A 288,358-nucleotide genomic window follows, 5' to 3' on the forward strand; every position below is an offset into this window, starting at 1 on the left:
CCCAGCTTACAATGACTTGTTAAAAACAGTGATCAATGGCTTGGTCCCGTCCATCCATAACCGTGTTATGACTTCATGTATTGGCTGGGAAACCCTGCCCTTGACTGTGGTGTGGGGACATGCACAGCATGCTGAAAGGCATGTACTCTCACAAGTGGATGTGAAGAAGAAGACATTGGAGACAGCACAACTGATGTTCTATGAGAACTACCAGCAGCCACTACAGAGAGAACAACAGAGGAAACAACAAAATCCACACTCACATAGGACCATCAGGAGCCGTAAATGGAAACAAAGAAGAGAAGGAAACAGTGACTGTGCCTCAGATGACCACATGGAGACGGAGTGTCCTACCAAGGAGAGGGCATGGCTGTACCGGCAGCACCCAGACAAGGACCATGGACAATATGGGACTGGGCCTGCTCCGTGGAGTTGGGGGCCAGGTGGTCAGCCAGCCACCTATCCACAGTGGGGTGAACAATCTCTACCCCCCTCTGCAGTCTTCCCTTCATGGCCGGCACCCCCTGGGGCATGGAATGATGGCTATGGACCCCATGGCCCCTGGAGAGATGGACCTGCACCAGGCACTGATCCACGCTATAAAGAAGAGGCTCTATGGCAGTATGGATCGGGTGGTAATATTAACAGGCACCAAATCACAACATGCAGAGCAGGCTGAGTTATATCCTAGATAGTTTGATTTGCTTTGGATGTTATTCATTGTCATACAAAAAATAGGGTAATAGTCAAATATGAACTTATTTGAGATAACTTTCTTAAAAGTCACAGTAAAATCCAATCCAAAATTGAGAATTATATTCTACTAAGAAATGTAAGAAAAATATTGTTTAATGGTAGGTTAACAATTGCCTAAAATAGGACAAGAATTTCATAACATTTGAGTAAATCTGTAATGGAATCTGTTTCCACACACATCAACTACATATATCCAATATGAAAGGTTTGATCTGTCTATTATCCCCCACTTCTCCTCTTCCCAGAATAGCTGGCAGGGGGGATGGAAGGGGGGCAGGTGCAGAGGGGTTGCGTGTGTGAGTGAGACAGACCATAATAGTGAAACAGGAATACATTTGGGGTTTTACAAATAAGTTGGTATGTATCAAAGTAAGTATTCAAAAGGTAGAGTTTAAAGGTGCTCAATCAATAATGTGAAATTGCTAATTAATGATGGCCTTTTTACAAGGTTTGATGTCCAATATTAGGTAACACATTATAAGTGAAGTTAAAGCAGATTTTTTTATTGTCTCATGTCCATTTATTCTGCTCTTTAAATAGACGTTAAGTAAGTCTCGGATTAAAATAAAACACACTTGCACGTGAGGACAAAATTCCATGTGGCAAGAAATTATATTTTTCCATGTAGCGAATTCCTGAGTGGTGAAAATTCCATGTTGTGATGATAATGCCATACTGATGAAAAATCCATTCAGTTGAATTCCACGTGATGTTACATAAAATAGTAATCCGTAGGCTAGAACTTGAGGGTTATCAAGCAATAGTACAGAAATAATTTAGCGACTGATGGAGATAGTTATCAAACCTCTCACCACTGTTGAGTATTATATGTTTTCAAAGGTTTGTTAGCAGCTTTCCAAATCATGGGTATGGCCGATGGTTTCTGCAGGACCATTAACCTATATCCATTATTCTGTGAAAGTTACTCACAAACTAGGGGGGATAAGGGAACATTGTTATTTCAGATTTTCAATTAATTTACGATTGAAGAATGATGTCAACAAGACTAGCTTACTGTATGTGAGTCTAAAACAGAGACCCGTGACAGGTCAAGAGTTCTATTTTTCAAAGGATCAATAGTCTGCCTGAGGGGTACATTTGAGCAATATGACATTTCAATTCATTGGGAAATACTGTTTCATTGAGGAATACTATTTTTATTGTATTCAATTTAATTCTATTTTAACTAGCTGTAGGTAATACAAGAATGTTATGAGGTTTGTAGTATGGAACTACACCACCACAATAGTATTTAAAAGCAATGTGTGTAAATAATAATCTTATCTTATTCAATGGCAGACCTACAAGCTACAGATCAGGAAATGCCTATAACATAAAAAAAAAGAAGAATGACAGAACTGTCAACAGAGCATAGCATTATCAAAGGTATGCCAAAAGGTCCAGTGTTTAAAAGGAAATCTTAGGAGTGGAGTGTGGGGAAAGTAATTATTGATGCCTTTATCTTTTAACTATTCAGTATGTATAATTGTTGATACATGTTTGAGGCAATATGTGACTGGCAGCATGTGCGCAAATGCTGTTCAGTCACTGTCGTCACACATGTATTGAACAATACACGTTTTGTTGTCAAGTTGTACATGTATCTAATTTATTTTGAAGTAAAATGTGCTGCCATTCTATGAATTTTCTCTATTTTAATAGGGCATAAATATTTTTTATTTTTATGCCCTAAGGGGCCGAATGTGGTGGAAAAATCCATATAACAATCATTGTGGTATTAATTTATTAAATGTATATGCATAGAGCCTATTTAAACCCTCTGCAGGGTTGACATCATTCCCTGTTCCTCCCTGTAAAACCCCTTACAAACAGACGACTCACACAAATCTATTACAATATGCCGACTGTGTGTGTGTGTAACTATAGAATAGAGACCATGTAAGGAGTCACCATCTGTTGTTACCTTTCTGTACATCTCCTGCCTATGGATAAATGTGTGTGGGACATGGGTGTTGGAGGCTGATGGGGGAAGCTCTGAAGGGAGACGCAAGTCTCTCTCTCTCTGCTGTGATGAAATCTACAATAAAGTATGAAGTCTGATTCCTGACAACGCAGTCCTGCATCTTCCTGATTTGTTCAACTTACTTATAGTAACTTCAAAAACTTCCATTACAATAGTTCATTTACAAAGGGCTTAACAATGTGCATTACATTCACACACACATTCATACTGTCAAGGGCAGAGGAAACCATGCAGCCATGACATATTCTATGTAAAATCAATTTGATGTTCAAAACACACACACACACACACACACACACACACACACACACACACACACACACACACACACACACACACACACACACACACACACACACACACACACACACACACACACACTCATTTTTGTCTCTCAAATAAGAAAACTGTAATGCTGTGCAAGTGCAACAGGTCACCTGCAGATATGTCATTTACTTCTCACTGTGTGGTACATGCCAAGTTGCCAACCATATCAAACTGATTCTATAACAGAGCATTTCTGTATGAGAAATATTACAACATTACCAGCACACCTCAGAAGCAAATCCAGTACTCATATTAGATGGTGAGGTCTTGAGGAAAGGCTGCCACAGGAACCCTGGTTTAACATACCCATTCCGGAAAGTCCTACAGTAAACTGACCCCCTTTGTGCCCCTTTCAGAATCTGACTGTGCATCTGGAATCTTGAATGTTTTAATGTAAGGGACCGGGACACCAGCTCAGTGGCTTTGTGGTTAGACTATCCGCCCACAGATTGGGATGTCAGACTCAGGGTTCAATCCTCTGCCCGGGTCATACCATATAGAGCAGTGGTTCTCAACCAATGGTCCTTGAGGGGGTTCCAGGTGGTCCCCAGCTAGATGATGGAGAGTTGGTAACCAAATGTAGCCTGATAAATCAGTCCGCACATTACCACCCCCTGTTGGTGGGTGGTGTAAACGAAGTGAAACGTAGTGTGTGAAAAGTCTGACGCTTGCAGTCAGGCTAAACCAAATGGACCCTTATAGATTTTTAACTCTCAATAGTTACATTATTTTTAAATATCTGCATTACTTAATTAATGTACAAGAAGTCTACAGAATTAGAGAATGTAGAAGTATTGATATTTTGATCAACATTTGCCTGTTGTCTCTCCTATGGCACCACATCAATGCAGCATGGGATGGTGAACAAAATCTTATCCGAAGATAAAAAAAATATTCAAATTTTTGGGTCTGAGAGGCTAAATCTCGTCAAATGGTGCTCCGTGGCTCAAATGCCGAATAAATAATAGACCTTAAAATGAAAAAAGGTTGAAAACCACTGCCATAGAGTACTGGGGGTTGTATAGTATGTCAAGCCTCCTCCTGCAACAGAAGCAGGAGATACGGAATCCTGCCCTATGGGCCACATGCTCAGGAACTATAGCCTATAGGTTCATCTGTTTTCTAAGTAACATTAATTGATAACAGATTTTTGACTAGCCTACTGTAACACTACTGTACATTTCTTTTTAAATAAATAATTAAAGTATATTTCACACTGTCTTCACTGGTACTGTACAATAAAAGAATGCTTTGTTCCTTCAAATTGCCTTGTAAATCCCTGCAGGTATCGTGCAATTTGATACCATGCCACTATCCCTAGCTGTTCAATCTGGTATAGTCCAATTGTATTTTGAAAAGCAGATGGCACAGAAAATCATCCGTAACGAAATATGTCTCCTTTCAACAAAGAAACATTGCTTGGCTATTTGCCTGAAGTGGTACCCTATTGGAAACTAGCATCGAAATGGCAAAATATGAACAATACCCATGGACGCGCAGTGTACCTCTGTTCTCTCTCACACACACACACACACACACACACACACACACACACACACACACACACACACACACACACACACACACACACACACACACACACACACACACACACACACATAAACTTTATAGATGCAGGCCTCTCAATGATTTTGCAATGCTTTTTTAATCTAAAATAATACTAGAATTCTCTTTGACACTGATCACCTCCAGATCTGTACGGTAATTGACTTCTCGTGGACCATGCCAACCATAACAAACTGATACTATGACACTGCATTTCTGTGTGAGTAATGTTACGACATTACCGTCACATTTTCAGAAGCAAAACCAGTACTCATATTAGATGGCAGAAATTGGTTTGAAAATAGCCATCCCCCCTCCAGTGAGCTGTGGAATGGGCTGTGGTCTATTCCATCACATTTTACAGCTAATTTCACACAGCCAAACGAGAGATGCAAATGTGTTTGTGGTTTCAGGCATGAACTGAGATTTATGGCCGGTGTCTGGGCCCCTCACAGGTTCCATAACAAAACGGATCCAACTTCATGTGATAAATCCTACAAATTAGTGTCTTCCTTCAAGTCACTCAGCAGCTATTAGACGCACGAGAGGAACCAGAGTAAAGCCTGATTTATGCTTAGTCATACGATGGTGTCGCCATCTGAAAATTGCCAATCTACAAGCTCACAACGTTGTGAGTTTATAGTTTGGCTATTTTTGGTAACAGCTATTTCTGGTATATGAACATGGAGCATGACTTAGGCATTACTATCTACAGCCCTATACAGAACATACCGGTACATAGCCAAAAAAGGTACAGTATGTACAGAGAAAAGTGGTTGCGAGATTTACAAGCAATGTTTTCCAAACAGTGGGTATGTACCCATGTACCCAAAGTAAAAATCCTGTTTTTCAATTCATACACCAAAAATATATAGCCTACTGTATAATTATTTCAAAAGATTTAAAAGAGTAAAGCATTTTCATATACAAAAAAAGAAGAAAAAGAAATAGCAGATCCACAAGCTTGCCATTTTCACTAGTTTGTGTACTGGGCAAATGTCTAATTTGTCTTGAGCTAAATAGTTTGGGAACCACTGGTCTAAAGTACAGTATGTGTTCCACTTAATGCAGTTATTCTGCATCAATCATGCATGCCTACTGCGGACATTTCTTTCTTGAATGTATAGGCCAACTGTAGAATCAATTCAGAATGTTGTGTCACAAAAATCTATTGTCTCTCTCTCAAAAAATGTACCAGATAATAATAAATATAAATTTAGATTGGCGACAGTACAGTTTGGCTTCATTTACGCAAGCAACTTGGAGAAGAGCAAAGGAAGCAATAGCTCAATAAGCATGAATTGGGAGCACGGTCACACACGCACGCACGCACGCACGCATGCACGCACGCACGCACGCACACACACACACACACACACACACACACACACACACACACACACACACACACACACACACACCCAATAACCATATTCTTTCTTTTGACAATCACCTGTCCTCCACTGGTTTATATGAGTGATCACTTGTAAATGTATTGGGCAGATTTACTCATCCTATTTCCTCTAAAGCAAAAATCATAATAATTGATGAGCCAGGTACGCTCATTTATTAAACTGACATTCCCCTGGAATTGTTCCTCCGAGGCCTGCGTCAATGTGGTCTTCTTTTTATGATCTAATGGCTTGCTGTTGGAATGAACCAGGTCATTAATAATGGTATGCCAACCCATTTGCATTTTGCTTTGTGGTCATTTTCACATCGTCCCTCTGGCTATGCACATTATTTTATGATTTTACAAGGAGCATGCCTGCCCATTTATTTCTGTTCTTCGGAGGAACTTGAGTAAAATGCATAAATCAGAATGAAGAACATACCTCTCATCACTGCAGTTTCTTGGCAGAGAGCATACTATTGATTGACCATATTCACACTGCGGGCATTTGCTCATACAGTTTGCGGTATGGGAAACCCCTCTCTGACAGGGTGGGGTTTCCCATCCCCCCCGAGTATGAAGAGCAAAATGGCAACCGTGTGAAAAGGTCAATACGTTGACCTGATATGGCCCAAAATTCTACTCAAGATATACAGTATCAGTGTATTTTATATATTATTGTAGATTGTATTATTAATGACAGACTGTCCAGACAGACAGACCCACCAACTAGCCCTTTTTCAGATGCAGTTTCTTTACCAGTTGAGCTCTACACCAAAAAGGTGTGTGTGTGTGTGTGTGTGTGTGTGTGTGTGTGTGTGTGTGTGTGCGTGCGTGCGTGCGTGCCTGCCTGCCTGCCTGCCTGCCTGCCTGCCTGCCTGCCTGCCTGCCTGCCTGCCTGCCTGCCTGCCTGTGTGCGTGTGCATACTAGTGTGTAAGAACTGAGGACACATCATACCTTTATTCAAAAGTTTCCAATATCAATACTATAGCTTCCAATATGGTACCACCTCAGGCAATATTTGTTCAAGTAGTCTTTGTTGAAAGGAGACATATATCATTATGGAGGATTTTGTATCGTATGCTTTTCAAGTTAGATTTAGACTGTACCAGACAGTTCAAAGGGTACTTTAGAGGCTTTGAATTAAACAGTGATGGGGCATAATTATTAGAATGTTTTATTAATGCCACAATTAATGCTGACACAGCTTTGTACCTACAGCAAGCAATAATACACCCTCGAGTGAATTAGGAAACAAAATCAAATTAGCTAATGAAGCCCTTGTTTTTTTTAGTTTTTTTTAGCATGTTTAGGGCATACAGTGCTAATACGTCTACACTCTTTGCTCCATCCCCACAACTTGCGCCAGCAGAGCGCGCAAGTATACTGTGTTCGGTGCTGTCTGTATCCGGCTGTCTCCGACCAACAGTACAAAGGCAGGTCCTTGGGAGAGCAGCGGTCTCGGTGACGTCACCACCAACAAGTTTAAAGATGCAGTGCCATGAACGCAAAGCGGTACACAGTATGTCTACAGTCATGTCATCAACATGGATCTGTCCCATTTAGCGCCACCATCAGGCTGATTTTTACATGCTGCTGGTCGCACTTGTCGTTTTTATGTGGCCACACCCACAGTTCATTAAGTATGCCTGGTTGTCAGGTGGGTGGCAATCTGGCTAGCCATCGTCAAAGAAAAGGGAGCGCCCGCTCGGTCTGTCCCTCTTCCTTCTGAAGCTTAGCTTATCAGAGGCTGTCTCGAGAGATTAGGTGGGTAGTGACCCAGCTGAAGTTAGCCCCACCCACAGTGTTGGGTGAATGGTAAAAGGGGAGGGGATGATCATATGATGTCATTTTGTCACTGTTTTTGGATCGGCACTTTTGACCCACAAGGTGTCAGCCTCCAGAAAGAAACCGCAAATACTAAGGGAATACATAATTGCTCATAACAACCACACCAGGGGGTCTAATGAAGTACTGTCAACCTCCTAGACACATGAAAACCAGAAAAAGTACAAAACTATGGCCCCGCCTCTTTAACAAGTTGGCACCTCGACAGATTGCCAACTTGCCACCCCCATACATACAGACAGCATTCATCACCCTACTTGCACGCGCTGCTGGTCGCACTTGTCGTTTTCTTCAGAAAGTGACTATGAGTGCACAAAGCACACGTTGGCACCTCGACAGAGTGCAGTCTAGTTCAAGATGTGCTGTGTTTTCATCACCAGTAGAGTTTTGTTTTTTCTGTAGTTGCACTGAGAGCCTTTATGTTTTGCATTAAATACACTAATTGGTTCCATTGTACATTGTGATGTTTGAGAAAGCCTTGGATCAAGACCGTCATAGACTTATTTAATTGAATAAGAAATAAGAGATCTATGACAGTCTTGATCCAAGGCTAAGCCTAATGGATGAAGCATAAACACAGGGTCACTGTATAAGTGTCTACCACTAATATTGTTACAGGGTGTTGGGCAGGGTGTAGACCAGCAGGTGGCACTGTCATGACAGTGAAATAAGTAAAAAATAAAAAAAATAATAATAATGTCACAGACCTGCAAATAAACGTTTATTTGGCCATGGACTTTGGCCAAATTAAATTAAATTGTAGAATTGTACCTTACTGAAACATATTCCTATCAAATAATCACTCTTTTTTATTTTAACAATTTTAAGAAAATTTAATGCAGTGTAATTAAACCCATCTCATTTGACCGAGGACCCTCTAGAACACTGTTTCCCAGACAGTGGGTCACGGACCAATTTCTATGGGTCGCGAGTAAATACCTCTTTATTATTTGACTACCTCAAGGACCCACTTTGACACTGAATTATGATATCACATCTTGAATTGTCATTATGCATAAGGCATTACAGGGCATTACGGGTGCTTTATAATTGTTGTACATTTGTTTTAACGTAGAAAAGCTCAAAAAGGTTGAATGTAATGCTCTGTGATAATTGATGATAGTACCAACAATAACAGGGTCATGCCAAATCCAGATTTAATTTTCCTAATTGATTACAACAAATGCTATGCAGTATGCACAATATAGCATTGTTACGAGAGCAAGTACACTTATATGCTCTCCTACAGTAAATGCACTTTAATGAAAGTTTTCTTTTTCTTTTCTTTTTTTGGAGTGCAATACATTTTTCTAAAGTTCATAAATTGAATTTGATTAATTTAGATATTTTATAATTGAGGGGGGGGGGGGTCATACTGTGTTTGCATTACTTTTTTATCTTAAGCCCCTCTGAGAAGATGAGCTCAGTCATCTGGATTATAACAATATGGTCTCTAAGATGACTCACATTAAATAGATGGAGCTTGGAGACACATGCAGTGTTAATTGTGTCAACCAAAACTATGACAAAAAAATTCGCCTTTTTTTGCAAAAACTAAATAAAAACTAACCAGTGATGAACTAAAACTATGACTAAATATATTGACAATTCCGTCAACAAATACATCTAGATGAAAATGTTAGGGAGGGCTCACAGACAGAACTAGAAGCAGTGCTCTTCCGAGCACAGGTCTCCACCAGGCCACACAAATCGGCCTGTTATAGCGCCACCATGAGGCTGATTTAAAAAATGTGGGGCAGAGGTTCTGAATTAGCATCCAGGGAGTGTGTGTGCTCAGTTTGGCAGCGATCGGGCCAACGGCGCCGGAGATTAGCTGGTAACAACCAGGCCACACAAATCGGCCTGTTATAGCGCCACCATGAGGCTGATTTGAAAAATGTGGGGCAGAGGTTCTAGATTGGCATCCAGGGAGTGTGTGTGCTCAGTTTGGCAGCGATCGGGCCAACGGTGACTGAGATTAGCTGTTCACAAACTGCGAGGACGCACGGACGCACGCACGCACGGACGCACGCACGCACGGACGCACGGACGCACGGACGGACGGACGGACGGAGGGGAAAACATACTCTCCCTCAGCCTTCGGCTGGTGGAGACAATAAATATGATTCAAATATGACTAAAACTACACTGAATTGACTCTTAATGATCACATGATCACTGGAGGCATGCCATTTCCATTTTCTTTCTCAATCCACCTCAATGCCAGACAGACGTGCACGCATGAATATTACAGCGTTCCTTTTGATATTCAAGCAGGCTACTCTGACTGCAAGTGTTTAAGAGGGGCATGGGGACACTGTCTCATTTACAGTTGCCTGAATGAGTTCATATCACCATTATGAGAAGACTCACAAGCAGGGGGTATGCTAATATTAACCCAGATACTGATGCATGTAAACACCCTTATTCCACTTGCTTTGTTTTTGTTGTTATCTGTGTATGTCAGTTGTAATATTTGAAATATCCTGGTAATTGGCACACAGCTGCATATAAAGATAAAGCTGCATCGACAGTGTTTTGTGGAATATTGTCCTAAACTAAAGTATGTTGAATATTCAGTTTAGAGCAGCCTCCATGGACATGTCATCAGAGATGTAACGTGGGTCACTGGCGATGATGTTTTGCTCACCATCAGATGTCCTCACCCAGGCTGCCCAGCTGGGGATGATCAGTTCCCAGCTTATATCCAAGCTTGCATTATCCACGGATCACCTCTTGACAACAGCCAATGTTTATTTGTGGAGCGCTATGAAAAACAAAACTATTTTGTACCAAAGTGCTTTACAGTGTGCAGAGATAAAAAACAAAACAACTATAATGTATGAACATACAACACATGCACCTTTAGAGCACAATACAAATAAATGGCTTATACACAAATGTTAGAGGATTAAAAAACAGAAAATAAACAAGATATTCTATGCAAGGGAGAAATAGTATAGGTTTCAAGATAACTTTTAAATATTCAATGGACTTTGTGGCATTATAGGGAAACTATTCCACAGACTCCTGGCTGCTACAGAGAAAGCCCTGTCACCAAAATATGTTTTGCACCCACTGCTGGAGGACCAGAGTGGTGCTGTGGGTTCAAAAGTTCAGAGAGCGAGACCATGCAGAGCTTTATACCAGCTCCCTGTTTCTAAAATGAATAGGGAGTCATTGCATTGCAGAGAAAGACTGCATGGTGTAAGGAGAGTTCATACCCTCATTGCTGTTCTTGTAGTACAGGGGTCTTCAACGTTTTCAGGCCAAGGACCCCTTAGTTGAGAGAGAGATGAAGCAGGGACCCCCAATATGTTCATAGATATAGTTTCAGTCTTTGACAACACAATCAACAGTGTATTTTGGATTCATGTTAATGTGTGTTCTCAGATATTTAACCACTTGAACGGTCAATACTTAATAAACTTGACCTTTCAATGTACTTAGTCTGCTCTTTTCCCCCTCCAAAGCTCTTTGCCGGAAATAGCCGATCTAAGCTCACTAAGCCTCACAGCGTGAGGCGTTGTGAGCTTGTATCTGCTATTTTTGGCTAAAGTTCTCAAGAATATGGACGCTATAGGGTTCAAGTGATTAATAAAAAACAGAGAAAAAAAAGCTTTTATCACACAAAGATTTGGAGGACCCCCTAGGGGTCCCGGACCTCCTGTTGAAGACCCCTGGAATAGGGAGTCATTGCATTGCAGTGAAAGACTGCCCTAAGGAGAGTTGATACCCTCATTGCTGTTCTTGTAGTACGAAATGACTGATCACCATCAACACTACAATATGCCCAACCTTATTATCCTTTAGCCTGCCTGTACCTGGTATTCTGGTGCCAGTATCCTGTTGTCAGTATCCTGGTGTCTGTAAAGTACAGGTAAGGCAGCTCAGTGTATGATTGACTGTGCATTCAGTCTATGCATGGTTCTTGTAATTGTTGCCTGTAATTTGAATCAACATACTTTTTGCTGTATTTTCACCCATCTCTGATGACTGTGTTCTTTTCCTAATACAGCCATGACTCATCTATCACACATGTATTTATTTTTTGAGGATTAATGAGTCACTCAGAAAACCTTGTGGTTTGCCTTTCACAAAATCATGGCAGGCTTACGGTATATACGGTAGCCGAATGACAATCACCTGTGTTTTCCTCTCATTTTAAATTCAGCAATTATGTGTGGGTGAGAAGTGGTTTCAGTGAATCATTAGTAATCATGTACCCATTCTGCCGTATTGACCTGTCAGCAGTATAGACGATCTGCAGTGTATCGTGAAAATATAATAGGCCTAGTATTTGTGCACACAGCCTCCCAATATGCCACTCGCCCACGCCTGCGTCTGTGGAGATCTGCGATCAGCAGCAGTAATTTGCTTCAGACTCTAACCCTTGATGAAATGAAGGAAACAAACTTCCGAGCATGGCAAAAGGTCATGCACCAGGTGAAATTAGCTGTGTATTCCAATTTTACCGTGGACCTCAGCTCCTTCTGTTAAGAGAGGCGGGGTCATGAACTGCTATTCTCCCACCGTAAAAAAAAATATCAAGGGGTTTCGGAGCAATTTCCTTCAAATTCAATCAGGCCTGCTGAGGTGTTCTACTGTACAGTACACAAAAGAGAAAAATAAACTCTACACTTTTCCACATCAGGCACCTCTCAACATTAAAAACATACCATATAGAATGTAGCTGCTTTAAAGTCTGGAAACACATCGTAATCAGACCTGTTGTAAACAGTGATGGTTCCAAAACGAATAACTAAGGTTTTCATATAATTTCATTCATTATAATTTCATAAATAATAATATTTGTCTCTGAGATTTAGTGGAGTAGAAGTAAAAGTACAGAAAATTGGACTTAAGTAAAACTGTACTTACATTACATACAGTACCTAAGTAAATGTACTTAGTTACTTTACACCACTTCTCACACATTTTACAAAGCGGAGGCTCCAGCTGGTCCTAATCAACGGCCGGCGTGCAGGATCATATTCCAGATTTGCCAAACATTTTTTATTACCATATTTCATCACACGTTCTTGTCGTTGTGCATACTTACAAAAAGCTATAACATCTAACACTGCGTCCATGAATGGGAACTCCATCTGTTTACTTGTGATTTAATCATCTATCATCTGGCTGATATGGGACCTGTCCTGCAGTTTGGGGTAATTAGTTGATTAGAGCATATAAAGACTTCCCATATAGACTTCCCAGAGTATCAACTACTGCTGATAGATGCAGACAGAAATAGGACCCTTCAACAGCATCTATGTTATTCCTTCAAAAATGTAACAATCACCCATTATCTCACACACAACGATAGACTAAATTTGAATATGAATCTGGTGGCTGATGTGTTGAACATGCATATCATTATTTTTGCATTACGTGTCCCAAGTTTGTTTTTGGTATGCTTTTAAAAAATTGCACCGGTGGGAGGCCGCTCACTTCGCATGGGGGTGGACTGGGCATCTGGCATATAGGGCAAATGCCCGGTGGGCCAACTATACAAGTGGGCCTGTGAGCAAGTGGGCCAATAGTAGACTGACAGCAAATGGGGAGAGAGATGGGGGACAAGTGGCAAAGGTCATCCGGATCGGGAATCAAACCGACATCATAGCCTAGTATGTGGTATCTGGTATGCGCCTTGACCACTAGGCCAGCGGGCACCCAAATAATAGTAATCTTTGACACCATTCTAGGATAATTACAGTAATTTTTAGGCTGGGCGGCCACTAAGTGGAGAGGTCCAATCCTTCTGTAGCACAGGCCCACAGAGCAGAGAGACATCACATGATTGTCCCACTGACTTTTCTTTCATCTGAATACCAGCCTAGAAAGTATCCCAATCACAGGCTACTGTGGCCCAGGAGTCCAACCCAAACATATAACATATAACCACAATGCGTCGCTGCCTCAACGCATTGTGGGCTTGTAGATTTTCTGTGTTCGGTTCGCGCCGGTTCTGGTGGGCCGGTCTGCGTCAAGATGCCAGGGCCGAATTTGTGTCCCAGTCCGGCTCTGTTGTTGGCCGGACTGGGACACCACGCCATGGTATCAAACATGACACACATGCATATCTCCTTATATGGGCCGAGCTGTCCGTGACATCAGGATCTATGGAGTCCTGACACATGTACGTTAGTTATCTCCATACATGGAGTTCTGTACTGGTCATACGGACATAGGGACCTTCGCACAAAGCCAGGAGTGGTTACTGTAGCACTGTTCAAAAAAAAGACGACCGTCTGAGTATAATCCTGGCTACATGAACAGCCCTAATAGTTTACTTGCGTCTCATCTAAAAAAAAACATCTATAAAAGGTTGCACTACAAAACAAATATGTGTTTTATTCTCTCCCCGTACCACAAGGTGGATAAAACCTGGGCTTTCAATCTTGTGATTTCACAGTCAGAGCTTGCCAACAGCTCCTCGCCTCTGTGCAACACTGAAGAGCAGCACAGTGATTAATAGCCATCTGAATGGCAGCTCTCCATGTTATGAGAGCTAAAGCTCTATCTAATGGCTGGAGGCCATGCTCTTTTGGATCTACCCCTGCATTTGTACGGATGCAATTTCCCTAATGGTAACTTGCAGAAAATGATACATTTGGAATGTCATGAATGAGTCGAGGTTGCAAGCAGTGGAAGCCCAAAGGTTGGAGAAACGGGCCTGTAACTGGCAGATTGTGAACAATGAACAGAACAATAAAACCTGTGTATAATATCGTCGTTGTCGGGTGGAAACCTTGTATGTCCAAAACCATTCGTTTTGCATTCATCTTTTTAAAAATGATTTAAACTAGTGAAAACAGACAATCTACAAGCACACGACGCCTCGCACCGCGAGGCGTTGTGTGCTTGTAGATCGGCTGTTTTTACTACTTTTGTAAGACAGCCTTGTATGATGAAGCAGGGCTTTACTTTGCGAAAGAACGTATACAGTCGTACACATCTGAAACTTGGAGATACGAGGTTTCCACCCGACAACGACGATATGTTCATACACGTAATCCCTGAACTGGAACATGATATCTACGTATGTGGAGAGAGTAAATGAGTACCTTTGAGCAAGGCATTTAAGTCCCTTAAGTTTACTGTCGCTGCTTAAAGGTGTCCAGAAAAACAATAATGTGTTTGTATGGGGCGAGACCCACATGTGCATCTGGGTTAATGTGTGTTAGACAGGTGTGTAAGTGGTGCTATCCAGAGGGTGATTGATTCTATAAACTGTGTGTCTTGGTGTATGTGAAATTGCATGTCTCCGTCTTAATTACAAGCACAAAATGCCTCGATGGATCACCCTAATTATACTGCTCAAAGAAATGAAGGGAACAAAATGTTCCCTTAATTTATTTGAATTTATTTGAGTATAGTATACTGTAGTACTGCTCAAAGAAAGCTCAACGAATTAAGGGAACATTTTGTTCCCTTCTTTGAGCACTGTATAAAAGACTACATTTCACTAATACAAGTGTTTTACCATCTTATTGTGAAAACATGTTAAATCTGTGATGAGGGTGTTTCCATTGTGTGGCAGGATAAATACATTTGCCCAAAATAGGGACGTCAGGGATAATGTGGTTAAGAGCAAATAAAATAATCTATAAAATCCGTCAAGTTTGAGTCACCTTTTCCTGAAATAAATTATTCATACCGTTTCAGTTTTTCTCATATCTTGTATTAGCTGCCCGGATATAGAAGCGGTGAATCCAACACTGGTTGTATAAAGAGATGAGCTTTATACGATCACAGCAAGAATCCCTGGAGATATGTTTGACAGAGCAGCCAACACTTTATCTTGGTTATATCTGACTATCATGAAGCTATCATGAAGGCAAATAACACAAAAACTGATAGGGCACCAGGAATCAAACAATGGTGGAATAAGGTGGTTGATCCCCATCTATTGACTCCTATCAAGATCATGTGGCAGCCAGTGACAACTGTGGATTAATGTTATACAGTAGTATGTGTTCTAAGCCACTGGTTCCCAAACAGTGGGTCGGGAACCCATTTGTGGGTCGCAGACAGATTTTCATGGGTCCCTTTGTTTTTTGTTTCCTACATTTCGTTTTTTAATTATTATTATTCAAAATATTTTCAAAAAACATTCCCAAAGAAGCTATTTTTCCATGAATTATTTTTTTCCAGTAATTTCATGAAGAAATCAAAGAAAAATCAAAGAAATCATCAACCAGTCATTAGCAACAACACAGCTGTGTAGAGTTTGTAAGGTGAGCACGTGCACATCATTGGATAATGCATTTTCTATATCAGCTGTTACTAGCATTTAGAAAAAAGAAATGCTCAAATGTCATTCATGGTCATGGTTAGATGTGGTTGTGGCAGGCTTAATAAAGCTATTACATCTAGTTCATACAATCATTTTGATGGAAGGTCACTGTAACTATTTTCTTTTAAAATTCCAAAATAACTGACAATACAATAGCAAATGCATTTGACTAAATGTGTACTAACCCACTGAGCATGCCATCTAAAAGTGGTCTAATAGTGGTATAGATTTGAAAGTTTTTTAGTCGACTAAACTTAGACTAGACAACTAATAGACATCTAATAGTCGTCTAAATATAGACAGTCTACATTTAGAAATTAGAAATGTTCAAATCTATACCACTATTATACCACTTTTAGACGGCATGCTCCGTGGGAAATGTGCAATGATCATTTGATTTAGCATATGTGAAGGTACAGTAAATGGTACTATAATATAGCTGACTTCAATTTAAAATGATGTTCCATCCTGGCACTGGAAAAATAAACAGTTTCATTACAATGGCCCAACGTTTCAACAGACCATTGTATGAGTCAGCAGTCATTAATGGTACCTATTGAAGCTCATACTCTCTAGAGGATGATAAGCAGATTGGGGGAGTAAGAGGAGGAGAAAGGACTAGAGAGCAGGTGCTTACTCAGATAAGGTGATAGAGGTGGTGTGAGCTGGATGATTTGATAACATAAAAGTGGATTACAAATCAAAAGGTTCAAAATACAAATCTATCAGCTGGTTTGGCAGATGCAACTTTTTTCTTTCTTTTTTTTTGCTTATAAAGCAGTTATTATTGGTCGGCGACAGTATTGTCTGACAATATTTTATTTTTTGCAACATGACAAATTCTGTGACAAAACAGATCAGTAAGTAAGTTATTCCAACATGAACCTTAAGGATACCTTGAAAGAAAGAAAAATGTTACCTTTGATGTAGAAATTATTGATCTTTCAAACTTGAATACAAACTTTACAATATAAGGCCGATATTGCGTTGCTTCATAATTGTCTCCGCCAGGCCAAAGGTGTGGCCGAGGCTCAGGGGCGTCACAAGGGAGGGAAAAGTGACTGAGTTACTAGTAGGGATGGGTATCGTTCACCTTTGAATCGATACGATACCTTTTTCGATACCTGGGAATCGATACGATACCCTTTTCGATACCATTTTCGATACTTTTTATTTAAGTTTAACAGAGGTGATGATGATGATCACACAGTGTGGCGGAGCGGAGAATATAGACGTTGGATAATGAGTGTAGCCTACTAAAGCAGTCATTATACTCTCAGTAGCCCAACTGTTACAGATGCGATCGGCCAGGGGTGTGTTCCAGAGTATCGAAACAAGGTATTGTTCGTTTTTACGTGAACCGATACACGATAGTATCAATGTCATACAATCGATACCATTAAAAGTATCACAGACGATACCCATCCCTAGTTACTAGGGAGTAGGGCCCAAGGTGGAGGGGCCTTAATTATGTTATACTTTAGCTATTGAAAAATAGCAGATATGCGAGCAATATGATATTGCAAGCTTGTAGATCTGCTATTTTTGAAAAGTTGTGAAAATGTGTGCAAATCTTTGAATATATGTATTTTTTTTAAGCGAACATTTGTAACTCAAATTTAGCTTCTGGGGGGCCCCTGGAACTAAATATTTTGAGATGGGAGTCCGTGGACAAATACAGATCATTTTGGGGGTCCTTCACATGAAAGACTTTGAGTACCACTGACATAGAAACATAGTTTTTTCAAAAAACCTTAGTAGAGATTTTCACGATTTTTCAAATTTAGCAGATCTACAAGCTCGCAGCACCGCACTCGATGCCACACTGTGAGCTTGTATTATGCTATTTTTCAATAGTTAAAGCACAAAATAATGCGTAATAATGCGTTCCTAGTCTAAATGTGTTAAACCCCCTCCCCTATGAAGAACATTCATGGGGGGCCCACAGTGAATCCTTGTACCCAGGGCCCAGAATTTGGTGCGACACCCCTGGCCGAGGCTATATTTTGCTCCCCTGTCCGTCCGTCCATGTGTCCGCGTGTCCGTCCGTCTATCTGTGAACAGCTGATCTCCCTCCGGCCCAGTTGGACCAATCAATGGTGAACACACACTGCCTGGATGCCGGAGCAGAACTTCTGCCCCAGTTTTTCCACATATGTTATAGCGCCACCAGGAGGACAATCTTTGCAAAAGGCATTTTAAGACATAATTACTCCTAGAGATTTTGTCCAAAAATCACGCAAATCGGTACACAGTATCAAGATGATAGGAATCCACATGCCACTTTCTTCCTGTCCCTGTTTAGACTGCAGGGTTACATAAATTGCTAAAAGGGTCAGGGTAATTTTCACCTTCACACTGTGCTAGGTGTGACTAAAAAGTCCCAATGACTGACAGCTTATCATCACACTCATTTGCATGATCTAGAGTCCTGGTCCAAGGAGGCAGACCGTGGCCTTAATGGATGCATCCAAAGATAATACTGAACTATGCATCAGGGATTAGCTGACTTTGAAGAGAGCACATCTTTTTCTTATTTTTTTGCATTTCCTCTTTGCTGGGAAGCTATAAGTAGTTGAGCACTTGATTGATGCTGTGAATTAAACTGTGATTTTATGGATTTGTTAATTCCCTCAACAGCATATTATAAGGCAGCACTTTGCCTCATCTGTGAAGAAAACTGTGAATCCTAGTAACCAAGTAACTCTACCGGTATATTCTAACAATAGCAATCAACCTGACCTTGCTGGTGCTCTGTTAACACAGTGTACATATAGGTGCTGGGGAGGAGAGAAGTTGATGTCAGATCAGTAGTAAACGTGTGTATGTGTGTGTGTGTGTGGGGGGGGGGGGGGGGTGTATTACGTACAATATGGTCAGTTTGATCATCTCGTGGCATCACTAGCCACATTTCCAGTGAAGCAGGGAAAGCCTGTATAGGTTCAATGATTCCACTTCCTCAGTATCACACACTGTCCACACGTATATCGTGCTGCTAGTCTGATTTGTTGGCGTGGCTTTAACCTGCTTCATATTATTCATTCATGCATGCTGGACTGTCAGAGAGGTGCAGACAGGCAATCAGTCACAGAGAGACTCCATCAATCACAAAGAGCACTCCACTGGTTCTGTCCTTCAGTCCTCCCGCACTCACTGTACAGTATATGACCCGAGGGAGACTCATCATCAGATATAGCTTGGTGTAGTTTTACATTACATTGTTTAAAATAAAGCATATACCGGTACACTGAACTCACTCTAGCCCAGGGGTCTTCAACAGGGGGTCCGGGACCCCTAGGGGGTCCTCAGAGTTACTACAGGGGGTCCTCCAAATCTTCCAATCCCTTTTATATTAACAACTTGATCCCTAGTGTCCATATTCTAAGAACTGTAGCCAAAAATAGCAGATCTACAAACTCACAACGTCTTGCGCTGCGAGGCGTTGTGAGCTTGTAGATCGGCTATTTTCGGCAAAGAGCTTTGGTGTAGAGGGGAAAAAGACCAGACTAAGTACAGACTAAAAGGTCAAGTTCATTAGGTAATGACGGCTCAAGTGGAAAACATAAATTGACATGAATCCAAAATACACTGATGATTGTGCTGTCAAGCGATTAAACGATATGGAATCTATGAAAAGGTTGTGGGGGTCCCTGCTCCAGTCTATCTCTCAACTAAGGGGTCCTTGGCCCGAAAACGTTGAAGACCCCTGATATACACTGTACTCACTCTAGCTATATATTTGTGCCTACTAGTTTGTCCCACCTAAGCTACTGTTTACAGCTTCTCCCCCTCAAGTTTTCAAACCATCATAACTCAGTCCAACATTCACTGGCTCTATAATGTTTACAGTGTTCCCCTGACATGTATTTTTACGGTGTGGCTCTGGAGTGGCCAGACGTCTAGAACAGAATTATGTGTGCGTGTTACAGTAATATAGTGTTAACAGACCCACTGTGTGTCCCCACAAAAGTCGACCAATCACAGCACAGCTCACACTACCACATGCATACAGTGAACCACGCTGTACGCCAATCACAGATCAGCAACATTAGCAAAGCTCACGTTAGCACATGATATAACTTGTGCGATTATTTTGGCGTGTCCAACGCCATGGTGCTATTTAGAGGACACCAAATGCGGGCGCGGCCCGGCGCTAAGGGCACCTGAATTAGTCATGGGTGGTGTTTTGGGTGTTAATAAAACCAATGATCGTCGGGTGCCATGACTTGGAAGACCCCTGTCTGCCTAACACACAGCCATGCACCACATGGAACAACTACCACAAGAGACTGACCCTCCTCGCTACTCCTACCTGCCTATACAGTAGAAGCTGCAGAAAAAAGCTGATCTAAAAGCCCACCGCACGTGGCCCGTACTTAAAATAGGCTATATTAACTTTATCTCTAAGTCATAGTGAATTCACCATTAATGAATAGGAATTCATGATAAATTAATTATGAATTAATGTATGAGTTAATCATAAATTCATAATTAAGTAAGCATTAATTACATACTGGTATATGAATTTGCTGGCTCTGGTTAGTTGTGACAGTTATTATATATTAAAGTATCACTTTCACTTGGTTGCGTGCCTATAGAGATTCTCCAAAAAATATCTGATCTACAAGCTCACAAGGCATTATGCTGCATGTGTGAGCTGCGCACGGCACACAGCCGTCATCGCAAACACGCATAGCAGCGGCCATTTATTTTATTTCATAGGATTAATGAAGAATCAAGTGCTTGAAATGCTAGCTCAATTGTTGTGTTACTTCAGTCTAATGTCTGCACATCATTAACCCGCAGAGCCTAATCCAAACAATGTGCTCCGCTGCCTAAAACTGTCCAAACTGCGCCATGCGATAAGACCAGCTCCAAACTGGTTTTAACTTGAAGTGTAAAGTCTGTGAGGAAAATAGCATTGCAATGTGATTGTGGCTGACCAAACCATATTTTAAGAACCAACACACCTCAACGTACAAAATCATCACAAGATCCTTTGGTATCTCAACGTGGGTGCAAGGCGTGTGCGTCAGGAGGAAGATACATAAAATGCGTCTTTGTACCATGTTACGCCTGGCTGACGATAGGGCCCTCTCAGTGTTTTGTGGGTTTCACAGGGATTCTCAGGTTTCAAGGGAAAGTCAATGTCTCTCTGCGCACGCGTGCAAACACACACACAGAGCAACACAGCAGCCAATAATGGGACACTATTAATAAGTAAGGCATCAAAGGACATGTTGAATGGATATTAAAAGCAGGAAGGGGAGAATAGACAGGAAGAGGAATTGGTCTTCTTCCAGATATCTGGAATGTCCTTGAAGGGAACATACTGCATCGACACACACACACGCACGCACGCACGCGCGCGCGTGCGCACACACACACACACACACACATGCAGGCACATACGCACGCACGCACACATGCGCGCAGACACACACACACACACACACACACGCACGCACGCACACACACACACGCGCACACATGCACGCAAACACGCACACACGCACCCACACACACACACACACACACACACACACACACACACACACACACACACACACACACACACACACACACACACACACACACATAATGACAGATGCATACTATACACACTCACACACTCACACAGATGCAAACAAACACATACCTGTACATACAGTACACAGTAAGTTGATAACATAATGCTATGCAGATCTTTGCTTCAATTAAATGTGCCTCCCGTGAACAGAAAATAAACGGCTCACTGCTGCTGAAAGAGTGAACATACTGTAGTTAACGTGGCAATATGATCTTTTGGATAAGTTACAAACTAAGTCAGACATTCTAAGTTGATGCAGAAAAGGATCAAACGGGGAGAAATCTGCTGCATGAGTACATAATGCATAATGTGCCCTGCTGTGCTGTGCCCCAAGACACAATTAAAAAAAGAAAAACCTTTCTCAGAGAGCTTAAACAGCATAACATGGGGAACATGGGGCACATCGGGCAAGGGATCCATTTAATGAGTCAAAGATTATCTTTGAACTTTTGTGAAAAGTAAGACACTGTATCAGAGAATGATTGAAGAACCTACAGGCACCCTGATATGGAGGACTTTGTATTCTCAAAAGCCCTTGTTCTACACTGGCACAGACATAGCAGCCATTCTGAATATAAATGGCTTAAATGAAATTAACATGAAGTAATACTGCACACTTCTGATAATAGCTGCAATGAAGACCATTCACCTGTAACACTGAAGCGGTCAGATGTGGGAATTAGTAGAAGCTTCAGCTAATTAACAGATTAGGCCTAAGTACGATTATTAGAGCTTCCTAAATGTTGGCATTTTGCAGTGTGATTTGGGATCAGAGGTGTACTAGGGTGATGTGTGTTGTTGGCAAATCACCAGAACACTGGAATTTTCTAGTGTCTACAATAACCTAATGTGTGCCATGCATATGCCTCTCGCCTGCTTGGACCAGGTCTACACACACTCCATTGATATTTCATCACTTTGAGCGCACCTAGATACCGTAGTCACACAAACAAATCACACAAAACCACATTCAAGTATGTTAGTTAAAATGATGTATCGTGTCAACTAAAATAATGATTACACATACTGCCAGATCTGTTTGATCAAGGTCAAATCTTGTTGAGCCATTTCTTAAGGTGCATAATGTTTAAACAAGGGAGCAGATACTGATAGTCCATCTGCAACTTCACTGACTTCTTCCATTCAAAACCCAGTGTACTCAAAGCATACTCAGAACAAGCTATTGCGACCATCAGGTCGCAAGTTTCTATGAAAAGTTCCACCGGCTGTCAGTCTGTTTTTTTTGCCCCTACTCTTATCTCTGGAACCGTTGGCCCTATCGATGCCAAACTTTGCACACACACCCCTTGGATGGCAAATCACAACCTCCCCTTTCTCACATGGCCCTCTTCTTGCAAAACACATTTTTGGACACTGCTCCTACAGATTTTGGCCTAAAATCACGCAAAGCGGTACACAGTATCTCTAAAGTCATGTCATCAACATGGATCTGTCCCATTTCCCATGCATATTCCCTCGTGATTGGCTACGATTGCCTTCCAAAGTTTGTGAATGCGACGTGGCAGTCGCTTATCTCCCGATTAGGAAGTCTTACTGGTGTAGATATATATTGGAACTTTTTGACACCTCAGATGTACACTTAGAAATGACCACTGTGCAGACCTCCTCTCCGGTCATCTGCTCTGTGTCTGATACTGTCTGGTTGTCCGCGCAGACCCTGCAGATGTTTGACCTAGTTTAATTGGGCTGGGCTTTAAATGCATCTCGTAGGACCATTACTAGATGTGTTAAATGCATTTGTAATTTCCTCACAAGATGATAATTTTTTTTTTTTTTTTACGTCATCTGCTCACAGTCTGTTTGCTGTGTCATAGCTTTGCTGTTGAACCTCCCTCATGGTGGACATAGTTTTGCTCTTGGGAGAAATTACAAACTCTTTCTTCATTGACACTGAAAATTAACAGTCGCACTGTTGTAACGAAAAGAGAGTTGAGCCAGAAGGCAAAGCTCTCTGTCTACCGAGCAATCTTCGTTCCTACTCTCACCTATGGTCATGAAGTGTGGGTCATGAACGAAAGCATAAGATTGCGGGTACGAATGGTACGAAATGAGTTTTATCAGACAGGCGGCTGGCATCTCCCTTAGAGATATAGGGTAAGAAGTTCAGTCACCGAGAGAAACTTAAAGTAGAACCGCTGCTCCTACCTTTGGAAATTAAGGAGCCAGCTTAGGTGGTCCGGGAATCTAGTGCGGATACCTCCCGAGTGTCTCCCTAGGGAGGTCCTCGATGCACATCCCACTGGGAGCAGACCCTGTGGCAGACCAAAGACCAGATGGAGGGATTACATCTCCACACTGGCCGAACGCCTGGGGATCCCCCCGGATGAAGGTGATAAGGTTGCCCAGGAGAGGGAAGACCCTTGAATCCACCCTCAAAACAACTACATACGATATATTCAGGGTTAGGTCTCACCACTGCATTGTGGGTACTGTAGCATCTTGTGAAGTTGTGCTCCACCATAGATAGGCTATAGGCCTACTTGCATGTGCTAAAACTGGAATTACAACAAAACGCTAATTGCAGACATTGTGTTGTGTGACAGGCCTATTTAAAACAGATAAGCAGTAAGCACCCCTTGAAAGACTTGAGAGCGGCTTTTCCTCATCTATAAGCCACAAACATCTGCTTTTATTAATACCTATTGTTGATATTAAGGGCTACTTGAACACAAAGGCATTATCAGACAAAGCGATATTATAGCATTAGTGCCTAATCCTTATGTTTGTGTTGCTTAGTTAGTTTTTTGACAGCAGATTTATTAAAGTTTGCCAACCCATGCAAGCAGTTTTTATGTCTAATCTAGCTTTACTTTTAAATTTGCTTCACAAAATCCAATCCCAACATTATGTTTGTCTGTTGCAAATTAGAGTTTATCTCCTAACTAGCCAGTTATGACACATTCATGGTCCTAGCCTGTCTAATGTCATACTGTACATCTCATCAAAAGGTTACAGCTGACACATTGACAGCTTGGCGTAGGTGGCTGTCACTGCGTTGAAAATTTCAACATACAGATTGGAAGTGTACAGAGCAGATTTTTATCACTTTAAAAATAAAAGTCAGAAACGTAATTGCCTGTCTGTCAAATTCAATGACATTGTGGCCAAAAAAATGCACGTTCTTCTCATCAGTGCTTGTGTAAAACATTTTAACAGTGCTAACTGTAACTACTATGCCCACTGCTAATGTCTAGTGCGCCTAATGTCTTGTGCTTGCAGCCTGTACATCAGGGAAGTAGATTCAGATTCAGATTCAGATTACTTTATTAACCATTGTGTAATACACATAGGAATTTGCTTTGGCATACTACATTTTTGCATTCAAATAATTTTTTCACATATAACAGGCATGCAGGACAGGGTGGCAGACACACAAGGGAGGGAGAGAAGGAAAAAAGCGACCGCCTTCGTTGAGTAGTATAGGTAAATCCCCAAATATTGTTCACATACTGCATGTGAATATTTTTGTTTTTGTGAATATATTTCACATATTTTCCAAGACTGCTGACATCATTATGACATTAACTTGGAGTTATAGCGATCCAGGGGGAAAGCCACAACGTTATAAGACCCCATTCTTTATTTAAGGTAACAATAATTTCACCCACTCCTTTATACCTGGTGACGTAAGCTTGTGACAATAGACTTGAAGTTGAAGTTTCAAATGAAAGAATGCTATGAAAATGTGCTCTGTAGTTGGGAACCCCTGGGCAGTAGTTCAAGCAATTGTTGCTGGCTGGAGATGTCGGCAAGAGCCTGGAGAAGTGAGCGAGCATCCTTTCCTTCCTTGTAATAACCAGCTGTTGTTGATAGGACCTCAATGCCTGGAGGAAAACACAGGCAGATGCTACAATGACACGGAGAATGATGAATACGGTCTGCCAACATCTGCACCTCCACACTCACTCATTCACGCACGCACGCACGCACGCACGCACGCACGCACGCACGCACACACACACACACACACACACACACACAGACAGATGGGGACGGCATTTGGCGGACAGATCAAATGGATGCGGACAATTACTATGGAGGCCTATCCGTGCCATCGAGAGGACATATGATCTTTGACAATGAAGCACGGGGCCACACAAAATGCTAGGGTGTTCTAAGCACATCCTTGGAGGCCGTAATAGTGATGTTGCGCCACTGTTTTTGTTTAATTTAGGATAGGCTTGTTTCTTTGACAGAGCACAAGACGTCAACTCTATATTTTAGAATATGCAGATGATTATCTTGAAATATTTTTATTGTTCACACATTAAACAAAACAAATTCCACATCCAAAAACAAGGCATGAAAGCAAAAATGTAAATGCAATAAAGTCAATCACTTTGGGAGTTATACCTCCAGTGTGCAGTTTTTCTTTTATTTTCCAATGACACATTCAGTTACGGAGAAAAATAAGGAAACTGATTCGGGCAGTCCACCAATTACCAATGTTTTCTTTTGACCGATATTTTGTCAAAAAGACAATTAAAATTGAAGATACATTTAAATATGGTCTACCTGTCTGATTATTGGAGGAAAGACATGATCCCACAAGGGCTAAGGATAAACAAGTTTCCTTCATTTGGCCACGACAATGAAGAATTCAAAGAAAAATGGGAAGCAATTCTCAATAAGTGCTCCCAAGATTTGATGCTCCTACTAATTGAGGAAGCCAAGAAACAAAAAATGGCTCTACAAATACAAATTGAAGAATTGAAAGCTCAACTTCTTGAGACAGAATCCGAGGAACACAGATTACCTTTTGAGAAAAAACTAAAGGAAGACTTGGACAAACTGTCTTTGAAACTGAAACAGGGCAAAATTCAGAAATATAAGCGTGATCTAAATATCTACAGTACTGGTGCTGTATATGAGTGGGGAAAGAAGCGCAACCACAGACACAGGAAAGTGTCTTTTAATCTCCCTAGCACTGATGATGATGATGATGATGTTGTTGCCAGGGACACTGACAACATGAATGAATATTCACAGAGAACACCTGAGACCCATCATTCTGATGATTTTTTGGAATCTCGTCCCAGGCCACACAGCCAACCTCACAGAAGAGGAAGAGGAAGACACGGAGGGGCAGGAGGGGACGGGCATCAGTATCCACGTCCAAACACGAGGAGCCAATCCAGACCTCGGAAGTGATCAACATCTCAGACCTCCCCCTCTCAGATGACTGTATCTCCGTACTCTCTAAAGGCCTGTCCTTCTCCCCTACTCATTCAGGTAAAGACTTTGACACTAAGGTGGACCTTTTTCGGTTCTACAGGAGTTTACACCTAAAGGCCTGGTACCATCAAAATACTTACAATACAGTTGCCTACACTGCCACAACAACTGAGGAGATGCATAAAACTGGCTCACCCTTTCGGCCTAAGTCCACCTTCCTACCAGGCACTACCAATCCTACACTCACTACCTTCACGAAAAAGGTTACCCATGAGGTAGAAAAGGTGTTCGAGGGGCAGAAAAAGATCAGGCAGCACAATCTAACAGAAAGAGAATCTGAAGCACTCAAATGGCTTTCAGACAGAGATGACATCATAATAAAAAGTGCTGACAAGGGAGGGGCAGTGGTTGTATGGGGCAAAGAGCAATATATAACTGAAGCTTTGCGCCAATTAGAGAATAACCAATACTACTCTGTGCCCCCAGCAAACCCACTGAACGACATGAAAAGAGAGCTGGAAGAGCTACTAAACACTGCAAAGAATCAGAACTGGATATCCAAGAAGGAACATGATTATCTAGTAAGCCAACATCCACGCCTTGCTTCTTTTTACATGCTCCCCAAGGTCCACAAAAACCTGCAAAACCCACCAGGAAGACCAATTATCAGTGGGAATGAATCCATCACAGAACCCGCCTCTAAATTTGTTGACTATTTCATAAAACCTTTTGTCGCAAAATTGCCTTCTTATATTCAGGACAGCACCCAGGTTCTGAAAAAGATGGCAGAAATACAGAATATTGGTTCCTGCATTATGGCAACCATGGATGTTGAGTCCCTGTACAGTAACATTGTTCATGATGAAGGCCTGGAGGCCTTGAGACACTATTTGAGGTCTAGACCTGATGACCTTATGCCCCCTAGTGCCTTTATCACACAACTGACTGAGTGGACACTTAAGAACAATGTTTTCCTTTTCCAAGATAAACTGTACAAGCAGGAAAAGGGGACAGCGATGGGTGCATGTTTTGCATCTAATTATGCCAACCTGTTTTTGGGACTGTGGGAAGAACAACATATCTTTTCAAACCTCAATCCATATAAGGACAAAATTGTGTGGTGGGGAAGATATATTGATGATATTGTTCTTTTCTTCTCAGGCTCAGAACAAGAGCTTCTAGACTTCCATGCTTATGTGAACAGTGTTAATGAAAATCTGAAGCTGACCTTGGAATATGACCATCAAGCCATTAACTTCTTGGACTTGCGGATCTCAAAAGATGACCAAGGATACCTACACACCTCCATCTTCAGAAAACCAACTGACCGAAACACTATCCTTCATGCAGACAGTTTTCACCCCCCTTGGCTTGTTAAAAACATCCCTTATGGTCAAATACAGAGACTGAGGCGCATATGTGATTCTGATCAAGATTTTCAGACTCAGTCTGTGTCCATGCAGCAGCGGTTCAGACAGAGAGGGTATCAGCAGCGGACTCTTGAACAGGCTCATGACAGAGCCATGTCACTGGACAGAAGAAATCTGCTCACTCCCAAACCACAACAAGAGCAGACACAGAAACCTTACTTTGTCACTTGCTACAGTAAAGAAGCTCTTCAGATCAAACACATCATTAACAAAAACTGGGACATTATTAAAAGTGACAGTTCTCTACGGGAGGTATTCAAAGAACCCCCTGGTATCAGTTTTAGAAGGGCCCCGACCATCAAAGATAAATTAGTCAGGAGTTACCTTCCTGCTTCCAAACCTAACACATGGCTTCGCCGAACTAAGGGCAATTTTTGTTGTGGTCACTGCAATTATTGTGCAAACATGGTTAAAACTGACACTTTCAAAGATGTGTTTAGCAACAAGACCTATTCAATCACAAGCTTTATAAACTGCAACACCACCCATGTTGTGTATCGACTTGAATGTACTTGTGGTTGTTTCTACATAGGTCTTACTAAAAGGAGACTGCGTGACAGACTATATGAACATAGGTATGCTATTCGTTCTGCCAATATGAAGTACCCCATGGCCAAGCATTGGATTGAAGCTCAACATGGGAGTGATGCAACTCTAAGAGTGTCTGGTATTGAAGTCATAAGTTCTGATACCAGGGGTGGGGATAAAATCAAACGCCTCAAACAAAGGGAGGCATACTGGATTTATACTCTCAAGGCTACTTATTACCCAGGTCTCAATGAGTACTTTGACCTCTCATCATTCTTATAATAACTGATTTCTGAATTTTCACATTGTACACACAGAAAAACACTGGGTTAAAAACAACCCAATTTGGGTTGTTTCCCAACCCAACACTGGTTAAATATTGGACCGACCCATCGCTGGGTTAATTTAACCTAACATGTTGGGTTATTCATATAACCCAATGTGTTGGGTTATTTAAAATGTATTATATTTCCTCATTATTATATATTACTATTATGTGGGTGGTTCCTTTTTTAAATTGAAATTTCATCGGTACAACTGATAGTTGTCAATTTAATTAAATAATCACATTATCACAAAGCATGGGCGAAACGATTCAGCCCATGCTAATCTTCCCTGTTAAGTCACAATATCAACTAATTTATTGACATTACCAAAATGAGACAATAAATGGAAGAATAGCATGGTCTCAGAGGCTAAACCTTCAAGAGTCCTCAAAGGTTCTGCATCTAATTTCACCTCTAGGGGGAGGGAGCTCAACCCTAACCTAGCACCCTAGCACTTTAGCTTATGGTTGAAGCTCAAATACTGACAAATCAAATTATGACATAATGTCAGTCAGCTTGCCTTGGCAGACACTTGGATATGACACTGTGTCATATCCACACAGTGTCATTGACACATTTAGCATTTTTTGCTCCTAAAAGCTTAAAATGCCACTGGAAATGCTTTACCCAGCATGCTTTGCATTGTTATGCAAAGCAATGGTGACCAACGTATTTACCCAACGTGTTGGGTAGTCCAAAATAACTCAACAAATTCTATGGAAATTACAACCCAACAGCTAATAACACCATACCCAACAGAAATAACTCAGCGAATTGGGTTATCAGAATACCCATTTGCATGAAAACAACCCAATTAAATAACCCAATAGGCTTAACCCAGCCAAAACAACCCATCATTTTTTAGTGTGTACACATCTTTTTATTTGTTCTTGTTTTTTTCCCTTTTTGCTCTTGGTTTAAAGTTAAAGGGTTAAAGCCGCTTTGATAAACTGCTCAAACTGAGTCCTATATGGTTTATCTGTAACTTATGACTGTTGTATTGTACATTGGTCCTAATGGTGCCCTTTAAACCTCTAATAACCATTGTAAAGTTTCTTAACTGACTCTAGGTATACTCTGCTTGTGTGCTTTTATTCATATGTAGACAACATGTGTAGGATGCCACCAGGGGGCCTGCAGGCTGCAGACTGCAGGTCCTCACTGTGGACACACCTGGTAGGCCTATAATTAGGCCTACTTCTTGTCTTTGTTCAGTAACACCCTGAAGAAGGCGTTTGCCGAAACGCGTTGGTGTTTTTTAATAATGTACTAGCCCATGAATTAAAGGCCTTTTATTGTTAAATCCACCTGAGTGCCTGGACCTGGATTTTTGTGTCTCTGTGGCACATTTTTTCCTTTTTTTGCACAATTAAAACCTAGTTTTAGTTTAGTTTCTATTCGATAACATTTAACTTATAGTATACAGTATTTATACAGTATATAAATCGTCACTGTCAGGCAGAAACCTTGTATCTCCAAGTTTCAAATTAGTATGTTTTTTCGCAAAGGCCGTTGCACAAAAGTAGTGAAAACAGCAGATCTACAAGCACACAACGCCTCGCGGTGCGACGCGTTGTGTGCTTGTAGATCGTCATGTTTTCACTAGTTTAAATCATTTTAAAAATGTTAAAACAAACGGTTTTGGACACACAAGGTTTCCTCTCGACAACGACGATATATATATACGTTCCTGTTACTCCTGGAAATTGAGGGAACAACTGAGGGGAGGAGGAATGGATTTCAGTGGACAATGTGGGAGCAGCTGGATGATCTTGAATTCACAGATGACATAGTTCTTCTTTCAAATACACAAATGCAAGGAAAGACAGACAGACAGACTATCAAAAACTGAAATAAAACTTGGTCTCACTCCCAATACGGGTGATCAAGATCCATGCCAGAACCAGCAACCCTATCCTTATGAACAGCAATGCCCTAGAATAGTAGAGTAGAAGCCTTTACTTGCCTAGGCAGTGTGGTGGACACCACCGGAGGAGGGACAGATGCCAATAAGAAGCCAAACCAACAAGGCTAGAATGGTGTTTAACATGCTCAGGAAGATCTGGAGCTCAAAGAACCTCTCCATCAACACTAAAATGTGCATTAACGCCTTTCTCAGGAGAATTCTACACATCTGGCGGAGAGACAAAGTAAGCATTATGGAACTGTGGAAAAGAACCAAGAAGTCAGAATCCCATTACAGGTAATTTACAAATCCCAAAGAGAAAGTGGAGTTGGATTGGCCACACCCTCAGAACACCTGCTACAAGCATCACCCAGCAAGCCCTGAAATGGAACCCCTGAGGGAAGAAGAAACGAGCTCGCCCCAGCAACAGCTGGAGAAGTCAGAAAGGCAGAAATGGCAGAGAGTGGGCTTAACTGGGGAGATCTCGAAAGAACCGTTAAAAACCAAGTGAAATGGAGGACATTTGTCAGTGGCCTATGCACCCACACTTTTAAATTGAATCTTGACCATCAGGTCAAAATTTGTGTCAGATCCTGTCTCTGGGTAAGACATGACCTTTGACAAGATCTAAATGTCTCAATAGAAGAGCAGGGAGACAAAACACAACCACCCCAATTGTATAAGTTATATTGTATTAACATACTCTACCATACAGATTGGACAAAATGTAAATGTATTCATTAAAAGATAGTTCCGCTTTAAGTAAGTAAGCCCTTGATTTACATGCTAATACTAATGAAAACGTCCTGAGTGCTGAGTGCTAGCCGAGGATAAGGATAAAATTATCCACACTTTGATCAAAATCCATTTACACAGTTCACAACTTGAGACAAATCTCTAACCTGCACAGCAGGGGGACGAGAGCCAGGTTTCATGGCAAATATCAAGCGTGTTTTTCTTTGAAGGCAAACATCACTTGTTAACATGCAAATTGGGGAGTGTTTGACAAAATGACATTGTGAAAATCACCCCTTTGATATTGCAATGATCTCTCTCTTTGCAAGCAATAAGATCAAAGGTTACTCTGTGAAGTGGAGTCTTGTAATTGCTACCATCACCTTTAACTGTTTCGGTTCAATGTCAGACATATTAGGCCCACCACGCAATATTGATTAAATAGGGCTGCCTTGTTTAGCGCTCAGTTTATCAAAGTGGACCTGGCACTTCAAAGGCAGCCTAGAGAGAACACTGCCTAAACCACATGTTCCATCGTCAAGGCTATGTACTGTATGGATGCTAAATCAAATCATTAGAAGGCAGACCAAACACTGTTGTTTACTCTTGTACTATATGCAACACTGCTGTTGGCATAACAATACACTATACTCATTTAATAACACTGAACACCTTTATTATGATGGTAGGGCTTGCATTTAGTAAAAGAACACACACTAGTACACATGTAATTTACAGAAAAAAGCACAACTATTGCACGTTCCCTGTTACAGGGAGCAGGGGTTGATTTGTAATCACTGGATTTCTAAAATGTCTCCATCCTCTTGTCAATTTCTCCATAAATCTTCCTCTTACACTGTAATTATGTTGTCATTAACTGGACATTTCTAAGGGTTAAAAGTTACAACGTATGATCCCATATATTATACAGTACATATTTTAATATATGTAACATCAGACTGTACCCGCTGTTTGCTCTGGCCCTGGATACCAGATGAGTCTCTGATGGCTAAGATAGCCTCTGTGCCCTTGGCTAAAATCCATTATCCTTCATTTCTGCCAGGTTCACAGCATCAGATGCTCCTATTGGAAATATTTTAAGCCTTGCCAGGAAATGGCTACAGTATCACTCTCCAAATTAAATTGCCCATTTCATTTAATCACTTGGAGTGACCACCGTATAACTATTTTTAGGTTGAAGAACAAAAAAAGAGAGAGAGAGAGAGAGAAAGAGACAGAGGGCACGAGTTCCTCATTACTTCTCACTTAATTCAGAACAAAATTAGTCAAGTTTTGTCTAGAATATTTTCTCCAGCATATCTAAATGTATTTGCCGTGGTATCACTCTGTATCACATTTCTGTAGATGTGTTTGAAAATGGCCTTCATATCTCAGGCTGTCCATGATGGAGAAGAAGGAAATGAAGGCCATTATCAGATCAGACGGAGAATATAATGGCACATTACGCCACCTATTTCAATGGGAGACCAGATTAAATGGATTTTAGGGGGCACGGTGGTGCAGTCGGGACGCTGTGGGCGCTGGGGGCATGTTCTCTCCTCTGCGTAATCAGTGCCCATACCCTAGAAAGGGCCTTTCTGTGTGGAGTTTGCATGCTCTCCCCCTGTCTCCTAGCCTAGGATAAAAATGTACCCTCACAAAAAACATGCAGTAATCCTGGTCTACTGCCTCCCCCTGGCCAGCCGGGGCACCTGATGGTGGGGAAAGGAACTGGTTTGAATAACGTGTTCCTTCCACATGCTACGTCCAGCCGGGGAATCTCTCCCCTGTCAGGTGAAAAGAAGCGGCTTGGACTCCTAATGCATATGTAGCAGAATGGGCGTTCGTTCCCACAGTCCACTCTCCGCCCACTCAGCAGTGAGTTGATTGCCACCAGTATATAGGCCACACAACTCCTCTCACAGTCAGCCGTCTGTCTCTGCTCACCTAGTGCCACGCAGCACACTTGTTGTGGGTGCTCTGCAACCACTAAACGTTGTCTTCTAAACGCTGGCCGTTGGGCTTATCGCGGTGCTCCTGTCTTGTTCAATCCAGGTATGTCTCTCTGTCTTGCTGCTTAAACAATCGCCAGTATATGCTGCATAGTGAACTTGAACTTGACCATGACCGTTTGTTGTCTCTTAGCTTTGATGCTACCACGCTCGTCAACGAGCTCCTGCGCTTCTGTGCGGTGATTAAGAACACGCACATTAGGTAGGTTTATAGTCCTCCCTCTCCGCAGTATAGTTTCGTTTGGTGTCTGCACCAGACTAAACATGGGCTTTGTTTTATTATTCCAGTTTAGTAACAGCTATACCCGGGGGCCACTGCACGGACGGGACATCCGTGTCGGCCGCAGTTGTGCATCTCTCTGTTCCTGTTTCTGTGAACTTTATAGTATAATTAGTAAACTAACCGGGCCGCTTGTTGCCTGTTTCAGGGCCAGGGCAGCTGCTGCTTTGCGGACCTTTTACGGTCACCAGCCATTAAGAAAGCCAACGTGTGAATGATACCATACCACTCTTCCTCCATTCATAAAGTTGCCGGCGGGCGGCACGAAGACACGCCGTTTGTACGGCTCCTTACAGCCGTCCTACCCGGCGGTCCATAGCCCGGCTTTACGGCCAGCTTCATTGTTTGTTATTTTGCTTTAAGATTTATTGTGTTGGATTTATTGGGTTTATTTGGTTCATTTACTTGATTTAATTACAACTATCCGGCACTAGACCAATATATATAGACGGCAATATTTAGTTTCAATAGGAAACAAGTCCTTATTGAAACTACTGTGAATCAATCATTCTAACACCTGTCTCTTTCTATTACACAGGCCACGGTGCTGGGGCCTTACGTGGGACAGGGACGGCCGCCCAGGGTTGTGGTAATCCCCCCCGTTTGCTGTGTTTGATTATATTATTTTGTTTATATTGATTTTGCTGTGATTTGTTGGAGAGCCACTTCCCTGGGGCGGTCGCCCTGTTCCTATTCCCGTTGCCTTATGCACCTGGCCCATAGATAGTCACTTTAAGTGTTTTGTTGATTGCATTAGTACACTGTTCATCTTTTTAACTTATTACCATTATTAATATTATTAGAGTGACTATAAAAGAAATGATTATATGATATGAGATACTGACTATAAAAGAAATGATGATGATATGATATACAGCCTATAAAAGAAATGATGTTGATATGATATACTGACTGAATTAACCTGCCTAACTTATAATAAACAGCCTGTTTTGTACTTTGGTTAAATACGTTTCTGCCTTGGTTATTAATGTAAAAACGAACTTGTGTGCCCTGGGTAACTTAAGGTGTTTGAATTAGATAATAGAACTATTTCCGGGGGCGCAATTCCACCGGTGGCGTTGTCTGGCAGCTACACTAAACTATACCGCTATGCCACAGCAGCCACACATAGAATGAGAGAGAGAGGAGAATGAAGCATGAAGTCTCCCCAGGATGGCAGAGGGAGTGCAGCGCCCAGGATTACATTCGATAATTGGCACTGGGTGAAAAATTGGTTGCAAAATCGTGGGATATAAAAAAAAAAGGCTTTTAAATTCAATGTAATGCTGTCACAAGTCAATTTGCCGTGGATGGATGACAAAGCCTTTTGAAAATGTTGTGCATAAACGGTCATGAGCAAAAAATTTATAAAATGTTACCAAAAAATGTTTGTCCGTCGATTTCAGGACGATTTCACCTGCACCGGCAGGCAGAACTCAGCACTAAGTCATTGGTCATTTTATTTGAAGGACTCTGGCAATATGATGCAGCACATTCTATTTTCAGCTTCAGCCCCTTCACTGTGAATGCCAGCTGCTCGGAAGGGTGTGAGAGTACACAGGGGCGGCCGGGTAAAGGTATCATGCTTTGACACTGACGCACTATCACACTCACATCAAAGTTTGAAATCGTGGGATAGTGTCAAAGTTGGTTAACATCACAGCTAATGAGGCTAGATGTTATGCTGACTTGAATAAACTTACTTGACTTACAGTAACTGTGCTCCTAAGTATAATGTTGAGGTTCGTCTTTTACCTGACCTGCACTTGTACTTGACATTCTGCATCCATCAGTGAGTAATGACAGACCTCTTTAGGAGCATGTGTCAGCAATGTGAGAATGTGCTAACGCTCTGCAGCAACTGGACTTGATCGGGGGAAAGGGGAGAGGAGAGGGCATGGGATGACAGATCAAACTAAGAATAGGAGAAGACAGACCATGAGACCAAGGTAAAAAAAAGGACAGGGCAAGAGAAGGAGAGGAGAGGATATGAAGAGATAGAAAGTGGCAGAGGGGATGAGGGAAGGGGAGAGGATAAGGGCAGGAAGACGATCAGAGAAATATAAGAAGATGACAACAGAGGAGGGGAGGGGAGGGGAAGAGAGAAGCCAAGGAGAGGGGAGGAGAGAGGGGGAGAGCAGAAGGGTCAATGAGCGCATAAGAGATTAAATGTGTGGGGAAGAGAGGAGAGGAGAGAAACAGGGCACAAGCAGACGAAAGGACAGGGTGGAGACAGGATAGGACAAAACGGGGTGGGAGAGAACAGGACTGATTCATCATTATGGTAATGGCGAGGGGTAATGAACAAGCTACGCTGACTCACTCCAATGCACTTTTGCAGAAACATGCAATGTCACCACTCCCTGGGGAAGACGATATATAATCATGCAGTCCTAAGGTTCTAAAAAAACACAGTATGTTCCATGTTGTCTCTGGTTTACCTCTAGCCTGAGGCCTCTCATTAGGCTCTGAGATTAGGCTAAGAGATCACGTGCAGATAGACTATTGAGAGGGAGTGGGAGAACTGACCGACTTCAGATTTTTTATGAAAAAAGGGAACATATTTTTATATTATTTGCCTAATATGAGGCGGGTTTGACATGACCAGCTCAGTGGCCTTTTAAAATGTCCACCCAGAGCCACTCTAACCACTATAGGAGGTCAGGGTTCAATTCCCCAACCAGGTCTAAAATGGGACTCTGCTTAGCACTCAGCATCAAGGTTGATCCCTGCGATATACCGGTACTAGCGCCATGTGCACTTGCACGGGGATATACTTGTACGTCATCAAGTTGCCCACCCCTGATCTAGGCAGTACTGATCAAATATTAACCAAGATTCTGTTACTATTTCCTACCTCAAATGTTTTCATAATTTTTGAATGCACGTATGCAACGGCAACCTCCTCGGCTCCCCCTCGACACTCGAAAGCGGCTCTTCCTCAGAGGTTGTTGGTGCCGGTTTTGTAATTCGCTGCTCCTGGGATTGGGACTGAACTGGGAGTAGGGTGTCCCTCCACACACGTTACATACTTACATACGTGTGTGCGTGCGACGTGCGTGCATGCATGCGTGCGTGCGTGCGTGCGTGCATGTGTGTGTGTGTGTGTGTGTGTGTGTGTGTGTGTTTGGGAATTTGCATATTGACTTAATTGGGCAAAAGGTATATGAATTAAAAAATAAAATATGATAATTGCCTATACTCATACCTTCATCATATCTCCTGTCCTCCTGTTGTCAGAGTCAATGAAGGTCATCATTGTACAGGAGTTAATCATACAGGAGTTAATCATAGCATAGACGATGCCTTCAAAAGGAAGAAGGCTAAGCATGAAGACCTGGTAATAAGGGCCATACAAGCGGCAGGCAGACAATTATCTCCCACAGGCTTCTATTTTATCTTTATATATCACACCTGACGTATAGTAGATTGAATATCCCAGGAGGGTGGTTGTACTGAAATGATGGAACCACCACATGTGGCATAAAAAATCATACCCTGTATGATTTCAACGTTGTATCCTGTGGATTGAATTCAGTTTCAGCTTCACCCAGCTGACGGCTGCTCAGACGGTCTTAATGAGTCCTCATTCAACAGTAAACAAACCAATATAAAGTTTAAGTGTATAGTCAGAGGGTATCTGCACATTTCTAAAGTGACAATTTAAGGAATTTTGAATATACCTCTAAAATGACAAATTAAACAATGCCATGGCCAAAATGTCAAATATTAGAGTCAGAAATTGTGAAAATAGCCGATCTACATACTCACAACACTTTGCATTGCGAGGCGTTGTGAGCATGCTATTTTCACAATAGAACCGTGATATACAAAATGTAATGCCTCAACTCTTAGTGCTCGTCAGGGTGGGGATGTCCCCAGTTAAAATATGATTATTGTGGGGGTCGTGGCCTGAAAAGGTTTGAGGACCACTGGGTTATAGGGGTGAGGCGTCTTGCTCAGGGACGCGTTATTTTCAAATAACGCCTCAGGGACACTTCGACACGTAGACATGGTGTTCATGCCGGGAGTTCAACCGGTGACCTTTTGATTACCAGATGACCTCGTTACCCACTCAGCCTGCACAGCTGCCCCTTTTTACCCAAAGCTTGGATCACACATCTTGTAATGTTTACTGGGACAGTAAATGAACCCCTTGACACTTTCACGGTTGCCCTTATTCCTTTATCTTACTTTACCCATCATTCCATTAAACTCATGTTAACTGATATTGATTTGTATCTTATGTACAGCAGGAGTGAGAAGACAAATGTGATTATATTATGGGCACCTGTATAATGATGGACTCAATCAGACAATCAGGTACACTTACCCTTCTTGAGATTCTCCCTTTTCTGTTGAATTTATTGACCTCCGAGATCCCATTAACTGACAACATTGACGCGTCATCAACGGAACCCTGTCCCCCCCCCTCCCAGTAAACTGTGGAGTACCTCAAGGGAGTATACTAGGACCACTGTTGTTCTTAATATACGTAAACGACATGTCATCTGCTTGTGACTGCAATCTGTTTCTGTTCGCGGATGACTCGGCTCTCCTAGTCTCAGGCAGAGACATTTTGCAGGTTGAAAAGGCCCTTAACTGTGAACTTAACAAGATCTGCACCTGGCTCAATGACAACAGACTCTCAATTCACCTAGGCAAAACTGAATGTATCCTCTTTGGATCTAGTCAGAAACTTAGCCTAGTTGAGAACTTCACAATTAAAGTAGGTGACACTGTGATAGAAAGAAAAAACCACATCTGCTACCTGGGTTGCATCCTGGAGGCTAACCTATCCAGTGAAAAAATGACCACCAAGGTAATCAATAAAGTCAATCAACGAATTCGCTTCTTGCAAAGAGTTGCCCCACTGATCAATATTAAATCCCGAAAGACACTAGGAGGTGCTCTTATTGGGCCCCTCATTGATTACGGAGTCCTTGTCTGGTATCGCGACGCCCCAGCTGCCTTAAAGCTAAAGCTCCAAACAGCCCAAAACAAACTAATTAGGGTTGTGCTTGGTCTCCCTCCTCTGACCCACCTTACCGAGCATCACCACGAAAGCGTGGGGTGGCTCAAAGTAGCTGACAGAGTACAGCATCTTGCAATGGGCCTGGTGTACAAGATACACTACACCTCCAAGATTCCCATGTACCTGACAAACTACTTCTTAAAGGTCAAGGATGTTCACGATCATAACACCAGAGGCAGCTCCACTAATCATCATCAGCGTAGATTTAACACTAAACAAGGCGCTAACTCGTTCTCCTGCTATACCATCAACATGTGGAACGCCCTTCCACAAGCCCTAAAGGAGAGCAAATCCCTAGCCTCCTTCAAAATTGGTATGAAAAGTCACCTTCAGACAGCAGCTACCCGTGACTTGTAAATAGACTAAGCCCCCATGCTCCCCCCCCCCCTTTTTCTTTGTATTCTGCCTTTTGTATTTGATGTTATGCTTTTGAAACTGATATTATCCTAGATAAAGTACTATGTTCTATCCGTCTGTCTTTCAATGTTATATGAGATACTTAAAGTGTGGTTCCTGTGGAAATAAGCCTCGGCTTTCTAGGATCTCCTTTTAGTTGACCTTGTACCAGTGATTTGTACTGTCATGAAACTGTACTTTTTTCTATTGCAAACTTCTAATAAATTCTTCAATCAATCAATCAATCATAGGTCACCACTTGTTCCACAGAACAGTGCACTGACTAAAGGCCTGGTGAGTCACCAGGCCATTTAGTCAGTGCACTGTTTTATGTAAGAAAATGAAGACCTGTTGAAGACCTCTGATTTGGAGGATCAATCCAATCACATGAATGATTACGTGAATGAGCAGATGTACTTGGTGGCCAGTGCCACTGTGTGAATACTATGAATGCAAGCATACACATGCAGTATGTTTCACTTTGCATAAAGAACCCTTTTTAAACTGAAAGACCAGCAATGGCTGACATAACTTTATGCAGTATGTTTCACTTTGCACACTCTAACCTAACGCGGACCAGTTTGTGTAGGCAGATGGGCGGGCGCGGCGAATCTCTCCGCGAGTCTGTGGCCAATAGCATGTGTTCTTCTCCCCCCACCCCCCTCTGCTCCTCTGCTCAGCGCAGAGAACGCTGCTGCGTCATGATGTCAACACATTTGGTCCGACGCTCTCTGCACTCTGATTGATTAGGGAAATTCTACACTTCCTCCAACAGTGATCATAACTCGATCGCCCAGGCTTCTTTTTCTTCCTATCGCCAAAAGAAGCCTGGGTTTCCGAGGCTACACTTTGCATAAAGTACCCTTTTTAAACTGAAAGACCAGCAATGGCTGACATAACTTTCAGACTTTGAGACAACAGAGATATGGACTGTGCAAATGAGGGTCACTCCTTTGTAAGTAGTACATTTCCACCAAACCGCAGTTTACTATCAGAACCGTCACAGCTTGTCCGTAGATGTCCACCTGACATTGTGGTTCCCCTGACACATCACTGTGACATCACAGGTGACATCACAGTGATGTCAGATACTCAGAGCAGGGATCTCCATATATGGGCATAAAAGGGATTGTATCCCAGATGATGCCCTGTTAGGAGAACCACACTAACAGAATCCATATATGGCCAAGACAAATGCCCAAGACAGATTGCGCAACCTCGCCCTTTAGGGCGTCTTACTGGTATTACTCCTACAGATTTTGTCCAAACATCGGTACACATTATCTAGTCATGTGATCAAGACAGATCTGACAGAATACAGATATAATTAGTATCACATTCTTTTTGTGCTTTTAAAGGTCTGCAAAGTTCTACGTGAAAAAGCAGGTTGCTGGTGAGACGATATTTCCTTTCTTGACATCCATATGGGAGATTTCCCACATGACCAAAAGTAAGAAACAGCAACCTTTGAAAGTAATACGTAAGGCAGAATAATATGTTCTAAAGAAACAATAAAACTGTCACATCCGCTGGACGGCAGGTACAGGACCAACAGATTAATATTTTCTACCATTACTGAACACATCACATGTGTTAATACCTCCACATCTGATGCTGCAAGCTAGAATAAAACAACATTTATCACCTGCGATCTGGTGGCAACTTTAGTGTGTTAAGGCATTTCAAGCTCTGATTCCTACTAAGCCTTTCTGTGCGAGTCATTTCGGGACATTTAGAAGGATTTAATTCCACAGGGGTTATCATTTGCAAAAGCAACCCATTTCAGTATACCGTTAAGCTCCGGTGAGAGCCACATCTTCAGAAGAACGCAGGATGATGGGGGTTGTGCTGCTGCTGTATGTGTTATAAGACTTTAATGGAGGTTATGTCCTCACCGTGTGGTTTCTGGAAGTGGCGGGGACTCGAGTCGACATGCTTGTGTAATGTAGCAGCAAGTGGCAGGAATGTGTGTTTGGTGTGTGCGTGCATGCGTGCCTGCGTGTGTGCGAGGTCACAAGTGATGTGTGTGTACTGTACACGCACGCACTTGTGTGTGGGTGTGCATACCGGTATGTGTGTGTGGTCAACAGTGCAGTGCAGTCTCCCATGGGGTTTAACCCTGCCTTATTTCTTTGCTCTCTTCACAAGCATTTAGAGCACATTTGTCTTTAAAGTGTTCTCCCATTATCCCGGGAGAAAGGAGGGCACCCGGTTAGTCAAATGAGCAGATCCTGTTGTGCCATGGAACAGCCTTCATTTGTTTGTTGTGACGCTCCAGCCAAGCCGCTGAAAACCTACGATAAACCTCTAATAGCCTTTGGGGCTTGTGTTTTCACCACAGGCACTGAGGAGCAACTATCCATTCAGGCACATCAAGGATTGTCTTTATGACTGTTTACTTTAGCTGATTGGCCTGATGCTGCCGGGACTGTCTTTCGGCCGACCACTTTCAATGACACCTTTTTATCCCCTCTCTCTCAATTCAATTCAGTTCAATTCAAAGGGCTTTATTGGCATGAGACAATGTACAAGTGAAAGGAGTGACACAGTTTTCATGTATCAAGGCTACATGCAGGCAGTCTCTCTCTCTCTTTCTTCCCCGCGAGCTCACTGCCCCCTGTTCGCCCTTTTAACTCTTCCCACTTCCTCTTTTGTTTTGTTGTTTTCTTTTGTCAGACTTACTTCATCTGGTTATTGAACATGATTCATTATTCATGGCTATTAAAGATATGAAATATAATCACAGGAGCAGACAACAGATGATGGAGGGAGGGGCGCGTGATTCAGATTGAGGACGCAGGGATGTCAACAAGGTGAACAGTCATAGAACTGTAAACTCTGTCACACATGGCGCCTTTAGAGGAAGAACTGGCCATCTGCTGTGTAATATAATATATACTATACATTATTCATACTGTAAAGGAGAGTGGTTAATAAGGACATTAGCTACTCTCTGCTGCATAATGAGACCACTTTCTGCGCCTGTGGTTGCATGAAATGTTCATTCTTTCACGTGTTTATAACTATCCATACTGTAGCAATTTGCTATATGAGAATGTTTGATTAGTTATTGCCTCTTTGATATCATTAATTCATTATGGCAATTCCTTAATTGATCAAGAGTTGAAATAGCTGAACTTCTAATTCATCCAAAGTCACTGACTAGGTTGAACAAAGCGCGGCATGTCATCTCCAAACACACCATGAGCAATCTTGGGCTGCACGAACCGACACAACCCAACAATGGCAACTGTGTGTGCGAGAGAAAACTCTTCACAAACACTCAATTAGTGTGTATAAGAAAAGGGAAAGCGTCCATCACCAACAGAAAGGGCCTTGTGACAAGCAGTGATCAATACGAGACAAACGTTGACAGGGCAGGGCCTCGGTTCACACACTTTTTGACAAATGGGCTCTGTTTTGTGAAACTGACAGTGAAAACAAATACTTTAGCTTCTGCCTCAGGCCCCGGGATTGTGGAGGTAAGTGACGTTCTTTGGAATGAGTGAAGACAAAACAAAAGAACAAAAGATAAATGTGTTATTGCGTAGCGGGGAGAGCGTGGCACGCTTGTGGGAGAAGGCACCGCTAAATATAACTCAAGAGAAGAGGTACTAGGGGTGCAGTGTTGCACTTAGAGCAAGATCTATGGGAGATTAGATTATGTTTTTAAAGGCAGAACATTCTTGCTCTTGGTGAGCTTTGGTTTTTCGAAATTTCAAAGTAAATAGCCTCGAGATCCAAATATGTACTTTACAAATACCTAATCCTCCAGGAGAAATTTCTTTTCAATAATTGTTGTGTAGACAAGAACATTTGAAGGATATGAGAGCGTGCCTTTTAACAAAAGGATTCCCGTTATCAATAGAGCAAACGTCCTCTGAGTTGGACCCACTGGGGCACACTACACAGCAAAATGTGGAACGCTAATTTAACTCTGAAAGTGTAAAAATGTACCCATAAGGGTCCACATTTACACTTTCTGAGTTAAACGAACACTCCGGATTTCACTTGTTCATTTTCTAAAAGCTCCGCGGCGGACACCCACAAAAAAGCCTGTCAGTGGGATGGCATTACGAAGCCCTGCCTAATTCTTCCACTCCAATCCAATCTGACTGGGTATTTTCATGGCACAGGCTCAGTGATCCGTCACAGGGGGAAGAAGAGAGAGGCATTATCCATGCTGTCACTCAAGTGGAGTGACACAGGAGGAGCCAACCCTGCAGTCGAGTGATTGAATCAAAGCAAAATACATTACCAGGTGGACGTAAGTGGCATGTTGACAGACAATAGCATGATTCTGGGTGGAAGGGACTACATGGACACTAAAGCGCTAATCTCATGATCTACTGGTCCCTTCCTTTCCTGTGATAACGTTAATAGTGGAATTAAACCTAAGTTAATAGGTGTATGCATTGCTGCAGTCACAGCACAAAATGTGTTGTACAACCAATTAGTACAGTGAGTCGTTTCTTACACTCTTCTGACTGCTCTTTTTAGATTATCCACCAGACTGTACATAGGCCTATTTGACTTTTTTTTATCATACTGTATCTGCATGTCTGTATCTGAACGATCCGAGGTCTTTCATGTAGTCATGCTCTTGACTATGATATTGAGCCTGATATCGACTGTAAAGTATTTTAAACACTGCTTACAGAGTCACCTTCTCCAATAAATGAATAATAAATCAGTTATTAATGTGATCAACACCAGATAAAGCCTATAAAACATGTAAAAGTGCTATTACTGTTTTCTAATTGCCTGGCTTTTAAAGCATCTGTGGCTGATACCCAGAGGGAGAGCAAAACACCTCCTATCTACCAACAACAGCATCTCATAATGTAATTTTAATGGTAGTGTAATAGGTTTTATGGAGTAATAAATTCACAGTAATTATTGCCTTTGGGTGTCAGGAAAACAGTGGCACATGGCAGGAAACCATTCGCAATGCTCTTTGGCCAGGCTGAAGTATTTGCTTCAATAGAGTTCGTCATTGTATGAAAAGCTGACAACTTCTAAATGAAGTATAATGCATTATAATCATAATTATAATGCATTATACAGTAATCTTCTTATAAAGGCCTGTTCACACAAGCACTATAACTATAACTATATCGTTCACCATTGTTAAAGTTTTGAACACTTATACTGTAGATGCAAGCACTCTTAAATATTCATAATGAGTTAAAAATAATAATAACATATTAAAGCCTTTTATAATGACTTGAGGTCAAGTATACTTAATAATTGGTCAATTGCTCATAGTTTTAATACATTTAATTATTCTTTATAATGCATTTTAATCACTTTCATAATGCATTAAAGTGGGATAATAATAAGTCACTATAGATGGTCACTGTTTGCTTTAAGAAATACAATATAAGTTAAATAATAACATCACAAATAATCATCTAAGATATTATAACAATTAGAATAGACTATCCATCCATCCATCCATCCATCCATCTTCAACCGCTTATCCGGAATTGGGTCGCGGGGGTAACAGTTCCAACTGAGACCTCCAGATTTCCTTATCCCGAGCAACTTCCTCCACTCCCTCAGGGAGTATACCGAGGCGTTCCCAAGCCAGTTTGGAGATATAATCCCTCCACCTGGTTTTTGGGCTGCCACGGGGTCTCCTCCCAGTGGGACGCGCAACGAGGACCTTCCTAGGAAGGCGCTCGGGAGGCATCCGTACTAGATGCCCGAACCACCTAAGCTGACTCCTTTCCAAGTGTAGGAGCAGCGGTTCTACTCCAAGTCTCTCTCGGGTGACTGAACTTCTCACCCTATCTCTAAGGGAGATACCAGCCACCCGTCTGAGGAAACCCATTTTGGCCGCTTGCACCCGCGACCTTATATCCATGCAAAAAGAAAGTAAGTAAGTCTGTAAGTCTCAAGCAATTACAAAGTATTACATGTGACCTTATAAAGTAATTATGAATGTTTTATAATGTGTTAGGATTATTATCACACATCCCATTTAACTTGTTGTAGAAAGATTAATAACTTGAATTGATCTAAATAATTGCTTTTAATAGTTTCACTTTCACATCAAGATGAGAAGCCAGGACCTCTAACAGTAGCCTTGTCCTCAAGTTCTAAACAGTTCCTATTCTTCATAACAGTTCTCTGTTTGGTTGTAGCTTGGCATTGTTAGCCATAAAAATCGTGACCTGTCTTGATCGTTAAGTCCAGCTACTGTGGTGAAGTGCATTTGTGCTTAAACACTGTATCTGTCGTTTTAGTTGTTAGGAGCATGGGTTGCCTCCAAATCAAAATGTCTTTGGGTGTCCAACAAGCCATGCCCAGCACTGATTAGAATGACCCAGGATGACACATTCATATCATCAATCCGTGTGGTGAAGTGGCTTTGTGCGTGAGAGCTCATTATGTAGCCCCATCGTCACTTAATGCAATATGTTGAGCCCTGCTGGGTTGAAATGTCACTCGCTTTGATTTCAATAGCAGGATTTTGCCTCAGATATTTCAACAGAGACTAAAGGCAATTTTGGATTAGCTCTGTGTATACTGTAACACTCTGCTGAGGGCAAAAAGTAGTATTGTGTTTCATCTAGTGTTGGGTTGGTGGGAGTTGATAGATTTGAAACTATGCAATTCCAGTATATATTCCACTGTATATGGAGAAGAGATCTCTGTATCTGTCAGGCTTCTTCTCCTTTCGTGTATCATCGGCATTGATGATTGGTTGACGACATTTTACTTTACAAGATTTCTTGTTACTTAGGGGTGTCCCTTTTATGCAGGGTTAGGGGTAGGTTAACATTCACCAGGTTAGCATTCACCTTTGTCGGCAGGTTAGCATTTCATCAGGTTAGCATTCACCGGCGTCAAACTAATGGGACGTTGAACAAATGTTATGTCACAATAACGACACGCTCCTGGTTGTACCTCCAGGGCCCTGCACTCGACTAAATAGAGAGAATCTTGATTCGAAAACAGAAACACCTGCGACTCAGCTAACCCTGGCACTACTCCATACAAGCCACTACTCCCATCTCTACCCACAGCAGAACCCTTACCTAAATCCCACCCCACTTCCACAGTTGTAGTCATTGTTGGCATCGGATGTAGCTTGAGTCTGTCTGCTCTGTCTGTCTGTCTGTCTGTCTGTCTGTCTGTCTGTCTGTCTGTCTGTCTGTCTGTCTGTCTGTCTGTCTGTCTGTCTGTCCACAACCAAATATGCCCAAAGATATGCATGATTTCATGTTGATGACATTACATGATACAAGCCGCACCAAATGAAATGTGTGTATCTGGCTGTCCTTCGCATACTATATATTCTTGGGAATTGTATGACACATCGTCTTCTAGCCTCGGAAACCCAGACTTTTAATCGTCTTCAGACTTTGCATGTGTATTGCTGAGCATGCATGTATCACATGGGCTTCGCGTTAGTATCTATTCTATAAACACCACATATGATTCTGCATCCCTCTGTCTGTCAGTCTGTTTGTCCTTTGATCATGCTCAAATACAGAGTTCCACACTGATGTCAATATGACATCAGTTTTCCCAAATATGGAGTTCCACATGGCTCCAGACTGACTTCCAAATACTCTGATAATGTGTACTACTGCATGCATATCAGGCTGGTACCATGTTGGTGTAGTGGTTAGTGCAGTGGTTAGTGCATATGCCCTTTATGCGGAAGGTGAGAGGTTCAAACCCTGCCTAGGACGACGTCAGCAAGGGGAGAAGATGACAGCCAGCCCCATGGCCTCCACAAGTAACAAGACATCTTGTGAAATAAAATGTTGCAAACCAATCATCAAGGACAATGATTACCGAAAGAAGAAGCACAGGCTGCCATGAATTGAATCTAATATCAATCAATACCCCACAATGACCTGTCTAGACTGTAGCACTGGTAAATGAAAAGAGCATGCCTTGCTAAGTAAGACCTTACTAGAATTTCATCAAAAGCTCCCTCTTCAACCTTGTCTTGTACAGAGTCCTGTATCTGACCTAAAGTCACCAATAATGTCCTTTCATGCATGAGCTTGTTTCATTCGCAACACCCCACATCTCCTAAAGTAATTATATGCATTTTTTGCATGCCCTCACAGACACACACACACACACGTGCGCGCGAGCACGCCCATGCGCACGCGCACGCACACACACACACACACACACACACACACACACACACACACACACACACACACACACACACACACAGAGAGAGAGAGAGGCTCCAGTGACAGCCTCAGACTAATCAACCATTGGAAACTAATTAAAAACATCATCCGGAGGAAAGCGTGATTATGTACGCTCCATGTTACTGGCTTGTGATGGCAGGACAACAAAAGACATACAGCAGCACATGCTTTGACATGAAGCCATAAACAAAGCAAAACTAAATTCACATGATTGTTCTAGGTCAGACAATTCTTAGTAATGTTCCAAGCCTGATTTTTGTCCTTGTGCTGAGAATTTAAGCTGTTATGGAAATTCGGCATGGCTCATTGTTACTCACGGCCATGCTGATGTGTGTGTCTGTGCTGCGTGCGTGCGTGCGTGCGTGGGGGAAATCGCGCTCTTTCGAACGACCATCATTTCGACCGGAGGGTTAGCGACTCACTCCACGGAGGTGAGGGTTAGGGTCATGGTTAGAGTTGGGTGTCGAAAAGATGACATGTAGTAACAGCGACACGCTCCCCGTGCGTGCGTGAGTGTCTGTGCATTTACAGCTAGTAGGATTTAATTGGCTTCCAAAGTTTGTGGGAGGGGCTTATTTGATTGATTATTTGTCCCTTTTATGCCCATATATGGAGATCTCTGATGTCATCAATATTAAACCCATATCTGCATGGGAATGCCCATATATGGACATATTGTGTCCGTCCACCAACCAGGTCTGTGCATTTTTTTGGTCAAAGTTGATCCCATGCCAAAGCGCCAGCGCTCACCCAGCAGCCTGGTGGAACATCCGCTAATTAATACAATTGTTTTGCACAGTAGCACTGATGTATCTAGTGTGGTAGAACACAATTTTGTGTGCATTTTTAATCACAACTTACTACTACTATGGAAAAGTTAAATAAAAAATAAGTCCTTATCACACAGAGTTACTGCAGCCCCCCTGAGGTACCCCTAGGGGTCCCGGACCCTCTATTGAAGACCCCTGGCCTATAGGTTGAAAACTACATGTGCTTGATCAAAATGCTAATCACTCCAAATTGTTCATTGCTCACGTTTATTTTATAAACAGTACAAGTGTATATAAAAATACATTGATACCAATAGAAGGTTGAATTATAGCAAAACATGTCCATAACAATTCTAAAGAAACAAAACAAACAAACAATCAAATATAAAAATAAACAACTACTGCAATAACATCACATTATCAGCCAAGGATGTACAGAGCTTAACAGTAACATAATTATGTTTTAATTTTGTGAAACAAATTAAAACAAATGATTACATTGTAAGAGCAGCATCTTTTGGAGCAGGTTGAAGATCTCTGTGAAACCAAATGCCTCTAATTTAGTTACGCACAACTGCATTCATTCGAGATTTGAAGGGATTTTTCTCATAAGCTCAGCCTCCGAGTGCCTGTGTGTTATCCCGACAATAGAAGCACGGTATTGTGTACAGCGCAAATATAAACAGATATTATGTAAATTGTCTTGACATGCTGAATAAGCAATGTCAAGATTACCCTCACCATGCAAATTAAATATAAATTAGACCGCTAATAAAATAATAAAAGTCCAGAGTTTGTAAGCAGTTCCATTACAGCACAAATTAATCTTGTTTGTTATATTGCGAATGTGCAGAAAGCCTTAATATTGCTACTCTATGTCCACAAAACGGATATTGTATAAATGTCTAAATGCGTAATGGACTGTGGCCATTTGACTAGCTCCTTTCACTCAACAATTCCAGTCACACTTGTTTTCAAACCATCACAACCACAATTGCCAAATAATGCCTATAATTAATGGCACAGTATTATCACTTAATTAGAATAACTTAATGTACTATCTGAATCCTTTCCAATTTAGACAACCCCATTTGTTTTCACTGAAGCGACTCCAATATACCAGATTTCGATACTTAACTTAATTTAATTGAAAATGAATTTTCCTCCCTTGTGTTTTCACTGAAACATCATCTTCAGACCTGCAAAAGGTTAAGAAAGCATACTGTAGCTGTTGGAATTATTCCAATTTATTTGTGTCCGTAGGTTGCATTTAGTATGACAACCTGCAGATCATGTCCGTCCGTCACATGTCACGTTGAGACGTGACGCCTCAAGTCATGCTGAGGCGACATCAGGGATCTGATGTCTTGATGACATCAGATCCCAATACACGTCAATACATGTTCTTGGAGATCTCTGTTCTGGTCATCAATATTAAGCCCATATCTGGGAATGCCCATATACAGACATATTGTGTCAGTCTCATGTAGTCATCAGACATCTATGATGTCAGACATCAGTCATCTCCATATTTGGGAAAATATGGCCACATTTTGGCCAACTTAAACAACCAACCATTTTTAGGTAAGAGTCTGCTGTCATGTGCACGTGCCCTTTAGAGCGAGGTTGCTTCTCGCCCTTAGGGTGTCTTAGTTATCCCTATTTATTTTTATTTTAGCATTACTACTGTATATATTATCTTCTACTATACCAACGTTCACCAAAGGGGTGAGAACTGAGAAGCCCCATTTCACCCACACTATAATCCAGTCAAAGCTGGGTGACAAACAGGGGCGCTGATTTATGTTTTTGCCTGTAGGTGCTCAACAAAATACCAAGCGTCCCTTTCAATTGGACAGGGCACGTTCTCGTTAGCCTGACACGTTCAAGCTTTTACTTCAGTGGGTGGGTCAACTTGTTTTGCAACACAGGATATGCATATGCTGCACAGCGAGGGTGGAGCTGGGTCGGCCCTGCACGACAAGCGCAAGTAAAATCAAGTGCATATTCCTGTGGGTGCTGCTTGGTATTTCCCATGGGTGCATGCTTGGGCTCCTGTGCACCCACGGGAGAGGAAGAGAGGGAGGGAAAAGGAGGGAGTGAGGGAGTGAGCCTATTTCACCCACGCAATAAACCAACCAATGCTGGGTACCGAAATCTGAACACACTGACAGACAGGCCGCTTTGTCAGCACAATAACCCTGGCAATCTGGGCAAGCTGATAAGCGCTTTGCCGTGGATCTCCTGCTGTTTCTCAAGCTATTCACAAGGATAGGCACATAGTCAAAAAATAACAATAATAGTGTGTTCTTTTTCTTCTTCTGTAAACCTGTGATGTGACAATCAAGCCGATTCTGGTTCTGATTCATTTGTAATTCTGAGAGTGTCCAAATGTAACCAAATGTACGCCATTTGTATACTCTCTCTTAATTAAAATAACACTGACGATTTTTATTGTACAGAAGCAGCCTGTCTCGCTCGCTAAAGAACTGCTGAACTGGACCTGGGCCTGTTGATATTGACGGGACTGTAAATACTGACCGGGCCAATAACCTCCTGGCTCCCATATGAAACAACACTTGATTAGCACCTTGGCAATCAGAGTCACTGATCATCAAAGCATCTTCTCTCTCTCTCTCTCTCTCTCTCTCTCTCTCTCTCTCTCTCTCTCTCTCTCCTTCACACATGCAAACACACGCATGCACGGATTGCAAGCAAAGGGGTTTGGTCTCTCTCTCACATTCAATTTGACATTCTTAATTGATAAGAATGTTTCATAATATATTACACTAAAGCATGAACATACGTGTGTGTGTGTGTGTGTGTGTGTGTGTGTGTGTGTGTGTGTGTGTGTGTGTGTGTGTGTGTGTGTGTGTGTGTGTGTGTGAGGGAGAGAGAGAGAGAGAGAGAGAGAGGAGGGGGACTTTCACACAGGCCAATCGATCAGCTGGACCACGCGGTGTGCGTCAGACCAGAGAGCAATGTATTAAGTGCTTGTTTGGATCAATCAACTGTGCAGTGATAGCGAATTCCCAAAGTGCTGACTGGCAAAATAAATAACACATTACTTCACAACACGCCTTTTTTTTCCCAGTGATCCCAGGGTGTGCTACTTTGCATGTCTGTGTCCACGGACCTGAAATGTGCAAGGCCAACAGGTGCAAAGCAGCACCAGAGCTATATGTAATGGGAGAAGAAGAAAAACATATACAAGTCTGACTAATTAGGTGTGTTGCATGGTGCATACCAAAGAAGGACAAGGCTTTAGATGCTGTTCTGTTTTGATGGTATCCGCCTGGCTGTAGTTCACACATTTCCTTTTTTTTTTTTTTTACACTGTTCACTTGAACCCATAAAGGTGCTGTCGTCTTGTCATGTGCTGTGTGGGTACTGCATAGGTTTACTTGGAAAGCTTCATTCTACCAATCTCTGCCATTGCAACACATTGTGGGCTTGTAGATTGTCTGTTTTTGCAGAAGAGATTTACTTACTTACTTACTTACGCCTATCGCCCAACCTTGGGCATAGGCCACGAACAAGAGCTCTCCAGGCATCCCGGTCCTGGGCCAGGTTCTCCAGCCGTCCCCATGTGTGGCCAGACCTCTTCACATCTGCATCCAGGTCAAGCCGCCAGGTGTTTCTTGGTCTGCCCCTCTTCCTTTTCCCTTGTGGGTTCCAGAATAGGGCGTATCTTGTGATACTGGATGCAGGTTTGCGAAGAGTGTGGCCAATCCATCGCCAGCATCTTTGGAGGATTTCTTTCTCTACAGGTTGCTGTCCTGTTCGCTGCCACAGCTCCAGGTTACTGATTTTGTTTGGCCAGCGGATTCGGAGGATTCTTCGAAGGCAGGTGTTGATAAAGGTCTGGATTCTGTTCATGGTGCAAACCGTTCTTCTCCAGGTTTCTGCTCCATACAGCAGAACAGGTTTCACCATAGAATTGAATATCCTGATCTTGGTGTTTGAGGGCAAATCTGAGGATCCCCAGACATTTTTCAGCTGATGGAAAGCTACCCTTGCCTTGCCAATCCTCACTTTTACGTCGGCATCTGTCCCGCCCAGTTTGTCAACAATACTTCCCAGATAGGTGAAGCTCTCCACCTCCTCTAGTGCTTCACCTTCTAGGGTGATGGGAGTAATGCTGTCTGTTTTTATTTTGAGGACCTTGCTCTTTCCTCTGTGAATTGTGAGGCCAAGGCGTGTTGAGTTTTCTGAGACTGTATTAGTTTTTTCTTGCATTTGTTGTTGGGTGTGGGAAAGGAGGGCCAGGTCATCCGCAAAATCAAGGTCATCTAACTGTGTCCAGGGTGTCCACTGAATGCCATTTCTTTTCTGTGCTGTCGTTGTCTTCATGACCCAATCTATGGCCAACAGGAACAGAAAAGGTGACAATAGGCAGCCTTGCCTCACCCCTGTCCTCACATGGAAGGCATTGGTGAGTTGCTGCCCGTGTATCACCCTGCAGGTCATCCCTTCATAGGAGTTCCTGATGATGTTGGTGATCTTCTCAGGAACCCCATAGTGCCTCAACAGTTTCCAGATAGTCTGTCTATCTACACTATCAAATGCCTTCTCGTAGTCAATAAAATTGACATAAAGAGGTGAGTTCCACTCCAAGGACTGTTCCAGAATGATCCGCAACGTGGCGATCTGGTCCGTGCAGGATCTATTCTTTCGGAAACCAGCTTGATGGTCTCGTAAGTGTGGGTCAACAGTATCCTTCATCCTGTTTAAAAGCACTCTGTTGAAGGTCTTCCCTGTTGTTGACAGAAGTGTTATTCCCCTATAGTTGGAACAGGAAGATAGGTCACCTTTCTTTGGGAGCTTGATAAGGTGGCCTTCCTTCCACTCTGACGGTACTTCCTCTTTCTCCCAGATGTCACGGAATAGGGGGTAGAGCATTTCCACGCTGGTCTCGACATCAGCTTTCAGTGCTTCTGCTGGAATATTGTCTGGCCCTACAGCCTTCCCATGTCGCAGTTGTTTGATGGCCTTGCGTATCTCTTCTTTTGAAGGGACATCACAGGCGATCGGCTGGTCACTTTCAGCTGGCTGGATGTCCACTGGATTATGTGGAGCTGGTCTGTTTAACAGCTCCTGGAAATGCTCGGCCCATCTAAGTTTCTGCCCTTCCTCATCAGGAATTTTATTCCCTTCCTTGTCCTTTACTGGCCTCTCTGGTTTGCTGAACTTTACGGAAAGCTTTTTTATCGTGTCGTATAGGGTCTTCATGTTCCCATGCTGTGCTGCCTCCTCTGCCTCTACTGCCAGTGCCTCTATATAGCCCTTCTTGTCTGCCCTTATGCTTCTCCTGACTGCCCTGTTTGCTTCAGAGTATACTCTTCTTGAGCTTTGGCTTTTCCCGCCCGTGTGCGACTGCTGTTCTTTGCCGCCTTCTTCTGTTTTCTCTCCTCTATCCTTTCCAAGGTCTCTGGTGTCATCCATTCCTTGTGGTTATGTTTCTTGTTGCCTAGTACTTCCTGACATGTTGCTGTCACTGCTGTTTTTTTCAGAAGAGATTTGGTGTAGAGTAAAAAAAAGAAGGGGGCCAAAGATAGACCTCTGGGGGACTCGTGGCAATGAGAATTTACTTGACCCTTGACCCTAAATTTACCCCTATTGATTCTGACCCAAATGCATTTGGGTCCCCATCCAGGGCCTTATTTGGTTCCCCATCCAGGCCCATGCATTTGGGTCCCCATCCAGAATGGGGGTACATTTACTATAATATTTTTTTTGTCTTAGGAATGTAACAAATACAAAAAAATAATATTATTGAACTCAAGTCTCCATGGTGTGACTAATCAATAGAAAAAAAGTCATTTTGGGGTGAACTACTCCTTTAAGTGGTTAATGGAGTCATCAATATATACATCTAATTAATTGATGCCTCTTTTGAAATAATCCCTGCCTAAAATGACCACAGTGCTACAATCCCATTTTCAGAAATTATCAATTATTAATTTAGATTGAAGACAATGTTTCCACAGGAACTCACAGAGAGAACAGCTGGGTTGCAACTTGTCAGTGTCGTCCTCTGGGACACATCTGTGACTGTTCAGTTGGGCTGCAGTGCTACCATCATAGCAAAACTTAACACTCACTGTCTGACTAATCAGCATTAATAAAGAATTGTTTAGTAGCCTGATAGGCTAGCCTATAGTTTTACCTTGTCTCAAATATAAAATAGTTATGCAGTGTACAGAACATAATTTGACAAGATGAGAGTGACATGACATGACATGACATGACATGACATGACATGACATGACATGACATGGTTTAACTGGTTGCTCATTGTTGTGAGGACAACTGTGATACTGCCTCATCAATGGCCACCGAAAGCAATGGGTGCAACTGTTATGTTAATGTTAACACACCCACATGCTGTCTCTTGGTTTGGTGTAGACCAGTGGTCTTCAACAGTTTGTCCGGGACCCCTAGGGGGTCCTCAGAGTTACTACAGGGAGGCCACCAAATGTTTGTGTGATAGGAACTTTTTTTTGAATCGGTGAAAACCGCTTCCAAGGTATAGCTTTGTCTGTCCCGTGTCCCGTGTCCCGTGCATGTTCAGTCCAATTGAGGATTGGTCAAGCTTCACATGACAATTTGGCTCTCCAGACAAAATCATTCATTCACACACACATATAATCTAAAACTAGACCAGGTCAACCTGGTTGTGCCAGACCCTGTCTGTCATCATCATTTATGACATCATGCCTTTTGTAGGCATGTCATCATCATGTCATCATCATATATACCCTTTATATAGAAAACCCGGACAGACCGACATTTGCTTATGTAGGCCTACCCATTTCATGGGTCTGGCAATTATAGAACTAAAGCACATAGAAAAGCACATAGAAAGTATAGATCTAGAACACAGAATGTAGATCTAGAACACATATCTAATAGCTCTAGAACACATAGAATAAAAATTCACAGCTTCACTTCGAACCAAGGTTTGATTTTTTTCATTAACCACTTGATCCCTAGTGTCGCTATTCTGAGGGGAATATTCGCCAACATTAGCAGATCATTAAGCTCACAACGCAAGCTTGTAGATCGGTTATTTAAAGCAGACCAAGTAAATGTCAAGTTTTGAGGATTTAAGTGGTTAATTAATGTCTGAAAATACACATTAAAGAAAAAAGAACGTATTTTCTATTAATTACGCTCCCCATGAAGCCTTGAATTCATTTTAAAATGAATAAATGTAAATCTTTTGAAAATAGCAGATCTACAAGCTCACAATGCAATGTATTGTATTGTGCATTGATAGATCAGCTATTTTCAAATGGCCGAAAATGTGTAGGGTAAGTGGGTAATGAATGTTTTGTGATAATAATCGAAATCTACAAAGTAACTATAGAAACTCAAGTTTTCAAATAATAGTGGAGTAAAAGTACAATATGGAAATATTCCAGTAATGTAAAAATAGCTCAAATTGTTACTTAAGTACAGTACTTGAGTACATTGAACAATCAATCAATCACTGACACTTATGCGCATGGGGCCACACCTGGAAAGAGACACTTCCAGGGGAGTATGCGTTAAGTGAGCAAGTTTCACTGAAAAAGTGGGCGGGGATTTCCTATTGCTCTTTCAATTCTTATATACAATGCCCAGGCCAGAACCCGTTTTGGTCTCAGTGGTCCGGGTCCACCCTTGAAACCACCTGCTCTATAAGAACCTCACTCAGAACACAACAGTCAGAAAGGCAAGAAGGTCTGCACCAAGAGACAACAAATCTGCTGAACAACTCAGTTCGCCTTCTCACTTACAAATTGCCAAGCAAAGGAATCTCTGCTGCAGCTTCACAGAAACACAAACTTCTAGCCTATCGGAGTAGAATTAGAGCGGTGAACGCACTGGGAAGAGCCCATTTTGACAAGCGAGTCGCATCTCTTCATTCACTTCTAAAAAGAATCGGTTCCTGCGGAAAGAGCCGTCACCAGCCTCACGATGATGCGAATGGCAGAAAGCCGCATCCACAAGAACAACCTTTTCAGTGCCATGGACCGCTTCATGGGCGCCGTCAGCAACATGGATCAGACAGTCATGCTGCCCAGCATGCTGCGGGACGTGCCCATGGATGAGGACAGTGAAATGGGCGCTCTGAAATCCAACATGGATGACGGGGACATGTACAGCTACTACAACCTGCTGAAGTCCATCCGCCAAGACATGGAGCTGGGCGTCAGGCGCACCGCAGCCGAGGGGAGGCGCGAGGACGGCGTAAGGATCACTCGTAGAAATTCATCCGCATCCTTATCGTCCGCATCATCGTTGACATCTGAGGAGTCAGACGAGGAGGACGAAGACTTGGAGAAGCAGTTCCAGTACCACCTGACAGGCCTCCAAGGGGTCCTCTCCAAGCTGACGCAACAGGCCAACTGTCTAACCAACCGCTACAAACAGGAGCTTGGTATTGGAGAATGGGGCAAGACATCTCCGAACTCTTTGTGCTGATGATTTTGTGGGTTCAATTTTTTTGCAATGTTTTGTACTCTAATGTATTTATGCAGCCTGTCAAAGACTGTGCTTTAAGCTTGTGTGATACACATATGAAACCTATTTTTACATTAATTTTTAAGATGCATAACCTATTTATACATTTATTTAAAGCTGCATAACTTATTACCTCACAAAATGTTTTTATTTTTTATTTTAAAGTACTTTGCATTAACCATAAGACTTCATTTTTTTGAACGCTTTTTAAACGCTGCGGTGGTGAATATTGACACAAGATTTAGCTGATGATGTCAATGTTAAAACCTTCTTTAAATGATGCTTGCATGGAGGGAGGCAGATGCTTTCTCAAAGCTTATGATCTCTGTATTCTTTAAGTCCAATGAACTGGAATCAACTGATATTTCATCAAGGAGAATAATGAAAGTTTTCATGAGATGCATGTTTCTGGTGTTTTGTTTCCAAGGTAGTACTTGAGATGTCCAAATTCCCATATTAGTATGAGCAAAACCTTTTTGTACTGTATATGGTTTCTGATTTTGTAAATATATTAAATACTTTTTTAAACAAACTTCATCTTTGTTATGCATTTCTTGTTTCATATAATACTGTATGTCCTATTTTGGCCACATGTTTATATTTTCCTTTCGTAACTCACTGTTTCCAGGCATTTTTATTTCTTCAATTAGTCATGTCTTGATTGGAAAAACAAAAACAAAACACGCATGCGTGGATTGCGCGCACACACTCATCTGAGAACATGTTTTTTTATATACAGTATGTATATGGGTGAGTTAATAATTCATTACAGTATATAATATTATAATTATAATTACTTAAGTAAATAAGAAAGATACTCTATCTAATGGACAAAGGAGTCTTGTTAATGTTATATATTCTTGGCCAGCAGACAAAATGTTTTCACATTGCACTGAAAAAGTGATGCGATGCAGGGAATGGCATAATTCATTTCTTGAGTAGTCTGACCAAAGTGCCGTTTATGCCATTTACCAGTACATAGTTCTCACTGTACAGAGACTTAAATGCACAAAGACATGGAAGTCTATCTGCGGGAGTCCTTTGCGCAAGGCCACGAAGAAGGCCTGTCATTTTGCGTTTGTATCTTTGTCTTTTATCTTTTCGCTCCAGTGTGTTCTATGACTGCTCCTGTTCTTTCCTCTTCTCTGAAAAGTATGCACAAAGTTTCTCATCACAGAAATCCCTCTGATCTCATCTATCTGTCCAATTTCACCCAAGCACCACAACCTTGGAACTCTGGGACTGCCAATCAGCTGTTCAGAAACGTGAACTGAATTCAACCTCATTTCAGTCTCTGCAGTTCCTCACTGAGACTCGGATAACCCTAGAGAACGCTGCTCACACGTCCTCTCTCAGAACCCTACAACTTCAGCAACTCTCCCAGGCTTTTGGAATGTGTATAATATACTCCCCCAGCAGAAAGTGTGAGTATATATATGTATGAGAGAGAGAGGGAGAGAAAGAGAGAGAGAGAGAGAGAGAGAAAAAGAGAGAGAGAGAGAGAGAGAGAGAGAGAGAGAGAGAGAGAGAGAGAGAGATAGATAGATAGATAGATAGATAGATAGATAGATAGATAGATAGATAGATAGATAGATAGATAGATAGATAGATAGATAGATAGATAGATAGATAGATAGATGTACGGTATCTCTACACAGACGGACAGACGGACGGACGGACGGACACACACACACACACACACACACACACACACACACACACACAGTCTCTGCGTGGCGAAGACAAAAATCACATATGATAAAAGAGAAACCGACAGGAATACAGCAGATTTGAAATCAAAAGTTGCACAGTCAATCCGGTGAGTAAGGTAAGATGTTATCGTATGTTTTTTTTTGTTTTTGTGTACAATTCGTAAAAAAAGAAATCCTTTGATGTAAAAATAAAATACAGCCCTCTTCATTGAATTGGACTGCGGTAGAGGTAGGGATGGGACGATACGCAATATTATCGTTTATCGTGATAAAAAACACTCACGATAATCGTATCGTGGAGATTTAATTTATCGTGATATCGTCCTCCATCATGCACTGGGATCAATTCACCTTTTATTTGCCGAGCTGCATATCCGGTACCACTTAAACCCTCTATAATTGGCAAAAGGTACTTATAATATACGTACTTGATACAGTCCTTTTTTCACTCTCTATCAAAAGTCTTTGCCAAAAAATAGCCAATCTACAAGCTCACAAGCTTGTAGATCTGCTACTTTTTGGCAAATGTTCCACCCCAGGATAATGGTTTTTGATTATCGCGATAATATCGTAAATCGCGATTTATTTTGTCTCAATAATTGTGATATGAAATTTCATCCCCAAAAAATCCTCCCATCCCTAGGTAGAGGTAAAGTGATCAATCCATCTCTCTCCCATCTTGCCCCACTATATCATATTATTACATACATGGGTGTGCCTTGTATCTGCTTCAGACAGTTTACATGTAGGTCACCAGTAATACAGTAGCTGCATTAAAGTGCAATATTGATGAACTGCTTCAATGCCTACCATGACAGCAGCAGAAATTGGCTGAGTTCTGAGTAATGCATTGACATACCCCTGAGCAGAAGCCATTAATCACACTAGCAAGAGGTCACTCTGATGAATGCCAAGTCAGGGGTAATGTCTCAAAAACACATTTAAATGGATAACCTGTACAACACTTGCAGTAAACTATAAATATAATAGCAATAAACATTATTTATAAAGCACTTTTCTAAACACAGATTATCATGTGTTTTAAAGACCATCATAATAGCATACAGTACTTGATTATCTTGCTGCTGCTACTACTGCTGCTGTTGACACTGCCTGGGGAAAAGGCATATAGTTGGTCATGAAACATCTGTCCTCGTGAGGACTTCCATTGCCAGGGGCGTCACACCAAATTCTGGGCCCTGGGTACAAGGATTCACTGCGGGCCCCCCATGAATGTTAACTATTGAAAAATAGCAGTTATACAAGCTCACAGCGCGGCACCGAGTGGCGCGCTGCGAGCTTGTAGATCTGCTATTTTTGAAATCTTTTGAAAATGTTTGCAAGAAACCTATGTTTCCATGTCAGTGGTGCTCAAACCTTTTCATGTCAAGGACCCCCAAGATGATATATATTTGGCCACGGACTCCCATCTCAAAATATTTAATTCCAGGGACCCCCCCAGAAGCAAAATTTGAGTTACAAATGTTCGCTTAAAAAATACATATTCAAAGATTTTCACACATTTTCACGACTTTTCAAAAATAGCAGATATACAAGCTCACAGCGCGGCACCAAGCTAAAGTTACTAGGGCCCCTCCACCTTGGGCCCTAGTAACTCAGTCCCTCTTTCCCTCCCTTGTGACGCCCCTGTCCATTGCTGATGCTGAGGAGGACCCTTGGTTTCGATTAGGTGCTTAGACTTCCGCCTGCTCTACTCCCCCTTACCCAAGAGCCATGGTGGTCCCACCCATGTCTGTAGGGCTGAACGAAGAAGAAGACAATCTTCTCAGCCGACTTGACCATCGAAAATAGGGCTTCATATATCCAACAGAATCCAATCCCTCCTTGGGCTCAGTACCTCTAATCCTCCATGCACGCACGAACGCACGCACACACACACACACACACACACACGCACGCGCACGCACACGCGCACACACACACACACACACACACACACACACACACACACACACACACACACACACACACACACACACACACACACACACACACACACACACACACACACACACACACACACACACACACACACACACTACCGTACCTCATGAAGGCTACTGAAAGTGCATTGGAGAGATCATTTTCCATGCTGAGAATGATCAAAAACAGACTAAGGACATGATGCATGAAATTAAGACTCATCCATCTAAAGTTCCATTCTAAAAATTCTAAAATCTGTGTACAAGGCGTTGCTTGCAGAAAATAACTGATGCTGATTAAACAAAGGTTAACTACATAAATCATCATAAACCAAATAGAATAGAAAGTCTTATATGCACTGGACACTACGGTTTGTTGCACCATAGGCTACATCTGTGGAATATGCAATGCATTAAAGACATACAGCTAAAGCTCAACACATTAAGCAATAGACTAGTTTGCAAATCCCGCCCCATTCTGCCCTGTTACTATGATGGGACATTTTCCCTGGGCAGATTGTTTTTATAGTGGCAGTGAATGGGATTTTTTTATGTTTTCATAGCCTCATTACAGCTATATAAAGTACCAAAGGAAAAACATCTAGGTGATATTAATAAAAAGGGAAGACAAAGGTACAGTAGTTACATTGCAAAACATTGGGTTTCCCCGAAAATATATGTTTTAATGTGTTTAATCCCAGTGGGACAGAATCACTATTGCAGATTCTTTTATAGTGGAAGTGGATGGGATTTTTTTTTGTTCATAGCCTCATTACAGCTATATAAAGTACCAAAAAAACACATCTACGTGATATTAATAAAAAGGGAAGAAAAGGGTACAGTAATTACATAGCAAAACAGTAGTTTCCCCCCGAAAATATATGTTTTAATTAGTTTAATCCTCTGGATCAGAGAGAGAATAGAAATAGCAATAGAAAGCGCATTGAATCTTGGGTAGGAAGAGGAGAACTATAATCTGTTCTCCTCACATACACGTAATTCTGCCCATTTAAAATATATGTACCCAATCGTAACTAGTTAGACCATTGATAAGGTCCATGTGAACTAGTTTGTTGAAGCTTATTCATTATGATGAGCGAGATCGCCCCCTACTGCCGCGGCCGTACCAGGCGATTGCCGTGCTCCGCACTGCGGACAGTTTTTGAAAGGCTGAAGCAACATTCTCCACTGCACAAACTCCACCCCCGATAGCAAAAAGTGAATGTTTTTTCTGGTTGGCCAGTCAGGGAGTCTCAGGGACCAATCAGAAGGCTGACAAAAGGTCTATAGAGCATCGCAGTTGAAGCCCCACCCCGTCCTCACTCTGGTGTCGGAAGCGTTTTCCGCATTCATTTCTTCCATAGACATTTCATAAATTATTTATTTAAACGTTTTTAAGCCTTGGACAAAGCCACCTCGGCTGGAGAGGGATCATGTCAATATTCAAATTTTTTTGAATGCAAAGATTAATTAGAAAGCTGAAAAAAAGGGCAGGGTACAAGACTGTGTACATCATTATTTTTAAAATTGCGGAAACTACACTCCCAGAATGCATTGCGAATGTTGTTGTCGTTTCCTGAAATAAAGCCCTTAAATCACGCTCAGTTTAGTTATCCAGGCCAGCATATGGCCTGAAATGTAGTGATTGTCATCTCTGTGGACGCTCTTATCGTCATCCTTAACATAGTGCATCATATAATTCATATTTGTAAAAGAAAGACGATCGCTCACGGGAGTTCTGCTGACGTGCAATATAATCCGCCGGGAAGACAGGGGGCAGTAGCTACTTCCGCGGTAACCGCAAGATACATGAAAGAAGAAGAAGCTAGACCAATCACAGACGTCGATTTCACCGGATGTACATGTTTAGCAGTATGGGAAATGCAGTTCTTCTCTGTGCGATCTTGATTAAAACGTGCTTTTACTAAAACTAGAGTGATTGCATACATACTCGGGGGTTCTACAGGAGCATATAGAACCATTTTACAACCACCAGCCTAGTGGTAAGTGTACATTGAATTGCTACGACTTTGTAGCTGATAATGAAAAACGCTATGGTGAAAATGAATGGGTTGTTTACTTCCGACACCGCACTGCGATGCTCTATTAAGCAACACTCACCACACTCCACAGTAGACCCATTACACTGACTCATTTAGAAGTGATTCATAATGGGCAGAGGTTCCTCAACATAACAGTGCATATCACAGTCACATCCAGTCTCAATATGATGTGACTTTCAAAGGTCACTGAAAAGGTCTGGCCTAATCGCAAATTCACGCTGGTGCTGACTGAACATCACTCTGATAGAGCGAGAACAGACCTGACCTCTATCCACCCCACATCCACCCCAACCACCTCACCGACTCGTGCCAATCAAAAGAAATTGCTGGCTTAGTCTAGGTGCCTCTGCGAGTCTGGAAATTGAAATAGAACTGCATTTTGATAGAATATGCCTAGCCCTAGCCCAATTATGGTCTGCCTCTCAGGCATTTGACTTCTCATTAGTTCCCTTTCTCGTCAGTGTTTCTTCATCAGTAAAGGAAAAGGGTTCAGTGTTTCCGCAAACCCTTCAATTTCATTGGGAGAGGGGGCTCTTTAATAGTTTAATTTTCACAGCTGGTGGTGTAGTGTGTTATAAAATGGAAACGACGAAGTCAGGTAGAAACAGGCTGCCAATTTCCAGTCTCTTTCACTTTGCTCTGCACTTTGTAGAGCCCAGCCATGCAAAAAAAGAGCAATTCCGCTTTCTACCTATTAGTGAACAGTGAACACATGCTCCATATCTCTAGTACAGAGTTCTGCTGTTATAGCTGCCTGCTCTACAGTATGTGATGCCATGCTGCATGCATGCATGCTCATGGAGCATGTGTTCACTAATAGGTAGATAGCGGAATTGCTATTTTTTTGCATTTCTGGGCTCTACGCATTGCACAACGTGTCTCAGTATAATGTAATTAAAAACATTTATTTTACAATTTCATTCCACGATTTTTGTAACACATTTTTTTCACGCAGTGCCAATTTCTAAGTGTACTTCATGGGCGCTACTCTTCCTCTGCCAACCTGGGGAGAGCAATGAACTGAGTTCATGCTTCCTTCAATGCACGAGGAGTCCAAGCCACTTCTTTTCATCTGACAGGGCGGAGTTTCCCCAGTGGGACAAACGCATGGACTGAACATGTTATTCCAACCATTTCCTTTCCCCTCCATCAGGAGCCCCGGCTGACCGGGGGGAGGCAGTATAGGGACCAGGATTACTGCATGTTTTTTGTGAGGGTACTTATAGGCTAGGGGACACGGGGAGAACATGCAAACTCCGCACAGAAAGGCCATTTCATAATGTACTGTTAAACAGCTTGTGTCTGTTTCTCTGCACTGGATTTTGTGCACATTCACTTATTCTTAGTTCCCCCTAGAAATTGAACTTTTAACAATACTTTCAATGGCTTTCCCCTGCGCCACAAAAGTCAATTGTCACAAGTTTGCTATAACAGTTTAAATATTCATATTTACTGTATGATTAGGAAGGGGGGGGATGAACCAAAGTTGCCGTTGGCCAGGAGCAGATAAGCCAGGTAAACACGATTAATTTGGAATGTGGATCTGAGGATATTAGTCAAGGTCAAGCTCATGAAGGTCAACTTTATTGTCCCACTTGAAGTTGTCCCACCTTCCACATAATAGTGGAAGATGGGAAACAATTGGTGGTGAAAAGAAATAAAAGCAGTCTAAACATGTTTACACTGTAGTCAAACAACACTAAACTAAAACCAAAAAAGGACAAACAAGTTTTTAAAAAGTACAAAAGTACATCAAGAAGATTATGGCCACAAGTTGGAGTGCACGGTTGTTTAATTATGAAGTATTTGGCATATTTTGTTTCTAGAGCCTGCAGTAAGTAGAAGACAGTCTCAGCTTTTCAAATAGGTTCAAGTCAGTTATTTGTTTGATCATTGTTTGTGAATTGTTATGTTGGTTCATTGTCTATGTCAATTGAAATGTAAAAGTGTCGTGTCATGAAGTCCAGCCCATATGGACTTAAATAAAGAAAAATCAATCAATCGGTAAAAGCTTGTAATTTGTATGCCCATTAGTCTCAGTCGTAGTTCTAGAATTGCTTGTCTTGTGTTAAATTCGCATCTATGGAGTTGACAAAAATATATCTGAATTTGGTTCAAATAAATAAATGGAGGCATGCAAAAAACAACAACAAAGAAGCAGGTATAAAAGAAAACCCCTGCCCTGACTACGAAACACATATATATTGGATTGTCCATGGTAAATTGTAGGCTCCATGCACAAAAATCTATTTTTGGACAGCCAATGTTCACAGTGATAAACGTGTATAAGGTAACCTTCTGAACCTTGTTGATGGTGTGTGTGAGGGAGCTGACCCATCTTTTTCCATAGTTAATGAGGTTCTACAGAGCTTGCCAAATCCCACGGGAATCAATAATGCTTTAACACGTTTCATAGCATGTCTATTCATCTTCATTTGGATTATGTGGCTGTAATGTACACATCAGAGCTTAAATTAGAGATTGTTTAGACTCGCAGAGGAGAGGAGATTACTCAACCCTATAGCAGGAATTTCTTTGCAATTTGGGGTTCATCTACTGTGTTAGTGAGACTTATCAGTCAGGCCCACAAATGGGCTGGTGTTTCTTGATATGATTTCCAAATGATTTCGTCTAGATTTAGAGAACAAAGACAGTTTTCACTATTTAATAATAATCAATTTCTTGCTCTATGCCAGCTAAATCATCAGGAGTTCATAATTGACCCAAATACGTATGTCCTCCTCATGGGTCAAGTTAAATTTAATCTAAGGATTGGTAATGTGAACAGTTAGTGATGGCACTGTTGTGTAGTCCATTGGCTGCATGTGCCCACGTGAAGGGACAATGACTCCATAATTGTATCTCACATTAATGTACACAAATGTGTGAATTGACAACCTCAGTGGTTCAATTATGCACATGTGAGTTGATGAGAGAGAGGCTTTTCAAACATAAGCGATAGACCTAATGGAATGGAACGCTCAAATGGAGTTCTCATCTACTTACTGGCCAAATTGGTTCGGTGGAATTTTAAATGTACACGTGTTGTGTGATCAGAGCTGACATAGGAGTGTATTGCACTGTATGCATAACGTAAACAGACAGTGCACATACAGACAGACCCCACCCCACCCACCCACACACACACACACACACACACACACACACACACACACACACACACACACACACACACACACACACACACACACACACACACACACACACACACACACACACACACACACACACACACATACACACAAACACACTTGCACATACAATATTCAGTGGACATCAAATAGAAGAACATACATTTCGCTTTGCCTGTCTTCAATAATGCAAATGATTCATATTCTGATATTTTAATATTTTAATATCTCCCCTTATAGTTTAATATAATAATAATAAATAATAAATGTGTCCCCTTTAGCTGTTGTTTTGGCATTAGCCAAGTGCATCTGCACATACCGTACCTGGAGTTCACTGACTGCGTTTACCCATCCTAACTTTTAGGAGCAGTGGGCAACTATTGAAAAGCGCCCAGGCTAGGGAGCATTTGATGTGTCTTAGTCAAGGACACAAGCCTGGAGGAGACACCAGGGACCAGGGTTCCAAGACAGCTGCTCTACCTCCTGAGCCACTGCCACCCAGTAGTAGTTCTATTCTCCAACTTTTCAAAGTGTGAAAAAAAAAACAGCAGCTTAGGTACTTTATCCTGTACTATATTATACTCTTATGTGAGGGGGTGGAAGACAGCGTTATTCTTTTTTCGTTAAAATGTATTTCTTTGGAAACTCTTGTGTTTTATTATTATTTCTGTTAAGTGAATGCTATTTTATATGTTTCCCTTATTATACATTTCCTTATTTGCTTGTGTTTAATAACGTTATTTCTCCCTACATGAAACTCCCCTTCTGATATATGTGTGTGTGAAGAGCCTGATAGGTTAACCAGCGGCCGCTACTCGGCCAATGAGAAGAGACTGACGTCATGCCCGGCCAATGAGAGGCTAGTGTCGGGCAGGGGGCGGCCTTTATAAGTGGGACTCTGTCACTCTGTTACTGAACGTGAAAGGAGGAGGACGTGTGTGTGAGGCAGGTGAACAGGCAGAGGTGACCAGTGTTATGAGGGACTGAGGACAGACACAGGAGGGCATGAGCAGTGAGCCCTACCTAGAACTATTGATGATGAACTTGAGTGAGCTCCACAGTGCAACGCAGTGAGTCAGACAACACGGTGGCCCAGCAAAACCGGTGAAGTTCCCGCGGACCATCTATCCTGACCAGACGAGCCGCTCCATCCGAGCTGACTAGAGGGGTCGCAGTGGTGACAGTGGTGTCGTGCGCAATACCCGCACTGGCAGCCATTGGCTGCCTCCGTGTGAGTAGAGAATCTGTGCACCATTTGTCTCTTCAAGCCACTGACCTGAGTTATGCCAATAAGTTAAAGTATACAAGGATACTGGCCTATTTTCCTTGTTCGCAGATACGAAGGCCTGAGACGTAGATGTTACTGAAGAGTTGCTGTGTCCCTCTACACGTCTTCTACTCACCCTGCTTATTATCATAATTATTATTATTATTATACCTGCCTGCGCCTATTAGTATTATATATATAACACACGTCCTATTTGAGCTAATGATTTGCAATATTCATATTATTATATATACGCCTTAAATTGCTAAGTGGCGAATATTGCACCCGCACTTTAATTGTGCGGTGGGAATTGATAAAGGGAGGAAATTACCCGGGTTGTGATCTTATTGTTGGTTGTTTTTTAGGTTTTTTAGTTAGAAGCGCTATTTAGGAGTGTTAGGGTTTTATTTGTGTTTTGAATGGTTTTATGGCGTATAGAAGCCCCTGTATTTTAGATAATAAAGAATTTGTTATACCTTTGGAAATACTGTGTCCGGCTCCTTCTCTCCTGGGTTTATATTGCTCTGAACACCTGAAAAACGTACCTGTGTGTCTTAAAAGGGTTATTATTATATATCTCCTTTTCCTCTTTTATAGAGGTGGCGTTGTCGGAAGTCTTATAATTATATATGGAAATGCTAATGATAATACTGAAATAATACACTTGAATCAAAAGGTGTGTACTATAATTATTTATTTGCAAATCCAAGAAAGTAAGGTGTTGACAAAGAGTACCAGTTTATTCTGGCTGTTAATGTGAGTCTGGCCACTCTTACACTTAAGTTATACTCTTAAATTTGCTTGAGAATGTGTCAAATGTTCAACAGCGAAGTGATGTGAACCATGTGGTCTGGAAACATCAGCTCATCTTAATTTGCATGGGCCTGCCTGAGCAAACAAAATGATAATCTTACTCTGAACTATATCCGCTAAGCTTTGCTTCCAGCCTCCTTTGAACAAGCTATAATTCATAGATACTGGACAGCAGGCATATATCCATTCTTTATGGTTTACGCTATAGCGATGCAAGCAAATTCGATTATGTTTTGTTCATGAGAATAATGGCCAGAGGGGCAGACAGGCAGATGGATGACCAGTGTCCTGAGGGTGAGAATTATTGCCGCCTACATAGACCCAAACCCAGTGAAAAAAAACACCATTATATTAGCCCATGAGGTTAATATTTCTCTTTTGGCATGATTGTGGATTCAGGAGCAGTCAGCTACCCCACGATATTCTGTCCTACTCAACACTTGCGATACCGGTCAACACTTTGGTTTGCAGCTGCAGTGAAAATTAATTAATAAAAAAAAGGATACATGTACAGTATATATATGCATACATATACAGTAGATGTACATAAGCATGCTGTAGATAAGCAGATCAAAAATATTTAAAGAGAAAACGATCAATGCCTGTATTCAGGATAATAAAATATTTATCCAATGTATGCGGATGCATGTTGGTGCTGTATGTAAACACATTTTTTAATTTTATTTATTTATTTATTTTAGGTTGGAAACTGGGAAACTATTCACAGTAAATTGAAATACAAGTGCACGGGTTTACAACTTGAAACAATGTGAGGCACCAACTGTGTCTTCCCCCTACTGAGGAGGACAACAACAGAGCCTAATCCCAAATAGTATTGACTGACGTGTGAAAGATTTGGACCACAGGGCACTTCAGGTCACTGCAAATTTTCTATGGCTGCTAGCAGGTGAGGTTGATTGATTTCTGAGGTGGAATAAGCTCATTTAAATCGACACAATCATAACTGCCTCCCCTCCGTCTTCCGAGGGACATTAGTATTGGTCTCACCCTCTTTCGGCTGAAAAACAAACAGGCGGTGTGTTTGTCTGTATATATTACTCCAGGGTTTGCAACTAGGTGGCAGTTTCATGATACTAAATTAATGGAGTGAGTGAACCACCTTGGTCTCCCATTGATTCCAATAAGACAAAGCAGCCAAGTGAGAAGAGTAACACAGTTGGCTTGATAAACACGCTGAGGAAGGACTTTCTGCCTTTGGACCAGCTGGGGAATGTTTTATGTTCTACCATAAGCAGGCATGGGGAGTACTGTGTCAGCATTACAGTAATCAGATTATACAAATATTATGATGATGATTATTATTATAATTATCTAATAGTGATAACCTCTTAAAAATCTGATAACGGAAAACGGAACAATTTGAAAAAATCTATTCTTCAAATTGTACATAATGAATGGCTGTAGACTAGAGGGTGGTGATGAGGATTAATTACAGTACATCCATTAAATCAGAATGAATCTCTACAAAAACTCAACAGCATGTCTTATGCAGTAGATTTGATTGGGAAAGTAACCAAAAACTAAGGTAAAAGTGTCCAAAATCTTAATGTAGGTAGGGATGTCTGAGGACTTGTAACTTGTAAGGCACTGCATGATCTATCCCCCAGCTATATCAGATCCTCAGGCTGAGTTCTTCTGTTCTAAAGCCCAGATTTAAGTCAAAAGGTGATCAGACTTTTGCTGTCAGGGGCCCATGGCCAGTGGATAACAAAGAGACTGCAAAACAGCCAAAAGGCACGCACATCTAAGGCCAGTCTAGGCTGGGTGCTGGACTAAAGTATAGGATACAAATAGAAAAATAAAAGTCCAAGTTATGCTCCCAAAGAGTAAGTTTGTGGAGAGGGGGCAGTTAGGGGTTGGGTGTCTTGCTCAGGGACACTTCAACACATTGCTGGGAGCTGGAATCGTACCTGGGACCTCCAGAGTCCTAAGCGGGCTCACTAACCATTCAGCTATGTCCACCCGACCATATAAACAGTTAGAAATCAAAATGAAAAATATGTACAGAAAACAGTTGTTTGCACTCCTTTAAGACAGTTGGTAGGGTGTTCCCCATTTTTGACATAGCAGGAGAATTAATCTAACCCCTTGTTTGAGCCAAATCTGGGTTGAAAGTGATTAGTGGAGAGCTCCCTCTGGAGTTATGATTGTGGACGTCATTGACGTTTTTTGAGGTACTGTAGTTTGATAGGTACATGGGTGTCTTTGTGGTATAGCGTATCCTGTAGACCAGGCCTTTCAATAGTTGTGCTTTTTATCAGCTGACCTATCACAATAAATTCTGGGGGGCCCCCAGATGATTAGCTTAATGTGCAAAATTGTTTTCCTCACTAAACAGTAAAACTAACAGTATAAGTGTATACAAGGTATCTGCACACTTCTAAAGTGACAATTTAAGGACTTTTATTTATGAGACCTTTTTAATACTGTACCATATTGGCCAAATTGTCAAATAATATGCATTGAAAGGCGTTGTGAGCTTGTAGTTTGGCAAGAATATTTATCTGGAACCGAGCCAAACTAAATTAATGCCCAAAGCTTGTGCTTGTCACAGTGGGTATGATTATTTTGGGGGCTCTGGACATGAAAGGTTTGGGAACCCTTGCTCTAAGCCAATGCTTATCAAACCCCCAAATTGATGTATATGGCTGTGGACCCCCATCATATTGTGCACACATTTTCACAATAAAAAAAATTTAGAAAGAAAGAAATATCTACAAGCTTATAGCACACGGCACAAAGTGGTGTATATCTGATGTTTTATATAGAGCTAAAGTATAAAATATGAAAACATAATCTATCTCTATCTATAAAAAGAATAGAAGAGATCAATGATTTAAAGTTCCAAAGGAATATTATAACATTGAACATTTTATAAACAAAAAAGACCAAGCGTAATCCTTCAAATTAATCAGTCACTAGCACTACATTCACACTCAGGCAGCTCAGCTATTTATGAACGCTATAATTTTCTCTCATGTTTTCATATTTTATTACTCAAGCATCTACAATCAGACAGTTCCCATCCTTTATACAATCAGGCACTGAAAATAATGGATAAAAAGCCTGTTGGCGGGCATGATTGTCACACACTGAAAAGATACAATCTACTTAGCTTTGAGAGCTTTACCCATTTTTGTTTTCTCAAATTAGTTTTCAAATGAGCCTCTTTTCAGATATTTATATCCAAAGACAAGAGCAGTAACAGATAAGGAGCATGGTTGAATGACAAATGTAAAATACCACAACAATCAGCTCTCTCCACAAAGGGCAAACTTTGAAACACATTAAAGTGGTTCCATAGTTTTGTACTTTTGCTCCCCCTTTTTAACAGCAACACTGTGGTTGTGGCTAACTTCAGCTGGGTCACCTCCACCAGTATTGGGTATACGTTATATAGCATTATTGCCATTAAAAAGTAATCTGTTACATTTCAGCGTTATCTTCTTACAAAAGTAATTTGTTTGGTTATTCTTCCGTTACTGACAATTAAAATTGCATTGCGAGGAAGTTTGGTAAATACAAAATCCAGAGCAGCCTGCCCAGAGTGTTGTGGAGCTGTTCTGGGCTTCAACATGGCTAATTTCTAGGGGTGTAATAATATAGTATCTGAATCGAAAAATCGATTTTAATTTGTAATGATCTACTATATCGTTTGCAAAAGCAAAATATCATACCGTTTTGTCTTTGTATCGTATCGGTATCGTTTTACAATGCAGATAATCGGTATCGAATCATTGAATCGAATCATATCGTATCGCCATGAATGAACCAATAACGTCCATGTATCGTATCGCCAACCATGTATCGTATCGCCAACCATGTATTGTGATGTGAAACGTATCGTTGTTAAAATGTATCATATTCATATATATATTCATCATATGTATCACTCCCCTACTAATTTCCATTGACGTTGATCTCCTTCCACAAATAAAAATTGCGAATACTTCCACGGCCTTTCTAAAAGGCAAACTCTCTGTCTTCTCTCAATCTCTGCCATGTGCAACAAATGAATGTAAGGCTAAAAACAAATGTAACACTTTCTGTAGACTTTTTATTTATTTTAATCTTCCTCCAAGGAATCACCCCGGCACCCTGTCTCTAACAACTGAAATCCAAGCCATCACCCATTTTCTCAACCTAATTTCATAGAATTGGTCCCCACTAATGTTCATTACCTGTACATTTTTTGTCTCAGAGGAGGGCTGTGGACCGCTCAGAAGCCTAACGATGATGTCACTGGTAGGCATGGTTTTGAAGTGTCCACAAGTGTCCTATGAGACACACAGAGAAAACAAATTACAATTGTATCATGAGGATTAAGTGACCAAGATAGGTTGAAATGGGAGAAGTCGTCCTTTAAGCGCTGGATTAAAAACACATTAGAACTGTACCAATTTTAGCAAAATCTATTATAGGCCTATTTATTACTATTGAGGTATTTTCATGAGTATTATGTAGTGTGTTGTGGTTTTATGATAATGAAAGCTGTATATTTGAATTACCCTGTGCATGCTTACTGTAAAATTCAACTAGGGACAAGGGTTGAAAATTAGCAACAGCTATAAACTGTATCACATTATAGCTTCATTCTAAGAAATCTATATTATATTACCGGTACTCATTAACATGTCGCTAAACAATCTAATAACACACTTGACATTAATTACTGCCGTTTATATTATTCAATTGGCATAAAAACAAAAAAAAGATACCCTCAGAGTCTCCCGAGAGGGGGGGAGTATGTGAGACTCAACAATACAAACATAACGGTAACAGCCCTTAACTAATCACAGCTAACGAGATGGCTCACCTAAACAACATCAGCTGGGGAGAAATTGGAAGTAAAGTGTCACTGCGAGAACATCTGCAGGAACACAAAAGGTAAAAATACATCAAGCCAGGACCAAGTGTGGAGAAGAGGGGTCACTTGGTTGGTGAGTTGGTGAGACGAAGGAGAACTCCAGGCAGGAATAACCCCACAGTACTGGAGAACTCTACGCACCTGTGTCACCTCAAGACCTCAGGAGGGACCCACCCAATACCTCCCCAGAGAAGCCTCTTGTTGGGAAAAAACAAATAGAGCAGGAGAGGGGAGTTTAGCCTTGGTCAGGAGGAGGAGATGGGCAGTGATTTGGCCACCACTGCCGACCCGGCCATCAGGAGGGTGTTGTGGTTTGCGGGTCGAAACACCTTATGATCGATGGTTACCACCTGAAGACAACAAATTTTCCTGGCCAAGGCTACATTCACCAAACGTGAATGGAGGAGAAGCATCGGTAGATGTAATTATAATCATCAGGACAGAACAATCAACAGATCAGTTCATGAATCAGACAATGGGCCATTTTCACCAATGTGTCAAGGCAGAAAAAAGACAGCTGTATCTAATTAAATGAATCATGACTGTATGATTTAGGTATGCCAAAGAGCAAAAACGGACAACTGTCAGTATTGACAATACATGCTAACAGGCAACCAAATGTATAATTATAATTATTATAATTTACTTTTTTATTATATTATAAATGTATTATAATTTAAGTGCCAGATCAGAGGAAGCAGGCAGAGGCTTGAACCCTAGTCAGGGGTGATAGATAGTGCATGCACAAATCCACTCTAGCCCAGGTGCTGGACAAACGGCAATACAAGAGAAGGATAGAGTCCGCAACACTGGTAATACTCAGCTCTGTTTTATTGCTTCAACGTTTCGATCCGTTTGGATCTTCTTCAGGACTAATTGAACCCTAGTGAAACACTAAATCAAACGTGCCCACCATTAATTTTATTAGCTGTAGTTTTTTTTATGACAGTGTGTGAAAACGGTGCGTTCAAGTCTAACCAATGGTTGCAGGAAGAAATACAAATTACATTCACAACCAGCAAACACAAATATCACCGTATTAAACATCATGAAGTGAGCACCACATACAGCGAGCATTCCTGCTGCATGAGTAGTCTTTCCTTTAGGCTCCCTATCTCAGTGGACCTAAGGTCAGAGGTCCCTCTGACCTACCCCCCCTCCATCATTCTATTGACTGTATTTACATTTAATGTCATTGTCCATTTATGACAAATGTGTCCATTAACATTTCCTACAACGCGTTACCTGGATGACAAATATGACACCAGGGCTTCCAAAAGCCTAAAAAATATAAATGTACGCTCATCGCCTTTGGATAATCATCCATCAAATGGCAGGTGTTATATTATATGGTATCATAATACCAAGACAGTGCCGCCAACTGCCACTAAATCATAGGTAAAGCTTTCAAAGCAAACCAAAAACAAATGTCAAAAGTAATGTACCGGTAGGAGATAGATGAGTTTAGTCAATATAAAATATGTTAATAAAATCACAGATAGCATTTGGCATGGGATACAGGGACGAGATGGATTTTGTGGTGTTGCAATGCCAGACTTCTTCTCTTATTGTTGTTGTTCTGCACAGTTTATGAGGAAGAAGAAGCCAAAACCCACTCTACTTTACTGCAGGTGTTTTGCAGTTGTTTTGGGGGCACACATGCTGACTGCTAATGTTTCATGCACTAGTGCTTAATGAGGATAATGTTTTATCCATTGGTTGCTGCAGTCATCATTTGTCTTGTCCAGAACTGATACATTTGCTGAGTCAATTAAACACAGTGCTAGAATGAGGAATGTTGTAAAGGCGGTATATGAACACTGGACCTTAATCACAGCAGAGCTAACAGTACAAGAAGCATCAATCAGAGTGTGTGTTGGGCACAGATTGAGTGTAGTTTGCATTGAGAGTTAGAATTCCGTTTTCCAACAACCCCCCCCCCCCCCCCCCCCCCTGGACAACGAGATACTGCCAGGTGCGGCTTATCCTCTATCTGTTGCGCTTCCGTTGTACTGTTTTGCGGAAGCTTTTGAAAATTGTGAGAGCCAACAGTGTGGGCTCAAGAGACTATGCTTGGCTTCAACTGTCAGTGTGTGCAGGTGGGAAGCTGGCAAGGGGATTGTGACCTTGTGGCTGCACTAGTGACTCCTACTGGTGGGTATGGTGTGCATTGGTGTCTGTTCAGTGGGGAGGAGAACCGGGATAGACTTAGCTCGTGAACATGCAGCCTCTTCCGGAAATCTAAAATGTAAACTGGAGGTCGTGGAGGAGGCTGGTTTACGAGGCTAGGATAGACTGTGTGGACTTGCATGTTATGCGCTCATCAGCATGCAGATACATTGTGTATCCAAGCATGCCCATGTGCAATATTGGCACCTGCAGGCATACACTAAAATCACCAGGACTGATCTCATACATACTGTACTGTATGTAAACAGTCTCGTCAGAGCGCTTATTTCATGCAATTGATTCAAAATAATTTAGTTTGTAGTTTGTGTCATAAATACGACCATACAGAAATTACAGAATATCATGCTGCAATAATACAACATCATTTTGTTTTATTTTTCAAAAGAGATCTATTATTCACCTTGAATAAAAGCATTAACCAGAGCCCAAAGTGAAGCGTCTTTGTTCAATTCTATCAAACACGTTATGCCACAATCAAAGGGAGCAATGACTTCACACACATTGAAGTAAAACGATCCATAGTTAAATCCACAGACTAGCCTACATCAATAGAAAGGGGAAACATTATTTTGAATGTACAGAAAATAAAACAACATTGTGTGCACGATTTACTGGATCGTGTGCACAATTTACTAGATCTTTCACTCAAGATCAAATTTTGTTAATGCACACACGATTCAATTAATTGAGCGATTTGCGCAATGAGTCAATGGCCACTCCAGGGCTCCGTATTAGGCTACAAACACTCTCGCAAACAGAGATTGTTTTCATTTTAAAACATTTTTTTTACAAAGAAAACGTATCAGTGTGGATGTGGCTGTGAAATACAGAACAAAGTTAAATCATTGTCTGGACAATATAGTACATAACCAATGAGGGCACAACTGCCTACTCCTGTAAAATGTAGAGGACTGTGAGTGCTACAGTGCATACAACCTTGTGATTATCGGCATAATTATGAAAAAAAAAAGTAAATGTCTGCGGTCTCTTACAGGGTAATTACTTTTGTATTCTTCTGAGAGCCAAACATGTTAATGACCCCGAGTACATGGAAACATGTGCCAAGGCTACAGTGCTGCTGTTCAATTTGCTCTTTGGTCCGAGCTATAACAAAGGCATTCCTCACTGACATAATAATGGTGATAATGGAAAATCAGATTTCTGTATCAGGCTGCCTTCCACACAGACTGCAAACGGATTGTTAAAGGAGCTATAGTCAACTTTTTCTTGAAAAACCGACGCTAAAATAAAAATAATGTTTCGAAAATATTTTATAAAAAAGATTAAGCTTCATATATGTGTTTCTATTAAAAGTAATTACCATAAAAAGCATAACATAATGATAAAATAATCATTTTGGCCATTGTCAGGCTAACTTTGTTTATATCCCTCTTCTATTCTTTTATATGGATTGATAATGGATGTAAACAAAGTCTGACAATGGCCAAAATGATTATTTTATCATTATTTTATGCTTTTTGTGGTCATTTTTGAATAGAAACACATATATGAAGCTTAATCTTTTTTTTTATTTTATATTTTCGAAACATTATTTTTATTTTAGAGTGACTACAGCTCCTTTAAGTTAGAATTCTGAAAAGCAGAGATGCAAGCATGCAGGGTTTATGCGTAATGTATCTGTTTTTGGCCGGGCATCCATTTGACTTGAAAAAGTTTGGAAAAGAACTAGATGATTAAACTATGATTATCGTCCAAATGGATGAGAATATAATCTTTTGTCAGTCAGAGTGAGTGACTCTATTCATGATTTGCTTTAAAGATTGGTTCTCCATGAATAAGTTAATCACGGTTCCTTCATCAACACTAATCAAACAACTGGACGAGACTCAGCTTCTGGCAGTTGGAGGTCTTGCTCAAAGGCATGTTCTAATTGTAATTTCTCTAATAGTGTTGTGACCCATTTAGGGTTGCGGACCCATTTTCATGGGTCGTGACTAAATCTCCCCCTTTTTCAACCTTTCCTAAAAAAGATTTCAACATGATAAAAATGAAATTGAGACATGTTCTAAGATGGTGACAATAGCCTATCTAAAAGCTCTTGTAAGCTTATTTTGTAAACGGGGGTTAAGTGATTGATTCCTGTCTCCCATGGAGACATAGGAATTTATATTTTGTGTCTCAAGCTGAAAAAGGCTTCCATCTGACCCAAAACAAACTGTTTGAAATGATCCATTCTTGTATTCTGCAATAATGATATTTACTGATATTCAGGCTATCTCTATACTCTTAGAAAACGGTAATTTATCAACAGTTAATGAAGCCCTTTGACCATGAAAGGGAGCAAGACTGCTTAAGGATCAGGACCGGCATCTTTTAGTATGTTGCAAATGAATGAGAAACTTTCCTTTTAGCGATTTCCATTGATGCATAAAATGAAAACCATTTCATCTCACGAGACAAGGAGTTCAGTGGTCTGAACATACAGCCTGTGAATTCAGCACACAGGCACAGTGTATGAAATATAAATCAAGGAAGGCCACATCTACATGTGTTTCGTCCAATGACAAAGTTTGCTGTGATAGATTTGAGCTCTCAGAGCTACCTTGGGAGGTTATACAAGCTCTTACTTCCTCCGCCTAGACCATTGTTGTGTCTTAATAAATGAAGGTAATCTTGTTGAAGCATCTGAACTCTTCAGACACTCCAGCACATCGATGAATATTTCATTACAGCATAAATGCTAGCATGCAGCAGCTAATGACGATCGAGGCACTCCCCCCCTCCTCCTCCCCCCCAAAAAAGGGATTCCACCTGGGCCTCTTGAAGTGCCCAGGGAATAATGAAGCATTATAAAACTGACATTAAGCTTCCACTCCAGAGAGCTTTGTATTTATGGTCCAGTGTGCAGTTCTGCAAGCACATGACATGTCGAGAGAGAGAGAGAGAGAGAGAGAGAGAGAGAGAGAGAGAGAGAGAGAGAGAGAGAGAGCGGGCAGGCAGGCAGGCTGTTGATTGTCAGGGAAACAGATTCGATGATACACCATATCTGAATAGTCACCAAACACACTGTTTCCCCATACACTGGGTGGGGACCTATTTGTGGGTTGCAGACAGATTTTGTATGGCCCCCTTTATTTTTTTTGTTTCCTACACTTTGTTTTTTAAATTATTATTATTCCAAATATTTTCAAAATACTTTCCCAAAAAGCTTATTTCTTTTCATGAATTAAAAACAAAATTCAATGTTTTTCAGTATACATTTTTTTTTTTTTTTTTTTTAAGGTTTGTTTTTGGGCTTTTTGCCTTTATTGGATAGGACAGTAGACTGACAGGAAATGGGGGAGAGACAGGGAGTGACATGCGGCAAAGGTCAGCCGCATTGGGAATCGAACCGGCGACGCCGACAGGCATTGATGCCGAAATGGCAATGCCTATATGGTATGCGCCTGGTCCACTAGGCCACCAGGCGCCCCTTTCAGTATACAATTTCATGAAGTCCGGGTCCCAGCAAATGTCTAATCTCTCTTTTGGGTCTCAAGCTAAAAAGTTTGGGAACCACTGATCTAACACATTCCGCTCAGGAGACTGACATCATGTAACTTCCATATTACATACAATGGAACAAGAAACAGCTGAAATATGACGTACGAACAAAAAACGAATAAAATAACAATCTAGACACTATCTGTGTAGTTTCCAAGCCTCTTTATGTAGAAAATTGAAGGAGCCATGCATTATTTACTGTCAGACACTTGAGCATCTCTTGGATGACTTATTTTGTCACACGTTTGCTCTGCTCATAACTCCGCCACCGTTTCCCCCCAAAAACACACTCCTTGGATGCCAAACCACAACCTCCAGCCCTGATTTCTCACATGGCCCTCTTCTAGCGCCACCATGAGGCCGATTCTTGCAAAACACATTTTCGGACATTGCTCCTACAGATTTTGCCCTAAAATCACGCAAAGTTGTACACAGTATCTCTAAAGTCATGTCATCAACATGGATCTGTCCCATTTCCCATATTCCCTCCCGCTTGGCTACCATTGCCTTCTAAAGTTCGTGTATGCGACCTGACGGTCGCTTATCCTCCGATTAGGGAGTCTTACTGGTTCTTAAGCATTCACTTTATGTGCTACAAATCATCCCTGTTCTGATTTTCCTTCTGCAGTGTAAAAATCCAGAGTATTACTTGATATATGAGCACGATGGCCACTTAAAGGAGTAGTTCACCCAAAAATAAAATAAAATAAATAAATAAATATGTATTTTCTGTCGATAAAATGATTGGCTCAGGAATGCGACAAAACTAAAAGGTCTCCATGAATCCAAGGATTCATGCGGAGTACAATTGATAGAAAATAAGTCAGTTTTTGGGTGAACTACTCTTTTAAGGGTAAAATGAAGGCAACAAATATTTTGCAGTGTGTTCTCTTCTGTTGCTTGTTACTTGTGCCAGCAGAGTGCACAAGTACTCCGTGTGGTGGAGTCCCTGTTGGGAGTCGGTTTACACTCGTAGCCAATCACGGACCAGCATTCCAGGTCACGTCACCATCAACAGCCAATGATAGCCGGGGACCCAGTCACCCAAATGGGAGGGGACCTGTGATTTTCTGCCGTACTTTTTATTTCTGTTTTATCTATTAGTTTGGTCATTAAGGTCCACAGAATGAGAGGCCTGCTCTGCTGGAAACATCGTGAAAAAAGGTTATGGCCATTTGTATATTCACTGTCCCATTGACTCCAATAGAAATATTAAAAAAAAAGAAAAAGGTCTGCTTTAATTAGCATGTGAGGGGTCAAATAGGGGTTCTTTGTGATTCTGAATCCATTGCAAGCATTTATTTTGCATGAAAAACATTCCTTGGGCTAGATATCGCCCCCCCCAAAACAGTCAAAAGTGATGAGTCATCACTTTTTTCCACTTTTCACAGTTTTGGGCTGCCGAAAGTTAACCCAAGCAATGTTTATATGCAAAACAAATGCTTGCAATGGATTCAGAATCATGAAGAACCCCTAGTTTGACCCCTCACATGCTAATTAAACTAGACCAGGTCAACCTGGTTGTGCCAGACCCCCTGTCTGTCATCATCATTTATGACATCATGCCTTTTGTAGGCATGTCATCATCATGTCATCATCATATATACCCTTTATATAGAAAACCCGGACAGACAGACCGACATTTGCTTATGTAGGCCTACCCATTTCATGGGTCTGGCAAACAGATGTTTTTCCTTTTTTAAATATTTCTAATGGAGTCAGTGAATATACAAATGGCCATAACTTTTTTTCGCGATGTTTCCGGCAGAGCAGGCCTCTCATTCTGTGGACCTTAATGACCAAACTAATAGATAAAACAGAAATAAAAAGTACGGCAGAAAATCACAGGTCCTACCCTATTCCTTGAGCTTTTGGGCTTGTGGGTCCCTGGCTATGAGGGACCAGCATTCTTGGTGACATCAACAACAAGTGCAATCTATATAAATAACAAGGCGCAAGTTGGCACCTCGGCAGAGTGCCAACTTGCCCACCCAGACAACAGTACTTGCTTGCTCTGCTGGCGCACAAGTAGGCCATACATGGGCATGAGTGCACAAGACGCAAGTTGGCACCTACACAGAGTGTAGTCATGGTTGCTTGCGCAAGCAGAGCGCGCAAGTACTGTTTCGGTTAGGTATGTAAAGGGGACTGTGATTTTTGAAGACCATAGCCCTGGAATGGCTGGGAATGTATGTATGTATGTAGGTGGCCCATACAGCCAATGAGGGACCAGCATTCCTGGAGATGATGTCAGGAGAGTTTGGTATATAAGAGGCGTGAAGGTGCATACCGTCTATGTTGAGGCGATCGCCCCCCGCCAACCCCGGCTCCCTGTCTCTCTCTCCCAGACCACGCCCACCGACGCGTCTCATTGGATAGACACAAACACACACACACACACACACACACACACACACACACACACACACACACACACACACACACACACACACACACACACACACACGCCACAGTCGCACACATTTTGGTACGCACGCCTAAATACGGAAGTCTTCCACGCTAGAGAAAAGAAAGTGAATTAAACAGAAAGAGAATAATACTCGCTTCAGCACACACACACTCGCACACATTTTGGTATGCACACAAAAACACAGTCATGGAATGATAACCACGCTCACAGGGGCGCTTCTTGCCTCTGTGAAAACAAGTATGAACAGATCAGATATTGCAATTTTGCTATTTTGGTGCAATTAGGCTACATGTTGTCTTTGTCTCTAATATTCGCCAGTATATTTCTATCTATCTTTGAAGAAAATAGAGAGCATTTTATTAATCATATAGGCTAATTGGGCTAGGCAACACGGGTGCCAACATTGGCAAAGGGCGATATTGTTTTAAACGTGGTCTTAAACGTGCTCAATTAAATACTGATGGAGTGACATTAAAATTTGGCAGTGGTTCTCAAACATTTTCATGTGAAGGACCCCCAAATTGACACTTATCAGCCTACGGACTCCCATTTGAAAAGATACGCCAGGGAGCTGGCCGTCGAGTGCCCGGCGGGTCATGTAAGAGGGGTCTATCTCTGGCAACTCTGTCACAGTCACAGACTAGCAGCACTGACCAGTGACCATCCCTACTCCACAAACAAGAAACGAAAAGTATTTCCACACCACCAGGAAGATAAATCACCCACATCCCAACAAGTAAAGTTGTGATGTTGTGGAGTCCATCAGTATTTGATTGAGTGTGTGTGTGTGTGCTGAAGCGATCATTGCGCCTCTGTGAGCGTAGTATTATTTTCTTTCTATTTAATTCACTTTCTTTTCTCTAGCGTGGAAGGCTTCCGTATTATTTACGCGTGACTGTGGCGAGGCGTTTGTGCGTGTGTGCGTGCATGTGTGCGTGTGTGTGTGTGTGTGTGTGTGCGTGCGTGTGTGTGTGTGTGTGTGTGTGTGTGTGTGTGTGTGTGTGTGTGTGTGTGTGTGTGTGTGTGTGTGTTTGATTGTGTCTATCCAATGAGACACATCGGCGGGTGTGGTCTGGGAGAGAGAGACGGGGAGGCGGGGGCAGGGGGCGATCGCCTCAACATCTAGGCGGTATGCACCTACACGCATATAAGAGCGCTCTTGGTAATGTCTTCATTAACGGGTGAAGACATTAGGGACATGAGGCCAGCAGCGCACACCTCGTGGCGCGCTCTGCTTGCGCACAAGGCCATGTATGGCCTGCTTGAGCGTGAGGCGCAAGTTGGCACCTAGTTTTATTTTCTGTATTTGTCTTCACCACATAGTGGGACTATAATGAGATGAAGGACCTCATGGTCATGGTCCTTGCCAGATGCAATCCTCTTTCAAGTCCAGCTCTGGGCCTCCGCCTCAGGGTCCTCTGGGCTCTGTCCTCCAGTCCCATGACCTGGACACTGACCCCTCTGTCCCACACAGTGTTGCTGGCATCTGAGCAGAGCGAGCAACGCACAAATAAGATGCATTTCCATTCCATGTCAAAGAGATTAAGATTACCGATGATGATGGCTGCGAAATAAAAAAGGCGTTGTTGCCGACTTAGCATATAAATGAAAATGAGATTGAATCTCTCTCAACGGCAGGGTCCATTGTGAGTCTCACAGCCCATGCCACCCAGCAAGGTCAGGAGGAAAAAAAGGGCTTTTGTAACAAAGACTTGGGAGATTATGACCGGTGGACATTCCAAATAGAATCTTTATGAAGTCAGTGGGATGTGAATTTCTTCCCTGTTCCTACAGCAGCTGGGAAAGGGGACTCCTTTTACCCTGAGAAAAAAACAGTAGTTTTGCTGCATGACAATCCCAACACGCCAACAGCATTGTATTTGTTGCACTGACATTGACTGTTAACCACTTGAACCCTACATTGACCAAGATCCCCCAGGGATCTGTACTTAGTCCTCTCATTTCTTCACGCTTTACCAAAGCTCTTCAACTATTTTCTTTGTTTTTACATGCCTAGAATATGAGTTATGAGGGTTAAAGAGATTAATTAATGAAGACCAACAGTACAGAAGATTGGGAAAAGTTAAAAAGCATGTACACTGAGAATAATTAATAACAAGATGGTAATTAACAAAAAAAAAGACAGATATCAGGAAGAGCTATGAAACAACACAAACATTGGAATAATAGGAACATTAAAATTAAACAAATTGAAAAACATACAGCTAATGGGACACAATTTAGACACCAACTCACAGTTAAACTAGAAAAGTGTGATCCTCAGAGCACAGGTCTCCGGCAGGCTGAGTTGTTTGGCCTGGGCCCGCAAACTGTGGTCATAGCCACTTTGGAATGGGATCAGAACAATAGAACTGAGACATCTTGATCATGGGCTAGTCCCAGTTGGGCGGTGTCCCAGTTGGGCGAACAGACTGCAAAGCAAGCGATCTTCATCCCATTCATGCGTTTATCGTGCGCTTGCCCAGGCCTTACGTCCTGGGCATAAATATAACGATTGCATTCACCACAGCTTCGTAACTCGCACGGCCGGCCCTGGCCCGCTCTTCGCGCCCGAGCGCCGCAGGCGCGAGTGCCCGACTGGCCTTCGCGCCGCTTGCAATGTCGTGGACAATAATTACAGTCTGTTCGCCCAACTGGGACACCGCCCAACTGGGATTTCCCCATTGATCATGACTCCCCCAGAGCTATAAGATGTGCCGATTTGTGTGAGTCTTGGATAAGTCTGTAGGAGTAGTAGCAAAAAGTGTGTTTTGAATAAAACACACTAAATGGCAGAAAATGTAATCTGTCACTAGGGCCTATAGTATACGTTGTGTCATGATCCAAGGAATCCAGGGGGGAAAAAACGGTCCAGCGGTGCTTGCAGCATTTTTTTTTAAATGGGCCTCAACAGCAAACTTTGAAAGCTAATCGTAGTCTATTTGGAATAGAATCCAAAAAATCGGCCTCTGACAGATGCATCTTGATCACATAACAGAGATAATGTGTACCAATGCGTGAGGTTTGGCATTAGTAGTTGTAAAAACTGTGTTTTGCAAAAGAAAAAGACAACTAGGAGCAGGTACAGTGGTCCTAGTTAACACCTCTAGGCTGGAATAGATTATGTTTTAGCCCCTTTGTGTGTGTGTGCGTGCGTGCGTGAGTGCGTGAGTGTGTAAGTGTGTGAGTGTGTGCGTGCGTAACGCAGATTTGTTTGCAGAAGAGGCCATTCAACAAAATGCCTGATGAAGGCCCAAGTGACCGAAAACAATCAATAAAGGTTTTGTATTTGAAGACAGTGTGCAGGACTTTCTTCAATTATTCAACAAAACAAAACAAAAAAGCCATGAACACATCGTCAGAGCTAAAATCAATTTCATGTAGACACATTGGAGACATCACAAATTCTACACTGACACTCACTGTATATTGAAGAAAGGAAAAAAAACACCAATTATCTCGTGAGTGAGGCATGGACAATGGCCGTCAAACAGGATTTTGATAATCAATACTGTTTGCCTGTAAAAAAATGTGGAAGAGGCCTACTGTATTCCGTATAGAAAATTACATACAGTTTATCATGAATGCAACATCCACTCAAGCCAATCCAATCAAACTAAAATTGCATGTTGAGGAATCTCAAAACGTCTTTGCTTTGCTCAAATCAACTTGTTCTTGCATCTGATTCTTGCTTTATCTAATTGATTGTATCTAATTGATTGCATCTTTTCTCATGCCAATAAAGCTCCTTTGAAGTGAATTGTATCATTTTATTTTATTTAATATTTTCATTTATTAATACGTGTTTTTAGTTTTTGTGTAACAGTTGTAGAATGGTCTGGGATGGTGTAAGAGCCAACGTGTATATGTTGTGTATGTTACTGTGTGATCGTTTCCAGAGGCGTAGCCAGGATTTACCAACTGGCTAGGCCTCGCACAATGTGGGTGGGGAACATTTAAATATTTACAGGGACACAATACAGTCATTTGTCATGGAAGTGGACTTCCCAAGCAATATGGAGACGTTTTAATTTTAGAAATGGCTTCATAATTGACTAAGCTATGATCAAATCAAACTGTGGTGTCTTTCTTTGCTACCTAGATAGCCGCATATCGCGCCGACATTTTTTAGTTCTTATTGGGTGGGCACAAAAACGAAATGGGTGGGCCTACGCCTATCCAGACCAACCCTTGGTTATACGCCTGATCGTTTCTTTTCATTGTTTGTGCGTTCTGACCCCCTCGAAAACGAGATAATGCATCTCAAGGGGTTTATCGATGACATTTTGAAATAAATGTCAATAGAGCTTACCTCCAAAAGGTGTACCTAACCACATGTGAAAAGTTGCACAGTATGTTATTGTAGAAATGCTTTTCCTTCCGCATGTTCTGATGGCTGGCGGAGATATGCACCCTCTTCTAGTTGCCACTGTGGACATACAGGCAATAGGGGGAAATGTCATTAACGTGAAGTAATCCAAATATCACATCTCATTTTATTTCCTTTTTTGTGGTGGCCCCTTTGAAGAATGGCAGTGGAATTATTCAGTGAGTGCTGCTGCTGGGAAATGGCAATATTGTAAGCCCTACGACGCTGTCACCTTTTGTCAGCTTGGAGAAGGCATTTGAAGTTATCCGCCTTCCCACTTGTAGACAGAGAGATCAATAGAAAAGGTATTGCTGCATTAGAACAGTGGTGGGCAGGTGGGTCAGTATTGTCCCACTCTTTGATGTGCAAATAGGTCATCTCCTTCAGGATTTGAGTGCGTGCGTGCGTGCGTGCGTGCGTGCGTGCGTGCGTGCGTGCGCGCGCGTGTGCGTGCGTGCATGTGTCCTGGCATGACGTTAAACTGCTCTGTTGTAACTACCACCGTTAAGTGCAGATATGTGCAGTGGACTGTGTGCTTCAACACGATCGCAAGCTTGCATACAGGAAGGCGCTGCTCATCGATGGAGCATACCGACAGGCGGCAGACGACATACCGGGAAGACACGGCCCTCTGGCGGTGGGTCCGTCCGCTGACGGAACAACAGTGGGTGGATTTCATGCCCATGGGATCAGCTATATGCTGCGTGGAGTGCTTTGACCCTGGGCGGTGGGCAGCAATGCGAGAGTGAACTGGGAACCTTGTTTCTTCTGGTAGTCCAGCCTGGAACATGCCCGCAGACTGGTTGTTGGAGGCTGTTTTGACAACTTGGGATGCCCAGAAACGAGGCAGGGGGGCTGGCAGAGTGCTGTGCTCCGCTGTCTCTGCTATGATTGGCAGCCGCCATGTATGGCAGACACGCTGGTCCTTGCGCCCATGCTGGAATTCTGGGTGACATGACATGCTTGTTGTATCATGACTAATCTCTCTAGACACACTAACAGATAGCTTATGCAACTGGGCAAACCGAGTGGGCGTTCCCTTTTCTTTGACGATGGCTAGCCAGATTGTTTGGTGCACTTAAAATATTTATCCTTGTATGCAATTTCCTTTGTGTGGACATAAGTAAATTGTTAAAATGCGTGTGTGAATTAATGTGCATGTGTGCGTGGCGTGCGTCTGTGCACAAGAACTGCTGGGAAGCTGTGTCACCAGTGGCTGTGCCTTATACACCGTTGCCATGGTAATGGAAGGGTTGTCGTGAGATTGATGTTTTCTGTAAGGCCAACCACAAATATGGAACTTTCTCCCCTCAGAGAAAGAAGATGTGTGTGCGTGCGTGCGTGCGTGCGTGTGTGCGTGTGCGAGCGTGTTTGTCTAAAGGCAGCCTGTATATAGGGCATAGCAGGGCGTGGTTTTCTTTTGCCATAAAAAAAAGAAAAGAAAAAAAAAATCCCAAAGAAATTTACACAAATATTTGTCTATTTTAAGCCTATAATTAAGCCATCAAGTATCCTGGTGAATCACGACCACAAAACCACTTTGATTCAGTGAAAAAAATAACAATAGTAATAATAACATTTAATTATATGATATATTACATTTAATAAATACCCTGTCTTTAGTGGTTTTACTTCATAATCATGTTCAGTAACATCTCTGAGACGATGACATGACAATAATAAGAAAAGGATAACAGACAAGTATAGAACAGAACAACTCATTTCTTCTGACTATGGCCAGAAAATTGCCCTTTTCATTCTCATGACATGTTCAGATTTTGTTCAAATGTAACACTATTACAATTAAATACACAAAGAAAAAAGAGTTGAGCCGGAAGGCAAAGCTCTCTGTCTACCGAGCAATCTTCGTTCCTACTCTCACCCTATGGTCATGAAGTGTGGGTCATGACCGAAAGTATAAGGTCGCAGGTGCAAGCGGCCGAAATGGGTTTCCTCAGACGGGTGGCTGGTATCTCCCTTAGAGATAGGGTGAGAAGTTCAGTCACCCGAGAGAGACTTGGAGTCGAACCGCTGCTCCTACACTTGGAAAGGAGTCAGCTTAGGTGGTTCAGGCATCTAGCACGGATGCCCCCAGAGCGCCTTCCTAGGAAGGTCCTCGATGCACGTCCCAGTGGGAGGAGACCCCGTGGCAGACCAAAGACCAGATGGAAGGATTACATCTCCAAACTGGCTTGGGAAGGCCTCGGTATACTCCCTGAGGGAGTGGAGGAAGTTGCTCGGGATAAGGAAATCTGGAAGTCTCAGTTGGAACTGTTACCCGATTCCGGATAAGCGGTTGAAGATGGATGGATGGATGGAAATTACATAATCAACTGCATAAAATCAAGCAGCGCAGTAGGTGCTATGAGCCTTTAATCAGACAGAGGAGAGGTCAATAATTGAGCCCATCGGTCATTATCCAGAAATAACACACAGCTGAATTCAGTGATTGACCAATCAGAATCAAGTATTCGACCAAGCCGTGTAATAAACAATGTTAACCAGTGTTCTGTACGTTATCAACATCTCCCCAGACTGTACACTCCACTCCTACTCAGATAGCATGACTGCATGGCTGCTGTCGTGTCCAGACTGTCATACTGGGTAGCCACACAATCTACGTTTGATTGCATTTACATTTGAATGGAAAGCACCACTCAATGTAGAATAGCAGGAGGAAAGTGTCATGTCTCTCCTAGAATTGTTTCTCTAAGTTAAGACTCCTCTCTGTCTCTCTCTCTCTCTCTCATATTAGATAGATCTCTTGCCTTGAATCTAATGTGAGGGAAAATCCTATCTACCCTGAAAACCAGATTATCAATGGATCTTGGCAGAGCATGAACAGTTATTCACTTTGATTATGGATGAGTCAATATGCATTTGCATTTCACAGTTCCTTTGTGTTGCTCATCAGGCTGAGCTGATTACAGTTCCATGCATAGTCATTTGCCAGGAAAACTAAAGAGGACTGTTTGCAAAGTTTGCTAAAACCGAAGCCAGAGGCGAAAAGCCATACATGAGGTTACTGTTCATTTCTTTATATACAAAACATATCGCCGTTGTCGGGGGAAAACCTTGTATGTCCAAAACCGTTCGTTTTGCAAAATGATGTAAACTAGTGAAAACAGACAATCTACAAGCACACAAAGCCGCGTTGTGTGCTTGTAGATCGTCTGTTTTCACTACTTTTGTGCAACGGCCTTGTCTGATGAAGCGGGGCTTTACTTTGCGAATGAACGTACACATTTGAAACTTGGAGATACGAGGTTTCCGCCCCGACACCGACAATATGGACTGAGGTTTTGCTCAGATAGGCTGAGACTTCTGGTCAACCTCGACTATGAAGATGACATTGCTCTAATCTCGGACACAGCAGAGAAAGGACGATAACTAATACTGCCAGTAGAAACGGAGTGCAGGAATATCGGCCTCAAGCTCAAAGCCAAGAAAACTAAAGTAATGGCAATGTAACACTGAGGACAATTGCCAAAGCCAGCCGGACTACCTCGAGCAGGAATGCCTTGCACAGGATGAGGAGAGTGTGGAAATCTGACATGGAAGATGACCTCAAGACAAGAGAGGTTTGTAGCTACAGTGGAGTCAGTACTGTTGTACTGAGCTTATCTGTTCGCACACGCACACGCGCGCACACACACACACACACACACACACACACACACACACACACACACACACACACACACACACACACACACACACACACACACACACACACACACACACACACACACACACACACAAAAGAAGTCCTAAATCAGTCCTAAAGCTAAGAAAGTCATACATGAAGTCCTAAATAAGATGTTTGTCCATTCATTTATGCAGTATTATAGTGCAAGTCGATAAAGCCCAGCAGTCTCTTGTTGTGGCTCTTGATGCCCGGTCCAGGGCGCAGCAGAGGTGTGGACAGGCTGTGACTGGGGTGATGTCTATCCCTGATGATACATAACAGATTGTTTCTCCTGGAGGGATGGAATCGCACCTCCTTTGATGATGAGGATGCAAGGGCACACACCCTGAATTTCTCCAGGCGCCGGAGGCAGCAGAGCGAAGGCTTAAGTGGTTCAAGTTGTCCTTGAAAATGAGAGCTAGCTCTCAATGGTCTTACCTGAATAAATAAAGATCAATAATAAATAAACCAGTAAGATGCCTAAGGGCAAAAAGCAAGGTCGCGCAGAGGGCGAGGTCGTGCAGGACGGAATGTGCACAGGATGGAATTCATTATTAATATATATCGGACCAGTTACCCATATATGGAGATCCCTGATACCCATATTTGGAGATCCATGTAAGCCTATGGGCATATTGGTTTGATTGGCGGTTCTACAAAAAGAAAACAAAAATCTGAGCTAAAGTTGGAGTCTGTAGAACTAACCGTGTGCTGCGAGACCCCAGACATGCTTACTCGGTTACTCGTTATGTGAAAGTCCTATGACGTCTATGACGTTTGACATCATTCATACAATCCCCTTATGCCCATATATGGAGATCCCTGTCTGTAGAACCAACCGTGTGCTTTGAGACCCCTTACATGCGTCTGTGCGTGTCAGTATACCGTATCTGTCTCTCAGTCCTTGTGCCCTTTTATGGGCATGAAATGGATTCTATTAGTGTGGTTGCCCTAACAGGGCATCATCTGGGAATCAGATGCAGAGGTCAGCTCCATATATGGAAATCTAGGTGATGATCCAGTCGTCTCCATGTATGGATATCCAGGGTTTGAGCTTTGATGAGGTGATGTCACAATGTCAACAAAATTGAGCCCCTATCCTGTGACGTCATGTGGTTCTATCATCATCATCATCATCATCATCATTATCGGCACTGCTCATTTCACACGGGTGGTATTTAATATGTGACTTTGTTTGTATGTCCTTGTGTTTTTCTAAGGGTTTTACCTTGGTAAAGATCTACAAGTGTTTTTCCAACTTATCAAATACTGATGTTGTATGTCCCTATCCTGTGTGCATGTGTGGGTCTATCATCATCATCGTCATCAGCAGCAGCAGCAGCAGCAGCAGCATCTCTCACTTCACACATTTTTCCCTTGTACAACCCTGAGTCTGGATCTGTAGCTCCACACAGGTGTAAAAGAAAGCAGTTAATTGGGAGCAGATGGATCGTATTGTCTCAATGGACCACCCCTGCTTCTTTCAGATGCAGACCACTTGAGTCTTTGAAAATGTTCTGCCCTTCATTTACAAGAGACTCACCTGAAAGTACAATTCACGGGGGGTTTCCCTGCAACACTTAAACCGACCCAATTTCTAGTACACTTACCGAGTATTTAGAAAAATCACACCTAGTGTGAAGTGAGTGGTGCTTTTTCTTTATGAGTGTCCCGCAAAGCTTGGCCAATATGACCCTAGGCGTACAACACATTTTAAGAGCTTTGTGCCAAGATGTAGGCCAGATGTAGGCCACGCTTCATTTATTGAGCGCACAACAAACTTTTAGCACTTTTGTTGGAGCTTAGATCCTTACTGGAGCACCGCTTAAAATAAATCTGTTATTTTTCAAATACCAGGACCACAGAAAGTATAATTACTCTCCAACTAGGTAAGTACTAAGTAGTTTATAAAAAATTGGCACAAATTTACGTTCACAAACACGCAAAAGCACACGCACACGCACACGCACACGCACACGGACAGTCACACAAACACACACGCACTGCACATTTTGGAGTATTAACAGTGCAGTCTCCTGTTTTCTATCTTTTTGCAGAACTACTTTCATCTTGCATTACCAATTCCATTTCTTCAGACTCCAATCCAAGCAATCATTTTTTATATAATATTCATTTTCACCCCTTCTGTTTTGGGCCTTGCTGTGGTGCAAGAAATGGAAATAAGGAACCCCACACGGGGCCTTCACTACATACAGAGTACATGTCCTCACCCACTCACAGAAAATCAACACCGCTGCTGAAAAGTTAGCTTTAAGACTGGTAAAGACTTTTGGAAGTCTCAGTATTGTCAGGTGGGCTTGCGTGGTGATTGGCACGGGAATGCAAATTACCCAGGATATGGGCATGAATATGTAAGTGAATATGTAAATCTGAGCTGATGATTTGAGATCCCTTAAGCTTACCTCTGAGAGATAAAGCCAAGGTTCTAGAGGGTTTTGAAACCTTGGCTGAAGCCACAGTCTGTTTATTCTCACATTATTAATAATGTTGCTTCATAGCGCTGCCTCGCACATCACTGCCTTTCACCCGGAGCTAGTAAATCATGAACCATAACACAAATGCCCTCTCCAGGTGACTCCAGTGGCGTCAGTATGGCAACATGACTGGTGTCTTGCACGCGCGCGCACCAGCATGTTGCCATACCTTAGCAACAGGCACGATACATTTATTTTAAGAAGTAGGCCTACATTCTATTTTTCCCCCGTTTCTTCGGTTTCTTGGGCTGGATATGGCAGCCTGGAATGGTTGTTCAAGTGCAGCTAAACTAATTAAACACAATTAACAATAATGCATTGCACCTGTGCAGCTGACCTGCGGAACCTGGGAATATACCATTTTGTCAAGATGGGGAGAATAAAAGTGTGGAGAATATAATTATAATACCTTGTTAAAGTGAATATTTGGTAAAATTTTGCATTTGTAGTTATTTTACTGTAATTTAACAACATAATAACCAGCACAGATAGACAAAGAGACATTCATGGATTTATATTTAAAAGTAACTTTTATTTTCCCACCTGGACCCAGGGTATGGTAGCTGCATACCCCTGCCATACCCAATTGACGCCCCTGGGTGACTCTCTCTCTCCTTCTCTCGCACGCACACACACACACACACACACACACACAGAACCACAGAACCACAGTTCCAATTCCAGTGTCAGCAGCTTGAGTTTGAGAATTTCACGTTCTGTCTCGAAGATGACAGAAGCCACAGAGAGGAGGAAATAATAAGAGTCTTCTTCTACTACTTATCAGGGTCAACTCAGGGCATATAAAAGGACTGAATTATGTTATCCGGTTGAAACATAAATCAACCACAAAGTGTTCAAATGGGCGTTCTTTGTAGAGAGATACCCACAGCAAGAGCCGCCAATGTCAGACTTAACTAAAAGGAGGTCAGACTTGAGCTGTAATTATTTCACCGTGCTCAGAGACCTCTTGGTTCCCTACATGAAACAGCGACGGCCTAATACTCCTCAGGCTTTTATGAAAATTATGTTATTTCCGCATAAGTCATTATGGTGTGTTTCACTTATTATTTTTGAATTGCAGATGGGGAATTACTCCGGATATATATTACATGAAATGAGGGCCGGGGGTAAATTACTGTAAAGGGCATTATGGGGACATCCTTACAATGAGGTTAGTTTTGAGTCCTACGCTTTAGGAGTACACATTACACAGTAAAGTCTGGAGTGTTCTGGTTTCTTATTTTATTAACTGTGGTTGTGCTGCATGGGCAGCTGGGCAGCAGGCGCTGCTAAAACAGAGCATGTACTGTACTGTATGGTCACTTGCAAAGATGGTTTAACCTCAAACATTGTCTAAATTATTTCAAAAGTACAATCTACAATCTTTCAATGCATCACATTGTGAACATTTTGATCTGCTATCTTTTTTGACCCCCCCCCCCCTAAAAAAAGAAAAGTAAAGAAAAATTATAATCTTTCTTTTTAATAATCCTAATACTGGGATGCCAGATCTAAAGTAGTTAGCGATGGCTAAAAAAGAACCTGTGAATTAAATCAACGAGGAGTTCGAGATTGGGAATAAAGATTTGTCACTTCTCAAAAGGTGTTCCCGCCATCTCTCTCTAGCGTAAATTCCATCTCTCACTAGCGCAAATTGCAATTGATTATTCAGAGCTAATGATATGGATACCGGCTGCCATAATTCAGCCATGCTCTGCTAGTTAATCAAGCTGAAACAATAAGCCATATTGGGGCAAGAGCACGATACGCCGCTTGATCCATATTGTGGATCAAAGCTATATTAGCTGGCAGAAGAAAGTTCCCAGACGAAGGGATATACGGTAGTGCAGAAATTGAATTAGTTCCACAACATGATCTATTAGGAGGAAAAGCAAGCACTACACAGTATACAATACCTGAGAAAAAAAAACATGATTATGTTAATGAAATGAAAACGATTTTGTAACAAGGTATGACGTAAATAGAGAGCCATATGATTTTAATTTCACTGTAGCTGTCTCTAGCTGTTTTCTGTTTCTTATTATAAATTAGTATAGCGCACAAAATGTTCTTTGCAGCTATCCCTACTACTAATTGACACTGAGACCCATGGGCCCCCGAGACAGCATGTGCAGGGTCTCACAGCACAAGGTTGGTTCTACAGACTCCAACTTTCACACACGGATAGCTCTGATTTTTGCCTATCTTCTTAGCTGCTTCCCCTGCCGTTATTGAATGATGTACAGTTGCACGATTTTTTTTTTTTTTTGGGGGGGGGCGAACTTCTAGTTCCTAAAATAGCTGTAGTCAAATCCTGAACCAAACTCATCACCCAGTTAGACCACCCTAAATTGTTTATAACATAGTTTAAGACTAAGACCCTCTGGCACAGCACCTTCAAGCACTAGGACAAACTGTTCTCCTTCTTGATTATTCCCTTTTTGTTCATATTCCTTATGTTTTATTATTAGGGCCCGAGCACTGCACAGTAGTGCGAAGCTCTATTGTAATCTTAAAGATTCTTCTTCTTCCCGATAATGAATCGCGTTTTTGAGGCGCCAAACATACTCGAAAGGTTGTGAAACTTAACATATCACAAGTGGTGAAACATTACATATTTAATTTTTTTAAAGTGTAATAGTGTAATAGTGTAATCGGTGTAATAGCGTAATAAGTGTAATAGTGTAATAGGTGTGATAGTGTAATAGTGTAATAAGTTTAGTGTAATAGTGTAATGAGAGTAATATGGTAAAAGTGTAATAGAATAATAGTATATTAGTGTAATAGACTAAATACACTCTAATTGTGGTAAGCTCATGGTGGCTGCTGCCCCTTGTGACGTGGGTAGAGCTGGGGGCCTGGTTATCGCTGATTGCAGCTTTAATTATTATTGATGCTGACTGCTACAACTAGAAAACCAGAACAAAATACATTTTGCTCTTATAATTACATGTATATGCACATTATCTTGCTGCGGATGACTCACAGTTTGACTGCTGAATGTTGTCCTACGGCCCGGGCCAGTGTAATATCTGGATGGGGCGTTCATTAGAAATATAGAACTTACTATGAACCTACGTACACAAGATGTACAATAAAGCACCTGTCATATACGTCTACTTAATTGTGGTCGCTATATAGACTGTTTTTGTTCGTGTGCATTGTGTTGGTCGTTATGTATGCGTGTCTGACAGAGTATGAGGAATTGTAAAACGGAGCGCAGAGCTTGCAACAACTAAAGATAGAATCAATGATGTACCAGACCTGTATGTGTAGCCGATAGAAGCACTAATGTATGAACGGGGACTTCACAGGCCTTCCTGCTGGAGGCACGGTAGGTCTGCAGTAATGCATTCACAAACACACAGATTGGAAAGAATATTCAGGGAGTGTTTTGGATGTGGCAGTGTGTGCAGTTGGCAGGGGATAAAATGTATGGATCTCTCTCTCTCTCTCTCTCTCTCTCTCTCTCTCTCTCATTGTCAGAGGAGAGACAGGTGTGTGGGAGGCAGATTGTAGCCTCAACAGCAGCTACTATTCCGCAATCTAACCCTCTACGGTTTACCCTCCCCTACCTTTCTCACCTTGTCAGATGGCTTAAACGTATTCTCTACATTGCTTGTTCCTGGTACTCGACCCGTCAGCCTGCTCTGGTGTCCTCGTCTTGTTTGGCTGCTCTGTTCTGGTTCGCTGGACCCAGCTCTGACCAAGCCAAACCCTGCTTGCCCAGCCAGTTCAATGCCTCTGCGTCATTTCCCCAGGCCTGCTCCTTTTTTGCTGTTACACTATGTCTGCACACTGGGCCATCAGTGATGCAGAAAGCTATTTGTTCTGTTCCATTGTGCTGCAATCTTTGTGTCATGCCTGGTGGCTTGAAACATGACAGAAAATAAAGATCTCTGTGGCAACGAATGCTAAGATAAGGATTGAAGGGATGTGAGTAGGGAGGTTTATTGGCAGGTTTACAGGTTTGTGGGCTATGTTGGTCCTTTCGGAACCTCTCCTTCTGATATGTAGCTCCAGCATGAAGTTCCTCAGAGCTAGCTGCCCAAATCGGTATTATCCGGCAAAGGTTCGCCATCATGAACACTTCTTACCGGTTCTTACGTGCACACATTTAGCGTGGAAGAAAATCTACGCGATGGATTGAAACAAGAGTTTATGTTTTAGTCAGCCTGTGTCCAGTCTTCTCGCCCAGACCACTTGGTGGAGAAACATTTCTGGGAGCATTACTGCTTCCATAAAATTGTATTGGGAAAAACTGGCCAAAGACTGACTAAAACAACTATTTAAAAGCTTGTCTTAACCCCTCGCTTAGATTTTCTTCCATGCTAAAAAAACATGGTAGCCATTTTCCAAAATGGCCATGGCAACACCTGTCAACACAGCGCAATTTGGGCAGAGCACAGGGTGGAGCTCAGGGCGGAGCCGCTCGTTTTCACCACCGTCGGCAGGTTAGCTACTCACCAGCGTTAGTTAGGTTAGGGTTAGGTCTAGGTGGTTGCACCACTCGGCACCTCCGTGCGGTCCAAGCGAACAAAAAGGAGCGCTCCCTATAGCTCCGGTTCAGCCAATCAAAAGCTTCCATGGGCGGGGTTTGCCCAGAAATCATGTGCGTTTCCAAATAACATAACAACACCTGCTGTTTTTTTGTTGATATACGGTACCAGTAACAGATTCTAGGCCATCTGGGATTTTTTTATGCTTTTATCTGCTAGCATTATACCTAACTACATATATCTGGAATCCAGGGAACTAAGCAATAGTAAATAGTTGGCATGTGAAATAGTGAAATATAAACAGAATTATACAAATGTTCCTGAATGACAGAATCAGCCATGACATGTGCAGACGTGGTGCCCCCAGGCAGGGTGGCCATGTCCTCCCTGATCAAATTACCGGCCACCTCGCTGACCACCTCACCAGTCACAGACTTTTGAGTAATAGTGTGAATTGCCATTCCACTCTGCACAGCTCTGGGTCATATGAGCCGCACATGCCAATTCTGAGACCAAACGGTCGGCTGCTGTCCGAGTTACGGCAGGGACAAATTGTGTGTGGCAGACAGACAGACAGACAGACAGACACAGACAGAGAGACAGACAGACAGAGACAGACAGACAGACAGACAGACAGACAGACAGACAGACAGACAGACAGACAGACAGACAGACAGACAGACAGACAGACAGACATACAGGATGACACAAACAGACAGATTTCGTTGCTCTTTATTTTTGCTCTTTTGTTTAACCCTACCCTCCCCTGCCCCTTCTTTGTATATACTTACTGTTTAGACTCTTTTTTTGTTCTCTCATTTTTCTTTTCTTTACATATCTACTGCATAGTACTGTGTTCTATTCATCTGTCATTCAATGTTATATGAGATACTTAAATGGTTTCCTGTGGAAATAAGCTTAGTCTTTTCATGGATCTCCTTTTAGTAGACCTTGTACCAGTGAACTGTACGTCATGAAACTGTACCTTTTCCTATGCAAACTTCTAATAAAGTCTTCAATCAATCAATCAATCAATCAATCAATTCCAAAAGATTGATTACATCATGTTTATACATTTCAAATATTAGCTTAACATAACTTACTGTAAAAAATATGACTCTCCAGAAACTAGCATCTAATACTATAGTGGGATAATACTATTATCCCACTTGACATCAATTATGTTGAATTTGTACTACGGACTAGTACAGAGCTATCAAATGTATTAGACAGGTATTGGAATGTATGTTTTTATGTGAAATAAGTTGCTGTTGATGATGTTGTTGATGATGACATGTTTTTAAGACCCCAGGAAGAGTAGCTGCTGTGACTGTACAGTAAGCTAATGGGGATCTAATAAATCAAATCAAATAGTTTACAGAATGAAGCATCTCTGATGTCTCCCTGCTTTCATACGCTTGTAATAAGATGTGAATAATGATGGCAGGCTTTTATTGTTCAGCTACTTTGACTGATTTGACTTCTAATATAGTTCCACAGAATCCGACATCTAATTAACTGTCAGAGACTTTTTGCCTGAGAAGAGTGATGGATATTGAAGCAGGGAAGGCATTAATAAAAGTCAGCCGAGCGAAGTAAAGTGTAGACCTGGGAATGGAGGGGAGACTGCCAGGCTTGGGGGTACTGTTACATGCTGTGCGGCATTGCAGAAAGAACGTGTCTGCTCCCAAGTTTGAATGACTGTGGGAGTGATACTAGCTCACTCTTGGGACACCTTGTGATTGGAGAAGAGAGTTTGAGAGTTAAGCGGCGGTGTGCGGTGACTGTCATGCCAAAGACCTGTGTAATCGGATCTGTGATTTAGTATGTAATTGATGCATAATATGCCAGCTGTTACCTGTTTGATTTGACAAATTATGTTCCCAACACAGCCATGGGTTGAATTTAGAAATTCTGTCGGCTGGCTTTATCTTGATCCGCAAGGCACTGTACATGATAAAAAATGTAAATGCCAAACAGCATACACAGAGCTTCAATGGTTGGTCAACCCATGACCAACAACATAGGCAATCACCTATATTATTGTTTACCAGTAAGACGCCTAAGGGCAAAAAAACGACCTCGCCCTAAAGGGCGAGGTCGTGCCATGTCTTGGCCATCTGGCCTGCGGGATTTGGTTCCCCTGGCATCACAGGGATCTCCATATATGGCAATAAAAGGGATTTGGTTCCCCTGAAATCACAGTGATTATATATTGGCATTCACAGATATGGGCTTAATATTGTATGTATATGGGCATAAAGGGGATTTGGTTCCCCTGGCATCACAGGGATCTCCATATCTCCGTATATGGGCATACAAGGGATTTGGTTCCCCTGGCATCACAGGGATCTCCATATCTCCGTATATGGGCATACAAGGGATTTGGTTCCCCTGGCATCACAGGGATCTCCATATATGGCAATAAAGGGGATTTGGTTCCCATGACATCACAGTGATGTCAGAGTGTGAGAGTCAATCAACAAAAAAGACAAGCGTTAGCCATACAGACAGACAGATACAGTCAAGTTGTGACGGTTCTGATAGTAAACTGAATAAAACATAATGCACACTGTTATTATTGTTGAATAGTTACAAACAACTGCATACAATTTCCCATTGCTTATTTGATATTTAAAGTTATACCATGTAACTTTTTTTATAAAACAAATCTTAAAATTGTCCTAACTCTTAAATCGCTAAAGTTTTAGAACACCCACTCCGTTATTTTCAGCTTCTGAAGCCTTCTCTTTATATTTTTTCTATGATCCTGACCGGGGTCCGGTTTTCGCGCAAAAATTACGTCATCATACACTATCGGCCAATCACAGCGAGGGTTATACACTGCCGGCCAATCACAGCGCATCTTGAAGTGGGGTCGCTAGCTATCACAATAGGGCGGCCATATTTGTAGGCGCCCGTGTGTCTCTATCTATACTCGGGTGAAACACTCTGTTTCTCCGGAATGCCTGAACGCACAGGAACCAGGGACCCCTCTAAAGATAGATCTCGGCGAGGTGGAGGCAGACGCGGGGGTGACGCGGGGGTGTGAGGCCCGGTCCGCGGCGAAAAACGGCCGAAAGACGCGGACGCTACTGACCACTAGTTGAGCAACTTACACAGTATAGCTTTAAAATGTTTTAGAGACAGTGCATCACTTGGACAATGCACAGGTTGAACTCTATTCCAGCAGATTCTCCACTCTCTGCGATCACAGTGAGATTTGATGTCGCAACCCTTGCCTCAGACTGTGCTGCTAACACATTTATTAAATGCTCTTGGAAAATCAGCTATCTGAATCAGCTTTATCTCTAGGAAAGCACAGCTGACCTCTGTCTGTGTGGAAATAATCTTGCGAAGCCATTGCCCGGCAGAGGTCTGCCTACACAAGATTACAGCAGAGGTAATCTCATGTGGTCAGACCCACCGGCATTAATTCCCATCGTCAATTCCCATGATGGAGCATGGAGGTTCTGGAGCCTTTGATTGGCCTGGCTGTAATGGGACGACATGGTTGGTCTTTGGTTGGTCTAACGCAGGGGTTCTCAAACCTTTTTAGGCAGTGACCCCCAAAATAAACATATGAACAGGGGACCTCCACCCTGACAAGCACTTGGAATTGTAGGTATTACATTTAATGTGACTCTGTTCCACAGATAAATATTGTGAAAATAGCAGCTCTACATGCTCACAACACCTCGCAAAGGCGTCGTGAGCATGTAGATCGGCTATTTTCACAATGTTCGCCTCTTGCTTAATATTTTACAGTTTGGCCAGTTCGGTATTAAAACAATCGAGTGAGGAAAAAAATGACATTAAGCTAATCATCTGGGGACCCCACAAAAAATGTGGGGAACCCACTTGCGGTCCCAACCCCAAATTTGAGAACCACTGGTCTAAGGTGGTCTGCAGTTGGCCACGTCTGTCTTACTTTTCAATCAATTGTTCCCCAGACATTTGATTGATTGTTTACAAAAAGTACAGAGGTACAGAACATCCATTAGAAACAGAGGGGGACAAAACGACATTAACGGTCAGCGTGTGCTCATACTGTATTGGTCAGTAGACAGTAGTTACAGTATGACTCAATAAAACCGTCATGCTGCACATATTATTTACGGAAATTGTGAGAATCAACGATATCTCACCGTGCAGCAATAAGGCATGAACAACACAAATGGAATAGCCGACAGGCATGCAATAGAATGAGAAGCGTTGCTGAACAGCTTGACAGACAAACCCCACATTTTCTCTAGGGTAATTTTCACTCGCATGTCAGCCTTTCAAGTAAAGTCAAGTCACATGTATTTGTATAGCCCTTAATCGCCGTTGCAGTCTCAAATGGCTTTACAGGCCCACATTTAAGAAAGGAAACGAAAAGAAAGACCCTGTGGAAAAGAAAGGAGGAAACATTTGGAAGGATCACAAAAGAGCAGACTGCTTTCCAGGGCAGACAGGCGTTAAATTATTGGTGCAGAGTGGGGAATATCTAAAAGTACAACAAACAAAAGAACAAAACCCTTATGTGTCTGTACTAATGAAGTGATAGGAACAGTATCAAATTAGTACAAGTAGTATATTCATGATTGAAGCACAATGAGGGGTATCAAATCGCTCACAAGGCAATTGCCATAGAATTTTACTCAATGTCTCTGCCTTTTTTACATTCCCCAGTACAGTCTTTTCTTGTTCCTCAGTGTTTGCCATACCCTGACCATGCTACTTTTACTTGGAGACATTATTGTCTCCACCAGCCGAAGGCTGAGGGAGAGTATGTTTTCCCCTCCGTCCGTCCGTCCGTCCGTCCGTCCGTCCGTCCGTCCGTCCGTCCGTGCGTGCGTGCGTGCGTCCGTGCGTCCTCGCAGTTTGTGAGCAGCTAATCTCAGTCACCGTTGGCCCGATCGCTGCCAAACTGAGCACACACACTCCCTGGATGCCAATCTAGAACCTCTGCCCCACATTTTTCAAATCAGCCTCATGGTGGCGCTATAACAGGCCGATTTGTGTGGCCTGGTTGTTACCAGCTAATCTCCGGCGCCGTTGGCCCGATCGCTGCCAAACTGAGCACACACACTCCCTGGATGCTAATTCAGAACCTCTGCCCCACATTTTTTAAATCAGCCTCATGGTGGCGCTATAACAGGCCGATTTGTGTGGCCTGGTGGAGACCTGTGCTCGGAAGAGCACTGCTTCTAGTTAAGGCCCTGTTTTTCATCCATGCCTTACCCCTTATTCCTGAACTTCTTTGCCTCTTTTTACTATTTGGATTTTGTGTTTTTCAAAATAGTAAAAAGAAAATGCAAAGAGGTATAGGGATAAGGGCCAAGGGGTAAGGCATGGACGAAAATGTTGTCTAAAAGAGTATGAAAAATATCCTTCTGTGCTTGCTGTGCTCACTTTGGAACGAGAACCACGAGTGCAGATATTCATCCTGCTGAAATGTTTCATTTATAAAAGACAAGATCGAAGTGGTACTGTATCATACACATAGACAAATAGGATACCTACTGTTGGCTAAATATAGGGGTTCTACCAGAATACCAGGTTAATTCCTAATATTTTACAAGCTGTTGACTACAGAGTGAGAGTTAGAGGTTAGGCCTACTTGTCAATATCATGACCACAACGTGTGACTGTAAGACAAAATCGATGATTACATTAGCTTCAGTCCAATTTGTTCTCCTGCTATATGCCGCAAAAATGTGGAACGCCCTACCGAAGGCCTTAAAGGAGTGTAAATCCCTACCCTCCTTTAAAACCGCTCTAAAAAGTCACTTACAGGCGACTGCTACTCGAAACGGGTAAAAAAAAAATACAAAGCCTATATCCTTACCTCCCCCTGACCTTTCTACTGTAAATACCATTTATTTAGTTTTTACAACTGTTTTTTGATGATATTTTCAGCTTAGTACAGTACTGTGTTTTATTTGTCTGTCATTTAGTGTTGTATGAGTTAAAAAAGGACCCCAAATGAAACAAGCCCAAAAGCTTTCTTGTGGTGTTTATCCTTTTAGTTGACGTTGTATCAGTGAACTGTACTGTCGTACTTTTTATGCAAAACTTTAATAAAGTCTTCAATCAATCAAAATCAATCAATCAATCAATCAATCAATCAATCAGCACTGTACTAAAACGATTTCACACAGGCTACAGAGCTTGTACCTGTAAAATGTAAAATGCTTGCATGCTGTGTGCAGAGATGGGTGGGTGCACTTGATGTTCCCACTTCCCCTTTCTTCCTTAGTCATTCACAATGTCCCCCTGTGTGGTGCTGCCTTCAGCCTGTCTGACTGTCAGGTCCATCTGTCCTATCCGTACCACCGGGTTCCCAGGGTTTTAATGCTCGGGGGTACACCGTTCCGCTGTCAACCGAGCCTGCTGTCCCTCCCAGCAGCCTGTGTACTTATTAACATCACGGCGGAGAGGAAATGGAGGAAATGACGCCGTGACAGAAGCCAAATAAAGGAAAGACGGGTGGTGTGTGTGTGCGTGTGTGTGTGTGTGTGCGTGCGTGCATGCGTGCGTGCGTGCGTGCGTGCGTGTGCATGTGCGTGTGTGTGCATGTGCGCGTGTGTATTGAGGGGACAAAATTGCAATGCATGCTTGAAGGCAATATCCACAACTAATAGTTTCAACAATCTCAAATCTCAAAGTGACAGGGGCAATCATCATGAAACAGGAATGCTATAACATACCAGTACTTTAGACTCATATGTTATATGACTAGGAAGAAATGCATCTACAGCACATAAGGGGCCTATCTTACATGGCGCAATACAGCGCAAAGTACAGAGCAAGTGTCATTGCTACAACAGACGCAGTTGTCATATTTTCTGGCCCAGCACCCACATTGTATACCAAATGTAAGTTTGGGCCCACATGTGCGCCCATGGGTGGCTTCATCTTAAACCAGTGGTTCTCAACCTGTGGGTCGGGACCCCCAGGGGGGTCCCCAAATTATGTTGGGGGTTCCCCAGATGATTAGCTTAATGTGAAACACTGTTTTCTCACTCAACATTGGGGGCGGCATAGCTTAGGGGTAGAGAAACCGTTATTAGAGCACGAAGGGTTCCCGAAGGGTTCCCAGTCTGAATCCGGGCTCCCCCTGAGTTAATGTCAAAGAGTCCTTGAGCAAGACTCTGAACCCCTAGTTGCTCGCGGTGTGCAGGTTGGTGCCTTGCATGGTTTCCTCTGCCATCGGTGTATGAATGTGTGTGTGAATGGGTGAATGTAATGCACAATCGATGTAAAGCACCTTGGATAAAATCGCTACATAAATGCACCATTTAACAGTAAACAAACCAACATACAGTGTAAGTGTATAGAGGGTATCTTCACATTTCTAAAGTGACGGTTTAAGAACTTTTAAGACTCTTAATACCTCTAAAATAAAAAATTAAACATTGGCCATATTGTCAAATATTGTACTAAATGTAATGCCTCAACTCTTAGAGTTCGTCAGGGTGGGGGGTTCCCCAGTTAGAATATGATTATTTTGGGGGTCGCGTCCTGAAAAGGTTGAGAAATACTGTCTTAAACATGAGTTGAAGTGTTCCTATCTTCCGCTTCAGACCAGCTCTGACCTGGTCCAGTCCATCCATCCATCCATCCATCCATCTTCAACCGCTTATCCGGAATCGGGTCGCGGGGGTAACAGCTCCAACTGAGACCTCCAGATTTCCTTATCCTGCGCAACTTCCTCCACTCCCTCTGGGAGTATACCGAGGCGTTCCCAGGCCAGTCTGGAGATATAATATCTCCAGTCTATTTAAAGAGTGCATTAGGCAGTAGATTGACAGTCCTGTGGGTTTGTTTGTAATCAAAATCCATCTAATTCAACACATCACTCACGGTCAGCGTGGTAAATGACATTGCTGAGAGGAATGAGGTTCAAATGTAATTAATGATCGGGCCCAGATTGTCCATAATAGCCTATTTCATTGGTGGCACAAGCCAATTTGCCATGCTTGAAGGCACCAAAAAGGTGAATAATTTTCATGCCCAGAAATGGCAGATAAACCATAATCCATTCATAATTTGACTAACAATAAACAAGAAAACTGTTGAAGATGTGTCATTGCTGTGCGTTTTTGCACGTAGGCCAGAGCAGTGAGGAGGAGAGATGGTGAGAAAAGGAGATGCAGGTTATTTCAGTAGGCCAGGGTTCTTAAACGTTTTCAGGCCAAGGACCCCTTAGTTGAGAGAGAGAGATGAAGCAGGGACCTTCCACAACCTTTTCATAGATTCCATATAGTTTCATTATTTTACAGCACAATCATCAGTGTATTTTGGATTCATATCAATTGTGTGTTTTCAGATATTTAACCACTTGAACCGTCAATACTTAATAAACTTGACCTTTCACTCTGTACTTAGGCTGCTCTTTTAACCCTCTCTACCAAAGCATAAAATAGAAAATAGACGATCGCCTCGCCTCGCGCTGCAAGGCGTTGTGAGCTTGTAGATCTGCTATTTTACAGTACAGTTGTACAAAACAGCATTTTTCAGTAGAACCACCGATCCACCAATATGCCCATAAAAGGGGACAAGGACTGAGAGACAGATACTGACACGCACATGCATGTCTGGGGTCTCACAGCACAGGGTTGGTTCTACAAACAGGGATCTCCATATATGGGCATAAAAAGGATTGTATGTATGATGTCGGATGTCATTATCACATTATTAATGCTGTTGTGTGCTTTCACCTTGCGTATGAGCAGCCGCTATTTTAGAACACGAGCCACCTTTCACCATAGATTGTCTAAATAGGGCCTTTTTGAGTGTTCATTTAACACCATACAAATACGTACACTCTCAGAGTTAAAAGTTAACTCTAGAGTGTACTTACTGTGTATGAAAAGTGAAAAGGGAATACAGGGAATATTAAAACATTACAAAGAAATCAATCTCCTTTAAAAAACTTAAATGCCTATTCCTTCTCCCAATTTGATTTGATCAATTGTAACTGTCAATAATGGTATTTATTCATTAGCTACTGTGCCTCTGTGCCCGTTCACTCAATGTAAAGCTCATTGTATAGCATTTTAATGTACCAAGTGTGCTTTATGAATAAAGTTTAATAGAGCAATTGATTGATCACGATGGATCATTTCCATGTCATATGACTTCCAAAGCACTGTTGTGCACCACCTAAATGTTTCCATCCGTATTTTAAGCTGTCAAATCCCAACCGCCCCCCGTGAGTTATTACACACCTTAATGTGTATTAACTATGATAAACCCCTTCACACAGCAAAACCCCCTTTCAAAGACGCCATCGGGAGACAAGACAGATAGCATACAGTAAGTACACGGTACGATGATTTAACGTTAAAAGGATGTCTTCAGTACCGGGAAGGTAATGAATAGTGAAATTCATTCCCATGATAGAGCTATAAATGTCCTCTGCTTTGCAGCCCGGGTGAAGCTTCCTGCCTTATAATTCATCCCTCATACAGGGAAGGTGGTGCTGACTAGAAAACATGGTTCTATATGATCTTCAGGTATGTACAGCATGGCATGTCTGTATGTCAGACACCCTACACTGCGCTAATTTGCGCTCTACATCATGGCAGCGAGTATCCATTGTGGCTCCTAATAGTCCTTAAAGATTACCGCTCGCCACGTCCTCGTCGGTCATGCTGATGTGTTCTATTTTCATCTGCATTAATCACGTTTATAGCCTATCAGACAAAGGTCAGGTGTACTGTACTGTGTCGAGATCGTGGCTGCAACTATAGATAGATACATGAGGAAGTAAGATAGAACATGATACACACATCCCCCGCTTATGGTCGCCTCAGGGTGCAGCCGTTCATTTAAAGGAGTAGTTCTTGGAGACTTGAGTTCAATAATATGTTTTTGTATTTGTCGCATTCCCAAGACAAAGATTTGATTATAGTAAATGTATCCCCATTGATTCTGAATGGGGAGCCAAATGCATTTGGGTACCCATACGGAATCAATGGGGGTCAATTTAAGTCTCCATGGTGTGAGTAATCAATAGAAAAAAAGGCATTTTGGGGGTGAACTACTCCTTTAAGTAAAGAAGCAATCTTAGCCTGATCAAATAAAAGATTTTGGAAAAGAAAACAAAAAATAAATTATTTTATTTTATTTTTACTTCTCCATAGTAAATTAGCAATAATAGCAGATCTACAAGCTCACAACATGTCACAATGTGATGCATTGTGAGCTTGTAGATTGGCTAGTTGGGCTATTTGTGCGTTTCAACGATTTACGACAAAGTGTAAAATAGAGCTTATAAGTGGTTAATCAAACAAATCGTTTTATTTGATTATGTTGATAACCACATGTCTCTCTGTTTTAATATATTCAAATGTTCACATTTAAGGCATAACGCCGACATTCTTATCCAGGGCAACATGAGTGAGTGAACAGGGAAGGACTCAGTGCTGCTTCAACATAAGACATGTTGATGGACACACAAAGCCTGTCACAGAGACCCCACTCTACCACTAAGCTATACTCTGACATCCCCAAACTGTCATTAAAGCAACTTTAACTGTCTATACTGCACTTTTCTCATAGACTGCCATGCTGTCGTTAACTCTGCAGTCAACAGATTGTAAAATTGTGAGAATTAACAGCCCTATCATTCTGAGATGGTGGCAGTCAAGCATGGCATTCTGGTAGAACCACAACATTCAGCCCACAAGTTTACCCATTTTGTCTGTGTGTATTTATGGTGCAGTACCACCATGAGCTTGTCTTTTATGAATGAGAGTTTTAGGCATAATGCTTATGCACTCATGAAAAATCCATATCAATTGACTGTTCAGTTAGTGTGTGTGTGTGTGTGTGTGCATGTATATATATATGTAACGGAGGTGATCCGAACCTCCCCACACGGCTTCGAACCCGGGTCTCCCGTGTGATAGTCCAATATCTTAACCATTACTCCAAAGGGATATCCCTATGGAACGAGAGCAGATACTAGACTTTTGAGGCTTCAGGCTGGGGCTGCGACTCTCTCCGCGACACTCACCCCCCTTTGACCTCCTCCTACGGGGAAGCCCGGATCTGGGTCACGGCACCGATGTAACGGAGGTGATCCGAACCTCCCCACCCGGCTTCGAACCCGGGTCTCCCGCGTGAAAGTCCAAAGGGATATCCCTATGAAACGAGAGCAGATACTAGACTTTTGAGGCTTCAGGCTGGGGCTGCGACTCTCTCCGCCACACACACACACACACATATATATATATATATATATATATATATATATATATATATATATATATATATATATATATACAATTATAAACACACTGTATTATTTTCTTTATTAATAACCACATTAAGTCACTAGGTTACATGCATTTGGAAGGAAATTGATAGTCATTGTACATCGCTATCCATTATGTGGGCAACACAGAATTGATTTTGTTATAGTATACAAAGATTAATGTAAACCTTGAGCTGCGACCAGCGTTGTACATTGAAGGTTTTCATTACTGGAATGAAGCCGCGTTCATGTGATTCTCTGTAGGTTACAGCCAATAGGATTTTAACAAGCAGCTATGACCTTGTGTTTGTGATAGAGTACGGAGGCAATCAATGTCAATTAAAGCCCTGAGAAACCTTGGTTAATCAGCTGAGATACGTGTGTGCACATACTCGCATGCACAGTTTGAACACACATGCATGCAATTGCGCAGATAAACAAAATGTCATAACGTGGAACCTAATAGTCTTCCTGAATGCAATTCAATCCAAAAAAGCTAAAAGATTAGTGGACTTGTGATGGTTTGAATTACGGGCCAGCAGTGAAAATGTGCATGGGAGGTATAGGCCCTACCCTCCACTAACTGTCAACGTGCCCTTGAGCAAGACATTTACCATAATAACCCTGGTGTTTGCTCTGCTGGAGCTTCTCAGAGGCCAGCTGCAGAAAACTGTGCGTGTAATGGGAAACTCCCAGGCGGCGATGTGTGCACCGTCAAATCCTGGGTGATAATTTAACTCCTGAGAATGAGGAAACGGAATCGCACGGACCCTTACAGGTCCATGTAGTCAGGGGTGTCGCACCACATTCTGGGCCCTGGGTACAAGGAGTCAGAGATTCACTGCGGGCCCCCCATGAATGTTCTTCATAGGGGGAGGGGGTTTAACCCATTTAGACTGGGAATGCATTATTTTGTGCTTTTAACTATTGAAAAATAGCAGATCTACAAGCTCGCAGCGCTTGTAGACCTGCAATTTTTTTAATCATGAAAATTTGTGCAAGTCTTTGAATATTAAATCCTTCTAAGTTTTTTTTGAAAAACCTATGTTTCTATGTCAGTGGTGCTCAAACCTTTCCATCTCAAAATATTTAGTTCCAGGGACCCCCCAGAAGCAAAATTTGAGTTACAAATCTTCGCTTAAAGTATACACACTGTATATTCAAAGATTTGCACACATTTTCACGACTTTTCAAAAATAGCAGATCTACAAGCTCGTAGCGCGGCACTCGGTGCCGCACTGTGAGCTTGTATATCTGCTATTTTTCAATAGCTAAAGTATAAAATAATTAAGGCCCCTCCACATTGGGCCCTAGTAACTCAGTCCCATTTTTCTCCCCCTTGTAACGCCCCTGCATGTAGTTCCATTTGTTCACTCTCTGAGTTACATTAACACTCAGGATTTTACTGTGTGTAACTGTGTGTGAAGCAGGGCAGAACTGAAAAACAAGATGCAACTTCAGTCAACTTATTTCTCCGGGTGAATAATAAAAAAGGTGATCTTTAAATTCTCATTATCTCAAATCTTGACCTTTTCTATACCCTTAAAAGATTATTACGGTTTTGTGTCGTTTTGTTTTGTTTTATTTATATTGGTTTTGGTGTGACCTTTAGACGGTTGTTTGGACTGAAAAGAGACTGCAGATCCAAATGAAAAGAAAGGTTTTGTTCTCTGGCAATCATCATGGAAACATCCGTGACACAGCCGCCGCTAATGCTCAATGAACAAACTAGTGTCACAAAGAGTGCCAAAAGGGCAACGGAGCATAACGTCACTATATCATTATTATAATTATTACTATTAGTGAAAGTTGACCAAATGTGATACAGCGCAGAGCGCGCCATCAAACGTTGCTCACCTACAGTATTGGCTCAGAGCCGCCACCCCACATGCAGCACAGCTCCTCCAATTCCCTGCCCCCACCCAGATGTTGAGCCATATGTGTGGTATCACCAGAGCATGGCTAAAACCTTGGGATTTCACCGTATTAAACTTGTTTTATCTCAGCTTTGCTGTGTTTTCTCTTCCACGGGGAGATTACGGTTCACAGGAGAAACCAGCCATCTGTCTGCTGGGTCCAGAAAACAGTGGACATTTCCCTGCTCTGTTTGCAGGGCCGAGGAGCATTATGCACTAGACTTTTTTTTCACAGACCAAATACTAACTATATGCTTCATAGGTCAGAGGGGATATTAACGTCAGTAATAGCTTCTGTATTCTGGGCCCTTGCATGCCAAGGTAATTTAAGGTAACATGCTGGAACTGAACAGTAGGTTACACAATCCACTCAACTTCGTGCTTCTCCTAATGGACTAATGGCTGCGGAGGAAATGCTGCTGCACATCGTCTAGTCTTTTAATCAGTTACGATCCACATTAAGCCTATGTGTCCAAATGAAGTGGCATTGCATGGACAAAATACATCTATATACAGTACCTCCATTGTCATTATTTTCTATTACAGATTAAATTACACTGCAGTAAATACTTGAATCTGGCAATATAATGTGGTACAATATATTTAGAAATTCATACAATGGGGCGCCCGCTGGCGTAATGGTCCAGGCGCATACCACTTAGGCATTGCCACATAGGCATGGATGCCTGGCGGCATCGCCGGTTCGATTCCCGATCCAGACGAACTTTGCCGCGTGTCACTCCCCATCTCTCCACCCATTTCCTGTCAGTCTACTGTGCTATCAATAAAGGCATAAAAGCCCCAAAAAACAAATCTTAAAAGAAAGAAAATAAATTCATACAATGAGATTTAGATGAGCATTTAGAGTTATGAGACAAACATTCCTCATATTTCTCTCATACATGCCTTTAATTGTTGTTACAATTATATTACTACCCATGTCTACACAAGCCACGTGATGGTTTATTGTATGTTTACATAAAGCCTAACATTGAAAGGCGCAAAAGGTCGGATTATCTTCAACTGTGCCAAAAGCCTTTAATGCTCAACTCATCCATTACCAGATCTGCGGCTGTCGCACAGTATGGTTCTGAGGGGAGTGAATCCTCTGGGCACATTTTGTACAGTCTTGTTAGAAAGGATGGTCATCATGGCAACCACTGGTCAATACTGGTTTATACAAAGAGTAGAATCTTTAACTTCAGGTGTAGATTGAGTGGAAGTATGTTCTGTACAAGCTTCGACAAATTTCAGATCAAAAGATAATAGGATAAGAATAAGGACAAATAAAAATAAAAATAACAAAAACATATATTATCGTCGTTGTCGAGTGGAAACCTTGTATGTCCGAAACCATTTTTTTTGTATTTATAATTTTAAAAATTATTTAAACTAGTGAAAACAGCCGATCCACAAGCTTGTGCTTGTAGATCTGCTTTTTTCACTACTCTTGTGCGATGGCCTTGTATGTTGAAGGAGGGCTTTGCTTTGCGAAAAAAATTACAAATTTTAAACTTGGAGATACAAGGTTTCTGCCCGACAACGACGATATGGTGTGTACTTAAAAATCAAATACCGTATAAATGAGGCAGAGACATGACGTATAGCAGTAGATATCAAGTATGTACTGCAAGTGTCTCGGAATCAGATATATTCACACTTCACAGTCATTTAAATGGACTAGTTCATAAAATATGTGAACCGATCTGTGCTCAACTTTTATTCTGCTGCGCTTGTGGAAATGAAGCAGAACCTGCAACATTTCATAGAGGACGCCAACAAGGTAATACTGATTAAATATTCATCCTGCTCCCCCTTAGATCTACCGTCTGGTGTGGCGTCAAGTGTAACAATGTTTGTCAGTATAAGAAGGTCCTTTAAATGTCCTCCAGCCACCACAACAGGAAGGGATTGTGACATTGTCATTGCTTTACTCAGCTTGTCATTATTACAGTATATCTTTTTGACATGTTTTTTTTAACTAGTCCTGTGCTTGTCTCATTAAAAACATTATTTCTGTGCTGTCGCAAAGTTATTGTCTTATATCCTTGAGATTTCCTTTGGCATTGGATGATCTTAATGAGAAGTGTTTGGCTGATAAACACCACTATGTTTTTATTTTTGGCTTATTTCTCTTTTTCAGCAGATTTTCAATTTTGTCAGGATTGCAATATCCATCTAGCTAGACATAAGTGGACAGTGTAAACAACTGCTTATTCAATCATTTCAGCCGATCTTCGCTGATAGAGGCAAATACTGTAAACGTAACTTAAACCTAAAATAGACCCTAGGCCGGGGGTCTAAGAGATCAAAGGTGAGCTGGAAGAGGTTTGCATTTTTGACAGAAAAGAGTAATAACTGGCGTGATGACTAAAGCCTTCATCAGCATCATTGTGCTGGAAATGTTGCATCTTTTTATGATGATAAGTGTTTTGTTTGCATGCACTGCACCCCCCACTAAAAACATATAAAACCAAATCTTTACACAATCTTTAAATATGTATAGTTTTATGACACTATGGTCCATGAAACCCTCAAATCCCACAATAAAATTTTTAAAAATGCACGGCATAGGAAAAAACATAATTATAGAGACACAGTGCAGGGTTCTCTTCATACTGCAGTGATGATCACACTGGATCACACATAAACACATTTACTAGGCCAATACTCTCTTTTGAGCTTGAGTAATGTGCATTCTTTCCCATTTCCATATCTTTAACCTTTGATGGAGGGGTTCAGCTACCTTTGTTTCCAGGGTATTAGTTTGGAAAATGGTCATTCTCAATGGATGCCGGGGTGAGAAAGAGGCAACAGAGCAGTAAATGAGTCGAGTTATTTTTTTTTATACATGGCTTCAATATATGAAAGCCTTTTAAGCTCCCATCAGCAGCTATAACCTGGCAAGTGCAAGGATAGCTGTGGAGTCAGGGACAGGGCAGATTCAAGAGGCCAGAAATATTTGTCTCATCCATCTTTGTTAATGGATTCAGCCTTAGTCAACAGTTTTGATAAATATACCAGCAATGCGAAAACACATGAAACCCAAGTAAACAGAATACATAAAGTTCCTCTCTCAATTAGTTTTGAAAAACATGACATTCAAAGAAAATAAGTGCTGACATCAAATCAAAAAGAGCTCATTGCAACAATTTGTGAAAATGGCAGAATAATCTATGCCAACTTAGAGAATGACAACATTTTAGAATCTCTTTCTTTTAATAGTTGATGCACTTCGGACAATAGTTTTGCTAAACATGGCTGCAGAACATTATAGAAAGTAAACATATACGACTGTATATATATACGTTATATGAATATAATAATTATGCACTTCACTTTGTCATAATATCAGTTGCTCTACTGTACAATCGACCTTTCACAACAATGCATTGTTTTATCATAAATGATTTCCATTACGTTACAAAAATGGAAGCTTTCATCTGATCTATGCAAACGAGAAGTCACAGCCTGAACAGAGTTAAGCAACATCTTGTGCCCTCGGGGCGTTGCCAGAGAAAAATGAATCCTCCATCTTTTAGAACAGACCTAGCCCACAGCACTTTAGGGAGGCAAAAGCTGCCCAAACAATAACCTTGATGCCTTTGATTGTCCTCCATCATCAAGTGACTCGGCCATAGTGACAGAGCATAAAAAAAGAACAATACCATGCGAGAGCGGGGAATATGATGACACCAAATGGGACTCTAGGTTTTTAAGTTCCAGCACTTTGTTTCCTATTGATTACATCCCTGCTAGTCTCAAGTTTTGCAGTACTGGGAATGTGCTGAAAACTCAGTTCTGGCGGCTGACCCCTGTTGCAATTAGGGAGAGACATGGGGGGATTTCCTGATGGAGGGAGGCAAGGAGATAATGAAGAAAGAAGTAAGACGAGCTCATTGTCAATTCCCTTTAAGTCAGGCTTCCCTCTCAGTTGTCTCAGAAGCTTCTTGGCACGTTTGTAGGGACATCAACATGAGGCCACAGTAGCTGATACTTGCCTCCTGCATTTTCTGCAGTCTTTGATCAGCAGTAGGGAAATGCTTAAATAGGCACCTTGCTGTGGTTGGCCACATATCCACACATTTTATTATTATTTAAATGCATGAGTTTACGTCTAGTCTCAATAAAACATTATGTATATATTACCATTCATTTGCATTCTTCAACATGGCCAGGTTGTATCTAGGCGTTTGTATTTGATGGTCGTAAAAATGCAGGTTGTCTGAAGGGCAAACTAGTTTTAAAAATAATTCCAAGTCAAGTGGATGGCAAAGTCAGCATCACAACTATAACAAATACAGAGGCGAACATACAGTATTATATATATAGTTATAGTACTCAGTGTGAACGGACGTTCAGAATAGAATTTACCTTTATTTATCCCGCAGATATTAAGTCACCAGAGGTAGCACAGCAGTTAAGCAGATATGGACTAAGCAAAGGTAATGTTAAAGGTAAAGTTACAGCAGATACAGGAAAGAATATCACAACAAGGGCTAAATATTTCCATTCTTCAACAAGGTCAGGTTTTATATTTACAATTATATCTAATGGTGAAAAAAATGTTTTGATTAGAATAGAATAGAATCTGCCTTTATTGATCCCGGCAGGGGAAATTCAGTCACCAGAGACACAGATTAATTAAAGTACTGTAAGATATAGCAGATACAGTAATAACATCACAAAAAGGGCTATAGTCTTTTAGACTGAATGCTTGCTTGCTTGATTAAAGCAGTTAACTTTATATAGCATATTATGTCCTTAAGCAATAACAATCATCCTTCGATAAATGTTGGCTTCCGTGTTATTTGTGTCCAAAGTGGCCACTTGTAGTGCCCCAGACTGTAGACAAGACACAACAGCTTTGCCAATCGGGGCTCAGCTCTATTGGCAGGGTAGGTTGTGAGTCGCTTTGCCGAGTGGGAGACTGGGGTTCGTTCCCAGTTCAGCAACTTCAGCACAAATCACTACATCTGGAGTAGTGGGCAGCACGTGGAGCGTGAGGTCCTCGCGCGAGAGACATGAGGGATGTGCATGGCATGAAGTCTTTTTTTTTCGGACTTATGGGCAGTCCCCGCTCAAGGACAAAATCCTGATCCCAGGCTTTTTCCCTTTCAAACTACTGAAGCCATGAGACAGGCTCTTAAGAAACATGCAAATTAGACTGCACTGTCTGAAATAATCGGATAAACATCCATTGCTACTGAGCAACATGTCACTAAATGCAATTTAGGCAGGAAATTATGGCGGTGATGAGCAGGAGATAAGTTTACGTTGTCTTTTAAATGGAAATGGGGGAAATTCCATTAGGGTACGGCAGACGATTTTATTGTCTTTTGGTGTCTTTGAAAGTCATTATGATGTGGCTGCTATTGTGCAATTAAGAGATTGTTTTTGGCTTTTAATTAGCAAAATAATCTGACCAAGATACCATCCGATTGCTCTGTAAGGAAAAGACGGAACACTAACAGACAGTATGTCTCTGAGGGCCATCTTATCCGTGAAAGCAGAATCCCAACAGAGGCGACCTACAATCCTGCTCTCTTGATGGAGTGTGTTAGTTTAAAAATGGGCCTGCTGTATATGGGTCTGTTTTTACACTCGGATCAATGAACACGGAGGATTTCGCTGTGGAGAGGGGGATCTTAACGTTTGGTTTCTTCTTAACATAAATGGTTAATGGTGCATTTACAGTACGCAGCACCATGTGCTGTTTGCTATGCATTACCATCACCCATTCACACATAAATTCACACGATGACGGTGGAGGAAACCATGCAAAGCACCAACCTGCTCATTGGGAGCAGCTACGGATTCAGTTTCTTACTCAAGGACACGTCAACATCTATCCCAGGGGGGAGCCAGGTATCGAACCAGGAACGGTCTGATTCACAAGCAGTTGCTCTACCTCCTGAAACAAGGCTACTATCATTATGTGTCATACAACCACCTAAGGTCCATTAACCACTTAACGTGGTACGGCAATGCCCAGAATAGTGATGCCAGGGTGAAAGTTGTTCAAATAGACTGGAATGGACATTTATGGATTATACAGAGATTGTACAGATGTTATCAAATTTGGTCACTCACAAAGTTACAAAAGGATAAATGAATACAGAGGATTTTATTGTACATTTTTTAGCATTTTGCTTTTCTAACAATGATGGTTATTCAAGATTTGGCTGCACCTTCAATACAAAGAGAATATTAACAATTATGGCACAACCTTAAGACGTACACATTTTTAAGTTTCTGATACAATGTCCCGTGTGACAGAGCTACATGCTATGAGTTACATTGTGTATTTTGATGTGCAAACTTTATAGAACTCTAATATTTGCACATTATAATTCAAACTGGCATCTTAATTATAGCGGGCTAAATACATAACCTATTTCTATCACCAAGTCAAACACACACACCGGAAAAAAGGCCGGAGAAAGAAATTGCTGATTGTATCTTTAAATCCACCATGTCACCTTGAAACGGCTGTCAGTGATTGGCTCTTGTCTTGGGGCACACAATCGATTGTTGGTATAAGGACGACCAGGGGCGTCACACCAAATTCTGGGCCCTGGGTACAAGGATTCACTGCGGGCCCCCCATGAATGTTAACTATTGGAAAATAGCAGATATACAAGCTCACAGCGCGGTACCGAGTGCCGCGCTGTGAGCTTGTAGATCTGCTATTTTTGAAAAATTGTGAAAATGTGTGCAAGAAACCTATGTCAAGGACCCCCAAGATGATATGTATTTGGCCACGGACCCCGATCTCAAAATATTTCGTTCCAGGGACCCCCAGAAGCAAAATTTGAGTTAGACATGTTCGCTTAAAAAATACATCCATTCAAAGATTTGCACACATTTTCACGACTTTTCAAAAATAGCAGATCTACAAGCTCGCAGTGCGGCACTCGGTGCCGCGCTGTGAGCTTGTATATCTGCTATTTTTCAATAGCTAAAGTTACTAGGGCCCCTCCACCTTGGGCCCTGGTAACTCAGTCCCACTTTCCTACCCCTTGTGACGCCCCTGAGGACGACTGCAATGTCGCTGTAGACTGACGTTGGTTGTGTGGATGTCAGCTGAACTCATTAGGCTAATGAATATCGGGGTGCATTGGCAGACAGTTAGCCAGGATGAGGGAAGGCCAGGACTCACTGACCTATTTGAAGATTGAGGCAAGTGAGAGATGAGAGGTCCAGGTTAGCTGGATCAGCACTTTCTGCTGCTGCAGTTGAACGAAACCCTCCCACCTTTGGTCTGGGGGAAAACACATAATAGTCGCTGCCAGAGAGAAACCTTGTGTGTCCAAGGCCGTAACTTTATATCCAATGTAATTATTATTTGGCTCTTGTTAATGGTATTACTTGTATCAATATTTATAAAACCGACAGAAAGACAAAACAGGCAAAGTATAAAATAGGGCTTAAGTGGTTAAAGGATGACCAATAGCATGCATTTATTTAAAAAGGACAACATATGGAGATACAGCAACAATATGAAATAAATAGTCAAGCTGTAAGATAACATCAGAATGATACAACCTACTGTATAGTAAGAGAGCATCGGAATGAGAGGTTCTATATTGATAGGGTTGATATTAATAACTCTTACTTTGTGTTGGTTTCTAGTTTATTTTAACTATTATTCTATGTTAGCATTATTGCATTGATGATGTTGAAGTTGTTTCTGTTTCTAGAAAGAGCTTATCAAGAAAGCAGCATCATGACCATGTAAGAAGCACAATCCAATAGTTCCATGGACAGAAACACACAGACAAAGAGGTAAAAAGTACTTGAACACATTTTACTAGTTAGTTAGTTAGTTAGTTAGTTAGTTAATTCGTTTATTTATCTTGGTCATGATTTAACAAACCAGTTGGACATACAGAATACAGGCAGCAAGATAACTATATGCACAGTGCAGCTAAAATAATTTACATACGAAATGAGGTGTGCTCCAGAAATACAATTTAAACCTCATATGAGTGCAAAGTGCAAACTCACAGTTGAACACGCAAAAAATACAGATGTTGTACTACTTAGACAAGGTTACATACGATATAGAATACACTGAACTCAACTGTCAGAGCGGTTAGCCTATACTGTAGATTGACCTTTAGATAAACCGCAGTTGCTGAATTCACATATCATAGGCTATATCTTACTTTGCAGGACAGGCACACACACACACACACACACACACACACACACGCGCGCACACACACACACACACACACACACACACACACACACACACACACACACACACACACACACACACACACACACACACACACACACACACACACACACACACACACACACACACACACATGCACAGCACACTCATGGCTCATAGACATGCTCAGTCTCTCAATCACTATAATAGAACACACAGCACAAGAACACAGGTTTTACATTTTTCTCCAAAAAAATCAAGTTTTGCATTTTATTTTCTAAATAATTGCATAAATACCCAAAATCGAAGAAATTACATACTTGAAAACAAATGTTTAAAAAGTAGTGAAAATACATCTCTGAAAAGATATATGCTTTGAATATATACTTACAGTATACTTAATTATACCTATCCACAACTTTCCAACATCCCATCGTGCATTGTGCAGAAGGCGAACGGCATTTCCGGCATCGCAGCCGAGTGTGATCTACAAGCTCACAACGGTTGCATTTGCGACGCAACGTGAGCTTGTATGTCTGCTGTTAACCGGAAGTGTCCCGCAGATAATGCTACAGTAAAGTCTTGCGGAAACAGGTGGATATTTTACACAATCGGCTGGGTCTACCAGCATATATTTTTGTATTTTATATAATTTGGCAGTTCTGGACAACCGGATCTTCATATATGTCTACATGGGTGCATCGGTTGGATCTGTCTGTCAGAAAGCCCCCCTTTCTGTTAGAAAGCTCCCAACGGAAAGGGAAGAAGAACGCCTTCATGGGAGACTTTGACAAAGTGTTAATAAGGGCAGCGTCAGTGCTGTCAAATTAAGCCCTCCCCTTCCCTTGTCTTTCAAAAAAGCCTCATAGACCCAAAAGACTACCGGCAGGGTGTTCCAGTTCTGTTATCTTGTTGAAGAGGTATTGTAGATACATTTACATTCAGCTGTAGTGAAATTATACAATCTACAATCCTCTGTGACGCAGAAGCATTAGGGAGATGGTAAACATCTGCTCAGATGGTCATGCTGAGCGCTGGTGGGGGAGCAGCCATCAACTGGGTGAAGATGAACCTGCCCTTCTCCCATGGGATTAATGAAGGTCTACCTCATAAATACAGTCACACACAGAGGCAGTTAATTCCGATGCTAAGGCTGAGGAAACCCAGCGGGGCTTGACTGCCGGTCCTTGCAAAGGGCCAGGGAATTGCTTCCTCAAGGGGAAGATTATGCCGGTGTTCCTGGCTGGAACTGTAGATCTGCAAGAGATCTAATTTGACCAGATTTTGATGCTATATAAGCTCATTTTGCTGAGAATCACGGTTTAAAATTCAATTAAAATGAACGAATGAAAACATTCTTTGAGAAATAATGTAATGAACGAAAAGCACCATATAAACGTCTAATTGCTAATTCTCGTTGATGTTACACATACAGTACTACACACACCCTCAAGGCCTCCCTGGCATATTGGTTTATATCTACCAACGAACATGCAGAAAACTAATAATAATAATTGCTACTCAAGCTCTTGACCTAATGAAAGTTGGTCTGAGATGGGTTTTCTTTTTATTATTTATTTAGAGTGATTAATCTTCCTCAGTGGAGGAAATGTGTGGCCTTAAATTAATAATCATGTGATGTGTTGCAATCTCACTGCCTACACAGCACAATATACATTTTAATTTAGTTAATTTAACTAAATTGGATTCTTTAATTTCTTTACAATCAACTTCATCTCTTTTCAGTTGTATCTCTTGTTCTGATAGAACAGAATCATTTTAAACACAGAGATATTTAACAGTAGATATTGTCACTGTCAGGTGTGTACTGTGTAGAAATCCTTTACTTTTCAGTAAATGGGGAAAAAAGCTGTTCCAATGGATTCGATAGTTATTATTTAGTCACAAGCTCTTGTTGACCCTTTGCCTTAATATGTATAAATCCTACAGACAGACCACTTTCACATTCACATTCACAAATTCAAAAATAGAACATCTACATACAGTACAAGCTCACAAGCTATTTTTGGTAATTCAGTCGTTTTGTGTGACACTGTAGTACGAGGAAGTAGGTAGGGCATTAATTTACGAATACTATATAAAAAGTTGAAATACGAGATAAGAGGTTTCTGCCCGACAGCAACAATATTTTATTAACTCCCTGCCTCATATTCAGGATGGAGACATGGGAGTAGCCAGCCCAGCATGATGATTTTTTTATTGTCATCAGGCGCGTCACCACCATTCATTGTGAGTACGACGGGACACCCCCACTTTCATAAAACCGAGATCTCATCCCCCCCACCTTTTTGGCCGGGGGCTCTCACCAACACAAACGCAACCTCTCCTTTCCGAAAGCGTACAGTACTACTGGCTGATTTAATTTGATTGAACGACCATCCAGCCATCCCAGACCATGTTGAATGATCGATTGTATAGATGAAGACTCTTGTTTTGAAATGCGCTTCTGTGCAGAGAGGAAATGGGGTTTCAAAGAACGCCCCTTTAACTCCTCTCTGTCGTCCGTGCGTAACTTGCGCCATGATGGACTCGTGGTGAAATTAACAACACAAGCATAAAGGAATATAAACAGAACACCAAGACAAGACCATGTAGGCTATAAAGGCATTAAACATCGTCCTGCTCGTCTCATCGTCACTCAGTCAGCTAATTGGTGAGTCTGTGGCTGTGGCTATATTAGTTTGAGTAATAATGGATGCTATGCTGCTGCTGCTGGCTAACACTGTTTGGGCTAGCGTTGTGGACACATTGTATAGGGTCCTGAAAATAGCAGATCTAGAAGTTCACAACGCAGCGCGAAGCGACTCGTTGTGAGCTTGTAGATTGGCTATTTTCACTTCTACTTGTTTGGGTTTAGTTTCTCTTGGTTCACGGGCTAAAACGTTTGGGAAGCAATACCATCATGCTTGCTGTAGTAGACAGAGTGGTGTAAAATTAAGTAGATTAACTGAAAAGCTTTTGGAACTGAATGATTATATGACACTGGTGTTGTCTGTCTGTTGGAGTGTTGGTACCAAGAATTCCATCTACTATAGACTATCTTGCTGGCTGGTACATGTGGAGAGAGGCAAAGGGAAAGTGTTGTGTGCCGTTCCCGATTGTTTAGCAAAAAAATAAACCGCGGAAACCCGAATAAAACGCGATCAAATCTGCGAAAAACCGCCAATTTTCGCGCACAGCGCGCGCGGGAGACGTGCACGCGCGCTTTGCGTGCGTGCATGAGCACCCCCCCTATGTCAACCCCCCCACTCTGTAAGAGGCTATGACGCCCCTGATTGTCATGCACTGAGTTCCTTTGCAGCAGTTGACAGGTTATATACCTTTCTAAAGGGAACAATGATAATTATTTGTGGAAGAAAAGGGGCATTAATCCTTCATGTTCCCTGCTCAGATTTTCCCAGCTGGTTGGGGGATGATAACAGTTCCCAAGCTGTTCATAAATTAATTTCTCTAAATGTTTAGCAAACTGTAATGTCAATCAGCTAGCTAACAAGATGAGTAGTTTTGCGTAGCCAGATGAAAGGAGATCTCTGCCTAAATCTAAATTCAAAGTTGAGATATTACTTGTTAGTTTGAGCCAGCATTTCTTTCTGCTCAAAATACATCTCTGAAAAAAATATATGCTTTGAATACATACTTACAGTATACTTAATTATACCTACAGTATATTTTACACAATCTGGGTCTACCAGCATATATATTTTTATTTTATATAATTTGGCAGTTCTGGACAACCGGATCTTCCTATATGCCTATTGCCTATATGTGGGCGCATCGGTTGGATATTTCTGTCAGAAAGCCCCCCTTTTCTGTTAGAAAGCTCCCTACGGAAAGGGGGCGGCCCTGAAGAAGAACGCCTTCATGGGAGACTTTGACTAACTGTTAATAAGGGCAGTGTCAGTGCTGTCAAATTAAGCCCTCCCCTTCCCCTTGTCTTTCAAAAAACCTCATACACCCAAAAGACTACCGGCAGGGTGTCAGTTGAAGAGGTACAGTAGATACAGTGCATTTACATTCAGCTGTGGTACAGTATGTCTACAATTCTCTGTAGCGCAGAAGCATTGGTATGGGAGATGGCAGATTTTATAGAGTGAGGGAGATGCTAGGGTATTTAAACAAATCTGGCAGGAGCTCTGGGAATCTTCGAAGGAGTCAGACTGAATTTTGAAAGCAAGCTTTAAAAAGAGGAGAAAATAACAAATTGGACAATTGGCGAATTATGTGCCTTGTTGGCAGTGCTGTCACTATGAAACTTTCTTAGAATGTATGTTATTATCAGATGTTGTGATGCAGCTTCAAGGAAATTGATATTATGAGCTACTGTATAAAATTAACCACAGTTTTAATTTGAGCAAAACCATGGTCCCATAAAAATGTATTAAGACTAGAGAGCATACATGGGGATATATGAGGCTTGGTTTGGAAAACTAAATACATAGGCCTAGTGCCTACAGTATATTTCATGAACAGTTTGGTTACCCCTTTTGGTTGACGTGCTGAAATGTGGATATCTCATACTGACCAATCGATCGTTATATCAATAAAATGGATTGTATTACCTTTTTAACCTTGTTGTCCTCTCTCCGAAAGGTTCTGGCTTCAGTCACATATTGGATTACATAAAGTAGGTGCGGCAGGCTGAGAATATCAATGTACAGAAAGCATTTTGCTATATCAATGACAGACAGCTTTCATTTTATTGCACCATATAGAGGCAGGCAGTTATTTGTCTGGGCAAAAAAGGAGTGAATATGAAGTGAAAAGCTCTTCAATAAATGTTCAAATTGACTAGTGACAAACGTATACAGGTATGCACAATATTATTGTGTGCATTTTCTATATTGTACATAAGACAAAGAAAAGACAAGAAAAACACATGCATGCGTGCCCACAAACGCACATGCACACGTGCACGCACACGCACACACACACACACACACACACACACACACACACACACACACACACACACACACACACACACACACACACACCCACACACACACACACACACGCACACACACACAAATTCAAACCAGCAAGTCCACCACTTTGATCTGTATGCCACAGCCATTATCTGGGCTTAATTGTTGAATGATCAAATTGTACAGTAAGCCTCAATTTCTCAGGTACAAAATGACCAAGATTCAATGTCATAACACTATGTTATGTTACAAATCATTTTGAGGTGCTGCTACAGTATGACAAGTGAAATTTCCCGCACAGGATCAATAGTCTTCTTTCTTGCATTGAGATATCAGATGCAGATATGTAACATATGTGTCGGCTAGAGGTCTTTAATCAGACATTGGCTGTCCACTCACTTCCTCATCTGTCCACAGTGTGTTTCCATGAAGCCAGGCAAAGCTTTGAACTTTTGATTAAACAATAGTGCTGTATGTGTGTGTGTGTGTGTGTGTGTGTGTGTGTGTGTGTGTGTGTGTGTGTGTGTGCGTGCGTGCGTGCGTGCGTGCGTGCGTGCGTGCGTGCGCGCGTGCGTGTGCAGAAAGAGAAAGGATGTTGATTATTGTGAACTTTTTTCTTTTGTCAGTTCTAAAAATTGTCTTTAGCCTTGGAAATACACTAACAACTGCCTCCACAATTTGGATTAACATGTCTTTGTATGTAGGTATTTGTTGCGACCACAGGTCGCAGTTAACTATGAAAACCGGCACATCTTGTCCACGTATCCACGTATCCGCGTATCGCTGTAGGTCACGCCTGACACTGTGGTTCCCCTGACACATCTCTGTGACATCACAGGTCTATGGGTTTGCTGTGATGTCAGGGGAACCACTCTTAACAGAATGGGTTTGCCGCTCTGACGTCACGGTCTGTCTTCACTGTGATGGCACACTAACAAAATCCCTTTTATGCCCATATATGGAGTTCCCTGATGTCATCAATATTAAGCCCATATCTAACAAGTCTTCATATGGGAATGCCCATACGTATATGGAGGCCACATCGGCCACATACCACACTAACAGAATCCATTTATGGCCAAGACAGATGGCCAAGACAGCCCATATCTGTGTGGCTGGTTCTACAGACAGGGATCTCCATCTATGGCATGAAAGGGTATGATGTCAAACGTCAAAGACATCATAGGACTTTCACATAATGAATAACTGAGTAAGCATGTTTGAGCTCTCACAGCATACAGTATCTCCATATACGGTACATGGATCTCCATGTATGGGTACCAGGGGTCTCCATATATGGTAACTGGTCCGATATACATCCCTGGCCAGATGACAAAGAATTGGTGCGACCTTCGCATGTCGCCCTGAGGCGTCTTACTAGTATTGTCTCCACCAGGCCGAAGATGTGGCCGAGGCTATCATTTGCCCCCTGTCCGTGTGCGTCCGTGTGTGTGTGTGTGTATGTTCGTCCGTCCGTCTGCTAATTTCCTGGGTAACCGCTCACTTCGCCAGAAATCCAACTCGCTAAATTGCCCACGCTCATTGGGCAGGCTTGTCAATGCTCCTGGATTCGCCAGGATGATTGGCAATTACATCTACTATGTTAAATATTTTCTGGGGGAGGACCCCCAGATGAGAAGTCATTATTAACACCCAAGGGGCCAAACTCGTTCAGTAACGTGATAAGGCCACTAGGGGTCACTCTGCCAAAAGGAGTTGTCTCGTTCCTGAATGAGACAACAAGGGGTTAACTGCACAGCTCTACGTGCATGCTGCGTGCCCTTTGAATGACCCTAGTCCATACGTCACCCCATAGCTCAGAGAGAGAGAGAGAGAAAATGGCACGACCTGGATGCATTGATTTCCATTCTAGGCTGAAACATAAAAAGGGCTTTATCTATGAATGAGGTGAAAAGAACGCCAGGGAAGCAGAGATCTGATTGTTTTCACGGTGACACTTTACCGCGATGGTCGGCCGCGGTTTGGATTTTAGTTTTGCGAGCGTTTGTAAACAAATGGATTTTCTTCCTCAATCGTCAGTGGACACTCACGTGCACACGCACAAAGCTTCCGAGGCTCTTCAAAATAAAGCGTGAGTGAACGGCGGCAGCAGCAACAGCTAGAAATGTTAGAAGCCTTGGCTTCCCATGTGTTAAGGATGTCTTACTTTGCTTCAGTCATCAAATTTGTACACATTTGGCATTTTAAGGCTGAAATTGTACCCATGCTAGTAAAGCAAGCCTGATAAAAGTATCAAAAGAAAATATATATCTGTTAAGAAGGTTTGGGGGGAGGACCACCAGACCCCTGTTGGGGAGTTCCGCGCACCCCCTAAAAAATAAATCTCCTGGATTCTCCTGGACTGACAGTCCAATGTTGACAACCCTGCTCATTGGCGAGGTGTCCTAGCAAGTTAATTTGGCGAGTTGGATTTTTGGCGAAGTGACTGGTATTCATTTCCTGCACCGTAGCGATTTTTGCAAAACACATTTTTGGCTATAACTCTTACAGAAGAACATCACACAAAATGCATACACACAGTATCTCTATAGTAAACTGATCAAGAGGCAGCTGACAGATTTGTCATATTCCATCCTGATTGATTGGCTCAATCATGAACTCAAATCATGAGCGCAGCATGCAATCGCTGTGAGACTTTGCATGCTCATTCCCACTGGGCCAAGGAAGAACTGCCAACCTACAATTGTCAAATCGGCCTCATGGTGGCGCTATAACAGGCCGATTCGCGTTTTTACCTATACTGTAACTTGATCAATCGGTACACTGGCACGCACACTCCCTAGAGGCCAAGGAAAAACCTCTGCGTCTGCCCTGCATTTTTTAAATCAGACTTTTATAGCACCACCAGGAGGGTTTTTGCAAAACAATTTGTTATGTCATGTGATCAACACAGATCTGATTTTTCATTTTCCATCCTGATAGGCTAAGATTGGCATCTAAAATTTTCAGGAGTGCAGTGTCCGATTTCCGTGAAACTTGCATGCACATATTTCCCACTAGGCAGAGGAAGAAATGTATACCTTTTTTACATTGTCCTGTTGTAGCACCACCAAGAGGCAGAATTTAGCAAAACAAATGTTTTGATATTACTGTACACCTGCAGATTTTGTCTAAACATCACACAATCGGTACGCATTATCTCTATAGTCATGTGATCAAGACGGATCTGTCTGAATTTTCATATTCCATCCTGATTGGCTAAGATTGCCATCTAAAGTTTGCCGGAGTGGCTAGTTTCGGACAAAATGCCTCAAATCATGAATGCAGCGTCTGATTGCTGTAAAAGGCAGAGGAAGAAATGCAACCCTTTCCACATTGGCCTACAGTATCACGGAAATCAGTACCCATTATGTCTATAGTCATGATTGAATTCCAAACATTGCTGGCCCATAATAACTCACCTGACATGGCGGAGACTTGTGCTCCGAGGAGCACTTTTTTAATGTACTGTATGCCTATTTTATTTTTGCTACAATACCTTGCAGCAATTCATGGGTTTGCTGATTTAGAAAATAGTAAATTGAATTGTTTGACATTATTTTCCTATGCTAAATCAGTACACATCAATTTATATGTATACAGGGGTCTTCAATGTTTTCAGATCAAGGACCCCCAATAGCTGAGAGAGATGAAGCAGGGACCCTGACTACATGTTGTATGTGTTGTGTTGTAGATTTAAAATGTTCGTAGATTTCATAGACAGCTTAGACTTGTTTGACAGCACTATCATCAGTGGATGTTAGATTAAAGAGCCACTTCACCTCTGGGACAACTAGATCTTATTTTATTGTTGTTTGGGACACAATCAACACAATCCTGAGTTATTTTTTTTATTCAATCTGTGTTTTGAGATATTTTAGTATTTCAGCTGTGCTAGTGATGCATTTTGCATCATATGATGCATTTTGCATCATCATGCTGCATCATATGATGCAAAACGCATCACTAGCACAGCTGAAATACTAAAATATCTCAAAACACAGATTGAACACAAAGAATAACTCAGGATTGTGTTGATTGTGTCCCAAACAACAATAAAATAAGATCTGGTTGTACCAGAGGTGAAGTGGCCCTTTAATGTGTATTTTCAGACATTTGACCACTTGAACCGTCAGTACTTAGTCTGCTCTTCTTTTCCCTCTACACCAAACCTCTTTGCAAAAAATAGCTGATCTACAAGCTCACAAGGCCTCGCAGCGTTGCGTTGTAAGCAGGCGTTGTAAGCTTGTAGATCTTCCATTTTTTGCTAATGTTCCACTCAGAATAGGGATACTAGGGTTCAAGTGGTTAATGTAAAAAGCATGGTCCTATAACACAAAGATTTGCCGGCCCCCCTGTAGTAACTCTGAGGACCTCCTAGGGGTCCCGGACCCCCTATTGAAGACCCCGTAATGTAGTCAATTGATTTTTCTAAAGAAAGACCAGCCGGTGTCATGTAACCTCTGTAAAATGGACTGCGTATGCATTGCATAGGAACATAAATTACACAAGCAATGCTATAGGAGAAGATTATAAATGCTTCTCCAGCACGTCTGTGTGTGCACAAAGAACACTGCATGTGTACTGTACAGTATATGAGGATAAAAAAAAGAAGCAAACATTAGAACAATGACAAATGATGATTCCCACAATGCAGCCTCAGGTATAATCTCCGTTTGAATTCTCAAATTCCCATGTATGATTTTCTTTTTGTAGAAGTGCTTGTCAAAACGATATAGAAACAAACCATCTTGATATTTCAGAAAAGCAAATGGCTGTCAAGTGCATTGAGAATTTAATGAATGTAGTCAAACCGAGGAAAAGTAATCCTTGAGATAAGAGGAACTGTCAAATGCTTCAACTCGTACAAAAGCGACCAGTCCCTTTCTTCACGTCAGACAGGATTGTTGTTCATATTCAAAATGTCTCATCACGTGTCTGGAATGGAGAAACTAAGGAGGACTGATTCCTCCCCAGCTGTTATCATGAAAGACGAAAAGACCACCAACAACACACAACTAAGCTTGATCTCAATATGGGAGAGAGAGGCACATCAGACTTATTCCATGGAAGTACATCAAAATCTAACTTTGCTGACAAACTCCAGTGGAAAAAAATACAGCCGCTGCATGTCATCCATCAATGACAGAGCTTGTTATGTGGTGAAATATTGACGCTAAAGAGATGTGGATTTGGTGGCGGCAGACTGAATAGTTTAGATATGGAAAGCAGCCAGGCCCAGTTTCTGATGTGTAAGCCTGTGGCCCCAGAACAGATCATCTGATAGACACACAGTGCAGCATTCTCAAATGAGATATTCACAATTTTAATAAAGTCACTACTCTACATCTGCTCTTGAACTATAACAGATATCACAAAGTTAAAACAAGGATGATACTGTTAACAGGTGGCGTGGCGGGCAATTTAAGTCAGATAAAATTTGATAATCACCCTTTTTATTAACTGCTTTCTCTCTTAGAGATACAAGAGTGATACCCTTGACTGAGATTGCAGTTTTCCCTTGTTATTTGAGCCCTTTGGAGTGGAACCATTTCCATTCATTTTGTCCGTTGTCAAAATGTAGACTTTACAATGTAGCAACACATAAAACTCTGCTCTGTACCATTCCTGTTGGTATACTGCAGCCATGAGGGACATTATTTTTGACAGACTGCGGCCATTTGTTGGTACATCACTGATAAAACTATGCTTTTGAAGTGTATGGGAACGTCATCATTATCCCTCTGGTCACTGTCTGAATAACACTCTTTTTTTTTCTTTTTTTTTTGCTATCTCTGGACCGTCGCACATTTTATTGCGACCGTAAGGTCGCAGTTTAGTATGAAAACCTCCACCGGCCGTCCGTCGGTCACACGTGCGGTCGACCGCACGTCACACGTGCGGTCGACGTGTGATGAGGTCACGATGAGTCATCTATGCCCAAATATAGATTTCTAGGTCAGATGGCCCATAGAGTTTGTGATGTCAAACCTAGCAACCCAATATAAACAAACCTGATGTCAGACCTGAAGTATCCTTTTATACCCATATATGGAGATACAGAGATCTCCATATATGGGCATATTAGAAAGCCCATATATGGGCATATACGGATGACATCAGGGATATCCATATATGGGCATAAAAGGGACAAGGGCTTACAGTTAAGAGATCTCCATATATGGGCATATCAGAAAGCCCATATATGTTCATATACTGATGACATCAGGAATATCCATATATGGGCATAAAAGGGACAAGGACTTACAGTTAAGAGATCTCCATTTATGGGCATAAAGGGACAAGGACTGTTACAGTAGATATAGAGATGTCCATATATGGGCATAAATGAACAAGGACTGACAAACACTGAGATCTCCATATAACCTATGGGAATATAAGGGACGAGGACTGTCAGCTTGTAGACCTATTTTCTAAATATTGTTGTACATTAAAAACTTGAAATGGGTCGTTCTGCATAGTACTTGGGATTTGTTGATGTAAATGTTCACATAGAGTGTAATAATTGGTAAAACAAACTTTTGGCCTATTTGTGGAGATAATTATCTCCCGATTAGGGAGTCTTACTGGTTGTTATGAAAATGTGTACCATCTGGCCACATCCAAACATGGTTTCTGGGTGAGCAGCAGAGTTTCTAGTAAACACCTATTTGTTTCCTGGTGCATAATTCCAGGAAGTGCAGCGTGCGAATCTTAAATTAAGTTCATTGATTTGAATACAGCAATATTGATCCACTGTCACAGACGGACAGTATCTTGGAAGCCAGACCTGTCCGTACAGGGAGGTTTAAAGTGGGAGTTGATCGATCATGTACAGTAGGCTATGAGACAAAGCTTCACTTCTATGACTAACTGCTTAGTAAAGTATTAACGGTGGGTTACTATCTGATTTTGAAACCAAACCGTTGCAGTTCATCTACAGTTCAGGTAGATGAAAGATACCATCAAGTTCCAGCAGGTGATCATCACATCACTCAAAAAGGCAATATGTGAGGCGCTGTTGGCATAGCGGTGAAGGCTATACCACGTATAGGCTCTGATGCAGCCTGACAGCGAGTTGTGGGTTTGGTTCCTGAGACTAACAACCTTTGCTGCGTGTCTCTCGATCTCTCTGTTTCCTCTCAATCTCTCTCTCTCTCTCTCTCTCTCTCTTTCTCTCTCTCTATCTCTCTCTCTCTCTCTCTCTCTCTCTCTCTCTCTCTCTCTCTCTCTCTCTTTCTCTCTCTCTCGCTAATGTGTATATCAATAAAATCTTTAAAAAAAAAAAAAGTTTAGATTTCGTTACAACCTTTGTGATCCTTTTTGGAGAAATTTGGATCTATGTGTCAGATTCAATAGGTTGATAATAAAAAAGAGTCACTTCTCAGAACCAAGTATGAAGTTCATACTGCACAAGAATCTTATATCGCTATATAGTAAATACCGTACATAATGTAAACCGTCTAATTGCAATGGACATAAAATATTGTGTGGTCATCCAGCCTTGGACATAAAAGATGGTGTGTGTTTGACAATGGGAGGCCGTGTTGGGGAGGGCAATCTCTGTAGCTGCTCTGTTGTCACTTCCTGTTCAGCGGGGTGCGGAACAATGTTCTTCCGCATGTGTTTCACCCTCCCGGTGAAAATCCTCATTATCAGGTGAATAGAAGCGGCTGGCCATTTCATGTGTAGCCTATCGAGACACATGCTCTCGTCTACACCTTCCCACATGATCAGTTACTGTATAAGCGTGTGCAGGGACAGGCACTACACGGGTGTGTCCAGAAAATTACTTGGCTTGGCATAATGTCTAAATTGGGAGAAAACAGGGAAAAGGTGAAAAGATTTGGGGAAAAAACTAAACTGTGTGGTAATTTTCATCACAAATTGTGCTGTTTGGTTGAAAGAATCTCATCTAGAATCTAGATGTTTCACCAGTGTTATTTGTTGTTATAATCAGTGTGCTACACTGTACACCTGCTCTCGCCACTGATGAGTCATGTGCTGCACTTGCTTAACAGTGCAGCGCCTATATTTAGTCTTACACCCAGCCCCGCAAAATCACAACCAGTAATATCCTACCTCGACAATATCAATCCCAGCATAGGTTCGCACTGTAGGATGGATGACTCTGCGGGGTTTAAAGCGCAGACTCAGCGAAAAGCACATAATACCCTTGTATGAAAAAGCAAAATGTTGCTGTCGGGTGTCCAAAGCTGTTATTTTACAGGAAATGTAAAAACAGAACCTGTAATCCACTGGATTCAATGTATTTTTTGTCACAAGCTCTCATTAATATTTTCCATTAGTTCAATATTTATAAAACCCAAAGACCCACCTTCACTTTCTTTCTTTTTCTTTTCTAAAATAGAACTGGAAAACAAACTACAAAATCATGCAGGCCTGGGTTTTCATTCCCCTTTAGATGAACACTGAGGTTTTCGATGTGTGTCACGTGACTTCATGTGGTATGTCGATGTTAACAAATCGACAGACATGTTTGCCATTTGGCTGGCCCGCCTGTGTCTCATTCTCACTGTGACAGGAACCCACCCCTCTTACAGATGCAGTGGGAATGTCATCTTTTTGATTTGTTGCTGTCTAAGGCTTTGCCCTTGAATCACGAGCGTCAGACGGCCGTTTGTTGATCTGGCCGTCTGAGACGCTTGTGTGTCGAGACCCCTGTCCAACTGATGGCCTAATTCAATGTAAATACAGTCCCTCCTCGGCCTCCCTGCTGTTCCCTCAGACAGCTGCTCAGCGAAAGAGAGCTGGCCCTTTGCCATGCTCCCCTGCAGGTTCCTGAAAACCTCATAAACTCAGCCTCCAATGCAATTACAGTGCATTTGCCCCATGAATGAAACTGGTAATGTGTGTGTATTGAACATCGTTGTCCCACTATGACATTCCTAGGACGACTATTTTCTCTGTGTTGTCTTCTATGTTAAAACCACTTTAAACTGGCGAATGAAAATAGAGAAAATAATTATTAGGTTATTATAGGGCTTACTTGAAACCCTTATGCACTTTGTTGACACACAGTCCACACAGTACTTCTCCTTCCTACGTTTTTCTCTCTACACCAAATCTCTTTGCCGAAATTAGGTGATCTACAAGCTTACAGCACGTTGTGTTTAAATGTAATGCAAACTTGTAAATCAAGGGTTCACGTGGTTAAGTGGTTAACTCTTGCCGCCGAACGAACGATTGTTTCTTTTTTCACGCGGCGACGCCACCATAACGAGCGTTCGTTCTTTCCCCGGCAGAGCCTGTCTGAGTAGATGAGGGGTGTCTGCAGTAGCAGCAGCTCCAGTAACGCTAGTCTCAAATCTTGAGCACACATAAACAATAATGGCGGCGGGATCTCTTTTCTGGTCGTTTTCCAAGCCTGGATCTAGTTTCTCCATTTCTATGCTCTACAACTGGTGCAGCCGAGGTACAAACTTCAGCCTCGTTCATTGCAACGGCCTCGCACGTTCGACTTTTTTTTCCCTCTATGAGATATACGCCTGTATTTTACAAAATATTGCGGTTGGAAATAATAGATGGATATTTTTCTATAAATCGCAAAGGTAAGCTACTTTGATGGCCGTGAGCAGACTATAAACAACCCAAATGGCAAACTGTGTCATATAAGTGCAGCTCTGTGGAACAGCATAGCAATGTCTGTGCTGGAAGTGCATTCTGCTGTCTTGGCACTGTGGTTACAGGAGGGCACAGGGATTCAAGTTTTATTCTACTTACTGATTTCTCTTCTTACCATTTACTGTAAATCAGTCTGGATTGAGAGAGCATGTCCTAGATACCTAGAATGTGTGTCAAACTGAAAATGTTTACGTTAACGGTCCATTAATCGTGACCTTTGTCATCCCGTAGGGGGAAATTCAGTGCTATGGCCAGCTGATCGCTGGCCATATACTGTAGCACACACACAATGTTATGTGACTGTATGTTTTTAGTCTCTAAAGCTTCTGCATCTGAATTTGAAATATTGGACAAAAGTAATGATGAGACACACACACGCACGCACGCACGCACGCACGCACGCACCCACACACACACACACACACACACACACACACACACACACACACACACACACACACACACACACACACACACACACAAAGAGGTGGACATATTTTTCAATGTGTGACATGCAGTGGTGGAAAAAGTACTCACGTTTTTTTTTACTTAACACTTTGAGTGCCAGCCCCCCCTGCCCCCCGTCCCTTACCAGTGCCTACATTAGGTCCCATTCATTTCTGCCCCAATTCCAGGGAATAAATTGGAAATGATCCGATATTCACATCGGAACAAAAATGGGAGGTTTGGTAAAAGAGGATTTTTTTTTTTACCAAAAAAATTTTGGAGTGATTTCGGTGAGCGGTTTTGGAGATAGGTGCTCGAGAGTGCGCACTGCGCAAACCAGTCAATAACCTCAGAAATCTAGATTCTGAGATATTTGAGTTCAAAGAAAAAAAACTTTAGGAAGCCATAGCAACAAATTGGTAAATGGTAACGGAACACAAGTACCCTTGACAGAAAGAATGACATGCCTACTTTCATTATGTGCAAAAAAAGTTAAAAAAATATTGTACCATCGTCTAGTTTCAAGGGGGCAAAGTGAAAAAGTATGAAATGACTCAGAAGGTAGAAATTGCCTTACATTTTGATAGAACTATGCACTGTGAATTCACTGTGTTTTTACCTGGTCTAGAAGGTCAGGAAGACAAAAAGTCAGAAAAGCGATGTCAACCTTTTATTTTATGGCAACATCGAACCCTAACCCTGGTGAGTACCTCACACATCCAGCATGAACATATTTATGTTCAACAATATTTACAAATATTTCCAAAAAAAAAGAAATCACAAATATGACTTCACAAAAATAAAATATAACTGGATAAAAGTAAAATAAAATAAATGTGCAGCAAGTAAAGAATAAATAAAATAATATAAAAGTCAGTACTGTACTGTACTGTATTCTCAAAAAAAGGCATTCAACAAGCCAACATTCAGGAGTCAAAGGCACCACAAATAAAGGTCAAAGATGGTACTGTTCACCGTGTGTGTGTGTGTGTGTGTGTGTGTGTGTGTGTGTGTGTGTGTGTGTGTGTGTGTGTGTGTGTGTGTGTGTGTGTGTGTGTGTGTACCTCAGGTGCCTCAAAATGGCCTGGTACCTGTTCCTTGCCATTGTTCTGGGAAAGTACGGCATGGCAATGTTTTTTTTAACCACTGCATGGCAATCTCCGGCTTGTGAACGATAGCTGTGAGGAAGAGAAGTCCCAGAAAGTTCTTCAGCTCCCCTAGAGTGACTCTCGCTATCTCCGCCATCATACTGTCCTCTGCGTTGTCATTGGTCTGGTTGCAGATCGGGCTCCCATCCTTCCTCCATCCAGTCAGACTCCACGGGCCCTGTATATGATAGAAATAAATACAAAATACTAAATGAACGTGCTTCTGTATAATTTGTATGTTCTTTAGCAAAGGCTGTCGCACAAAAGTAGTGAAAACAGCAGATCTACAAGCGAGGCGTTGTGTGCTTGTAGATCGGCTGTTTTCACTAGTCTAAATAATTTCAAATGTATATATGTATATATACGTGGCCACTGAATTCTATAGGCTCTGCTTTGATACAAATTTGATACAGATTTGAGATCGATTTGATAGATTATTATGTCTCACACACACACACACACACACACACACACACACACACACACACACACACACACACACACACACACACACACACACACACACACACACACACACACACACACACACACTGATTGTATTACTAAACTATCTATCTAGGTATACACACACAATAAAAAACTAAACTATAAAGAAATGTATTCTTACTGGAAGAAGTTGGAGGAACTTCATACACCTACTACAAACCATGGATTGACATCTAGACCTACTGCACATACAGTATGAAACAGAGCTGATACCTTTATGTACTATGAGGAAAATAATGCTGCTATTTGTACCCTGTATATATATAAAACTAGACCAGGTCAACCTGGTTGTGCCAGACCCCGGTTCTGCCAACCCTCTGGGCCTATAAATTTAATGGTACATTTATAGGCTGTCTGTCCCTTTATAGGCTGTCTGTCCCTCCCTCATGTCATCATCATTTGTGACATTGTGATGACATGAAGGCTTTGTCTGTCGGTCTATCCCTCCCTCATGTCATCATCATGTCATCATCATGACCATCTATGGAGAAAAACCGGACAGACCGACATTTGCTTATGTAGGCCTACCCATTTCATGGGTCTGGCAATGACAATGCGACATAGCATTTTCAACTGTTTTTTGCCAGACCCATGAAATGGGTAGGCCTACATAAGCAAATGTCGGTCTGTCTGTCCTGGTTTTCTATATAAAGGGTATATATGATGATGACATGATGATGACATGCCTACAAAAGGCATGATGTCATAAATGATGATGACAGACAGGGGGTCTGGCACAACCAGGTTGACCTGGTCTAGTTTTATTGTATGTGTGATACTTGCTTTGGCAATGTAAACGTATGTTTTCTCATGCCAATAACGCTCCTTTGAATTGAATTGTATATTACCAAATGCACCCTACGTGGAAAAAAAACAATAGCAGGTCAGGCTTATTGACATCGGTTATTGATTGATTGAAGAATGTATTACAAGCTTGCATTAGAGTAGACCTACAGATTCATGGCTCATTTCCACAGGAACACACTTTATGCATTATCATACAGTGGTGTGTTCTAGACTTTTTTTGAGGGCATACGATCAGCTACTATTCGTTTGGCCAGGGCAGACGCTATAGTACATAATCCCTATCAAATACGCTACTTTGAAAGGTTCACGAGGGCAGACGCCGTTCATATTTTATTGTTCCTCCATCACGGAGGTATAGAGGCCGGCGCCTGGCGGCGCCGTGCCTGCGAGGGTGTTCCAAGTCGGGCGAGGTGTGGAGGGTAGTCCCCGGTGAGTCCCCAGAACACAGCACTGATCTCATATAACATTGAAAGACAGACAGACGTATAGAACATATTGAAACGTAAAAAGCATAGCTTTATAATGCTTACCCGGTTCGCTGATCGCAGCACACCTCAGCAGTGCGTCCTTCAGGGCAGGGGGAAACAGCACCGCAGCGACCGGGTCGTCCTCTTCGGCTAAGTCCACGCACGGCCTCATTTGGGTGTATTAGCGCCCGCTGCAACTCCGCTCTCCAGGGCCATACCTATCGGTGCAGCCGGTGGGCGCCGTAAGATGATACACTGCTCCAAACAGCCTGCCTCCGGTCCGGATCACCGCCGTAGCTCCTCCGTCCACTGTGGATGGCTGGCGACGTTCCTTGGCTCCCCCGACACAGCAGCAAAAACACAGAATTCTCTTCAAATCGCCGGCATCAGCGTTCAACGGCATCACCGTTCATCCTCACGCGTCGCCTCAGTCAAGTCCCAAACGCAGCCGCGCAGCAACAAACGAAAGTCCAACTGGTGCTTCGGGTTTTGATTATGGTCGGTGGCGGCGCTGGGCATGGTTCGGCTGCCTGCTTGGTCTCCATGTGCGGCCATGACTTGCTCTCTGATCAGCGGAGCAACGGTCCGGTAACTTTTTTACAAAATGGAGTATGGACGCCCCCAACCTACAAAGAAACTAGCCCTTCCCTTCCCCCACTCCTCCTAGGTAAAACGTCTACCTTCCGATCTCTCTCTCTATCTCTATCTCTCTAAATAATACTACATCTAATGATTTTATAACTAATTCTAGCTCATTCTCTCAATATATCTCTCTCTCCCTCTGATTGCTGTGTGTAAAAGTCACTGAACTCTGAGACCCTTGTTTCTGGGGGGAACCGGCCAATCAGCATGCTTGAATTTGGTCACATAAGCGTGTAATGTCATGCAGGGGCGTCAATTGGGTATGGCAGGGGTATGCAGCTGCCATACCTTGACAGGGGGAAATAATAAAAATGTACTTTTCATCGTGCCTGTTGCTAAGGTATGGCAACATGACTGGTGTCTTCACCAGACACCAGTCATGTTGCCATACCTTAGCTTGTTCTGAACTGACGCCACTGAATTGTCATGCATGACGACCGTCCCATCGTCCAAAAGGGCTGTATCTTGGTTACCGCATAGATCCAACACTGTACTACTGTAATATGAAAAAAAAGCATCTGGCGTCATATGACGCCAATATTATTTTCTGGCATCATTGCCAAGGTCGTGTCGGACGTCATATGACGCCCTGGCACTGAAAGTGTTAAGTAAAAGTATCAATACTGCATTATAGAAATACTCTGTTAGGGTGCCATCGCACCAAAATACCTATGAGTGTGGAATCCGCGTTCCACCACCAATGCATTTCAATGAGAGTGAAGCGGTTTCATGCCAGCAGAGGATTTCTGCAAAAAACGCTCCCTTATCATTGAAATGCATTGGCGGAACGCGGATTCCACTCGCATAAGTATTTTGGTGTGAGGGCACCCTTACAAGTAACCGGAATTAAAAATGTACTTGAGTAAAAGTATGAATTGTTGGCATCAAAATGTACTTAAAGTACCAAAAGTAAAAGTACAACATTTAAAAAAATAGCAGATCTACAAGCTCCTACTATGTATGTTTTATAATATTATATTTTAATATCTTCAAAATAACTAGTAACTAAAGTTTTCATATAAATGTAGTGGAGTAAAAGTACAATATTTGGATACAAGATGTAGAGGAGTAGAAATAAAATTATTGTAAATTGGAAATACTCAAGTAAAGTACAAATACCTCAAAACTGTACTTGTACTGTACTTGTACAGTACAGTGTTCAAATCCCAGCTCCTCCCGTCTACATGTCGAAGTGTCCTTGGGCAAGACACTGAACCCCTAGTTGCTCCCGGTGAGCTGGTTGGTGCCTTGCCTTGCATGGTTTCCTCTGCCATCGGTGTATGAATGTACCGTAGGTGTGAATGGGGGAATGTAATGCACATTGTAAAGCGCCTTGGATCAAGGTGGTGCTATATAAATGCTGGTGACATGACAGTATTTGAAATGGCTGTATGCTGTTTTGCTGGTCTTCAGTCAGTACACAATGTGCTGTGGCCTGTGTGGACCGCTTGTGTTAGGCAGCTAATAGTACCAAGGGACAGTCCTGCACAGTACTCCCCACACACCCATATGACATAACTTCCTGCACATTTCTGAAGTCGGTTTAGTAAAAACAGAGATGATCCGTCCAACCAGTCTGCTGACTCTACCACACCCCGCAGAATTGCTGTGGGAAACAGGGTTTCATAATCATTAAATGCTTGACGAAGTGTTACATGTAAGCACATTATAAGCAAAGCTATTCAAATTATGTTCAAATTATTATTAGATATATTATACAATTATTCAATATTCAATCTCAATATTTAAATTATCTTGTAACAGATTTAAAGATTCAAAGATTGTGGGGGACTAATACTTTCTGGAGCAAAAACAATGCAAATACTGTACAGTATCAGTGGGGTGGCAATGACAAAACTAGGCATGTTGCTTAGGCCTACTATAAGCATAATGATATGCTTATTATGGGGGTATGATAATTCACAATGCATGTCAAGAGACAATCCTTCAGAGTTAAAAATAAAAATAAAACTATAAATGCTAATGAAGAAAGAAAACACGGACACTCGTGCATCTGCGCGCGAGCGGGCGGACACACACACACACACACACACACACACACACACACACACACACACACACACACACACACACACACACACACGATTAATAACCTCTCAACCACTCTGCATGTATTAACTGTAGCTAATAACTTCTATTATTCTAAAGGTCAGAGAGTCTGTTCTATCGATATGGACAACATTTCTCAGTCAAATGATAAGGTTTAGTCTCATTCCCACAGTTGGTTTGTCATTTGGCCCGGGGAGTGCCGCTCTGTCCGTTATCAACAAATGGGAGCCAGCGTGCTCTTTCCATATCTACCTCTCCGATGGAGCACCGGTGTGGTGTGGAGGTCACCTGGCAACGCACTCACTTCCTGGTAATGACACAGCCCAAGGCCAAAGACACCAGAAAGCCATCAGAGAGGCTATTATTGGGGCAGCCACCTGTCCATGCATCATTTTTAATGTTTTTATAACCACAACACACGGCCTTATGTCATTATTCTGCGAGAGGCAAGACTGGTTTATAGCCGTGGATAGAGAGGTATATAACACAGCACGAGGTGGAGATTCCTGTGGAACAGAGTGACAAGCTGTAGAATGACAGATACCTGACTGGGTTTGTGTTTAGAGCTGCTGTTTTATCAAGCATATATAGAACAAACATATTTGCATTCTCTCTTTCGTATGCTGCCGCCAGGACTGCCTGCCACAGCGGCTGACAAAGTGCTGATGCTATTCTATGCAATGCGATTCTCCCCGTGTCCTTGGTGCTGTAAGAATATAGCTCCAGACGATCACAGTCGACAGCAATGACAAAGCCCAACATAAGCATAATTGTGTGAAATTGTTGTGTATATCGTGGATTGAAACTGGGGTGACTGATGTGGAAGAGGGAAAGTTTAACTCATTGACTGCCACCATTAAAAGTGAACTATCAAGCTAGGTTGCCAAGCATTTCTTGATTTCTTACCATGTTTACCATTTTTTTTTAAATTCTGTCTAATGATGACTATGTCATGCCATGGCCCAGAGGAAAGAGGATAACTTCTAGTTTCCACAGAAAAAATAATTATGTTTTTATCATGTACACTTCTTTAGTTATAGCCATTTGAAAACCCTTGTTTCACCAAAACCAAGCCCTCTCAGAATAACAACTGGAGAAAAATACGTTTTTGTGAATGGTCTCTTTTCAAGCAAACAACTAATTTTTTTTACTCACAGCTCTTTATTTATTACATGAGATGCTTACTTTATGATCTGAAACAAAACAATATTTTCTTACAGTGTAATGGGCACATTGTCTGTCCGTCCGTCACACGTCACACTTTTGCACGTCACATCGTATCTCCGCAACCGTTGCCCAGATCCATGCCAAATTTTGCACACACACTCCTTGCCTGCCAAACTACAACCTCCACCCATCAATTCTCACATGCCCCTCTTCTAGCGCCACCTTGAGGCCGATTCTTGCAAAACACATTTTTGGACACTGCTCCTACAAATTTTGCCCTAAAATCACGCAAATCGGTACATACTTGCTCTACACTGATGTCATCAACATGGAGCTCTCATTTAGCGCCACCTTCAGGCCAATTTTTCAAAACACATTTTTGGACACTACTCCTACAGATTTTGCCCTAAAATCACGCAAATCGCTACACAGTATGTCTACACTCATGTCATCAAAATGGATCTGTCCCATATAGCGCCACCATCAGGCCGATTTTTTCAAACACATTTTTGGACACTGCTCCTACAGAATTTGCCCTAAAATCACGCAAATCGGTACACAGTATGTCTACACTCATGTCATCAAAATGTGTCTGTCTATCATCGACGTCGAGCACCGCTTGCATGCTCATAGTCAATCTCTGCGTGGTACCGTTCGAAACAAAGCCTCCTGTGCAAAGGCACAAGACACAGATGGCAGTAGAATGAGGTCTCACTCCTTTTCTTGTGTATTTTGCTGCAGATGTAGCAGACCCTTGTAGGGTTTCTCCTTCGTGGTCTGGGCGGTATCTTTTCAGGGACATGGGCTGACCTCCTCACAGTCCGAGAATCGGGCCAGAGGGGTTGGGTGGGTCGCGGGGTGCACCAGGCTTCGACAATGGCTTCGGTGAAGCTCAAGCCAACACAAACACATCAACAACACAGCAACACCTCCCAGATGAAAGCATTGACAAATCAACACTCAAAATGTTATAAAAGTTTCAACATGAACTTACCTCAGTGTGATGAGGAGAGCGTTGGTGTAACACACACACAGAGAGAGAGAGACAGATAATTCCAGTGCCGTTTAGTGTCAGTAGATCAGTAATCCTATAGTTTCATTCGTGTAGTTTTCTTTTTCTTTTTTCGTTGTTTGTGAGCGGGTTTCATGCCCTCACCACGGAAGCCTAAGGCCCCGGCCGGGCACAGCAAGCGCCCGACGGCTAGCCATGGTTCACCGGTCGCCTCTAGTTCTGGTTCCCGTCGCGAACCAGCCCGATCCTGCCCTGGACGCGGGCGAGGTAGAGGGGCTAGAGGGCCTCCATCGAACCCCGGTCCTGGTCAGACCACCATGGATGCCTTTCTAATCGCCAATTTGCCCCGTCCGGAGACGGATACGGAGTACGAGACGGAGGAAGAAGAGGCGGCACCAAAATCAAATGATGTGTACAGGTCCGTGTCCGAGGACTTCTCCGATGCAGATGATGTCATCGGCAGCACTGGTGATGGAAGTGCTTCCATCACCAGTGCTTCTCTGTCAGGCACTGGGACACAGAGACCTTCAAGCAAAGGAACAGGCAAAGGTAAAATAATGATATTTTATATATATATATGTATATATATATACAGTATATATATATATATATACAGTGTATATATATATATATATATATATATATATATATATATATATATATATATATATATATATATATATGTGTGTATATATATATATATATATATGTGTGTATATATATATATATATATATATATATATATACATATATATACATATAATATATATATATATATATATATATACATATACACACATATATATATATATACACACATATATATATATAAAATATCATTATTTTTATCTTACCTTTGCCTGTTCCTTTGCTTGAAGGTCTCTGTGTCCCAGTGCCTGACAGAGAAGCACTTCCTTGATCAGCTTCTGAAAACGCATACCAAAATAAAATAAATGATTTACTCCTCAAATTGAATGAAACGTTCTGTTTCCATGTGTGTGTGTGTGTGTGTGTGTGTGTGTGTGTGTGTGTGTGTGTGTGTGTGTGTGTGTGCACGCGCGCAATGTGTGCTGCATGTGCACAACTTACGCGCAAAGAAAGAGTCATCTTTGCTCTCCGGGGGGTGCCACTCAAAATCACCAGTGCTGCCGATGACATCATCTGCATCGGAGAGGAGAAGTCCTCGGACACGGACCTCATCATTTGATTGAGTGAATAATTTAGCGAAAGTTAGCTCAGGAAAGTAGGCTACGAAGTGATGCGCTGTGAACTTGCACTGACTGTTATCTGCTGTTTTTGAATGGATCAATGATATGGATTAGGATAATACATACATCTCACTCTGGGACTGGGAGAGATAGTGAGTCTCGATATTATCTCTCGGCGACATGGGCATGGCAGAGCGTTCTTCGCGTGGCCTCGCGGGACGGCGAGCCACCGATTCCGGCGTGAGGAGTGCGGGCAGTGGAGCCGTGTCTGCCCGCGGTGTGTGTTGTTGGGACGGCGACGCCGCCTCTTCTTCCTCCGTCTCGTACTCCGTATCCGTCTCCGGACGGGGCAAATTGGCGATTAGAAAGGAATCCATGGTGGTCTGACCGGGGTTCGATGGAGGCCCTATACCTCGCCCGCGTCCAGTGCAGGATCGGGCTGGTTCGCGACGGGAACCAGAACCAGAGGCGACCGGCGAACCATGGCTAGCCGTCGGGCGCTTGCTGCGCCCGGCCGGGGCCTTAGGCTTCCGCGGTGTGGGCATGAAACCCGCTCACAAACAACGAAAAAAGAAAACTACACGAATGAAACTATAGGATTACTGATCTACTGGACACTAAACGGCACTGGAATTATCTGTCTGTCTGTCTCTCTCTCTGTATGTGTGTGTTACACCAACGCTCTCCTCCTCACACTGAGGTAAGTTCATGTTGAAACTTTTATAACATTTTGAGTGTTGATTTGTGAATGCTTTCATCGGGGAGGTGTTGCTGTGTTGTTGATGTGTTTGTGTTGGCTTGTTTTGGTATAGAGAGGCCTGAGAGGCCGGGCGGTTGCTACGAGGCTCTGATGTAGCCATTGTTGTCTTGCTGTTTTGGTAAACTTTTGTTGCAGAGACTTTGAACTTTTTTGCGTGTATATGGAGCTGTGTGTGGGTTAGGGTGACTCAGTGCAGCAGGTCACAGCTTTTCAAGTGAAAATGTTTTTGATTCATGCAGAATGGTCTGCTTGAAGATCTGCTTGTTTTGTTTTCATTGTCTGACACCACCACTGCTGCGGCCGCGCCGCACTGTGTCGGCGGAGCCGTGTCCTGATAAATGAGTTCACTTTGGGTTCATGGGGAGGTCGATTTCTCCTTTGTTTTCAAACAAGCTGACTTTGATGTGTGATTTTTAACCACCCTTTTATCATAGCAACATGACATTTTGTCACAGGCTAGAGGAAAGTGTACTTTTGCATAAACCTTGAAAACAGCCCCAACTCGTGAAACTCGGGCGACGCAGCCTCAGACAACGGGAATAACTCGGGAAACTCGTGGCGGCGCAGTCAATGAGTTAATAAACTGATCGCTGAAGAGGTTGTCAAAATATGGAGGGTGGGGATGCCTCCGCGAGGCTTCCCGGGAGACTAAAAAAAGATGTTCCTGTTACTTCACAATGACATCTCATTCGCTACTTTTGCACCATTGTGGTCTACCTATACGGTACTCTGTACTGACAGCAGTATTTCTCAAGTCGGTCTGACAAAGCTGGAATTCATCAGGACAATAGAGGAAATGGAAGTTGCTTTGGGTTTACACCAGGATTCCCGTGCCATTATTAAAACCGCCAATTGGAAAGAGTCCCCCCCCCCCCCCCTCCACCGTTATGTACAGTTGATGGGATTTTTAACAATGCCATGCAAAGCAAACTGGAGCCAAAAATACAATACAATGAATTGGAGGGGAGGAGGGGATATTGGTGCAATAAGAAGATTAGATCTGTGCCCCTTCTGACAGAAAAGCCTGATTTAAAAAGGCAGAGGAAAGCCATTGGGGAAATCAAAATGATCAGAGGAAGGCACGGTAAGAAAACTAAGAATCATCAACAGAGGAAAAAAAGACAGACACACAAATCTAACATTCCTCATCGTTCATTTACATCCTGATGGTATATCCATGGTTGGTATAACAGTATGTGCATATACCTACCACTTACGATTGCTTGAACTTTAGCATCCCTATTCTGGAAATTTCATAAGGTGAACAATAGAAGCTATCACGTAGCAACCTGTTGTGAGCTTGTACAGTGCTTGTAGATCAACTATTTGCGGCAAAGAGATTTGGTTTAGAGAGGAAAAAGGAGAGGGCCAAGGGTATAACCCTGGGGGACCCAATGGGTTTAAGTGGTTATCACCCTTTGCAGATGTACACCTACTTCATGCCATGCTGATACACAACGTATAATAGGATCATTATCTCTTTGTGCTGTATATTAGTGTAGATCACAATGTTCTTTGTTTAAACGAGAACACTTTTTATTGTATTTTTCTATTTAGTCCCCTTGCTAAATTGTTCCACAGTATTATTGTGCAAATAAATGTAACCAACATTTATACGGTGTACTGCATCACTGGAATATGACCATCTGTGACCCAACAACCAACATCACCCACACAAATTCCTCCAAGTTTAATGTGTTTCTTGCTTTGAACAGAGCAGTCCTGTGTGATAAACATTTTGATAATGCAAAGCCATTGTGGCCAGTCTGGATGACAGCTCTCCACATCAAAGTGTGTCAGAGGGTTGGATATCAATGGACTCCCATTGAGGCCAATGGGTCTTGACTGCTGCATGGGCCTGCATCCAGCAGAGACAGACCATCAAGGCCCCCTTCCATCTGCTGCCCTTGCCGTGCTTTTGTCTGTGTCCGTGCGTGCATGCATGCGTGCGTGCGTGTGATTAATGTAACGTAATGTAAAATATAATGTCTTGATTTTCAATGAAAATTTGGCTGAAGTATAAAATAGGGTGAACACTAAATGCTGTATTAATTTCAGCCAATTTCACAAAATAAACGTTCTCAAATGGGATTGAGCTACTTTATCAAGGGACCCCTGGAAGTGGAACCACAAGGACTCCTGAGGTTCCCCGGATGCCACTTGAACCGTTGATACATACTGTAGCTAAATAAGACCTAAAAGAGTTGAAAAGTATTACACCAGAGATACAAGTTTCAAGTATGAAGATTGTATTGTGTACGCACATGCCAGCATGTTTGCATACATGTACTGTACTTGTTTGAGTGTTTGTATTGTGTTCTGTGCACGTGTGTGTGTGTGTGTGTGTGTGTGTGTGTGTGTGTGTGTGTGTGTGTGTGTGTGTGTGTGTGTGTGTGTGTGTGTGTGTGTGTGCGCTGTATGTTCGTATATGCGTGTGCCTGACCAACTCTATAATGTTTCTCTGTTTTTCTGTTAAGGCTTGAGAAGACACAACAGATGGCTGGTGAGGGTGAAGAAAAAAAAATCTCTCACTCCTCCAAAAAGTGGAGGGGCTCCACCCACAGCCATAATGGGCCTCTGAAAGATTTAAGAGCCTCATACGACCAGTATGGACACAAACACACACACACACGCACGCACGCACACACACATACACTGACACAGCGAGCGTACACGCACGCACACACACACACACACACACACACACACACACACACACACACACACACACACACACACACACACACACGCATAATCAGCATATGGCCACTGAAAAGGGAATTGACACCAGCTGATAAATCAGGAGACCAAGTGTTTGGATGGACTTTGATAAATGTGCAGTACCAGACCCACATGACCTGGATGCTGCAGCAGCACAATGTCCACATGGACTAAAAACGCACACCGTTCAGACCACTTCTTGAGCGTAAGAAGAAATGTTTGGCTGTTTGCTTTCTGCTTCCGAGATGTCGCTCTGTTTCTGTTCAAATTCTTTCAGAATGTTTCAAAATTCAACGTGATAGTCTTAGTTTGAAATAAAGTTAAAGTGGTTACTCTGGGGGCCCCCAGACTCCCCTTAGAGCAGTGGTTCTCGACCTGTGGGTCGGGACCCCCGGTGGGGTCCTCAAATTATTTTGGGGGGGTCCCCAGATGATTAACTTAATGTGCAATGTTGTTTTCTCACTCAACAGTAAACAAACCAACATGAATTGACAATTTAGTGACAATTTAAGGACTTTTTAATACCTCTAAAATGACAAATTAAACATTGGCCAAATTGTCAAATACTAGAGGCAGAAATGTTGAAAATAGCAGATCTTTGCGAGGAGCAAAGAGCACTTTTAGTGCTCGACAGGGTGTGATTATTTAGGGGGGTCGCGGCTTGAAAAGGTTGAGAACCACTGCCTTAGAGATTAATAGAGAACCACTAGAACCGATGATGCTCTCATTGTACAGTGTGTTTTGATAATGACCCGTACTTTGAAAGGACAGTGACTGTGATGGCACCGTGTGACTAACCACTGCTTTAGATTGCGAGATGATTCATACAATAATTCCAATCCGCAAAACACTAAATGGCATGCTGTATTCATTTTAGCTTTAATAGTTCACCAAAAGGCAGCTCGCGAAATAAACGTTCTCAAATCACTGCAAATGGGATTGAGCTACCCCACTTGCCTTTTCAGCACTAATGACACACATTCTGACTTTGCCCTTAGATTTAATCCTTTATGTTTTATTGGGTCGGTGGAACCACTTGGTTAATTAAAATCTTTTTTCTTTTCTTTTTTCAGAGGCCATCATTTCAAATAATGTTACGTGGGTCACATCCTTGCACTGCACAGTAGGATAATCCTTTTTATGTTTTAGTACTCCTGACAAATATTAACTCAAAAACATTCTTGAGCCTGTGTGAAGTACAGCATCATGTTTCTTGACTCAGCAACTCATTGCCATTGCAATGTGAGGGCTCTGACGGAACAGTGCTCAAAATACTGCATGGCGATATGCAGCGAAATGTAGCAAGTAGTTGCCAGATGAACTGAAGTCTCCGTCCATGCTACCAATGCTTGCAGTTAGTCAAATATCATCGTATTAGCAATCTGGAAATCCCTTCCATTTCAGTATTATTATTGTATTCAAGCATTCTCAGGACACAATGATGGTAAAATAATAATAATAGAAATAAATAAGAAAAGCTTAACCATTATTTTATGCTTTAACTATAAAAAAATAACAGCTACACACAGGCTTGCAATTAAGCTTGTAGATCTGCTATTTTTTAAAAGTTGTGAACATAATTTTTTGCAAATCTTTGAATATATATTTTTTAAACTGAATATGTGTATTTTTTCTTCCTCTTGGTCCCGGGAACAAATTATTTTTAGGTGGGGGTCCGCGGTCAAATACATATAATTCTAGGGGGTCCTTGACATTAAAACAGTTGAGCACCACTGACATAGAAACATACATTTTTTTTCAGAAAACCATTTTTTAGAATACTTTCTTTTGTATTTTTCAGGTCTTAATGGGCAATCCAGTACCTCAGGCAGTGTTTTTTTTTATTTTGCTCTTTCTCTTGTCTCCACTTCCTTTAATCTCATTTTATTCTCTCCCTCCCTTCTCTGTGGTCCTGCTCCCCCTTGATGTCCTTACATGTAATCGGGCGAGGCCAGGGCTTTTCATGGTGCTCTCTAGCTCACCTGGGGCACTGCCCTGCCCCTCTTCCTGGGCCAGCTGACCTAGTTGAGCTCCTTAGAGAGCCAGGTCTAGTCACAGAGCTCCAGGGAAGTACCTGAGGCCGTCTGGCTGAGGTGATGTCTTTCATCTTAACACCAGACACTCTCTCACTACCACGCTAGACACACTCTTCATTCAACGACTCTCTAAATAAATGAGATGTTGCAATTTCTTTTGAGGGGATGGAAACATTTGCAGGGGAACAGCCACTGTCTCTGCCAATCATCACAGTCAGAGTTTGCAAATAGTACGCAAGGGCACAGTATGTGGCATGTGTGAGCTCCAATTTAGCTCGTTAAGTCCAGATCCTTCATTATCTCCGCCAGGCTAGTAGGCCGGGATGCAGAGATTACGTTTTTGCCCCTGTTGCGTGTGCGTGCAGGCGTGCGTGCGTGCGGGCGGGTGGGCGTGCGGGCGTGCGTGCGTGCGTGCGTGTGTGCGTGCGGGCGTGCGTGCGTGCGTGCGTGCGTGCGGGCGGGCGTGCGTGCGTGCGGGCGTGCGTGTGTCTGACTGCCTGCCAGAAACCGCTGAACCAATATAGTCAAACCTTTGGCCACAAGCTTTATCAGCCAGCTCTACAATGTGACTTATAACCCTTTAACCATAAGTTGTATAATCAATTTGGATCATAATGGAAGTCCATAATAATAGGTCCTACCGCATTTCCGCAGATGCCTTTTCTTCAAAACCCATTTTTGCTACTATGTGCCAATTTGTCATATTACATCCCTATTGCCTATAATTGCCTTCCAGGATGTGCAGGACAGGACAATTTTACAAACAAATAATGAAGCCTTCAAACTCAAATTTGAATCAGAAATTGAGGGGCCTCTTAACAATGCAGAGCCAAAAGCAATTTCACTTAGACCTATTAGGGGGTGCCACAAATGTTGCAAATTACACTGTTCGTCGCATAAATATGATATTTTGCCCTAACAAATTACATGATCTTGGGAGTCATTTGACATTGAGTGTCAATCAAACTGGTTGTTGACATTCCACACTGTTTATTTGTAATGGGCTTCTAGTTTTGGTGGGAGGGGCCCAACACTGTATTATCATGAATGCTGCATTAAATTAAGCCCAAATAGAAATAACAGGTTTAGTCACTTCTACACTGCCCCTCTAAAAGCACGTAGGCTTCTGCCCATAGGGCACACCACAAATGTGAAAAATGTAACCTTATGTCATAGAAACACTATTACCCCCATCAGCTTCCTTGGGTTGTGACAACTGCAACAAACAACTTATTACACAGCCCAGGGTAGGCAACTCAGCCTGGCCGAGGTATGTGTTTTTCATTGTATTCTCTTGTCTGCTCTCTTTCTATCTTTCTGTCTCTCTCATTGTTCGTTATTCTCTCTCCCCGTTATAAACCAAAATGGACCCTTACAGGTCCATTAGCTTACATTTATACACTCTCAGAGTAACAAATGTATTCATTAATACAAATACCGGTGGATGAATTTTACTGTGTATGTTGCTTCTCTCTCCCTATATTCACACCTGCAGTATCTTGCGCTCACTATTGTTTCTATCTTTCTAGTCTCCATCTCTCTTTTAGTACATTATTATTTCATTATTTTACTCTATCTGTCCTCTGATGGTGTTTATGCCTTATGCAAAGCACTTCGGATTGCCTTTGCATGTGCTCTACAAATCCTTCCATCTCACATCTTGACATCTAACTCCCAAATCCCCTTCTTGCCTCCGCTTTGCTCGTTCCCTCCTTCTCTTCTCCGTCTCCCCTCTCCCCCACATGCCCCCTCTCCTTCAGCTGCATGGATATAAACCGTCTCTCCCTTTATACCCAGTCCACCATTCTCTCTCTGCCCTTCTTGCCCCCCCCCCCCCCCCCCCCATCCTTAAACATCTCTCCTTCTCACCTCTCTCTCTCTCTCGCTCTTGCACTCGCTCTGCCCCCCTCTCCCCTTTCACTTGCTGCAGCCCACCCTGCTCGGAGTCTTAATGGTACATGCCATTATTGAGCCGGTCTGTAAAAGGGAGGGGGGGCAAGGGGGGGTTGGGGGGTCCCTGCCTCAGCGAAGAGGCTACTTTAGCCCCCTCTCTCATAAACACGTTCGCAGTTGCCTCCCTCTGCCAGAAGAGCCATCGCACGCCGCTAACGACAGCACACAGGCTGTTTCTGTGTGAATCGCCCAAGCTGTGGATATATAGAGGCAGGGAGAGAGAGAGGGAGGGAGATAGAGAGACTGAGACAGAGAAACAGAGAGAGAGAGAGAGAGAGAGAGAGAGACAGAGAGGAGGAGGAGGAGGAGGAGGAGGAGAGGGACCACGGAGCAAAACACATACATCGCTGCCAGTTTGACATCTCCTCTCATGCGTCTGTTCCAGAACGTGTGCGAGCGCGACAAGGGGAAGCAAGCAGGGAGATAAAGCCCGGGAGCTGTGCTTCTCCTTTACTCCATCTCCCACCCCCCCACCCAACCTCCCAACCCCCTTCTCATCTGCCTCATTTTCCCCTCTTATTTTTCGGTCCATCATCCAAGGACTTGAACACGCGTGTCAGCTGGCATGGCAGCATAAAATAAAGGGATGCTTTGAATGCTGCCTCTGTCTTTTTTTCGTTCTTTTTCTTTTTTTTTTCTCCCGGCGACAAGGGACCAAGGAGGAGGGAGACGGGGCAGCAACGCGAGCAGCAGCGGCAGACAAAAAAACAGTGCTTCTTCTACAATGAATGGGGAGATCTCCTGCCGCATGGACTGGAAATAGCAGTTTGGACACTGAAGTCTCTGAATGAGGTAAGAGGACCAAAACACGCTGACATTTTCTCTCCCTCATCCCTTCTCCTCTGCCTGATTGAGTCTACAGGTTTGGGAAAAACGAGATGCGAGAGACACGTAGAGGCAACGTGTGATGTACAAGCATGTGTGTGTGTGCGTCCGTGCACGACCGAACACACACACACACACACACACACACACACACACACACACACACACACACACACACACACACACACACACACACACACACACAAACGTATACATAATCTTGACGGAGATGAACCAATTGGAAGGAGCGGGAATATTTCCATCTTTTTTCCTGTGTTGATGTGCTTGTGCTTGTGTGCGTGTGTGCGTGTGTGTGTGTGTGTGTGTGTGTGTGTGTGTGTGTGTGTGTGTGTGTGTGTGCGTGTGTGCGTGTGTGTGTGTGTGTGTGTGTGTGTGCGTGCGTGCATAGCAGCACAGTGGAAGTGCCGGGGGTAGATCTATGCGTGTTGCATGCCGCAGAGAGGCAGCAGGAATTGGGGGATGAGGTGCCGACACTTGCTTGTTGTTAATGAAAGGCATGACTGATAATCCCCATGATGAGTTCAGTAGTTGGGTGCAGAGAGAGAGCACAATCACATGGTGAGGGTCTTCCTTAGCAGCGGTGGTTCACAGCTGACCCTTTAGCCTTTAACAACAGCTCCTGTGTCGCACAACAACAGACCCTAAACAGTAGTAGTCAGTTGGTCTATATTTAATTGGTCAGTAAATACAAATGTACCTGGCAATACGATAAATACAATTTCTTGTTTCTATTAGAATAGAAATGTCTCCAATTATTATACGTAATAGTAGAATGTCTGACTCGCAGGCACATACACAGGCACGCACGCATGCACGCTCACAACACACACACACACACGTACAGTATGCAGACACACACGTACACACATGTGTTGTACACACACGCGCACGCACACACGCTGACACACACGCCCACACAAACAGAATACCAATAACTGCTTCTATTTTCCGAACTCTTAACATTGCAACCTTGCACTGGCGTCTCTAGGGAAGTCCTCTGTCTCTCCACCTTCCAGATAGAAAATAACAACTTGTCCAAAGAAGTGAACAAAATGGGGCTCCTGGCTTGAGAAAAGGAAGGCTTGAGTTGAAGTTAAGTGGGCTGTACGTTCTCATTCCTGACAGCTAGCATGGAACCCCCCCCCCCTGCGTCCTTAGGGAAAAGATGCAGCAGTGAACAGCTTTACTCGCTTGACCAACACAGGTGCGTGCGTGAGCGCCCTCAAGACTATATGACACGAGCAGCTCTGCTCCTGAATCCTTAAGGCAAAACAATGGCACATTGTCCCATCCTGCAGCATTCCCACATTCCATCCGATAACGAGACAATAGCAGCATGTTTAGGGCCGTTAACGCTAATTAGAATGTGCATGGCATAGCTCAAAAAAACTGATTGGTAAATCCCTCTGCCCTCCTTCACAAATACATGCATGAGTATTGGGGGACTTCCCGTTCACTGAAAGATCCTGAATGTTACTTTATCTAAATTTTGGCAATCTCAGAGCTAAGTTAACCTGCGTGTGTGTGCATGTGTATACGTGCGTTCATGCATGCGTGCGTGTGTGTCTGTGTGCGTACATTATGTGTGTGTGTGCGTGCGTGTGTGTGTGTGTGTCTGTGTGTGTGTGCGTACGTGAGTGTGTGAGTGTGTGTGCACGCGGATGTGAGACAGAAAGTATGATGATGAGCAATAACTATATAAGAGCGTGAAAGCCGCTCGTATAAATCATATTGGGACCATTCTTCAGCCATATACTTACAGCTATTGACAGAAACGCACGGTGGTGTTAATGGAAAATGCTGCTCAGCATGGCGGACATGACCAAGTGTCTGGGCCACACTCCCAACTCCCTGCTCATGTGATGTGTCAGGGGCACGTCAAGCCCACTTCTCCCTGGAAGCTTCTGACACGCTGGGCCAAAATATATACGCTCACATCCATCATGACATCAGTCCACACTGTTTTTGAATATGTTTTCTTTCAAAAAAAATTTTTTTTTTTAAAGGAGAACCTCCATAAATGAGAAAATAGCAGTTTGTTATTAGATTGTGTTTTAGGAATAAATATTAATGAAATATACAGGAATAAATATGAATGAAATATGCAGCAATAAATATTAATGAAATATATCGTCGTTGTCGGGTGGAAGGAAACCTTGTATGTCCAAAACCGTTTGTTTTGTATTTATCGTTTGTAAAATGATTTAAACTAGTGAAAACAGCCGATCTACAAGCACACAACGCCTCGCACCGCGAGGTGTTGTGTGCTTGTAGATCTGCTGTTTTCACTACTTTTGTGCGATGGCCTTGTATGATGAAGCAGTGCTTTACTTTGTGAAAAAATGTACAAATTTGAAACTTGGAGATACGAGGTTTCTGCCCGACAACGACAGGTATTCCCCTCTATTCCCCGCCTAAAGTTGTTACACAGATAACGGGACCATTGACCCCATGGCAGTATCACTGACTGCACTCTCAAGCCCGTTATACTCCATAAATTGTCTTGGGCACAACAAGTAAATTGCTTCTGCTCATGCTTCTCTCATCAAATCATTCAATATTTATGGTCATCTATTCCACAGTGTACATACATACATGCAAGCAGCACCTGGCGCCTGTTACTGTCTGCTAGCATGCAGCAAGCTCCTGTTCCCAGCTGTTTGTCACATGCGGGTGTTAGCAGGATTCTATATTGCTGCATTCTCTGAGCCTGCATATATACTGTATATATCGTCGTTGTCGGGTGGAAACCTTGTATGTCCAAGACCGTTCGTTTTGAATTTATCATTTTAAAAATGAACTAAACTAGTGAAAATAGCAGATCTACAAGCACACAACGCCTCCCACCACGAGACGTTGTGTGCTTGTAGATTGGCTGTTTTCACTACTGTTGTGCGACAGCCTCGTATGATGAAGCAGGGCTTTACTTGGTGAAAAAACGTACAAACTTGAAACTTGGAGATACGAGGTTTCTGCCCGACAGTGACGATATATATACAATGGTATACTATATATATGTATGTCTAATGTATATATAGCTTGTGCTCAGTCCGGCAATGTCAGCAAATAGCTGCCGGATATCATCTATGGAGGAGAACGGCTTGTCATTTCTTTCTGTGTGTCACAGTAGCCCTTAGGTTGGCCTAGGACATACAGTACACAAAGCGCTGATGGCGTGAAAACACAACACGTGGCCACAGCTCTGCCTCCAGAGGACTCAACCCACAACCCTTAGGTTAACAGAACAGATTGGAATAGAGAATATAACAGATGGGTAAAGAATAGAATAGAATAGAATAGAATAGATGGGTAAAGAATAGAATAGAATAGAATAGAATAGAATAGAATAGAATAGAATAGAATAGAATAGAATAGAATAGAATAGAATAGAAACATATTATGTACAAAATAAAGAAAGTACATTTCGATTTTTTTTGTAAAAGTATCTCCTGGTCTAAAACGTAGAGCGTGAAAATGTAGGCTGCACATTGTCATATGGAATTATAAGCATAGAATTACACACAATGCAGTACCTACAGTACAGTATACTGTAGGAGTATATATACTCTGACATGAAAGAGGGAGGAAGGGATTAACCAAGACTGAGTACAAAATGTTGTGAAAAGTATGGACAGGATTGCCGAGCTTTGAAACGCCGCTGGAAGTATGTGGGTCGCTTTTAAAGAGTTCGTAGGCACGTTTTCTGAACTCTCCTGGCGCGCACTGGGCGAAATTCACGCGTTTGATGTTGGTTGACAGCTTATATGCATTGCTGTGCGAAGGGGAGATTGAGGCATTCATCCAGCCTTGAGAGACAGAGAGGCAGTTCAGCAGAATATGTGTACAACATGACCTTCTCCACATACTGCAATGTATGGGGAAAAGTATACTGTATAACATATGTGCTTGCATGAAGTGATCCTGGAGTAGGAAACCACACACCCTCACATTCGGCATACAGGCGTTCATAACATTCCACACACACACGCACACACACACGCACATATGCACAGGCCCACACGAACGGGGCAATATACAGTTTATCTCCTGCATGCCAAAAAAAGGCAACACACGTTTTTCTGTAGAGACTGTGAGTGACAATGTGATTAATGGGGTCTCTCCTACGCAGGTAAATCTCCATGCCTTGTACAGTATATTGATTCAGATAGTGTCACCAAGTTGTGTGTACGGACCAAGAATTACCTTCAGACAACCGGGCTAAAGCAGGACGTTTCTTTCCCAACTTTGCTTTCTGGGACAAGAAGTGTAGAAAAGAGTACCGAAATGTTTTATTGAAGCTATAGTTGCTTAACGCTGAGTGTGGAAGCCCTGCTTCTTTAGTTAATTTGTGCTCCGGTTGGAGTATGTGGACCTGGGCCACAGATGAAGATAGTTTGAATCCTGATCACTTCATCTAACTTACAATGAATTTAGTGAAATGCGTTACTTAAACAAACAAACAAAAATCTTTGAAAGAAGTGCACTTATTTCAGTAAAAAATTAGTTACTTTCAGCGAGCAACACTTTCGTAGGAAGAAAGACAAATGAGCTTTAATGGTAAGGCAGGGACCTCACATGGTGGCAAAAAAAAAAAAAAAAATCAAATCCATCGTTAGGTTCCTTTTATTTCACGTGTGTGCTCTTGGAGTTCTGCTGCACCATTAATATTGATTGATAGATGATTATTTAAAAAGCCATAAGCAGATGATAAAGTGCCTCTCAAAGTCAAAACATCAAAGTAGCATTTATTCATTCTTTGGCACAGTGACTTGGCATGAACATTACTCATATAGTATTTGTTTTTGTCTAGTTGGCAGTGGGGAAATGTCAACTTATTCGTCTTTTGTAATTACTGTAAAAATGCTGGGGGAAAAGTGACAGTTAAACGCCTTTGACAAAAAAGTAAACTGTCTAGACATTGGTAGTCTCGCATATCCGGACTTATGAGAGATCTCTGACTACCAATACAATACATCTGGCGACATCTAGATTCAATGTAGAGGATAGAATTGGGTGGAAGCAATTTAGAGCTAAATAACAAAAAGAAGATGAAAAAAACAACAACAACAGCATTAGAGAATCAATGGAAAGACTATAGGCAGTCCTTCATATTAGGACGTTATCAGGATACAGATATGTGCCGTTTCAACTCTTCAGTAATTACTGCTCTTTTACTGAAAATGTCCTGCAAATGCGTTTTTTCACCAGTTTCTTTCCCTGTTTAGCTTTTCAAATTTTTATGGAGAACAGAGCTTATTTTTGCAGAAATAGCAAAAATAGCTGATCTACAATCTAAAACTTCTGCTAATCCCCTGAAAATCTACTGTCTTGCCAATGGCAGGACATGTGAAGTTTTGAAATGGCAAATCTGTAGGTTTCCTATTAACACCCAAGGAGCCAAACTCGTTCAGTAACGAGATACGGCCACTGGAGGTCATGAGTCATCTCGTTGAGGAACGAGACAAAGGGTTAATGGTGCAGCATGCAGCTGCGCGCATGTTGTGTTGTCTGTGAAAGACCCTGGTCCATACGTCATAACGTGGCTCGCAGAGAAGCAAAATGGCACGTCTAGGCTGCATTGATTTCTATTCTATGCTGAAACATAAAAAGGGCTTTATCTCTGAATAAGGTGCAAAGAACGCCAGGGAAGCAGAGATCTGCCTGTTTTCTCTTCAAAATTAAAGCGTAAGTGAACGACGGCAGCAGCAACAGCTAGAAATGTTAGAAACCTTGGCTTCCCATGTGTTAAGCAGTAGGAGTAGGTTTTGTTCTAGCCCCTACAATTGAATTTAGATGTCCCCCACTCACACCAGACTAAGAAATCAGCTGCGGTTGAGTTTGAATTAAGAGCCAATGGGACAAATGTTCTTAAACCCTTACCCTGGGCACAGGCTCCTTTCTTTAATAAACATATCTGAAGCAAAGTCGTGGCCAAACGGCGGGGAAGGAACAATCTGTTACTTGGGCCCTTCAGTGGTATTGCTGCTGTAGCCTTACAGATTACACTCCATGGGGTACTTTCATTCTGTCTGGCTGCCCATTAAGACAACCACCATGCTGGTTCATTAATGTCCTGCAGACACACAGGAATTAAGTGTGTGCTACCGCAGGCTGCTGTTGGCTGAGACTCCAACAGCCCTCTCTTTCCCCTCCAAGGACAGTGGTTGTACCGAGAGGAACATCAATAGTAGCCGGTAGACCACACAGAAACCCCAGAAGAATAGTAGAATGTTGATTCCTAAAGGGAGGATGTTTTTTTTGTGTTTGTTTTACAGATTCTGCCCTAAAATCACGCAAAGCGGTACACAGTATCTCTAAAGTCATGTCATCAACATGGATCTGTCCCATTTCCCATATTTCCTCCTGATTGGCTATGATTGCCTTCTAAAGTTTGTGTATGCGACCTGTAAGGCACATGGCAGGAGAGGATGTTCCTTCTATGTGCTTCCTAGCTAGAATATTTTCAGCCAGGGTGACAAATATAACCCTTGGCTGTCAGAGGATACTTTTTGCCTCTGTGACTGTGCAGTAACTTAAACTTGAACTTACCCTGTTCTCGTACAGCAAGCAACTTGGCTGACCCTCACTTGAAGTTCATTCCTTCTCTATGGAGCTGAGCTACCAGTCCAGGTTAGACAGGCAACTTTTTTGTTTGTTATTTGTTTTTGTTTTATTGTGGCTGGCATTGCACGCATAGCCAATGTTTGCCTTATTTGCTACCGACAGGAAGAAAAGATTGCTCTTTGTAGCTGCACGATCTTGATGATCAAGGTGGAACTCAAGTTAAAAAGTAATATTCACACACCAGTAATTGCTTTTGCCAAGCAACTTGAACAGGGGCAGGCAACCTTAGGCACGGGTACCCACATTGGCACAGGGGAGGGTGATAACTGGCACAGTGGCATATGATTCTACATCTATTCAAACTCTGAACTCTAATGGAGAGGGAGTCTAATAATGATCTTTGTAGTGTTCTCTCTCCTGATTGGAAAAATAATAGTATTCCAACTTGAAAATGTATTTTCAGTTTACTAAAGAGCTGGAGAGATGTGGACCTATGTTACTGAACAAACATTATATAGCAATGATTATCAGAATATCGAGCTTAATCTTTTTTTGCAAAACGGATGTACCACTAGCCCTTGAAGCCCTTGTATCAGCCTATGTATCACTATGATCAGTGATGTGTGATTACAAACCGGTATCACCTTATGCTTTACAGCCATTTTAATTGCCTTCTGGGTAATGGTATTATGCTGATGATGTGGTTGTTCATAGGATGGTCATGGGGACTAGAAGAAGAAATTAGGGACAGCAGGTGTAGCCAATTAAATTCAGATTATTACTGCATTTTTGTCCTATTGATGGCATAGTGGTTCCTCCACAATCACAATCACAACCACAGCCCCTCTCTCTCTCTCTCTCTCTCTCTCTCTCTCTCTCTCTCTCTGTCTCTCTCTCCCTCCCTCCATCCCTCCCAAACTGGATGCCAAAACAGTCCTCCTCCACTACACTGTCAGCAATTCAACTTCTAAATAGGAGGAGTGGACCGCCCACTACTCTGCTTTGCTATAATAAAGAGATTATGGTTTTTTACATGTTCACATGTATATGTGCTGTTTACTGCTTGAATGTAGGCCTACTACACAGGGTTCGTGTTTATAGTGCAACGTAGGTTCCTGGGGTTTTGCAGTGATGCTTTTGGCAATGTAAGAATGTCACTGTGCCAATAAGGAAGCTTCGTATTATTGAAGTGGATTGACAGCTGGCAACGGCCGGGTACAGGCCATGTTCACATCTATGAAGCCTGTCGTCTGTCTGTTGGAGATTAAGAAACATGGCAGACACACTTCGACGCAGGGAGGCATACAAGTGTAAGTACATACTGTACAGTAGTATAGTGTACAGAGACACATACAGATGTGAACACAAGTGCACATACACACACGCGTGTGTGTGCATGAGCGAGCACACACGCACGCACACGCACGCACGCACGCACGCACGCACGCACGCACGCACGCACGCACGCACGCACGCACGCACGCACGCACGCACGCACGCACGCACGCACACACACACACACACACACACACACACACACACACACACACACACACACACACACACACACACACACACACACACACACACACACACACACACACACACACACACACACACAGCTGCCTCAAAGCAGCTACAAAGACATGCATAAAAGCTGAGTATACCCTGCAGGCAGAAAACAATAAAGCAAAGTCCCTGACCTAGCACTCGAGATTTACCTTGTCTACTGTCACACGTGCAGTGGCCAAGCACAGGGTGGAAAAAAAAAATTCCCTCTCCATTCCCCGCGACAACTTTCCTTCAAGTGTTGCTTTATTACATAATGGGACCAGAACAGTGCTTCTATTGCCCCTATCTTTCCTTCATGGAAAAAATGAGGTTATAGTCAAGATGGTCAACACAGCTTGTCTCAAGTGGAGTGTTCTGCTTGATGGGGGAGGGAGAGCGGGGGGGGGGGGGAGGGGGGGGGGTGCTGTAGGTACTGCAGTGCACCGTACTGAAAGGACGAAACAGGATTGGTGAACAGCGGGCAGGGGTGTCGCACCAAATTCTGGGCCCTGGGTTCAAGGATTCACTGCGGGCCCCCCATGAATGTTCTTGATATAGGGCCTCCCCCCCTGGTTTAACCCATTTAGACCGGGAACACATTATTACGCGTTATTTTGTGCTTTAACTATTGAAAAATAGCAGATATACAAGCTCACAGCGCAGCACTGAGTGCCGCGCTATACAAGCTTATAGATCTGCTATTTTTGAAAAACCTATGTTTCTATGTCAGTGGTGCTCAAACTTGTTCATGTGAAGGACGACCAAAATGATATGTATTTGGCCACGGACCCCCCATCTCAAAATATGTGTTCCAGGGACCCCCCCAGAAGCAAAATTTGAGTTACAAATGTTCGCTTAAAAATACATAGATTCAAAGATTTGCACAGATTTTCACGACGAAAAAAATAGCAGATCTACAAGCTCACAGCGCGGCACTCGGTGCCGCAGATCTGCCATTTTTCAATAGCTAAAGTATAAAATAATTAGGGTCCCTCTACCTTGGGCCCTAGTAACTCAGTCCCACCTTTCCTCCCCACTTGTGACGCCCCTGGCACTGCACTCAGTGGGTGAGATGAGGGATGGGAAAGCCCAGATGATCATTTCACACAATGACAGAGGAAGCGCTTTCTGATCGACCTCTAAAGGGCAATTCAGACAACTGCAATTTCTCTCCGCGACGTTCAAATGCTTACATTTATCCTCTGGGGCACAAAGGTATCCTGTGCCGAAAATAGTGGACCTACAAGCTCACAATATGTGAGGGCAGGATAGCAATATCCTTGCTGTAGACTGAGAGTTTGTTCAGTATCAGGGGTCTCTCTCTCTCCCCATCTCTCCAGCTCCTTAGTAAACAGAAAATACCTTTTTCATGTTTGAGGTAATAATTTCATCCAGCCAGGAGAGAGAACATACTGTAGGACACAGGATGAAAAAGTAAAATCAAAAGTGACGAAACAAAGAAATGGGAAGACAAAATTGGAACTGGACATCATGCTCCAAAATGTTTTAATGTATTGGCTTTGTGGTGGAAATTCACAAAGGACTAGATACTCAACATGTATCAAGGAGAAGACAAACTCAGAACAGTTGAAATTCAAGTAGAAAAAGAAGTTTAATCCAAGCTGATCATGATCAGGACGAGACACTTTGTCCAAAGACTAGAGAAAACTCAAAACAATGTAAAAGTATCAAATAAAAGAAAGTTCTATCTAAAACTGTCCATGGACAGGGTCAGAGCATAACCGACAATGACAATGACAATCTGATGCAGGGTGAGCAGTCCTTATATACGATCTCAAGGTAGAACATAGGTGGGAAACATCCTGGGTGAAAATGATAGATGTGGCATGGGGTCAGCAAAGGTCATAAGTAATGTCTAACAGCACGGAAGGAGTGAAGACAGGACTCAGGGGAAGTCCGGATATCAAAGAGTTACAGATCTTATCATTTGAGGTACGTGTATGATTTTCACAGAGCCCTATGTTGACACAGGTATATTATATTTTGCCAGGCAGTACAGCTTCCACTATGGTGTCTAAAAAAAAAACTAAAAACAAATTAGGATTTGGTGAAATATACTGTATGTTGTGACTGTATAAAGTGCAGTACAGGGACAAATGTGTAGCCGGCTGGCAGAATATGTATTTCTGTCTCCCCACCTTCTATTCATGTGTATATCACACTGATAAAGATCCTGTTCCTATGAGAGCTCACTGCCGTAATTACGTACAGATTAAGCATCAGAAATGGCAAGTGCGTTGCACAACAATAAGCCCCGGTTTGATATAGCACACACAAGCAGCTCTCTCAATTTTCGCTCTAGAGCAAATCCCGGGGACTTTGTCATGAAATCCCCCGGGCTTTAATGAGTACTGAGTGTCCATCTACTCCCATAGTGAGGAACGCACACCCCATGAACATATTTGGAGGTTAAGCTCGTAACCTCTCAGAGAAAACTACCACTCGCTGAAATGGATTGCAATTATACTCAGTGCTTTTGTAATGAGCTTTTTGCCCTGTCTAGCGTATGTACACATTCTGTCAGTGACACGTGTTTAACATGCCCCGCTAAAGTTCAAGTGGGAGTGCAAGGCATTAGTGTCCGTAATGGGAAATTTGGCTCACTGAAAGGCACATAATAACCCTGTAATCACAATAAGAGAGATTACAGAAACAGAAACACAAGAGAGTTGCCACAAATTGCCATGAAAGTGACAGCATATTGTGTGGTAGTCAAGTCAATATGTTCCTTTCAAGCTAAAATATATATTTATTTTGTTTTCTTCTTTCTCTATTATCTTTTAAAGATAATTAGTGTGCAGGGCAACCAGACTATAGTACTTGTCCGACTTCATTCCATCTTCCATCGTCTCCTAAGTAAACTTATTTTTGTCACGCTGATCCTCCCACAGTTTTGGTGGCACTTGGGCCATGTCAAATCGACCGGCTTCATCGAGACACGAATGTGTGTTACTTTGCTAAGAGACACGTTATATATATAGTTTAATGTATATATTATTATACATTTATTTGTGAATACATTTTCATTGACTTTAATTAAAAATGTAACTTGTCCCAAAAATGGAGATGGCTGACATCATAGATGTCTGACATCATAGACCACATGAGACTGACACAGTATGTCCATATATGGGCTTTCCAAGATATTGGCTTAATATTAATGACATCATGGATCTCCTTATATGGGCATAAAAGGGACAAGGACTCCATACAGTATATGGCCATTAAATGGGGAGAATTCAAATGTAAGACAGAATTCATCTTGAAATTCACCTCACGGCAAGCACACTTGGAGTTTCCAATTGCATGTTCTAGTTATTCAACTTATTTGTAGTTTTTGCTTCATTTAAATAAGGGTAACAAGAAGATGGGGGGGGGGGCAAAGAGGAGGAATGCCATACAGGTTCTAGGAATCAAGCCAGATGCTGCAATTTTGACTGTGGTGGCAGACTGATATGAAGAAAAACTAATTTACAGGGGGAAATGTACATTATATCCCCTATTCTTTCCCGAAGCTCCAGTAAGACAACCATGCATATCCATCAACCATTACAGATTTTCATCAGTTTCTCTCTTTCTCTCTGAATGACAACAACTGCTCCTTGTGCGTGGGTGCGTGCGTACTTGCGCACGTGTGTGTGTGTGCGTGTGCATGTGCATGCGAGCGTGTGCTAGTAACTGCCAGAGCTAGGCAGAGACCGAGTCATACTGTAGGAACACACGCCTTGCCCAACTCAACGTCTGCAAATACTTTGAGTTATCCCCGGGTATGGACTAGTTGAATCACTTGTGTGATCTCTTCCACAATCAAAAGAGGTCACAGTGGGTTTGGGGGGGATGCTCTGGATGCCTTTGCTCTCGTCATTCATTTTTATCGGCCCGTGGGGATATGTTTTATCCCCGCTGCTGGTCAGACTGAATTAAATATGTTTCCTTTCGGCATAATGTAGACTGTCTGATTTGATTTTTATGGGTGATAATATCACAATTTAACAATCTAATAAAGAAATAAGGGATATTTCATTTTCAAAAAAGCGTTTGGTCATTTTATCGTCTAATCAGGCTTTTATGACTACCCTGAACAGATTTTAAGTTGCTTCATTCAGTATTTAGATATTTGATGTAAATGTTATCAGGCCCTCCTCCTCCAGGACCCCTTGTCACTTCACACCCATTGTCACTTCAAACTCCATTTTAACCATGATAGATTCATTAAAAACATCATATTTTTTTCTGTGGTGACTCACACTACCCTTCTAATACGTGAGCAGGCCGTGTTTTTTCGATAACCTTTTTCATTTATTTTTAATACATTTTTATTTAATTTTTTCCATTTTCCCAAAGAATAGTGGGTGTTTTTAATGAATCTATCATGGTTAAAATGGAGTTTGCAGTTACAATGGGTGTGTATGGGGAGGGGTCCTGGAGGAGGAGGGCCTGATACATCAAATATCTACCGGTAAATATTGAATGAAGCAACTTAAAAACTGTTCAGGGTATTCATAATAGCCTGATTAGATGATAAAATTACCAAAAGTGAAAAGTGAAATATCCCTTTAACTACATAATATTACTGCAGCATTGGGGCAAAATGTCCACATTTGTAAAGTATGTCAAGATTTTCAAATATTTCCCTTTTTTTATATAACATAAAACAATGTAAGAAAATAGCAGATCTGCAAGCTGACAATATATCGCAGTATGAATAATAGGCTTACGTGGTAAAAAGAAAGTTCTCCAACGTTCTTTTTAAAATCGAACTCGGGTCAGGGTGGGAGTGACGTGATCTGTGTAATGATGACCAGCTCTGACAGACTGTGAAAAATCCAACTCATTTTCAACATTGATTTAATGTCAACAGTAATAAAGAATAGGGTGACCTGTTGGAAGGACTACAGCGCGCATTTATCGTCCTTTGCCCTAGGCTTTAATTAATAGTTATAAAAGAGGGGAGAGAGCTGCCAACCTGACCTGCCTGGCACTGGCATTAATTTCCTAAGCCTCTCTAAGAAAGTGAGAAAGTGAGAAAATGTTAAATGCCGACATAAGGGTAAACATCCTAACCTCAGTTAATGTTGATAAAATGAGTAATTATATCATATAAATGGGTTCTAATGTCACTGTGCCTAGTGTATTACTGTGGTAGACTGACTGGTTTCTTGTTGCTTCTCCTTGTGCTCAGTGTCAATACTGCATGTGAAAAAAGGTGCATTTGCAATGCAGAGTCACAAAATCTTTCCAGGTTTGAATCCGACTCGTGACCTTCGTTGCATGCAGTGATGGGCAGTAGCTAGCTACAAGTAGCTTAGCTACATAGCTTAACTACATTTCTAAGTAGCGTAACAGGAACTTGCTACATTTCTCTGGGGATAGCTTGTACATAGTTGAGCTATATTTAATCAAGAGTAACTAGTAGTGTATAGCTTACTACATTTTCCAAGTAGCTGGGCCATCACGGTCGTGATGAATAAATACATAAATAGACCTGTCCCCAATAGTGAGGGGTACTATACATTTAATTTAAAGCCAGACATAGGGTTTCCAGTTTCAGTCTGTTTTATAATAAAAAATCAAACTGAGCATTTTTTTTGCCTGCCCATTTGTTTGGTGGAAAGTTGTTCTTGATTTTTTTTTTAAAGTAGTGTTGATGTAGCTAGCTACTTTTGCCCTGTAGCTTCATTTCTCTTGTAGTGTAGTTGAGCTATATTTAATCAAGAGTAACTAGTAGTGTAGCTTACTATATTTTCCAAGTAGCTTGCCCATCACTGGTTGCATGACACCCCCTTATTCTATACATTCTCTACCGTCTAAGGCAGACACATCTTTTAAAATAATTACATAACATGCTTAAATGGAGACTAACCAAACATTTCTAATACCCGTATACCACCCAGCCGTATACAGGAGGCTAATGATGGCATTAAACGTACAGCTGACCGTACATGTGCAATGCTGCAGGCAACAATATGACAGCCTTCAGGCTGAAGCTACTGAGGCACTCCATACCATCTGCCTGCAGATATGATGCAGAGTGGAAATGCAAACTGTACATACTGCAGGAATAATTGGGGCAGAAAGGCCTGCAATGCATTGTGCTTTGAATATCAGTGTAGTGTACTCATAAACTGGGCATCATTGCTTCCTCATGAAAAATGTTATAACTTAAATAAAACTACAATAACATCAAGCAATCTGGAGGGATAAAAAGAAATATCATTTTTTTTTAGCTAGTATCGATATCGATATTGTAACGTTAATAGGCCTATTATTGTAATGAAATGAAACAATTATTCTATCGAATTAATCACATTTTCATCATTCTCTCGAGACAGAGTCATGATAGCTTACACAACTTTCCTTTTTCAAAGTTAGAGGGAGAGACCGAGTGGGCGTTTCCCTTTCTTTGACGATGGCTTGCCAGATTGAATTTTCATAGATGTGACGCGTTGTGACGCGTTGATAGATGTTTTCTATGTTTGAAAATGTGTGGAAATGTTTGAAAACATAAAATTGGCCTTTATGTGATTAAAAATGGTAAATGGTAAAATTGCATTTATATAGCGCTTTTATCCAAAGCGCTTTACAGAGATTGTGCATTACATTCACCCATTCACGCACACATTCATACACCGGTGGCGGAGGAAACCATGCAAGGCACCAACCAGCTCACCGGGAGCAATGTGGGGTTCAGAGTCTTGCCCAAGGACCCTTCGACATTAACTCAGGGGGAGCCCGGATTCGAACTGGGAACCCTTCGTGCTCTAATAACGGTTTCTCTACCCCTGAGCTATGCCCCCCAAAAGCAGCAGATACAGCACTTATGCCATATCACGTCCATTACCAGATCCAAAATCCCAGACGACTTCTAGTCCATATCTCAATATCAATATAATATCCATATAATTGCCAAGCCTGAGATCATGCCCTAATTACTGTAACTCCCATTCCATAATTCCAGTTACCCCTGGTGAAAAATTACAGGCCCATTACCACCCACTATTTGCATAGTAATTTGTTGGATGGAGGGCATTTTGTGCTAATGAGATTTATCTCAGGATTATGTAAGCCAAGGTACTGTAACATGCATCCAACAGTAACACCTAGAGTAGGTGCATAAGGTCTAGGTGTTATGCATGGAAACTCCAGATGCATCTATAGGGTGTGCCAAATGTAGTTCTAAGAGCGGCCATTTCTTGGGTAAACACAGCCTTACACAGGTGTTCTGATTAGACTATCGCATTAGTTCTATGCAATCAAACAATTGAAACACCTGTGTTTTGACCCAAGAAATGGCCGCTAAGGACTACAATGACGTAGCCACTGGCACACACTATAGGCTATTCCACTGATAGGGAGATTAGGGACAAATCTAGTTTAAGATCTTAGGGAAGGCTTTTTCTGTTGCACAAGGTGATTACTGTACATCACAGAGATAATAAAAGAACATGAATCTAGCATCAGCCATTTCATTTATTTCTACTTGTTTTGCATTGTCTTCGAGCATTATGATTAGCTTGGGAAGCACAAGGCCAAAAACTACACAGTAAAATCCTGAGTGTTCATTTTAACTCTGAGATTGTGCATTGTGTCCATTTGGTTACATGTGTGCTCTCAGGGTTAAATGGACACTCAGGACATTACTGTGTATGATGACGATAAGCTGGAATACCCAGATGCCTATCTGTGTGTGAGGCGGCAAGAAACGGTGCACAGATCTTCTGTCATCTCCCATGCTCGTGAGGTGCCATCTAAGTCCTTGTGTGTGTGTGTGTGTGTGTGTGTGTGTGTGTGTGTGTGTGTGTGTGTGTGTGTGTGTGTGTGTGTGTGTGTGTGTGTGTGTGTGTGTGTGTGTGTGTGTGCGCGCATGCATGCATGTGTGTGTTGCTGTGAAATGCATACACAACCAAGAATCATCTGCTGTTAGAGATACCAGCATATATATTTTATATTTTTCTTTGGCCAATTCCAAATCTGTGATTTGTAAAACAGTGTAATGCTGTATTTCCTAAACAATATGTAGAATTATGTTTAGGTATTATCATTCTAAACCAGGGGTGTCGAACTCATTTTGGGGTGAGGGCCGCATTGGATGAAAGGCGACTTGATGAGGGCCGAACCAGTCGCGGATCGGATGTCATGCACACTCGCGCACATGTTCGCTCTGTTTTTCTTCCTGTCGTCTCAGCCACTGCTATAGCTAGCAGTATAGCAGTATATCATTTTACAAATTGTGTTAATTATTAAGTAAAATAGCTACTTTCATTATTGGTATTACAGTTGCAGTTAGGTACGAGAGATGCTATTTGTTTAAAGGAGTAGTTCATCCCCAAAATGATTTTTTTTTTTCTTTGATTACTCACGCCATGGAGACTTGAGTTCAATAATATATTTTTGGAGCTGTGTGAAGTACAGGCTCCCTATACGTGGCCGTGTGGGTCTGTCTGTCTGTCTGTGTGTGTGTCTGTGTGTATGTAGCCTGAACTTCCTAAACTTCGGCACGCTACTAGTCCCACAGTTTTGCCACCACACACTCGTGCCATATGTCAAATCGACAGGCTTACTCGGGAATCGTGGGCTAGTAACTTGCTAAGAGAAAGGTTCAATAGTTTAATTGATATTAATTTATTAGTGAATTAATTTTCCCCATTGACTTATAATGGGAATTGCAAAAATTCACATTCAATTATTTGTCTCTCGCAAACCATAGGGGCTAGAGTTTCAAGACTTGGAGAGGAGGTTCATAATGATTTCAAGGATTAAATAAAAAATAATTGTGTCATTTGGCCGCATGGTGGCGCCATAACACCCCACTTTACGTTTTGGCCTGTAACTCTTGAACCGTAGGTCGGAAAATTAAAAATATTTTTTCCCTGGATTCCTTGGGTCATGACGCATCTCCCCATATAGGCCACGCCCATTTGCGCCATGATAGATTTTCCGCCATCTTGAATTTTCTCCAAAACACACTTTTTGCTCCTTTTCCTACATATTTTCTTCAAATGTCACAAAAATCGGTACACATGATCCACACACACACACACACACACACACACACACACACACACACACACACACACACACACACACACACACAGCTCCACTTCACACGGGTGTGATTTTTATTGTATTTGTCACATTACTAAGAACATTTTTTGATAATAGTACACTTCTCCCCATTGATTCCGGATGGGGACCCAAATGCATTTGGGTCCCCATCCGGAAACAATAGGCATGCATTTATTCAACAAATTTCTGTTTTAGGAATGAGTCTCCATTGGCTCCATGGCATTTTGGGGGTGTACTACTCCTTTAAGAAGTGCCAATAAGAATAAACCATTTGATAATAGAATAATTCAATTCCTGATAGTCTCTGCTATAATTTGTAAATGGCTAAAAAAAATATTATTGATGCAGGACAATAATAATTTTTATTGTATTTTATAATAAAAAGAATACAAGTAATGAATAATAATGGCATATTCAGAAAATATCTGAATAATAAAACATTTACATTTTATTATTATTATATTTTTTAAATAAGTTATTTTCTTAACACACTTATGTTGCAATGATTTTTTCCGGCCAATGTCCCGCGTTGCCATGGTTACCATAGACTTCCATGTAATTGTGCAAGTGTGTAAAAAGTGCACGCCCATGCCTAGATGATGCACCACGTGTGTAGATGCTGTTCACAGCTTTCAAACAAAAAAATCCGCTTGGAAATCCGTGCAGGCATTCATGATTTATCAGCCATTATGTTTTCTTCAGATGTAAACAAACATGGCTGCCATGTTTGAAAGAATGGGTTGGTATGGGGGTTAAACATGCAATTTCGCGATCGCGATCATGCCTAATACATTTCTGGAGGTCCAAAAAAACATTTTGAAAAAAAGAATTTTAAAAAAATTTTTTTTTTTTTTTTTTCAAAAACGGCCCAAACTCGGGAAACTCGGGGTTGGCACAGCACTAGTACCAATACAAACTCGGGAAACTCGGGGTTGGCACCATATGTGTTAACAACATTAATTTCCATGTCTATATTTGTATTATTTGAGTACAGTTCGAATATTGTAGGTATGTTCAGGTATTATTCATAGCCAGACCTCCCACCCCATTCCTAGCAATGCTGTCATCTTCAAAGAGAGAGAGAGAGCTGGTCACTTAACATTCCAATCAATCAACTCAATCACTGCCAGGTGGGAGAAACCTAGCCTGCAGTGAGAAGGCATTAGTTAGGTTAATTCTTAAAACAATCATAACTCTTGACAGGAATGGGCTAGAGACTTACTTTTTTTTTCTAAATGCTCAGAAATGTATGCTCTACAAGCCTGGGGCCGGATTGAATCCGGCCCGCGGGCCGTATGTTTGACATCCCTGTTCTAAACCTATGTTCATGCTGTTGTACTGCCAAGCAGTTGAAGACATTGCAGATTGAGGCTTCAACTGTTTCTTGTACATCCTATACAAGACCATAGGGTTTTATGGGAGATGCTTCTGAACATGTAAAGTTGTAAACTATTGCTAGTTTGACCCATTCTAATACTCAGTAATACGATAACTGAAATCAGTTACAGAAACTAAGAACTCGAATCCATGGGTTCTATGGAGTTACACAGGCAGGGCTCGTTGATGTCTAGCCCTTTTATGTAATTAGCAATTAAACATTCTGTGTCGATTGATCCAGGTGCAACTCTGAGAGTGTACAAATCTAACATTTGTACTGCGTTAACTCATTTGAATTAATAATGTTATTTTAACCAATCTGCACATCTGCGCTGGTTGGAGGCAGTCTTCCATTGAGAGATCTACACCCTGGTGTCAGGGCAGCTACAGTACTGGTTGACACATAGTAATGCCTGACGCTCATAACCCAACATCTCCCCAGACCAAGCGAGGATTAACTGAGTGTTTTTCTTTTTGGAGCTGTGTGAAGCACAGGCTCCCTATACGTGGCCGTGTGGGTCTGTCTGTCTGTGTGTGTGTCTGTGTGTATGTAGCCTGAACTTCCTAAACTTCGGCACGCTACTAGTCCCACAGTTTTGCCACCACACACTCGCGCCATATGTCAAATCGACCGGCTTACTCGGGAATCGTGGGCTAGTAACTTGCTAAGAGAAAGGTTCAATAGTTTAATTGATATAAATTTATTAGTGAATTAATTTTCCCCATTGACTTATAATGGGAATCGCAAAAACTCACATTCAATTATTTGTCTCTCGCAAACCATAGGGGCTAGAGTTTCAAGACTTGGAGAGGAGGTTCATAATGGTTTCAAGGATTAAATAAAAAATAATTGTGTCATTTGGCCGCATGGTGGCGCCATAACACCCCACTTTACGTTTTGGCCCGTAACTCTTGAACCGTAGGTCGGAAAATTAAAAATATTTTTTCCCTGGATTCCTTGGGTCATGACGCATCTCCCCATATAGGCCACGCCCATTTGCGCCATGATAGATTTTCCGCCATCTTGAATTTTCTCCAAAACACACTTTTTGCTCCTTTTCCTACATATTTTCTTCAAATGTCACAAAAATCGGTACACATGATCCACACACACACACACACACACATGATCCACACACACACACACACACACACACACACACACACACACACAGCTCCACTTCACACGGGTGTGATTTTTGGAGCTGTGTGAAGCACAGGCTCCCTATACGTGGCCGTGTGGGTCTGTCTGTCTGTGTGTCTGTTAGGGATGTGAAAAAAAATCGGAAATCGACGCGTCGATCGACTCACGCTCACCGCGACTCAAAAAGTACGAGTCGAAAAGTCGAAAAATATATATATTTTTTTATTTTTCAAAAGTTTTTCCCCCAAAAAAGGTTTTAATCGTTCAAAAACGTTATAAGCGTTAATGTTTTCCATATGTGAGAGGACCGTGTGTGTGTGTGTGTGTGTGTGTGTGTCTGTCTGTGTCGGAGACGAGTGCATGCCGCCTGCATGTGTTGTGCATTCGCATGCATGCGGCGCTAGTCAGGTCCGCGGACTACTGGTTGAGAAACACTGCTGGACCGTGCTGATGTGCGCGTCATAGCAGTGCGCGCTGACTTGCCTGACTGTATCTCTATGGACTGGATGCTTGTGTTTACCTCCTGCCTCTGCATGCACGCTTGACACGAAAGCTCGCTTGTTAAAGGCAGCGTCGCCGTTGTGTGCGATGATCACAAACCACACTACTCGTCGTTAACGTTAATGCGACACACCGGGGATATATGAGAGCGAGCGGTCAGCGCTCCCGCACGTTCCATGGACTTATTGTCACTCCGCTTCTAGTCTCTAGAGAACAGACTCCATGCTAACAAGGAAGAGCAATTATGTATTATCATTATTATTAGGGCTTTGATGCAAGTTCTGATGGGTGCAGCATACGTTGTGTTGTTTAAAGTAATGCGCCGTTGTGCTGCTCTCCTCTCAGCTGCTGCTTAGCGAAAAAAAAAAGTGAAAAAAGTCGATCGACGCGTCGATTTTCGGCCGCGACGCGTCGATTCGCCAATAATGCGTCGATTAACATCCCTAGTGTCTGTCTGTCTGTGTGTGTGTCTGTATGTAGCCTGAACTTCCTAAACTTCGGCACGCCACTAGTCCCACAGTTTTGCCACCACACACTCGCGCCATATGTCAAATCGAACGGCTTACTCGGGAATCGTGGGCTATTACTTTTCTAAGAGAAAGGTTCTATAGTTTAATTGATATTAATTTATTAGTGAATTAATTTTCCCCATTGACTTATAATGGGAATCGCAAAAACTCACATTCAATTATTTGTCTCTCGCAAACCATAGGGGCTAGAGTTTCAAGACTTGGAGAGGAGGTTCATAATGATTTCAAGGATTAAATAAAAAATAATTGTGTCATTTGGCCGCATGGTGGCGCCATAACACCCCACTTTACGTTTTGGCCTGTAACTCTTGAACCGTAGGTCGGAAAATTAAAAATATTTTTTCCCTGGATTCCTTGGGTCATGACGCATCTCCCCATATAGGCCACGCCCATTTGCGCCATGATAGATTTTCCGCCATCTTGAATTTTCTCCAAAACACACTTTTTGCTCCTTTTCCTACATATTTTCTTCAAATGTCACAAAAATCGGTACACATGATCCACACACACACACACACACAGACACACACACACACACACACACACACACACACACACACACACACACACACACACAGCTCCACTTCACACGGGTGTGATTTTTTATTATTATTGTTTGTTTTGTCTCCCACCCAGGGTTTGAACCCTGGGTGTTACAGTTGCAACACCTGGGATGCAAGATTGTACTATTTAGTTATTTATAGCAGGGGTCTTTAACATCTTTTCAGCCAAGGACCCCTAAGCTGAGAGATAGATGAAGCAGGGACCCCCACTCTATACTGTATACAATTGTTTTGCTGATTAAACTTTTACATAGATAGTTTCATAGACTTGTTTGACAGCACATCATGTTGTATTCATGTTACTATGTATTTTCAGACATTTAACCATTTAAACCGTCAATACTCAGTAAACTCTGCTCTAATTTTCCCCCTCTACACCAAACCTCTTTGCCGTAAAAATAGCTGAAAATCTGCTATCTTTGGCCAAAGTTCTCCTCTGAATAGGGATGCTTGGATTTTACCGTGCATGATGGTGCTTTAACTTCACCACTCGGGTTCGCACACTCTCATTCACATTAGCCAAGGTTGCAGTGACTATATTTGACTTCTAACTTAACTGTGTGACCTCGCCACTGGACCACTCTGCCCACGCAGTGACCCTTTGCTTATCCCCTCCCTCCCGTTGTGTGTGCCCACACAGCGCCCAGGCTCAGGGACATGCAGAGAATGTTAGAGAGGCAGGGGCTGACATTTCTAAAGGGGCCTTTTGGTGAAAATGTCGAAAATAGCAGACCTCCAAGCGCGTTGTGAGCTTGGAGGTCGGTGATACCACACTGAACTAAGCATATTTAAGTCAATACTGGAGATGTGGCGTAATGGCATGGATTTCTACACAGAGAGGGAAATTCTTTCAACATAAGATGCTGCGTTCAAGTTCTGGAGAGTTTGGACAAGGCAATTCTCTTGAATGCTGCCTTCAGGTATGGCATGCAAAGAGGGCATTTGCATTTCTTTCACCATAGTGAAAACTGCATTCATGGTCTGAAGAGGGCACTTTTTTACAGACGGATAAAAGGGCTGGGGCTCAAGCCCCCTCTGATGTCTACGTGTGCTGTGCATGTGCCTGGTATGTTAAGTCACACTAAAAGAGTGCCTGCCCAGGCTGCACTGGCCGTTTGCTTACTCCCCTACCCCCCAACCCCCAGCTGATGTAAGGGCAGCACTCACACTGTGTCGAACACATAGATTTTTAACCAGCGGTGCTACAAACCCGCCGCTGTCATGATAATGCCTCTTTACACATTCAATTTAACTGCAAGAGCAGCAGCTGTGTTGCTGTTGTTGACGTCTTTGCCACACAGGTGATAACAGGTTTGCGAGGGAGAAAAGAGATGGAGGACTTGAAGATGGATGTAAAGGACAGCCATTAAATGGGATGAAAGAAAGGCATTAGAGCCCATCAGTAGTGTAAACGATGTTTACGTATGAACAATAAACAGCTGGCTGTGGTGTAATTCGTCTCCACAGAGGTGAAGTGAGGTGATTTGGAGACCTTGTTTTGAAGACGAGGGGATTAGTCAGCTGTGTGTACGCGTTTGCACATGCATGAGTGCGCACGTCTGTGTTCGCTTGCATTAGCTGCGTGTGTGCCTTTGTGTGCATGCAAGTGTATATCCGTGTATACAAGGCAGATGTACATGCATTTTATTGTTTGTAAGGTCTGTCAGCCGCGTCTTAATTCAGAGTCTGTAATAATAGGGCATAAACACAGTATAAATGTCTGTGTGTTAGTGTGTTCATACACATCCCTTGCCTCCAAACAAACCGTATCACTTAACATGATTGCAATGGGGTCACTTGACTGAATGCCAGGAGACAGAGTGGTGATATTCTTCTCTGCATCGGCGCCGATGCCAGGGATATCTATAGACATAACAACACGGACGCGGAAGACGGTGCGGGAGCTGAGTTCTATCCTACATGGTTGGGTAGGAGGCCCGTGTCAAATGCTCTTGTGTGATTGATTACACGCTACAAGCTAATGAGATAAACAGAGCCCAAATCGATTCAGTCGGGGAGAAATCACGCCAGAGGGGGATATGTGCAGCCGTGTGCAATGGCTGTATTGACACGCTCATATTCAAAGAGACACAAAAACAGAACCAAGCTGTTGTTCTGTTTGGCAGGGATCGGTGCCTGACTGCAACCTCCATCGCAAATACGGTGCTGCCTTTATCCTCCCCCCCCTTACCCACCACCAGGGGTGTCGCAGGACATTATGGGCCCTGGGTACAAGGATTCACTGCGGCCCCCCCATGAATGTTCTTCATAGGGAGGAGGGGGTTTAATAACCCATTTAGACTGGTAACGCATTATTACGCATTATTTTGTGCTTTAACTATTGAAAAATAGCAGACATACAAGCTCACAGCGCGGCACCGAGTGCCGTGCTGCAAGCTTGTAGATCTGTTATTTTTGAAAAATCTTGAACGTTTCTTTCAGGGACCCTAGGGACCCCCCATAATCAAAATTTTATTTACAAAAGTTTGCTTAAAAAAATACATATATTCAAAGATTTGCACGCATTTTAACGACTTTTCAAAAATAGCAGATCAACAAGCTTGCAGCACAGCACTCGGTGCCGCGCTGTGAGCTGTATATCTACTATTTTTTAATAACTAAAGTATAAAATAATTCCAGGCCCCTCCTTGGGCCCTAGTAACTCAGTCCCCCTCCTTGTGACGCTCCTGCTACCCACTGCAGTCAGGGTCAACACTTGTCTCGGATGAAAACAACGAGCGATGGGAACTGACATGTTAGCTACTCACCGCTCCACAATCACAGCTGAGAAAGCCTTACTTTCTTTTCTTATTGCCCCACAGCCACAAACAACAAAGGAGGCAAAGGAAAAGCGGTAACTTTGCATTAGGTGATGGCTGTGAGAAAAGCTTCTTCTCCACCGTGTGCGGAAGTGAGTGACAAAACCCAATGACAGCATCCAGGCATGGCTGTCCAACCAGCCCAATTTAGGCAGCCGAGCTCTCACCGAAGCCGCCGCTGCTGCATGCTGCTTGCCTATGTCCTCGACACCATTGTCTAATGAGGGACGGAGTGACGGATGTGCTGGTAGTCTGCTTAACCAATTAAAACCTCCACGCTTCAGCGAGATGACTGTAAGAGGATAACGTCGCCGTCAGGGTGGAAAGCTTGTACGTCCAAAACCATTACTTTTCAGGAAATGGGACAAAAAAAGAACCTGCGTTCCAATGTACCTGCAGTGTAGTCATTATTTAATCACAAGCTCTTGTTTATAGACAAAAAAAGAACCTGCGTTCCAATGTACCCAGTGTAGTCATTATTTAATCACAAGCACTTGTTTATACTTTTCAAATTGGTTCAATATTTATGAAACCCACAGACACAATTAATCACTTTTAAATCGCTTTCACTTTCAGAATGCGAAAATGCAGATCTACAAGCTCACATGGTGAATGTTGTGAACTTGTAGATCGGCTATTATTACTACATTTATGTGACACTGACTGTATAGTGTAACAAAGTATATGGCATTCATTCATGAAGAATTTTTTTTTTTTTTAAAGTTGAAAAATGGAGGTACAAGATTTCTGTCCGACAGTGACGATCTGGCCATGTGTGACGTGGAGCCTGTCTAAGCTCCTGCTGCTGCCAGTGACTCAGTGTACTGTGGAGGGTACTGAGTGACCATCGCTCCCCGTGATGGGGAGATAAAGAGGGGTTGTGGCCGTTATTATGTTATTCTAGTCTGGGTGTTAAAAATCAATTTCCTATCATTATATCGTACAATACTTTTTTTTTATTATTTAATTTTTTGTGTGTGTCACTGTCACCCATCAATTTGAAGGAAACAAAGTCTTATGCACAGCTGATCGGCCCGGAGAAGGGTGCGTAGGCACACATCAACAACGTATAACTAGAAAAGTGAATTCTGCGAAATTGCAAGTGTGGTTGCATTGACGCGAGTCGCGAGGAATCCACTGGGAATTGAATTCCGTCTTACCATTTATAATACTATTTATTGTGATGTCATGTGATTTGAAGCATGACATCAGTGACAACAGTATGTGAAGCATGACCAAAAGCTTAAGTTTTCTGTGCAAAGGTTAACAAAAAGCAGGTTCACTTTGCTGGCAAAGACATCTCAGACTGAGACAATAGTGTGTGTGTTGCCTTTAGCCCCTGGTTGTCCCAGGTTGGATTCCAGGCAAAGGTAGCAATGTCGATGTGTGTCCCTGAGCGAGACTCTTAACCTCTAATTGCTCACGTGCTCCTTGTGGGCAGCGAATCAGCAGGGTTGGGCTGAAAACACTGAATTTCCCTCACAGGAGGAAATGGGTATCTATTATTATTAAAACAAAATTACCTGCAAACCGTCTGCACTTGCACAATAGGAACAATTATTGTTTTATTATTTAAGCGCAATGTTTCGGTCACATAGACCTTCTTCAGGCATCTTCATGCCTGAAGAAGATCTATGTGACTATGTTTATGTGACCGGTCTATGTGACCACCCTCATTACTACTTGTTGACAACTGAACTTTTTTTCAGGGCTTTTGGAATTCATTTCCATTCCTGCTGAAGGGATTTTGGGATGCTGCAGGCAAATTCCTACTGTACTTAAAATACTGTATATGAAATATGTGAGAAAAGATGACACATGCCACAGTAATACGTATGTTTGAACAACTTACCTGCATGTGCTATATTTATGTTTATATATGTTTCCTAATGACCATGCAAATGTTGCCTCATGCTCTCATCAAAGCTATGGATCTCCAGTTAAAGCTAAGGGACAGACATGCCATGCTTGAGCAGCAACAAAGCTTAGATATTTTAAGCTAGGTAATGCCAAAACATTTCTGAATGCAATTTCAAACCCACCAGAATCCGCCTCCACGCATCAGCTGGGTAATAATTGAAAGTTAAAGTAGTCTGTATCTTGGGGGTGTCAATTTGACAATTTAATTTGCACACTTATTATTCCATACTCTCTTTTTTTCCCTCTCTCTCACCAAGAGAAACCATTGATGAATGACCCTCATTTACAATTGTATTGAGTTACAATAGTAAAATGTAGCAATGAACAAAAAACTGTAGCTGTAATGGTTTCTGAGATCCAGATACGTTTAGGGCAGAAGTAAGGAAAAAATAATTATCATTCCAGCAGTTTTGCTGCTTTGACCCCTAAAATGTTTGAAAAGTATTTTGTTCGGAAACGCTAAAGGCCCATACAAAGTCAGCGGGACTGCAAGACTGCTATTGGGTTGTATCTCCAAATTCAGGCAGTGCAAGGGAAAAAAAGAAGAAGATGGTTCAGCACAATGAATGATAATCCATTTGACGTTGTCAGATAAGTCTGGCAGAGGGAAAATAGGCTAGGGCCCACAGGAGGACATTGGGAAGAGTTGAGTTTAACCCATTTAGAACGGGTACACATTTTGTGTTTCATTATTTTATGCTTTAACTATTGAAAATCAAACCTCGGTTCGAAGTGGAGCGGTGAATTTGAGCAGCTGTACCCTATGTGAGTGAGTGAGTGAGTGTAAACTGTGCCTGTGAGTGAGTGGTGAGTGTGCCTGGCCTGCACAAAACAGCGCCCCTCCTTTAACTAGTGTGTTGTGTGTGGCCACTCAAGGTATTGCCCAGGCTACGGACAGGGCCAGCCAGCCACCCACCCACCCAGCCAGCCAGCCAGCCAGCCAGCCACATACCCACGGATATACCTGTTCATTGGGAGCGCTTTCACCGCTCCAAAAATAGCAGATATACAAGCTCACAGCTGCGAGCTTGTAGATCAGCTATTTTTGAAAAGTCGTGAACATTAGAATTTTGACCCGATTCTATAAGTGTCTTTTGAATCCTTCTAATTCTAGGCCTAAATGGGTTAATAGATTGTTTCATGATTGTGTCACTCCGGAGCCTTCTCTCACCAAAGGACACAGAGGGAAAAGTCATCAGTCATATAAGGCGGGGGGCAGAGATAAGACAAGGAGGATGTGTTGGTCAGTGGCGTCAGTTCAGCAAAAGCTAGGGTATGGCAAAGATGGGAGTCCTCATGGAAAAGAGGCATTACATTTTGTATAACACGGTTCTATTGTGAAAATAGCAGATCTACATGCTCACAACGCCTCGCCCTGCGAGGCGTTGAGCGCATGTAGATCTGCTATTTTCACAATGTTTTCACAGTTTTTTTACACAGGTTTCTACGGTTTCTTGGGCTGGATATGGCAGCCTGGAACGGTTGTTAGTAAGCGTGCCACAATTAACAATAATGCATTGCACCTGGGAATATACCATTTTGTCAAGATGGGGGGAATACAAGTGTGGAGAATATAATCATAATACCTTGTTAAAGTGACCATTTTGTTAGATTTTGCATTTGTAGTTATTTTACTGTAATTTAACAACATAATAACCAGCGCAGATAGACAAAAGGACATTCATAGATTTATATTTAAAAGTAACTTTTATTCTTCCCCCTGGACCCAGGGTATGGCAGCTGCATACCCCTGCCATACCCAATTGACGCCCCTGGTTGGTGCTGATGCTGTATGTGTGGTGCGGTGCAGAGGAGCAGAGCCCGAACTCATGCCAGATTTTTGGGTCCGATGACGATCACATTTGAACAATGTTGATTTGATTCAAGTCTCTATTGGAGAACATTTACAGTATCATTTCATACATTTTTAAATTAAAGCCACGCTGTGTAATATTAATGTCTTATTTTGGCGCTCTACTGGTATCCGTCATCACAGTGGACTGGTAGAAAATGAATGCTGCAGGGTCCTAGTGCTCGAGGATATTTTGGAACTCAACAATACATTATGCAGAAACTGCATTTGTTTACATTAAAATACATGAATAAATACATTTCCGGTGACTATTTCATTTTGGCTATTAACAATTGCATTTGATAGTACTTAGAGGAAGTTGTTGAAAATACATTTATGTGGAATGGTTATTGTGAAAATGGTTATCAATAAATAAGAAAATATCTGTCATCAAAATAATTCTGTCCTTGCCGGTTCTCCTCAGTGGCTGCACAAGGGCATTGACCATTAGCATATGCACCCCACTGCGAAGTCTGTTTTTCACATGCACGCTTGTTGTGCGAGCGTGCGTGTGGAAAAAAATTATATGCGCACTGTGTGTGTTTGTGATGCGGCGACGGAAATGTGAGATAGAACTACAAAGTTGCTTTCAATTCCATCCCTGATTATTATACTGTGCACAGTGCATAACACAAACTGCACATACTGTTAGTGCTCATATCTGAAGACGGGTATGGACTAGTAAAAAAAAAAAAAAAAAAAAAACCTTTTGGTTAACTGAAATACAATTCCATCCCTGATATTATACTGTGCACAGTGCATAACACAAACTGCACATACTGTTAGTGCTCATATCTGAAGATGGGTATGGACTAGTAAAAAAAACAAAAAACTTTTGGTTAACTGAAATAGTTATGCAGTATGGCATAAATACAGTAAGTAAATACATTTAACTTTATTTATACGAAAATAAAAGGTGATGAAGAGATCTGAGAACAGGGGTCTCCTCATACAGTATCTAAAGTGCTATAGTGAACAGAAAAGAAATATACATTTTCAGGTTGAGGTACCAATTTCACACAATCAGACAAAACTCATACAGGACAAGTGATTGAACAAATAAATGAGCAGATAAAATTGGGACACATGGGCTGCATAATAATTGTCAACACAGATGTTGTTAAAAAAAAGAGGCAAATAATGGCCTATATATCGGGCAAACCGATATACAGTATCATCGTACTCTACAGAGGGGACACGGAAGTGACTTGCGAGTGATTCCCAATTACTGTTGGAGGATCACTGTAGCTTGTGTGCGGATAGTGCAGGCTTTAGAGGCCAGCTGCATAGAAATTCAACCGTGTGTTTGATCATATAAGCCTGTGGACACGAGGGAAACTGAGAGACGGAAAGGACGTAAAGCCGCCAAAATTGAGCATATTTCCAGATTCACTCTGTCAAGGTGAAATGCTGGAATATTTTGCTCAGATTTGTCATTTCACACTGACACAAGTAACTTTACCAAGAGTAAGAATCAAAAGCCCCGCTAGTGACCCCTAGAGGCTGTACTGCTCCTTACTTTGAACTGATGGACCTTGTGGTAATAGAGCATCACAGTTGAAGCCCCACCCCGTCCTCACTCTGGTGTCGGAAGCGTTTTCCCCATTCATTTCTTCCATAGACATTTCATAAAGTATTTATTTAAACGTTTTTAAGCCTTGGACAAAGCCACCTCGGCTGGAGAGGAATCATGACAATATTCACATTTTTTTGAATGCAAAGATTAATTAGAAAGCTGAAAAAAAGGGCAGGGTACAAGACTGTGTACATCATTATTTTTAAAATTGCGGAAACTACACTCCCAGAATGAATTGCGAATGACACTTGTTTCCTGAAATATAGCCCTTAAATCACGCTCAGTTTAGTTATCCAGGCCAGCATATGGCCTGAAATGTAGTCATTGTCATCTCTGTGGACGCTCTTATCGTCATCTTTAACATAGTGCATCATATTTGTAAAAGAAAGCCGATCGCTCACGGAGTTCTGCTGAAGTGCAATAACCTGCCGGGCAGACAGGGGGCAGTAGCTACTTCCGCGGTAACCGCAAGATATGTGAAAGAAGAAGAAGCTAGACCAATCACAGACGTCGATTTCACAGGATGTACATGTTTAGCAGTATGGGAAATGCAGTTATTCTCCGTGCGATCTTGATTAAAACGTATTTTTACTAAAACTAGAGTGATTGCATACATACTCGGGGGTTCTACAGGAGCATATAGAACCATTTTACAACCACCAGCCTAGTGGTAAGTGTACATTGAATTGTTACGACTTTGTGGCTGATAATGAAAAACCCTATGGTAAAGATGAATGGCCAGCTTGCTTCCGACACCTCACTGCGATGCTCTATAGAGGAAAGGTCATGGGGTCACCACTGGGGGACTGGGGTTCATCCCCCAGCATTTTTGAATCCCACAATGTTGTAACCCATTTTTTTACCCAGTGTAAATGCCTAAACTGTAATCCGGGGCGCCGCTCTCCCTCAGCCAACCTGGGTAGAGCCCCGAACTGAGCTCATGCTTCCTTCAGTGCATGGGGAGTGAGCAGGCCGCTTCTAGCACCTGACGGGAGTTTCCCCGGTAGGATGTAGTGTGTGGAAGGAACACATTATTCCAACCAGTTCCTTTCCCCTCCATCAGGTGCCCCGTCTGGCCAGGGGGAGGCAGTACAGACCAGGATTACTGCATTTTTTTTTTGTGAGGGGACATGGGGAGAACATGCAAACTCCACACAGAAAGGCCCTTTCGGCAACCCCACCTTGGGTCTGGGCACTGATGATGCAGAGAGAACACGCCTCCAGTGCCCACAGTGTAGCTACAGTAGCTGTGAGGTGACAGCGCTACCAACTGCGCCACCGTGCCGCCTCTGTTTAGATATATTTTAAGAAGAAACAAAACAAACAAACAAACAACCATGAATTAAAAAATAATAATGAAAAAAACTTTGAACAAATAATGAAAATAGCAGATATTGTAGTTCTGCTACAGTATTTTCAATCATTTTGAAGTAGGTCTTAGGTGATTAATTCATAATGTGTTTTTGTACGTTTGGGTCTTGGCCCGGGGAGACACCACATTTAATTTATCTTTTGGGTTATAGGGTTAGCTGGGTCTTCAGCTGAAAAGTTTGGGAACCACTCTATTAGAAAATCAGGGCCAAGAGAGAGAGAGAGAGAGAGAGAGAGAGAGAGAGAGAGAGAGAGAGAGAGAGAGAGAGAGAGAGAGAGAGAGAGAGAGACGGGTGGGGGGGTCTCCATCCAAGAAAATGATTAAATAGGTTTAAAGGGATATTTGACTTTCAAAACAACTTTTGGTCATTTTATCGTCTATTCAGGCTTTTATGAACACCCTGGACAGATTTTAATTTGCTTCATTCACTATTTAGATATTTTATGTAAATGCTATCAGTCCTCCTGATAGGGCCCCATACACACCCATTGTAACTTCAAACTACATTTTAACCATGATAAATTCATTAAAAACACCCGTTATTCTTTCTGGTGACTCACAATACCCGCCTAATACGTGATACCCTAACCCTAACCCTAACCCTAACCCTCCCCAAGAATTATTACAAATAAATGAAAAAAGTTGTCAAAAGAACAAGGCCTGCCCTTGTTCTTTTGATAACTTTTTTCATTTATTTGTAATAATTCTTGGGGAAAATGGAAAAAATGAAATACAATAAAAAAGATTATTAAAAAATAAATGAAAAACACAGCCTGCTCACGTATTACAGTAGGAGGGTATTATGAGTCACCAGAAAAAAATTGATGTTTTTAATGAATCTATCATGGTTAAAATGTAGTTTTGGAGTTACAATGGGTGTGTATGGGGCCCTCCTCCTGGAGGAGGACTGATAGCATTTACCAATATCTAAAAATTGAATGAGGCAAATTAAAAACTGTTCAGGGTGTTCATAAAAGCCTGAATAGATGATAACATTCCCAAAAGTTATTTTGAAAGTGAAATATCCCTCTAAGTGAAAATGACACTAGATTTAGACAGTGGTTCTCCGTTGCATGGTTGGCTGGCCATACACCAAGCTTGCTGCGGGACACGGGGGTGTTAATCACCTGTGATTGATAGCCACTGTGCGGTCTGGACGCCGTTCCCAACATGCTCAATTCAAATGTGAAGCTGTGAAAACAAGTTTTCACTCGGCACACAAAGGGAAGAAAAGGCACAAAAATCAATAGCGCTCGCGTCAAAGCCATGGAGCAAATGAAAAGCATGCAAGTCACCATAATGGATATGGATTTCTGAGCGTGCACTTCATGTTTTATTCCCAATGCTATGTGCGTGGTTGAGTGTGTGTGTGTGTGTGTGTGTGTGTGTGTGTGTGTGTGTGTGGGAGAAAGAGAGAGAGTATGCACATATATTATACATTACATATATTAAAAAAGATGAAAATAGTCTGTCTTTCACCTCCACCTGGCTCTTATTTAATCCATAGCACGTATCCATCATCATCATCATTCTAGAGACGCGTACTTATTTCTTAGGGATGTGCGTGGGTGTTTCTAATACGATGACTGTGGTAACGTTCGCCGCATAATGTAAGACCACGGTACAGCTGCAGCTCAAGCGCACTACTGGTGTGCATCTAATTAGTAGCTGGGCTGGGGTCAGCTTAGGTAAAGAGATAGAACAGAGCGGGGAAATATTCAGCTGTGTAAATAGGGAAATAAGTTTGGAATGGCAAATAAGGCGCCATATGGATGGAGAACATAACCATACTGAGGAAGATGGGATGCAAAAGCCTTGAGAGGTCTTGGCATTGTTTTGTAATCTGTGCAACACCTGGGCTCAGGGGCGTCACAAGGGGGGGGGGGGGAGTGGGACTGAGTTACTAGGGCCCAAGGTGGAGGGGATTTAATTATTTTACACTTGAACTATTGAAAAATAGCAGATATACAAGCTCACAGCACGGCACGCGAGCTTGTAGTGGTGAAAATTTGTGCAAATCTTTGAATATATGTATTTTTTAAACATTTGTAACTCAAAATGTGCTTCTGGGGGGTCCCTGGAACTAAATATTTTGAGATGGGGGTTCGTGGGGGTCCTTCACCTGAGAAAGTTTGAGCAACACAAAGACTTGCACAAATTCACGATTTTTCAAAAATAGCAGATCTACAAGCTCACAGCGCGGCAGAATTTGGTGCGACACCCCTGCCTGGGCTACATTTGGCAGACTGCCTTTGTGTGTGTGTGTGTATGTGTGTGTGTGTGTGTGTGCGCACGCATGTGCGCGCGCGTGTGTGTGTGTATGTATGTGTGTGTGTTTCTCTGCATGGCCTGCTCCATCACGTGGCCTTTGCATTCCACCTTGGCAGATAGTTCAAATATGACTTCAGGCAAAGAGAGAGAGAAAAATAAAGACATAGTAACCCTGAATAGAGAATTGTTCATCTCGGTATCCTTTTTGCTGGATACTAGGTAGGCAGTGGTTGTGTTGGATGCTGTTACCATAGTGAAGGTCTCTGTGGCTGTCATGGCTGCTGTTGCCAGGGTGAAAGTCTATGGTTGCTATGGGAGTTACACGAATGTCAAGGGGGAGGGGGGGAAAAAACTCAAAGGACACAAAAGTATCCACAGGGCTATTGTTGTGTCTTTATAACACAGCATTAAACTGGATCATGTCAATCACCAATAATCAGAATTAAGTTATGAAAAGGATATATAGATAGTTATAGATATGACTGGTGGCAATTTATTTTATATGCATTTATTTGTTATTTTTCTATTGATATACATTACTATAAATAGATGGCGGATGAAATGAAAGCCTGGCAGGTACTTGTAACAAGGCGTTAATAAGGTGAAGTCATGGATTGAGCTTTCTCTTTGATCTCTTCTCTGCCCTGCAGGAGTTAACAAGCAATTTCAGAGGAATGCTTCCTCTGAAAATCGATCAAACTACAATGACATATAGTTTGATCACCCTGACATGTGCATGAAGGATATGTAAGCAAGCTGTGACACTTACATAGAATGTTACATTATGTGTTACATGGTTTGTTTTGCTTACGTTGCGATGTGATGTTTGTACCAAAAGGAGAATGTCAATGCAAGACATGTTCATATTGTGTCAGCATGAACAGTTCTCCGATAATTATATTAAGAAAGATATTAGGGTTGCAGTGCATAGACCCCTCATTACAAAGACATGTTGAAAAAAGTGATATGGCCATACAAGTCGGGAGCGTGTGAGTCGCTAACCCTCCGGTCGAAATGATGGGCGTTCGCAAAAGCGAGATTTCCCCTACAAGTCATTCTTTACTGTGTTCTCCACAAGTGGTTGAGTGCAGGTGTGGCGTACAACAACAGTACAGGCCTGAATGCTTATTAACCCATTGAGAGAGAGAGGGTGGCTCTATGCTGTGGGGGGCATTTTACTGGCATGGCTTGGGTCCACTTCTCCTTTTAAGGCTGAATAATACTCCAACCAGTCAATTACGCAAACGCAAATGACAACCCATGGTCCAGCCGGCACAAATGTGCACGCCCCCAGTGAACATACTCAAACACTCTTATGCACCGGTGGTGTTTCGTAAAAGATTTTTTGATATTATACTGCCTAGAGACTGATGATAGGTTCTTGGTTTATGATCCTAGATTACAATTTATACGTCTTTTTTTGCCCTTTTTTTTTGCCTTTATTGATAGTTTATAGTAGATCGGGAGTCGAACCCGCGACACGCTGTCATGAGCAGCCTAGATGACTATTTCTTTGCATTTGTTGTTACCTTGTGTTTTCCTTGCTTACTGTAAATCGCTCTGGATGAGCGTCTGCTAAATGCCTAAATTGTAAACCTACATAGAGTTACATTTGTAACGACAGCCCTCTGTATTGTGAAAGATTACACAGAAGAGAGCACAAATCCAAGAAAACAGCTTCATCCTGTTGTCTGCTTTAGAAACGCTGGCTGTAACATCATGCTTGCGTCGCAAGCTAGAAGAAGAGACACAAGAGTACACATTGCATTACATAAAAATATTATTCTGGTCTGAAATGATTCACGTCTTTGAAATCTCTATATCCGACTCTGTGGTCTATTGATAGCACACAAAAGCATTCACACATGGAATCGTTGGTGAGACCAAGTACCAATGTGTGTGTAAATACATTGAGAAGCTCTGCAAATTAGTCATTGTTTCTCCACTAGCAAGCCACTATTATCAGCAAGTACATGGAGATTAGCGGGACTCTGACTGATTCTGTTCTTATTTTGGAATCTTGCATCACATCTTTGCAAGGCGAGAGAAACATCGCTGATTGATGTTGGTACTACTACTACTGACTGTACAGCAGTAATTGAAGGTTGAAGATGTTCCCAGTCTCTCCCAGTTGTCCGCATCTGAGGCAACAGCTGGTTTTTAATTGAGTCATTTATTATCAGTCGAGGGAAGATTTGCTTTTCTTTAGGGATGTCTCGCCCACAAAATCCAGAAGGACAGATAAGAAAGAAAGAGCATTAGCCTTATCAAGACCTGAGAGCGTTTGTGCTTCATCATGCTGTGCTGAAAAGCTGAGAGCCAAGCTGATGTTGGCGGTGACTCATTGCTTTAATTTGACTAAGTCTGAGACAGCTCTTCTTTTTGCTTGATGTGTCTTACAGTGCATTGAATTGCCACATGTAGCAGCATGGGCTATCAATGGACTATCAACGTGTTCTTCTTAAGCATTTTTGTCTGTGGTGTATCTTGGTGTATGTATGTATTATGTTTGTGAGTGTCTTGTAAGCCTGTGTGGGCTGGGCATCATTTGGTGCAGGACACTTCAATAAAAATCTCTATCTATCTATCTATCTATCTATCTATCTATGTAGCTCCTTCATTTATTATTCATGTAACAATTTGTGATTTTTGAGTGGTGCTAAAAAAATAAATGAACTCATAAAAGGCACCGCTCACTTCCCACTGGGTGTGATTTTTTGATTCTCTGAAACTGTTGGTCCATCCGAAATAGCCATTCGGCTCTGCACACCTTGGGGTCATATATAAGACACAAACACACGCAAGTTTGACACTGAACAGCCCGAATCTGTCCGAATCTGAGTTAAGCCAGGGACACATTTTGTGGGAAATTAAGACTCACATGCAGAGATTCTGTGAATTGATAAAACGTGGGCTTTCAGAACAATCAGTAACAATTATACCTAACCATAAACATAATTCATCCTGAAAACATAGGAGGCTAAATCCAAACGGTTCCCGCAAGCACAAGGTCAAATAAATGTAAGGAGTAAAATATGTGAACAGTACTAAATGTACATCACAGCACGTTCTACACTATTAGAAACGCCCACACATCCCCATAGTCTTTTAAAATGTAAAATTAACGCAGGGTGGGCATGCATTGCAGGCAAACCCCCTGCCTCTTTGTTCAAGGTGACATTTCAAGGTTAATAAAAGGAATATCTGTGTTCCATAAGCTGCTTTCTGGCCTTTCAGGCACCACCCAAGCTGTTCATGGTGATGTAGGTTGCCAACCTCCCTGGGGGCAGCAACCTCATCATCATCATCCAGCCTTACGCTGCAAACTGTCAGCCGAACATTCCCCTAAAGGACATTATCGTCTTTGTCGGGTGAAAACCTCATACGTCCAAAACTGTTACTTTTCAGCATTTAAATTAAAAAAACAGCAAAAGTAGCATATTAATTGCATGTCACATACATACTGTATATGGGGATCTTTATGTTCTTTATGCTGTTTTTAGTTTTAGGATCTTTTATGTTTCTTGATGTTTTTATGTTGCACTGTAAGTGACTGAGGGGGAACAATATTTCATTTATATGTATGAAAGTATATGGAGAAAGTGACAAATATTCTGATTCTGATCTACAAGCTAAAAAGGCGTCGCTTCGCACCACATTTCGAGCTTGCATATCTGCAACTTTAGATCATTTTGTGTGAAGCTGTAGTATGATCAAGTAGAATATTAATTTATGAAACACACACACACACACACACACACACACACACACACACACACACACACACACACACACACACACACACACACACACACACAAAGTTAGAATATGGCGATATAAGGTTTCTGCCTGACAGTGAGGTTATGCGCTACCCCAAGGCACCGATGCAGAAGCCAGATGCAAGGTGTGTGGAGGCACCATGTAGTGCCCCTGGCTGGGGTCCATGTCACTGCTGCAGGTGTGTCCTCAGATGTGCTCTGGCCTCAGCCGCAGGCATCCTTGATAGCACTCAAGAGGCTGAAGGGTATAATGTAATTGCGAACATGGCCTCGCGTTACGGAAGATGGAGTTCAATCGGTAGCAGGCCGTCAAGGCGGGAGGAGAATAAACCGATATGTCTGGTGTCTCTATCACTGAACCAGTTGCAAAGTAGAACAGGGGCAGGTGAGAAGAGAGAGAGAGAGAGAGAGAGAGGAGAGAGAGAAGGAGAGAGAGAGAGAGAGAGAGATAGATGTGTAGAGAGCAGACGTGAAACAGGCGTGAAAATAGATTAGAAAAACATGCCAACACGGGCACAGATGGCGAAAGGGGGATAGACATATTGATGGAACGAGAGATGAACAGAAAGGGACAGATAGAGAGTGAAACCAAGATGGACAGAGCGGTGGAGAGAAAGAGAGGGAGACAGAGAGTTGCTGCTAATCACACAGATGGACAGAGAGATGCATGGATAGAGAGTGACAAAGAACCTTTAGCTTGAAGATTGGCTATTTGCTTTAAAGAGGTGGTGCCATAGTTTTGTACTTTTTCTGTTTAGTATGTGTCTATGGCGTTAACATTACTCTAATATACCCCCAGGTGTGGTTATAATATGCAAATGCAAATATGTCTTTTCTGTGTACATTGGTTGGTTTCTTACAAAAAGCTGAAAGAGTCAAAAGGCCCAATCGAAATACACCGCTTTAGTGACTCACTAAAATCATGCCCTCCCCTTATTATTATTATTATATAACAACAGCTGTGGGCGTGGCTAATTTCAGGTGGGTGGTGCTAAGGTGAAAACGTTGTGTGGCCCAAAAAAAAACACAATTTTAACAATTCTCTGAAAATCACGGCACCTCGGCTTTAAATGAAAAGGAAACGATTTTGAACAGTTGTGAAACTCTTTGAACACAGAACTTACATTTCTTTGTACGTTTATATGGTTCTCCATAGTAATTAAAAAATGAATCGACCTGCTTTAAATGAGTATTGCCTAAACTTCACTGCATTGTTAAGAAGTAAAGAAATTGATTGTATGGCGTGGGGAAATTATGTGAGATGGATTGATTATCTCAAGCAATTTAATTGGACAATGGTCATCAGTAATTGTCGATTATACCGTACTTCAATATGCCAGACTACTTGCCTTATATTTCACAGATTTACTGTAGATGCACACAAATCCAGCAGGCTTGCAAATCAATTGCCCTCACTCGTAATCCTCTACTTTGGAGGAAATTAACAATTGATTTCCCTGTTTCTCAACATTGACATTACCAAACTTTTGTGTGTCAAGGACCATTCATCCGAATCATGCTTAAAGTACTTACTGTATGTCTGCAGGGCATTTTAAAGCGGGAATTCAACTGGAATGTTGACGCACGCACGCACAAAAGCGTGCACACACGCACACACACACGCGCGCACATACATCTCTGGTCCCAAAAGAGCAAGAGGGAAGGAGAAGATGGTCTAGTATTATTCTCATCCTATCCCTGTGAGCATGACATCTTTTTGATGCATTAAGCTCTTGGGCAGCAACTATGCTATACTGCTACCACCAAGACGGATATTCTGATGGAGTGCTCTGTTGTTTATTAACACAGCTCTGTCCTCACCGTCTTACCTGCACTAGGTGGGCTAATCCATAATAGCCAAGTAGAGCGCGGCCGGAGACGGGGAGAAGCTAGTCCGGTCTCCTGGAGAGTCTGGAGACCAAGAGGCTAGACCACTAACAGCCTGTGGTCCTGCTGTATGTTCACAGCACCTGATGGATGGGAGAATGAGGACAGAGGCCCTCGTTACATTCATCAAAACCAGACAACCTCTTCGGGCTTGGTGGCCTTAGTGACAAATGAGGACTCGGGCCACAGCTGGAGGGTGAGAACGAGCAAACGGGAATGAGGGGATCCCAGTTTGGAAATAAAACAATACTCAAACATGTGCACGCGCGCACGCACGCACGCACGCACGCACACACACACACAACACCTGTAATTGAGCCTTACATGCTCCCTGGCCCCCTTATTATGCTCACAGTTCATAAAATACACCGATATTACCCCATAACTTATTTGTCTGCCGTAAAGAATTGCATGACGAATTGCTCTTTGCCCTTTTAGCCAGGCTCAATGAGGCCCCCCGATTTGGTACTTGGTAAGGCGCTCAGTACACAAGGACAGGGCAGATGCAGCTGCAGCTGCATTAGACTGGAGAGACTTGTGTCAGCACAAATCACCTCCTGTAATTTGGAACCTTAAAGGAGGAAGGCAGTGGGGAGAAGAGGTGATTTCATTTGAGGCTTTGTATCAACTGTGAGGCTGGAGTGCAATCTGTTAGACGTCTGGTGAAATGGGAGGAGACGGTGCTGGGCCAGGAGGGACTAAAGACCCATTAGCTTGAATATTTTTAGCTATGAAACATCTTATTTTGAATGGGCATGAGACGGGGGGAACAGCAGTGCTGCTAAATAACAGACATGCATTTATTCTGTGAGGTCCTATAAAAAATATACTTTCCATGCATGTTTCTCAAACCTTCGTTTCCCTTCATTTCTGGCAGGCAGGTTATTGCGACCGAAGGTCGCAGTATACCATGAGAAATGTCGCAGCTTGTCTCTGTGTCAGTCAGTCAGTCAGTCAGTCAGTCAGTCAGTCAATCTCAGTCAGTACACATTTTTACAGTCTATGGGTTGGTTCCCTTGTCACTGTGACATCACAGGTGATATCACCTAATGTAAAAGTCCATATACTGTATGGGTATTCCCCAGAATCCCTTTTATGCCCATATATGAAGATCCCTGATGCCATCGATATATATCACTGGCCAGATGGCCAAGACATGACCCATATCTGTGTGGCTGGTTCAGATAGGGATCTCCATGTAGGGATCTACATATATTATTATTAATAAAGGATAAAATAAAATAAAAAATCCATATATGGGCATTCCCAGAAACAAAATGCCTTTTATGCCCATATATGGAGATTTCTGATGTCATAAATCCCAGGCCCTAACTGGCCCAAGAGCCTGCTTTACTCTGATTTAAATCCTACCTTCCCAGAAAACGGTAATATTAAGTCCATATATGTATATGGATATATATTAATATATTTAAGGATAAAATAAATAAAATGTCCATATACAGTATGGGCATTCCCAGATGATGCCCTGTTAGGGTACCCCCTTATGCCCATATATGGAGATCCCCAGGCATCAAACCCACACCCTAACTCGCAAAGGCCCTGCTTGGCTTTACTAATTAACATATGTTTTATGCCCATATATGGAGATCACCGTCCCAATGTCATCAATATTAACACTTTGCCGTCCGAAATAGAATGGTGGTTGGTAGATTAGCCGTGAAATGTCTATTATTGTATTGTGATCTGAGACATAATATTATGTTTATAAACATGAGCCCGCCGCCCCTCCTTCTTGGACAGCGCCGTTGTTTTTTCTTTTCTTTTTTTTCCCCAGGTCATTAGCTCACCGTGATTTTCTCGATCTCCGTTGGGATAGAATGGGGGTTTTGGCCGATCATCGATCTCCCCGTGCGTTTCGCGTGCGCGATCCGTTCACGTAAATGTCCCCGCAAATAATCCATGTGTGACTCAAGAACAGAACTGAAAATTTTCGCTAGCATAGCCCCAAGCATGGCTGCAGTAGGAGCACCAGTGTACAGACAGCAAACGGATGGCTGGGAGTAGCCTTGGAGAAGGAAAGGAGCTGACGTCACCTCTGCTTCATGTCAGACCGTGCATGAGCTATCAATGCACGAGTGGTGACTAGGGAAGGTTAGACGATCGCCGATTTTCGGATCAAAATCATTTATTCCGGTTTTAATGACAAAGTCCGGGAAAGTACGGCGTGGCTGAGACTCCTTGCTGGGATGTGCGATATACTACGGTTTTAACATTAAGGGGCTCCCCGTGGCTTACAAAGGGTTAAGGACATATCTGGGAATGCCCATATTTGGTAATGCCCATATATGGGCATGTTTTGACATAACATTGTCGACTATCATGCAGGGGTCTCCATATATGGGTAAATGGTCCGATATACATCACTGGCCAGATGGCCAAGAATTGGCGCGACCTCGCCCTTTAGGGTGTCTTACTAGTTTAATGAAATTAACTGTTAAAGCTACTGGATAATCTAAAATGACCAAGCACATCATTAACATTTATTTAGCAGCCCTGCTTGAAGAGCCCATAAAAAAATAAAAAAAAACACATATTCAGTGCATTCATAATTTGTATGCCTCTCTTCTCCTCCCAGAGAAGAACTGCCCGGGGCCTAGACAATGCAGTGTATAGCCTATTTCACTGTGGCTGCACTAGACATAACACTGGATGGTATACAGCACAACCAGGACACTTAGTCCTTAGTGCACCTCAACCCCGGAGCCCTTTCCACCACATTTACAATGGACAGAGAAAAATAGAATAAGGAAGCGCGAGAGAGAGAGACAGAGACAGAGAGACAGACAGACGGGAGCGGAAAATACGCCTTGTTGTTTGTCATCAGGCGGACTACAGGTTTGCCGGAACCACCAAACCGAAACCACTAGTTGGTTCAAAATGGGTCCTGGGCTTTGTTGGACAGGGTTCCCACGGTCATGAAATTCCTGGAAATATTTTGAAATTAGAAAAATATTTTTCCAGTACTGGAAAAGTTTTGGAATGTATCAAGGATCCTGGAAGGTCCTGGAAAAAATAGCTATGCATTGTCTTTGGCTATTGATTTTGTTAATACCTCTGAAATGACAATTGGCCAAATTGTCAAATATCAGAGGCAGAAATTGTGAAAATAGCAGATCTACATGCTCACAATGTCTCGCAACGCGAGGCGTTGTGAGCATGTAGATCAGCTATTTTCACACTAAAACCGTGTTATACAAAATTCCTCAACTCTTAGTGCTCGCCAGGGTGCCGGGGTCCCCAGTTCAAATATGATTTCGGGGGTCACAGCCTGAAAAGGTTGAGAACCACTGGCATACACTACCTGTCTTTGGGCACTGTGCATATAGGAGTAAGTGACTCGTTATTGAGCTGAATTATTGTATATAGTCCTGGTAATTGGTTTAAATATTCTGGAAAAGTTTTGGAAATGAATTGGTAAAAATGTGTGGGAACCCTGGTTGGATGAAATGACAGTAGCTGTTAACAGAAAGACAGCTAGTCCCAGAATGGGGACAGATTTTCCTGGTTGATTTTCCCAGTTGGTACTGGGAGTTGAACCGGTGGCATCATTTCCAAGTTTTGGAAATTGTTTTGAAATATGTGTTGCTGTTGTTGTTTATACAGGCTTGCCTGTAATTAAATAGGGACATCAGGGTGAAAATGCTTAAATGAGAGGCCAGCCTCGCTGTAGTCTGCTGTAGAATTGCCATTCACCTCTGCTGTTTAATATTCGTCCCCATGCTGTCACTTTGTTACAGCATCTGGGCTGATGCTCGCTAACAACTAATTGCACTTCCTCCAAACCAATACATGCAGTATATATTATATTTCCTCCTATTATCAGGCCTCCGAACCCATTTGCTGGCTCAAGGTGGAGAACAGCCGAGTTTAAGCATTCTATTATGGAAGAAAATGTGTTAGGCGGTTGACCTTGGTTCACTGACCCACTTCAAAGACGGAAGATTTGTTCAAGGCTCTGTGTCTCTTTGAGGCATTATGGGAAATGTGTGTGACCACTCGGGGTTGCCTCTGTCTCTCTACAGCTTGAGCCAGTCCCTGTGCCAGAAAAGGCTGAGAATTCAAATGAGACACTGAGGACTTTAATTTGTATGCATACAGTATACAGTATGCAGTGCTGACACAACAAGACACCTGAGGACACACATGAACACAAATACACACGCACACACACGCACACACGCACGCACGCACACACACACACACACACACACACACACACACACACACACACACACACATATTAATCACTTTCATTTCATATAGCTTAAGTGTAGTGCCAAGCAGAAGTACTGTAGTATACCTAAATCTCTGTTGGTTTCTGGTACTGTATCCCTAATCCCTGTGTTAAAACGTGTTTACTCTTTATTATCTAACTATTAATCTACCAAATGACTGTCTGTCTGATGTCTGTCTGATATGCCTGTATGGCATCGCCGCCAAGGTAATAATAATAACGATGATGATGATTCATACAGTAATACACCCTCCTGTCTAGCACCAGGGTATTGCACTCTGCAGTGTTGCTAGCTCTGCTGTCACACCGCACTGTGTCTACATGGGATCTGCTATTCTGCTCATAATTCCAACATACGATTATTCCGATCGTCAGGTTAGTGGGAGGTCTGGGTTGGATTAAGGCTAGGCATATGGAGCCAGTCGTGGCACCCTCTACGTAGGTGGTGCACCTCTTTCCCCTAGCTGTGCCTTGGGTCGGCTCCCACAGTGTCAGTTTGCTCACCACCAATTCCAGGTGCATGACAATAAATTGTTCTCTTTATTATTGCGACCGTAGGTCGCAGTTAACTATGAAAACCGTCACATCTTGTCAGTTACGTCAGTAACGTCAACCTCAATATCTATAGCTGACCTATGACATCACATTGTTGTGACATCACACTGTGACATCACATTCCGTCCTTGTCCCTTGTATGCCCATATGGAGATCCCTGATGTCATCAATATTAAGCCCATAGCTTGGAATACCCATATATGGACATGGGTCTCATGGATGACATTTGACAAGAATTCCCGTGGGTCCCGTGGGTCCCGTGGGATTCAATTTGTATTAATGCCAGGATCGGGACGGGACAGGAATGAAAATCAACAGGAGTGGGCAGGAGCGGGAATCATCCCAGACCAGTTCATCAAATCGCAGAAATAAATTCCACAGGAAAGTGAGGTCTTTGAACTGCGGACATTATAAAATGATACATTATATAATAATAAACATGATATCAAATATAATATGGATCAAAATAGAAAAACATCTGCACGATTTTATTTTTTTATTTTTTTTGGGGAGCGGGATGTGAACGGGAGTGATTTTGACCAGGAGCGGGATGGGACCAGGAGTCATTGTACAGGAGTGGGACAGGACGGGATTTATTTTTTTACACTGGCCCAGGATTGGGATGCGACAGGATTTTTTCTGCGGGAGTGGGTCGGGACAGGAGTGAAAATCCACTCCCGTGTCATCGTCTAGTCTATAACATAAGACATCTATGATGTCAGACGTCAGTCATATCCATATTTGGGAAACATATTATTATGTTTCATAACTGTGGTACTGCCATGACATTAGAACTTTCCCTGTTGGATAAGCAAAGAAACCATCTGCAAGGGAATCCAAAACACTGTTCTTTTTCTTCCATAGCCTCTACAATTGTTTTATGGCAAGTGATTTGCAAATTGTGTTTGGTGGGATGTTTGCATATGTTATTGATTTTCACAGAGTGCTCAGGGTGGTAAATAATCATAGCGGATTTATTGCCTTCGATGCAAGTTCTGTTTTGATTACCGAGGAAGAACTCACTCAGTCTTGTTTAATTACACATTGTGTTCAGGCGCTCTCAGCGATAAGGATTTTATCTGGAAAACTATTGGATTCTTCACTTTGGATCACTATAAACACTTTTGTGTCATTAGCTCTATTCTGCTTTAAAGATGAAGTGCCATGATTTCCCCCCCCCCCCCTCCCCAAAAAAAACAAAAACAAAACATGATCATCAAGTATTATGATTATACTAGGAGGAAGATTTTTTCCAAAAAAGTGTACAGAAAGAGTTAAAATGTATGTGGCCACACCCACCAGTTCATTAAGTATGCCTGATTGTCATGGTGGTGACCCAGCTGAAGTTAGCCACACCCACGTGTCTTGGAGGGGATGATTTTCTCCAGATCTGTGTTTTTGGATCGGCACTTTTGACCCACAAGGTGGCAGCCTCGAGAAAGAAATCCAAAATGCAAAGGAAATACATAATTGCTCATAACAACCACACCAGGGGGTCTAATGAAGTACTATCAACCTCCTAGACACATGAAAACCAGAAAAAGCACAAAACTATGGCACCACCTCTTTAAAGAAACAATCAAAGAATCAAACATATTTATATTTATGATGTATTGGTCCCTGGCAAACAAGTTTTCAAAAACACAATCGATTGATTGATTGATTGATTGTTACAATAAACATCCTCGTGTTGCACCCATCAGTCCACTTAATACAGCAACCATTGGGCTGCTGTGTTACGTGGTGGGGTCAGATGCTGAACCACGAGTGCTGGAACGGCTACAGTAAGGCCACGGTGGAACAAACAGGAATGTTTTGTATGATGACTGACAATTTCTAATACTGACCGCTGAGGTGAGAATTTTGTGTAATGGAATACCCTTGAATGCTGCCAGAAACATGAACTCATTCAAACAAAAGTTTAAGTGCATCGTTTTCATATTTACAGCACAGCTAAAACTTGTGAAGGTTGTTATTTACAGAATTATACCTCTACCAGGTGGTGTATGTGTGTGTGTGTCTGTCTGTCTCAAACTACTGTACTAGGCAGATCAATGTCACATCTCTTGTGCATGCTGCCAGCAATGCCAAACAACTAGAATACTTTTCTATGGACCAGAATAAGACAATTAGCCACTTTCTATTTTTCTAAAATAGACAAGCTGTCTATTTTCTTTGTACCAACAAGTTGAAAGCAAGTCGAAAAGCTAATTACATTTGCCAAGTCTAAAGACAGAAACAACAGCTTTTCACAGCGATAGAGTGCATGTCAGTGCAGGCTTGCATTTTGAACCATGCCGGTGCGTGGATGCTGGATACAAACGCTCACAAATGTATTGAACTTTGCAAGAACGTGCTCAGGCAGAGATATGCTGAGGTCCACTATTGCATCATTAGTGTCCGACTGTCCGTATGGACCCCAGTGGATACCATATGCTACATCTGGAATTAGCCGTTAGACTATGACATTGTAACGTCATGTTTGTCCCAGTGATGACAACATGCAACACATTTCTTCACTGTGTTCATTGTCAAATGATTTGTCTCTATACAACCTGTTACTCTGATTGGCTGATATGGGTATGTAGAGTATATATATATAGGTCTACGTATTTTTTTCCCTTCTTTTTATTTCTTTATTGTGAACATGGAAATATTTGAAAACATACAAAATACTAAAATCTTTGCTTCTGGGGTTCCATGGAACTAAATATTTTGATATGGGTGTCCACGGCCAAATACATATAAGAAAACGTAGCACCACTGATATAGAAACATAGGTTTTCCATTAGGATTTAGAAGACATTTGTAGAATCAGTCTCACATCTTAATGAGTTAAAGCACAATGCACTGTACACGAGATGTCAGTGTGTCTTGGCAATGTTGCAAGGAAGGTGCTACTGCTTCACATCAGGAGGTGTCTGCAGACTCTGCACCTGACCTACACCGTACTGTACTGATACATGCCTGGTGCTGTAAAGTGAAAGAGTCTAGGGATCACAATACCACCGTTTTGAAACACAGACGGGCGTATATGTGTGGTACAGGCACAAAATGGTTGTAAATGCCGGTGGAATACTGCGGACGGTAGTCCCCTGGAGAGCAGATGAAAGGGTAAGCTTTAGACCTCCTGCGCCTTCTGTTCAATGTCAGGCACTCTAAGGGGAGGTCGGACTCTTCTCTGTACGAAGCTGTGGAGCAGTGCAGGTCTCATCGCCCACTGCAGCACTACATCCTATCACTCAATTCTTAAAGCCTCAGTTTTTCGCCCTGAGCGAGTGCTACGCATGGTTGACTGTCCACAGGGAGCCTTGGTGAACATGCTGCCTCGCTGTGACAGGTCAGCTCCCAAAAAGCAGATGCTACCTACCGCACACTTAAACAGAGCAAGCATCCACTATCCACTTGCACACACTGTACTTCACTCATGCACCCCTATACGCATGGAAAATTATACTATTATAGGCCCATGCAAATGTGCAGGGACAAACGTACACACACAAATACGCATGCATGCATTCATGCAACACATGCACGCACATACATTATTGTATACGTAGCTACAGGGAGGGAATACGGGTAGCAACATATATGTACAGTAAAATGCACTGTGGATAGGTAATTGGATTCAGCGAGGTTAATCAAGATGGGGCATCTCTCTTGTGATTTATCTGCCCGCCGTGCCCGGCGAAACGTGCAGATCAAACGCCTTATCTTTCCTGATATCCTGGTGTTCACAAACACAGCCTACCACAGAAATGCATCCAGCCAGCTCGTTTTTCTGCCCGTCAGCAATTAGGCCACCGTACTGCCTTCCCTATTTGTAACACGATCTGCAACGTCAGGATATCCCCCCTTCATTAGACTGGGGTATCTTACAAAATACTTGCAATTAAGAGTGAGGATCCGCTAAAAATCAGAAAGGGGAATAGGCTCCCTCTCCCACTGGCATGACAGAATAGAAGGAGCCTTATTTTGGATTAGACTGACATGTTGTGGCTCTGCAGCAATTAAGTGGAGGGAACAAAGGAATCCGTCTCATTTCCCCATAGACACACTCCAGGGAGCCGGCAGGCTCAGGGAGGGCTGTTTTACACAGGTCCAAACGATAGCCTGTCTCCCAGGTTGATCACTGCGAGCCTCCATGGCTCCCAGTCAGCAGATCTGACAACAGCATTTGTGTCAACACCATTGGAAATGGCTGCCCTAAACTGGATCTACCAAAAGCATTAAATAAATGAATAGACCCTTTTTTAACAATCTCCTTGGGAGGGGAACTGGGGATATTTTTTTCTTTCTGATTATTCAAGATTCAAGATTATTTATCGTTACATGTATTATACGGGTTAAGTATAATAGAGTAAAATCATTGGGTATTCTTTGGCTTTCTTAAACAAAGTCTTATAATTGTCGTTATGAAAGGTTAACTGATGTAAAATGGCCAAACAAAAGGCAGACGGAGATATTGGAGCCAACACAGCCTGAGGGGAGAACATTAAAATGTGCTGGGCTCCACAGTTCTGCGCAGTTTCAGGGTGAAATACAAATCTACCAAATAATTTACCATCTGCAAGTCCCATCAGTAAACATGTCGAATCAGCGAGCAGATACATTACTAGTGCTTGGGCCGCAGCCTGCAAATCTATCAGCCCGAACGATTTCCCCCGCACCGCCCTTTCTAGCACAAGGCAAATTTTTCACAATTCCGCAGTCAATGGATTGGATATTTGTCCTTTGCCAAGTGGCTGACCGCTGCATCAAATAAAGATGAAATGCCTGTGTGTGACACCCACTTCACCGCTGGTATCTCTGCATCGTAACGCCCACTTGCAGCAGTCAGCAATGATAGCCTGTTGCTCTTGATGTTGTTGGATGTCATGGCACAAACTGACTGCGGGAAAGGAGGAAGGTGACACAGGACTGTAAGGTCTGAGAGGATATGGAAGTGGGTTCGCTATGTTACTGTGTCAACTGTCCATTGGCCTGGATGTCCTATCATTTTGTTTTTGTTCTGTATTGGACAGTCAGTGGAGAGTTGTGCAGTAATGTAGGTTACTGTACATGCTGCGTCTGTTGTGGTTGCAATTATACCTCATTGACAGTGGTGGAATTAAAGAGTACTCACATTTGTTACTTACAGTAAGTAAAAGTATCAATAATGCAATGTAGAAGGTAAAAGTCTGGAATTCAAAATGTACTTGAGTAAAAGTGCAAAGGTATTGGTATCAAAATGTACTTAAAGTATCAAAAGTAGAAAGTACTCATTATGCAGAATGACCTATTTGACATTTTCAAATGTATGAAAATCTTAAAATAAAATAGCAGATCTACAAGCTCACAATGTGTCACATTGTGACGCATTGTGAGCTTGTAGATCAGCTGTAGCAGTAGTAGCCAAAACACTTGTAGCCTTTTTATAGTTTGTGTAATTGGACTTGGACAGAAACACACTGTGTCTCTTGCATGCGTGGGGGACAGTCTTATAATTCCTGTCAATGTTTCCGGAGACAGTGTGTATATCTTGATAATATTGCGGCCCTATACCTCTCAGCATTGCATACTGTTGTTAGTGCACAGGAACAATGTGAATATCAGTGTTCATCAGAGTGAAATAAGTGCTGAGGGTTTTACTGTGTGTACTTCTGTTTAAACTCTGCGGAAGTCGTCGTGCTGCACACAGCTCCACTCGTCAGTCGATGCCGTGAGTGAACTGCTAACCAACGTCTTTATCCAAATGTTGGCAGCTTGTCCACGCCGCGCCGAGGCACTGATCCAACAAGGACGTGCCATGTTCCTTTTTAATACCTTCCCTCATGTTAAGATTACTTAAGCCCACCCTGTTTTACAGCACTATAGCATGGCCCCTGAATTTCCCCAGGCTCCCCTCTAATTATGCAGACTAGGGGTATGAACCGTGTGATTGCGCCTGATGGGCACAAGGTAGTGTTATTGCTTTATTTTATTTCTTTTCTTCTTAGGGTGTCCAGCAGGTCTACCTCTGGGGAGCAAAGCATAATTTCAGTTCACATTGGATTTCAATTGCTGGAGCATGTTAAAGGGATTTTCTCATTGTTTGCTTGACTGCACTGTGAGCTACAGACGTGCCCAGATTGTCAGCTGCAGCTGTGGAGTGAAACGTGTAATATGATACATGATTAGGGGTCAACGGCGATGTAGAAACCCCTGCTGCCGCGTGCCGTTAGCACACTCCGCGGTGTACAAAGACAGAAGCTGCCGCGTCAGGGCGCTTTCTTTAAGGGTCTGTTTTGTCAGGATAATTGGCACTTTACAGTGTGCAGCTCGATCTATAAATGCCCAGGATCAAGGTTTGATTTCTCCCATTTGACATTTCCAGAATATAACAGGAATGAAAATGGAATATATTTATTTATCTAATATTCAAATTAACTAATGTCCTAGAAGTTTTAGCTGTAGTATGGGGCACATACAGTAACTAATTAACACTTAAAGATAATGATTCCGATATCTCCAAATATTTAAATTTTAAGTTCTAATTTCCCCAATAAAGTGGCAGATGGTACTATGAGTTTATTTTTATTTCTTTATGCATCATTAATTAATAGCATCCAGGAGACATGGTGTAATGCGAGTCACAATCCACAAGGATACAATATGATGGCTCTGGCATCTCAAAACAGTAGCAGAATACAGCATTGTGAAATAAACAGATAACATTCTCTGATGAATGTTTCAAGCTGCTGCGGCCTCTCAGGCTCACAATGGCACCCCTCTTCTCAGAGGAGCCATTGTAGCGGTGAAAATACCCACTCATAAACATTCAGAACAGGCAGGGGCAGCACTAAACTCACATCACCACCTCCAAAGTTTCCCAAAGTGGCGAGCCACGACTCTCTTTGCTTCTCTTTACTATTCCGCCGGCGTAATGCCCTAGGCCAAACACGAGAAGGAAAGCTGCCAAGTGCTCACAACAGCAGCCAGTAACATACCAGCCAAGGATGGAAATTAACCCCTGGCTCAGCCATTTCACTATGGGATGTACGACGTACCCAGTGAAAGGTTGAGGTAACTTAACTCGAGCACTGAGCACTGTAATGTGATCGAATATCAGCGAGCCTGTTGTGTCTGGGCACCATCCCATGGGGACGTTTTTACTTTTAGCGCAGAAATTCAGAAACGCAAAGTTGATGTTATTCTCCACATTTGAAAAAGTCACCCAAGTTAGCTGACAGCCTGGTAATTGTATCATTAGTCATGCACTTTGAATAATCATGCCAGAGGAGTACTGTGTCCCCTACGGGGTACACCCAAAGGGTGCACCCTGTAGTCTATTTATACCCTAGAGACCATCTGCATTCTGTAATACTGTCTGCGGTATACCTCAGGACAGACTGTTATTCCTGACCCAGAAATCCTACACAGGGATCAATGTGTCGTTTTGTAGAGAGGGCAATGAGGGCAGGTTGAAACATACTGTATGCTTGCAAGCACACAATTTTGTGTGTGTGTGTGTGTGTGTGTGTGTGTGCGTGCGTGCGTGCGTGCGTGCGTGCGTGCGTGCGTGCGTGTGTGTGTGCGTGTTTAAAATGTAAACACACTTGAAATGTATACTGTACATATGAATTTAATGTATGTGCACATGTGCAGCTTTGCAGCGCATGCATGGTTGATTCTTTTGTTTTGTGTTATTGTATGAATTTGTATGGTAGTACTGTATGCTTGCATGTTCGTTTCATTCGTTTATTCACTGAATTGGGACAGTGCATCTATCTATCTATCTATCTATCTATCTATCTATCTATCTATCATCCATCTATCTATCCATAAAGTCTGTCATGTATGTATGGTGGTGTCTGTGTGTGGTTGAGTGGTAAAGTTAGGGGGATTGCCTGATAAATCAAAACATTCTCTGGTCTTTGGCTGAACCTGAGCCTTCCCTGTGGGGTGTAGGTAATGTAGAAGCAAGGCTGAGAGTTAAGGGGAGGCAATTGGAGCCAGAATGTTTGCCAGACTCCTAAAGGGAGAGTGGCGGTGCAACTGCTAATACGGCAGGCAGCTCTGCCTGCTATCGCTGTGCTCGCAGCTGGGCAGGTTTAATAGAACTCGCTCTAATCCAGGAATTGGAGGAGCGCTTTTGGCAAGTTCCACACCAGAGAAATTGATTCAGCATCAATATTGGTGGCCACAGAGCCAAACACAGGGAAACGACCACATGTCCTGATAAAACCTGAGGCAAGTTACTCAATTTTAAGGGCCTTTGTGTTTGGACGCCTGTTCAGGCTAACATACTAATCTTGAATCTTTCAAATGTTTTCATTTGATGTCCTGTAATTTCATAGATTTCTTTTCTGGAGTGGAACTGTCTGAAGAGCAGCTGGTTATAACCATCAAGTTGAGTTGTAACAGGTTCCATTTACAGTTGTTCTTTGCTATTTTACTTGTCTAGCACGCTGAATTAATGAATTGTATGAATGTATTGTATTGATTTACACACACTTTTGCACTCAAAGGACCGTGCTGTTTTATACTTTACTTGACAGATATGGTCATGCATATGCATACGTACAAACGTCAATAAATAAATCAATTAGTTACAGTGGGGAAAAAAAGAATGTGAACCTAAACAGTGATAAAGCGGAAACACGAGTGGAGATGACTTGCAAAGGAATAGTCAGGAACGCCACACAGTAAAATACTCAAAGGAAGCTAATAAAAGACTCCATCCAGTTGGGTGAATTTTGACAAACTCTCAGTTAAACAACAACACAGTGGATTTAACGGCCTAAGCATCAGATGGAGTTTATGTGCTACTACAGTGCGTACGGTAGCTGTCTCGAATGCAGGGCACCCATCCACACACGCGTCGCTATCTCACCCCATCTCATCCTTAGCTCTTCAATTCTCTCCAGTTGTATCAAGTGGAGTATCTCATCCTGTAAGCAATTGCCCACCACAATGAGAGCCAACTGTTTTTTTTATGAGGTGCAAGGACAAGGAGGGCTCCTTTGAGAACACGGTTCTTATCCTTTGATATTATTGCTGCCATCATACAGCTGGAAAAACAGCATCATTAATGCTGTCCCTGCACCAAAGGACAGGGAGGTCTGACAGTGATGAAAGAGAATGATCCCCGCTAAACAAGCAGTTCTTTTGGTTCAACACTACAGTCGGCCCCACAATGTCGCTGTCGGGTGGAAACCTCCTAATTTCAAAACCGTTAAAAACATGGGAAAAAAGAACCTTTGCTCCAATGGATCCAATGTAGCCCTCACAAGCACTTGCATTGGTTAAATAATGTACTGTATAAAAAACACAAGCACACTTATTAACCACATTCACTTTCACAACATAAAAAGTTGCAATATGTAGGAGATACAGGGTTTCTGCCCGACCTGATCAAGTGTCTCCATGGTAACCGGTGATCAGGCTGGTACAGTAAGGCTCAAGGTTTTTATTGTGCTCAGAATATCAGAAACAAGACGAGTGAAGAAAGAACATTCTCAATATTGTGCGGTAATGAGCCAGCGCTGCACATTCCTGGCTGGTGGTCATATTAAGGTGCTACCATGCGACGGCTTCCACATCACGCACGTATTATGCACTGCACAAGATCTATGGGAGAAAATCATTGCCGCTCTCGCATCTTCCAGATAAATTAGCTTGCAGATAATTACAGCCCTGTAATCTCCATTAGGCCTCTGGCATTTCGTTTATTGTGTAGCGCGCGTATCATGACAAAGGCTGTCATTACGCTCAACTTGCTCACGTCCCATGTATCATCAGCAAAACAGTTAATTATAATTTAATTGGATGACTGAATAATAAGGGCTACAGTATTAGTTGCATGACGGTTCCATGAGTAAGAGGACGTGCTGGCGGCTTTACCAACTTGGCTTCTGAAAGCTCTCAACGAATGAGCTTGTGTGTTTGTAACTTCAGAAGTGGTCGTGTGTGTGTGTGTGTGTGTGTGTGTGTGTGTGTGTGTGTGTGTGTGTGTGTGTGTGTGTGTGTGTGTCCGCCTCGCCCGCCTCGCCACGCATCCGTAGAGGTCTCTCGTGTCCCTCTGAATAATAGCTTACAGGCTAGACTTCTAGACCAGCGTAAACAAAGCTGTTGAAGCAAGCTATTTCCTGAAGAGACGCAAGATGCACTGTGATTGGCCGGTAGTGTATCATGTGTGTATGATCCGCAATGTGATTGGCCAACGTATACACAACGTATACGGATGATGCAGATGACGTCATTTTGCCGGGATATCCGGCAAAATGACGTAGAAAACATATAAAGAAAAGGCTTTTGGGGCTGAAATTAACGGAGTGGGGGTTCTAAAACTTTAGCGATTTAATAGTTAGGACAATTTTAAGATATGTTTTATAAAAAAAGTTACATAGTATAACTTTAATTCATGGACATAATCAGTATCATGAAGACATATGCCATGATTTTGTGAATGTATCCTTAACTGTACTGTAGCTTTAATATTTGTGTCCTTGTATGCTCAACCTTATGTGGACACGAATACATTGTAAAAATGTGTGTGTTTGTGTGTGTGTGTGTGTGTGTGTGTGTGTGTGTGTGTGTGTGTGTGTGTTTGTGTTATGTACACAGCATGCCTGCTAGCTACATGTGTGTGGCTGTGCATGGAGAAGCACTGCCGTTTTCGCCGCCAAACCGCCACCTCCCACAGAAACCCAACCGTCACCAAGGCAACTCCAATTACTGCTGATGAGCCACATCCTTCCACCTGAATAGATGCCTGAGAGAGAGAGAGAGAGAGAGAGAGAGAGAGAGAGAGAGAGAGAGAGAGAGACAGACAGACAGAGAGAAACAGAGAGAGAGACAGAGAGAGAGGCATACTGTAGTAGAAAATGTGCTAAGAAAGTGGTAGGGAGTAGAAAGAACTGACAAGAAGGAATTTAACCACATTAACCCATGGCATGTCATAATCAGCGAACATTCTGCAAGAAATTGAGCTTGCAGAAATTCTTTTATATGTGGAAGGCAGAATGTGTTGTTGCCATCTCCCGGACCCCCTTCTTCATTCGTTAACAAGTTAATTCATTCACACTCCCACAGAGCAGTCTGTCACCTCATGACATGTTCATTCTCATTGGCTACAAGCTAAGTCTCATACGCCCTCTTACCCACAATGCATCTCAAGCAGTCTATTTAAGCAGCTCCCTGTTCTATGTTCATTCTTGGTGTTTAGCTGTTACTACTGGTTGTGCAGCTGTAAGGGTTAAACAATCCCTCCACCTCCCCGTCCTCCTCCCTGTAAAATGTAGATACTCATGCTAATATGTATTGTTTACAGACTTTTGTGTTCTATGGATTATGATATGTGATATCTTAAATCATGCAACTGAAGGTTCAATGTTATGTGCATGTAATCTGTATATCATGCCTTGCTCTGGGGGGGGGGGGGGGGGGGTTGTGATATCAGATTATGTCTCATGTTCGAGCAGATAATCTGTATCACCACAGCAGAGCTACACCGCCAAACTAAATGCAATATCATTGCATAAATGGTAGAATATCCTTACAATAAATGGTATGTTCAATCTAAGCATGTGTGGTTATTCTGAGCTGAAATATATAAAAGAACAGCAAACATTCTGCGAAAAGAGCAGATAATAACGGGTCAATTTGCATTGCGTAGAGTTTTGTTACATTTTTGCTAAGTGACGTACAACAAAGTATTTGGTGTTTAAGTGGTTAAGGAATAAGGACACAGCGGGGAGCGGGCATTACAAAGAACAGTAGAGAGAGAGAGAGAGAGAGAGAGAGAGAGAGAGACAAAAAGGATGCAGTGACAAGCTTTTGTGTAGCCGGCGAAAGCTTTCATGTCAAACTTTGCCAAGACGGATGCTGAACTTAGACCCGGGTGTACATTATTAATATCGACCACTTATGAGAGAATAAAGAAGCATTTACTCAGCAACTGACAAGCCTGAATTAATCATGGAGCCACACTCAAAAGGAACGGAGAATTCTCTTTCATGACAAACCTGGCAATTTTCACTTAAGTGACAGATGTCTTCAGAATCAAAAAGGCTAGCCCTCATGCTCTCTATCATTATCGCAGGCATTGCCTTACGCGCCATCAAAGATTTAACAGAGGATGGCCCTTGTTTTACCTCCACATAGCATTTCCATCAACTGAACGTACAGTGTCCGACGTGCGTGTGTGTTGCGCGACTTGTGTGCCCGCATCATTTTCTAAAAACAAAACAAGCGCGCCCCATCCCTTCAGCCCATCCCATCCACTCTAGCGCTAAACGTGCCTACTGAGGCCCTCATTGCGCGCTATAGAGTGAGAGAGATCTTTCTATAGCGCTGCTGCTACTCAAAGATTTGCCATTTCAGATCATGACAAGTGACTGATTACATGAGTTATATTTCGTTGTTGTCGGGTGGAAACCTTGTACCGTTTGTTTTGTATTTATCATTTTAAAATGATTTAAACTAGTGAAAACAGCCGATCTACAAGCACACAACGCCTCGCGGTGCAAGGCGTTGTGTGCTTGTAGATCTGCTATTTTCACTACTTTTGTGCAACGGCCTTGTATGATGAAGCAGGGCTTTGCTTTGCGAAAAAATGTACACATTTGAAACTTGGAGATACAAGGTTTCTGCCCGACAGTGACAATTTACTTTGTTGGCCGCCCAGCCCCCAAAATGGAACGAAGGCCGACATTTTATTTTTAAATTTTTCCTAATGGCCGGCCTGGACCGGCCGGGAATGAACCAGCCGTTCGGGAGTTGTCCCGCTTTTCCCAATGGCCAGCAGTCCCTGATTCTGACAGACGGCTCCTTGGCGGGTGTCAGTGTGATTAGTTGCTTTTTCTTTTGACACATTTCCCAGCAGACTGGGAGAGAAGTCGATTTCGCACCCCGCTAGGAAATGTACACATTCACCGATGAATCTATACGTTTTCCCACAATAATGGGGACATACTGTATATCTTACAACCATATATAAGGAAACCTGGTCATATACTTTCTCTCTTGAGAGGTGATGAAGAGCGATTTTACAATATACTGTACTGTATTCCTTATGGCAGTGGTTCTCATACATTTTCATGTCAAGGACCGACAAATTGATTATGAAATTGGCCGTGGACCCCCATTCGAAAATAGTTTGTGAGATCGTAGATCGGCTATTTTAGGCAAAGGGGTTTGGTGTAGAGGGGGAAAAGAGCAGACTAAGTACAGAGTGAAAGGTCACGTTTATTAAGTATTCAAGTGGTTCAAGTGGAATCCAAAATCCACTGATGATTGTGCTGCCAAACGATGAAACTATATGGAATCTATGAACAGGTTGTGGGGGTCCCTGCTTTGTAGTCCTTACCAAGACATGGCCTTAAACCACACCCATCAAAGGGTATAAAAAGTAGTTTCCATAGTGACTTCCAGTGGAAAGTGAATCACATGATTCCCCAACCCTACTGTTCAGTGCAGCATGCCTCGCTCCCTGGGATAGAGAACCTGTGCGTGTGTGTGTGCAAGTGTGTGTGTGTGTGTGTGTGTGTGTGTGTGTGTGTGTGTGTGTGTGTGTGTGCGTGTGTGCGTGCGTGCGTGCGTGCGTGCGTGCGTGCGTGCGTGCGTGCGTGCGTGCATGCGTGCGTGCAGGGGCATCACAATGGGGGGAAAAGTGGGACTGAGTTACTAAGGTGGAGGGTCCTTAATTATTTTATACTTTAGCTATTGAAAAATAGCAGATCTACAAGCTCACAGCGCGGCACCAAGTGCCACGCGGTGAGCTTGTATCTGCTATTTTTGAAAAGTCGTTAAGATGTGTGCAAATCTTTGAATATATGTATTTTTTAAGCGAGCATTTGTAACAAAAATTGTGGGGGTCCTTCACATGAAAAAGTTTGAGCGCCACAGACATAGAAACATAGGTTTTTCTCAAAACCTTAGCAGGGTCCCCCGAAAGATTTGAGTGACTGTGAAATAACTTTCTCCCAAGGTAAGATTAAGACATCATGCTTTATATAAACCCTTAGAAGGATTTGAAATATTCAAAGACTTTAACGAGTTTTCAAAAATAGCAGATCTACAAGCTTGTGAGCTTGTATATGTGTTATTTTTCAATAGTTAAAGCGCACAATAATGCGTTCCCACTGGTCAAAATGGGTTAAACCCCCTCCCCCTATGAAGAACATTCATGGGGGGCCCGCAGTGAATCCTTGTACCCAGGGCCCAGAATTTGTTGCGACACCCCTGTGTGTGTGTGTGTGTGTGTGTGTGTGTGTGTGTGTGTGTGTGTGTGTGTGTGTGTGTGTGTGTGTGTGTGTGTGTGTGTGTGTGTGTGTGTGTGTGTGTGCGCGTGTGTGTGTGTGTGTGTGTGTGTGTGTATGTGTGTGTGTGTGTGTGTGTGTGTGTGTGTGCGTGCGTGGCTATGCGTCTTCCACAGCTGTTTTCTGGATGGCTCCCTGTGGCTCCATCAGGTGGGAGCAGAATGGAAATGAATTACGCTCCAAGGACTCATTCCTTCCCACACTGTGTCTGTGACAACATGACACTCCAGCATCCTTACGGTCACTACCACTAATGACACTGCTGCATGGGGAACACATTCACGTTCGAATGAACTACAAAGATGCAATTTCCTTTTATGCCCATATATGGAGATCCATGATGTCATCAATATCAAGCCCATATCTTGGAATGCCCATATATGGACATACTGTGTCAGTCTCATGTGGTCTATGATGTCAGACATCTATGATGTCAGTCATCTCCATATTTGGGAAAAGTGTAATTTTTAATGAAAGTCAATGGAGAAAATGTATTCACAAATACATTTATATAAATTAAACTATAATAATACCATATCTCGTAGCAAAATGCAAGGAATCAATTCCTGGTGAAGATGTCGATTTGACATAATGGGAAATAGGGAAATGCTAAAATGTAACTTTTTCCCAATATGGAGATGACTGTGAGACTGACACAGTATGTCCATATTTGGGCATTCTAAGATCATATGGGCTTAGCATTGATGACATCAGGGATCTCCATACTGTATATGGGCATAAAAGGGACAAGGACGGAATTCATTTGCAAGTGTGACTCTCGTCACGGCAACCACAATTGCAATTTCCCAGAATAGTATCTTTCTAGTTTCAGTTTTTGCAGATTATGAAAGTACAGAATGTAAGCTTTCAAATGATGTATCATTCATTGAAATCAGAAAATATTTGAAGCGCATATACCGTACTTATTTGAATGTTGTTGAATGAGTCATGTGACATAATTGAGCCTTTGTAAGATACTGTATGTGTCATAATGTAGAGTAACTTATGTAATGTACAGTAATGTGCTGTAATAATATGGCATGCATGCACCGTAAGTGTAAATGCCACAGACAAAATGCACACTTACATTCATTGCGCTTAGGGAATAAATACACTCTGATTTAATGTTCCGGTAGTGCATACAGTAAACGTCACGTTCAATGCTATTTCCTATTTTATTCCATTCCACACAATGAAGTGGTTCTGTAATGGCAGTCATCAATTTCCTGCCACTCATGGCATCAGTGTTAAGAGCCACCGCCATAAACCACGAGGTCAAAGGTCAATCCGAGGAACTCGGGGCATGGGACTGTTACGCGTGGATTTACAGTGCTGTCACTCACTGGGTTAGGACTTGACTGGGTGGTGTGTGCGTGTGTGTGTGTGTGTGCACGTGTGTGTGTGTGTGTGTGTGTGTGTGTGTGTGTGTGTGTGTGTGTGTGTGTACAGTAAGAGTGCATGCGTGTGTATGTGCAAGCTGGGGCGTCACAAGGGGGGGAAAAGTGGGACTGAGTTACAAGGGCCCAAGGTGGAGGGGCCTTCATTATTTTATACTTTAGCTATTGAAAAATAGCAGATCTACAAGCTTGCAGCGCGGCACTCTGTGCCGCGCTGTGAGCTTGTAGATCTGCTATTTTTGAAAAGTCGTGAAAATGTGTGCAAATCTTTGAATATATGTATTTTCTAAGCGAACATTTGTAATTCAAATTTTGCTTCTTGGGGGTCCCTGGAGCTAAATATTTTGAGATGGGGGTCCGTGGCCAAATACATATCATTTTGGGGGTCTTTCACATGAAAAAGTTTGAGCACCACTGACATAGAAACATAGGTTTTTCAAAAATAGCAGATCTACAAGCTCGCATATCTGCTGTTTTTCAATAGTTACAAAATAATGCGTAACACTGTGTTCCCAGTCTAAATGGGTTAAACCCCCTCGCCCTATGAAGAACAATCATGGGGGGCCCGCAGTGAATCCTTGTACCCAGGGCCCAGAATTTGGTGCGACACCCCTGTGTGTACAGTATGAGTGCGTGCGTGTTGTATGTGCAAGCATGCGTGTATGAGAGAGTGACTGAATGTTAATTCTTCTCCATTCCAGTGGGCTGGACAAGTGGCTTTGAAGTGGGATCAATAACACCACCACACACCAACCAACCCCTCTTCTCACCCACTTTACTCCCCTCCCTGCAACACCACCACCACCACCAACACCACCACCACGCCACCATCTCCATGCTGTGTCCTCCATCCATCACTGTCAGGGCAGCACAGACTGAAGGGAGTGGACCGGTCCACTGCATGTGGTCAGCAGCGCAAGTTAGAGCCAACACTGCCTGCCGCAGTGCACTGCACACGCGCGCACGCACGCACGCACGCACGCACGCACGCACGCACGCACGCACGCACGCACGCACACGCACACACACACACGCACACACACACACACACACACACACACACACACACACGTGCATAAATGTACTTTATGCATGATAATTTGCATAACTGCTGTCTCGAGATGATAATGTAGTTAAGCACTCTGTAGTTTGTTTTATTGTTGTTGGTATTCAGTTTTATGTTAATCTTGTTTAATGGGCCTGTGTGTGTGTGTGTGTGTGTGTGTGTGTGTGTGTGTGTGTGTGTGTGTGTGTGTGTGCCTGCGTGCGTGCATGCAGGCGTGTGTGCGTGCGCTCGTGTGTTTCATAATCTATTCTTGCTCCAGCAATAACTCAATTTTGCCTCAGGGTCTCTTATCTTATCTTACGTATATTATCTCATAATGACCTGACAAAGCTCAAATGAACACAAAACTATCTAAGAAAAAGAAGGAAAAAAAAGAAGAAAAAAATGCATTGTTTGGTCATTAACCAACTCCTTCCCCCACACATACACAGGGTCAATAAAAGTATCCATGTATCTATCTAGACACTTATCTGTAAACCTATGTGACAACGTCGATTCTGACCATATTTACTTACAACATTTGTATCAATTACACACTATTATTACACTAAATGTCACTCTTACATGGCTCAAAGCACATGGTGTTAGATCACAGCTCAAATATTGTATTGTTTTGTGGGCTCAGTGGCATTAACATAATAGTTCACTCCCCCGTGGTTTTTGAGATAATTACTTTCCACCCCTTATGATAACCCTATTGAATTTAGATTAGGCCGATAATGAACCCCTGACACGGCTTTGCACCCTCCATGTTGCACCTTGTCAATAGGCTGTTAATTGGCCTGACCCTGGTCTCGTTTTTCAATCGTTGCATCAGATGGTAGCCCTCCACTTCTTTATCAATATCATCAACAACAAGAACAAGAACAACAACAACAACATATACCGTCGGGAAAATATAACCAATACTGAGGCTGATGAGAAAGAGGAAGTTCTCATCGATAATAGCAATGGTTCTCAACCAAATTATTTTGGGGGGTCCCCAGATGATTAACTTAATGCGAAACATTGTTTTCTCACTCAACAGTCCCCAAGTTAATAAGGTTATCTGCACGTTTCTAAAGTGACAATTCAAGCACTTTTTAATACCTCTAAAATGACAAATTAAACATTGTTCAAATTGTCAAATATTAGAGGCAGAAATTGTGAAAATAGCAGATCTACATGCTCACAATGCCTCGCGTTGCGAGGCGTTGTGAGCATGTAGATCTGCTATTTTCACAATAGAACCGTGTTATATAAAATGTAATGCCTCAACTCTTAAGGTGGTTGCACACTGCTGCGTTTTTCGTTGCGAAATGCGTTTTTCAGGGCAAGGAGAGAGAGAGAGATAGAGAGAGCAAGGGACCGAGTGGTGCGCGAAACGGGCGGCAGTGTGCAAACGTGACTGACATAACGTGAGGTTGATTTTTTATTTGCGTGATCCGAAATTCACTCCGATATTCGGCCCGAAAAACGCAGCAGTGTGCAACCACCTTTAGTGCTTGTCAGGGTGGGGGGGGGGGGGGGTCCCCACCCCAGTTAAAATATGATTATTATGGGGGTCACGGCCTGAAAAGGTTGAGAACCACTGAGAATAATAGAAAGTGATGCCTGGGGGAGTGAGTGGGGTGGGATCATGGTGGAGTGAGCTCAGAAATGCAGCTGGCGTGTTTGTCTCATATTCCTCCCAAATGGACATTTTCAAATGTCGTTCCCCTGAGAGCTGTGCATGTGTAGAGGAAAGAAGGCTATTAATAGTCTGATACAGTCTGAATATGTTTGTCACGTTTGCCGTGTGAGTCTCTTAGGGCCCGGCCCTTTTTGTGTTTCTTAGCTGCTTACCCTATATAAGACACAAACAAACACATTCCCCCAGAATAAAATGGAAATTACAATAATAACAATATTGATTCTGGTGGGTAATTGCCATGTGAATAGGAACTAGATTAAAATCCACAATAATGCATGCAGTTGAAGTGGACTACATGGATAAAACAAAACAACAAATTCATATTTTCCACTCTGTCAATCAGTGTTGACCTCACCCAGAGCCCTCTGTGGAATACATCCACCCAATATTAATGTCTTATTTGACTGCTGTCCGGATGCAAATGTCCGTTAACGCCTCTGAGTCTGACCCGCGCCACCCTGGCAGCTACAGTATGTCACCGTCTCGTCCCGGCTGAGATATTCCCGTCCCGCCCGCACCCACGTCAATGCCGCCCATTGTAATTGGCATGAGAAGGGCCATTCTTTCCTCACGTCTCTCCCCTTGTCGTTCTGCTTTCTCCAGGGGCCAGCCCAGAGGACGAGAAGCTGCTGCACGTGGTTCGGATGTCACCGGCAACACAGCTGCTGCTGAGCCTGGGTTCCACTCCGCTGGGTCACCAGACCACTGCACACGTCCCCCGTTCTCCAAACGTCAACAATTAAGGGAAGGCTGAGACTGAGGGGCCAACATTCGGGCCGTGTCTGACCATCCAATAGAAAGGAAGGAAGTCAAGAAGGAGAAAAGAAAAGGAGAGAATCCGTGGCGTGTTGCAGACTGGCAGAGTGCTGCTTGTGAGTACACTATTGTTCTCCATGTTGTAGAGAATCAGATTGTCATACCAGTGGCCAAGTTACTACTCCCCAGTCCCCGGTCCCAGGCGTTTTACTGTTCCCAGTACAGCAAATAAAGAATGTACTCTGTAATCGGCTTGGTATTTTCATCCAAGAGTGTTCCATGGAGTGTAGTAGAATGATTGCTTTGTCAAGCTGTAGTCCAGCTCCAACTGACAATTTGTCATGTGTGTGAATAAAAAAAAGAATCTTCCATGTCCTAGTAAAGTGGTTGGTTGACACGACAGCGGGATTGACCCTGTCAGACTTGTCGTGTGCCGCTTGTGTCTTCATTTCATTCAGATGAACAAACATCATGGCTGCATTATTCATTCTTATGGAGTTTTGTTACTGCTCTTGTGTAGATGGCTACATTTAAACACGTGATCCCTCTTCTTGACACATCGTAACTGGTGCACAATCGGCAAATATTCAGTGAAAACAGCTGATCTACAATCTTACAATGTCTCGCGGCGCGTTGTGAATCGGCAATTTTTTGGCAATTTGACATACAACTATAAGCATATGTGGTTTAACTAATGCTATAACAACACAGACCATGCATCAAGGTACTGGATTAATGGGATGTGGTTGTTTACCAAACTGCACCTTTTCTCTCTCTCTCTCTCTCTCTCTCTCTCTCTCTTTCCTACATTCTATCTCTTCTTCACCCATACCAATGCAGTTAATTTTTTTCCAGGGAGATGCAGGAAAAGCATTAGGTGGAGGACAGGAGGGCGAAATGATCCGACACATCCACTTACTTCAAGCTGTTAGGATCTCCTCTGGCCTCTGATATTATTAGCGGCAGAATATACACGTCAGCTCGGCACAGGGGAGGGCGGCAAGGCGCGGGAGGAGAAAGACAGTGTAGGAGGAGAAGGAAATGGAAGGTCTGGAGGGAGGGGAAAGGTGGAGACAGGCGGAGATTGGAGAGATCGTCTTCAGATGTGGACACACAGCAAAAGGAGAGTGAGATGGAGAGAGACTGAGGGAGAGCCAGAGGGACATGGGGGAGTAATGAAAGAGTGTGTGAGAGAGATGTTAAGAGTGAGAAAAAGACAGAGAGAGAATAGATAGCGTAAGAGAGAGAGATGGGGGTGTGCTTGTCTCCTGGGTACTAAAGAAAATATTGTGCTTCTTACTGGCAAGCCTTGGGCCAGACGAATCCATGCCTCATATTGTCTCTTGTTGCCCAGGCCGGTGCAAACAAATATTGCTGAAATAAGAGGCCGGACGTCAGTATACAGTCCTAAAAGACCTATACAGTTAAGCCCCTATGCAAAAAGACAACACTACCGATGGGGCATTATTGTGTTATTTTTCTTTTCCCATAATACCAGCGTATTGGTTGTGACTTCCCGATTCGTATTACCGTTCTAAATTTAAAATGATGTGCACACACACTGTTCTGTTTATAGTTGCGACCGTAGGTCGCATTTACTATCAAACCCTGAACAAAGTGTAAGTCCGTCAGTCCGTCAGTCCGTCAGTCTGTCTGTCACACCTCACACGTCACACTCTTGCCCTGCTCATATCTCCGCAACCGTTGCCCCGATCCATGCCAAATTTTGCACACACACTCCTTACCTGCCAAACTACAACCTCCAAGGACCCCCGGAGCTCCAGGGACCCCCAGGTCCCTGGGGGACCCCCAGATGTAAAAAATGACCAAATGTGCTAAACTGACCAAATGACCACCCCAACGGGGCTGCTCACGGGGAATTCCCGGGGACCACCGACTCCTGGTGCTCCAGAACGGATGCAAAAGTGGTGGCGCCCCCAGTGGAGGACCCCCTACACTGCAGCTCACATAAAATGCCGTAACTCCGGCTAGGAGCGACCGGGACAGCCGGGGCCGGTACCTATTCGTCCGCCTTGCCGGCGCGGAGACCCCACCCTTCATTTCTCACATGGCCCTCTTCTAGCGCCACCATGAGGCCGATTCTTGCAAAACACATTTTTGGACACTGCTCCTACAATTTTTGCCCTAAAATCACGCAAATCGGTACACAGTATGTCTACACTCATCCCATCAACATGAATCTCTCCCATATAGCGCCACCTCCAGGCCGATTTTTAAAAACACATTTTTGGACACTGCTCCTACAGATTTTGCCCTAAAATCACGAAAATCACTACACAGTATGTCTACACTCATGTCATCAACATGGATCAGGAAGATTTTGGCAAAACACATTTTTGCCCTATTTGTGGAGATAAGTGACCTACGGTCGCTTATCTCCCGATTAGGGAGCCTTACTGGTGGTACGAACTGTGGTGTGTATACTGTGTGAAATATTACCTAGTAAACATGCTGCAGTGTCCGATTATTAATGAGGCTATTACAAGGATGTTGACAAGTCTTAAAACGTGTCTGTTTCTCGTGTTCCATGTCCCTAATTGATGCTGTTGACCCCATCTCCAAAATCTGTACAAAGCCTATGATGGCATGATGATAATAGGACCCAGTTTGTAAAACATTTAAAAAAAATGGTGAACCGTGTGAAATACACAACACAGATAAATTCAACAATGCTGTTCTGCAATGTAGTCGCTTACTCATCAGAATGATGGACTGACTTATTAGGTGATGAAACACATAATTTCATGAAGTCTTCAGGGATCACAGTCACATTTGCAATATGACGCAAATAGCACAATGCTGCATCATAATTTATAGCACACTCCCAACCCCATTTAATCGGAACCATTTGAACAAGAACGTGCTCTACTCTGTCTTCTAGAACAGTGGTTCTCAACCTGTGGGACGGGACCCCCAGACTCCCCACATGATTTTGGGGAAGTCGTCAGATGTCAGTAAAATGACAGTTTAAGGACCTTTAAGACATTTTTAATAGGCCACCAAAACAAAAAGAAGGGAAAAAATAGAAAATAAATTAAAAGAAAAAAGACCATTTCTGGATCAAAAGTAATCAACAATATAAGAAAGGCAAAAACTGTGAAAATAGCTGAGGTGTTGTGAGCTTGTAGATTGGCTATTTTCATTATATTTATCTGTGGAACTGAGTCAAGCTAAATGTAATGCCTCAATTCCTACAATTCCAAGTGCTTGTCAAGGTGGGAGGTCCCCAGTTCAAATATGATTATTTTGGGGGGGTCCCCAGTTCAAATACGATTAGGGTTTGGGGGCCTGAAAAGGTCGAGAACCACTGTTCTAGAGAACCACTAAATAAATGGAAAGAATAACTGACTAATAAACATGGCAGCCTCTCATCATAGATTTATAGACTGTCGTGATCGCTGCCAGGGTGAAATTAACTCTTTCAGTCCGCGGGGAACATGCAAAATGAGATGTTGAAAGATTCCTGGCTGATGCACATTCACGCATGCACGTGTGCATGAGCGGACACACAAACACACTCATAACAGAATCTCTTTCCCCTGCTGCCAGTATAGTGTACAGGAGGACACGGACACACGCACGTACGCACGCACACACGTGCACACGCGCACGCACACACACACACACACACACACACACACACACAGAAACACACGAGAGGCGTCTGTCCCTTCCTTCTGGCGGTCCCTGTAGAGCTGTCACATACACAGAGCATCTCAGAACAGCGGGAGACCAGGGCTGAGCTGAATTAAACTGAGAGGATGTCCTTTCCAGCTCCACAGAGGACCACAGAGGACCCCAGTGAGTCACACAGGAGCAGAGAGGAGGGGGGCAGACAGGGAGAGATGGGGGTACGGTTGGGGGGGACTCAGATAGCAGGGACGTGCAGAGAATGTTAGAAAGGCAGCAGCTGAAATTTCCAAAAGGGCCTTTTGGTGAAAATAGCGAAAATAGCAAACCTCCAAGCTCACAACGCGTCGCGCTGCGACACGTTGTGAGCTTGGAGGTCGGCTATTTTCAATACTTGACACCACACTGAACTACTCAAGTCAATACTAGATATGTGGCGTAACGGCATGGATTTCTACGCAGAGAGGGCAATTCTTTCAACATAAGATGCTGGATTCAAGTTTGGGAGAGTTTGGACAAGGCAATTCTCTTGAATGTTGGCATGGAAAGAGGGGCATTTGCATTTCTTTCACCATAGTAAAAACTGCATTCATGGTGAATAAAAGGGCAGTGGCAACAAGCCCCCTTTGATGTCTATGTGTGCACGTGCCTGTCAGAGAGAGAGGGAGAGAGAGAGAGAGAGGCGAGGGGGGAGCAGGGTGGCAGGTCGATAGAGTGAGATAATGGGAAAGAAAGTGCAGAAAGATACGGTAGAGATAAAAGACCGTGTGATGAGAGACCATTTAAAGTGCTCGCTGCATCATGCACGCAGTCGTTCATCAAGCCTGCTCGTAAATTAGCGCCAACGGACGGATAGACAAGCTCCATAACAACCCCTCCAGTGCACCAGGCCGAGGAGCACGAGCATATCACACGATAAATGTCTTCATTCACCAAGGACAACAAGTGTACAGGAATCTGCCGTGAATGACACTGGTGCAGGGAAAGCATCAACAGCCCATGCAGTGTAAGATAAGTAGGCCTACTGACATGCACGGCACAAGGACAAGAGGACATTATTCAGTGCGATGAGACACATGACAGGGGACCATACATCACTAGCATTCACTTCAGGATATGAATATACATATACTGCGTAGATCAGTGGTCTTCAACGTTTTCAGGCCAAGGACCCCTTAGTTGAGAGAGAGATGAAGCAGGGTCCCCCACAGGGTCCCCCAATACATATTGTACAAAATTGTGTTGCAGATTTTCATAGATTTCATACCAGTGGACTTGTTTGACAGCACTGTTATCAGTCTATTTTGGATTCTTGGAAGATGTTAATGTGTATTTTCAGACATTTAACCACTTAAATCATCGATATTTTGTGAGCTTGACCTTTCACTATGTACTTGGTCTGCTCTTTTTTACCTCTACACCAAACCTATTTGCAGAGAAAAAATAATTGGCTAAAGTTCTCCACGGACTAGGGATACGAAGGTTCAAGTTGTTAATTTAAAATAATTATCCTATCACACAAGGATTTGGCAGCCCCCCTGTAGTAACTCTGAGGACCCCCTAGAGGTCCCGGATCCCTAGGGGGTCTGTTGAAGACCCCTGGTATACCGGTAGATGGATGTGTGTGTGTGTGTGTGTGTGTGTGTGTGTGTGTGTGTGTGTGTGTGTGTGTGTGTGTGTGTGTGTGTGTGTGTGTGTGTGTGTGTGTGTGTGTGTGTGTGCGCGCGTGCGTGCGTGTGTGCGTGCGTGCGTGCACGCTTGTTTGAATCTCAGTTTCTATGTTGCTAAATCAGTGTCACTAAAATGTCAGAATTTTGAGGGATTTGATGCTTTCAGGTGGTGTTGAAAGTGTAAATTCATGCGTAACACAAGTGGATAACAGTCAAGGATAGGCTTGATTTATACACTGCAGCAGCACAAAGATAAAAGACAATTCACCAATGCAATACTACTGTTGTGTTTACGAATACTCTCATCCTAAAATTAATCTTTAAAAGATGTATCCTGTACACTGAGATGTCACACTTTTTACAGCACCCTTGCTGAAATGTTAAAAATAGATTTTCAGTTGTCATGTGTTGCAATTAATTTTCACCAGTTAGGTGAGACATTAAGCATTTGTGATGTGAGATGCTAATTAGGTTTTGTTTAGTGTTACAGAACATTCGAGAAAGAATTGCCCCGCAGTGGGCCTATTAATACAGCAGTAGATGCAGGATAAACACATATTGGACTGAGGCTTCTACAATGGCTGCCACAGTACTGTACAGTACTTTATGTGTTAATGCCTTCATCTTCAACACAAGATCCAGAAAATCCCCCTGAACAAGAGAGGAACAGTCATCCAATACAGAAGCGCACAGAATAGGCTTAGAATAGATAACAATAACGTATAACTCTGCCCTATGGCGACGCAGGAGATTTCAAAAAGACTATCCTTCTATATATCCCACCTCCAGGCGCTGTTATTAACAGTAAACGCATTTCCTATTCTGCTTGTGCACCAGCATTTCTCCTTTTGCCCTGAATGATAAACATGAGGCTAGACACCTGCATGTTTTGAAGGAGCCAGACATTTTAACATAAATTATTAAAGAAAATGTGAAGGTGCCTCAACCCTCGCCTCCCAAAAAGAGCACACGCTCTATTCAGCTCTTTTTCCTTGAGCTTAAAAAGTAGACCATCCATTTAACTCCCCTGTCTAGATGTCGGTTCCAGCGGTGCATGTGAGCTTATACAGTAGTTGGTTACTCACTTGTGATTTATTCTTAATAGAAGGAGTTAATTTTACTTGCATGTCTCACCTTCAACAGCCTTACTGCTGCTGCTGCTGCTGATACAGTACTCTATGTGGGATGAATAAAGGTTCAACTAATCTTACATCTACTGTACTGAAATTCAAATATAAAGGCCTGTAAATGAATGTATGACCAACTCTGCATGTTATCCTTGCAAGGCATAGGCTACTGAGTCATCCTGAGATAAACTATAAAAGTGTGCTATAACTGCTGGTTCCACACCCTGCCTGCTAATCCTGGAAGCAACTAAAGTCTGGATATTGAATGTGACAAGTCTGAGAGACTGCTTGGATCTCAGTATTGCATCGAGTTCCCAGTACCGAAAGCCGCGCCGGCCCTGGTGGGTTTAACGGTGTGCTATCATCTGGTCTCCAGACATGTTTTAGGCTGTGTAAAGCTGCCCTGGCACAAGAGACTTCAATCAATGGCAGAGGGGAGGCACTTGGTGGGTTCATTCTGATACGAGTACACCCCATCATGATTACTGACCTCGACCAAGCAGATGACATTGACCTAGCTAGTCTCGGACACAGCAGGGAAAGGAACTACTGTACTACTGGCAGTTGAAAAGGAGTGTAGGAAGACCAGCCTCAAGCTCAATACCAAGAAAAGAAAAGTACTGACAGACTGACAACACAGAAGATAAAACCATTGCCACTGCGGACAGGGGCGATGCTCGAGGCAGTCGAGGGCTTCAAATATCTATAGGGACCAGGACTGCTTGAACAGAACAGGACCTGAAGGTACGGAGGGCACTTGCCTGGAATACCTTGCATGAGATGAGGAGAGGGTGGAAATCAGACATGGGAGAGGACCTCAAGAGGCGGCTGTTCGTAGTGGAGTCAGCAATGCTGTATGGGGGTGAGACGTGGACGGACCACATCAGATATGTGGTCTTCTACCACAGGTCACAAACAAAGTTAGAGAGAGAAGGATGAGGCTGGCAGGGCACTGTGTCAGGCACCCGGAACTAGTGGCAAGCAAACTGACGCTGTGGGAGCAAACCCAGGGCAAAGCCAGGAATGGCAAGAAGCGTGCCACTTACGTAGATGCAGTGTGGCACGACAGCTTAGCTAACAACACTGTAGAGCTCAAGACCCTGATGTTAGATAGGGGAGTGCGGAGAGTAGCTATTCATGAGTCCTGTGTTGGTGTTGGCTAGACCGCCCGCTCGCATTGCAGCGCTAATATATAAGTATGCATTCAACAATATCGATACATTACTATTCATGTTTTTGATGATATAGCCTATATATTACATAAAAAAAATCATTCAATTACTTCAGGTAGGATATTTAAACGCGAATTATTGCGTTTTTCAAAATCTTCCATCAGGACTGCAATGAGGAAAAACACTGTCTTGAGAAAAAGCATGTCAGACATGTCAGAATGGCACTGTAATATTAGAAGGTGAAATGTGTTGTGTCATGATGCAACTGCTGGCAATTATATTGCTATCATGAGCAAACATTCAAAATGTTTCTTTCTTGAGCGCTATGAATTATTTAGTGTTGAGCAACCCGGTTTTGGAGGGTAAGCCCATTCGCATGGGAATTACACCAGTGTTACTACACACACCATACAGTACAGCGTTGATGCACAGCAAATTAGCATATAATGCAATCATAACACACAATATGCCAGACAAATTAGAGCATCATAATTACATTCCATATTCTTCATTCAGAATTTCATTACTCCCCGTACATATAGGCTACCATAAATGCAGTACATATGCTAATCCTGACATAGATGCTGATGAAACAGTAGCACACGAGGTGCTATAATGTAAACCCAGCAGAGCATCACCTCTAAGCTGAATTCTACCTTGAACAAATAGCTTCGGCAGACAGTGGAGCCAGAGGTGACCAACATGACCCAGATAGCAGGTTTACATCCTTACATCCTTAGTCATTTTAGGACTTATGCCACAGCCAGGTGGTTGGTGCATGCACACAGCCGGCCTCTGCTAGATAGGATATCTACGGTTGCTGTCTGACTCGGTGGGGAGTTGTTGGTTATAAACTGATCATCACACAGGCACACAGACACTCACACACAGTCGCACACATACACATACTGTATGCATGCACGTCTGCAACCATAACCTAGCTCTGAGATGATATGTAGGAGTGGTTGGTATTTAATGACATTGGTCATAAAGGCTTCCTCTAGGCTAAGGTCACAGTGCATGCCATCTCTGATACAGACACTTCCCTTCCCTGGACTCATCTGGTGTATTATCTGCCAAAGATATAAAGATGTCTGGGTTATCACAGACAGACAGACAGACAGACAGACAGACAGACAGACACACACCGCACAGCACAGCACAGCTCAAAGCCTCCTACAAAGCACACATACATAATTGTCTAACATCATAAAGGCCTTGTTAGAGCACTTTAATCATATTTATGCCAATCAAATTCCATTGATGAGTGCCTATACACTAAGCAATTTGTGTGTGTGTGTGTGTGTGTGTGTGTGTGTGTGTGTGTGTGTGCGCGTGCGTGCGTGCGTGCGTGCGTGTGATTAGAAATCTGTAGGCCAGACCAGTGAGCACCAGTTAACAGGGTGACACATACAGCCAGTCAGAACACCACTGACCTCCTGTCTATAGCGATGGAAAAGAGAGGAATGCCTATGTTTGCGTCAGCAGCTAGCCAGAGGCCACTGAGCAGTAAGGACACTCTCTGAGGCTTTCTGCTCTATTTTCTCTACAGTAGGTCTATTAACTTATGGCTACTGAGGCTGTTCTCACTAACTGTTTGTACTTATGAACAGAATCATACAATTTATATATAACCCATGATCATGAGCAGGAGGTTGTGAACACGTGGCCTCTGGGCCATCGCACCAATCTACACGGGCACTCGCCTCTCGCCTCGCTTGAACATTGCTTCTGTCAATGCCTTGTGTCAAGTGATGCATGAGATTATTGTGCTGTGCATAACGTTTTGTAAGATACATCAAACCTTTCTATCCACAAGTTTCCGCGGGAGTTTACTGGAGACTATCGGGACCAAACTTCCGGGTTTAACAGCAGACATACAAGCTCACGTCGCGTCGCAGATGCAACCCGTTGTGAGCTTGTAAATCGGCGCCGGAAGCTCGGTACAGACGTCTGCGCAATGCACTATGGGGCGTTGGAAACTCGTGGATACGCCGGGCTATTATTTTACTATTAAAGAGGTGGTGCCATAGTTTTGTACTTTTTCTGTTTTTCATGTGTCTAGGAGGTTGAAAGTACTTCATTAGACCCCCTGATGTTTTTTTTTTGAAAAATGATGTATTCTCTTAGTATTTGTTTGTTTTCTCTTGGAGGCTGCCACCTTGTGGCCAAAAGTGTCAGTTAAAAAACACAGATACTGTGACACCCTTAGTATCAACTCCTCCCCAATTGCCATTCACCCAACACTGTGGGGTGTGGCTATACCAGCTGGGTCACCACCCACCATGCCATCCATGCATACTTAATGAACTGGGGGTGTGGCCACATAAAAACCCAATTTTAACTCTTTCTGTATACTTTTTTGGAAAAAATCTTCCTCCTAGTATAATCATAATACCTGATAATCATGTTTTAGAGGGGGGGGGGGAAATCATGGCACCACCTCTTTAAGGGTTTGAGGAAAACACTGGTATCTTTATATTTTCTTAGCTGCACAATACACGTACATTCAGTACTTGCTGAACTTCTTATCTTTTTTTCCCCCCAATTTCCCAATTATTACGGTACATGAGCAGGTGGTTGTGATCATGTATCCGCTGTTTTAAATTAAAAACCCTCCAGCGTTTCATACATGATGCCACCTGGGTTTGGCCTAATCTTGTTAGTTTGTTCCAAGTTTTGCAGCTACTTCGCTGAGGTAATGGTAGACTTAAATTGTTTTGCATACAGAGTACAAAATCAATCACTACTGTATGGCTTGATAGGAAAATTATTCCCAGGTCAAATCGTATTATATTATATTAAAATATCTCCACATTGCAGACATTGCAGCGACGTATAGCGGAAGAACAGGCTGAATGCAAGCTGTTTCATTATAACACACAGATTTGTGTTTGCTCAGTCTATGCTGAGCTAAGACAGAAAATACTTGCCTGTGTGCTTCAACCTGGAATTGTACAAAATCAATCTGTGTCCTTCTGCCTGAATTGGACATGAAATCCCAATCAATAATCAGGTGCTGCACAAACCCCCTTTTAGCACGCTGATGGTTAGAACACAATACAGCATACAATACAACAGTATTAGTGGAAGAAAATGGCACACGGATCAGTGATAATGTCGTAGTTATTATATCTACCCTTATTAGTCTTGGATCAATTCCCAGTCATGGCTTCCCTTTGTGCCTTCTGTATGCTGTACAAATCTATGGTGGCCAGCTCACTGGAGCACAGTATCTATTGAGCTCCACGCTCATTAGATAGAGATAGTCCATGAGTAAGGCAAGGCAGAGCTATTCGAGGCTATCCAGTTTAAAGGTCCAACCTGTAATTGGGGAGTGAAACACTGTTGCCAAAATTACTGATCTTGGTTACACAGTGATTTATAGGAAATATTATCTTTTGTCAAATTCCATGTTTTGAACATTAGATACAAGGACTGACTACAGTTTTACCAGAGCCTTTCACATATTGTAAAGAATGTCCATAAATGATGGTATCATTAGGCAGATGTGTTACAAGTACAGTAGCGTATAACACATTTAAATGCACAAAGCTGTATTATATCATTGTGGTTGGATTTCTGGTTGCTTTGCCGTTTGTTTTCTTTTCCATCCAACTAACTACGCTAACTTAAATCTCACAGGGCTAGTGGGGTCAGCCGTCCTTGACTGTTAATAATATTAAACGTACTGCACTTTCTGAAGGAACAGGCCAGTATATCATTAAGGGCACTCCAGAAAATAAATTGTCACCTGGATTTACAGTACTCTTTGAAAGATAAATGCTCAGTGCAAGACAAATTGCACCGCAAAAGCTAGAATTATTACAATCATAACAGTCCACCCGGGATGACATATGGCAGCATTACACGCGCCTGATGAGGAGCGAGTGCGAGTCGGTGTCCGTCTAAACGCAACAATCAGCATCGGCAATTGCTAGTATTATCATCGCAAACCATTTTGAATCAATTCTCATCTCAGTCACACTTTGCGCTTAGTCCGGACATAAACCAGTATGATGATCAGGAGAAAAATAGCCTGTGGGAGAAAAATAGCCTGTGATTTATGCAATCAGGGGGATTTAAATAGTGTAGGGAGAAGGGGGGGAAAATCCACTACGCTGAAACACTGTGATTGAATGCAGTCCTAATGGTACCTGATTGTAGCGTCCGCGACACATGCCCCCATCCATAATGTCCCCACTAACTTGGTTAACGTTCAAGCCTTTTTCTCCGGCAACATTTACAGCTGGATGGCCTAATTGGAACCATTTCCTATAATGTGGCATCCCCGAGGGGCCTCATTATAGATACAGGTCTGAGCCGCCTCTACTGCACCCACCACTACTTCTGAATCTCCAACGACATAGCCTATAGAACACAGAGGGTTTCTCACAGTCCAAAGTGTATTGATCACCCACTGAGAAGAAAGGCTTGTCTTGCTATAGCCTGGAAATGGGTTTGTGTGTGTGTGTGTGTGTGTGTGTGTGTGTGTGTGTGTGTGTGTGTGTAAGCATGTGTGTTCGGGAATGAGTCTGTACGCACGTGCGGACGTGTGCATGCGTGTGCGAGTGCATGTGTGTGTGTGCGTGCGTGCTGCATGCGTGCGTGTGTGCGTGCGTGCGTGCTTGCGTGCGTGCGCATGCATCACTTTGGCTTCATGCTTCAGGACGGGGACCGGGCACTGCAGGAATGACTTACCGGTAAATGCATCAGAGATTATTATCAAGGGAAAGGAACGCTGGCTTGGCTGATGCAATGCCTCTACAGTTAAGCTTACTGTAGAATTCCCCCCCCCCCCCCCCCACCCCCACACATACACACACACACACACACACACAATTCTGCAATTATCTTCCACCAGTACTTCAATAGCCACTGCAGATTACACCTTATCAAATAAGGTATGGAGATGAAAAAGTACGTTACATAGAGCTGAGCAGGCACATTTTATATAACCTATTATTTGCCTGAAAGATGGCACAGCATGCACTCTTATGATGGAGGACTTGTTCAGTACTTCAAAACTGCATTTTGAAGTTGAGAATTCGGTTTAAAGCCTTATTGTCTCGTTACAATTGATCATATTTATATTTATAAGTATTTATACTCATACTTATTGTAAATCACTCTGGATTAAGAGTGTCTGCTAAATGCCTAAATTGTAAATAATTTGCATTGCTGATTTGGGAGATCTTTGCAGCATTGCTTGGCTGCTGCATGTATTGTGTTGCTATGACGACTGTATGTAACCCACAAATGTACAGTATGCAGCCCTGGCACACATACTGTACTGCAGTACTACAATAAATCTCATTATCACACACGCAGTACTTATTTGCCATGGGTGAGGGGAGTTCTAGATATACCGAGAAGGTGATAACAGGTTTGTGAGCTTTAGATCAGAGATATTTGGTGTAGAGGGGGAAATGGAGGGGACCAAGAAAATGGTCCCGACCCAGTGTTTGAGAACCCCTGACTTAGTGTGAACACATGTTAGCACAGTATCCATTGTGGCTTCTCCTTGCGCTACAAAAGCTGCCTCCGGGTTCAATGACAGACAAAGTCATATTGCGGCTTCCCAGGACTTGCTGTCAAAGTCGATGCCGAGCTCCCTGTCTCTGCAAAGTCATTTATACACCCAGCCGGTGACACGGCTGTTATGAAGCATCAGCAGACACAGAGTTGCTGTGTCAACACTGCTCCTCTTGTGCAGTTTCTCTATGAGTCCCTGAGTGCCGTTTGAAAGCAACTCTGTACAGTGACAGCAGCCAATGTACAGTACAGTACAGAGCAGGTAACTCAATGCTTTGAGAGGTGGTGGCCAAAAGACTATCAGGGATTCGCTGTTGGAAATGTTCAAGGTTCTTTACTTTTCTTTATTCTTTTTTTTAAGGAGGGATGGATTCAATTTCTCACTCATGTTAAGCTGAACCAAAAAACGAGAAAGCAAATAGGAGACCACTTCATTAACAGACGGGCCTATATTCAGTAGGTGACTTATTTGACATTTAGCTGAGGATTTGTAAATGTCAGTGCTTTTTAAGTGGTCTAACGGGAATATCGTCTCAGCGAGAGCAGTCTACATGTTCCACTATTATTAACGCAGGGCATTGTTAAAGGCGCTGTTCTATTTCACGAAATATTCAACACTGCACCCACTGTTTAGTCAATTTTCAGATTAGCCATTCAAGGTGCTACTGTACAGTATTGCGTACGGTTAATGCTGTATAGAAAATATTTTTCCTATTTAACCTTGAGCTAGCACATTATGTATTCCAGAGGAGAGCGGAAGCATTGATGGAATGTTCTCTATCTGGAGACTAGAGACGCTTTATCCCTGTGTTTTGAATATCACAGAGAGAGAACTGCAGCGATGCCTCCAACAATATTTGCACATCAAATAACAGCTGTACAGTCCCTCCAGGATTATGCAGCAATTTCTGGTCATTATTGTGGGGCAAACTTATTGACTTTGCAGTGGGCTTTCTCTAAACAAGGCAATCAAATATGCAGGATATTGTGATTGTGTGGATAAAATAGAGCAATAACTGAACATTGCAATTCAGGAACAACATTTTTTTTGTAGCTATTGCAGCAGTGTACTATACCATTCATTTGGCTTAGCAATATCCACAATTGATGGTAAAATAAGAAATGACCAAATAAATGAAGACAAATATAAAATGTGCTTCATCACACCAGCAAGTAAAGTTTAGTGAGTTTGTTGACATCCTACTGTGTGCCTGCACATCTGTAGTGCAAATAATTCAATAAACGTCTGATTGATTGACCTCAAATTCAATACGCGAGTCAGTGAGGACCCGAGAGGGTGTGGTGCCCGGTATCGAGTCGGTCGGAAGTCAATAAATGCCGATCCGACTGATATGTCCATATATGGTATAGGCATATATGGAGATCCAGTTGACCAAAGCACAGATTATCATATGGCCATATATGGCACTGATTCAAACTCGACGTGTGTATAACAGAGGACCCGGGGGAGTGATGCGCAGAGTTGGAAGTCAGTCAGATGAGATCTCCCAAAAATATAGATACAAATAAGTGTGATGAAACAAATATGGATATAAGAAGCAGTATTCCTCATTGGGCACTGGCTTTATTTAAGAAAATAATTAGCAAATCTTTGTGAACATTCGCCAACAACATGCCAACGCACTTGCTTGGGATGCAATAATGTACCGGTATATTTCTGAATAACATATTATATTAATTGATTCATTTCAGGTAACAGTTGTTCTGAAAGGAATATGATACACTGAAATGAATCCCTTAATCTAAACATATCACAACAAACAGATTAGATGCTTGTCTTGAAGGTCAAAATGTTCTAAAAAATATACAGTGTGTAATGCACTTTTAAATGGAAATGCCTCGTATGTGCATTCATCAAAGTATGCAAGGCAAATAATAACAACGTAACCACTAATTACCAAAGCTATTAAATGAATCTCCACCACAAATTAGTTCACTCCTGGGGGTTGGGTTTTTACTTTACAGGTTCGAAGCTAATGGCAGCATATGTCATAGAGTGAAATCAAATATGCCAACACTTAATTATGTAATTAAGAAAACAACAGAGATGGACACGAATGAATTGGCAGGTGTGTTGACTCAGTAATTGTTAGCTGCCAGGTTTCTGTGCATTTACATATTTTTTACCCTTTATTTATCCTAGGAAAGGGGCTTATTGAAAATACATTTTCTGTTATAGCGCCGTGCCACTTTACATTCTTACAGTTATGCATGGTTGACGGCTGAAACAATGTCTATAGAACATCGCAGCGGAGGTGGTTTACTGGTCCCACTAAAAAATCTAACCCATTCATTTTCCCCATAGACTTTTACAAAAATATTTATAACAATTATGTTAAGCCTAGAACCAAGCCATCCAGGTTTGCAGTGAATCATGACGATAAAACATTTGATCCTATGTGAAAACATATTTTAATTATTTGATATACTGCATTTAATAAATACCCTTTGTTTAGCGATTTTCAAAATGTTCTTTTCATAGAAACAAAGGTGTTATGGTCATACTTCACTGCAATCCTGGATGGCTTGGTTCTAGGCTTAACATAATTGTTGTCTCCACCAGCCGAAGGCTGAGGGGAGAGTATGTTTTCCCCTCCGTCCGTCCGTCCGTGCGTCCGTCCGTCCGTGTGTCCGTGTGTCCGTCCGTGTGTGTGTGTCCTCGCAGTTTGTGTGCAGCTAATCTCAGTCGTCGTTGGCCCGGTCGCTGCCAAAGTGAGCACACACATTCCCTGGATGCCAATCTAGAACCTCTGCCCTAAATTTTTCAAATGGGCTTTTTCTAGCGCCACCTAGTGGCCGATGTTCGCAAGACACATTTCTGTGCACTACTCTTACAGATTTTGTCCAAAAATCCTACAAATCGGTAGGCAGTATCTCGACAGTCATGTGATCGACACGGATCTGTCCGATTTTTCATATTCCATCCTGATTGGCTAAGATTGGCTTCCAAAGTTTGTAGGATTGAGCCGTTTGGAACAAAATGCCTCAAATCCCAAACGCAAAGTGCAATTATCATGAAATCGCGCACACACGTTCCCACTAGGTCGAAGAAGAAATGCCACTTAAAATCTTTGAAAGCAGCCTCATGGTGGCGCTATAACAGGCCGATTTGTGGTTTTACCTATAACTCCATCGATCAGTTTCAAACTTTGTAAGCGCATTCCCTAGAGGCCAAGGAAAAACCCTTTCTCCCTAGAGGCCAAGGAAAAACCCTTTCCCTGCATTTTTCACATCAGCCTTTTATAGCGCCACCAGGAGGCCGACTTATGTAAAACACAATTTTTCCTATTATTCCTTGAGATTTTATCCAAAAATCATGCAAATCGGTACACAGTATCTCTATAGTCATGTGATCAAGTCCGATACATCTGATTTTCCATATTCCATCTTCATTGGCATGATTGTCTTCCAAAGTTTATAGGATCGGGCTGGTTTTAATAAAATGTCTCAAATTACAAACGCACTGTGCAATTATTATGAAATCGTGCACACACGTTTCCACAAGGCCGAGGAAGAAATGCCACTTCAAATTTTTGAAAACAGCCTCATGGTGGCGCTATAACAGGCTGAATTGTTGTTTCCACCGATCAGTTAAAACTTTGTTTGTACTTTGTAGGCCATAGTTTGCCAAAGAGGATGAATGTCAGATGGATAGAACACACTACAGTACATAGCCTAGAATAGTGCGTGCGTGTTGTCGAGGAAACGAGCATGACACGTCACGTCACGTCATGGCATGACGTCATATTTATTATTATTATTAGTTATTATTATTATTATTATTGTCTCCACCAGCCGAAGGCTGAGGGAGAGTATGTTTTCCCCTCCGTCCGTCCGTCCGTGCGTCCGTCCGTCCGTGTGTCCGTGTGTCCTCGCAGTTTGTGTGCAGCTAATCTCAGTCACCGTTGGCCCGATCGCTGCCAAACTGAGCACACACACTCCCTGGATGCCAATCTAGAACCTCTGCCCCACATTTTTCAAATCAGCCTCATGGTGGCGCTATAACAGGCCGATTTGTGTGGCCTGGTTGTTACCAGCTAATCTCCGGCGCCGTTGGCCCGATCGCTGCCAAACTGAGCACACACACTCCCTGGATGCTAATTCAGAACCTCTGCCCCACATTTTTTAAATCAGCCTCATGGTGGCGCTATAACAGGCCAATTTGTGTGGCCTGGTGGAGACCTGTGCTCGGAAGAGCACTGCTTCTAGTTATAAATATTTTCGTGAAAGTCTATGAGGAAAATGAACAGGAGATTTTGTTGTGGGACCAGTAAACCACGCCCACTGCGATGCTCTATATCTTATCACGTGCGTGTGCGCGCACGTGTCTGTCTGTCTCAGCTTTGACAAGCACCCTGAATATGGGGAGGAGGTGCCATGTGTGTTCATATGACATATCCACCTCTGTTACATTTGAATCCCTTCACAATATAATACAGCCTAATCTGTGCACACAGTTGTTTATTCGGTAAACATGCGTATGGTGTTGTTACTGCAGATTGTTGTGTGAGGAAAATATGGGATCGCAAGACTTAGACAGTATTTTTATAGGTCCCCAGTTAAACAGTTACTGTAGAGAACTGCTGTTTTAAGGTGAAGACTCTGTTTCTGACTTCATGGATTGGGACCGTTATAACACATTTCCATCTATACTGTTCAGTTTGGAGTTCATTTCACAATGATCAACGGCTCTATTATTTGATTAAAGACATCATCTAACATCTCTAAAACATTTTCCTTAAAAATGGCAGCGGTTAATGACAGTGGTTAATGACATCGATTCATGTCATTAACCAGGGATCCACCCCTAACAAAACAGACTTTGTTTGCCTTTCATTATTCCTTCGTATTTATACCTGTTATTCCCACAAAAAAACAAACAAAGTCTCCCCATGCACTGCCAAAGCCTTGAATCCAATCCCCCAGGTTTAATTAGCGATGATCAGATTCATAATTATATATATTTTCCCTCCACAAGGGCATATAATTGGGATAGCGGGACGCAGAGGAATCTTCCATGGGAGGAATCCATGCTTTGGCCCCTAATTAAAGAACCTGGGAAGTCAGTGGAGCTAGATGCTGTAGCCTCAGAAGAGGGAAAAGTGCAGCACAGACACTTAGCCCTTAAATTCCCATTTTCTGAAAACCGGCTCTAATTAGCTAATGAATCGTCCCTCACGACCTCTGACCTCAGACTGAAGCCTCTTTCATGTGGTTGTGAGTCAGTGTCCTCATCGTAGAAAACAACTTTAATGAGATAAACGCTGCTGTCGCTCTGGCATAGTTAGAAGTTGCTGCAATTAAAAAATGCATTCTTAATCCTGGTTCATCACAGTTCACTTCAGCAGGAGATGTCAGGTGGAAAACTTGCATGTCCAAAACCGTTCCTTGTTGTCTCTACCAGGCCGAAAAGGCATGGCCGAGACTATGTTTTGCAGACCGCCCCGCACGTCTAGCCTGGCTCCAGCCAATAGACCCGCCCACTCTCTGAGTGAACTGCATCTCTTGGTCTGGATATGTCATATGACGAGTCTCTTGATTCGGTTCAAAGCCGTATCTTGGCGAACCGACCAATGAATTCAAAGCAAGACGGAAAAAAATCTACAGAAACAGTGGAGGGAGGGGTGGCTGCGTGGCTCACCAGAGTTCTTAATTGCTCCCTTTGAACTTCAAAAGGACTCCGAACTGCAGGCATTGATTGAGCCATACAAGTGTCGAGTAGCTCGTTAGTGATTCTCTCTAATCAGTGAAACATCAAAGACACTGACCTGTTGGGTGCATGTCATTGAGGGGAGGGGGAGGAGGGATTGTTTTGTGTGCAAAAGTCAAACACAACCCTCCCACCAGATCGCTTGTGATTGGGAATTTCAAATTTTAAATCCCCTCCCCTTTGAAATCTCAACACAATGGCTCAGGCTCAGACTCTTAAGCTCCAGCGTAGAGTCTTGAAATCAGGCTACCGCACGTCCATCCTCCGCCAGTGTGTCTGTCCACCTGTCTGTTACCAGCTAATCTCCGGCACCATTGGCCCTGTCGCTGACAAACTGTGCACACACACTACCTGCATGCCAACTCTGCCCCCCATTTTTCACATGGGCATGTTGTAGCGCCACCATGAGGTAGATTTTAGCTAAACTCATTTTTTGACATTACTCTTACAGATTTTGTCCAAATTCATCCAATTTTTCCATATTTCATCCTGATTGGCTAAGATTGGCTTCCAAAGTTTGTAAGATTGGTCCATTTGGAAGAAAATGCCACTCGAACAACTTTTAATCAGCCACATGGTGGCGCTATAACAGGCCGATTCGTATTTTTTTTATTTTTATAACTGCACCGATCTGCGTGAAACTTTACTACTCCTCTACTCTAAACCTCTGCCCTGCACATTTCACATCTGCCTTTTATAGCGCCACCAGGAGGCCGATCTTTTTTATATTACTCCTTCAGATTCTGTCCAAAGATCACGCAAAACCAAAATATCATATTGTATTTCAACTATTTGCTAGACCATTCCATGTGACTTCCTGGCTCATTTGAAATTCCTAAGCAATTGGAAGGAGAAATAAAGCAGTGATTCCAGTTTACGTCAACATCAATTTTCTGTAGGTTGTGTTAATATAATTCGTATATGCTGTTACCTAACATTACTACTGATTCATTCCAATAACAGCTAGGTCTTCGATGGCATTGGCCTGTACAGAAATTGGCACTGTGAGAACCAACTGTAATTGGTCAACATAATGACGTAAAGTTATGATATTCAGTTCCCATTCTCCAGATAGGCTGCCAAAAGACAAATCGTTGTGTAAGCAGATTGTGTTGACCATTCAGTGCTTGTGGCATAAAAGAACAATGCATCAGCATACAGCTTCATACAGGGAAGTTAAGCTCTGAAATATTACACTGTTGTTTATTGCGATTAGTTTTGGACTCAGCATGGAATGGTACAGTATGTACAGTAGATATATTGACATTGTGGTGAACGGCTTTACCATGCAGCTTCTGGTAATATTAATCAGTTTTTATATTGTGATGGTGATGTGATCAGATTGCTTCATCATTCCCACGGCAAGGTCTGTAATTAATTCGGCTGTTCATTCTTTGTTTTATCATTTTTACAACCCACACAGTTACAATAGGTTTTAAATGTATAATAATGTATTTTATCCCTTACATACATGGAACTGCAGTGAATAATATTATTGAGTCTCTCTGCAAATTCACACTTCCCCTCGTATTGCAGCCCCTGGTCGCTGCTGAGCCTGAGCCCTACTGGTTGGTTGGTTCATCAGGGAGGGTGTAGAAGATCAAAATTTGTCTCATGAAATACTCATGAAGTTGTCAGCCTTTCCACCATGGCCTCTATCCTTTGAACCGTAAGTTCAAAGGATACACACAGAGAGGGGTAGAGAACGACAGAGCACCAAGGCTTGTGTTGTAGTGGACACTTGGACACTAGAAGGCAGAGCCTTCTACCTATGGAGAGTTGCGTCACTCCCGTTCACTTCATGGGGCCAGGTCTTCTACGCACACATCTACAGTATTGGCGTATAGTGACAAACTGCGTACCGGAAGTTTACAGAATGCATTGAAGCCTTTGAAGGGTAAAGTGACAATGAACCACGTGACCAGCGCTATTTCTGACCCCGCAATGACAGAACTCTCTGATTAGACGACTCTGGAAGGAGGTATATGTAGATGGAAAGTCGTCTGTCCTATCATGGAGTGCATTGGTTGGGAAGACGGCAGCTAAGCAGATCCTGGCTACGAGACCCAGCAGTATCAGCAGGGAACTGGTTAAGACCAGCCATCGAGCCCGGCTACGTTCTGTGACTGTTTAATCAGACTTAACCCACCCTACAGGCAAATAAAAGCCTGAAAAACTTATTTTATTCCAATATTTTGGAGGCTTTTGTCAATATTCATTTAGTGGCATGATATATTGTTGGACATTAAGACCACTAAATAGCTGTAAAATGTATGAGCTTTCAAAACCATTAATTCATGTTGCTGTTGTTTTTTAGTTTTTAGTTTTCCTCATTTCATAATCATATATATCTTCTGAAAGCCTAAAGCTTATTCTGAGCTTGAACCCTGTTCATTGCCACTTTAATTTACATTTTGCTGTGCTGTGTTGAGAGCCTTCTGTTAAAAAGTAGTGTTCAATAGACAGTTAGTAGCCAGCAGAGATCATAAGATTAGTTTTCCAACCAGAATAATCGTATTTAACAGTATATGCACCACTAGAATGAACAAATGCATGCACCCCTTGCCAAAGCCAATTTAAAATAACCGTCTAATCTGCTAAACTAGTGTTGATTTTGTTGATAGTTACAGTATAGTCTTTTGACTTCCATTTAGTTTAGTTAGTAGTCATATTTTAGGAATCTGAAATGTTTTAGTCTAGTTCTAGTCAACTAAATATCATAAGATTCAGTTAACTAAATCTACAGTTGATTTTTATCGACTTAAATGTATTTTGGCGGGCCTCGAGGGTGTCGCAATGGCTGATTTTACACTTGGTTGCAAAAAAAAAATGAAATGAAAATAGCCACTCACAACGTGGCGCGTTGTGAACTTGTAGATCTGCTATTTTCAGAGCTCCAACACCCGAGCGAAATCAAACATAAAATGGCTTGTCTTTTAGTTCAACTGGATCTCTTCTTTAGCTCTTTAGTTCTACTGGACTAGTCCATCCCTAAAATTTTAGTCTAGTTTTAATTTTTTGACTAAATCGTCAGTATATTTTTTATTTAAGTCATCATAGTTTAGTTTTTAGTCGGTAGTAGACGAACATTTTTTGTCACGGTTTTAGTCGACAAAATCATCACTAGGTGCACAAGGCTGCTTGGGTGTTTCAAGCTAGAGAGGTAGCTGCCCCGAGCAAGCAGCGCAATAAATTAGTCAAGATAAGAAGATGGCAGTGCCAGACTATGCTTATCCCTGTGGTTACCAGCAGAGAAGCAGTTGAACCTGTCTGAACGTTGAGTCCTAAATCTTTTATCATGGCTGAGGCAGTGTGAAGCAAGCCTGGTCCATGACCATCAATCAAAGACAATGCACAGAGCAAAATGGCATACTTAAGAAAATAAAACTGCCGTTCTTGTTTAAATCAAATTGCACTACTTGTCATTCCCTCCTAATAATTGAGATATTAAATCACAGTAAAGGGAACATTGGCCTTGTGCTTGGAACAGGGACAACTATAAATCTACATACTAAAGGCAGTAGAGTCTTGTTGGTACCTAGCTGGCTAAAGGTGGCCTAATGAAGACAAATACTGTTGCTTAATTAAGAGATTTCCAGTTAGAAAACTTCGTAGATTCTGCACTAGCATAAGATGGAATCCCAACAATGCATATTCCTTGATTATAATAAATATTTGCATTAAAAGTAATATTCATCATCAATATTACTTAGTGGTATTATAACAGTAATAATAATGATTATAATGGTTATTAAGCAATATATAGTGTAATGTGTATAAAAGCATACAGTATATGGTTCTAGGTAGATCCTTATAATGACACGCTCTTAATTAGTTTTTTGTTTTATTTGCTGTTTGTTTGGCTTGATTACTGTACTTTTCCATCATCTATCATTAGTAAGTAAAACTAGTACATACATAGGCACTTACAAGAGTTTAGCTTCAGCCTATTCATTTTGACATTGTAACTGTTTGCTTTTGTTAATGTACTATATGATTTTGTTGATGTATGATGTTATTGATACAGTGAAGTAAAAATAAAATAAACTTCACGCTCTGATTCTCTGAGGTACAAACAGTTCTCGTCATAAGAGACATGGCAGTCTTCCTTCTTAAAAGGAACAGCATCATTTATAAAGTAGCTGCCTGACAGTATAGCTATTATTAGTGTAGCTAAATGTGGCTAGTTCTTTGGTAGGATCAGATTCTAAAGAGAGTTATCTTTGGCAGGTGTGAATTGGGTCGATAAGTCAAGCAGGAGAGCTTTTTCCTGGTGTTAACATGACCTTTCTACTGAACTCAAAACGGGAATGTGAATAACAGTATACCGGTAGTCTAGGGCTAGGCCCTATAGACAACAAGAATGATCTTTTGCCCTCAGTTGGAATGTACAATATATTGAGAAATATTTGCTGGATTATTTGTCGGTGAGACATTACAGATGCCGAGCAAGTGCTTGCAATGGTCTGTTCAAGGTCTGTGCTTTAACTAAATATAAAATAAACTATAAAGTGCCATACATGGTAAATGGTGCATTTATACAAAGTGCTTTACATTGTGCGTTTAAATTCACCTATTCACACACCGACAGCAGAGGAATCCATGCAAAGCATCAACCTTCTCATTGGGAGCAGTTGGGGGTTAAGTGTATTGCTCAAGGAAACTTCAACAAAACGGGGAACCTTCAAATTCCGGCTGCTCTACCTCACATCACCACTGCCACCCCCCGGTACTTTGAAGAGAAAAATATAGGCTATAAATCCGGATGATCCGGATGTCCACCGATCTGTCCGCTATGCCCATATATGGGACCAACTGACTTCAAACTCATCAGCGAGGACTAGAGGGAGTGCATTGCCAGTGTATGTCTCCAACAAAAATAAATGTATTGCACCCTGCAATTAAAGTCATGTTGGTCATTATTCCTATTCTTGAAATTCAAAAAGAGACAACATGGACAGCTCCGCTATGAGGAGCATAAATAATAATTGGTGACATTTTAAACTATAGGGATTCTCTCTGGCTCAATTTTAAGGCAATTAAGCCTGCCTGAATCAATACTGCCTGAATTATGAATTCAAGTTTAATGACACCTCTAGTGTCTTTTTTGGGGCTGTGACAAGAACATTGATAATGGCCTATCATAGTGACTTCTCTGCGGTTACACAGGCATTCCTGGAAAGTGTTCAGAGCAGCAGCAAGTTGGCCGGAGAGCAGTAAATTCATAAACGAGAGTGAATGATTGGACAGAGTAGGACATAATATCTCCAGAGCGTCTCTCTGGCCTGCTGACTGGAGTGGAGAGTACATCAAAATGATGCCATGGCAAAGTGAGCGAGGAAAACATGGTGTTATTATTGGTCTCTGGGAAATATGAGACAGTGGGAGCTGAGGGAGCGCAAAAGTCAGAGGCAGACTCGATTACAAACTTGTAAACTTGCCCCCACCTCATCCTCTTGCCTTTGAAGACTAAGCCTTACAAATCTGAGAGAGAAGAATGAAAAGGGCAGGGGGAAATGTCTCGGTAAACACGGCGCTGAGCTGACGGCTTCTATGCGTCACACCGCTCTCACGTCTCACTCACTTCTCCAACAGGTTACTGCAATCTGTTTGTTAGATTTTTTTCAGAACCTCTGTTTACTGTAGACATACTGTATCGTATGTCAGACAACTACATTACTTTATAGGCCTTTCTTTCTCCAGAGACGGACACTGAGCACACATCAAACTGAAAACACTGTAGGGGTGCCACCTTCCTATAATGAGTTCTCATATCAAGGTCCCTTCGGGTTCTGTTAGTAGCAAATGGTGCAGCTGAGCTTCCAGGGCATACTGTAGTTGGACTTAGAGTTGTGCTGTGTAAAATAAAGTCTCACTGTACTCAGAAGTATGTAGACTTTCTGCTTGTCCTTGAGACAACACTTTGAAATGAACAAATATTTCTTGTATATTAATAATATAAACTATGTACAGTAAGAAATAATCACATAGTTTACATAATGGTGTAACATATCAAGTATTAGGGTTAAGATTGTCATTTCAATTTTAAATATTACCTTTTTTATTTCTTCAAAAACTGTGAAATTTGTTCTTCATCTACAAGTTCATAACACAATTTGACACATTGTGATCTACTATTTTCGCAACTTGCTTTTACATTATAAAGTGATGCAATACAGTAGCTTCCATTTCCTCAGCTCCAATGTTCGACAATAAGCAAAGCAACCCAGATACTGTACTATCCAAAGGGCTATACCTTTCTTTTTCTGTAGAACAAATGACATTACAAATAATTTTTCAAGAAAAAAAGAAAAACGCACCAGTGGTATCAAACACGACACACGTTCATACCTTCTTGTATGGGCCGTTCTGTCCTTGACATCAGCTGTGGTGATGTTGTTCTCTGCGTACTTTCTATGATGTTAGTCTCTTGTGACGTTAGTCTCGTGTGAGCTGTTGGCTCTGCATACATAGGGACACATAACAGTACAGAGAGATATAGAGACATAGGGACCTACACACAAAATCAAGCGTAGGACGATTAGCACCGCTCAAAAATGTTCCAAATCATTCTGCTAGAGGTTCACATCCTCCCAGTACCCTCCCCAGATTTTTTACTGACACCTCAACATGATGTCCCCTCCCAGAGGAATTGCATTGTTTCACCTTGCAGCCATCCCTGATGGTTCAGACAGCAGGGTTACATTCGAAGGTTACACTGCGGTGTTGGTTCAACAATCAGAACAAGAATCTTCACCGATGGCACTGTTGATGCGATGCTATATTAGCCAGCAGCAGGTGTTCCCTTCACAGCTGGTTAGCCAATGTTGATGTGAAATGCTGTCAAGCTTCACTGTCGGGTACTGGTTGTCTGGGCCTGCTGTCTGTGGGCCAGAATTGATGTGTGGTGTTCTCTCTCTGCATCATACACCTATGATGTGCGGTAGCCACACACGGGCCACCTGGGTACTTGCGGGATACAGCTAACCGTATCGCTCTTTACGCCTTCTGCCATTACAAGACTATGTGACATTTTATGGACCACTGACAGTGGAGCCAGACAAATTAGAAATATGACATTGTGAGGGAGAAAAGTACATCTTTCCATGTGGTTTATCAAATTACTCAAAAGGGAGGTGGTTTGTGATGAATATGCACTATAATATTATATATACTATAGTGTTTCTCTTCTTCTCTTGACCATGTTTCTCCAGTGATCTTCATGTAAAGAGGGCAAATAAATATTGGTATTGGGGGGGCATGGACACACAATGTATGGATTATAGCTGTGAGTCAATAGCTATTAACATAAATATAAAGCACTCAAATTGCGGAGGCAGCGCGTAAAAAAATACGGCCCTATTATTTTCAATGGACTAACCCACGTGAGGCCGCGGGTCTGCCGCCTCGCCTGCCACGCCAATTCGCTGCTGTTCTATTTTTCCAGAATTGCCGCACGGTGAACATGTTCTCCCATGGTTCTCCCCACTGGGGGAAATGATATGCTGTGTGGCAGCGCGCCACAACCAGTTGGGGTTACCGCGCGGCGCTTTATGTGCGGCGATACTGCGGCGCGGCGATACTGCGGCGCTGCGCAGCCGCCCGCGTCCAGTGTGTGCTCCCCTTTATACCAACTTTGCTGCTATCAGTATTTGTATTTTCCAATGCTGGTGGCTGATGAATCAACCTTTGGTCAAGTGGCGTGAAACAAGCAGTAGAACTCAAACATTTTGGGGGGTGTGACGTCTACAAATAATAGGGGAAGTGTGTGTGTGTGGGTGTGTGCGCGCGCATGTGTGTGTGTGTGTGTGTGTGTGTGTGTGTGTGTGTGTGTGCGTGCGTGCGTGTGTGTGTGTGTGATTTTGGCATTTGTCTGTTACATGCCAAGCTGGAAGCTGTGCAAGTGTGCATGTCACTGAACAGCTGTGTAAGACACAGAGAAGGTCTGCTACTGTAACATTTCATAGTGGTGAGGCCAATGTCCATGTACAGAAGAGCAGCCTGAGATAGAGAAATCACTGTCAAAGTGAGCTTGTGCGGATGACAGCATTGAGCAGCAATCCTAACGTCCTTTTTCAGAATACATTTGGCATTCCAGTACTGGTGTGGTGCTGCCATGAAGGTGTGTACTGTACCTGTTCACAAGGGTTGTGACTGTCAAAAAGACAGAAAAGAGGTGCAGCAGCCATCCAGTATTGCGTATACAGCCTACATAGAAACTAGACAATTTCCAGAAATTGTACTATGCTATTCGTGGGTTGCAGCCGTCGTGACCCAAGGAATCCGTGGGGAAAAATAGCATCAGTGCGAGCACATGATTTCAGGTAAAGCTGGTGGATTTGATGTAATAACACATTCCAGCGCAAATACATTTCATTCCACCTGGGACTTGAACTCACAACCCTACTAAACCCATACTCTACCCTTTTGTCCAAAACCACGCATTCCTAGAAATAACTGAACATTTAAGGTATACTACGTAGTATAAAGATTCTCTCTCTCTCGCACGCTCGCACGCACGCACGCACACGCACACACACACACACACACACACACACACACACACACACACACACACACACACACACACACACACACACACACACCACAAAGCTTATTGTGGTGAAATCAGGGGTATCAGCAGACTTCCAGCAATGTTTTATGAGATGTGTCTCTAGTACTGTAAAGGTTGTGTCTGTACGATTTAGACATTTTCAAGTATGCCCTTGTTCTTACTCTAATCGACTGTCAGTTTAGCCTTACACACACTAGGGTAGGCTATGTGGCACGGAAACTATGGGAGGAATACACAATACAGAATCAAAAATGATATAATAAGGCTTGGCTAGCTTCCTCAGTACCAGCATTGTAATTCATATTTGAAGACGTGATGCGAAACCAAATGTTTCTAAATATCAACCAGCCCAGACTGATAAAGCTGCAATCCATTTAATGTTCATTTAATCCATTATTTAACCAATCTGTATGGTAGTGATACATTTGGAAGTGTTCTCCCCAATCTTCCATTGAGAATTGTAGTCCCTACTCCTTGACAAGTGGTACTACCTGAAGCTCATAAGTGCAATATCTACACTGTCTCTCATGCGGGGGAAACAGGTTTGAATCCCGGGTAGTAGGCCTGGAATTTTGTCATTTTAGGGGCAAGGCCACTTGGCCTTTGGGGTTGTCTATTGTTTGAGGGCACAAATGCCAAATGCCAGGGCAGGAAGGTCATCAAACAAGATTTGGTCCATTGAAAGAATTAATTGAATATAAGGATTAAGGATGGTTTTATATTGAATATGTAGACTGCTGTAAAATTCATAAATTGGTATTTACTATCCGATCCATGCTCAGCCCTGCACCAATCAAAGATACTGGATTGGTTTAAAAATGGGGACTCAACAAAAGACACTGGTGTCTACATGACAAGAAAGAGACACTGGTATCTACATATTGACAAGAAAGAGACAGAGGAGAAAGTGGTACAGTCAGCTGGGGCATTAAGGCGACTGTGGCCTCAGGTCATGCCATTTTTTGGAGGGGCACAAGGCCAAACCGAGGGGCAAAGACGGCCATGGCCTTCATGGCCTCCCTGAAATTCCTGCCCTGCCGGTTAGGCTATAAAACCTACAGCTTGCAGCTTTTAACAAGGTGGAATTAAAAGGCTTCCAGAATTCATTTTTGGCATCAACGCAAGTCACTAGTGCCAAAACTATATAGACAGAGCACAAACAAATGACAATAAAGAGGCAAGAACCATTAATTCACTGTGTAAATGTCCTTGTTTTCCAGGTCTTGGCTTGCAGTTCCCTGTCGCGGTGAGGAGGAGACGGAGGTGAACGAGGAGAGGAAGATGCTTGGCTGACATGCAATGGGGAAACCCACTGCTACACTGCTTGACCCATACACAGTGCGGGCCACCCTGCTGGGCATCACCAATGGTGCCATGAACCAGTTATAACTGTGGGTGAGGATCAAAGCCTGTTCTTATCACCCACGTTCCTTACATGCTGTAATACAGGGGTCTTCAACAGGGGGTCCCCAGAGTTACTACAGGGGGTCCTCCAAATCTTTGAGTGATAGAAACTTTTTTTTTCTCCTTTTCTATATTAACCACTTTAACCCTAGCGTCCATATTCTGAGAAATCTTGCCAAAAATAGCAGATCTACTGTGAGGCGTTGTGAGCTTGTAGATCAGCTATTTTTGGCAAAGAGCTTTGGGGGAAAAGAGCAGAATAAGTTAAATATCTGAAAACACAATTTGACATGAATCCAAAATACACTGATGAAACTATATGGAATCTATGAACAGGTTGTGGGGGTCCCTGCTTCATCTCTCTCTAAACTAAGGGTGACATGAATCCAAAATACACTGATGAAACTATATGGAATCTATGAACAGGTTGTGGGGGTCCCTGCTTCATCTCTCTCTAAACTAAGGGTGACATGAATCCAAAATACACTGATGAAACTATATGGAATCTATGAACAGGTTGTGGGGGTCCCTGCTTCATCTCTCTCTCAACTAAGGGGTCCTTGGCCTGAAAACGTTGAAGACCCCTGCTGTAATAACTGCTGTGTCATATACCATAGATGACCCAGCCTCCTGGCCTCCTGAAATCATCTTGACCAAAGGGCACACACGCATAGTGAGCTATGTAACTTTTTTTTTAATGAATAAAATGCAATTTTGTCCAATTTTGACATTTAGATTGTGTCACAGGATCGGACACAAATATTGAATTGAATATCAATTCAACCCCTGAGTTAGCGGGCTGCCTACATTTAGTAAAAATGTCGGTACTTGCGCAGGAAACCGGGCTCAAATCCGGGGTAGAAGAGGAAAGTTACATAGTGCTGCTCTAAATGTGACACACATCATGTATTTAGCAAACAAGAAGATATGTTGTCAGGGTCAGGCCATACATCTGGAAACATATTTTTATTTAAATCAAGATAGTCTGCAGTTCGTGTATGATTATTTTAATATTAGGCTAACCACAGCTGAATTGCAATGACTTTCTATGGGCTGGCTTGCAGTGCACCGTTCTCCCTTACCCGAAGTGGGGTCGCTATCACAATAGGACGGCCATATTTGTAGGCGCCCGTGTGTCTCTATGAGAGCAAGTTGTTCTACTGACACCCGAGTACCAATGAAAGTGCCCTCGTCGTTGTTGACATTCCAGCCTATGTCGTGTACTCAGTATACTTGATGACACTGGAGCTGTGCAGTGTGTATACAGGGAGTAGAGGAGAGGACTCAGCATGCATCCCTGGGGGGAGCCACAAGACAGTTAATGCCAATGAGCCACATCCCTGAGGCTGAGCTGTTCAGTATTCCACAAACAACATAAATATGTATTTGTCCGTAAGCTTACTGCCGTCCAGGGTCCAGGTGAGAGAGGGCGGTGTGAAGGGCCATGGCAATTGTGTCATCGGTGGATCTGTTTACACAATATGCAAATTGCCAAGGGGCCAGCGGCAGGTAGTGGGGATCTCAGACTATAATTGGGGAGAAGGCGACACATCTCCAGTTGTTCAGGCATGTACTGTAACATTGGAGTGCTTGGGAATGGGCACAATGGTGGACATTTTAAAACTTACGGGGACCATGGCCAGAGAGAGAGAGAGAGAGAGAGACATCAAAAATGTCCAGAAATACTCCCGCAAGCTGGTCTGCACAATGCGTTTAGGACGCGGCCTGGGATCCCATCTGGGCCCGCAGCCTTACAGGTGTTCATGCACTTGAAGGCTCTGCATAAGTCTGCCTTCGAGATTGTTAGTGGGCTGGCCTCCCCAGGTGGTGCTGCCAATGGCTGGGTTGGTGTTGGGAGCTGTTCGTCTACTCAGGTGATGCTGACCCCGGCTCGTTTTCGAGGGCGGATGGGGGCAGTTTGGTTATGTTTGCATATGTTTTTTTTTCCCCCTCCTTGCAGTCTGTTGTCTCTAACACCTGCCACATACTCCTGGTGTTACCGCTATCAAACTGGTCCTCCATTTTAACCTTGTACTACTTCTTAGCCCTTCTGATAGTGCTCTTGGGGGTGACACGAGTAGCCCCCTCCCGCGTTCCCGGATCTGAAGGCAGTGGTACGTGCATGTATACGTGCACAATATTGTACAGTATGTACAGTCTTGGATTACTAGTCAGTAGTCCATGACTGTACATAAAATATTGTTATATATCTACAAGTTAAACTCTTGACGTTTATGTGAAAATAACCAGAATTTTGATCTAGTTGTAGTAAAAATAAGGATGCATGTTCAAATACGACCAAGGAATTGAATTCATTCATCAGAAGATTGTGCAAATGTACCAATACTCTTCCCTCAGCAGAAATACATTAATTCACTGGTCTGTGAAATTCTCTTTTCGCTTTTTTTTTTTCATAATTGGGGAAGGGTTGATGTATATATGATTTCCAATGCAAAGTTTTGTCCATGTAAACAAGTCTCATCTGTTACACCAACGCTTAAGCAGAGAAGAAACTGCATAAATATACCACAACCCATTTCTTTGTCAGTAGAAAATGGAGAAGGGTTGTCTAAGATGCACTCACAGGGAACCCAACCCATTTTGCCTCACAGCTCTTACCTTTACATTTGGGCATGTGTATGGTAGGCGTATTATGTTTATTTGACAGTTGCAATTAGAGCTGCTGGTCTACCAACAGACGCTAGTCAACACCTACAATATGCAAGACTTCAACACTTTTTCATCATTGGCTGTCCTTTAAGCCAATGGCCAAACGGTGGTGTTGCGTCATCACGTCCTCTCATGCTATGCCATCATAACCTTACTAGATGCATAGACTAGACGTGATTGCCCTGGTGACTGCTTGCAAGTTGACAACACATTGCCTTGTGAAAATAAATTATAATAATCCCAAACAAATTTGGCCATGGAAGTGGACTGGGACAACACTTGTTGATATAAGCATAACATTTTACATTTACAACCCTTTACAGAGTTTAAAACTATCAATTCCAGCTGAGTTTGCAACCAAATGGACCTGTAAGGGTCTTATTTGTACTATCTTGGAGTTAAATTAATACCGGTAAATTGCAGCTAGAGGGATCCTATGTGTGCTATTTTATCTGTTGTATGTGCAAGCAAAGATTCAAGAAACTTGAACTCCACAGTATTTACAAGAAGTCTGAATTACAGTTGTGTTTCACAAAGTTCAGCTTGCATTGTTGTTCTCAAATCTCTAAATGAAACAACAGAACAATTTCAGTGTAGCATGCTATCGCCAGCAAAAATCCCTAAAGTACTCATTTGTCAAACATCTGCCTCATTGAGGACAATCAATATCAGCAAACTGTAAGCACGTTTCATAATTTCTTAAGACGTAATACAATTCTAAGCACTGTCAATATGACACGGAAAACCCAAAATGTGTTCTCTTGCTTAGGATATAAAATAGTGACAGGTGATGTCCAATTACTATACTATAGCTTACTAATTCTACATGTTTCATTCCAATGCGTTTCTGTAAAGATTATGCCACACTTATACTACATACAATTATATTTATGTTCTTTAACAGTTTTATTACACAATACAATAACCTTTCTTTCTTCTTTTTTTAAATATTTTGGGGCTTTTCTGACTTTTTATTCATAGTACAGTAGGTAGACAGGAAACAGGGAGAGAGATGGGGAGTGACATGCCGCAAAGGTCGTCGGGATCGGGATTCGAACCCGCGACACGCTGTTAGGCATCAGAGCCTATGTGGTATGCACCTGGATCGCTAGACCATCATGTCGGTCTGTGTGTGTTTGTGTAAATCTGGCCGCCTGTCTGTGTGTTTGTCCAGAGCCAATTTTGGAACTCATTGGAAAAAAAATAAGAAAATAATCTGTCTTGAGAAATGAGTCCAGAGCTAATCTCGCAAACCACTGGACGGCTGAAAACAAAAACAAAAAACTAATGCAACATAATGGGTAGATCATCATGATTTCAGCCTTCACCTCTTTACCAACAGGTAATGCCGAGCCACACAACCAATCCTGGAGATGCCGAAGAGAAGAGACATTCTTGCCATCGTGTTGATTGTGCTACCCTGGACGCTGCTCATCACCGTTTGGCACCAAAGTGCTATTGCTCCCCTCCTCGCCATCCGCAAGGGTAAGCATTTGCCACCCTCTATACAAAATGTGTTGGCTTTACGGAAGGAGCCACTGTAGCAGTAGCACTTTTAATTGCATGCATGTTGCTGCTGGACTTAAATTTTCCCCTAAAACCTGATTTTTAAATATATTATATATATATATATATATATATATATATATATATATAGCTAAATCTTTGAGAGATTATATTTTTCTATTCATTATAACAACAAAATGAACAACATGTCTACAGTCTACATGTCTACTATTATTACATTATGCAGAATAATGAAATGGGGCTTCTTCAATGACTGCCAATGTATCATGCATGAAGTGGGCCCTTGAAACCTCACACGCCACTTCAGATTTATACAAAAGGCTGTTCGTTTAGAGGCCCTTAGTCACAAAGACCATCACCCCCATCAGAACTCAATAACACTTGCTCAGTTAATAAAACAGCTTCAGTATGGACTGTCTGAATGCAGTATAAGGATACAACCCTATCTCATAAATATTCAATTAACAGGGTAATGATTTTTTTTAATTAATTTTACACATGGGGGGAATTAATTCTGCATATATAACTGATTGAACTACCTTTATGTTCATGTGTTCAAGTGTGTTGTAATAATTAAACCTGTGAAATATAAACGATATAATACATATTGTGTATGTCACATGTAACATCTTTATAACATTCCATTGTCTTTTGTTCTATATATCTCTGCCCACGAGATTGGTCTACTATGAACGCTTGGCCTTTACACTCTTGTCTATGTTGCTCATTAGCATTGCACTGCGTTGTCCACACCCGAACCATTATTACACTGTGGACCATCTATTCTGAGCGTGTGCTTTGAGTGAAGCTTAATCAGACAAAGCAGAGTTATGGCATGTGTAGTGATGCGCGGAAGCGGGGATTGAACCCGGGGCTCCCACTCGCCAGACCAACGCTCAAACTGTCGTGCCAATAGGGCTGAGCCCGATTGGCAGGGCTGTTGTGGGCTGGTACATGGCTGTACTAACTATGGGGGCTACACATGCATCAGTAGAGCATTTCACTCATCTCTTGTCCATTTCACGATCTTAATTACATACCACCTAGGTTACTCGAAAGGGAATGCAAATCAATTTCATAGCTCCCTTAAATGACCTCTCTCCACTCTTTCTCACACGCACGCCCACCCACGTGCGCGCGCGCGCACACACACACACCATTCACCACAACAAGAGACTGCAAATTAGTGTGAATTGTCAGTAAGCTGCACCGTGTACAAACCTAAATTGGAGAGACAGTAAATCAATAGGACTGTTTTCCTCCTATATTACCTTTGAAGTGGAATGTAAGTGGAATAACAAACAAAAACTGGGCTTACACAAATGAACCCACTGGCAGCCCACTTCTTATTTTTTTTTTAAACCTGCTTATTGGTGGCGTTTATCTCAGCTATTAAAATAGTGTGAAGTACAGTAAATTGTTAATCACAGATTAGCATGTCACAATTGTCTACTTTCTTTCTGACGGGCTAATGTTTTGGCACCTACTGTCTTGAATTTTCCTCAGGTAGTCCGCCTCCATCTGCTATTAAAAAAGTATTTGTTTTTTAGCTCCTCTTAAAATGAGGAGCTGACGGTTTTGGCAGTGTTTGTAGCTGGCAGCTTATGTCTAACATCTGGCCATCAGCAGATTGTGTCAATCTGTGGCACAGAAAAATCGTCTTTATGTTTGAGGTGCGAATGGCGCTCAAGCAGAGCAGTGATAAAGATTGCCATTAGGCAGTGGCACAATGAGGGGAGAAATTAGCAACCTTAATGATTCTATAATTATTCTATCCATCATAGCGGCCTATTGGGGCCACTGATTCATACAATTTACTATTGGGGTATAAGCGTGCTGTATGCCACCACCATTTGCACCTGATTAGCTATAGTTAACTCTCCAACCTAAAGTTAACAAAAGTTATTTGTGCTTTACTTTACAAAACAATGCCCAAACCTGCATGTTAATAATCTCAGTTTGCCTCAGAGATTTACTGTGACTCACCACTCCACTTTCTCCTCCATATCACTTCACCGTCTTTCTTGTCATTTTCATTACCTTAAAGAGGAATTAAAGGAGTTTTATGTATAAAGAAATCTTGTAACAAAAAGAAAAAGCTAAGAAATTCGACCATTATAATAATGGTGGTATAAGAGCAGCAACAACACTAGTATATCTGAACTGTCGCTGGAGTAGTGGGAACGTTGCCGTCGCCCCCCCACAATGTTGTGGCCCTCGGCTTGGTACCATAGACATAATTCGGCCCTTGGGGAAAAGTAATTGCAGCCCACTAATCATTTTTTTTTCTTTGACCACTGTTATGGTGTTGTTTCTATGTTAGCAGCAAATATAAGGCTGTATTACTTCAGTATTGGTTTACTTACCGCGAGTCATATCGTCATCGCATATCGCATGTTTTCCCAATATCATGCAGCCCTAACATGCATCATCACACCACCCCCAACCCTTTGCCCCATGTCTCTGTCCATCCAGCTAGCTGTGTTGTGTCCTCTCACAGTGCCTGCTTTCGCTTTTTGCAGCCTGTCACCACCTAGTAAAAGAGCTCTTTATCATACCAGAGAGGCTTGCAGTCCACCGACACCGGCTCTCAGGTACACTTTACACCCCCATTGGGTTTGAGTCACCTGAGGAAAAACAATACAGTGGGGCAGGCCCAGGGGTGAGTTAACGCACGCTGTGCATGTGTTCTCACAGATGACGGCGGCGATGGCAAGAAGGAGGCGGGCGGCCTGACGCAGGACTCCAAGGAGTACTGCTCTTCCTCCTCAGACAAGGACATTGTGGAAGTGGTGAGGACGGAGTACGTGTACACTCGGCCGCCGCCCTGGTCCGACGTGCTGCCCACCATCCACATCATCACCCCGACCTACAGCCGCCCGGTGCAGAAGGCCGAGCTGACGCGACTGGCCAACACCTTCCTCCACGTGCCCAACCTGCACTGGATCCTCGTGGAGGACTCGCAGAGGCGGACGCCGCTGGTCACGCGCCTCCTCCACGACACGGGGCTCAACTACACGCACCTCAACGTGGAGACGCCCAGGAACTACAAGCTGCGGGGCGACACGCGGGACCCTCGGATCCCCCGGGGGACCATGCAGAGGAACCTGGCGCTGCGCTGGCTGAGGGAGACCTTCAATGCCAACAGCAGCCAGGCGGGCATAGTGTACTTTGCGGACGACGACAACACCTACAGCCTGGAGCTGTTTGAGGAGGTTAGTGTGGTCCAACACAGCAAGTCAGCCTTGTTACTGAGGAAATGCCCTCATGATACCAAGCTTGACATCTTACTGCCTTTTCAGGGTCGTCTTATGGTTATTTTATAGACACTAACACAGCACCAACAGCCTGGAGTCATTTGAGGAGGCTAGTGGTAGCAGTGCATAGAGATGTGTGGTGGCATGCCAGGAACATCTTGAAAGGAGCACTTCATCTTCATAATACTTATTCCCAATCAGTATATCACTTATTTCAGGCCCACTGTGTACAGTATAGTTCCAGAGTCCCCTCATGCCCAATGGCCAGTGCAGGTCTGTGTATTGTTTTTATACATTTATTTTATATCATAATATGGTATAAAATAAATAAGAAATATTTCAATAAAATACATCTATATGGTTTTAAATTCACATTGAGTGCATTGGATTTAAAGTGGACATTGTTAGAGAAGATAACATAATGTGCTTTTGTAATTAATGCTCACGCACACACGCGCACACACACAGACACAGATATTCATCATATGCGACAAGCTGTCAGCACTGTTCCCATTTAGTAAACAACACTTCAGCTGCACCAGCTACACAGGACCTCATCAAACAGCATTGTTGGGGAGCATTAACGTTGTGCTGTTGATAAGAGGCAGAACATAATGCATGTTGCTGAGTAATTCTGTGGACGATACTCGGCAGTAGCTATTAGCTAATGCATATTCATTTTTCAACAATTGCTGAAAACTATTTAAACTTCTAGAGCAGTGGTTCTTTTTCATTTCAAGGACCTCCATAACTCTGAAAGTGTGGAAACAAAATGGACCTCTGAGTGTCCATTTGGTTACAACTGTACACTCTGAATCAACATCGTTACCTCAGGTTTACAGGTATAACGCAGTGGTTGTTGTTGTTCAAACGTATTTTTGGCTATTTCCATAAAAAGAGAAGGGGAAGAATACGAGGAGAGGCAGGGGGCAAAGGGAAGAGAGAAAAATTAAAAAAAATCACACCCAGTGTGAATTGAGCGGGGCCATTGAGCATTGTTAAACTATATGAATTATTCTGTTGTTCATTAATGTCAAGGCTGCTCAACAGCGCCACTTGGTCACCCAGCGGTATTGCAGTTGTTGCTACTCATACGGCCTATAATATACACATATACATACCTACACACTCAGTTAAGCATTGGAGCGCTGAGGCATCGCTCAGAAATCAACATCTATACGGTACACAAAGTAATAAGTACCTGAGGTAAGACGTAAGCGTCCTTAAACTCAGAGTTACAAACCTGTAAAGGGTCCATTTGGATCCCTCAAGGAACCCTGACTGAGGGCCCCTGGACCTCACCACTGTTCTAGAGCCTTAAGCTGGTTGCACACTGCTGCGTTTTTCGGGCCGAATATCGGAGTGAATTTCGGAGCGCGCAAAAAAATAAAATAAAATCAACCTCACGTTATGTCAGTCACATATGCACACTGCCGCCCGTTTCACGCACCACTCGGTCCCTTGCTCTCTCCTTGCCCTGAAAAACGCATTTCGCAACGAAAAACGCAGCAGTGTGCAAAGACCTCACGTCATGTGTTTTTCTTTAACCAAATGAACCCTAGCATCCCAATTCTGGGCATTTCAAAATAGGCAAACATTTGCCTGAAAAAAAGAAAAGAAAAATGCAGGCTTAAAAAGAGAATAGGTAAATAGTGTATAAAAGGGTTTAAGTAGTTAAATTATGGTACATCACCACACATAAAATTGTTCAAAGAATTTTGAACCACTTTCCCTGCCTTTAACAAGCATAGTCAGCGGTACACTGAACTACCGGAGAGACGTGCAGGGGCTAAGTAATGAGTACATCGTGGGCCCATCCGTCTTGACATCAGTTGAATTACCTGAGCAGACGTGGTCAAGGTTCTCTAGGGTATTAGGCTCGGGCCTTGTTAGTAGTGCGGACAGGAGAGGCGGTGGTAAATGGAGTGCTGGATATTGACGGCATCTGTCATTACCTTTCTCTGGGAATCAGCGCGAGTGCTCCGTCTATCTCACTCTCTGCCCTAGCTGCACTCTTCCATCACCTCCAACAAGACTATTTATGTGCTCGAGTAACAGCCCTTAGGGGGGCCAATGCAGACAGAGAGAGGGAGGGAGGGAGGAGAAGCAAAGATGCAGAGGAGAGCATAGAGCCAGGGAAAACGAGAAGGTGAGAGATGAGAGAATGTTACGGAGGGAGAGAAACATAAAATGGATGGAAGGAGGATGCCTGGTGGCTCTGCTAGTTAGTGCACAGATCATGCTCTCCTTGTGAGCGGTGAGGACCCCAGCTTGAATCCGACTCCGTCTCGTACTGTATGTTCCTCTCTCTGCTCTTGGTTTCCCGTTGTAACAGCCCAAAATATACCCCACCCGGCCAAACTATACCCAGGGTTTAAGTGGGCTAGCAGTTGTATAAAAGTCCAGAATATACCCCTCTAGCCCAGATTATAACCCTTTGTTTATGACACAAGGAGGGTATAATCTGGACTAGAGAGGTACTTAATCATGCATTACTAAAATAATTCTGATGTCAAAATCAATGGGGGTATAGTCTGACCTAGCCTGTTTCATACCCTGGGTCATAAAACAGGCTAGCCCACTTTAACCATGGATATAGCTTCGGCAGGGCTATTTTTGGGCCGTTACACCGTCTCTCTACACTCTCCAAATAAATAAAGAATACAAATGTTGAAACAATAACTTTAAGAACAGTAAGACGAAATTAATGGGAGAGAAAGGAGATGAGAGAGGGAGTGAGAGTGGAAGAAGACAGATGCTAGGTTTGATGTCGGCAGTGCCTGCTATCCTAGTTGCAGGTGGCACTTTACTTGTTTTCTTGGCAACACATTTTCTTGACTGCTGTTGGTTGACTAGGGTTCACGCAGCTTACTTCGATCTTGCACTTTGAAAGTAGCTCTCGATAAGAGCATCTGGTGACAGTAGATACTCACAGCAAACATTCAGCTGTCTGTTATCAACCTGGGAACCGGTGTTAAGTCCCTGCCCCTCAAGTAAGGAGACAAGGGGTGAATCAGCAATGTGCCTTGCTCTGTGATAAAAGTTGAGATCTGACACACATGTGCCAATAGAATCAATACGAGTAAACCGCATGAAGTGTCGATTGCACTGTTCCACATTAGGCTACAGCACTGCACAAGTAAATTAAAAGAATACGTCTAAAGCCCTTTGCACACAGGACAGTTGCGTTTTTTTCGTTTGCTGCATGAATAAAGCGCATTGAATTTGGTGTGCAATGCTGTGCGGAATCGGCGCTGCGGATCCCAAAAGGAGTCATAAAAGGAGTGATGAGTTGTTTTACCGCATGCGACAAGACGCACGAATCGAACTGGGTTCGATCGAGAAAAAAACGCACGGCCGCAGCCACTCGTCGCACGGCTAATTCGGATCCGGTGTGCATGAGGTCGTAAAGAATCGTTGTTTTCTTTAAAAAAAATCACACTCGTGTAAACTGAGCGGTGGTGTGTGTGTGTGTGTGTGTGTGTGTGTGTGTGTGTGTGTGTGTGTGTGTGTGTGTGTGTGCCCCCTGTGTGTGTGTGTGTGTGTGTGTGTGTGTGTGTGTGTGTGTGTGTGTGTGTGTGCCCCATGTGTGTGTTTGTGTGTGAGTGTGCCTGGCCTATGCCTGGCCTATCCTGAACAACAGCGCCCCTCCCTTAACATGTGTGGCCAGAAAAGGTTACTGCAGGCTACATACCCGGAGACAGACAGACAGACAGACAGACAGACAAACAGACAAACAGACAGACCCACACACACGGCCACGTATAGGAGCGTTGTGACCACCGCTCAAAAATGAAATTGTCGGTTTTATCCGTGCGGATAAACGCGCCTGTGTGCAAAGGGCTTTACTATATATGACATTTCACAAGCTGATCTTTTGGTTCCATTACCAATTCTCTGAACTAAGCAGGCAAGCTAAATGCTTTCAGTGTGACCAAATGCAATTTATGCTTAATTTCAACGGGGAGGAGGATGTGTACTCTTTAAAGGCTCTTTTTAGGTCAAATTCTTGTCCATGGGGAGCTGTGTCGCTGTGAAGGGGCACGGTCACCGACTCCACGGCAAATTGTGAAAATTAAAATAGTTCATGAAATATGCAGGCATTGCACAGTTCAACTACATCCCAGTAAAGGTCAGCATGAATTATTAAGGTTTCATAAGAAATGCTTATGTCGCCTCTCCAAGCCACAAAGCTTATTTACTGCACACCTTATCCATTTCCCCTGCCATCTGCATACCCCACTATATACTACATACAGTATATGCCACGGTGCATATATATATATATATATATATATATTTATATTGTAATGCAGGTGCTACAGTATGTTGTTCCAATGCCTCATGTTGCATTATTGCGATCGTAGGTAGCAGTTTACTATGAAACCCAGCAGATCCTGTCCGTCAGTGAGTGAGTGAGTCAGTCAGTCAGTGAGTAGGTAACGCCTCGATGTCTATAGCTGACCTGTTGTGACATCACATTGTTGACTCAATGACCAATACAGCCTGTTCTGGTAATCATACTGTATATGGAGATCCCTGATGTCATCAATATTAAGCCCATATAGGCCCAAATATGGACGCTCCATATGGCCAAAACAGAATTAATTTGCAAATCAAGACTGCTGAATATCATCACCTAGATATCCATATATGAAGATCACGACACTGACCTCATCAAACCCTGGATATCCATACATGGAGCTGACCTCTACATCTGATTCCCAGATGCCAACCACACCCTTTTATGCCCATCAATATTAAACCCATATCTGGGAATACCCATACAATAGAAATATCTTCACTAGACTTCACTGGTCAAGGATCCAAATAGTGGTACTGTGTAGGGACGGTTCAGTTCAGTATACAACCCTGTCTCCATCGCTGACATTGTGAACATTACCAGTCTCCCCTCTTTCAGGTGCCGTACATTGATTAATGCACCTGGATGTGTGCCTTCCTTCCCTTTTTAGAGTTTAGGATTTGTTCCCTTTGTTCCTCCTGGCTGACTTCAGAACTGCTGGCGCCTCGTCTCTGTAGACCCATGTGCCTGTGCTCCACTAAATGGAGCAAGCAAAACACAGCGCGCGCGCGTGTCCGACACACACAGTGTATCGAACACCTGTATACATAAACACACATGCACGGAGACAGAGACACAGACACACACACACTTACATGCAAAGACATACAGTACATTAAACACATACTCATGCAAGCGCAGCACATGCATGCACACAAATAGGAAAACTCAGCACAAGCATAGCCATACGTGTATATCCTCCCAAGTGGTATTATAGTTTCAATTGCTAGGCAGTCAGAGGAAGACAAGGGTTTTTATTTTTTAGCTCGTCCCAATATTCCCACAAGAGTCAACAGCCAGAACACTCACTCTAACATTTTTACTCTAGATAGGGAAGTGACAAGTCTCCTGACAACGCTGGCAGATTTATTCAGTACAGCCACGTCTACGAGAAAGCAGGCACTAGACACAGATGCAACATGGACAGTTGACTGTCCTGGGATCAGTATGGTTTATATGGACGCAGGCTAGGAGACAGGAGGAGGAGAGGGCTGAGACATATATTACTGCTGGAAAAAAGCAAGAACATAATGGTCAATACTTTAAGCAGCAGTACCAGACCTGCTGGTCTCACAAACGCACAAAACATCACATACCCTGCATGGGCGCGCATGCACGCACGCACGCACACACACACACACCCCTACCTCTTGCTCGCTCTCTCTATCTCTCCTTACACCCTTAACACCCACAGCTCGTTAAATGGAACTATCCTGGCAAATCTTATCTGGGTTTCTGGGCGCCATTGCTTTCACTAAAGTGAAAACGGGTTTCTGTTCTGAACCCCCAGTCTTGCTCCAATGCACTTCAGACTCTTGTGCACTCTAATCCCCTGCACTGACCGCACAACAGCTTATCAGTACCCCCAGTCAACCTAATATACCGGTAGGTTGACTGGAGGTACACATTCAAATGAAGAAATATAAAAAGACAGCGTCTAGCATACAGTAGGCCTACAGTAAACATGCAGAAATCTCATTCATGCATGCACGCACACGCACACGCACGCACACACACACACACACACACACACACACACACACACACACACACACACACACACACACACTTAGTAAATAGACTAAGCCCCCATGCCCCCCCCCCCTTTTTTTTCTTTCTTTTTCTTTCTGCCTTTGTATTTGATGTTATGCTTTTGAAACTGATATTATCCTAGATAAAGTACTATGTTCTATCCGTCTGTCTTTCAATGTTATATGAGATACTTAAAGTGTGGTTCCTGTGGAAATAAGCCTCGGCTTTCTAGGATCTCCTTTTAGTAGACCTTGTACCAGTGATTTGTACTGTCATGAAACTGTACTTTTTTCTATTGCAAACTTCTAATAAATTCTTCAATCAAAAACACACACACACACACACACACACACACACACACACACACACACACACACACACACACACACACACACACACACACAATACTAAGTCGTGAATAGCAGATCTACAAGCTCACAACGTGCTTTGCTACAGAGACACCACTGTCCTTATTTGTGTGTCATAGTTTGATGATAATGACTCTGCTGTATTTTGAATGTCATCCTTTCCTCATTACAGTACATACAAAAACATCCCTTTTGTTATCGTGCAGCTCTTGCCGCCAATGCTGCAGAACAGAATTGACTACAGAGAGGCACACAAAAAAAGGGCTGCAAGAGGATCTTTTGATGATGCGAGATTAAAGGATGGGCGGGTAGGGGACTTGGATCCGTTATTCTCAGCCTTTTTAACTTCAAGAACCTACAGTTTGAATGCATTATAGACCACGGACCCACATTTGATATGAATTCCTTTCATCTCTGAGACCCCAATCTGTACTACTACACTACAACCAGTAAGGGTCCATTTGGTTCCGTTTGTACAGTCTCCGAGTTACAGACCCATGAGGGTCACGAGGATGTTTCCTATCAAACATTTAGCTGGGACCTCCTTAAGGACCCCTGGGGGTCCCCAGACCTCACATTGAGAACCAGTTACTTAGATCAGTAGTTCTCAAATGGAAAGGACCCCCAAATTGATATGTATTTGGCCGCAGCGCCCCATCTGTAAATGTTTTGTGCCAGGGATGGGGAAAAGTTTCCAAACATTTTCCAAAAGTCTTCAAAAATAGCAGATGTACAAGCTTACAGTGCAGCACGAAGTGACGCGATGTGAGCTTGTAGATCAGCTATTTTTGAGTATAAATGTATAAAAACGTATAAATGAATAAGTGGTTAAAAAAGAAACCCAAGGGCTTGGAGGAAGTCACTCAGCCATGTTTTATGCAATTGACGTCAATTATCCCGCTTATTACACAGCAAATACTTTTTATAATGATTTAATTTGTCCATTTTATTTAGGTGGTTACGATTTACAGTATGTAAACACTGTCTCATACTCAGGTATCTCAATTGTATTGTTATGATAAAGACTTGGAATGCACAGGTTCAAAATTGACCTTTTCTTTGCCATCATTGTACAGTAAATCATCATAATAAAGTTAGGTGGCTAGTTATCCTTTTGGCCCTAAAAAACTGTTGTGGAAAAACAACCAATACAGGCCTGTATTGGTTGTGTGACATCTGCTTATGTCACTGGTCCAGGATTTGGATGGTTCTTAGCTTAAAAGTACCTTTTAGAACAGTGTTATACTCTTTCACTGAAAGGAAAGTGGAAGTGAAAAGATTTAGATCTCTCATGTGCTCATGGAGGTGAGTGGTGTTGCCATCGTAACAACAGACAGCAACACATCAAATCTTACAATCCCTTAGAAAAAGCATGAAGTTCTGACATATTCAATCTGGGGGTAACGTTCAACAAAAAAAACGTTGTTGTACTGTAGCCGGAAAATAGGTCCAAGTACAGTTGTAACCCAGGTCGGTTTTACTGGAGAATAGACTGTTTAAGTGGCTAAAGATTTTGTTGTTATAGTAGTTGTCAGTTTTGTGGCACAGAGGATAAATCTGTAATGTGTCAGTACAAAGGTTCTTGGTTCAAAGTTGTTTTTTTGTTTTTACAGATGTACTGTACATGCCCAATCCAACAGACATTGGCATAGCCTGCCCACAACCATGTAGAATATGCCTTAAGATATGAAAAGGGTAGCACATCTCAAATCACAGAGGACAGAATACTCACCAATTCCACAAATGTATTTGGCTCACATCACAAAAAAATGATGCTTACAGGTTTCGGCAAAGAGTTTACAGCAGACTCAACTCAAGCAATGCTCTGAGGAAAGCTCTTTGCCAAAACGTGCAAGGTTTGTGTTTTTGTGTGTGTGTGTGTGTGTGTGTGTGTGCGTGCGTGCGTGCGTGGGCGTGGTGAGCCAAATGAATACGAGGAAATAGGAGTATTTTGACCTCTTTGATTTGAACTTTGAGATGTGCTACCTTTTTTCTGGTTTATTGGATTTTGGGTTTAGCGCTCCACTGAGAACGCCACCCTAGAAGCACAACCTCTCTTACTAACTCATTTGCCATCTTTCAGAATGGGCCATGGTAGGAACTTCTGTTACTGACATTTGATGTACAGTACACTCCTGGCTTACAGTCATTTTACAGATTTGTACTGTACAGATTAAGTAATGCTCACTGTGCTCACAATGTCTGCTTGTCCTTCCTCTCCTTTTCTCTGATGTCACCTTATTTCCTCTCCCCCTTTCCACTCTCCTCCTCCCTAGATGAGAACAACTCGGAAGGTCTCTGTGTGGCCTGTGGCTTTCGTGGGTGGTTTGCGCTATGAGTCGCCCAAGGTCAATGCGGCAGGAAAGGTTTACGGCTGGAAAACCGTGTTCGATCCCCATCGGCCTTTTGCCATCGACATGGCAGGCTTCGCCATCAACCTGCGGCTCATCTTGTTTAAGCCTCAGGCCTACTTTAAGCTGCGGGGGGTCAAGGGCGGCTACCAGGAGAGCAGCCTGCTCCGAGAGCTGGTCACGCTCAATGACCTGGAGCCAAAAGCGGCCAATTGCACTAAGGTAATTCTAATTCTTTTCTCTTCACACTCCATTTGTTAGAGACTTACATTTGCATTTTATGCACTTAGTCGACACGCTTATCGGTAGTAATTTGCAATGGCTAAGGAGGTAGACGTGCAGTATTTTGCTTAAGGGCTCGGCAGGATTACACGTGGCTGTCATGGGGATTGGACCGTCAACCTTTCTATTACAGGACACCATGCCACCCACCAGCCAACGAAGAGTGCCGAGTAGACATATCGTTGCTGTCGGACAGAATAATCAAATGAATGCCCTACTTAGACCTGTCGCACAAATGGAGTGCAAATAGCAGATCTACAAGCTCACAATGTGTCACCATATGACATGTGAGATTGTAAATTTTCACAATTTTTCAGGTTTTTTTTTTCAACCCAACAGCAACAATGTTTTAATTTTTTTGCCATGTCCACATTGCATGGCATAACTTTGCATGAGTAGATAAACCTAATGGCACACAGATCCAGTTCTACTCGACTCCTTTTATTAGTTACAACAAGCACAAATGTATTCATAAAAAAACAAAAGCCCTTGCAATTTCACATACATATTAAAAATGTGGTTCTTCAGCATCAAGTTGATGACCAAACAAAGTAATGCTGAGATGAGTTAATGATGCATAAACAATAATGGCTAAGCTCTTTAATGCAGTTTTTAAAAAGTAAAAAAAAAAAAAAACTGATATCCACCATCGGTATGATGTTATCAGTATCCATACAGTACTGGCTAGTCTGCGTCATAAAACAACTTTGTTCATTCACATTTACAACAGCAATGACAATTTACGACCAGCACATTAAGTATCACACTTAATGTTCCGTTTAGGCTTGTAAACTGTAATCTGTGGCCATCCTACATTTCTTTGTAAGTATTGCTTAACAGCCTGGTGCACTGCTTTCGTAGGCGGCTGCCCCCATGGCCAATAGAAAGATCATCCAAAAGACTGCAAAATGCACATCTTCCCTCTAAAACGTTCACTTTTGAAAGGACGGACTGAAACGTAACCCATAATCTAAGCTTTCACTTGTTCTTACACAGAAGTGCAGACTTTGTTCACAGTGTATGAGGAGAGAGCAGGAACAGGACACAGTAGTACTGTAGTAGATACACATGTTGACATAAGCACCAATTACTTGAGAAATGCCGCAGAGCAGAATGAGAAGGAGTCTCTCAGGAAAGTATGTCAATAATTTATACTTCTGAAAATCAATCAAGGCTGCTTGAAACACAAGTTTTACATTATACCTCCACACACGCACACGCACACGCACACACACACACACACACACACACACACACACACGCACAGACAGAGAGAGAGGCACACACACACATACAGTACATGGCGCTCGGCGTAGGTAGCATCAGTGTCAATGGTGCTCAAACATTTTCATGTGAAGGACCCCCGCTGTGAGCTTGTATATCTGCTATTGTTCAATAGCTAAAGTATAAAATAATTAAGGCCCCAGCCCCCTCAAACCTTGGGCCCACTTTCCACCCCCCCCCCCCCCCCCTTGTGACGCCCCTGGCATCAGTAGTGTGCCCTCCATGCCCATGCCACCTCCAGCCTGCCCCCTGCCTGCAGCCTTTCTGGACAGCTCCACTAAAACCTGTCTCTGGGCAGACTCGGACAAAGGTGTTAACTAACTACAATGAATCCACACCACCCACCCACTCACACACACAGTATACAGAGACACCCACACTTGCAGAGAATGAGACGCCTTCAGCCAGTGTTTTCTCCTGTACATCTGTGCCGTTCGGAGGGGTCACAAGAAAGGCTTTCGAAGAGGGGAATTGGTGGTTAGGAGAAGGGAAACGTTACGTCATGCTGTTCAGAGTTGAGGCTAGGGACAGACAATAGAGACGGGCGGAGGGCGAGGAGAGTCGCGCATGACCAGTTCTCCTCCTTATAAACAACCTTCCTCGGATGTGAGTGCAATGATTAACCCTCCCCTACACCTGAGCAAAGTGGGAGTGGGCTCCTGGCGTATCTCAAACTCAGCCCCATGCATTATTCATCACCGGGGTGAGATGAAAGGGAATCAGTGTGTTCCAACAGGGAGAAGAGGAGGGGAAATGAGCTTGGTACTCTTTAATGCCCCGCCACCACCAGCAGCAGCCTCCCCTCCCCCGGGCTCCACTACTCCACCAACCCATCATCCCATTCCCCTCGCACACCCTTCCATTGCTTATTCATTTTTTTTCGCTGTCCGGGGCCAAATCATCCCACTCCAAGTTGTCGATTGGACCCTGCATTATACAGCCAAAAAGAAGTATATTGCAGTCAGACTTGTAAAGAGCCATAACAGTGTTACAAGCAGCGTGCCTTAGCTCATACATATAGACTCATTTTGAATGGGTTCTCGGCAAAAGACAGCCATTATTCTATGGACAGAAGAGGACTGATGTATACAGCAAAGGGGAACGGCAGCAACATCTTCATGTGCTGGTGCAGGGGTGCTGTCTTTATATACTATGTGTTCTACTAATGCAGAGTGCACACTAAAAGTAGCTCTTTGGAATTACACACAAGCCTTATGGCATCATAGTGCTTTCCTTGCAGCTAATTGGGAGATATAACACTGGCAAGAACATCAGGCACAGCCAAGGATTAAAAGGAGCACATGCATAGGAGTGAATCCTTGTTAGAAATGCTGCATGTCGCTAATTTGGTTCTGCTTTGTTATGTGTGTGTGTGTGTGTGTGTGTGTGTGTGTGTGTGTGTGTGTGTGTGTGTGTGTGTGTGTGTGTGTTGTTTGTGTTGTTTTTTCCCCTCCCACCAGATACTTGTTTGGCACACAAGAACAGAGAAACCAGTCCTTGTTAATGAGGGAAAGAAAGGATTCACAGACCCCAATGTGGAGATTTGACCGTTTTCCACCTGAAATGGTAATTACAGAGGATAACAAAAAATTCATTGAGCATACAAATTCACTAGAGAATATGTATATAAAATGTTAAGGAGTCCATATTTTTACAACTTTTTCCCTTGATATAGCACAGATATTGTGTTTACTAATTCTAATATTATATTCTACTCTGAAGACTAGACTCTTCTTTAACTTGTCCCACTATTATTGGAAGAGATTTATAACCTCAAATCAATTAGTGATCAAAGGTTTTAAAAGGAATCACCGGATCAGTCTCAACAGCACAGGCATGGTAATGTTATTGCATATTAAGTGTAGTTGATTTTTGGTCTGATTTCAATTACAGCAGCTACTGACCATAATCAAAATGCACAAAATATAAACAACCCATATTAAATCTGCTCTCCATTTCTCAGGATGGCTGTATCCATTCTCTCCCATAGGTGACGGGTTTGGACCGAAGGAGAAGAGGGACGAGAGGCATAAAAAGACAGATTTCCTCACTCTCTCCCTCTTTCTCTCAGCGCTAACGTCTTGATGATGTCAGCAAAAGACTGCCTTTGGAATGTGTGGGGGATCTAATCCTCTTGACTGCATCTAAACACTCTTAATGTTGGGATTAAAACTGTACAAATGTATCATATTAAAGCACAGAATAGTACAAGATGGCAATATTTATCAGGTCCAATGTTGCCACTGCTAGCAGATGACAAAAAAGGGAGACTCCATGGGTGGATTAATGTGCGCCTGCACGGTACAACAGAGTACTCAACACAAGAGACAGCACAACTAAATGAAATGCATAGAACCAGCCAATTCAACACAACAAGCACGACTCGGCTGGTTAAGAAAACATCTGTGCCCCTCCAACACCCTCCAATAAGCGCGGGACTGAATTTGCACATGGTCGAGGCGGGAAGGTGGAAATAACAGGAACCTGATTCCACCTCAGTTTTAATGTGTGTGTTGGTGCTGGATGTGTGGACATGGCCTCCGCCATTAGTCTGGACAGCGTCATGGCTACAAGGACAGTTTGGACGATTAGTTTCCCTGCATCCACAGATTCAAAAAGGGAAAGAATGTCCTTTTTGTATGACAAAAAAAAAAAAAAATGTTTGCTTTAACTTAATTTAATAGTTTTCTTTTGGGTGTTTACATGCATTTTACTTGCTAGTTATAAATACTACTGACTCTTGCCTACATTTGACGCTTAGGTTGACATTATCCATTTCACAATATCATTCAAACTGTCCATACCCTTGAAAAGGAAACTGCTGTCTGAGATGGATCGCTGTCTGTGTTTATGGGCACCTCTTTTTTACATGTAGTAGCACTAAACATGTGCTGGGAGGTGTCCAGGCCATGGCTCTCCTTGAAAAGCAACTACTGGGAAGGCTGTGTGAGGTGAAGTGCTCTTATGCATAAAGTTGAAATCTTATTCGTTTTGAATGCTCACTGCTCCGAGTGCTGAAAACGCACTGAGCTCTCAGTGCAATCAGCAATGTGCAGCACCTGCCTCCCATTCCACTGCAAATAACAGACGCAATTTCCCAGTGGATATGTAACTTTATGCTTGTGACCTAAAGCCCACATGTAAACATCAAAATCCCAACAGTCAATTTAGCACTTAAAAATACTTGGACAATGTACTTTGGTGGCAACATATGTATATTAAATTAAAACAAGAACAATCAGAGGATCAGCGGTAAGATTGTCTTGGCTATAAATGAAGGAGCTTTTTTCGTAATATGTCACAGACACATTACAAGGTACATGTTCATCCGTTTTCTGCACATCACACTTCAGTTTGTTGCATTGTAATTAACTTCGGTGTATGACACATGCATAACACCAGAACAAGAGGTTCACACTGTAGCAGCAACGATCCTCTAAAAAAGTGATTAGACCCAAAGCAATCATGTTACCTTTCACAAGGTGTTCTATTTTTGCGATCTGTGACACAGCAGTGGAAAAGTGTCAAATTGAGAACAGCAGTTTGTGTACACAAACTTGTGACTAACAAGGGGCCGTTGGCAGGGTTTCGGTTCAGTATCATTGTAGTCCTTTAAAAAGGCTGTTGCTACTGCAAGCTTGTCATCAAAACAAATCAATAATAATATTTGATAATCATCTCTTTTCTTTATTTGTTTCCAGTTGTCCCCTTTCAAATACAGTATGCTATTATGCATATTAAGACTAAGATCTGTTTAGACAAAGACTATGAGCTAGACTGTGAGCTATTGGTTAACAGAGCTGGGTACCCTGATAATGCTGGACACTTGAACAAATGGAACTGTAGTCCTTTAGAATTTATGCATGACCCCAAATACTGTTGTATTCATGGCTTCCTTTTCAAGTGGTCTGAAGTGTAATAGCAGGTCGGTGAAAAGCACAGAATCAATTTAAAAAGCGTTTCAGTATCATCTTAGCAAATTATGCAGTAGTTAACTCAACAAAGCCTGCTCAGTGTTTGAAGACAGTATTATGTGAATTCAATTTCCACAAGAGTACGTCCTAGGAAACTAACTGATGAAGAATAAAATAAAGGATGCTAGATATGTTATGCAGAAGATAAGCCTGCCCTCTGCTATGTCAAAGTGCAGCATGGATCTTGGTACGGCATCCATCTACAATGAGGATGGCTTGCCCTGAACAATATTTTTCTGTACTGCATTTTGGGGTTATATCTTTTTTTCTTCTTAATGGTTACCATATTGGGCAAAGTTTCAAAATATCACTGTCCCTGTTTAGAATGCGACCTGTGCACCTAAAAAGGCTCTTGATTGAGACGTGCACAAACATGACATCATGAAGCCTACAATAATTTATGATTCGCTGCAGAGTAATTCCTGGAGTAAAAGCTCTTTGTCAGTTCTTTTCAACGAGCTGGTCGTGTAATGAAGCATGACTTGAGACTCCTTCCACTTTCTTGTTGCTAGAATCATCTACTGCACTGGTTCCCAAACAGTGGGTCACAGACCAATTTGTATGGGTCACGACTCAAATCCCATTTTCTTTTCCTACAAAAAATAAAATAATTTTTTCAAAAACATTTACCCTCCCTAAAAAATAACATTATATTTAGAAATAAAAAGGACATCTATAAGCTCTCAACGTTGCGCGAAGCGCCACATTGTGAGCTCGTAGATCTGCTATTTTCACTAGTTTGGGACGGGTCCCGGGCGAATGTGTAATTTCTCTTTTGGGTCACATGGTAAAAAAATGTGAGAACCACTGATCTACTGTAGCTGGTGTGTTTAGAGTTGGGGAAAGTGTATCGTAATGTTGCTGTTAGGCACAAATCCTGTAACTCCATATTTCATCTCTGTATGTCGTTGCCCTATTTTATACTTTGTCATATGACAGTTTAGCGCATAAGTAAAAAAGATAGCTGATCTACAAGCTCCCAATGCGTCACAATTTGACGTATTGTAAGCTTGTAGAACTGCTATTTTTGCTATGAAAATAAAATTAAAAGGGAGCTCAGGTTGAAGGTGGTTAAGCCCGTCTGTGGGTTTTATTAATATTGAACCAATGAAAAGTATTAAAAGAGCTTTTGACTGCATTGGATCCATCGGAACACAGGTTGTTTTTTTCCCCCCCCATTTCCAGTAACAGTTTTGGACATACAAGGTTTCTGCCTGACAGCGACGATAAGAGGGAGGCGCTGCTGAGTAATTCCCACAATAGAAGCTTGCAATCAATCCTTATAAAGTTATATAACTTAAGATATTATACACCCAATACAATATCGCCTCTATTTGATAAGTCATCATCCTACTACAATACACGCTAGCAGCCCTTATCTAGCATTGCCCGGCACAAGTGTAGCAAGCAACACTTGAAAGAGAGAGAATACCACACACACACAACCAAGGGAAAAGATTTTTCCTTTTTGGAGATAGTTCAGTTGTCAAGCCTCTGAAGCGTGGCCAGGGTTTCTCAATTCAAATTCCCCTATACCAGGAATAGAGCACTGAATCGTGAAAAGTTACAAAGATGTTACTGCCTTGGAGTTCATCAACTGGAAATACTGTGCTATTACGGGTTGCGCTTGGGATAGAATAACACTGTTGCAAACAATGACATGATTTCATGACAATCTGGCTGTTTTCATATTGAATTCATGAGACTGGGTTGTGAAAGGATGTGCCATGGAGATCATTAGACAAACTTATATTGTCCGTTGATCTGTTCAATTCAGCTCGCCCTTTATTTATATACATATATAAAAATCTACCGTAATATATTTATTTATGTATTTATTTCAAGAATGTATGTCCTGTGTGACTGAATTATAAGTGATGTTTCCCCTTTGCCCACAGCCACATGCCAATAGCAGGTTAGCAGTATCAACAAAACACAACTTGTTTTCACGTGTTTGGATGTTGTGCTGCATTGTTTCTTGAGGTAGGCTGATAAGAGTTATAGTCTGAACGGTCAACTACTAAATTATGCTGTTGCGATACCATTAAATATTAAAATTCTAACACTGTTCCACTCTCTCTGAATGCAGCAACCAAACCCCCCAAACCACCAAGCAATATTTACTGTAGCACTCAAGCAGCGTTCCATAGTCAAAGCTACAACAGCTTTTGTAGTCCAGATTATTCAGTAGTAAATGTGGTGAATGGTCATTGGTCATTCTCTGAGCCAGGCAAAGTCACGCTACACAACTCCTGCCTTTGCTCATAACCCACCCTCATCACCCGCCTTTATGTATTTCTCACTTCTGCATGTAAATCTCAAGATTATTCATTTGCCACAGTGGATCTTTGTCTCACAGAGAGAGACCATTATAAAGTTGAATTGAAAAAAATAAAAATAAACAAACAACTGAAAGCTACCTGCTCCGTTTCTTTCAATGACATTGTATATCTTTACATCCATTTTATTTTATTTTTCTAAATTGTTTTTTTTCTTGTACCAAGGAAGTTGAATAGGAAGTTGAGTTCCTGCCGGGGATGCTGTGCCTGTGGGCACTGGGGGCGTGTTCTCTCCTCCGCGTCATCAGTGCCCTAGGTGTGCTCCAACATACCCTAGGTGGGGTTGGCGAAAGGGCCTTTCTGTGTGGAGTTTGCGTGTTCCTCCTAGGGTAGGTACACTCATAAAAAACATGCAGTAATGCTGGTCTCTATACTGCCACCCTCTGGTAAACCGGGGTGCCTGATGGAGGGGAAAAGAACTGGGAATAACATGTTCCTTCCATGCGCTACGTCCTACTGGGGAGACTCCCCCCTGTCAGGTGATAAGAAGCAGCCAGCTCACTCCTCATGTATTGAAGGAAGCATGAACTCAGTTCAGGGCTCTCCCCAGGTTGGTAGATGGAGAGCAGTGCCCAGGATTACAGTTTAGGCAATTGGCACTGGGTGGAAAATGTGTTACAAAATCGTGGGATAAAACATACTTTTTATTTATTTATTTTATAAAGAAAACGTTAATGAAATGATGTTCGTCACATACAGAAAATGTAAAATGGCCATTTGGTTGACCACTCCACCAATCTCACAGCACAGGCCTTCCGTGTGCTTTGGTTTGGTTCCAGTTTGTCATTTCCTTTTTTCTGTGAGACATCTTTCCTGTACAGCTCCGCTTTATTGAACAGTAATGCATAGAATATCTTAATATATATATAAGTTATAAAAGCTAATTTTGCAATGGCCTTATTCTGGTGTTTTAACCTATGGAAAAGTACTGCTCTGCACAATAATACTGTGCCAGAATTGTATTAAAAAATGCAAAAAAAATATTAATATTAGGGAGATTTATATCTCTCCACATTATGTATGGCAGGGGTCTTCATCGGCTGAAGAAGGCCATGTAGGCCGAAACGTTGTGATTTTTTATTCCGCTCTATAATACATTTATTTGGGGAGCTTATAGACAGTGTGCGGACCTTTTCTTCTTTTCTAGTATTATTTTTTTGGTCCAGCACCCGTCGCAGTGCTTTTGGATGTGCGTGTATCCACAGACAGCTAGGGGTCTTCATCGGTCCTCAGATTTACTACTGGGGGGCCACCAAATATTTCTGTGATTTTTTATTTTATTTCTTACATTAACCACTTGATCCCCTAGCATTCATATTCTGCGGAGAACACTCCTGTTGTATGGTATTTACCATACTTATTGGTAAGTATACAAGAACCAGACCGTTACCAATAAATAAATAAATTGCCGCACAGTGGTAAATGGTGCAGTATGTTAACTTGTACACACAGTGTAGTTGTCACAACTATACAGTATGTTCCACTCCTGTTTATAATTATTGAAAGGGAAATAATAAAACAGACCAGAAAGACAGTATCTACAGCATCCAATAGGAAGGCATTGAGTAACAGATCAAAGATACCACCGGTGATCTTCAACTCCTGGCAGGGGGCTCATTGATATTGATCAGAAAAAATAATGTTAGCCAAATCAGACTTAAATCACCATATGTTTTCCTATTAATAATATAAACATGTGTTTCTATTAAAGGGGAAGACCACCCATTTTCAATATTGAAATATGTCATTAATATACCTTAGAGGAGTTGTGTGGAAATAAAAGTTCCCCCCCTTCTGTGTTGCCTAGAACTGGAGGATTGATTTTGGGGTTTGTACAGTATTGTAAAGTACATTGTGTGATGTCATCAAGTTGTACTTTACAATACAAACCCCAAAATCAATCTTCCAGTTCTAGGCAACACAGAAGGAGGGGAACTTTTTTTCTGTTTCCACACATCTCCTCTAAGGTATATTAATGACATATTTCAGTATTGAAAATGGGTGGTCTTCCCCTTTAATAATACAAACAGAGAGAAAGACAATATCATTTATAATTACACTAATGTCACTGGCGGTCATGTATGATCAATTATTGTTATTCTATTAAATAAAACGATTATTACGTATTAACTAATTAAAATCAACAAAAGTAATACCAGCACTGCCTGGCTGGCGGAGGGGAAAAAAGAGGAGCTGTAAGCAGCGAGATTAATCCGGATCATCACCGCACTGGTGTTTCCCGCCAGGAAGCAAAATGTCATGTGCAGTGAAGTGCATCGGGGCTGAGCCGCCATGTGTGTTCCCGGTAGACATCAGGATGTGAGAGGGATGAAGGCTCAGAGCCACCGCCCTCGGCCCCGTCCTCCCCTGCAATTCTACCATCATCCTCCCTCACCCCTGTCCCGTCCCCCTGTCCCTCCTCTCTGTCTCACCTCTTGTTCTCACTGAACGTCGACAGTCATGCCGTAGTCGGGGCTGCTGGCAAATTGGATTTCGCCATCTGCTTCCTGCTCTTCAAACACTGTGAGCTGTGATGGAGAGAAAGAGAGACAAGCTTGAGCAGCGAAGCAGCTGTCAGCAGAGCAGAGCAGAGTTGGTGGTTGTGGTTGATGAGTACTACGTAAACATGTGCGAGAGAGAGGGAGACCTAGCGGGAGAGAGAGGGAGAGAGATGGGGAATGAAAGAGTGATGATGGGAATTAAGAGGATGAGCGAGAGAGAGATAAGGCTTTTTTTCCCCCACAAAGCCTCGCATAGTTTATATCATCAAAGCTACAGGGGGCTGATCATCACCAGTAGTTATATATGCAAACTGTTGACTAGTAGGAGGTGTGATGTGAATGTCAATGTGGTTGTGTGGAGTGCAATAGCTCAAGTACAGTGCCATGGTGCCATGGTTCCCTATCCACTGGGAATAGGGATACATATTTGTGTACATTGTAGTTACAGTACAGTAGGCAACAGTACCTTGTTGTCTCCTTTTTGAAGCCAGGGAGCAGGAAGGTATAGTGTTTGCTGGGGACCAATAGACCAGTAGCGTCCTAGATTCTGCCCGTTGACAAAAACCACCCCTTTACTCCAGCCCTGTGAGTAGAACCAGACAGCGGAGATTATAACTCGTACAACAGGAAGGCAATTTTGGTTTATCAGAGACACAATCGATCCATCCCTAAAACGGTACCTCCCATAAAACCAGGTAACAAGGGATCTAGTAAATGGCCTTTCTGGGTGCAGCTGTTTTAGCCCCCACTGGCAGAGGTGCTCTAGGAATGGTAGTGTCAGTCCAATAACTTGAAAACTCATGGCTGAATTCAGTGAATTGCCATATAATTGGTATTAAAATACATACGTCCAGTAACTCCAGTTACCATCTATCTGTGTCTGCTAGCTGTTCTCCCACATCGCCACTACATGCCGCTGGCAAATCTGCCATTGTGTGAACATCAAAAACAATGGAGGCAGCCCGCTGTGTGTTAACACCCACCACAAGGCACTTACACTGCCTCACCCCTGCACGCCAGTACTGAACTGAAATGTATATTTTGTCACCCTTATTAGCCTATAATTACATACAGCACCGCCACTTATTGAAAGAAAGAAAGAAAGAAAGAAAGAAAGAATGAATGAAAGAAGTCCATTGCATTAGAATGAATTTATAATACCAACATAACTTGTTATTATTATTTGTGTATTTTACAAGGGAACCATGGGAGGGAGATAATTCATAAATCATGGGAGGCACATGCGGTATTCAATCAATAATTGCAGCAGGGAACGTGGTTTTGCTATGCATGCCAACAACCTAATCCAATAAGAGCAATAATGTTATTATTGTGTGCATGTAAACGTAGCCAGTGACTGAACATTTCCAGTCGGCAAACAAGCGCACGTTGTGAGCTATTTCTTTTAAATTAAATTCAATTTGTGTGTTGCTTGTTCATAATTGTATAATCATATAAATTGAAGTTTGAAATTGTGATTATGTTTTATGAATGTGTGTACTTATAGACTCATAGAAAAATAATGACTAGGTAGCTGGTGTGGTGTAACATTTTACATCTACCTTGATAGATTTAGAGGCTATACAGTAGGTCATTTTTTCTTTTTTTTAAATCATGCAAATGTTGATTTTTAAACACACAACACACGCACACGCACACGCACACACACACACACACACACTAATATTACAAGTAAGACGCCTCAGGGCGACATGCAACGGTTCGACTCGCACAAATTCTTGGCCATCTGGCCAGTGATGTATATCGGACCAGTTACCCATATATGGAGACCCCTGCATGATAGTCAACAATGTGATGTTAGAACATGCCCAAATATGGGCATTACCAAATGGGCATTCCCAGATATGCGCTTAATATTGATGACATCGGGACAGGGATCTCCATATATGGGCATAAATCGGACAAGAACAAGTGTGATCTGGGAATGCCCATATATGGGTAGATTCTGACATCAAATTGTCTAGTATGGGCATAAAATATATGGGCATAAAAGGGACATCAAGCCAGAGCGTGATGTCAGAGCGGCAAACCCATTCTGTTAAGAGTGGTTCACAGTGACATCAGAGCATGATGTCAGATCGACAAACCAATAGAACCACAGACAAACCCATAGAACCATAGACGTAAAAATGTGTACACACACGTCTACATGGACGCGGACAAGCTGTGACATTTCTCATGGTAAACTGCGACCTTCGGTTGCATTAATATCATTAAAATCATAGTCTTTGCCAATTATTTGGGGGCCCACTTACAATACCCTCACAGTGCTAAAGCCAGAAGGTGATTGTCTGTCCTACTCACAGGTAGTTTAATGAAGGTGTCTCTGGGTGGTCCATCTACGTACAGCTTGGCCTGGAAGAAGGCCGGGAAGGAGGGCTGATGGCGGACAGACCTCCAATGGCCAGAACTCTCAAGTCTGAAACATAACGTCACCTTATTAAACTAATGGCCCAAGTAATTTTTTTAAGGTTTTCAGGGTAAATAAAAAACTGATCCAAAGCAAAACTATATGATTTTCTTAATAAATAATTATGACTATTAATGTGAACATAACACTGTCAGTTATGTAACATAAGAGGATGAAATAGGATTAACTCATTGACTGCCACACGAGTTTCCAGAGTTTAGATTAGTTTGATTTGATTAAAAACAATCCAAAATCGGATCGCCGATCCAAGGTGCCTAAGCGCCCAAAGATAGCGATTCCGGTTTGGACCGGAAACGGCGACGGATCTACATTTTCTTTTTGCCGGAACGACCCACGACTTCCTGTCTCCTTGCATTGCTATTTTGGGCATGTCGTAAAAGGAGAATATTCTGTGAAAATAGCTGATCTTTGTACAAGATCACAACACATCGTGAGCTTGTACTGTAAACTGCAAATATTTGCCATTGACCTAAAATGAAGTATATAGGGTTTAAAAACGTGTACCCAGTCCCCAGCATACCTATTCTGGGGAGAACCTTCGGCAAAAATAGTAGATCTACTATTAGTCTACAGTTATACATCATACACAGACATGTGTAAAAACAAAACAAAAATATGAGGTTAAGTGAAAAGTATATGAAATACGCGAACCTGTTAATAAAGCTTGGCTTCATATCCACACTCCTAATGATGAAGTTTCGAAGTGGTCGGTTGTTTAACTCAATATCTCCGACAAGGCCTGGAGTGCAAGGAAAATCCACCTTTATTTCTCTCAGTGAGCTTTATATACTGTTCATTAGTCTATTTTGTGGTAAATCATAGGGAAAGAAAAATATCTGTTATAATCACATGATCTACAAAGCCATAAGAAGATCAATTTATACTGTACCTTTGCGCTGTTCATCAAGGAGCTTCCCATAATTTACTCTTCCGCAATTCTCCACCAGTAATCTCATAGTTCTTTCTCCCTTCAAAGAAAAAAGAAAAAAAGGAAAGCACAGGGAAAACAGTAAATACATGAACACATTTCTTTCTCCTGAAATGACTCAAGGAAAACTCCCATACATTCCTGCCCCCATGAATAAGCTCTGTGAATTTGCTTTTCAGTAGCTGTTAGGTGTGAACTTGGCTGCAGGAATTTGTTTTGTTAGAATAAACATTTGCCTGTTGGTGTTAGATTCATATATTGCCACCAACGTATTCATCAGCTTCCCCAGTGGGTTTCACATGCAGCATGGTGTTAAATATTAAAAGCTTGTATCCATTTGATCCACTTTAATCCAAGGCCAACTCATCAACAGACCTACAGACAAGGGGCACATGAGCATACACATACAAATACATACACACTAAGCCTAGGCAATATATCGAAAATGTATCAATATCGAGGTATCAACATGCAAGGTATACATATCGACAAAGACGCTTGAAATTAGGTATTGGTGTATGTGTCAAATTAATTAACAGACAAAGCTGTCCATCTGTAACCAGGTGTGGTTATTTCAATAACACCTACAGTACCTAACCCTTCTATGTGTACTGTGCAATGTACATGCATGGATATGCTATCCATGCATGTACATTGGGTTAGGCAGGCAGTGGACCTAAAGCAGAAAAACATTCAAAACTATATTATGCAATTGTTTTTACACTTATCGGTTCGTGAGTAATATCGATATCGAGGTATTCAACGTTAGGTGTTCCTAATATCGCCCAGCCTTAATACACACTATGCCTGTTTCTCAATACCCAAACATGTCTGTGTAGTTCCGTCCTTGCGAACTTGTGATACATCATCAGTCGCTGCCCAAGTACGGTTCCAATCCTCAAGTTTACATCTGACCAATTACAGAGCCCGGATGTGAACTTGATCCACCCACTTTACAGAGGATGCATCGGAGCTGACCAGAATGCAACGCAACCAGACCGCCAGCGAAAAACAGAATCAATATGGCTGACACAGACAGCGGTAGAAAATGTAATATTTTTTCTTTTTTCCTGGCTATTGAGAATCGGCATGTACAGTACTGTATATCAGACAACCCACACAAACACACACACACATATACAGTACCTTCCCATCATGGAGTGGAAGCTCTGTTGTCTTATAATCCAGGACACCAACAAAATGTCTGTCCAGAAACACCTACAGTATACACAATAGAGCAATGTTGTTATGGGCCTTCTTGACCTTGTAAGAACAGTAAGAACACAGAGAAAGGCCAAAACAGCCAGAGCTTGGAGATTGTAAAAACAAAGAAGCTGGTAACTTTGCAATGCATACTGTGGGCAGATATTAAAACAGAAACGTGGTCCTCTGAATCTACTGTACTAGTAGCAGAGTACTAAAACCCCAGTTACTTTCTCTACAGGAACGTGTGAACAGGCTTTAGGTTTTGTCATTGATTTAGTTACAGTTATTGGGACTGTCTATCGGAATCAAGCTGTCTGATGTTAGCTCTTTTACCTTTTTCAGGCTCTTTTAAGGACAGGAAGATGACCCAAGGAGGGGAAATTCTGACAGCCCTCAGCAGTGTGGGCTTTGTGTAAGCCCTCTGGCTCTGTCAAGGTTTGTGTGTCTTGCTCTTGCTCTGTGCCTGTAGGGCATGTACCTGATGGGCAGAGCCAGAGAGCGACCAGTGTGATTCAGGACACCTGGCTTTGGTCGCTTCCCAAAGTTGAGCGGAAATGGCATTTAGCCAGAATCAAACTTCAGTATTGTGATGTATTTCCAAGTGAAACAGGATAGGAAGGTGGGACATAACTCTGTGGAGAGCTGCAAGCATCTGTTGCAGCCAATCACAGCAATGGGGAGGAGTTGAACGTCACAGCGATTTGGAACCAAATATTATTAATTTAGGAAGAAAGCCCATTCCACATACACTCAGTGAATAGGTAAGAAATGCCCTATTTGACTCTCCCACCCTCCTGTATTACTTACAGCAGAGAGCCCCACCCTGCTATTAGACTATTATTATACATATTGTTAAACAGGGGCAAACAAAGTGTTCTACCACTTTTTCGAGTCACGTGTTCAAATACTGGATTCTGATTGGCTAAATTCCGGAGGTTATGAGAGAACTACTGCCGCAAAGTTGTGTGGGGACTTGTCCGAGATCAATGAGCCTCAGTGTACATCCGGGGACTTCAGGAGGTAGTCGGAACACCTTTCCCCCAACCAACAAATGACCGTGGCAACGGTCCTATGTTCACTAACGTGCATGCTATAGTCGCCGATTTATTTGGATCCAATGCAATCCGCCAACTTTAAAGCCCCTTTTCTCTGAACCTATGCCTTTCTGGAAGCGAACAGCCTCTATTTACGGCCGGAACGGTACTTCTAACTGACGTTAGCTTAGCTGTAAGCTAGACGCATGGATTAGTATGGAGTTGGCGCCATCTGTTGGTGAGTAGAAGATGTTGTTGGTGGAACTATCTGCTGTCTCGCGGAAGTTTTATAGGCAATAATGATTGTAACTTAAGATCCTTGCAAGTTACAACTATGTGTTTTCTTTCATGTATAAGGGAAAAAGTGGTAGAAAAGCTATTTACCACTCGGGGTCGGACATTATGCTCTGATAATGTCCTGTGTTAGGGTGTTATCGGACTCGGCTTCGCCTCGTCCGATAACACCCTAACACAGGACATTATCAGAGCATAATGTCCTCTCACTCGGGGTAAATTGCTTACCTCTACACCTAGTCCGATCATTCATCCGGTGCCATTAAGTCTGGTGCGATCTGTTCAGGTAATTACAGCCCCATTACCATTGGCTTGGCTTTCCTGCACTGGCACAACTTGTTAATTCAGGTGCAGATATCTAACTAAAACAAACTAAATTCCTAGTTGGTATACAAGGATAATTAGAAAGCATTTGGGACACTTAGATAATACTAATAATAATTACATTACTTAGCCAACACTGAACCCCATGCTGAGACTCACATCAATGATGTCACCAGTGTGCCTAGCCATGCGAAACATGTCAGTCGTGATATGACAGTTATGTTTTAGGGCTACAGTGTGCCCTGGTTGTGCTTTTCACTCTCTTGTGTCAACTAATTGACATTGAATACAACATTGTAATCCGGTTGATTTTTGATCAAATTATGACAGAAAACTGTGTATGTTAGTCAAAAATGTTTTGTTGTACGTACTACGTATAACAGGTAGGGGTGGAATTAGGATCAGTTTAAATGTAAAGTATAGGCAAATGTTGGGCATGTAGTGGAGAGGGTTAGGAGGACCGTTAATGTACAGCAAGTATACAATAACAAATTACAGTGCCCAGACTGCACACCGTTGCACATACTCAACGTGCATTGATATGTCCCTGTGGAGGTAATAAACCGGCATAGAGATCAATCTGACAACTAGCCTGTTATGTTGTGAAAGCTAGAGCAGCAGAGGGCACAGATAAAAGACAGCTTCATCCTGTTGTTTCCTGCTACAATGCCCCTCGCTGCAACATAGGTCACAATTGCATTGCTTAAATAAAATAATTGAACACAGTACGTTAAATGAACTTCGTGTAGCTTGAATTGTGCACTTTCGTTAAGTATGTCTTGGGCTTGTTTAAAGAATGAAAGTACTGTAGTTTGGTTAGAATCAGAATCAAATTAAGTAAAATCACATTAATCTACCTGACCTGGCGGAGGCCTGCTTCCGAGGAGCACTTTTTCTCGTTTTATTATAATGTATTGTTTAACAGTCATGTTGTCATTACCAAAGCTCTGTCTCTGATGTTGTTCCTGGAGTTGAGGATTCCTCCACTGGTGATGGTGGTCTCATACAGGGTGTAGCCATATGACTGACCGTTGTTATTGTTGACAGGAAGATTCTCCATGTTCACTGGCCTCTCTGACTTAAAAGGCTACATACAACAAAAGCAGTATATTAACAGCATCCATAGTGTCAAATGCTGAAGTTAAGACATTCTGATAACATTTACAATGTGTTCTGATATGTTTGAATTAAATATTTGTACAAACTCAAAAGCACCGTAGGTACTGTACTGTATGTCAACATGGTTCATATCAAATGTATGTAAATACTAAAATGTTCCATAACCTGTATCCACTTCTGCCAAGGTTGAAGTATTTCAATACATACATATATGAATGAATGGTGAATGGTGCATGGTGCATTTATATAGCGCTTTTTATCCAAAGTGCTTTGCATTCACCTTCACCCATTAACACACACATTCATACACCGATGGCGTAGGAAACCATGCAAGGCATCAACCTGCACATTGGGAGCAAGGGTTTCAGAGTCTTGCTCAAGGACACTTCAACACTAACTCTGGGGGAGCCCGGGATCGAACTGGGAAACTTGCCGTTCCCATCCGGCCGCTCTAACGGCCACTCTACCCCTTTTTGAACTTACAAAATGTTGTTTGTCATTTCTGAATTTAATTTGAACAATTTGAAAAAAGTGACACATCGCAAAGGGCTGAAAAATATTATACTACAGCAGTTTTTCCAGGTGCAAGTTTCCAACTTGCATCATTCCTGAGTAGACTGGTGCTGATCTAGTGCCAATTAATTCTTCCACTGCTGTTGTACCCTACTGGCTCACCTGCCAGTCGAGTACCTCTAAGTATAAATCTGTCTTGATATTCAAACAAAGTGGTCTTGGAGAGCATCTTGAGTGTTTGTTATTCAGCAACATTCTGTCTGAATGCCCTTGGGATGTACATTATACACTCTTCAGAACAATAAACAACGCTTGCTATGAAACAATTAGCCAACTACACACATGGGCTACAGAATGGCAAACTAAGCTAAGCTCACATTCGCTCTGTAGCCAGTGAAGAATGCCTGGTCGGGGGTAAGTAATTGTTGTGAAAGGAAGCAAATTATTGCAATGGAGAGTGAATAATTTATGTTGCAAGCTACTGACTGACATGCTACAGTACATCTGTGTTGAACGAAGATGTGCATATCTGAGTTAGGCCACTAACTCAGATACAAGATATCATGCATGCATGCTTGCATCTACTAGACATGGGAGTTTACTTCTTCACCATTTAGCCAGAAAGGGGGTTTGACTAATTTAAGCATAATATTTTAATCATCCGATTCACACAGACCTAAGTACCATGTGAACGTGGGGTACCCCTACCCAATTGTGGCTGCTGAGGGAGGGTAAAGCATTAATGAATATCCATCAACTGAGGTAAAGTTATATTTGGGATGTGCAAATACCAGGGGTCTTCGATGTTTTCAGGCCAAGGACCACTTAGCAGAGAGAGAGATGAATCAGGGACCCCCTCTACATATTGTATAAATGTGTGATGCAGATTTTCATCGATTTCATAGATTCATAGATTTGTTTAACAGCACTGTCATGTTGGATTCGTGTTAATGTGTATTTTCAGTCATTTAACCCCTTAAATCGTTACTTGGTCTGCTCTTTTTTTTTACCTCTACACCAAACCTATTTGCCGAAAATAGCTGATCTACAAGCTCTCAACGCCTCGCAACGTGAGGCGTTGAGAGCTTGTAGATCTGCTATTTTTGGCTAAAGTTATCCTCAGAATAGGCATGCAAGGGTTCAAGTTGTTAATTTAAAAGAATTTTCCTATCACACAAGGATTTGGCGGACCCCCTGTAGTAACTCTGAGGACCCCCTAGGGGTCCCGGACCCCCTGTTGAAGACCCCTGGCATATACCATCAATTGACCATATTCACACAACCACTATTTGGCTCTTACGTCACCCCCACCCTCCCAGAGTATGATGTGAAAGAAGAAATGGCAGCCATGTGAATATGGTCAGTAGACTACCGCTTTTACTGTCTGGCTGTAGCTGACCTTGTCAATGACGTGCAGGCTGTCCCACAGTGACAGGTGTTGCAGAGCGACAACAGACTTGTAGACTCTCCTTTCCTGGACAGGAGGAAGCTCCGGAAGAGGCTCGACTAAAACACAAGGAGTGAATAAGAGGATATCCAGTAGTTATGTAAGAGTCAGGGACATGCTGGGCCCCTGATTCAGCCCGGGAAAAAGAGTTGGAGAGGCCTGTTTTTTTTTTTGTTATATTTCGTCGTTGTCGGGTGGAAACCTTGTATGTATTTATCATTTTAAAAATGATTTAAACTAGTGAAAACAGACGATCTACAAGCACACAACGCCTCGCACCGCGAGGCGTTGTGTGCTTGTAGATCTGCTGTTTTCACTACTTTTGTGCAACGGCCTTGTATGATGAAGCAGGGCTTTGCTTTGCGAAAAGAAATTATACATTTGAAACTTGGAGATATGAGGTTTCTGCCCGACAGTGACGATTTACTTTGTTGGCCACCCAGCCCCCAAAATGGAACGAAGGCCGACATTTTATTTAAATTTTTTTCCTAATGGCCGGCCTGGACCAGCCGGGAATGAACTGGCCGTTCGGGAGTTGTCCCGCTTTTCCCAATGGCCAGCACGTCCCTGGTAAGAGTTAACGTGCAGTGAGTCGGTCAATATTGTAAAATCAACCCTGACAGTGTAAACTAAAGCAAGCCTGGCATGAAGCAGAGGTCCTTGCTTTGCCTTAAGGTTGTTTTATTTCCCATAATGATGGTTCACTGTACATTGTTCTGCTTATTACATGGCTACTCATGAGAAAGATCCATAATTTGACCTAACATAATATTGATTTTAAAATTATTCTATTAGCTACTGTAACAAGATTCTGCTTCCATTCCAACGTAAAAAAAAAGAGACAGAGCAGCGGTCTGCTACTGAGATGTTATAATTATTATAGATCTAGTGGGATAATTTGATAGGCACTCAGACACATCAATGGTCTATCTACAGTACATATAGTCAGCTATCCATCCATCCAAACAGCAGGTCTCTGTGCCAGAAAAATATTCATGATCTAAACATGAGGAATAAATTAGCAAAGAGAAACAGTCATGCTTACAATTACTTCCAATAAACATGCATGTACACATTGAAACATAATAATAGAGAATGATTATGACAAAGATTGGGGAAATGTAGAAATAGAGAGACAGCTCTTTGACTAAACATCCCAAAAAAAAATGCATAGAATCCCTAATGTGAGAACATTTTCTCAATTTGGTGGTGCATCCGGCTTTGTCGAGCCTCTACTGTATACAAACAAAATGTGCACATGTTGGGGGAAGAGAAGCTGGGCAGGGAGGGTGTCACTGCGTGTAATCATAATATGGGCAGGGGCAGCAGCCACGGCACCTCAGCCAGTGTTAGGCGGGAGTAATAGAATGAAGCCTCTAAATCAGGGGTCTTCAACGTTTTAAGGCCAAGTACCCCGTAGTTGAGAGAGAGATGAAGCAGGGACCCCCGCTACCTTTTCATAGATTCCATATCGTTTCATCTTTTGACAGCACAATCAAAGGTTTTCACAAGTATTTTGGATTCATGTCAATTTGTGTTTTCAGATATTTAACCACTTGAATCATCAATACTTAATAGACTTGACCTTTTACTCTGTACTTAGTCTGTTCTTTTCCCCCTCTACACCAAAGCTACAAAAATAGCCGATCTACAAGCTCACAACGCCTCGCAGCACGAGGCGTTGTGAGCAAATATGGCATTGTGAGCGAATATAGATGCTACCCCTAGGGGTCCCGGACCCCCTGTTGAAGACCCCTGCTCTACATCCTCCCAGTGGGGAAGCAGGTGAGTCAGTAGGATATAACAACAGTGACACATAAATGCATAAGAGGAGGAATTCATTGGCATAATAACTAAATTGGGGCAAAAAAGGGGTAAAAGCAAAACAAAACAAAAAATAAAATGGTCGGATTAAATGCTACATACACCACCATTGGTTGTAGATACAAAGTGTAATGTTGTTGTGAACTTGTTGTGATGTTTGTTGTGCCCTTTCCTGTTAGTAAAGCCACTTTAAAATAATACATACTAATAGCGTACATGGAGAATGCAGCATCCCTTTGCCACCAGAACTCAGATGTACCATTTGTTTTCTGGCAACCTTGTGCTGACAACATCAGATTTACCTTAATAAAAACACCTTTACCCACAGAAAGTCAGCACTGTAGGCTAGCACTGCTCTATAAATATATATTAAATATTCTATGGCAGCATTTTATCAGCTTTACAATTTTATTTTATTGTCCAAAACACAATGTAAGCTCTTTGTTTAAAAATAATCTATATATATTTATATAAATAATGCTAGTATTATTACTAAATGAAAGGCATGACATAAATCAGAACATCAGAGGACTTACAAAAATACTATTTATGCTGAATTCAGAAGTCCATGTGTCATTGTAGGAATACCAAAATAACCCTAAAGTCCAAAATCTCAAACTGTACCATTTTATTAGCTATTTTAGGAGTCATGTGTCATCACTGAACAAAAACATTCATCTACTGGATCTAAATTCGTGTTGAATTATGCAAATACACTGCTCTATATCGCAAAGCCACAGGGAAGGGAGTGACTCACACTATGCATATGAACTCAGAGCCAAACAATGGTAAGAAATCAAACTGATCTGATTAGAGAATTAGGTCATGTGTGTACGGATTCTGAGCTGAAAGCAGTGCCGGCTCCAACTATTTCTTTCTTAGTTTACGTTTCTTATTCGGGTCGCTGTTTTGTTCAGCAGACAAATGAATCACTCGCAGCCAGCCTTCAAATGACCTTCTTTTGCTGTAATGGTGGGCAAATTGTTACTCTGCTGTCAGGCATTCATTCCCTCCCTGCTAGGCTTCCATCCCTGGCCACAAAGCACTGGGGAACTCTACACCCAACAACAAGACTAGTGAGAGGTTGAGTAAAACATTGCCTTGACATATATTCATTCCTTATCCCCTTGTCTCTGACCGATCTAACCCTAACGTTAACCATACTCTAATGAAACTGCAGTGAAATCACATTTGGGACACCTATTTTGTCCACAATTAGACAGGAGTCTTGTAACAAGAAAATTGGTTTGGTGTCTATGTTCCCCAGAATGTGGCCAGCACATGCAGACACAAGTGGTGTTTTCATGAAGCAGTTTTTTTGCACTTTTTGTCTTTTGGCAGAAACACCAGAAAATTCGAAATATTCATTTGGAGGAGGTGGATTTTGGGGCTTTATCGAAAAAATTAAATGCACAATAGGTCGATGGAAACACTAGCAGAATAAGTTTTGAATTATAAAGCATTGAACTCGCATGATATCGAGTCTGCCTTGCCCCACTGCAGTTCAACATCTGCCACATTTTCTTCTCTGCCTCCAGAAAAGGAGAGGATAGAAAGTGAGAGACAAAGACACAGACACGAAGAGAGAGTGAGTGAGTGAGCAAGCGAGCGAGCGAGAGAGAGCAAGCAGGTTGTGCGGTAGTTGTAGTGTAACATGAACACAGAAAGACACAGTAATCTCCTCTGTGCTAATTTAACTATAATGAGAGTAAAAAGTTTAATCTGTTTGATTAGTGAATATTGATTGATTGAATACTTAATTAACAATTTTGAAAACACTATGCCATAAACGTCAATTTAATTTAAATGCACTAAAATGCACCCATAACGATGGGTCCATCTGGGTCCAACTCTTTTTTTAGAGTGAAATTAACACCAAGGATTTTACTGCGCAGGTAGAGGGGGGTGGGGGGGGGGGGGGGGGGGGGGGGGCAGTCGGGCGGAGAGAGAGAGGAACGTGGGGCTCCTCACGGTGACAGCACTCACCGCAGAAGCGGCGGAATAAATTCCTCAGAAGATGATACTTGGTGGTGTAATCCCCAGCCTCGGATAATGGAGCATCGTAATCTGAAAGATAATGCTCTATCAGAACAGCAGGCATGGGATCCGAGAGAGAGAGAGAGAGAGAGAGAGAGAGAGAGAGAGAGAGAGAGAGGCGGGTGGGGACTAGGTAGGAGCTAGGTGGTGGTGGTGGTGTGGTGGCCGGTGGGGCGTCTCCTTTCTGTGGCAGATGATTTCATTGCACTCCCCAGTCAAACATCTTGAGACGGCATCAGCGGGGCGTGTGAATTGTTTCAGATTACCTCACACTTTTTTGGGGGGGAGCGGGGAGGGGGTCAGCAAGAAGACGGTAAGATGTAGTATGGTGGAGTAAATACAGCCATGAAGACAGTTGAAGGACAGAGGTTGACTGTCCCCACTGACACAGAACCCTTGGAGGGTCCCTGACTATTTCTCTTTGGTTGAATGAGGTCATTACAATGTTAAGCACCCTTGAGGAGGGATATAAAACCCATTGTACCAGCTTTCATTTACATTTCTCATGCATTTTATTAGGTAATGAATTCATTATCATGCACTCAGTATTCAAATTCGACAGCAGCCTAAGGTCAGGCGACATAAAGGAGAGATAGCACCATCTACTGGCCAAAAGAATATCCACTTTATAAATACATGAATAGTACATCTTTTAACTCTTTGTGATTTTCTTCTTTTTTTTTCTGGTGTGCTACAGCATGTGAAAAAGAAAACATGAAAATAATGTAGTTTAGTTTTCCATTATTTTACTCTGCGTTGCATTGACCCATTCAAAGTGTGGCACCAGCCATGCTCTTTGGGGACATTTAATCACTTTCACCCTGGCGTCCCTACTGTGTGCATGCCTTTATAGAAGTAGCATTTAAGAATGAGCAAAAATAGCAGATCAACAAGCTCACAATGCATGTGTTGTGACCATTTAGATTTTGAGCTTTGAGATATGTTTCCAAAACTTTCAAAAATAGATCATAATTATGCAAGCTTGTAGATCGGCTATTTTTGAGCGGTGGTCACACCGTCTCCATAGCGTGGCCGTGTGTGTAGGTATGTATGTATGTATGTATGTATGTACAGTGTTGGGTAACGCGCGTTAGTAATATAACGCATATTACTAATATATTACCGAAATGCGGTAATGACTAATATAACGCTTTACTGAAAAAAAATCGGTAATATATTATTATAATGATAACTTCATTACTTCATTACTTCCGCGTTACCAACCAGGGTCCCGTGACTCCCGTGAGTCCCGTCGTCCCGTTTTAAGCCAATATGGTACGGATTTTTGTCGTGGGACCCAGTATACCTCCTGTGCCTTCAGCCTTCCTATCAAGTTCTGTGGCTGCGCGCTACTGCTGCCCCGCACCGAACGGCACACGAACGCAGGGACGTGCAGAGAATGTTAGAGAGGCAGGGGGCTGACATGTTAGAGAGGCAGGGGCTGAGGCAGGGCTCAAGCCCCCTTTGATGTCTATGTGTGTACATGCCTGCCAGGCACTGTCGGGTGGATTGGAGTGCCTGGAAACCATTGCGCACAGCGAGTCAGCGTGCCCAGGTGTTTAGAATGATTATTAGCCTAGTAAGCTAAAGCTACTAAATTCCACAACATTTCAACAACTGAAGGGAAAACACACGCTAAAATGTATGCATTACTGAGAACTATCAAATGCCTGATTTATATCTCCCACCCATGAACTGTAGCGCTGTGTTGGTGTTTTTATTGTATGTTTTTAATGTATTTTGTATTTTTATTTATTTATTTTTTCAAATTGAAGGTTAGCATATATCAACATGCAGTCGTGGTATCAACTCCCTGCTGTGTGGACTCATGCAGCACAGTACATGCTCCACAGTCTTTATGAATCATTCATTTCTGTCTACTCAAAAAGAAAATACTTTGCATTCCGATGTCAGAAGGGACCATTCTATGTACAGTAACATGACAAGTACCTTACAGAACCATATAGGGCATTGCATATTAATATTTTTTTTGACTAGCATGAGGGGCCCTTTGGGATAACCTAACCCATATACCTGTCAGTTAGTACCATAAAGTATTAGTGCTAACACCATTCTCTGTGTGTCCATGATCAGATGTAATGAGCATACATACCATAGCTGGTTATCATTGCTTTGGGAGCTGGAGTTCCAATGGCAAATGCTCCATTCATGAAGCCAAAGTTTGTCCCTCCATGGAACATGTACAGGTTAATTGACATGTCCATTCTCAGAATCTGTGTTACCACAGCAACCATGTCTGTCAAAAAAAGAGAGAGAAGGACATACAAGTCTAACCACCAATGTGATATAGTAGTTATACTGCTGAGATAACAGTTACGACCACAGCATGAATTAAGAACAGGCCACATTTTAGACCTGTGAATAATAATAAAACAAAAATCCATTTAGTATGAGTCACAGCAAACTATGAAACCTTGCTTAAAGAAGCCAATTACCCTCAATTTCTCTTCACTTGGAATGTGGCACGACCTCTGCTTCGCATTATATTACAGGTCATGATAATGTATTACAGGGTAAACCTTACTTCCATAAAAATGGCCTGTCTCCCACCAGAAAGCAGTTACCCGTAGTTTTCACGGATAAGGTGGGTGGTGGCACAACATAATTAAGTATTCAAATTGGACTGACATTAATGATCAAGGGCATGGGGTATAGTGAATAACAATTCGGGGTGGGGGCTCAACTAGATTAAATTATTCTGCATGGCACTAACCGATTACACAGCTACACTCTAACGTTCATGTCCTCCCCGAGATTGGAACCTTGGTAGAAGTAGCCTGTACACCAGACGGTGATTTGCCATTGCAAATGGAAAATAGCCATCCTACAACATATGTTACGTTACGATGTGTTGTGAGCTTGTGAGCTTGTGAGATCTATTATTTTCTCTGAATGTTCACCTATTTTCTCAGAATGTTTGCCTAATATGTGACATACCTAGAATAGGAACACTAGGATTTATGTGGTTAACTGACTGTGTGACAGTGTGCAGCGCAGTCTACAGAGCAGCAGATACGTCAAAGCTATATGGCAATTGCCTATATATTCTTGAGTTCATTTCCCAGCTGCCTGCAACAGATCTTGAGGTGTGATCTCTCTGTAAGTATATCACAGCCCATCCCAACCCATCAACACACACACACGCGCGTGCGCGCGCACACACACACACACACACACACAGAGGAGAAAATACAAAGGAAAGTAAGACATGGATGGCTTCTAGGAATGACAAGAGTAGCCTGAGGCTATGGCGTGTTTGAATTTTTTAAGAATCCTCACAATAATAACAGTACAAACTAGGAGCAGTGCTCTTCCGAGCACATGTCTCCGCCAGGTCAGGTATGTTATTGTGGCCTCCTGGTGGCGCTATAATAGGGCAATGTGAAAATGGTCCCATGTCTTCTTCAGCATTTCATGGTGATCGGATGCTGCAAGCATGATTTGAGGCATGTGCGAGCAAAACTTCCTGGAAATCGCAAGCTGCATTCATGATTAGTCACACCCATCAGATGTGGTACAGTAGCTTGTCTTTGTCGGGCAGAAACCTTGTACCTGTATGTCCAAATTCCAAAGCCATTACTTTTCACAAAATCCTAGTTATTATTTAGTCACAATGTTAATACTTTTATTGGTTACATATTTATGAAACCAGACTCATCCACTTTCAACCTGGGCTTGTGTCCCTATTTTGGGCGTTATTATAGTCAACATTTTCAAGAATGTTCAAAATCTTTCAAAAATAGCAGGTGTACAAGCTTACAACGAAGCTTGTAGATTGGATTTTTTGAATGTTGTGAACTGTACACTGACACTCCCAGTGTTATTTTCGAAACTATTGCTGCACAAAGCATGAGTGTTAAAAACTGACATGAATTGAAAAGCTCAAAGTTCAGTGTGTCCCAACATGCATATGGTGCAGGCAAGGAGCAAGAGATTATAGATGTCCCATAATATTAAATCTGACTATTTCTGAGAAATGTACGTTATTGTTGCTAAAAGAAATCATAAAAACACATGAAGTAGACCAAAAGGATTTCACCTGTTTCCATTGAAACAGGGCCGCCCTCAAGAGGGCCCCTAACTGACCGACCGTCAGTCCACCCTCGCACCGGGGCCCTCTCGCTCTTTCTCTCGCCCCGTCTCTCTTGCTCGCTTGGTCACGCTCTCCCAAGCTGTTAGGTTACACCAGGGGTGTCGAACTCATTTTGGGGTGAGGGCCGCATTGGATGAAAGGCGACTTGATGAGGGCCGAACCAGTCGCGGATCGGATGGCATGCACACTCGCGCACATGTTTGCTCTGTTTTTCTTCCTGTCGTCTCAGCCACTGCTGTAGCTAGCAGTATAGCAGTATATCATTTTACAAATTGTGTTTATTATTAAGTAAAATAGCTACTTTCATTATTGGTTTTACAGTTGCAGTTAGGTACGAGAGATGCTATTTGTTTAAAGGAGTAGTTCATCCCCAAAATGACTTTTTTTTTCTTTGATTACTCACGCCATGGAGACTTGAGTTCTATCTATCTAGGTCGTCCTCAGACGAGCCCTCCATCGTTGTTTCCAGTCATCTCGGTTCTCCATACATCTGGCCAGCTCATTGGTGTTCTGTGTCCCTACGTCTTCCTTGAGTATGTCCACGTATGTTTTTGTGGGACGTCCTCGCGACCGGTGCCCATGTGTTGGCTCCCACAGTACCAATTTGCTGGCTGGAAGCTCCTGGTGTCTTTGGCAGTGTCCTGCTAGTCTCATTCTTCTGGTGGCAATTTTCTCGCTTACCTTTGGTATTCCCTCATACAGGCTCCTGTTGGTAACATGTGCACTCCTGTTGATGTTGAGTACTGCACGCAACATTCTAGTGTAGCACCCGTCTAGAGACTTCTGCAGGGTTGGCTTCAGGGTCCAGCATTCACTGCCATAGAGGAGAACAGACTCCACCGTTGCAAAGAAGAAGCTAAGTTTGATTTGGCGGGGGAGGTTAGAGTTCCATACACTGTTCATGCCGTTCAGGGCCCTCCACGCGAGTGCCTTCCTTACTTTAAGGTCTTTCTCAGTTGAGTCGACCCATGCGCCCAGGTACTTGAAGTCCTTGACTTCCTTCAACACAGCTCCTTCTGTTGTTGTCAGAGGTGAGTGATCAGGTAGGTTATAGGTGATAACCTCAGTTTTCTTAGCATTTAGCCTGAGACCAACTTTGGCACACTCTATCTCCACCCTGTTCAGGAGTTCTTGTGCTTGTTCCATGCTGTCGGAGAGCAGGCTGATGTCGTCCGCATAGTCCAGGTCTGTCAGAACTACTGCGGGATGCCGCCTTGACCTCCTTGGTGTTAGCGTGAAGCCAAGCTCTTGTTCTCGTCCCCCTATGGCTTTCCTGAGCGCGTAATCTAGAACTATGATGAAGAGGTAGGGGGCTAGGGTGTCTCCTTGCATTACACCAGCTCGGATGTCAAACACCTCACTGCTGCCATCCGGGGTCACCACTTTGGCCCTTGTTTTTGCGTACATGGTCTCGATAGCCCGGAGAATGTTGGGAGGGACATTGTAGGCCTCAAGGATCTTCACCATCTTGCTTCTGTGGATAGAATCAAAAGCTTTTTTGAAGTCAATGAAGCACAGTACAGCTGCTAGGTTGTCCTTTTTCACCTCCTCTATTAATCTCCTTAATGCCAGGATCTGTGCTACGGTTGTTCTCTCCTCTCGAAAACCATTTTGGTTCTCTCTCAGGTGAGGGTCGATGGCATGCCGTATCCTGTTCAGTATCATTCGGTTGAAGACCTTAGCAGTGATACATGTCAGGCTGATGCCTCTGTAGTTGTCTGGCTTTGAGAGGTCTCCAGCTTTAGGCACCGGGATGATGTTAGACAGAGACCATATTTCAGGTTGCTTGTTGTGCTGTAGAGCATTGTTGCAAAAGTCTAGGATGAGGTTGTCTAGGTCGCAGTTCTTCAAGACTTCTGGGGGTATGCCATCAGGCCCAGCACTTTTTCCCTCTCTCAGGGTGGATTTTGCCCTGGCGAGCTCGCTGGTTGTGAAGGGTCCGTCGTCGATGTTCAGGCCCTGGAGGACTGTCGGTCTAAGACAAAAATGTGATAATAGTACACTTCCCCCCATTGATTCCGGATGGGGACCCAAATGCATTTGGGTCCCCATCCGGAATCAATAGGCATGCATTTATTGTAATAACATTTCTGTTTTAGGAATGAGTCTCCATTGGCTCCATGGCATTTTGGGGGTGAACTACTCCTTTAAGAAGTGCCAATAAAAATAAACCATTTGATAATAGAATAATTCAATTCCTGATAGTCTCTGCTATAAGTTGTAAATGGCTAAAAAAGATATTATTGATGCAGGACAATAATTATTTTTTATTGTATTTTATAATAAAAAGAATAAAAGTAATGAACAATAATGGCATATTCAGAAAATATCTGAATAATAAAACTTTTACATTTTATTATTATTATATTTTTTAAATAAGTTATTTTCTTAACAACATTAATTTCCATGTCTAATATGTGTAATCTTTGAGTACAGTTCGAATATTGTAGGTATGTTCAGGCATTATTATATAGCCAGACCCCCCCCACCCCATTCCTAGCAATGCTGTCATCTTCAGAGAGAGAGAGCTGGTCACTTAACATTCCAATCAATCAACTCAATCACTGCCAGGTGGGAGAAACCTAGCCTGCAGTGAGAAGGCAATAGTTAGGTTAATTCTTAAAACAATCATAACTCTTGACAGGAATGGGCTAGAGACTTACTTTTTTTCCTAAATGCTCAGAAATGTATGCTCTACAAGCCTGGGGCCGGATTGAATCATCTCGCGGGCCGGATCCGGCCCGCGGGCCGTATGTTTGACATCCCTGGGTTACACCTATTCCCTCTTAATAATAAACTGGGTAAAATGTGGGGCATTGGGAGGTAAAGTGGAGACACTTTATTGTGGAGGGACAAAAGGAGAGGTGTTGCTGCTGTGAAGTTGTCGAGAGATGGCAACGTGCAATATTGAACAGAACTATTTGTATC

The 288,358-nt window shown here is 42.4% G+C and overlaps 3 protein-coding genes across 3 annotated transcripts in view; 2 read left to right on the forward strand and 1 right to left on the reverse strand.

Annotated features, from left to right (window-relative positions):
* Positions 1-56,535: 56,535 nt before the first annotated feature.
* On the forward strand, positions 56,536-212,592 carry LOC308289963 (mid1-interacting protein 1-B-like; the record flags this gene model as incomplete). Its single annotated transcript, XM_080731743.1, has 3 exons — positions 56,536-57,013; positions 209,813-210,055; positions 212,453-212,592. 3 exons carry the CDS (start codon positions 56,536-56,538, stop codon positions 212,590-212,592), a joined length of 861 nt encoding a protein of 286 aa, XP_080587869.1.
* Positions 212,593-245,504: 32,912 nt separating this feature from the next.
* b3gat1a (beta-1,3-glucuronyltransferase 1 (glucuronosyltransferase P) a) lies at positions 245,505-260,871 on the forward strand (the record flags this gene model as incomplete). Its single annotated transcript, XM_080731206.1, has 4 exons — positions 245,505-245,625; positions 248,365-248,882; positions 257,684-257,980; positions 260,785-260,871. Exons 1-4 carry the CDS (start codon positions 245,514-245,516, stop codon positions 260,869-260,871), a joined length of 1,014 nt encoding a protein of 337 aa, XP_080587332.1. The 5' UTR covers positions 245,505-245,513.
* A 6,278-nt stretch (positions 260,872-267,149) lies between these two features.
* Positions 267,150-288,358, reverse strand: part of LOC308289819 (beta-galactosidase-1-like protein 2) — a 37,833-nt gene continuing 16,624 nt past the window's right edge. Inside the window, exons 10-19 of the mRNA XM_080731585.1 lie at positions 283,430-283,573; positions 281,266-281,346; positions 277,408-277,514; positions 275,317-275,463; positions 272,665-272,736; positions 271,480-271,558; positions 271,242-271,329; positions 270,464-270,578; positions 268,605-268,721; positions 267,150-268,165 (exon numbers count right to left, since the gene is read on the reverse strand). Coding sequence (XP_080587711.1) covers positions 268,079-268,165; positions 268,605-268,721; positions 270,464-270,578; positions 271,242-271,329; positions 271,480-271,558; positions 272,665-272,736; positions 275,317-275,463; positions 277,408-277,514; positions 281,266-281,346; positions 283,430-283,573 — 1,037 coding nt within the window. The 3' untranslated portion in view covers positions 267,150-268,078. The remainder of the gene's footprint in view (positions 268,166-268,604; positions 268,722-270,463; positions 270,579-271,241; positions 271,330-271,479; positions 271,559-272,664; positions 272,737-275,316; positions 275,464-277,407; positions 277,515-281,265; positions 281,347-283,429; positions 283,574-288,358) is intronic.

The sequence above is a fragment of the Nannobrachium achirus genome, assembly GCF_963921795.1.
Source record: "Nannobrachium achirus genome assembly, chromosome: 8".
In the NCBI taxonomy this organism is placed as follows: domain Eukaryota; kingdom Metazoa; phylum Chordata; class Actinopteri; order Myctophiformes; family Myctophidae; genus Nannobrachium; species Nannobrachium achirus.